General features: G+C 48.0%; 10 protein-coding genes and 1 long non-coding RNA gene across 22 annotated transcripts; 2 read left to right on the top strand and 9 right to left on the bottom strand.

Annotated features, from left to right (window-relative positions):
* Positions 1–10,804: 10,804 nt before the first annotated feature.
* On the bottom strand, positions 10,805–29,310 carry LOC128122635 (prostatic spermine-binding protein-like). The gene is made up of 5 exons (XM_052758263.1): positions 29,288–29,310; positions 23,345–23,376; positions 14,702–14,776; positions 14,505–14,610; positions 10,805–11,243 (listed from the first exon to the last, which is right to left on the bottom strand). The coding sequence occupies exons 1-5, from the start codon at positions 29,308–29,310 to the stop codon at positions 10,805–10,807; spliced, it is 675 nt and encodes a 224-aa protein (XP_052614223.1).
* A 5,310-nt stretch (positions 29,311–34,620) lies between these two features.
* On the bottom strand, positions 34,621–37,247 carry LOC128121218 (serine protease 30-like). Its single transcript, XM_052755633.1, has 6 exons — positions 37,199–37,247; positions 36,230–36,256; positions 35,951–36,116; positions 35,586–35,857; positions 35,048–35,208; positions 34,621–34,875 (listed from the first exon to the last, which is right to left on the bottom strand). Exons 1-6 carry the CDS (start codon positions 37,245–37,247, stop codon positions 34,621–34,623), a joined length of 930 nt encoding a protein of 309 aa, XP_052611593.1.
* Positions 37,248–59,775: 22,528 nt separating this feature from the next.
* Positions 59,776–64,879, bottom strand: LOC128122634 (brain-specific serine protease 4). Its single transcript, XM_052758262.1, has 7 exons — positions 64,839–64,879; positions 64,053–64,264; positions 63,316–63,342; positions 62,659–62,830; positions 62,234–62,511; positions 60,568–60,725; positions 59,776–60,000 (listed from the first exon to the last, which is right to left on the bottom strand). Exons 1-7 carry the CDS (start codon positions 64,877–64,879, stop codon positions 59,776–59,778), a joined length of 1,113 nt encoding a protein of 370 aa, XP_052614222.1.
* Positions 64,880–101,861: 36,982 nt separating this feature from the next.
* Positions 101,862–103,600, top strand: Prss27 (serine protease 27). Its single transcript, XM_052758591.1, has 3 exons — positions 101,862–102,392; positions 102,664–102,833; positions 103,300–103,600. Exons 1-3 carry the CDS (start codon positions 101,999–102,001, stop codon positions 103,591–103,593), a joined length of 858 nt encoding a protein of 285 aa, XP_052614551.1. The 5' UTR covers positions 101,862–101,998; the 3' UTR covers positions 103,594–103,600.
* A 1,969-nt stretch (positions 103,601–105,569) lies between these two features.
* Positions 105,570–131,445, bottom strand: Kctd5 (potassium channel tetramerization domain containing 5). Its single transcript, XM_052759146.1, has 6 exons — positions 131,155–131,445; positions 118,200–118,308; positions 117,188–117,279; positions 115,429–115,524; positions 113,473–113,598; positions 105,570–107,309 (listed from the first exon to the last, which is right to left on the bottom strand). Exons 1-6 carry the CDS (start codon positions 131,404–131,406, stop codon positions 107,280–107,282), a joined length of 705 nt encoding a protein of 234 aa, XP_052615106.1. The 5' UTR covers positions 131,407–131,445; the 3' UTR covers positions 105,570–107,279.
* A 230-nt stretch (positions 131,446–131,675) lies between these two features.
* Pdpk1 (3-phosphoinositide dependent protein kinase 1) lies at positions 131,676–199,160 on the bottom strand. Of its 4 annotated transcripts, XM_052759145.1 has the most exons (15): positions 199,013–199,081; positions 180,623–180,738; positions 166,870–167,142; positions 162,434–162,476; positions 162,055–162,192; positions 157,996–158,140; positions 157,194–157,291; positions 154,859–154,934; positions 150,786–150,854; positions 150,427–150,523; positions 149,224–149,397; positions 146,483–146,700; positions 138,561–138,618; positions 137,544–137,696; positions 131,676–137,195 (listed from the first exon to the last, which is right to left on the bottom strand). In XM_052759145.1, exons 3-15 carry the CDS (start codon positions 167,083–167,085, stop codon positions 137,079–137,081), a joined length of 1,602 nt encoding a protein of 533 aa, XP_052615105.1. In that variant the 5' UTR covers positions 167,086–167,142; positions 180,623–180,738; positions 199,013–199,081; the 3' UTR covers positions 131,676–137,078. The 4 variants fall into 4 exon arrangements, with proteins under 4 accessions (XP_052615105.1, XP_052615102.1, XP_052615103.1 ...); XM_052759142.1 differs by lacking the exon at positions 180,623–180,738 and having other exon boundaries at positions 199,013–199,159; XM_052759143.1 differs by lacking the exons at positions 149,224–149,397; positions 180,623–180,738 and having other exon boundaries at positions 199,013–199,160.
* A 241-nt stretch (positions 199,161–199,401) lies between these two features.
* On the top strand, positions 199,402–204,140 carry LOC128123121 (uncharacterized). Its single transcript, XR_008222572.1, has 3 exons — positions 199,402–199,618; positions 202,085–202,138; positions 203,927–204,140. It is a non-coding gene; the product is annotated as an uncharacterized LOC128123121 (long non-coding RNA).
* Positions 204,141–214,330: 10,190 nt separating this feature from the next.
* Amdhd2 (amidohydrolase domain containing 2) lies at positions 214,331–223,983 on the bottom strand. 3 transcript variants are annotated; one of them, XM_052759140.1, is made up of 11 exons: positions 223,737–223,921; positions 223,352–223,488; positions 223,134–223,273; positions 217,235–217,289; positions 216,904–217,116; positions 216,738–216,826; positions 216,511–216,655; positions 216,329–216,440; positions 216,121–216,272; positions 215,170–215,271; positions 214,331–214,581 (listed from the first exon to the last, which is right to left on the bottom strand). In XM_052759140.1, the coding sequence occupies exons 1-11, from the start codon at positions 223,817–223,819 to the stop codon at positions 214,493–214,495; spliced, it is 1,317 nt and encodes a 438-aa protein (XP_052615100.1). In that variant the 5' UTR covers positions 223,820–223,921; the 3' UTR covers positions 214,331–214,492. The 3 variants fall into 3 exon arrangements, with proteins under 3 accessions (XP_052615100.1, XP_052615099.1, XP_052615098.1); XM_052759139.1 differs by having other exon boundaries at positions 216,121–216,189; positions 216,333–216,440; XM_052759138.1 differs by lacking the exon at positions 223,352–223,488 and having other exon boundaries at positions 216,121–216,189; positions 216,333–216,440; positions 223,737–223,983.
* Positions 223,984–224,019: 36 nt separating this feature from the next.
* Positions 224,020–229,122, bottom strand: Atp6v0c (ATPase H+ transporting V0 subunit c). Its single transcript, XM_052759141.1, has 3 exons — positions 228,908–229,122; positions 224,850–225,033; positions 224,020–224,759 (listed from the first exon to the last, which is right to left on the bottom strand). The coding sequence occupies exons 1-3, from the start codon at positions 228,984–228,986 to the stop codon at positions 224,555–224,557; spliced, it is 468 nt and encodes a 155-aa protein (XP_052615101.1). The 5' UTR covers positions 228,987–229,122; the 3' UTR covers positions 224,020–224,554.
* Positions 229,123–235,975: 6,853 nt separating this feature from the next.
* Tbc1d24 (TBC1 domain family member 24) lies at positions 235,976–263,533 on the bottom strand. Of its 3 annotated transcripts, none has more exons than XM_052759134.1 (10): positions 263,074–263,533; positions 248,828–248,920; positions 246,431–246,533; positions 245,069–246,152; positions 244,519–244,536; positions 243,848–244,006; positions 242,561–242,624; positions 242,182–242,277; positions 241,464–241,695; positions 235,976–241,218 (listed from the first exon to the last, which is right to left on the bottom strand). In XM_052759134.1, the coding sequence occupies exons 4-10, from the start codon at positions 246,031–246,033 to the stop codon at positions 241,064–241,066; spliced, it is 1,689 nt and encodes a 562-aa protein (XP_052615094.1). In that variant the 5' UTR covers positions 246,034–246,152; positions 246,431–246,533; positions 248,828–248,920; positions 263,074–263,533; the 3' UTR covers positions 235,976–241,063. The 3 variants fall into 3 exon arrangements, with proteins under 3 accessions (XP_052615094.1, XP_052615095.1, XP_052615096.1); XM_052759135.1 differs by lacking the exon at positions 263,074–263,533 and adding an exon at positions 262,634–263,021; XM_052759136.1 differs by lacking the exon at positions 244,519–244,536.
* A 121-nt stretch (positions 263,534–263,654) lies between these two features.
* Positions 263,655–267,104, bottom strand: Ntn3 (netrin 3). Of its 5 annotated transcripts, XM_052759133.1 has the most exons (6): positions 265,730–267,097; positions 265,470–265,658; positions 265,236–265,385; positions 265,054–265,104; positions 264,862–264,936; positions 263,655–264,588 (listed from the first exon to the last, which is right to left on the bottom strand). In XM_052759133.1, exons 1-6 carry the CDS (start codon positions 266,655–266,657, stop codon positions 264,239–264,241), a joined length of 1,743 nt encoding a protein of 580 aa, XP_052615093.1. In that variant the 5' UTR covers positions 266,658–267,097; the 3' UTR covers positions 263,655–264,238. The 5 variants fall into 5 exon arrangements, with proteins under 5 accessions (XP_052615093.1, XP_052615091.1, XP_052615092.1 ...); XM_052759131.1 differs by having other exon boundaries at positions 265,027–265,104; positions 265,236–265,658; positions 265,730–267,103; XM_052759132.1 differs by having other exon boundaries at positions 265,236–265,658; positions 265,730–267,100.
* Positions 267,105–269,808: the final 2,704 nt, after the last annotated feature.

Raw genomic sequence — 269,808 nt, 5'->3', positions numbered from 1 at the left:
ACTGGATCATCTCAGCTAGCCCTCTCAAAATTGCTCTGAGCACTTTGTAGTTCAAAGCTGATCTGTAGATGATGTTTGTCAGCTTAGTGATGTTATTATTGTCCACGTGGAATTGTTGTTGTTGTGGGGCCCCATCTTCTTCCTGGAGACTTCAGTTGATGTTAGGCCTGGCCGTGAATTCCTGCAGAAAACTGATAAGAGACTCGAACACAAAGACATATATATGCAGCTAATAGAAGCCTTTTTTATTTCTAGAATTAGTTAGTACTCTATATGACCATTCATATCTTAACAAAGTTTAAAATGTATATATATCTATATATATATATTAATCTTGTAAATTCTGATATAAAATTCATACTTTAAGAAAAGTTTAAAGAATCAGAATAGAGTCAAAGAGTTGAGATTAGTAATAGAATAGTCCCTTAATTAATTTGGCTTTTCTCCTGTCCCATAGCAGAAGATGGCTCTTTACTTCTGGCATGATACAGGGAGTTTGCATTTTCCTTTTAACAACATGCTTGAGTTTAAAGAAGGAGAGAGCCATTCTCCAACTCCAAAGTCAGCTTTAAATTTTAATTGAACTGGGACTACAAGAAGACCAATAGTGTTAAATATCTTTAGAGAAGAGCAGAAACAAACATTTAGGAAGACTTATAAAATTTTATTATATACCAATAGGCCATTTCACTCTGTTTCCTGGGATAGATGATTTGTCCCTTTTCTTCAGTTGTCTCATTTGTCCAGTGTTCTTCAGATTCCTTAGCCTTCATTCTCCTAAAAGACAAAAACAAAAACCTTTTCCCAAGACTTATTTTGGGGATGTTCCCTTTCAGCAAGTTATTATCTGATTAAATGAAAAGGCATGTGTTATTGGTATAAGTTACTTTAAAGTGATAGTTATGCTGGTTGAAGAACTATCACCTCCTCTAATTAAGAGGTTTCTCTTGTTCAAATAGAACCTTTATCAATTTTGACGGTATCCACAGCTTATCTTCTCCTGTAGAAACAAAAGCAAAACCTCGTCCCCAATGTAACACATATCCTGGTTTCTATTCTGAGGTCAGCATATCCTTAAAGTATATAGGCTGATTTAATTCTGTAGTTTTTTCTATTATCCAATGTCTCTCTGCAGCTGTTGTTCCTTTCTCATTGGCATTGAGAAAATTCAAAGTTAATAGAGCATTATGTAGTCTATTTCTGGGGTTTTTTGTTACCCCTTTCTGTTCATTTAGCATATCCTTTAGAGTTCTGTTTGATCTTTCTTTAACTGCTTGACCTGTAGGATTATGTGGTATACCTGTAATATGCTTTATATTGTAATAAGCAAAAAACTGTTTCATTTTAACAGAGACATATGATGGAACATTGTCAGTTTTAATTTGTGCAGGTATACCGATGATGGCCATAACTTCTAGCAAATGAGTGATTACAGAATCAGCTTTTTCAGAACTCAAAGCAGTTGCCCATTGAAATCCTGAATAAGTATGGATGGTACAGTGTATATATTTCAACTTTCCAAATTCTGCAAAGTGAAACACATCCATCTGCCAGATTTCATTCCTCTGAGTACCCTTTGGGTTACATCCTGCTGGTAATGGTGTTTGAGTGTAGAAGGAACATTTCTTTACTATTTCTTTGGCTTGTTGCCAGGTTATGGAAAAATCCTTTTTTAAACCTTTACTATTGACATGTTTTTTATGAAATTCTGAGGCCTCCAGCACATTTCCTATCAATAATTTATCAATCTCATCATTACCTTGTGCTAGAGGGCCTGGCAGACCAGTATGGGATCGAATGTGAGTTATATATAAAGGATGACTCCTTTTCCTGATTGTATCTTGTAACTGAATAAATAGTGAAGTTAATTCTGAAGCATCAGGGATGAATTCTGCAGTCTCAATATGTAATACCACACTTTCAGCATACTGAGGGTCAGTTACTATGTTGAGAGGTTCTGAAAAATCCATTAATACCAACAGAATAGCATACAATTCTGATTTTTGAACTGAATTATAAGGACTTTGAACCACTTTACTTAAATTTTCTGATTTTCAACCTGCCTTTCCTTATTTGTTGGCATCTGTATAAAATGTACGAACTCCAGATATGGGTTTTTCCCGTATAATTCGAAGCAAGATCCAATTAGCTCTCCTTATAAGATCAATTCTATCGCTTTTGGGATATTTGCTGTTAATTTCTCCCAAAAAAATTACTGCAAGCTCTTTGCCAAGGTTCACTTTCTGTCCATAATTTTTCAATGTCCTCTTTAGTTAAAGGTACGACAATTTCTGCTGGTTCTATTCCTGCTAATTGATGAAGTCTCAATTTTCCTTTCCAAATCAAGTCAGAGAATTTTTCCACTAAGTTTTTAATTTTTTATTTGGTTTATTTGGTAAAAATATCCATTCCAATATAATATCTTCCCTCTGCATTAATATTCCTATAGGGGAATGCCTAGAAGGTAAAATAATCAAAATGCAAACCAGCTTTGAATCAATACGATCCACGTGCCCTTCATGTACTTTCTTTTCTACCAAGGCCAATTCTTTCTCCGCTTCAGGTGATAATTCCCTTGGACTATTTAAGTCCTTGTCACCTTCTAAGGTTTTAAACAAATTATTCAGTTCATCATTTTTTACCCCAACAATAGTTCATAGATGAGAAATGTCCCCAAATAATCTTTGAAAATCATTAAGTGTCTGTAGTCTATCTCTCCTAATTTGCACCTTTTGGGGTCTAATTTTTTGTAGCTCTATTTTATATCCTAAATAATTAATAGAATGTCCTCTTTGTATCTTTTCAGGAGCAATTTGTAATCCCCAGCAAAGCAAAATTTTCTTTACTTCTTCAAACATTCTTTCTAAAGTATCTGCATTTGAGTCAGCTAGTAAAATATCACCCATATAATGATAAATTATAGATTTAGGAAATTTTTTACATACCACTTCCAATGGCTGTTGTACAAAATATTGGCACAGAGTTGGGCTTTTCAACATTCCCTGTGGGAGAACCCTCCATTGAAATCTTTTAACCGGTTAAGAATTATTATAAGTAGGCACTGTGAAGGCAAATCTTTCTCTGTCTTTTTCTTGTAAAGGTATTGAAAAGAAACAGTCTTTTAAATCAATAACTATGAGAGGCCATCCTTTTGGTAACAGAGTAGGCAAAGGAATTCCAGATTGTAGAGAGCCCACTGGCTGAATTACTTTGCTAATTGCTCTAAGGTCTGTTACCATTCTCCATTTACCAGATTTCTTTTTTTTTTTAATTTTTTTTAATTTTTTTTATTTTTTTTTAAATTTATTTTAATTTATTTTGCAATACAATTCAGTTCTACATATCAGCCACGGATTCCCTTGTTCTCCCCCCTCCCGTCCCCCTCACCTTCCCCCCAACCCCCCCCCCCCCCCATTCCCATCTCCTCCAGGGCAAAGCCTTCCCCACAGACTGAGGTCAACCTGGTAGACTCATTTTTAATAACAAATACAGGAGAATTCCAAGGGTTTGACTGTTCTTCTACCAGCTCTTCTAAAGCCTGAAGTTTCTCTGTTGTTAAAGGCCATTGCTGAACCCATACAGGCTTGTCTGTTGACCATTTTAAAGCTAGAGCTGTTGGTGTCTTTGGGAGATCATCAGTTGTTGTGCCTTGTTCTTGTATAATATGGATGGCTGGTGACCACTCATTAGAATAATATCTTCTAATATTTCTCTCAGAAACATGAACTAGTTTATGATTTGTTTCTGAGATTGGAGGGATGTTAATCTGAGTATTCCATTGTTGTAATAGGTCTCAACCTCACAGGTTCATAGCTATGTTAGCCACATATGGTTTTAATTTTCCTCTCTGTCCTTCTGGACCTATACATTCGAGCCATCTTGCACTCTGTTTCACTTGAGATAATGTCCCAAATCCTAAGAGTTGAACGTTTACCTCCTGAAGAGGCCAAGTTGGATGCCAAAATTCTGGTGCAATTATGGTAATGTCCACACCTGTGTCTACCAGACCAGACAACAAGACACCATTTATTTTTATTGTTAATTTTGGTCTTTGTTCATTAATAGAGGTTTGCCAAAAATTTTCTTTATGTTTTTTCTTGAATTTTCTATTCTCTCTGTTTCGTCATCCTGACCAGCATGATTTATTCCAATAGGCATTTGGTTATTTAATTGCTCTGAGTAGGTGTTTCCTCTATGACTGCAGGAAAATTTTGAACTGGATTTGCTGTAGGGGCCTGCCTGAGGCCCCTCTGGGAGTTTCCTGAAGCCCAAGGCAAAGGATTACCCTGTCTGTCCCTTGTTGATCTACATTCGTTGGTCCAGTGTTTTCACTTACCACACCTTCTGCATACTCCAGAAGGAAGGGGCATTCTGTTGCCATTGTTCCTTGAAGAATCATTGTTTCTGGGGATGACCTGTTTACAGTCCCTTTTCAAATAACCTTGCTTTCCACATCCAAAACATCTAACATTCCTCAAATCTTTTGAAATTGCTTCTCCTACCCACATATTATCATGGTCATGAGCCTCAACATTAACCGTATCTCTAATCCAATCTTCCAAGGGTGCAAATCTTGCCTTTAATGGCCTGATTATTATTTTTGCATGCTGCATTCGCATTCTCAAAGGCCAAAGATTCAATTATTATCTGACTAGCCTCTGAATTCAGGACCATTCTCTGTACTGCTGAAGTCAATCTTTGTAAGAAATCTGTGAAAGATTCTTTTGGGCCCTGTATAACCTTTGTAAATGACTCAGTTTTTTTTCCTGGTTCCTCAACTCTGCCCCATGCATTCAAGGCTGCCGTTCAACATAGAATTAGGGTTTGGATATCATATAAACATTGTGTTTGTACTGAAGCATATTGGCCTTCTCCAATAAGCTGATCCTGGAAGACTTGTGTTCCTTTATCCCTCCATTGTTTTTCTATATTTTTAGCCTCCTCCTTGAACCACATTTTCCACTAGAGCTGTTGTCCGGGTTCCAGAACAGCCTGTGCCAGCTCCCGCCAGTCCTGTGGTATAATCCTATTATATGTTGACCAGGAGTTTAACATTTGCTTTACATATGGGGAATGCATGCCATAAGATACTATTGCCTCCTTAAATCTTCGTAAGTCTAACATTTCAACTGGAATCCAAGTATTTTGTACATTTTCTTCACTAGGTAGCTGCTGTATGGCTACCAGATAAATTAAGGGTGATTGTGTGAAAACAGGCTTTCTTTCTGTAACCTTATGATCCAATCTTGAAACAACTTCACTGTTAATTTCTTCTGTCTGAATCTGAATTTCTCTGTAATTCATTTTAACAGGTTTAACAGGTTTTTCTAAGACTGTTATCCTGGCACTTAAATTGACTATCTTTTTAAATAGTAAAATGAGGATAAGAAAAGTAATAAAGTGCATAATTTGATCAACATTAATCTTCTCATATAGTTGTTCCATTGTCAGACTGCCTAAAATTTCAAACAAAGCCCAATTTTCTTCCAATGTACACATAAAACCCATTTTTTTTAATGTGGAAAAAAAATTCTCTTTTAAATAGTTTCCTTTACAATATCTGATATCTTAATTGACTTACCAAGTCTGCATAGAACAGTAGAAAGCTGAGAGATTTTCAAAACAGCCACCTAGTGTCCGAGGTGTGAATCCAAAGAGAGAGAGAGAGAGAGAGAGAGAGAGAGAGAGAGAGAGAGAGAGAGAGAGAGCAAGAAAGCACAGCCACAAGTTCTGGCTAAAATCTTAAATCAGCCACATGTTCCCGCTTGAGTCTAGTGAAGCCTGGGCTCCAGCTTCCTTAAGCTCCAACCACGTGCCTTGGTTTTACAGGCAGGGGCCCTGTTCGGCAGGGCAGGCCTGAGTTGTTTGTAGCACCAACTTTAAGCAAGTAGCTCCAGCTGCGGGTAACTCCTTGGGGTCAGTCCAGCCTGAGACCTAAGCCAACCTGGGCCCAAGCTAGGGAGCTGGGCCGCCCAGGCAGGAAACCAGACCTGCTGCCAAGCCAAGTCAAGCGGTTTTTAATGGATTCTTGTCACGTGGGCACCAAATGTAGATGTAACCAACCGTCTTATTAAATAAGAAACACAGAACCAATACAGAGATGAAAGCCAAGAGGTCAGAGCAGTAGCTAAAACCTTACCCTTCACTGTTGCTGTTGTCCTACCTCTCCAAAAGAGACCTACTTCCTGTGTCTGCCTTTTTTATAAAGTTACTGTTCTGCCTTTTCATTGGTTGTAAACCCAACCACATGACTTCCTAGTCACTGCCTGTCTGTACAGACCTCCAGGTCTTCTATGGTTGGTATTGAGATTAAAGGCATGTGTCTCCAATACTGTCTGTATCTTGAACACACAGAGAGCTACCTAGTTCTGTCTACCAAGTGCTGGGATTAAAGGCATGAACCACCACAGCCCAGCTTTCTCTATGGCTTGCTAATAGCTCTGACCCCGGGGCAACTTTATTTATTAATATACAAATAAAATCACATTTTAGTACAAATAAAATATCACCGTACACAACCATCTGTAACTCCAGTTCTGGGGCTTCTGACACTTTTTTCTGGCTTCTGAAGGCACCAGGCACACATACAGTGCACATATGTATGTGCAAGCAAATCACTCGCACACCTAAACTAATAAAAACTTTAAAAAATTTAAAGAAACTCTTTGTCTTAATTAAGGTTTGTATTGCTGTGAAGAGACATCTCATCCACAATAACTCTTATAAGGAAAACATTTCATTGGGGCTGTCTAACAGTCCAGAGGTTTAGTCCATTATTGTCATGGTAGGAAACATGGCAACATCAGGCAGAAACGGTGCTAGAGAAGGAGCTGAGAGTTCTACATCTGGATGGGCAGGCAGCAGGAAGAGAGAGAGACACTGGGCCTGGCTTCAGCTTCTGAAACTCCAAAGCCCACCCACAGTGACCTACTTCCTCCAACAAGGCCACACCTTGAGGGACATTTTCATTCAAACCACTACATTCTTATTTTGTTATGACTCAATTTCCCCAAGTGGTTAAAGTCAAATATAGTTAACAAAAAACATGGCCAGGTGTTTTGGCACACACCTTAATCCTAGCACTCAAGAAGCAGAGGCAGGTTGATCTCTTTGAATTTGAGGCCAACTTGGTATACATAGTGAGTTCAAGGACAGCAAGGGCTATGTAGGGTAAACTTTTCTCAAAAAAACATACAGAAAGATTGACAGAAAGGCAAGACATTGTATTAATTAGACATACATTCATTGTCTTTTAAGACTCTTTGTCATTAGGCTGTGGTAGTGCAAACCTTTAATCCCAGACTCACAGAGGTTGGCAGATCTCTGTGAGTTTGAGGCCAGCCTGGTCTATAGAGTGAGTTTCAGGACAGCCAGAGCTGTGACATACAGAAATCTTTTCTCAAAAGCAAAACAAAACAAAAGACTCTGTCAATATTACCACAAGTGGACAAGTATAATCTTAGGAATTTTATCATAAACACAGACCATTATTAGGTCAATTTCCAAAACCTTGCAGAACTCACTCAGATCTTCTGAGCGTAGCTTTTAGCTTTAACTTTTCTTCATTTTGTTTTCATCTTTGATTTTTAGTCTCTGTAAAAATCTTATATTATTATATAAAATTCATTTTTATTTTTTAAAAACATATTTTACCTATCTCCTTCTAAGAACTTTTATCTCATTTATACAATTATTATTTCATTTCTGTAAACAAGCATTGACTCCAAATTAAATACATGGTACTTTTTTTTAGTTCTTTTTGAGACAGGATTTTTCTGTGTAGGTCTGGCTGTCCTGGAACTCATTCTGTAGACCAGGCTGACCTCAAACTCACAGAATACACTGCCTCTGCCTCCTGAGTGCTAGGATTAAAGGCATCCACCATCACCACCCAGCTACATGGTAAAGTTTAAGGAAGTAAGATCACCTATATACATATTTTCAAACTTTCAAAAACTTCTTCTCATATATATCACATTGTTGTGGGATAATGCTTTTGTACATTGGTTTAATAAAATGCTGATTGGCCATTAACCAGACAGGAAGTACAGGCAGGATAAGCAGACAAGGAAAATTCTGGGAAGAGGAAGGATGATTCAGGAGATGCCAACATACAGTCCAGGGCACACCATGTAATGGCATACAGGTAAAGGCTCTGAACATGTGGTGACATATAGATTAACAGAAACGGGCTGAGTTTAAGTGTAAGAGCTAGTCAGTAGTTAGACTGAGCAAATGGCCAAGCAGTTTTAATTATTGTGTGTTTATTTGGGTCTGAGTGTCTGCAGGCCCAGGTGGGACAGGACAAAACTCCAGCTACATTACATCATGGCAGTTTCCCTTCCCTCCACTCCCCTCCCTAACACCTACCACCACCCCTCTGCCCCAGATTCACTCCTCTGTTTCCCTTCAGAAAAGAGCTGACCTCCCAGGGATATCAGTGGAATACAGCACAGCGAGTTACAACAAGACTAGGAACAAACCCTCATATCAAGGTTTAACAAGGCCACCCAGTAGGAGGAAAAGGGTCCCAAGAAAAGGCAAAAGAGCCAGAGACAGCCCCACTCCCACTGTTAGGAGTCCCACAAGAGCACCAAGAAGCAGGCTGGGTGGTGGTGAAACACACATTTAACTCCAGCACTCGGGAGGTGGAGGCAGGTGAATCTCTGTGAGTTCGTGGCCAGCCTGGGCTAGAGAGTTGAGTTCCAGGAAAGGCACAAAGCTACACAGAGAAACTCTGTCTTGAAAAACCAAACCAAAACACAATAAAACAAAACAAAACTAAAGAAAAACATACATAAAGAAGACCGAGCTAAGACCCATACAGGATCTGTGATTGTCACTTCAGTCTCTGGGAGCCACCACGAGCTCTGCTTAGATGATTCTGTGAACTGTGTTCTCCTGGTGTCCTCAAACCCTCTGGCTTCTACAATTCCTCCTCTCCCTCCAAGGGGTTCCTAAATGGCTGAAACACTTGAAAAAATGTTCAACATCCTAAGCTATCATGGAAATGCAGATCAAAACTACTTTGTTATTCCATCTTATATCTGTTAGAATGGATAAAATACAAATACAAGTGACAGCCCATGCTGGAGAGGATGTGGAGCAAGGGGAACACTTCTTCATTGCTGGCAAGAGTACAATCTTCACAGCCGCTGTGGAAATCAATATGGTGGTTTCTCAGAAAATTGAGAATCGATCTACCTCAAGACCCAGCTATGCCACTTCTGTGCACATACCCAGAGGACACTCCATTCTATCGCAAGGACACTTGCTCAGCTGTGTTCATTGTGGCTTTATCAATAACACCCAGATGTTGCAAATGACCTAAATGTGCCTCAACCAAATAATGGATAAAGAAAATGTGGCACTTTACAAAATGGAGTAGTACTCAGCAGTTAAAAAGAAAAAAAAGACATCATGAAATTTGCAGACATATGGATGGAACTAAAAAAATAATCCTGAATGAGGTAACCCAGAACCAGAAAGATAAACATGGTATAAACTCACTTATAAGTAGATATTAGCTATAAATAAAGGATACCCATGAGAAAATCCACAGACACAGAGACTTTAAGTTACAATAAGGGCTCAAGAGGGGACATGTTGCTCTCCCTGGGAGGCAGAAATAGAATAGATTTGCAGGTGGACTGGGGGCTTGTGGAGATGAATACAGGAAGGATCAAGCCAGGGGTGGGGTGGAGGGAGAGAGTGCATAGAGAGACGACTGGAATTGGAGGGGGAGTCTATGGAATATGGAATGTGGAAACCTAGTGCAGTGGAAACTCCCTGGAGTCTATGAGGGTGACCCTAGCAAAGACTCCTAATATGGGGAATATGGAACCTGAACAGGTCATCTTCTGTAGTCAGGCAAGACTTTCAGTGGGGAGACTGGGACACCAACCCAGCCACAAGGCCTTTGTCCTGCCTCTAAGGACAATGCTTCTTAAAGTCCTCCAATCTTGGGAAACTCCTGTCCTCTTCTCCCATAGGCTAGGACTTGGCCCATCCCCAATTTCCTGTCCTACTGGTTTAGGACACAGAGCCTTATCTGATGAATAATTTGGGACTTGAGATGGCCCCTTAAATGGCCCTGGGTACAGTCACATAGCAGACAGCCTGGAACTTTCCTGCTCCTAGCTAGGGAGAGAGGGGCTCAGTACCTCCTGCTTGTCTATAACTGATGAACTCTGAGTGCACTACATATGAAAATGAGTGGTAACAACTTACTACTTACACAGGCAGCCTAACTTTTTGAGGGAGGATAGTGACCAGGACAGGGAAGGGAAGGGAAGAGGTGGCTGGAGAACGGGAGGGTCTGCAGAGGAACAGGAGACAATGGCACCTGCTCAAATACAGTTACATGGGACCACTGCAAAGCCAGGCCCTGCCAGCTTGGTCAACACACATTGAGCTCTTCCTGCAAGACCTGTGTTGCTTTGAGACAGGCAGGGGCTGGATGCTGGCCTCATTCTGGGGACCCCAGGCCTGCTGAGTTGACCAAGGGTCTTTCTGTGTAAACCCTAACTCAGTGCACGGGTGTAGGTCCAAAAAGTGAAGAGGTAAAGAAAGCTCTGGGGGACCTCAAACCATCCCATTTGGTGACAAGGACCACTCAGGCTCATATGGATGCACAAAGTTTATTGGACACAGAGATACAGAGTCTTTTGGGCTTTTCCTCCTCCAGCCCAGGGTCACCTGGTACACTGGTCGCTCCAGGTGGGTGAGCTTGGCTGAGAGGAGGTCATACAATGTGGGGATACGGGACTGAGATCTGAGCTCTCTACTACCTTTTCTCATCTTTCTACTCCTCATCAATATTATGATCATCCTCATCATCATCATCATCATCATCATCATCATCGTCTTCAACTTTGTATTTGTCTTTGCTACCTTCCTTCACTTTGTCAGTGTTAGAGATAAGCACTGGTTCTCTTGGACGCATCACTGTGTTATGGGTCCATTTGAAGCCTATCCCTTGGAGGCAGACCTGTGAGTACATCCCATTGACAGTCTGTAGATGCTGGTCTGGACCTCCACTCTCTACAATTGGACGACCTTTTTTTTTCCCAAAGGAAAACTCAGTCCCCTTGTTGGTAATGAAGGTCAGGGAGTTCAGGCACAATCCCACAGAGCCAAGAACCTTTATTACATGCTCGTCATCATTCAGAAGAAAGTCTTCAAAACGTCTTGAACGGACTCCATAGATATCACTCCAGTTATTTTGAAACTGCAGCTGGATGCTGAAGAGAAATCAAGTCATTACAACCTCAAGAATTCCTGTTCTTACTCATAACTGTGCCCTCTCCTCGTTCCTGGTTTTCAATTCAGTCTCCAGAGGTGCCCAGCTCTGATATGGCAGCCTGAGTCCCTCCTCCTTCTGCCTCTTCCACACACATCCCTTCTCACAGGTCCTCATAGAGTCTGGCTCAGGTCATGCTACTGTGCCTGGGTGGCTATATTTACCACTGCAGGTCATTCTGAGCCTGAATCTTTTGCAGGGTCTGCCCAAATCAGTTTCCCATCTAGAGCCTCCTCCCCTGTCTGACCCAAATGAGGCAGCAGCCACAATGAGACCCCTCTGCTCAGGTCAGCAGACCTTACAGGCAGAGACCAGGGAGACAGGCTCATCTCTCCTAGTGTTGTCAGGAGGGAACAGGAGAGCCCTGGGAGCTGTTCTACCAAGCAAAGAAGTCTTCTACATTATTGCTAATGCCAACTTCCTTCTCTTGCAAGATAAGATACCAAATCAGACTCCAGATAAAACTCAGGAAGGATATCCAATTCAACTAGAATTTCAGATAATCATGAGTAATTTCCATTGTAAGCAGATTTTGTGTTGCATGGTTTATTTGCTTATTACTGACATTGATTTATTATTTATTTTGTGCACGTGTGTGTGTGTGTGTGTGTGTGTGTGTGTGTGTGTGTGTGTGTGTGTGTGTTTGTGTATGTCTATCCTTGCAGGCTCACATGTGCCAAGGCCTTCGTGGAAGTGAGAGGACAACCAAAGGATGTTGTTTTCTCCTTCCACTGTGTGATTCCATGGTTCAGACTCAGGTCAGATTGGCCAGCAAGCACCTTTACCTGCCAGAGCCATCTTGCCAGCCTTTACTTCTATAGAGGTACTGCCGACTGAACCTAGGGTCACACATGTACTAGGCAAGCCACTAAGCTATAGTACCATTTTCCACACCCATTCTTTCTTTCCTTTTTACTTTATTTGAAACAGGATCTCACTCTGTGGCCAGGATTTCCTTGAACTTCTTCATGGTGGAAATCCTCCTGCCTCAGTCTCCTGAGTTGTGACATTATTGACATGAGCCACCATGCTGGTCTCCAACCCTCTGTCTGCTTTCTACTCTGAGACAGGGTTTACTAAGTTGTCCAGGTTGACCCTGAGGGACCCTGAAGCACGATTTGGCCTCACATTTGATATTGTCCAGCATCCTGGGTAGTTGAGATTACAGGACTGCACCACCAGGCCAGGCTCCAATACTGCATTTTAAAAGCATGGCCATAGACTCTCCAGCAGTTGTGAGGATGAGGATCGAGGAATCTAGGCTTAATGCCAGCCTGGGAACCACAGGGACACCCTGTCTCATGAAATTGATGGCTATAGACAAAACACAGTGGTATGTCTTGATTTCAACCTCCAATACCACAAAAGTGGTAGGGGAAGTATAACCATGTTGTCAGTTCTGAATTGTGTGTGTTGGCAGTGTATACATGTCTGTTTGCCTGTGTTGTGGAGACCAAAGTTAGGTGTTGGGTGTCTTTCCTGACCACTGTCCGTGTGTGTGTGTGTGTGTGTGTGTGTGTGTGTGTGTGTGTGGTGTGTTTGTGTTGTGTTGTGGTGGTGTGTGTGTGTGTGTTTTGCTTGTGATGTGGTATGTGATGTTTGTGGCGTGTGATGTGTCTGGTGTGGTGATGTGTGTGGTGTGGTGATGTGTGTGTTGTTGCAGTGGTGGTGGTGGTGGTGTGTGTGTGTCTGTCTGTCTGTCTGTGATGCATATTTAGAGCATGCAGAGGCTAGAGCAGGGCACTGACTATCTTTCTCTCTGGCTATCTGCCTTATTGCTTGGAGACAAGGTCTCTCTCTGAACGGAAATACAGTGTTGCAGCTAGACTGGCTGGCCCAAGAGCTCCTGAGATGTTCCTGTTGCTGCCCCAGTGCTTAACTCACAGTCCCTCCATCTTCCTTTTGCATGGGTTGTGGGAATCTAACTCAGGTCTTCGTGTTTGCAGAGCAAATGCTCTTTCTTACTTTCTCTGCCAATTTTCCAGGTATACCACCTTATTTTTCCGAGGCAGAGTCTCCAAATGACCCTGAAATTGCATTTTGGGTAAGAATCTGGCCAGCTGAGTCCAGCAGGATCTCCCTGTCTCTCCTCCCACAGCTTTAGGTTTACAGACTTGTGCTGCTGTTCTCGGCTTTCACACAGGTCCTGGGACCCAAACTTAGGGCCTCGTACTTGCACAGCAAACATTTTATCTGCTCAGCCATCTCCCTGTCTCCCAACTTCGAATGTTTAAAGGATTAAGATGACCTCAGTATTACACAGGAGACACAGTAAAAGAACATCCATTGATCATCTGTACTGTGGGATGTCTTTCCGTAGGCTGTGAATATGTGTTGCTACCATTGGTTAATAAACAGACTGCTTTGGCCTGTGGTAAGACAGGTTACAGCCAGGAGGAAATCAAAGCAGAGATACAGGGAGAAGAAAGACGGAGTGAAGGGAGATGCTCCAAGCCGCCAAGGGAGCAAGATGTACCAGAACACAGTAAAGACACGAGATTCATGGCGCTACATAGATGAATAGAAATGGGTTGATTTAAGATGTAATAGCTAGCTAGCAATAGGCCTGAGCCATAGACCAAACAGTTGTAATTAATATTAAGCCTCTGAATGATTATTATAAGAACGGCTCCTGCAGGACCTGGCAGGACTGAGAAACTTCCATCTACACATCTGAAATTCTATTAACCTTGGGGACTGTGCTTGCATTTAACAAGCTTGGCAACAGTAGCACAAGGCCTTTGAGGCACTCTAGGAGAACAGCAGACCTCATGAGGCAGAAGCTGGTGAGGACAGTCAAGCGCTGGCCTGTCCCTAGGGAATGGCTGGCCTTTCTAGAGCAGAGCAAAAGTCCAGAATGGCAGGGTGAACCGCACATCATTTCATGTCCTGTGAAGGTCATTTCATGTCCTGTGAAAGCCGGGACATCTCTCAGACCATGTAAGCAGTTCCTGTGACTTCCAAGGAGCACTAGGACCACCAGAACTATGGGAGGAGAGACCCTTCAGTCTCTATGATCCTTTCTGAATCACAAAGTTAGAGGTACCTCTCCACCTGCCTCCATGAGGATTGTCTAGTCTGGGCCTAGCCTGGGCATTCCAGCTCTGAGTGGGCTAGCTCAGGTGAGGGTTCTAGACAAGCTACAGGAGCAGGCACAACTGGGGAGTGCTACAGGAAGCCAAGGAGCCAGAACTCTACTCACCCCTTGAGATGTCTGGACAATGTATAGAAGATCCGGATGGCCTTGATTTCCCCCTGCTCTTCACCATGAATGTAGAAATAGCTGCCGATTGTATTGCCCAGTATATCTGGGGAAAGTGAGGCAGAAAACACTTAGAGGCCCTTCTGCCTAGGACAGGACACAGGAGGTGAAGGCCACAAAGGAGATAAGGTACTCACCCTGGGCTCTGCAGGTGGCACCAGCAAGGACAGCCAAGGTCAGCAACAGCAGCATGGCTCCTGAGGGTTTGGGGCACAAGTCTGGTGCTTAGAGCCACAGGGAGATGACAAGACTTCAGAAAGGCTCTGAGGAAAAGACACCAGATTTAAGGGACCTCCATACCCCAGATTGAGACAAGGGAACATTTGGGAACCCTCTTTTTCCACATCTCTAAAGGCTTCAGAAGGGCCCAGGGATGGTTTCCCCCACATGCCCACACTGCAACCCCCCAATGTCGCTGTGCTTCCATTCCAACTCAGCTCTTAGCAAGAGATCCCATGATGTCATATCACACTGGGCTCCCCAAAGTCTAAAGCTACTCCTGGAGAAACCCCATGTTCCAAATCGCTCCATCTGTCCCTCATGGTTCAGTCTCTATCTGGCTCAACCCATCCTCCGTTTCCCCTCTGGCCTCTCCTGCTGCACCAGGCTGGACTGCTGCTCCTTCCTTACCTGTGCTGTGTGGTCTGAGCTCCTTGGGTGGTTCCTTTATACCCTGACATCACTTAACTATTGTACCTGTTGGACCTCCACAGTCCTGCCCTTGGCAGGGTTTCCTGCAAGAATATGGGTATATATCTGGGACATCCTGGGACACTATTTGGGTTCCTCATCTCTGCTTTTGAACAAATGAACCTCACAGTCCATGCTGTCCTCTGCATTTGCAGAGGACATCCTGTTGAATCCTACCAGGGCACAGAGGTTTCAGAACTGAAAGTGGGAGAATGTGGTCACACTGTTGATTTCCATAAATCCAGACTAAGCAGGTTCCTACAGCCAAGAAATATGATTGTCTCCAGCATATGAGATATGCAGAGTCCTGAGCATATGTGAGGGGAAATCAGATGCATCCTGCTCATGGCTTCTCAAGGAAAAATGGGTCCAGGTCTGTACTGGGAGAATGTGCCGCATAGGTCCCACCGCCCTTCCTTTTATGGGTTGTTACCTAAGATCTTTTCAGAGTTTTCACTTAAAACATCTGCGCCATGCATACCCCTTCCACACACTGCTCATAGCAGCTCCCACCAACTGAGCAGACAGAGTTCTCAACATAGCCCTCAGTTCTCCAGGCAGCCCTGAGGCTGGCATCAATACAGTGCCCATTTTATAACCTAAGAAAAGGAGGTACCAAGTGGTTTAGCCCTGGTGTGTCAGCCTCTCCTTGGGACCCACAGATTCTTTCTGCCTCCACCTCTCTGGGACACATGCCTCATCCTCTAGTTCCCAGGAAGTCTGGCCCCAGTGGACAGTTGTATGGAGGTGGTCAACTCTACTATAGCACCCTCCTGAGCTTGAATCTTTTGCAGGGTCTGTCCAGCTCACAGTTTCCCAACTGGAGCCTCCTCCCCTTTCAGCCCTAAGGAGGCAGCAGCCACAGTGAGAGCCCTCTGCCCAGGCAAGTAGACCAGAGATGGACCTTGACCTCAGTGGGCGTTCTCTGGGACCAGCAAGACAGAACCTACTCTCCTGGTGTTGTTCAGTGGGACTTGGAGGTCTCTGGCAGCTGTTGTACTAAGCAAAGAGGAGAAGTCCCCTCTCCACGTCATCTAGAGTATTCTTAACCCCAGGTTTGTTGTTCTTACTCGCTAAGATGCATCTCAAATCAGCCAGCCTCCACAGGAAATGTAGAAAGGATATCCAATTCAATTTGAATTTTAGATAACCAATGCATAATATTTTTGTGGAAGTATAGCCCAAGCATTTACCGATTTTTTACTTGTTGGACATTGTTTATTGAATGGGGAGTACCTTGTGCCATGATATGCTTGTAGAGGTCAGAGAACAGTTTGTTGAAATCAGTTCTCTCTTTCCCTTGGGTAAGCTCAGGGACCAACCTCAGACTGCCAAGCTTGGCAGCAAGACCCTTACCTGCAGAGTAATTCCAGGGCTCAACTACTTATTTTGAAGTTCTGAGAGTTGAATAGAGCCTGACATATGCTATTTGTCTGTCTGTTTGTCTTTCAGTCTATATCTATCTATCTATGTATCTATCTATCTATCTATCCATCCATCCATCCATCCATCCATCCATCCATCCATCCATCTATCTATCTATCTATCTATCTATCTATGTATCTATGTATCTATGTATCTATCTATCTATCTATCTATCTATCTATCTATCTATCTATCTATCTATGTATCTATGTATCTATGTATCTATCTATCTATCTATCTATCTATCTATCTATCTATATATCTATGTATCTATCTATCTATCTATCTATCTATCTATGTATCTATGTATGTATGTATGTATGTATCTATCTATCTATCTATGTACCTACTTAACTTGTTTTTTAAACAGGATCTCACAGATTGAGATTAAACAGATTGGCCTTGAACTTCTTCATGGTGGAAACCTTCCTGCCTCAGCCTCCTGAGTCCTGACATTATGGGCATGAGCCTCCATGCCAGGCTCCAGCCCTCTTTTTACTTTATATTTTGAGACAGAGTTCCACTAAGCTGTCCAAGTTGACCTTGAAGTGACTCTGTAGCCAGATTGGTCTGGATTTGTGATCCTCTTGTGCCAACCTCCTGGGATTGCAGGACTGGACTACAAACCAGGTTCCAAACATTTCATTTTTAAAGTGTAACTATAGCTGAGTGTGGTGTTGCCTGTCTGTGATCTCCAGCACTTGTGAGGAAGAGATGGAACAATCCAGGCTTAAGGCTAGCCTGGGTTACATAGTAAGACCCTGTAGACATAGCATAAAATTAAAATATGCTTCTGTTGTCATTACTGAAGTGTGTGTATGAATGCATGTGTTCGAGCATGTGTGGGAGCACATGCACATTACATATGCATGTGACTATGCAGATGTCAGAGCAGGACACAGAGTTTCTTCTTTTATCTCTGTCTACCTTAGTGTCTGGTGACATGTCTCTCACTGGCCTTCCAGTTTTCCCCTGGGCTGCCTGGCTGGCCAAAGCGCTCTTGATATCTGCCTGCCTCTTTGCCTGCCATGTCCCATACTGAGGTTATAGATACTCATAGCCATTCAAGATTTTTTTTTACCCTGAGTGCTGGGTATCCCAACTCACGTCCTCAGGTTTGTGGAGGAAGTGCTCTTAGTCGTGGGGCCTTCTCACCAGCTCCCCAACCTTATTTTTTGAGGCAGGGTCACTGAACCTGGAGCTTTGTATTTGGGCTAGAATTATGTCGGTGCCAGGAATCCAAACTTAGGGCCTTACACTGCACAGCAAGCATTTTTACTCAGTGAACTATCTCCTCAATACCCCAATATTCAGTTTTTAAAGAATAAGGATATGTTAAACATTGTACAGGCCAAGACAGCTTTCAAGAGTGTTCACTGTTTGTCTGCAATTTGATTGACCTGGGGGACTGTGCTTGTGTTTGACAAACTTGGCAACAGTAACCCAAGATCCCAAGATCCTTAGGGTGCTGTAGGAGAAAGGCAGAGCCCTAGAGGTGGACACTGATGACTACAGTCAAAATCTGGCCTGTCCCAGGGGACTGGTTGGCCTTCTGGAGCAGAGCAAAGGTCCAAAGAAGGGGTCTGCACACCTGGGGTCTGCAAAGCTCTCAGCTCACATGAGCAGTTTCTGTCACTACCAAGAGGCCCTAAGGCCACCAGACTTAACTGGAAGAGAGACCTTCCAGCTTCTATGATCACTTCTGATCCCAAAGTTCCTCCCCATGTGCCTCCCTTATGAGGGGTTTCAGCCCTTCCCAAGCCTGGGCATTCCAGCCCTGAGTGGGTTAGCTCAGACCAAAGTGAAGAGCAAGAGACATGGGTAAGGAAGATCAATGAATCTTCTAAGTAGATAAGCCACAGGAGTTGGCACAGCCAGGGCATGCTAAGGAAGCCCAGGAGCCATAACCCTACTCACCCCTGATGATGTCCTGGATTTCCACCCTGCCCTTAACCTCTGATTACCTTGTGTCTCTGAAGAAAGGGAGACAAAAGGGAATGCCTTAAGAGAGAGCTAGAGCCAATTCCTCACCTCCAGAGTTGACCAGGCAGCTGTGTGGAGGCCTGCGGATTGTGGAGACAGTGAAGAAGACAGAACAGAGTCGAGAGGACGGCCAGTCAATGCCGGACAGTGCCTGAGTTGATTTTACAGCCAGCTTATATACAAACTTGAAGGGCAGAAGTAGAACAGTGCATAGCACAGGCATTCAACCATTGTCTACCCTGTCCTTGGGTCAAGGAGCAGGTAGTTTCATTTTCTATCTTGATGTACCTCCCAGATGGATGTCAGCAGCCTGAGGCCAGCAGCAGCAGCCTGTGTCTAGCTAGACAGTGTGTTCCTTCCCATGGGCTAATCAGGACTTTCTCACAGCCCTGGAGCAAGCAAGCCTGAACTCTAATGACTCAGAATAGACTTCAATATTCAAACTGGGAAACTGAGTCACTATGGGCTCCCACAATTCGTCTTTTTTTAATATTTGAGTTGAAGCAGTAGTAGTCTAGATTGTATATCCTTTTTTATTGATTACATAGACTGATTTTCCATTAGATGAGCCATTAGTAGAAATCAAAGCAGCATCTTTTATTGGAATTTGTATTATTATTTTAGGGAAAATTAAAAAATGTATCTGTGCAAAGTGTAATAATTTACCAGCAGGAAAATGAGTATCAATTTGACCTAAAACTTTAGCAAAAGCAATTGCAAAGAATCATTATTTTGAAATAGCCAATCAATTTGTTGTTGAGTGAATGACATATTAATAATCTCAGGCTCTTTGCTAAAAATTTTTTAGATTTAATTTGACTCTTTTGTATTAGACATGTTACAGGTTGTTAATATGAATTGAACATTTTAACTGATGGAAGAGGAAGATGTAACCATAAAGGAGGACTGTTTTGTCATAATATTGCTGTAGGAGTAAGTCTGGTGGGCAGGATATATGTTTGTCAAGGTTAATCATAATCAATGTAATGTATTTGTTGATACTGAATAGCATTTTCAACCTGTAAAAGAACCTGTCTTGTTGATTGGCTTGATCTGTTTGGGAGGCATCCAGGCAGTGGGACCAGATCTTGTGCTCATTGCATGAGTTGGCTGTTTGAAACCTGGGGCCTATGCAGGATTGTTTGGCTCGGCCTGGGAGGAGGGGACTAGACCTACCTGGACTGAGTCTACCAGGTTGACCTCAGTCTGTGGGGAAGGCTTTGCCCTGGAGGAGATGGGAATGGGGGGGGGGGGGCTTGGGGGGAAGGTGAGGGGGATGGGAGGGGGGAGAACAAGGGAATCCGTGGCTGATATGTAGAACTGAAGTGTATTGCAAAATAAATTAAAAAAAAAAAAAAGAACCTGTCTTTTTTTTTTTTAGTTAATTGTCTAGGCGAATTAGGATCATTATCTCCTTTTAAAATATTATTTAAAGGTTCTACATCATCAGTAGATAATTTTTAAATAAAATTGCAATCATTAAATATCCCGTAATAACTTCTGAAAATTATTTAAAGTTTTTAACCTTTTTTAAATTTTTGATGCTTTAGTTTTTCAGGATATAATATATAATTTAAATATTGAAAAGGCAGAATCTTCAGCTATTTTTTTAATTAAATACCAACCAGAATTAACCTGATATGGTTAAATCTCCAACATATCTTATAGTTTTCCTTTGAAGTTAGTATAGTTTATATCTCCTTTGGCCTTCTGTAATGTTCATGTACCTTTAGGCTAGGCCTTTTTCCATGTTCTTTTGGATCAGCCAGACTTGAACAATTTTTTTAAAATTTTAGTCTTTTGACTTCTCTTGCTTTTTAGAAACATGCAAATTTTCATCAAAGTCCTTTTTCTTGTGGTTTCTTTCCAGCAGTTTACAACATTCTATAGGTATAACATTTCATGCATATATAGGTATGCATATATCATAATAAAAACTTAAATTTGCATGAATAGATAAAAACCTAATTCAGTGTGAAACATTTGAGATCAGTAGCTGGTTTTTTATTTTAATCAATTAAGAGGCTCAACACTGTTTTAATATTGGGATGAGGGCATGTTTATGTTTTTTCACAGGAAAAAAATAAATACTCACTCCCTGAGTGTTTAATGTGATATATGGAACAGAGAAATGCTGGTCCTGATGTTACTGATGGACATCCAGAGGTGCCAGAGTGATGAGACCTGTTGGGCCTGTGTTCCTGATCCACCTGTGTTACATCCTGTGATTTGGGAAGGAAGGGAGATTGTGGTCACAGTCAATGGTACCTGGCTATTAGATCAACCTGCCACTCAAGAATTCCTTATTGCTCAAAATTTTTGTTATTTTGGATGTGATGAAAGAATTCATTTATGTTTTGCAAAAGAAATATTTCTTTAGAGGGATTTTTGGAATGTTTTCAAAACAAATAATGGGGCATGATAAACTATGTACCCATTATACAAAGTTATTGCTTCCCCAAAGTAATTAGGTAAGTAATATTTCACTCCCTCAATGATATCCTATATGCACAAAATAATTATGAGACTCTAACAGAACTTTGTTATGGCAGAGATGTACTGGCATTGTTCGTTTAAAATACAACATCACAGGAACACAACAATATATTCTTGACTGGTCTGGAAATCAAGATGATTATAATGACGCTTATCCTATGTCTACAACTGAATCTTGGGACCAAGGACTGTCAGCTGGAATTTGGTATTCCAGTACAGGATTTTCACAAACTTATGTTGGAAACTTGCTCCTGCCATGGGGACAATGACAGGACATTCCAGTTCATCAAAACCCATTTGTCACCAGGCAGCAATGGTGCACGCCTTCAATCCCAGCACTAGTGAGGTGGAGCCAGGTGGATCTCTGTGAGTTTGAGGCCTGCCTGATCTATAGGGTGAGATCCAGAACAGGCACCAAAACTATATAGAAAAACACTGTCTCAAAAAACAAAAACAAAAACACAAAACAAAAAAACCTGTTTGTCTTTTGATTGAGACTGTTTTAGCTTATGTTACATTGCCCTATGTCCTTTTAGTTGGAGAGGTAAATACTTCTATAAATAGTTCTATGTTTACTATATCATGTTTTAATTGCATTTTGACTAATTATATTTCTCAAATAGACAATCATACTCATATAATAATGTTAAAACAACGTTCTTTTATAATAAAGACAATATATATAAATGATCCATGATTTGATGATAAATGGTTACAAATGATTTAAAAAGCTTTAGATAGATAAGAGCATGTTGTTGGATTACTTATAGCAGAAATTGCAGCCCTTGTTACCATGCTTGCTACTACTATGATTGTTTCTACTATGCACTACTAAGGCTTTGTCTCAGTCCATTCAGACAGTGGGTTTTGTTAATCAGTTATCTAAGAATGTTTCTATGACATTAAAAACACAAAAAGATATAGATATAAGAATGGAACATAAATTGAATGCCGTATATGAGATGGTACAATTTTAGGGAGATGAGCTCCACAGCCTAAAACTAGAATATTTTAAAATGTTATGATAATGATGAATGGATTTATATTACATCTTCTATATATAATGAAAATGTTGTTGGATGGGAAAGAGTTAAGGCACATATTAAAGGAATTTGGCATGATTGTAATGAGTCTTGAAATTTGGCTAAATTACATCAAGAGATTACAAAAATAAAAAAGCTAAATTAGATTTTGATATGGCTAAAACAGCTGAAAAATGTTGGAACAATTTAAAAAGTCTATTCCATCATGGTGATCATTTGCTTCACTCTTAAGTTATATTATAATTATTGGGATATATGTCTTAATAGGATTAATCTATTTGCCTATGGTTTTCAAGCTGATTACAAACTTGCTATAAAAATTGGGCTCAGAACTTCATGTAGTAAAACTCCACATATTCCCTTGACTTATGATACCAGAGGATGATAACCAAAGACAGGTAAGTTTTCTTTGCCTCCTTTCAGCCTAAGTCAGGACATGAATTATGGAATTCGTGCTCCCATGACAAGTAAGATTGGAGTGTGGTAAGGAAACATCTAAGACAGGCATGGTCATCTGGGAGTCTTAAAATAACTGAAAAACGAGGAATTGTGGGAGCCCATAACTGACTTAGTTTCCCAGTTTGAATCTGAAGTCTATTCTGAGTCAATAGAGTTCAGACTTACTTGCTCCAAGACTGTGAGAAAGTCCTGAGTAACCCATAGAGTCTCCTTGAAGGGCTGTGAGAAAGTCCTGATTAGCCCATGGGAAGGAACACACTGTCTAGCTAGACACAGGCTGCTGCTGCTGGCCTCAGGCTGCTGACATCCAGCTGGGAGGTACATCAAGATAGAAAATGAAATTGCCGGCTCCATGACCCAAGGACAGGGTGGGTAGTGGTTGAATGCCTGTGCTATGCACTGTTCTACTTCTGCCCTCCAAGTTTATATGTAAGCTGGCTGTGAAATAAACTCAGGCACTGTTTGACGTTGACTAGCGGTCCTTTCGACTCTTGTTCTGTCTTCTCAGTATTCACATGCCTCCACTCAGTTACCTGGTCGACTTGTCAGCTGCCTCTGACAGATCAGGACGTGGGAAATCATTGTTGTAGACCAAGTGTAAGAATTCATCCTGGGCTCTGCAGAAGGGACTAGCAAGGAGACCCAAGGTCAGCAACAGTAGCATGGTTCCTGAGGATCCAGGAGCCACAGGGAGGTGGCAAGACTTTAAAGAAGCTCTGAGGAAAAGACATGATTTTAAGAGGTCTCCAGGACCCAGATTGAGACAAAGGAACTTTCGAGAATCCTCTTTTTCCACAGTATCAAAAGACTTCAGAAGAGCCAGGGATGGTTTTATTACATGACCACACTGCAAGCCCCGCTATGTCACTGTGCTAGCCTTCTGACTCAGCCCTTAGCAAGAGGTCCCATGATGTCATATCACACTGGGCTCCCCAAAGTCTAAAGCTACTCCTGGAGAAACCCCATATTCCAAACCCCTCCATCCATTCTTGCCACCCCCTTTAAGGAGGGACTGGCTCCTGCAAACCAGTCTGGGGTGGCCCATGTGCAGACCAGTGACCCCCGGGAGGCCCCGTATGGGAGAGGGAATCTGAATTTGAACTTGTCCAGGAAATTGGAGATTTCACAGAGCATGGGACTTTGGCCTAGGAACAACCACCTAGGGTGTTTTGGGCCATGATACTGTGAAGTGTTTCTGCCCTCTAGTGTACAAAGTCAGAGATGCGGCTATGCACTCGGAAATGCCAGGCTCAGGCCGCTTCTCACCCCTTACCTCGTTCCTCACATTTCTTTAAGCCAAGGACTAGAATCGCTGGCCTAGAGGGTGCGCGAGGACAGAGGTAAGCACAGAGCCATGACAAGACTGAGCTTAGTAAAAATTTGACTCTGCAGAGTATGACTGGGGTTCTTCAACCTGCCCAATCCCACTCCCGTCCTGCTCAGGAGTCTAGTGGAGTGTTGGAGCAGGGTCTGTTTCCTAGGGCTCCAAACCTAAGAGTCTGTACTCCCCACAGAATTTATGTCCCTGGCCCCTAGTCACTCTGAGGTCTCCAATTCCATTTATACATTGTGAGAGTTTAGCAAATATATTTTTATTGTAGTAAACATACCAGTAAATTCATTATTAAAAAAAGAAAATTTACTATTTAACTCATCTTATTTTGTATTTAATTAACTTAAAATATACTTTTATCCTTTGTGTATGAGTGTTTTGCATACATATATGTGCAAGCTTTGTGCCCTTAGATGTCAGACTAGGCCATCAGATTCCCTGGAGTTACAAATGGTTGTGAATGTGGGTGCTGGGAACTGGACCTTGGTTCAGTCCTCTGAACTTGGTCCTCTGCAAGAGCAACAAGTGCTCTTAGCCAATAGGCCATAGCTCCAGCTTCTATCTAATTAATTTTATTTGTTTATTCTTTTTTGAAACAGTGTCACTATGTAGCCCAGGCTAGCCTAAAACTCATGGCAATCCTTCTGCCTCAACAATCCAATACTGGGATTACAGGTGTGAAGTCCCATGCCTAGATCATTTAAACCATCTTAAAGTATACATTGCAGTGCTGGGCCACCTTCCACCGGGCTGGAGCTTTTCACTATCCCACGTGGAGCACAGTAGCCTCCTCAATACTTCTTCTCATTTATGTTTAATGAGGTATTTTTATTTTACGTGTGTTTGAGCTCTTATCTGTCTGAACTTTACAGAGCGATGTCTTCTGCCTTATTGCACACTGCTGTTCATGTTTGGCTTGTGGCTTTGTCTAGCCCTCTAGGACTTAATTGCCCTACTTTCTTTAGACTTCATTACTCAGTTGTATTTTCCTGTTCAGGGTTAATCAACTTTATTGAGGTTATAACTTGTCAGCAATAAAAAGCATGTGTGAGTCAGGTGTGGTGAACACACCTGTAATCCCAGCACTCAGTGGGCCACAGTGGGAGGGTCTGAGCTCAAGAGGAGTATGAGCTACAGAGTGAGACCCTGGGTCAAAATGACAAAAACAAAAACAAACAAAAAACAGTAGCTATGATAACAGTGAAGTTAGACAACTTTTAGTGAATCTGCACCCCGCCCCCCCATATCCTCTGCTACCATTAAAAGTGGAAAGTTTGCCTCCCAAAGTTTCCCCAGGCATTCAATGTCCCCCATCCTGAGTTCCAAGCAACCACCAACCTGTTTTCTGTGACTGCTGACTGGTTTTGCTACCTCTAAGATGCATGTAAAAGGAGTCACCAGGAGGCAGTCTTGCACCTGGATTCCTTCACTTGATAATGCATTTCTGAAATTCATCTGTGTTTTGTAGCTCAGTAGTGTCCTACCTACCTTTCCTGCTGCTGTGACAAAATACTCTGACAAAAACAACTTGGAAGAAGGGTTTACTGTCACTCAGAGATCAAGGTACAGTCTATTGTGAGGAAGTCAAGGCATCAGGTATTTGAATCAGCTAGTCAAATCCCATCCACATAAAGAAGCAGAGAGCTATGAATACAAGCTGCTTCTCAGTGCCCTATCTCCATTATATAAACTGGAAAACCCATGCCCAGGGAATGGCACCACCCACAGTGGGCAATCCTTCCCATATCAATTAACATGATGAAGATCATCTCCAGAGGCTTGTCCCCCATCTCCCTGGTGATACTAGATTTCATTAAGTTGTCATTAGAGATTAATCAGCATATGTAGTCTGTAAGTTTTTTATTTTTGTTTTTGTTTTTTTTGAGGGGGGGAATATGTTTTGTTTTATTTTATTTTATTTTATAACCCAGTTTTTAAATAATTTGCTGAGTGATGAACATTTGGGCTATTTGTTGAAGGCTGTTAACTCTTGGGGGCAGAAGCTTTTATTCTTCTTAAAGTGAAATTGATACCTCATAATGCAAGTGAAAACATTTCAAACAAACTGCCAGCAGGGCATGATGGCACACACCTTCGGAGGTAGAAGCTATTGGTCAACCTCAGCTACACAGCAATTTAAAGGCTAGCCTGGGTACATGAAGGAAAGAAACTGCCAACCAGCTCTCAAAGTGGCAGGAGCTGGGGTGTTCCCCCCAGAGTGTAAATTCTCCACTCTCTGTCCCTGCTAACAGTTGGTGATGCTAGGCTCTTGCATATGGACTCTCGTGCTCATTTTCCCGGAGTTGTGCCCGAAACACCTGAGGGAAGGGCCAGCAAGTGACTGGGCAGACACAGCCGCTTGCTGCCAAGTGACTGGGCAGACACAGCCGCTTGCTGCCAAGTGACTGGGCAGACACAGCTGCTTGCTGCCAAGCCTGAACGACTTTGATCCACGGGACCCATGTGGTGGGAAGAAAGAATCAGTTCCCAAAATGTTTCCTCTGACTTCCAAACAAACACACATGCACACACAAATTGATCAATATATATATATATATATGTATAATTTTAAAGGACTAAAAAAAAAGGAGAGGAAACAAAAGGGAGACCTCTCCCCTCCAGGTTCTGCCTGCTTCTACCCATTGCTTTCACAGGGGCATCTACACACCTGTGCACATAAATAAAAATAGACACAATAGTGCTGGGCATGGTGGTGCACACCTTTAATCCCAGCACTCAGGAGGCAGAAGCAGGTGGATCTCTGGGAGTCTGAGTCCAACCTGGTCTACAGAGTGAGGTCCAGGACAGTTAGGGCACTGTCAAAAAAAAAAAAAAAAAAAAAGATAAATTAGTAAACATATAACAAAAAGAAAAGTTTAGAAAAACAGAAAAAGACATTTTGGTAATGAGCAAAAGGGAGTTGAAATAGAAAATTCTATGAAAAGCCAAGAGCTGGGGTTGTAATCAGCTGGTAGAGTGCTTGCCTACCATGCAAGAAGCCCTGGGTTCAATTTCTAACACTGCATACATCAGATCTGGTTATAAACATCTGTGATCCCAGCATTTGGAAGGTGGAAGCAGGAGAACCAGAAGTTGGAGATCATCCTTTGTTGCATAGCAGGTTCGAGGCCAGCCTGAGAAAAAAAGACTCTATCTCATAATAAATAAGCAAAAGTTCAAGAAGTGATGGCTTAGCCAGGCGGTGGTGGTGCACGCCTTTAATCCCAGCACTCGGGAGGCAGAGGCAGGCGGATCTTTATAAGTTCGAGGCCAGCCTGGTCTACAGAGTGAGATCCAGGAAAGGCACAAAGCTGCACAGAGAAACCCTGTCTCGAAAAAAACAACAACAACAAAAAAGTGATGGTTTATACCTGTAATCCCAGTATTCCAAAGGCTGCAACAGGAGGATTACCACATGTTCAAGGCCAGATTGGGCTACAAAATGAAACACTGTCTCAAAATTAAATAAGTTCCATTAGCCACAAAGTCACTGGTGTGTGTGTGTGTGTGTGTGTGTGTGTGTGTGTGTGTGTGTGTGTGTGTGTGTGTTCATGCAAGCATGTGGAAACTAGAGGACATCCTTAGGAACTATCTTGCTCTTTGACACTGTTTCTCATTGGCCTGGAGCTTGCCAATTCAGCTAGGCTGGCCAGGATCCTCCTCTTCTGCCTTCCCAGAGCTGGGATTACAAGTGCAGGCTACCTTTTCTATTGTTTGTTTGTTTGTTTGTTTGTTTTGTTTTTATGTTTTTGAGCACGGATTCTAAGGATTGAACTCAGGTCCTTGTGTATGCAAGGCAAGAACTTTATTGACTGAGCCCATCTCCCTAACACCCATTTTGTTTCCAGTCGGGTTCTCAACAGCTCAGGCTGTCATTGTACACAAGACAATCCTCCTGCCTCAGTCTCCCAAGTGCTAGGATTACAGGTATAAGCTAACATGCTGGTAGAATTTGAAAGACACAAGAAAAACCAGGACCTGTGTCCCTGATGGCTGGGATGGGGACCAGAAGGGCTCAGTCCCCAGCTGTGTTTCCCACACTTATTAAGGAAGCTTCCCGCAGGCTCTGCATCACACACTGGCACTATTGATGCCTCCTGCTTCCTCCAAAGTCTGCAAAGAGACTTTCCTATAGCTCTGGACTCAGAGTATCTGGCTTGACTGATGCCTGACCTTCCTGGTCAAGCATCCAAGTGCCAATAGTATATACTTTACGTCAGCCTCAGTGCAGGCAGACTTCGAGCATGAGTAGACCCCCTGTGCTGTGCTCTGTTCTCCTGCCAAGACTAAAGTTACGGTGCATTTATTGCCTTTTGCCATAACCACAAGCACCTGCACAAACTTGACGGACAATAGAGGCTTCCTGGGGGAGTAGACCCGGATTGTATCCCATAAGCCATCATATGCTTGAGTGCAAGCCCTCAATAAAGCCTTCTTCCAATGCTGTTGTTGGTCTTTTTGTGATTTTTATCTCTCTTTGAGTGAAAGAGCCCAGAGCTGAGCCAGTAGTACTCAGCGGTAAGAAGGAGGAAGGGGGTTGAGACAATGGTGAGAAAACATGTGGTCACAGAACTCAGGGAGGCTGCCTCCTGCTGCAGGGTCTGGGAACCTGGGCAAGAAAGTATCCTATGAGTTGATTTTTTTTTTGAATGAGCAGATCAATGGATGGGTGGTTAAGTGGATGTGTATGTAGATAGATAAATGGATAGGTAGATGGACAGATGGATGGACAAACAAATAGTAAGATGAATGATAGATAGATTGATAAATTGATGCAGAGACATATAGGTTAATAGGTGAGTGGGTGGATGGATGGATGAATGGATGGAAGGATGGATGTACAAATAGGTGGCTGGCTGATAGGTGGATGGAAGTATGGATAGATTAAAGAACAGACCAGCATTCAACATGTACCAGTTTTGGAGCACACTTTTTATACTTTTACAACATGTAACACATGTTACCTACTCATTTAATTGTCATAAACACCCTGTTGGGGAGATTAATTCTGATTTTTACAGATGAGGATGCCAAGGCCAAGAGAGTGGAAGTAATATTCTGGAGAGGCATGATACTGAAACCCAAATCCTGTTCCTTCTATCACCTCCTTTGCAGGTACCAGCCCAGCCCAGAATCATGAGGAGAATGGCCTTTCCGAAGCCTCCTATATCCCCTGTGCCAGAGGCCTCAGCCTCTACATCCTGGAGTGTCTTGCTTGGAAACCTGGAGCCAGCTACACATGGTGCCACTGGCACAGCCCACGTGTCCCTGAGAATCACTTCTCACCAACTCACTCCCTGTTCAGGGAGGAGGCCATGCTAGCCTCAGCCATGGGCTACCACTCGAGAAGGCCCCATCGTTCCAGACTTGGCTCCTGGTTCAATTCCTCATCTCAGCCAATCATTCCCTGATTTGACCTTTGGACAGAAATCTTGGGTCTTCCGGAACATTTGAGTAAATTGTACCCATTTCCTTATCCTTGTTCTGGCTTGACCCTGAGGGTGTGTCTGTGTGTTGTCTGCGTTGGCCATGACTATCTCCTCTTGCACAACACAGAACTGGACAGTTCTGTTACAACCTGTCCAAGAAGGAAGCTGTCACTAGATCTATGTCTGAGAGAGGCCACCTAGATTATATGGACAGTGCAGCTAGCAGAGGTGCCTGAGAGGAGTCCTTGTGTAGACAAGGATGGGTACAGTCACCTGGGTGCCACACACAGCTGAGTGTAGTGCCACACACAGCCCAACTCTCCCCCTGGGTTCCCAGCTATTATATCCTTGACCCCCATCCCAACCCAGCCCCTCCTTGCCTGCTACCGTAGCAGAAATGGCCATTTTCAAAATCCTCTGGCAGGATCACCCTGGGAGGGAAGCCAGACTAAGAGAAGACAAAGGGGACTCATGTGTGCATGCAGCCAATACCAGGCTGCAGAAACTGTGTTTCCCTGGGTTGCTTTAGGCTCTTTTCTGTAACCTGTTGTTGGGGTGAGGGGTGGGGATGAGGAGCAGCCCTTGGAGGGTGGGGTGGAATATGCCACCAGGAAATGAAGGTTGGTCTACAGAACTCATGCACATGGAGCCACACACAGGCACACACAGATGTGTGGAAACACACTTAGCCTGGGTAGAGGGGATCTTAGAACCAGGCTGTGTGGTCATCTGAAGAGATAAGTACTGCAGTCTAAGGAAGGCTCTCCTGTGGAGACTTCCTGAGGGTTGACAGGGGTAGGGTTGGTTGCCTGTTGTCATGGGTTAAGCAGGAATGCGGAATTGAAACTGGGTTTAGTGGTGCACCCCTGTAATCCCAGAAGTGAAAGTGGGGTTGTTAGGATTCCAGCCACTCCTCCAGCTATATGACCGCACATGCACAGTTCAGTAGCCAAGTAAGGGGTCTTACATCCTACATCATCTGTGCGCTGCATGATTGCCATGCAGTCATGCGATCTGTGCATGTGTGGCGTAGCTCCATAAGCCCACATGCGCATGCGCAGGGGAATCCTTAAAAAACCAGTCACAGACTCCTCCGCCTCTCTTCTGCTCTCTCCTCCTCCTCCTCCTCCTCCTCCTCCTCCTCCTCCTCCTCCTCCGCCTCTCTCTCTCCCTTCTCCTCACGTGTCTTTCCAACAGGCCTGGCCACGCTCTCTTCTGTCTCCCCTCCTCCTAATAAAGCTCTGATACTGGGTTTTGTCATGCCTTGTGGCTTTTCTCGCACAGTAACAGAGCCGCTTAATAACACTGTGCTGCCACACCACTTATTAAAACCAACAGGGATGATCTGGAGTTCAAAATCATCATCAGCTACATAGTAAGCTGGCTCCAGTATGAGCTATACAAGATCCTGCTTAGAAAATAAGTTTAAAAAAAAGTCTGGAAGGCACAATTGAGGCCTTTTCTTTTGTTCTACTCCATGGTGGTCTTGCTTACTTCTGGAAGGTAGTTATCGTGAGGCATGAGGAGACAGAGAATTTATTAACAAGACGCTTGACCCTTGACATCAAGAGAAAAGGAGGGGGAAAGTAGACACTGAAGAGCCAAATCCTTCACCAGACATGAGTCCCTCATCCTGGAAGGACAAATGGGACAGAGTTGAGTGCAGGAAGGGGGCACCCAGAGAAGAGTTCTGATCTCTCCCTCTGACCTGGGCAGCCAGCAGTAGCTGTGTGTGTGTGTGTGTGTGTGTGTGTGTGTGTGTGTGTGTGTGTGTGTGTGTGGCTGTGGCTGTGTGTTCAATGGGCATATGTACTTATGTCCACGTGTGTGGAGGTCAGGAGTGAAGCTTGAGTCTTTTACTCCAGGGCAAGCAACTATTTTTTGAGACAGGGTCTCTCACGGGTCTGGAGCTCATCTTAGGCTAGGCTGGCTGGCCAGGGAGCCGCAGAGGTTCTCATCCTCTCCTCCCCACCACTCAGATTACATGTGCTGCTACATGTAGTACCTTCACATGGGTGCTGGGGTTCAGCTCAGGTCCTCACGCTTGTGTGGCAAGCACTTACCAACTAAGCCATTCCCCTGCCTCCCGCCTTTGGCATTGGCCCTGGGCCAGCCTTACTGTGGCACATTACAGGCAGCCACCTGGAGTGGGCAATGTTTCCAGAAATAGAGGGTTGGCCCTGGGGAGCATGGATAGTTCTCCCAAAGAGGGCAGCCATCCCCTCCATGGCCCTAGCAGCCCAGCCACCTCAGGTCACACAGACAGTGGGAGTTTCTCAGACTTCCAAGGAAAGGGTTCAACTTTCAAATGTCTCTCTGCCTGAAAATGATTATGTGTTCTATCAGGTGACCTTTTGTACATCTACTAAACCCAGGTAGAGGACACTCACCACCAAGTAGGTAATGGCACCCAAAGCTGTTGTGAGTAGCACCTACAGTTGCCAGTAGGTTAGGAGCGTGTGGGAGATGTTCCACAGGCCAGAGTTGGCAGAACAAAGACTCTCGTGGCCATGGCAACTACATGCCAAGGCTGCCGCCAAAAGCATCAAATGGTTCCCTGCTCTCGGTTTGACTGAGTCGTGATGAATATGTGTATATTATATATATATATATACTTTTGAGACACTTTCAGGAAAGAATGGGAGTTTTGCTAGTAACCACACAGGAGGGTTGACAGGACAGCAGTGATTCTAACTGTGAAGACAGGAGAGATGCCCGCAACTTGCCCAGGCCTGGACTTCAAAAACCTTCTGGGGCAAAGGACTTTTTTTTTTAATTTTTAAAGACTTTATTTTTATTTTATGAATATTGGTGTTTTGCCTACATACATGCAGTGGCCATGGAGGTCAGAAGAGGATGTCAGATCCTCTGAAACCGTAAGTACAAACAGTAGTGAGCTACAATGTGGGTGCTGGGAATTGAACCCTGGCCCTCTGGAAGAGCAGCCAGTGCTCTAAACCACAAAGCCGTCTCTGCAGCCTATAAAGGATTATTTTTATTAAACCTACCATTGTGTTCTTTGCACTTTGGAGAATGATCTATGGTAACCGTGACTTTAGTTTTAAGTGAGTTAGATCATTATGTATATAGCAAGCCAAAGTAAATGAATAAATAACAAGTGATTGAAAGCAAAATATCATCAAATTGGGTGCTCAACACACCCCATCCAGGGGAGCCCTGTTGAGGGGCTGGAGTTCCCAATAGAGTGAGTCCTGGCAGAGCAGAGGATTCCCTCTGGTAAGGCCTCCAAGTAGAAGAACAAACAGCAACGGATAGAGATGATGTCATGAAACAGGTCTTCACAAACATCCAATAGGAACTGAGTAAGTTAAGGCATGCGCTGGATTCCCAGTTGTGCTCTCCCTCCATGGCTGAACTTCCTGCCGCTCTTTCCCATGCCAGGCACTTTCATATCACGAGATAAGCAAGAGAAACCATTGCTGAAAATGCTCCACTTCCCAGCTGTTCTCAAGGGCACAGATTTTCACTGTTTGCTATGGTATCCTGCCTGTCACGGAGCTAGAGGGGCCAGCCCATTCCTAGACAAGGAGGTTTGGAGGACATTTAAACATGTTTGGGTTTTGAAGTGGGGTTCAGTTGTCCCCAGGCAACTCTGTTCCCAGAGCCAGCTTCTCAGCGAGCTCAAACAGCACATGACAACTTATCAATTTGATGTACATTGCATATGGTCAGATACTTTTGGAAAATACAATGCAAATGAATTTCTAGAAAAAACCTGAGAGAAAGGCTGTGCCATCTGATGCATACCCCTGCATCTTGTGATCAGACCCAGCAGATGGAAAGCTATTCTGTCAAAGGATTTCTAAAAATTATGTATCTTATTTTGGGGGCTGGAGAGGTGGCTCAGTGATTAATAACACCAGCTGTTACTCCAAAGGACATAGGTTCAATTCCCAGCACCCACATGGCAGCTCACAACTGTCTATAACTCTAATCTGTGACTCTGGTTTCAAGATATTTGAACAGAGCCAAATGGTTGTGGTGCACACCTTTAATCCCAGCACTCAGGAGGCAGAGGCAGGTGGATCTCTGAGTTTGAGTTTGAGTTTGAGGTCAGCCTGGTCTACAGAGTGAGTTCCAGGACAGCCAGGGCTACACAGAGAAACCGTGTCTCAAAAAACAAAACAAAATACACACACACACACACACACACACACACACACACACACACACACACAGAGAGAGAGACAGAGACAGAGAGACAAAGACAGAGAGAGATCTGAATGGACACCAGCATTGCACATGCAGACAAACCTCTATCCACATAAAATCATCAGGTCTTGTTAATAATGATTTATTTTGCCAGGTGGTGGAGGCGCACGCCTTTAATCCCAGCACTTGGGAGGCAGAGGCAGGCAGATTTCTGTGAGTTCAAGGCCAGCCTGGTCCACAGAGTGAGTTCCAGGACAGCCAGGGCTACAGAGAAACCTTATCTCAAAAAACCAAAATAATAATAATGATGATGATGATGATGATGATGATTTATTTTATGTGTTTGTGTATCACCATGTGTATTCCTCAGAGGCCAGAAGCAGGACCTCCTGCGATTGTAAACTGCATGATGTGGGTGCTAGGAATCAAATTCTAGTCCTCTGGAAGTCTCTTAACTGCTAGGCCACCTTTCCAGCTCCATGGCAAAGGATTTCTATTTATTTATTTTGTCAGAACAAAGATGCATTATGAGCGAAGAATAAGAGCCAAGTGTGGTGGTTCATGCCTCTGATGCATTCACTTGCATGGCTGAGGCCAGCGTGGGGTACATAGAGAGGCTTCCTACGGCGCAGGAGCACAGGTTCTGATCCACACCTGTTGGACGGAGATTTTATCCCAGGCAGCTGGTTGTGTGACCTTAGGAAGTCCACACACCCTCTCTGAAGGAAGCTTCAGGAAGCTTCCCTACTTCCCCACGGCCACACTGTGTGTGACTGAAAGGGTTAGCTGAACCAGGACCAGGCCTGTGGGAGGTGACATGTGAGTGGCTGTCTGTGTTTCATAGGATGTGTGTCTGTGTCCCAGATTACTGTGTCCTTAAAACTCTTCCTGTCACTTCAGCCTCCGACACCTCCCAGGCTGTCACCTGCAAACCCACCATTTGAGACTTATTTTCTCAGTGTCCCCTCTAAGCTTCCAAGTCTCCCGTCCCACCAGGAGAGGATCCAGAACTCTAGCACTCTAGTTCACATGGCCCCTGGCAAGGCTAAGGCCAGCACCACTAGCAGCAGCAGTGGCTGTGCCTCAGAGGCTCTGGAGTGGCATCCACAGGTGTCGGAGGGGTTCTCTGCCACGGTTCTCTGAATCCAGTCTACATAAGCTGGCACCCGAGTGTAGACACCAGGCCTGTTTGGCCGAGCACAGCCAAATCCCCAGCTGGTGATCCCAACCTGGATCCAGGAACTATTGATGACACAGACCAGTGGTCCCCCAGAGTCACCCTGAGGGAGAAGGAGGAGAGCCTGATCAAAAAAAAAACTTTATAAAAACACTCTCTGCCAAGGCCACAGAGGCTGAGTGAGTGCCCTGGTCTTCCTCGAGTCCCTGGGATGTGGGGCATGGATATGACTGCGAGGCAGGGGTGCCAGGGAGAGAAGCAAAGGGCTGTGTCACCTGGCAAGAGTCTCTCTGGCCCTCTGCAAAGCCTGCACAGAGCATGTCTGCCTGGATGAGTCGCTTCCCTGACAGGCTGCTCTCTGGGATGTGGTACATCTTCTCACACTCCTCTGAGTCCAAGAGAGGCACGGCTAACTCCTGGAGGACACTGGACAGGTCTGTACCAGAGAAAGGCCTGGCCTGAGTACCCCCTGACGCACTGGAACCCCTCCCACCATGCAGACAGCATGGACCTCCCACCATTTTTCTGTTCTCTAGTCCCTCCCATATCCCAAAGCCAGGAAACAGAGTCTGGGAGCAGAGTCCAAGTCCAGTCTGGCCCGTGAGTTGTGCCAGTTTCCATAATCTCATGGCTGCTAGGCCCCAGCTTACCCATTTCTGCAGTAGGCAGAATCCTGGACACTGGATGGAGTTTCCCAAATCTGCCATGAATGGGCACTGTGGCCAAGGCAAAGCCCACAATTTGGAAGTACATCCACTAGTCAAGCCTTCCCATGGGCAGGAGTAGGGACTGGGTATAGACATATTCCCTCACCTCTTTCTTGGGTGGACCCCCAGCCTGTTACCCAGCATAGGGTCCCGGGGGTGAGAGGCGCTTGGGCTTCTGGGAGGCAGACAGCAGTGAACTGAGAGGGCTTCAGAGGAGTGTCCAGCTGTACCAAAGCAATATCTCCACTAGACGTGTCTTCCCAGAGGTAGCTGGGGTACACGAAGATGCTCCTCACAGCTGCCAAGGTTATGGGGGTCTCCAGAAGGGAGAGTGTCAGTCCTCCGACCTTCACACTGTAGAAGCTGGGATTCTGAGACCTAGGAAGAGATAGCCCCAGCCTGTTGAGGCGTCTGCTGGAGAGGGACAAGGTAAGGAGAAGGGCAGCCACTCTGCACCCCTACTTCACTTACCTACGGAAGCAGTGGGCAGCTGTGAGCACCCACCCTGGGTGGATGAGGGAGCCCCCACATATGTGGCCCTCTCCAGCTACCCACAGGCTGACCTGCCAAGGCCACTGTCCTTCCTGAGCATCTTGGCCACCCACGATCTTCCCAGCATCTCTGGAACGGCCACACACTGCAGAAGGACCTTCTCAGAAAGCCAATCCCACCTGGGACCCACCATCTCCAACATCTCCTTCCATCCCCTGCCCTGGATTCTTCCCTGGGACAGTTAGGGCCAATCATTACCTGAAGGCAACACATCCCCACGTCCCCCTAGAAAACAAGAGAAAGTTTCTCAGTGGGCTCTGGTTAATTCAGACACTCATACTGAGAATAAGCGACTGAGTACTCAGCCCTAAATGGGACATCGTCTCTACAGGAACACCCTCCCAAGCTCCAGACCGTCTCAGAAGAGAAGGCAGGAAGAACGCAAGCTGTAAGTTGAGGAAGAGTGCTGGGAAATGCTGTCTTCTGGACATGCTGCGGCTGATGCCCTCCTGCAGCCCCCCCCCTCCCCCCGCCCAACAGCTGTAGAAACCTGCATAGGACCTGCCCAAGAGCAGGCAGTCAACACTCGAGTGTGGCGGGGCGTGGGCTCCCAAGGCCACTCCAGCTGAAGGACTCAGTTGACGGCTGATAGGTGAGGGAGAGTAATTTTTCTTTGGGGGTGTGGCCACTGGTAGGTGGCCCGTGCTCCTGTGGATGACCCCACACCCATGCCCACATGGACAGCAGTATCTGGACTTGGTGTGGACAACCAAAGAAGAAGAGGGGGGAAGGAAGGGATGAGGCCGGTGGGTTAGAAGAGTTCCATATTGGAGAGTGTCCAAGGGAACTGGAGAGAGGGGGATGAGAGACAGGTATGATCAAAATAAATTATAAACACATGAAACTCTCACCGAATTTTTAAAAAAGAAAACAAGAGAAGAGGTCTGGGGTCAGCATTCCATCCTCAAAGTCATCACCCCCATGAGACACGGCTCAAGGACATCACCCCACCCAGGGATAGCCACCCAGCCCCTCTTCGGTTCTCTCCTCCTGCCTCCCTCACAGGGTCAATGGACACATGGGTTTTGGCCTCCTACTTTGAGCCCTCTCCTGGTTGTCTAGGGAGAGCAGCTGAGGATCGTGAGGAAGCAGGATGGTGGAGGAAGAGTCCTGAGGCCAGCCTGGGGGAAAGGAGTCGGGGATGGCTGAAGAATGAACACTCCTTACCTGGTAGCAGCAGCAGCAGAAGAAGGATGCACCTTGCCCAGGACTTCATGGCTCCTCTCCAGTCCACAGCACAGTGGGGTCAGAGTCCTTGGCTCACTCTAGGGGAGGATTGCATTTCAGAGTTTAGAGGGAATCAACCTGGAACCTAATTACCTGACCAGACCTGCCCATTCAGGCTCCCGTCCTGCAGTTGCGGGCATGTGGTTTGGTGAAGGCCAAGGAACTCGTGGCCCATCAGGAGCCAGAGGCATAGGAGCTATGTGTCAGTCCACCTGTGAGTTTAGCATAGGGAAGTCTCACCTATCCTTCAGGAAGGTGGGGGGACCCCCATTGCTTTACCCACTTTGTTTAGGAAACCCAGGGCTCTGCCTACGGCTGCCAGCAGATGCCAGCCCTCTCTGCCCCTCACTGGACCCATAGAGATGAGCCAGGAACACCTAACTCCAGATTCCCTCTCACCACCTTAGCTCATGGCCCTCTCTTGGCCAACCCTATTTAAGAAGTAGGAACCCCTGGGAGGCCTGGTTGGTCACTACGGAAACAAATGTAGCCAGGGTTTGCCCTCCAGTCCAGGAAGTATCAACTCAGAAATACTTGCTGTTTTCCAGGAAGTTAATTCCTGTGCTGCTATGGATATTTCAAATCTCCTTCCCCAGTTCTACGGACAAAAGTGACACTCAGGTCAGTCTCCAACCTTGCTGAGGACACTGGCATGCCCTTGGGGCCTCAGAAGGTCACAAGCCAGGGTTCCAATGAACCTTCAGTGGGATTTGACTAGTACCGGAATCCTACATCTCCATTTCTGAAGTGTCTTTTGCTTTGACAGCCCTCCTGTGGCGCTGGCCTCTTAATCCTGATGGCCACGGAGTCTCCTGGCCTCTAGTTTTCCCAAACTTCCAGGGCAAACTTGGCCCGGCCTTATCTCAGATACAGGGACAGGCAGCTTTAGCATCTCAGGCTCATGCTCACTGGCTTCTCAGATCTCAGAATTCTACTCCATGGGGCCCTTATGTATCTATCTCTAAATGTCAACAGTTCCCAGCTCTCCCTAGTCTCTTAGCTGTAGTTAACTTCCCAAACATTTAAAATCTTTTTGCCTTTTCAGGTATCTACTGAACTTTAGACCAAGCTGATTTTCCTTGCATAAAATTCATTGTTCATGTAACACAGGGTTTCTGTGACCTTATGGCCCCTGCTAGACACACCTGGGTTTGAAGTGTAGGGCTGTGTCCTACTTGGCTACATTTGTTCCTAAGTTCTTACCTCTGAGCCTTACACACTCACTCATCTGTGAAATGAATGCTTCCCCCAGGAGCCCAAAGATGGTACCCTCATTTTGAGCCTCAGTACAGGAAATGATGTCAAGTGATGAAATGAAATATATAGAATAAAATATGAAACAATGAGTTCCTAATGATGCTACAAAAAAGACCTGGTTTGTCTTTCTTGTACCATGTTAGGGAAATAACTCATTATGTTGAAGATAGTCAAATAATAAAGAGCATTGGATCCTGTGGAAGAATTCTGTCTATCAAGTGAATGAGGCACGTTAACATGTTGCAATCTAATGAATTCCTTAATCAAAGCCACAAACTTCAGCAAGTGCTCTCATGACCTCACGTGTTAGCCACATTTCATCACTGGGACAAAATGCCAGAGCAAATCAACTCGAAGAGGAAAGAGCTCTTGTAGGAGACCTGGAGATCTCTGTGCCCACAGGTAAGCACTAGGGGAAGCTGGAATGTTAAGCTCACAGATTGGTTCCTTCCAGGGAAGGAATGCAGACCCTGGTGTCCACCCAGAAGGCTGGGAGTGGCTGTGCTCTCTAGTCTGGTGACCTCTGCTCTATCTGTAAGGTCAGAGACTTTTCCTGACCTGGACCCTCCCCCAGACGCTTAGCATAAATTTGTTTTTCTCAGTCATTCTGCAGAACCTATATTTATGGACTTTACAAAGGGGTGGGGTTTGTTTTTTTGTTTGTTTGCTGGCTTTTGGAGACAGGGTCTTACTATGTAGCTCTAGCTGTCCTGGGACTTACTATGTAGACCAGGCTAGCCTCAAACTCACATAGATCTCCTTGCCTCTGCCTCTCAAGTGCTGGGATTAAATATGTACCTCACCATGTCCAGTTTACAAAGAGTTTCAATGTAGTGTTAATCCCACTGGTTGAGACTAAGGCACCAGCACAATTTTTTTAGCCAAATTTGAAACAAGATTTATTAATACAGGCCAGGACAATGGACACTGGCCAGGTCCATACCTGGGATTCCCAGAGTATAGCCATGAATTACGTTAGTCAGGTGCTTGTAAAAGCAAACCCAAGCTGAGTGGTGGTGGCACACATCTTTAATCCCAGCACTTGGTGTTGGTTAAGCGGCGGTGCTTGTGGCTGGCCACCGCCCGCGGCGGCCATGCCGACAGAGGAGAGTGCTGGTTGGCGGAAGAATCACAGCCATGGTTACCTTTCTAGAGCTTTATTGGGAAAAAGGGGGAGGGAGAAAGAGAGAGAAAAAAACAGACCACGCGGAGGGAAGAGAACGGAAAGAGAGAACACATAGAGGGCATGCCCGCTTTTTAGGCTAGGACGCCGTCGCAGGCTGGTGACGTAAATAGGGACTTAATCCTTACATCCGGGAGGCAGAGGGAGATGGATCTCTGTGAGTTCGAGGCCAGCCTGGTCTACAGAGCGAGCTCCAGGACAGGCACCAAAACTACACAGAGAAACCCTGTCTGGAAAAACCAAAAAACAAAAAACAAAAAAAAGAAAAAAGAAAAAGAAAAAGAAACAAAACCCACAAGGCTACACACTTCCTGCCTTGGTCCAATTGGGCCAAGTATACATCTTGATGTACTTCCTGCCTGTGAACCTCCCATCTACATGTGATTATCACATGTAGATGAGACAACCAACCTTTATAGAAATGATATGTGGTTTGTTATCTTACATGAACAGCCCCCAGCATTCCAGGAAGTTATCTGTCCTTGGGCAAGTGGGGTTTACAGGTTTATATTTCCTTGGGCAAGTGAGACTTAGAGATAAGAGGCATTTTTGTTTTATAGATGTCTTAAGCACATAATGCAAACCTAAAACATAACCTTAGCCCTCACAGTAACCACGTCTGCTCTGTATCTCACTTTGTTCCTCAGGGAGATTTATGTATGCTTTGTCATACACGTGGAATTGAATTAGTTATCAGCAGAAAAGTTTTCACCAAATTGTTCTGTGCTTAAATATGGCTAAAATAAACCAGACAGTGGTGGCACACGCCTTTATTCCCAACACTCGGGAGACAGAGGCAGGCAGATCTCTGTGAGTTTGAGGCCAACCCAAGTCTACAGAGCTAGTTCCAGGACAGCCAGGGCTACACAGAGAAACCCTGTCTTAAAAAACAAACAAACAAGCCTAAAATAAACTACTTGGGGTCAGATTCTCAAAGTCTGAGCCAACACCAGCTACTGAGTTGTGTTGAACTGAACTGACTTCTTGCTTCCCGTGGATCATCTCTCTGCAGGCCTGGGAAGGTCACAGAGGATACCCTCAAGTTCTAAATCCAGGGCTCCAGGAAGTTGGCTCCACTGTGCTCAGCCTGTGCAGACAGAGCATCCTGGTAGAAGGGTGTGTCAGAAGCTAGCTTCTCTTGGTGAGTAAGAGTGTTTGCCATGCAAACATGAGGACCTTAGCTGGGGTATAAGGATGTGCCTCTCGAGAGGCCTTGGTGGGTTTTGGACCAAGGTGCCCTGAGGCGGATGAGACATGCCCGGCGGGCACAGCAGACACTGGAAAGTTACATGGCAGACGCAATATCCATGTGGCAAGTTTATTTGGGGGAGGGTAGAGAGAATGGAGAGGAGAAAGGAGAGAGAGAGAGAGAGAGAGAGAGAGAGAGAGGGAGGGAGGGAGGGAGGGAGGGAGGGAGGGAGGGAGAGCACGCTACCTCTGGCGAGGTGGGTCTAAAAGTAAGATGACATCAGGACCTAGGCGGGTCTCCAAGGGGTAGGTCAGAATACTAACAGGGGTTCTCACACAAGTGTCTGTAATCACAGTGTGCCCCTCCCTGCTGGGAGATGGAAGACGGAGACAGGGGAATCTTCAGAAGCATAAAAGTCTGCAAGCCTGGCTTACCCAGTGGGAAGAAACCGTCTCAAAAAGGACAGGCCAGAACCAACCCACAAAAGTTGACCTCTGATCTCAACAGGAGTGTCATAGTGGCACACATGTGCCTACACCTCCCACAACACACATACACACACACACACACACACACACACACACACACACACACACACACACACACACACACGAGCCGGGCATGTGGAGAACGCAGATGAAAGGGTCTCTAGGGTTTGTTGCCAGCCTAGCTTTGGGTTTAGCGAGAGACCCTGTTTTACCTGTGTATACATGTGCCTTCTCCCTCTATAAAAAAAGAAAAAGAAGAAAAAAAGGCTATGGACCTTTTCATTCTGTTTGTCCATTTTACAGATTAAAAATGAACAACAAAATCCTAAAAATGCAGAGTAAGGACTGGGGATGTAGCTCAATTAGCAGTGTTTGCCCGGGTTCGGATTCTACGCCACATGAACTTGTGGTGGCCGTGCAAGCTTGCAATCTCAGCGTCTGGGAGGAAGAGACAGGAGGACTAGGAGTTCAATGTCATTTGCCACACAGAGAATTCGAGGCCCGCCCAAACAATAAATAAAGCGTGCCTTAAAAAACAACAAAACAAAAATCCTCAGAGTGCAAACAGTCAGTCTCTGAGTCACGGTCAAAGGGAGATGTGAGGTAAGGCACAAGAAACGGCCAGGTGTTCGTTTCGAAACTGAAGTGAGATCGTGAGGTCAGTTCTACGACCGTCCCAGTTCCTACTAGGTTTGCAAGTGGAGACTTTTGTCCCTAGGGAGAGGGTAGTACCTATTCCTTCCCAGCAGTCAACAGCCCATGGAGCTCACGCCTTTCCTGCCTCCCCGGGAACCCTAACTCACAGCTGCCCCACTAGAGTTCCTCAGACTCCAAGTTATGTCCTTTTTACGTCAACAGTTTCTGAGCACCAATCGATAAAGCAACCAGTCCCACAGGAGGGACAGAGGGACACGGGGCAGGTCTAGCCGTGAATGAGTTGAGCAAGAGAAGAATTGAAATGACATCTGATCCAAAGCTGTGAACATACAGGTCAGCTGGAGCTGGGGGTGCTGCTCTGAATAATGAGAGGAACAGGCTTTTATTAGTTTGGGGGATGGGTAGATTCTTGTAATTCTCCGCTGGCTAAGGCACAATGTCAAAAGATGTCTTCCTTCTTGTGGGAGGCACGGGTCAATTGGAAGAATGGTCAGTTCATTCGAGAATCTGCTGAGTTCCTCTTGCTGCTGGTGCCATGGTCCTGTACAAATATCCTGGCTCTGTGGTTCAGCTGGGCCTGACGACAGGTAAGAGGCAGCTGAATGATTACACACAAGGGCGGGGTAGAAGACACACGCTAGCCTCGACATGCAGCAGGCCAAGTTCACCGTGTGTCACAGCTTTGGACAAAACATTCCTCCAATGACCCACACATCCACACACAGACTCAAAGGTTTAGGCTGGGAAGGGGAAAGACACAACGTGGAGGCAGAGATGTCACCATCAGATCTCTGAAAACCAAAGCGAAGTCAGTGCTTTCAGGAAAAAATGGATTCAAGTCAATGAGAAGTAAGCAAAGCAACCGTTACCATAAGCCGTCCGCCACAGGCGTGCGGTCTCCACAGCAAAGCTAGTGGGAAGCTAGTAACGTGTTTCCTAGCTGTGTGACTTGTCACTTTTTTTTTTTAAATAAGGTTTGAGACAGGGACTCATACTTAGGCTGGCCTCAAACTTGCTGTGTAGCTCAGGCTGGCCTTGAACATTAGTCCTCCTGTCTCCACAGTCTGAGTATGGGGGTACAGGCACTCTCTGCCACACCTGGCTTGGAAGGAGAAGAGCTTTTAAGGTTGATGGAGGGCAAGTGAAGCTAATAGGTTTGGGGTTCACTTTTCCCTTGGTAACTAACACTAAGTTGATGTGTTTCTAGGGGGCCTTTTATGGGTGGGTTTTTTGATTGCAAGCACACAGAGACCAGATATTTACCAAAATAATGAAACCAAACTAAAAGAATAGCTTTGTGGACTGAGCATGAAATGTACTCATAGGTTCATGTTTCGCTAGCTCTGTGTGTGTGTGTGTGTGTGTGTGTGTGTGTATGTTTGTGTGTCTGTGTGTATGTCTGTGTGTGTCTGTGTGTATATTTGTATGTTGTCTGTGTGTGTGTGTGTGTGTGTGTGTGTGTGTGTGTGTGTGTGTGTGTGTTCGTTCCTGAGCACATATATGCCACAGTGTACACTGGAGGACAGAGAACATCAGGTGTCACTTGAACTCGTGCGTCCCAGGGGTCTAACTCAGGTCAGCAGATGCCTTTAGCTGGTGGTTCTCCCGACTCAGCCCTAGAATCCCGAGGAGGTGAGGCTTAGATGGAGGGAGGAGTGGGTCACAAGGGATGGTCCCGAGGAGTGCACTGTCATGTTATCTTCTTCCTCTCATGTTATCTGTTTCCATGGCGAGTCTGGCTTACATGGTCCTGCTACCATGATCTCTGCCATGAAACTTGGAAGCTATGAACCGTATTAAGTACTTCTTCCCTTAAGGTGCTTCTGTCTGGTATATTGTCTCCTGTCTGGTATATTGTCGTGGTGAACAAGAAAGGGACCTGGCACAGAAGAGTTCCCCAGTTTCCACAAGGAACCTACTCCTCAGTGGGTCTCTGGACCTGGTCTAGGACACTCTTCTGATCCCTGAAGAAGGTAGGGAGGTCTCAGTAGAAAATGAATTTCTGCTAATGAGAGAAAGTGAGGTTCAAGTGAGAAATGAGAAAAAACGAGAGAGAGAGAGAGAGAGAGAGAGAGAGAGAGAGAGAGAGAGAGAGAGAGAGAGAGTGCCACATGATCTGCCAAACAAACATATCATAGCAACCACGGATAACTAACAACACTGCTAACATTTATAACCATGCAAGGACATTTTTGGGGATACCAATTACACCAAAATGAAAAGATAAAAATTGAACCCCAATAAGCTAAGAATAGTTCTTAAGAAAGATAGGGCTGGCGACGGCTCAGCAGATGAGGGTGCATTCTGCCCGAGTCAGTGTCGGTTACGTGGTGGTGCTTGTGACTGGCCACCGCCCGCAGCGGCCATGCCAAAGGAGCAGAGTGCTAGATGTATCGGCGACGGAAGAGTCACGAGCCATAGTTACCTTTCTAGAGCTTTATTGGGACAGAGAGAGAGAGAGAAGACGGTGCGCGGAGTGGGGCGTAGTACGTACGGAAGGAGAGAGAGCAGAAACAGAGAACACAGGGGACCCACCAGCTTTTTAGGCTGGGATGCCGGCGCAGGCTGGTGACGTAATTAAAGACAGAATCCTTACAGTTAGACCACTAGGACACACAGGAGAGGACAGACTGCAGCAAGTTATCCTCTGACTTCCTGTGTTTGCCATAACTCATGCCTCATTACCCCAACACACGAAATGAACATATGCCTGTGAATTTTAAAGAACTATTTTTTAAAGGTTTATTTATTTATTTATTTATTTATTATGTATAGAGTGTCTTGTTTATGTGTATGCCTGCAGGCCAGAAGAGGAAGCCAGATCTCATTACAGATGGTTGTGAGCCACCATGTGGGTGCTGGGAATTGAACTCAGGGCCTCTGGAAGAACAGCCAGTGCTCTTAACCATCTCTCCAGGCCCCTAAAAAAATATTTTTAAAGAGGCCAGGCATGGTGGTGCATGCCTTTAACCCCAGCACTTAGGAGGCAGAGGCAGGTATATCTCTGTGAGTTCTAGGCCAGCCAAAAGCTACATGATAAAACCATATCTTAAAACAAACAAAAAAAATCACCATACCACCATCACCACCAAACAAACAAAACAAGGAATCTGGAACATGTTAAACAGTAATAAATGTTCTGAGAGAATGAGAAAGCAGGGAAGAAGTGAGGCGGTGGGCTGGCGGGAGGTGGTGGGCTCGGGAGCTACACTGTTATAAATCAGTGACCTGTGATCAGGAGGAGGAAGTGAGGAAGTGGACCACAGGTCATGGAGGGGAAGAAGCTATGAGTACAAAGGCCTGGAGGCAAGGACTTGCCTATTGTGTTCCGGAAATAGGTAGGAAGCCACCAGGCAGTAGTGAGGTGGTCAGGAGAGAGGCAGGTTACTGGGTCTGGGGTCTCACAATAATGGGGGACAGACCATCAAAGTCTATTAAACCAGAAGCAGACTTTATTCCAGAAAACAAAAACAAAGAATAGAAAATCACCACAGGGCACAAAAGCTTATCAGCTAGCTGAGTCCACAGCCAGTGTTCAGGATTCTGAGGTTGTGGTGAAGGGGTAGGTTCCAAGACCCTTTTTATAGAAAAGTGAGCACCAGGCATGGAGTGCATGCTAGGTGTCATGTAGAAACATCTATTAAAAGTTAACATCAGCCAGGCGGTGGTGGCACACGCCTTTAATCCCAGCACTCGGGAGTCTGAGGCAGGCGGATCTCTGTGAGTTCGAGGCCAGCCTGGTCTACTGAGCGAGATCCAGGAAAGGCGCAAAGCTACACAGAGAAACCCTGTCTCAAAAAAAAAAAAAAAAAGTTAACTTTGGTTCAGGCCATTGTTGGCTATAAGGGACAAGGGGGTTAAAAGTTAACCCCTGTCTGTTGACAAAGGAGCTGGCTGTAAGCAAAGAGCCATTGTTAGCAGTTAACCTTTAGAGTTGATGACTTTTGTTCACTGCTGTACAGTTTAATCTTAAAAAAAAAAAAAAAAAAAAAAAAAAAAGCTTTTCACCTCTGCTGCATGGTATTATCAGTAGTAAGGCAGTAAGGGCAGTGGACTCGTTAGCCCTGAACTGACTGTCCTAATCTGGCCCTAGTCTAGCAGTCTCAGCAGGATCCCACCCTTGAGACAGGCAGAAAGTGCAGAGGCATCTGAACAGCTCATTTTCTTCATTCCTATTTCCATTATGACTTCTTAGTTTCTTTTCAGTTCACATACATCTTTTCATCCTTGCTGCAGGATCTTTCTGCACAGACAGTACTGTGTGGAGTCTTCTCCTGGGAAAGGCACTTTGGAACTCTCTCAAGATGTTTTCACCATTGTTCTCCACCAGTCTCAACTTCACTGGGGGGGGTGGCGACGATTACCCATTATGTACTGGCCGAGGAGAAGGAGACTTCTTGGCACTGGGGTCAAGGGTCAGCTTTTTCAGGTCCTTTGCTAACATTTCTGGCTGTGAGACTGAATCATCACAGGGGTCTTGATCATCGCTCGTCTGAGGAGATTCTGACTTCAGAACTTGGTCGGACACCTCTGATGGCTCCTCCATGGCAATGGACAGAAGCCTCTAAAGCTCCAAACAAAATTGCTTCGTCTTGGAGAAGACCCAAACCAAACTCAATCGCAGAGGCGCAGTCGACGGTCAGCTTTTATTTATTTATTTTTTTAAGATTTACAATTTTATGTTTCTATGTTCCTGGACCCTTCAGTGGGAAGTCCTCAGAGAGGATGTCATCCCTCTGTGTTAAAGAAGCCACCTCAGGGTTTGAATAGGAGAGCGACATCGTTTGATTTAATGTCCTTTGTTCCTTTTTTTCCTTTGTTGAGTAGAATTCTAGGTGACTATTGATAGTAAAACGGCGCTGGTTGGCGGTGCTGGTGGCCGGCAGAAAAGTTACCGGCCACGCCACGACTACCAGAGTCATAAAGAGCTTTATTAGAAAGAAATAGGGGATAGGAGGGGAGCCAGGCCTGGCAGGGGAGGGAGCAGAGCAGGGAACAGAGAGAGAACACAGAGCAGAGAGCCCAGAGAGAGAGGTGGGAGTCTGCTTTGGGCTTTTTAAGGCTGGGATTGCGTGACCAATGGCGGGTACAAAGTCACCCGTGACCCCTGATGATGTAAGACACCAGAACCCGGAAGAGTGAGGGCAGGATCCTAACAACTATTTGTTCACACAATAGTTAAAATACATTAGAGTTGTTCCCAATTTTTGTTGGTTATAGATAAAGTTGCCATTAATATTTGCACATAGCTTTTTTGTGAACCTGTTTTTCTTTTCTCATGGCTAAATCTTAGAGTAGGATTGCTGCATGCACTTAAAACTTCACAGGAAATGAAAAAGCCCAAGGGGCTGATGGCTTTCACTGTATTTTACTTTTGTGTCACTGTGACAATATAACTGCTGACATCAACTTAAAAGAGGACAAATTGATTTTAGCTCATGATTTCAGAGGGCTTCAGCCATGGTCACATGATCTGATGTGTGGACACAGCATGGTAGTGTTATAGAGTTCCTGATCCCTGGGAAAAGACCATAGATACAATCCAATTATAATTAAAAGATTTATTGACTAGCTGATAGCAGGACAGCCATCTCTGAGTCAAACTTGAGGTTGCCATGTGAAGGGGGTGAGGGAAGGGTTGTTAAAGGCAAAAACCACAAGAAGACCTTGAGTATCTGCATGAGCAAGCCAGGAGCTGTTCTGCTCTGCCAAGGTGAGGTAGGCAAGGCGACTTCAAAATAGTCCTTGACTGTCCACACAAGCAGGTTACAGAAGCCAGAAAGCAGTTAGTCACATTATAACAAGTAGATGGTCATGGCTGTACATTTCTGAGCAGGGGTCACTGAGTCAGGGTTACTAGGAACTTATTTTCCAGGCCCCACAGTCAGAGAAAAAGGGCCGTGGGTACCAAGATGGATGCCCAGCATAAAATGGAGTTTCTTTTGCCATCACGATGGCAGTGGAAGTGTGTGTTAGGTAGAGCCCTGAACTTCATCCAGGACCGTGATCAAGAAGGAATGCGGGTGTCCCCTCCTCTCTCCCTGTTACTCCATCTGGGCTTCAGCCCGTGGGTGATGCTGCACACACTCGGGGCATCTTCCCCCTGAGTTAATCCCTCTGTAAATGATCTCACCCAGAGGTGTGCTTTCCCAGCATCCTAGGTGACTCAAAATCCGGTCAAGCAGTGACAATCAGCCATCCATCAGCAGTGTGAGTCCGTGTCACTCCGCATGCAGCAGCAAAGGAAAGGTTGTAAGATTGATGGACTCTTACTTTGGTTAAGGTGAGAAAGGTGCTAGGGCGGGGTGGCCTTGGGGGGAATGGTAGGCTTGGGTCCAGTTGTGTTAGAGTTGAGTGGCCAATGGACACACGTGGAGAGCATTCCCTTGGGAGTCACCTGCCCATGGACAGTATATGTTTCTGTGAAAGCAGATGGTTCCACCCAAGCCGTGAATATAAGTTAGTGAAGCAGGACAGAAGCCCGAGGGCTCAGTGGGCCTCTGTCACTAGAGATTGGAAAGGAGAAGCATGACAAGAGCAGTTGATCCTGTCCTTTGAAGGCCAGCACACGGGCAGGTGACTGTGTCCTGGCGACTGCCGTCTGCCCTGTGCTATGACTGTTGGAAGATGCTCACAGGAACCAGTCCTTGGTCCACGAACACAAAGGTGAAAGAGTGACTTGGGAAGGACAGTCCTTCTTCTACCACCATGTGGAGCTCACACGGCCCAGCCAAGCCTGTAACACTCTCAAGGACAGCAGTGAGACTCTTTCCCACAGTGCTGTATGGACTGGGTGACGTGCTCTTGAATTAACATGAGATGAAAACCAAGGACGCTCAAGTGGAACTGGAGACCTCTTTGAGAGTCCAAAGTTCTGGTGAGCAGGTTGGAGCCCAAATCCTTTATCTGGGTCATTTGATCATGTTGATGACATCTACCTGTCCTCATTCATAACAGGTAGATGTAGGGCTGGCTTTTACTGCTCAGTTCATAGTTGGGGGGGGGGGGGGGCGGGGGAGGGTAGAGCTTCCTAATTCTTAAAATCTTCCTGCGAATTCAAAACTCGTATGAAGTAGAATGTTTGAAGCAAGCATGTCATTAGGAACACACTTTGCTATAAATAAGAATAAAAAATAGTAACTGTTAGGTCCAAAGGAAACTCCATTTCCCCAAATTCTAGTGGTTAAGCAAAAGCCAGCACTCCTCAGGAACTTGTGAAGCCAGTTGCCTGCTACCAAAAGAAGCCAGTTCTCTTATTTTTGGCAGAAGGGACAAATGGCTACCTCTTAGCATACCAAAGCACATGCTGGCCTCCAGGCTCCCTCAGTACCTCAAGTACCTGTTACACATTTCAGAGTCCAAGCTGGCATCCAAGCTCTTCTCACCTCTGAAAGAATGATAAGTGGCGCTGATAGCGGTGCTGGTTACCGCACGACAAGGTCACGAGGCACGGCCACGACTAACTAGCAGCAGAGCTTTATTAGGAGGAAGAGGGGTCAGGGGAGAAGAACCAGGCCTGAGGGAGACAGAACAGAACAGAGAGAGAGGGTGGGGTCTGAGTCTGGCTTTTTAAGGGTTCCTGGTGAACATGCACAGGCTGACTTACAGAGCTACACCATGCATGTGCTGATTGCGTGGTGACCATGCCGTGCACATGGAGTCACCAGTGCACACTGATGATGTAAGTCGCAAGCCCCTTTGCTTAACTCCTGAACTGCGCATGTGCGGTCATGCCGCTGGAGTGAGGGCAGAATTCTAACAACTTCCTCCCCTACCCCCAACTCCCCCAGCTCATTGGCTTCCCTCCTCCAGCTACTCATTCTCCTTATAACCCTGCTATGTCTTTGTCTTCATCTCTCACTCCACCCCACCCAGCTCTGCTCCTGCTTCTCTCCTGGCCATGTTCAGTCCTAGTGTGGATGACATGGTCACCATTGCTACTTGAAAAGTTCCAGCATTTCAACTTTGCAGATCACAATTCTCCAGTACCCTTTTACCTTTGTTTTTAAAGATTCTACTATGTGTTATGGGAGTTGCCTTATGCCTTTTCCTTTGGGAAATGTTGTGCGGGCTTTGAAGGATGAAAATGTATCAAATGGCAGCCTCTCTAAACAAAATTATTTTTTGCAAAAAATTCCTGCCATTGTGGAACCATATATTGTGATAACTCTACCCACACAAGTTAACACCAAGCTGCTAGAAATTTTAGATAAGTAACATTGCATAATAAAATAAGGTATATTTGATAATCATGATTTATAAATTCCTAAAGTCTCATGTACAAGTAATATTTGTCTAACTTCGTCTTTGCTCACTTTAAGCTTTAGCTATATGGATAAACTAAGACATATAAAAAACTGCAATATTCTATAATGGAATGTCTGGTCACCCTGAGAAGGTCCTTTTGCTAAGGTCAAACATTTAGACAGAAGTCCTCATTCCTTTAGGGGCTTGAAGAAAGTTCCTGCTTGCTACAAAGGGAGTCATTCTCCTCTGGCCAGAGGAACTTGTGGCCCTTCCATTAACACATGACTGTGGTGCCTCCTAACTTGTCAAGGTCAATGCTAGCTTCCTCAATCTCTGATCACAAGCCACACCTCAGCTCACCTGCCTGCTTCCTCCCACTAAATCCTATGTGCAATTACCCAGGATAAAATGTGTAGCCATTTCTCACTAAAACTGCAGCCATCCCGATTCGCCCTCAGATCGTATTAGTCTCCTTCAGTCTCCTCATTCCTTTCTTTGGGACCTGAACCCCCTGGAGATGGTCTCCAAAACAGTCTACTATTCTCTCTCTGCTCTGGACTCTTGCAGATGCCTCTGGCTGTTCTCTGTCTCCTCGTTTACCATGCCTTGGAGCCGTCATGCCATCGGTACATACACCAACACTGGGGGTAGCTAAGGGAAGGAAGGCAGAGCCAGGGAGCTCCCCAGGGCAAGGCTGCATCCACTGTGTCATCTCACCCATGGCTCTGGAGTCTGTCCGCAGCCACTGGATTGTTGTATTAGTCACTTTCTGCTTTGTGATCAAAGAAATTCAAGGCAGAAAGGGCTTGTCTTCTGTCCTGGGTTGAGGGTGAAAGGTCTAGGGATTTAGAAATATAAAATTGTAAACCTAAAAACCTGAATAAATAAAAGTGGACAGTCATCAGCTCTAAAGGTTAACTGCTAACAATGGCTCTCTGCTTATAGCCAGCTCCTCTGTCAACAGACAGGGGTTAACTTTTAACTCCCTTGCCCATTATAGCCAACAACTGCCTGGACCAAAGTTAATTTTTAATAGATGTTCCTAAGTGACTCCTACCATGCATCCCATGCCTGATGCTTTCCCCCTTACTATAAAAAGGGGGCCAGAACCACTGCCACAGCCTCAGGATCCCAAAAACTGGCTGTGGTCTCAGCTAGCTGATAAGCTTTTGTGCCCCAAGGTGATATTTTTTGTTTGTTTGTTTGTTTGTTTGTTTGTTTGGAGACAGAGTTTCTCTGTGTAGTTTTGGAGGCTGTCCTGGAACTCGCTCTGTAGACCAGGCTGGCCTTGAACTCACAGAGATCTGCCTGGCTCTGCCTCCCAAGTGCTGGAATTAAAGTTATATACCACCACCACCTGGCAATATTTTATTATTATTATTATTATTATTATTATTATTATTATTTCTTTTAAATAAAGTTTGCTTCTGGTTTAATAGACTTTGGTGGTCTGTCCCCATTATTGCGTGACCCCGGACCCAACAAGGTTACAGTCCATCTTGGTGGAGGGAGTCACGACAGTGGGCACTTGAAGCAGCTGGTCACATCGTAAAGAGCACAAAGCAATAAATGTCAAGTGCTCAGCTCACTTGCTCCATTTATACAGTCCAGGAGCCCAAGCCAGGGACTAGCGCCACCCACAACAGGCAGGCCTTCCCACCTCAATCCCCCAGACGCATGCTCAGCGGCCCATCTCCCGGGTGATTCTAGAGTTCATCAAATTCACAGTTGAGATTACCGATACAGATGTCAACTTGTAGCCTCAGGGTCATAAGATGATGGCTGACATTTAGGCATTGAGAGGACGACAGGGTTGCAGCCATCGTAGAGAAGGGCCGGACAGCGGGCAGCAGGCCCTGGGACAAATTATTCTAAAAAAAACAGCAGAGGATGTGCTGCCCTTCCGCCTCTAGACCCAGACAATTAGGAGTTACACAAAAATGAGTTCCAGATACTTCCTGTCATAACCTAAAGGATGTGATATAACATAACTGGCATAATAAACAAAGTACTAGATATGTCCTGTGAGATGTTTTCTACTGTTATAGATTGTATACCATAGCTGTCAGAGGGAACTTGTTTCCTGCAGATAAAAATGGGATGTCTAAACGTGGTGATGATTTATTTATTATTTATTATTTAACAAATAAAGCTTGCCTGGAGATCAGAGGAAAAAGCCAGCCACTATATTAAACGTAGAGGTCAGGCAGTGGTAGCACACGCCTTTAATCCTAGCATTCAGGAGGCAGAGATTCATCAGACCTCTGTGAGTTCAAGACCACACTGGGAACAGAGCCAGGCATGGTGGCTCATGCCTTTAATCTCAGCACTAGTTAACCATAGAAGTCTGGAGGTCTGTACAGACAGACAGGAAGTGACAGAGCTGGGCAGAAAGAGGAAGTGATGTAGCTGGGCAGAGAGAGGAAGTAAGATGGCAGGGCACAGAAAGGTATATAAGGTGTGAGTATACAGGAAGTAGCTCTCTTGGGCTGAGGATTTCCTAGCAGTAAGAACTTGTGGCAGGCTTGTTCTATCCCTCTGTTCTTTCAGCTTTCACCCCAATATCTGGCTCTGGGTTTGTTTGTTTTTTAAATTAATAAAACTGTTTAGCAATTCGAGTTACAAACTATCAGAGGAAATGGTCTGCTGGTGATATAGATGCCATGACATAAACTGCTGGAGGAGATGGCCATTTCCTTGTGTTGTGCCTACGTCACAAGACCCCCAAGCAAGACACCACAGAGCCAATATCCAATGCAAGCACACAGAGGTTTTTTAATAACAAAGCAAGCCCTGGGGCTTGGTCCGTATTGCAAATGCTCGACAAGGTGGACGGCCCCGAGCACTCACTTTAAGGGGTTTATATAGGAAAGGTTTACATCCAGAGAGTTACATATCTTGGGATTGGACGAGGGGGCTAGGGGTGAGGTAGTTCTTTGAAGTAACTGGCTGAACTGTAAGCATGAGGTTACAGATGACTAAAGGATTCAGGGTATCTACAGAGACAAACTTTTTTACTCCCTATGTCCTGCTTTTGCTGAGCCCAGGATATAAACATTCAGATTTACTGTTCCAGTCCTATTTTCCCATAAGTTCAATTTCTGGTCAGTTGAGTCCAGTACTCCCCATATCCTGTTTTACCAAGTCCAGGATGTATAGATTTATTGTTCCAGCCTTATCTTCCCATGAGTTCAACTTCTGGTCAGTTCTAAAACTGCTGGTCAGCAAATACCTTTAGAGGAATGGGGGAGCGTCTCTCAAGATGGCTACCGATTTTTCCCTTTCACTTGCAGTTGCAACTCTCCAATCAGTTCAGACCAAGTGTCTCCAACCTGAAGGAAGCACCAATCCTGAGCTTGTGACTATATAGAGCTGGAATTCCCCTAGACCCCTGACCCTAACCACTATAAAAATCCTATCCTGTTACTGCCTGGGGTCCTTCTCACTCCACCACTGCGACGGATGAACAAGAGGCCCAAGTTTAAACTCTCGAAATAGACTCTTTGCTTTTGCATTTGGATCGGGCTCTTGGTGGTTTTGGGGGACGTCGGATTTTGGGTACCACAGGCATTGCATGTGCATCCATGACAGATGGGAATGGATGTCCCCAGCTGAGTGTGTTCCTTTTATCAGAGAAAAACAGTCTTACTAAGAAGCCACTCATCTCATTGGTCAACAGTCCCATAGAGCATGTGACTAGTGACCTTGAGAGACATTTGGAAAATGTAGTGTCTGGGGTGGGAGAAGCAAAGGAGAAGGACTGGGAGAGGTGTTGGCTTAGCAACAGTGGAGAAGTCCTGGGGCTAAGTGTGTGTTTTAAAACCCTTGTTCTGGCCGGGTAGTGGTGGTGCATGCCTTTAATCCCAGCACTTGGGAGGCAGAGGCAGGAGGATCTTTGTGAATTAGAGGCCAGCCTGGTCTACAGAGAAAGTTCCAGGACAGCCAGGGCTACAGAGAAATCTCATCTAGAAAAAACTAAAATAAATGAATGAATGAATGAATGAATGAATACCCTTTGTCCTGTATGTGGAGTGGAGGAGAGCTGAGGACCCAGTGAAAGGCTCCTGAGAGACTAGGAGACAAACAGACTCCCTGGTAGACAGACAGACAGGAAGGGAGAGGGGGCCATGGCTAGGCAATAAAGACAGTAAACTCCAAGATGACCTGCTTCTTCTTCACCCTCTGGACCCGACTGGAGACAGCTTGAAACTAAGGCCTTGTGGGCTTTTGTCTCTCACCAGCAGGCGCCCCCTGCAGGTGGACTGGCTGACCTCGGTCAAGGCCAGAGCAGGAAGTGTCAATCAACCACCCTGTCCTCGAACTGGCCAACCTTAAATTAGGGGAGGGAAACACTTCAGAGACTTTAAGACCCCAGGCCTCAAGAAGAGCTGGATGTTTTTGGCTTCCTGAGTCCCCCTTCTGCGGAGGGTCTTTTTCTCTGTGTCTGCTGCGTGCGTGAGTTTCCTCATGCTGCGTGTGTGTGCTTCCTCACCCCCAGAACCTTCTACCACTGCCTCTGTCTCCCTCCTCCTGTTTGCTGTACCCAAGATTTCTCTTCTGTAGACAGATTTTTCTTTGGGCCACCAGCTCACAAATAATGACACAGAGACATTAATTGCGAAAGCGGGGCCTTAGTTTAGGCTTTTTCCCAACTAGCTCTTATAACTTAACTAACCTGCATATTTTAATCACTGTTTTGCCTTGTGGCTCGGGTTAGCCCTGATCTGCACCCTGTGTCTGACTCCTTTAGAGTCTCATTGGCATCTCTCTGCCTCTCTTCTTCCCAGAGTCCTCTCTGTCCCCGGAAACCCTGCCTAACCTCTTCCTGCCTAGCTATTGGCCATTCAGCTCTTTATTAATCCAATCACAGCAATACATCTTCACACATGCACAAATATCCCACAACACCTTGCTGCCAACTGTTGTGTTCCAGAGGTTTTTTTTTTTTTTTTTTTTTTTTTTTTTTTTTTTTTTTTTTTTGGTTTTTCGAGACAGGGTTTCTCTGTGTAGTTTTGCACCTTTCCTGGGACTCACTTGGTAGCCCAGGCTGGCCTCGAACTCACAGAGATCCGCCTGGCTCTGCCTCCTGAGTGCTGGGATTAAAGGCGTGCGCCACCACCGCCCGGCGTGTTCCAGAGTTTTCCTGCCTTTTCATCCTTTAACTGGGAAAATGAACCAGATCATGACCCCTACCTAGACTAACATTTCCCACATTGGATACAAGATGCTGAGATAAACTGTGGGGAACTCATCTAGGACGTGTCCCCCTTAAACCTTGCAACCAAAACTTTGCACTGGGTTGGAGGGAAGGTCCCCTCAAGAGTTCATAATTCAAGGAAAGAGCCAGGAGAGAAGTGGATAGCGGGGGCACCTAGACCTCAGGGCCACAGCAGGCAGCGTTCTTACTGTGTCGACTTCTGTCACAGGCCAGAAGGTCCCCACCCAACACCAGAGAGGATGTCAGAGCTCTGCAAGGGCTGTGAAGGCTGAAGGAAAGGCACATTTGCTAGTCAGGGGGTCAATCCTCCAAGACTGCCCAGTACTCCAAGGTCTCCATCTGCAGCCCCCAGTGAGTTTTATGGCCCTTTATCCAGAGCAGGACATGCTCAGGGCAAGCTCTTCTTGGGCCAGAGTCCCATGTGTACAGGGAGGCCTGGAGATTGACCTCGCACCCTGAGCTGGGCATGCACCCAGGAGTAAGAGCCCTGGAACTGATGGACCGAGTAGGACATGGGACACATGCTAGAGAGTCCCCCATGTGGGGAGGAGTCTAGAAAATCCCAGTGCACTCAGGAGCTAGCCTCAACTCCCCCTTCCCATGCTGGCTTTCCCTGCAGCCCTGGACCCCCAAGACCCTCCTGCTGTCGCCGTCTTGGCAGAAATGAAGAAACTCTAAAGAAACTTGCACCCTTCCCTCTGATAATCAGATCACTGAGACAGTGGACTTCAGAAATGGGGCTTTTGCCAGGAATCTCACGTTGGCAGAGGCAAAAGCCCGGTGCCAGCCAGGCATGTCTCTGGAAAAGAGAATTCGTTCACACAGCTTTTCCAGTTGGTCAGGCCATCTTGACCGAGAGACTGGAGCTGAGCTGGTGATGGGCAGGACTGAAAGCACAGAGATTCTGGGGTTCATGAGGAGAGAGAGGAGACCCTCTTCATGGAACCTAGATGAAGTCTCTTGCCAGGCGGAACACAAGAAACCAGCACAATTAAGAACCAACTGCTTGAATCCTTTCCCCTTCCCAGCTGTAAACCTGCAGCTCTCTAGGAATTTCTCCAGAAACCCCATTCAGTGAAGGCCATGTCCTAAACCTCTAGGGCTTATTATTACAATTCCATCTGAGGCATCTATAATTTCAGTTATCAAAAGAGATTAAGGGCTGGAAAGATGGCTCAGCAGTTAAGAGCACTGGCTGTTCTTTCCAAGGTCCTGAGTTCAATTCCCAGCAACCACATGGTGGCTCACACCATCTGTAATGAGATCTGGCGCCCTCTTCTGGCCTGCAGGGACACATGCAGGCAGAACACTGTACACATAGTAAATAAATAAATCTTTAAAAAAAGAAAATTTAAAAAAAGAGAGAGAGAGAGATTAAAAGTGCATACAGGGTCCTGGGGGGGGGGTGTCTTAGCAATCTTTTGATTTAAGTTGAAAATGGCCAACCTTGAACATGTGGCCAACACTAAGACAGCCAGTTGAAATGGTCCCTAGGGAAGAAGGCTGGACACACTCATGAGCATGCTACTTTTCTGTGACTCTTCTCTAGAGGCCTACATTCTTACTTTCTTCTGAAGAATTATCTCAACACACATTTAAAGTCTATATTAAAATATCTTTAATAAAGTCCCTGGGGCTAGAGAGATGCCTCACTGGTTAAGAGCTCTTGTTTCCCAGCATCCACAGGGTGGTTCGCAATCATCTGTAACTCCAGTTCCAGAGGATTTAGTGTCCTCTGCTGGCCTCCATGGGCACTGCATGTATGTGGTACACATATATGCAAACAAACATACACATAAAATAAACATAAATCAATCTTTTTGAAATCTCCAACTCTGTTTCCTTAATACCATCTAGTCCTGAAATTATTTTCAGCATTGAAACCATGAATCCTGGTTTGGCATCAAGGTCCCTAAAAGATGAGGGGAACTCAGGCCGGTGAGACGGATCAGTGGATAGAAAAATTGCCCTTTGACCTTCATGCATCTACATACATATACATTCACAGTTAATTAATTAGCTAGTTATTTAAGAAAGATTAGGGGGTTCCTCAGGCTTCCGAAGAGGACACTGTGGAGCTGTGTCTATGTGCCCTCACCACTGCCAGCACCACATTTGGACCAGGACAGCATATCTCTTTCCCTCTGTTTAAACCTAAACTTCACGTCAGCACCCCAAAGGTGACCTTAGGGGGGCACCAGCTCTCCTTATTTTTTGTTATTCTCAGTGTGGCCACCTTGAAAGAGATCTCCACTCTCTTGTCTGTTTACTTGACCTATTGAAGACTGGAGGCGAAGCTTAGCCTGCTGGAGCCGCGGGCGACTCAGTACTCTGCTTTGGGAACAGCTGAAGACTGACTGCCCACCCTGCCTAAACAGCCATTGATCGGGGGCCTCAGGGAGCTGTCGAGGCGACTTCAGTAAGGGTGATATTGGAGGGAGGACGGACGGACGGACGGACGTGAGGGATGGACCCACAGGCCTGGGGAAAACAGGGTCAGAGTAAAGGTGTGAAGGGCAGAAACAGACAGAAGGGGGAAACTAGAGGAAGAGAAGAGTAAATGAGTGGGCAAGAGCCAAGGCAGCGGGGAGGGGGCTGAGGGCTCCGGCAAGAAGACCACCCCAGCTCTGCAGATGGGGGAGGGCAGAGTAGAGAAGGCTAAGGGCTTGAGGACAGAAGGAGCAGGAGTTAGCAGCAGGGGAGAGCAACCGAGGGAAGGAGAGAGGCCAGCAAGGGAGGGCTGGGAGATAACGGGGGGGGGGGGGGGGAGGCGGGGGGGAGGGGGTAAGGCGACAGTGCAGATAGGTCCCAAGAGGAGAGGCTGTGTGGACTCAGCTGGGCATGTGCTGGCACCTGGGACACCCGAAGCACCAAGCACTCCCAGCTGCGTCCCTTACAAGCAGGTGGCCTGCTTGGGCTGTTTGTTTTTAAACAACATTTATTACTTTCTAACAATGGAAGGACAGAAATCAAAACAACACCGGCGAGGGTGCAGCTGGTGAGGGGGGGGGTGGGGCAGGGGAGCATGGGGGGGACTTGCCTCACGCTGAAGAGGCCCTGGTGCCACCTCTAACGAGTGTGGATGGAACACTGGGAGCAAGTGTTTCTGAACTGGACTCTACAAAGCACACAGCACCCACAGACCTGGACAGCATTGTTCTCCTGGACACGTCACCCCTGTCATTCCTGGTGGGAGACATTGTTTAGCAAAGTTGTCTCAGTCACATGTTGGAGCTGGTTGTTTTCGGGCCCTTGTTTTGGGCGGCTCTCTAGGTACCAACTACTATCAAGTCCACACTCACCCAGCCTCTGGGACCCAGCCACCTCACAGAGCAGCTAGGAGAAATCCAAAGCCCAGGCCGGGGGAGGGCCCCACTGGGTGGGGGACTCAGGGCTCGGCCTGCAGGGCTGAGGGGCAACAAGCTTTAGTCCAGGACATTTTGGAAGGCACAGAGCCTCTCACAGCCTGGATCGTGCTGTCTTCTACTCCATCCTCCAAGGAGACAGGTGAGGAGACTCAAGCCTATTGCCTCACTGTTTTTCACCTCCTTGGTGGAGAGGAATTTACAGCCTCCGTGGAGAGTCATTCTGAGTCAGCGATGGACAGGTGGAGCTGCTCACCCAGGTCAGGGAGACAAGGGCTGACAGAGGCTGGCAGGGACAATTGCTTCAGGTGGGGAGGGGCCCAGATCTGGCCTCAAGAGGAACCAATCCCCATTCTCACAGAGATACGCTTCTGCTTCATCCTGCACTCCTCAGTATAGCACAGGAAAGTCCTCAGGCCACAGTCTCCGGCCTCCTTCCTACCTGCTGCCTCAGAGAAAAGGCCAGCAAGAGCAAGGGTAGGCCAGCGGGCGAGCTGGAGCTGTGGCCAGGCCCACATACAACTCCCAACATTTTTGTTCAAGTGGATTCTTGTGTCAGCGTCCCCATACATGGGAAGAAAAAAAAAATAAAAACAAGAACTGAGAATAAATAATTTATTGAAACTGGAATAAATATGTGGGCATGGTTACAAATAACTGTAAAAAATTATCATTAGCAAGCGCATGCGTGTGCGCGCACTCTCTCTCTCTCTCTCTCTCTCTCTCTCTCTCTCACACACACACACACACACACACACACACACACACACACACACACACACACACAGAGTCTTCGATTGAGGGGCGGGGCCTCGCTGTGGGCGGGACCGAGACTTCCCGGCTCTCCTTGCAGGCTGCTGGTGGCCCCGGGAGGTAGAAACCATATTTACAGCAGAGACCAGCTAGAGGCTGTTCATCTCCAGATCCCAACTTGGGAGCTCCCGGTGTCCCCACTGTTCACCAAGTGCCCGCGCAGCTGCACTCCCTGCACGATCCTCTGCACCCAGGAGCGGTGAGCTAGGAGGCTGGTGTAGACTCCGGGCCGGTTGCGCTCCGCACAGCCCTCTCCCCAGCTGATAATGCCAGTTAGTAGCCAGGAGTCATCCACCTGGCACATCAGAGGACCCCCAGAATCGCCCTGAAGAAAAGAAGAGAAATCAGGCACCCACCCCGGCAGGCAGTGTGCAGAGCCCAGGTGTCCTTGGAGGCTGCAGTACTGAGTCTGTGGAGGCCCTGGAAGAACAGACCTTCCGAACAGAACCGCTTCTGGTGGCATGTCCTCCCTACCACGACAAGAAGCAGGAGATGAGGCCACTTCCATTTTACAGGTTTAGAAAGTCCTTACACTAATTGGCAATGTGGACACTGCAGCCGGGCCGTATGCTGGCTACCTGGGGGTAACTGCTCCACCATCCTAGGGTTCTCATTCAGTCACGGGACTGGCCCTAGAGGACAAGGGTTCTGAACCACAGGGCCCTCCTCAGAATACCAGCAGCCAAGCTGAGGTGTTACAGCTGAGGTGTTTGTTCTGAGGATTGTACATAATCCACGTGTAAACAAGAAAATGAACGGCCCAACCAGACTAAAGGGGGCCCAGGCAGAGGTGGGAGAGAATGTCCCTCAGGAGATTGAGGGAGGAGGCATAGAAGTGATGGAGCTTTTGGGCCTCCCAGTTGTGGTGGACAAAGGGTAGGTAGGTGCTCACCAGACAAGCATCCCGCTCCCCTTCCAGGTAACCAGCACACAGCATGTCCTCAGTGATGGCTTCCTGCCCTGCACCCCGCCAGTACAAGCGTTTGCAGATTTCTGAGTCGATGATGGGCACCTTCAGCTTCTGAAGGGTCTGAGGTTCGGGCAGGGGCACTGGGAACAGAAGGAGAAAGTTGGCCCAGTGTGTATCTAGTCCCCTCTGTTTTCACCCAGCAGCGTTTCTCAAAGGTAAACAGATCTGCTCTACTGAGCTTTCCCATGGTATTTTCAGGAAATCCTAATCCCAGGCTCTCCACCTCTTGACCCAGGGAATTCATACATGGATGTGTAGCCCAATTCTGTGTCTTCAATAAGCACCCTGCTGCCCACAGAGAGCTACACAACAGAATGGTGTTTCTTGACTAGGACTCTTGTTTTTCCTGCAAAGGCAGTGTGCTCAGTATCCCCTGGGTTCCGAATTTCATCAGCCCCACAGCTGTAAGGATTCTGTCCTTAATTACATCATCGGCCTGCGATGGCATCCCAGCCTAAAAGGGGGGGGGGGGCTGGCTCTGTGCGTCCCTCCCTTTCCGCTCTCTCCTTCTGTCTGTCCTCTCTCTCCCCCTTTCTCTCCCCGCTTCTCTCCCAATAAAGCTCTAAAAAGGTAACCATGGCCTCTGATTTTTCCGATCAGCGCTCTCCTCTGCCGGCATGGCCGCCGCAGGCAGCGGCCAGCCACGAGCAGCGCGCAGTTTAACCAACAACAGCCTCTTGGAGTTAAGGTGTAGACCCCAAGGAAAGACTGTAACTGCAGGCAGGCTTCAAGCATCTGCCCAGGCCTGAGCAGTTCTCTGGACTCAGGTTAAGTCCTGTCTTTCTTCCCTGACGTCTATACCCAGTTTCCCCTTCCTGGTCTCTGCTGTGTTATCTTTCATAGATCGTTTCTGTTTGTTTGTGCCTCCCCCAGGCTCTGTCTATCTAGCTCCCGTCTGCTTTCTCTTGCTTCTCTCTACCTCTATATTTCATCTGGTTTGTGATTCTAGATGATATTTTCCAAACCTCCAGAACTGGTTTAAAAATTGTGTTTTATGGTGATGTGTTTATGGGGATTAAGACTACATTTTCTCCTGGGAATTTTTCTTGCAAGAGATGCTGCCACCAGGGAGTGACTTTTCCCACTTGGAAAACAGTGCTGATTACATTTCCATCTTCCCTGCGTCCATTTCTACCCATTAGTGCGTCAATGACTTTGCAAATCCCCCCCCCCCCCTTCTCTCTCGATAGGGTCTTTCTATGTAGACCTGGCTGTCCTGGAACTTACTCTGTAGAACAGGCCAGCCTTGAACTCAGAGAGTTCTACCTGCCTCTGCCTCCCGAGTTCTGGCATTAAGGCCTGGGCTACCGTGCACAGGTTTTTCTTTGTTCTTTCCTTTTTTGTGGTTGGTGGTGCTGCAGATCTCTATTGTTGCTTTAAAAGATAGCCAAAGATTCCTTTCAACTAGAGACGGCCTACAGTTGGTGGGTGAGTTCTTGTGACTTCCCTTCCCCCAACGCATCTTTTCTTGTCTCTGTAGTGTACACGTGGCCTCCACCCTCTCCTGCTCCTGGTATCTGTATCTGGGTGGCACCCACCCTCTGTCCCCAACTATCTCTGACCCTGAGTTAGAGGGAACCACACGCACCTCCGTCACGGATGCTTCCCCAGCCTGCAATCCAGCAGTCAGTGTTGGGAGGGAGCCGGACAGAGGAGTCAGGCAGGCAGATGGGCAGGATCCGCTCAGAGAACTTGATGGAGTGTTCCAGGCGCACGAGGGCAATGTCTGCACGGGTTCCCTCCTTCCAAGAATACCTGGGGTGGGGCAGCACCCAAGCAATACCCACTTGCTGGGAGCTTGGGCCTGGGTTTCCCAACTGCCAGGCCCCCAACAATACTGAGAACAGAGACGGCTTGTCCACACTGCTGCAAGGAAAGGAAAGAGGGAAATGTCAGAGACCATGCCTGGTACGATGGCGATCATGGTCCCCGAACAGCCTGGACAGCCCCGAGCCTGGGGCAGGAAACAAGAATGGGTCCTGGAGAGTCAAGAGCAAGCCTGTTTTCACATACCTCTTGAAGCAGTGGGCAGCTGTGACCACCCAGCGGTTGGTGAGCAAGGAGCCTGCACAGTGGTGGGAACCATTCTTGAGGATGCTAACAATCCAGGGCCACTGGGCATCCATGCTGTCCTCACCACCCACGACCCGGTTCAGCTGCTGAGGCTTCCCGCAGTCTGGGGACACTGGCAGAAGGGATGGAGTTTTCTGTCATCTCAGCAGAGACAACTGTCTTCTGACTTGCCTGCCAACCCACCTCCAAGCCCTCCAAGGTCTCAAGTCTGTGCCCCAGCCCAGCATGTGTCCAGCACAGTGTCTACTGCTGGGTGAGTCCCTGCCCTGTCCCTGTCCCCTTTAGTTACCGGAAAGGGGGTGGGAATGGCCCTTTCCCCCCTTTCTCCAGCCCTGTAGCTGGCCCTTCCCTCCCACTTCCCTTAACTGAGATTTATTTGGTTCTCTTGGCTCTTCTTCCCCTTCTGCTCTTCCAGCCTTCTCCCCTCTAGACCCATCATCTTTTCTATGCCCCGCCCCATGCTCTTCATCCTTGTGTTCCTTCCTCTTCACCTTTGTGCTCCCCTCTGACTGCAGTCCCCACTTCTGACCTACCCCGTAGAGTGACACAGAGTACACAGACTGCCCGTGCCACCCCCAACCGCCTGCTCACACTCACCAGGGATGTGGGCAGCACTGAGGGTAGCTGAGGGCAGAGAGAATAAAGAGAGTCAGGCCCAGTGGTGAGGAGCCCTGTGACTGTGACCCATGCCTAGGGGATCCCCCCATTCTCTCAGACTTATCCAGGGTCCTCAGTACCTACACACACACACACACACACACACACACACACACACACACACACCACAGGTACCTCCTGAAGCCCTGCTTGGGCCAAACATCCTCAGACCCCTGCCTCCCAGCCCATCAGTATTTTTTCCACCTTCCTGAGCATGGGAAGAGAGCTTAGAACACACACACACCCAGCATCCAGGTTTCCTCCCCAGCCCCCATGAAAGCCTGGGTAGTTGTTCTATTCCAAAACAGAAGTAGACCCAAGATGGAAACCATGGAGGGGGAGACAGAAGACGGAGGACACAGGGAAGGGACACAGACAGGTAAAAGACCCACAAGGACGAGAGAGGAGTTCCTGAGCACTGCGACCAGAGCACTCACCCACATTCAACCCTCATAGCTGCTAGGGAAACTGAGGCACAGAGCATGGAAGTAAACAACATGCCAGAGGAAGGGGAGGGAGACTGAGGCACAGGGAGATGAAAGGAGATAATGGACAGAGGAGAGAGCAGACTCAAAGGAAGGTGCTAAGCCAAGAGGCAAGCAAGGAGGAGGGACTGTGGGCAGGGAGGAGGCAGGAAGAGACGAGGTGAGGAGGAGCAGCAGGTCCTTGGGGCTCACCTGTGGAAGTCAGCAGCACCAGCAGGATTAAGATCCTGACCTGGTCCCCACCCAGTGCTGGGGGAGGTCTGGGAATCACCACAGCTCCTAGGGGTGGAGCTGTGGCAAGGCTGCTGGCCATCTCAGAGGACCTAAGGGCTGTGCTGGTTGGGGCTGGCAGGACAGGTGGCTGCAGTGTGTAGGGTTCCCTACAGGTCGCCCCAGGTTTTATCCTGGTGAGGAGGAATGCTGTCAGACCAGTCCCCCAGCTGGTGACTGGGCCACCCAGACTGTGGATCAGGGAGGAGGTGGGGCTGCCAGGAGGAAGCAACCGGTTACTGGGGCTAGGGGCAGTGACTGGATGGGGGACTCAGGCCCAGGTTCCAGATGTGTGCCCAGGATGCACCCTGTAGTGGGGCAGTAGAGACTTGTTGACTGTCTAGGGCATGGCTTTATCATTGACCATCCAGGTAAACAGAGATCCCTGTAGCTTGCAGAGCGTTTGGAGTGTCTCAACCCGGAGTGGCTACAGCTGGGGTAGAGAGTGTTGGGAGCCACTGAGGCCTTTGGCTGGGGTTTGCCAGGGGGACCTTGCTCCTTAACGGCCCATGTCCAGCACCCTGGCTGCTTCCATGACTCAGTCCAAACACTTGGAGCCCTGGAATCCCGTTAGCCCACTTCCCTGAAAGCTGTGACTCAGACCCCAAGGGGGAGGGCATGATGGCCTCTTGGCCATTTGGCCAAGCTGTCCCTGGTGCTTCCTCCCAGCTGTCACTGCAGGTGAACCTCAGGTGACTCATTTCTTACCTGAACTCCAGGGAGCAGACCAAGCCTAGAGCAGGGGCCATGGCCTATGCCCCACCCCACACACTTGGGGAGAACTCACATCCTGGGACCCCCACAAAAGGCCATGGAGCTGAGCTTTGGGAAGCTGGGTTGCTGTGGGCTGATGTGGATTGTTCTTGACTCAGTGTCCTGCGTTAGTACCACCCTCACCTCAAGCCGGAACCCGCAACATCCTCCCAGACAAACGTGTCCCTCTGCCCAGTGTGAGTTTCTGGACCAGACCTGGTTGTGAGAGAAAATAAGGCTGAATGGAAATAATACTGAAGTCTGAGGTTCTGTACCTCTCTTTGTGCTGTCCCCAAGTCCCCCAAGATTAAAAAAAAATGAGCTGGTTCAGGGAAGTCAGTAGACTGGCCTCTTGGTCAACTTGGGAGCTCAGGGTCCCCAACAGGATCAGAGATGCCTGACCCTCCTGGGTGCAGGTCACATGCTCTGAAGAAAAGACCCTGAATTAGCTGCCTGAGGTCAAGTGTGGGAACAGCGACAGCAATGCTGCTCCCAGGGAAAGAAAGAGAGGTTGATCTTTTTCTACCCGTGGGCCAACCACAGCTCTCTTGGGAGTTCCCTGTCAAGTGTCTTCAAGCTGCCCAGAGCTGGCCCTGCAGGGCCATGTGCTGCCCACCTCAGTTGTTTGGGACTAAGGTGGCAGCAGGCCCGGTTAGCATATGGATGCCCCTTCTCTGGAAAGGTGATGCCCTGCATCACCATACCTGGGTACCATGGGCTGCAAAGAGACTGGGGTGTGTGCTGTGGGCCATTGTGTGGGGAAGGAGGCACAAGGCAGGTTCGGGTTAACCTGTAGGCAAGATGAGGCAGAGAGCCCCTGCCCCACCCCATGCCAAACATACAAAATGTATGGCCTCAGGAAGCCCAGGGGTGCATTCTTCTCCCTCCTATGATTGTGGGCGTCACTGCAGGAGCAGCCAAGAAGAGGCCAGCTTCTCTAGACCCCCCCCCAAGGCTACAGAACAAAAATGTAGGGACACTTGCCTCATCATGTATCCCTCTCAGGGCTGCTTCTGTGCCCTCAGCTGCTCCCACACTTCTCTAACTCACTCCCTTGTGACACGGAGGGCCTTGGCCACCCCAATTCATTCCACAGACATTTCTCGGGTCCCTGTTGTTTGGCAAGCCCTGTGGTAGGTCACTGGGACATCCAGTGAGGAATGGGGCTTGGGTCCTTCACCCAGGAAACTCACATCTCCTGGGGTGGGGGCAGATGAGTAATAACAGAGAGGTGGGCAGTAGCATGGACCTTGAACCGTGCTGTGACTCCTTGAGGGAAGGGTGTCTCCCCCAGCCGTTCTCAGATCTAAGCCTGTTGCCCACTGCACAGTGGGTATCAGTAGATGTTTGTTGAATGAATAAGTGGTTGTAGAAGAGCAGAGCTGGAGACCAATAGCTGCAGCCTGCCTCTGCGTTTCCTCCAGAGTCATTGCCCTGGGGACCTGAGAGGCATGTCCCCAGTGTGTTGCCTTCTTTGAGATGGGTGGCCAGGAAGAAGCCCTGAGCACAAGGGTTCTGTGGGAGTCAGAGGAAGTTCAAGAAGCTAGATGGAGATTTCCTGGTACATGCTCTGGGAGACACATCCTGCTTCCCACCCAGGGGTCAGCTCCCCAATTCCTGGGATGTGAAGAGCCAGTCCCTGAAGAACAGAGATGGAGCCCCTGGCATGATTCAACATTCAGCAAAATATTTACGGAGGGCCTCCATGTGCCAGACTCACACCCAGCATCCCAGCTGGGCATCTTCACGCTGTGCAAGAGATGGATGAGGTGCCCAGCCCTGCCACCCACACTACCGTCCCTGCCAGCCTGCTCAGGGATAGCAGCCAATTCACACTGAGGTGTTGATGACTGATAGGGCTGCGGGAGCATTTCCATGTTAAGAACAGCTGCAGCCGGCAGTACTGAAGCCAGAAGCATGACTCACCAGCGGTGGCGGTTCAGACGTGGGCATGGGAGTCAGGGGACATACTCTGAGCAAGGTTATCCGTGCTTTATCCAACCAAAGGCTACAGGGCACCGCCTCCGCCTGCTGGGCCTTGTACGAAGTCCCAGAATCATCAAAGTGAGTCAGCAGGCATTACCGAGCACCTGGGGTCGGGGGTCAGGGAGGGGGGACACTGCCCTTAGTGACAAACCAAAACAATACCTGCTCTGGTGGCTGAAATGGAACTGAAAAGTAAGTGAATCCACCGGGGTGGCACCTCAATCCCAGCACAGGGGAGGCTAAGGCCAGAATAGCTGCAAATATGAGACCAGCCTAGGGTACATAGTAAGTTCTAGACAAGCCTGGGCTACAATGTGAGAACCTGTCTCCAAAGCGTGTGATGGTGGAGATGTAGCTCAGTTTATAGAAGGTTTAGCTTGCACAAAGGCCTGCGTCAATCCCCAGCACCACATGAAACTGGACATGGTGTCACATGCCCGCAATTACTTGGGAGGTGAAGGCAGGAGGGTCAGAGACTCAGGGTGATCCTTGGCTACATGGTGAGTTCAAGGCCCATCCTGGGCTACATGAGACCCTGATTCAAAAAACGCAACAAAGCAAAATAACAAGTTACTTGTTCCAGTGGATGTCGGGCACTTCCCAGTTGATTGAAGTTTCATTATACCACCAACCTGAGCTCAGTCCATCCGCCTGTGAAAAGAATCAGCCAACTGCGTCATGGTCTCAGAAGAAAGGGCTGAAATGGCTAGGGACTGAAGGCCTTGCAGGACGTGATGGTTAAATTTCATTGGCCAGGCTTGGAACCACCTAAGAGACACACCTCTGGGTAAGTTTGTGAGGTGTTTCCAGAGAGGATGGATGAATTAAAGGGGAAAGGAGGAAGCCAGCTGATGGTCGGTATCCATTTCTCTCTGTTTCCTCATGTTCCCGCTGCCGGGCCTTTCCAGCCATGAGGGACTGTTTGGCCTCAAATCGTGGGCCAAAATAAACCTCTTCCACAAGTCAATCTGTAGGGGTTGCTGCCAGAACTCTCTTTTTTTCCGGGGCCTGGAGAGATGGCTCAGCAGTTGAGAGCACTGGCTGCTCTTCCAGAGGTCCTGAGTTTAATTCCCAGCAACCACACAATGGCTCACCACTATCTGTAATGGGATCTGGTGCCCTCTTCTGGCGTGCAGGCAGACATGCAGGCGAACGCTGTATATATAATAAATAAATCTTTTTAAAAAGATACTTTTTTAAAAAAAAGAACTCTTTTTTTTTTCTGGGGAGATGTAAAAAATATCTATCCCCTCCTTACAGGGTTCCAGTGACAATGTACAATCCCACTACAGTCCAAGTTGTGAAACCAATGAGTTTACCAGGTTTCCTTACAGATCAAGGATGATGCTTACTCCACAGGCACATGGTTCCAAAGCAGCCACGCCTCTGGAAAGTCTCACCCTGCATGGATGAGGACTACCTCACAGCTTCGTAGATAGAATGCACCCTCTTAGTAAACCTTCCCGGTCTGTATATTCTAGCACCAAGAGCCGCAGGCAATTAGAGCAGAATTACATAGAAATGGCCGGGCAGTGCTGGAGGGAGTGGCTGGACTCTTGGGTGCTCACCCCTCCTTCTGTAAGGGGACATCAGCAGCCATCAAGCCTGACCTCAGAGCCTCCTACAAACAGTCACAGCTGTGTTGATGAAGATGGCAGCTGACATACCCAGAAGGTAGCATTCTGCAACATGGGTAAAATACACATGGGTAAAAGTCACAGTAATTAAAAAAAAAAAAAAGTAACTAATGCAGAAAATTGGAACCAATGAGAGGGCCATTGCTGTGATGAATCTGACCATGTGGTCTGCAGGCTTTGGACTGGTTTGTGAGAGAAATGTGGAAGACTTTGTTCCTGTCACCTAGAGAAGCCTTAGAATGCTGTAATCAGTCTAATGGCCCATTCTGGTGAGAGTCAGAAAGACCAGACAGCCAAGAAAAACGTGCATAGTAAAGGCTGGGCTCATGAGATTCCAGAGGAAAATATGACTCTCTTCAGAACTGGACTCTAGGCCATTCGTGTTATCTTCTGGCAGAGGATGGCTGCATTCTTGAGCAATGAACTAAGTTGTTTAGGAGGATGAACACAGCATCCAAACTGCAGCATGGTTACTGCTCACTGCTCTTAATCAGTTCTGCCATGAGAGACTTCTAAATATGAGGGAAATGTGCAGTTTAGTAAGGAAAGGAGTCGGAGTTTAAAGATGCAGGAAAGATGGCGCAGAAAGCATCTGTGAGTGCAACTAGATGAGCACCGTTATAGAGAAACTCGGAACTCTGTCCGGAGACAAGGGAACAGGGGCCCGGGAGACAAGGCAAGGCTCCCACTTATAAAAATGAAAATTCACATGAAAGGAGAGAGCCTGGATTGAGGACGCCACTGAAGGGTTCCCTGCTAGAAAGCTGCGTAGGCAGGTGTTGTCTCAGGTTCAGCTGATAAGGCTCACAGAGACCAGACTACACTATGAGCTGGGAGCTGAACATCACAATGGCATCCTCTTAATGCCCAGATCATGGAAGCTTGCACCAAGGTTCCAGAAAAAAAAATCACTGAGGCCAGGTAGTATGTGGCAAGGTTGACTTCCCTGCAAGGAGGCTATTCTGTAAAGCTATGAAAATGAGCCCTAAATTGTAGTACGGACCCTAGGGTGGTGGTTCTCAAACTGTGGGTCACAACCCCTTCGGGCCCAACAACGCTTTCACAAGGGTCACTTGTCCGATCTCCTGCATGTCAGATATTTACATTACAATTCATAGCAGTGGAAAATTACAGTTATGAAGGAGCAACAGGAATAACTTTATGGTTGGGATCACCACAACACGAGGAACTGTATTAAGGGTTTACAGCATTGGGAAGGTTGAGAACCACTGCCCCAGGGTGCCGGCTGTGCCAGGGCTGGGACATCCACCAAAGAAAACTGCAGGCACAGAACAGAGCTGACCTGAGAGAGGCTAAATAGACTGCAGGCTGCAGAACTGGAGGAGAAGACTACCCAAACCTGCTGGAACCCAGATGATGCCACCACAAGCCTCAGATGCCACACACGGAACTGCGGGGTTTTCCTTCAAAAATCTTGATCTTGCTTTGGTCCAGTTTTCCCTGGCTACCCCCACATTCCTCCCTTATGGAATGGGACTGTTTACTCTGCCATTCTCTCTCTCTCTCTCTCTCTCTCTCTCTCTCTCTCTCTCTCTCTCTCTCTCTCCAGATTTATGTAAGCACATATAAAAAAAAAAGTATGTGAGCCCACCCACTTTCTTCACTGTGCAGTCTGGTGTTGGCATCAGTGACCCTGACCCCAGCTGTGCTGCCCTTTCGATTCAAGCCTATGAGGGAAAGGGGTGAAATGGTACGGATAAAAATGATGGGTTTGGGTATCAAATTGAGGAAGAGTGGGTTTCTGATTTCTGATAGTTGGTAGGGTTTGGAATCTCCTAGCAGACATACTTTGTGGCCTGCCTAGGGTATTTCCAGAGAGGGTTAGCTGAAGGTGGGAGACACAGTCTGATGTGGGCAGCACCATTCTGTGACCTGGGGGCCCAGACTGAAAAAAAGAGGGGACAGGAAAAAGCCTGATGGGTACCATCATTCTCTTCTCTCCCCTTTCTGACTGCCAACTTGATGTAACCAACCTCCTCACATGGCCATGGCTGTGAGCCCTCTGGACTCCACGCCTTCATGCTGTGAGGAGCAGTACCCCCGACCCACCCCCCAAACTGTGAGCCTTTCTTATGTTGTTTTTGTTAGTTATGCTGACACTGTGATTAGATAGGAAGTGAGGAGCACAGGCTGAGTGCTCACTGACCCACTGGGGCACCAATGACTTTGAGGAGCACAGCCTGAGTGCTCACTGACCCACTGGGGCACCAATGACTTTGAGGAGCACAGGCTGAGTGCTCACTGACCCACTGGGACACGAATGACTTTGAGGAGCACAGCCTGAGTGCTCACTGACCCACTGGGACACGAATGACTTTGAGGAGCACAGGCTGAGTGCTCACTGACCCACTGGGACACGAATGACTTTGAGGAGCACAGCCTGAGTGCTCACTGACCCACTGGGACACGAATGACTTTGAGGAGCACAGGCTGAGTGCTCACTGACCCACTGGGGCACCAATGCTTTGAGGAGCCTAGTCTGGTTAGCCCTGGGGATACTGCGTTACCCCTGAGGCAACACTGCTCTCAGATGACCTTCTATCACCTTCCTGTGAGGAGGTCCTACCTTCTGCTTGATCACACTCTCAGCTGTCCTGAGAACTGTTGCTCTGGGAAACTGCAAAACATTGGGCTTCTCTGCCTCTCAGAATCACGGGTCTATCAGGACTCCAACCCAGTCCTTGGTTGTGGTCCCCTCCCCCCCCCCCAGAGCCCTCCCAAAGTCCATCCCCTCATTCCCTTGACCTCACATTTTCTTTGTCTTCATTTAGGCTCCTCTAAGTCCTTCCCAGTTCTTTCCCAAACCTCTGTCCCTCCTCCCCTTCCATGAGAAAGAAGCCAACTGTATTAGTTACTTCGCTGATGCTGTGATGAGACACCGTGACCAAGACAACTTGTAGAAGAGTTTATTTAGGGCTTACAGTTCCAGAGGGTCGGAGTCCATGGTGGCCGAGTGGAAGTAGCAGGCAAAAGGTGGCGGGAGCAGCAGCCCAGAGCTCACTTGCTTCTTGATCCACAAACAGGAAGCAACGAGAGCTCACTTGAAACTGTAGGAGTCTTTTTGAAACCTCAAAGCCCGCCCCAAATAGCATACTTCCTCCAGCCAGGACACACCTCTAATCCTCTGAGGGCCAAGTGTTCAGATGCCGAGACTTATGGGAGCCTCTCGTTCAAAGCACTGCACCAGCCACGCCTGACTCTACACTGCCCCACAGCTCTCCTGCAGGGTGGGGATGCCAGGATGGCGGCTGCATAGTGCATACCATGCAATCCTTCTTCCATTTCCTCTTTCCAATGGTGAGCAGTGCAATCTGGGAACTTCCGGAGAATAAAGCTTTCTCTCCTACAACACGACCTTCTCAGCATTTCCTACAGGTGGAGATTAAGCACCGCTCTCCCTGCTCAACCTGCCTTCCTGTCCTCTCAGGGATCCCTCCTGGTGGGGCCTTTAAACCCCAACATACCATCTCACACCTTCTAGATACAGGGCTTAGTTATCTGACTCTCTGGGTGCTAGGCTTCCAAGAGCTCCATGATAATCACGTGACTGCCAGAGCATCAGGCTGAGAATGTCTTCCTGGAATATAAAGCATGGCTGGTTCTTGTGTTCCACCAAGGGCTTCAGGCATTTTTCCTAGCTGCATTTATCCCTGCCTTGGGGGCTCCCGGGAGCCCTTACTTTCTCTGTCTTCCCTCAGTGTTCTTCCCTTCTAGAAGTTGCCTCAAAGGTGTGTTTGCAGCCTTTGTGTCTCTGACAAGTTGGCTGAAGTCTAGTGTGATGATACACACCTGCTGTCCCTACACTTGGGAGGCTGAGGCAGAAGGATCTGGAGTTACAGCCGAAGCTAAGTAGAGGAGCCCTGTCGTGAGAAAAAAAATAATTTTAATAATAAAATAAAAGTTTTACAAAAGAAAAGAGAAGTTGGCTGTTGGAGTTCTGAGATGTGAATCGCCTCTTCCACATTAACTTCCTGGTTCTCACGGGCAACGTCCAACAGCCTGGAAGAGGGTCTGGGGGCGGAAGTGACCAGCCCTCCCCCAAGAGTATTCCTGTCCACTCTGGGCTCCAGGAGACCCCACCCCCACTCCCTGCTCTTCTTCACAGGTGACTCACGCGCTCTCAGGGGAGCTTGGAGTTCCCTTTTCTCTCTGTTTGTCCTTAAATTCACAGGCCAATTAAAGGAACACATCTACCTGAGGGTGGAGCTCAGTGATCGATAACTTGTCTGCTATGAGGAAAGCCCCAGATCCCAGCCTCAGAACAAGATTTAATTTAAAAACAGACAGATGTGGTGGTAACGTCTGCTCCCACAAGACCAAGACAAGAGGACTGCAGTCGCTTGGAGGGAGTCTGGACTTCACAGGGTCCAGTCAAGGCAGGACCCTGACTCAGTAACATGGAATAATGATGCTGGGGATGGGTTTGCTAATGCTAGCCCTGCTTGCTGGCAGGAACTGACAACTAAATATCCAAATAATTTGCAGACTTCAAGTGACTTCCATCACATTAGCATCTTGATATCAGTTGTGCTCAATAAGGCAGCCAATGACACAAAACAGCTCATCCCCTGGACAGAGCCAGATGGTCCAGAGGGAGCCAGGCACAGAATCCAGCTGGGGACATGACCCAGAGAGAATGGGCTATGGGGCACACAGGGGTGCCCTTGGCAAGCTGAACTCTTCCTCACACTCCTGATGACTCATCCTGACTCACTGGACAAGATGTAGGACCTCTGAGTTCCGAGATAGAAGTCATGGCTGGGGTTATCTCTTGGTCAGTGCCTTTGAGACTCACAGAGGAGTAAGAGACTGGCCACATCAGGTTTTAGCCTGGCTTGAGGCTGGGTGCAAGGTAATGGCCCTGCTTTAGTTCCCGGGTGAGCTGTATATACAGCTGAGAACTGCATGTCTCTGTCTTGGGGGGCATCTCTGAGCCATGGCCTAGCTGTCCCCCACCCCAGGTGTGACTTGGGCAGCCACGTCATGCCTGCCACAGAGGAAACGTGGAGAAACTAGCTTGGGCCTCCCCCGCAGGGTGGGAGCCACTTCCCAACCTGTTCCTCCTCCCCATCTTCCCTCCGGGGAAATGAGTGGTTCTGCTAATTGCTGCTAATGAGCAACTTGGGGCCCGTCAGTGTGGCTGTTTCTGCAGCCAGGAGGCTGACAGCCAGGGTGGGGAGCTGCAGGTGTGTGAGAAGAGAGCTGCAGTCATGGTCACCCTGTATGCTGGGAGTCACTGACCCCCCTTCCCTTCCACACCTGTCCCTTCAAGCCAGGACCTGGGCACTGGAACCTGGCCTTTGACCAGATTTCTCAGAGAGAGACCTTCGAATCAGATGCACTCTGGGGCTTTCCTGGCTCAGATATTGGCACCATGATTCCCCAGTTGCTCAAGACTTGGGTTGGGGAATCATCCTTGATTCATTTCTTCCTCCCCACCTACATCTGTCTTCCACGTTGCACGAACACTATGAAGGCCTAGAAGATGCCAGTGAAACCCGGCACTTTGTTCCATGGGCACAGGCCCCACAGGTAAACCCAGACCCTACAACAGCCTTACATCCCAGGCTGTTCTGATGGAGTGTGGATAAGCTTCACGAAATAGATCTGATGTAGAGACCCACAGCCAGACATTAGGCAGAGCTCTGGAACCCCACAGAAGGTGGGGGCATTGTAGGAGCCAGAGGGGTCGAAGAACACCAGAGAACACGGCCCACAGGACCAACTAAGCAGAGCTCATAGGGACTCCCAGAGACTGAAGTGACAATCACAGAGCCTGTGTGGGTCTGAGCTAGGTCGTCTGCATACATGTGGTGACTGTTTAGCTGGTTTTGGTTTTGTTTTGTTTTGGGTTTGTTTGTTTGTTTGAGATAGGGTCTCCCTGTGTAGCCTTGGCTGTCCTGGATCTCACTCTGTACCAGGTTACCCTTGAACTCAGAGATCCACCTGCCTCTGCCTCCTAAATGCTGGGATTAAAGGCGTTCGCCATCACCACCTGGCTTTAGCTGGGGGTTTTTGTGGGACTCCTAACAGTGGGGGTGGGAGTGTCTCTGACTCTTTTTTTTTGAGACAGGGTTTTTCTTTGTAGTTTTGGTGCCTGTCCTGGATCTCACTCTGTGGACCAGGCTGGCCTCGAACTCACAGAGATCCGCCTGGCTCTGCCTCCCGAGTGCTGGGATTAAAGGCGTGTGCCACCACCGACCGTCTCTGACTCGTTTGCCTGCTCTTGGGACCTATTTCCCCTACTGGGTTGCCTTGTCCGGGCTTAACACGAGGGTTTGTGACTAGTCTTATTACACCTTGTTACGCCATGTTCAGTTGATATCCCTGGGAGGCCTGCTCTTTTCTGAGAGAAATGGAGGAGGAGTGGATCTGGGGGAGAGGAGAGATGGGGGTGGGGGCACTGGGAAGAGTGGAGGGAGGGGAAGCTGCAATCTAGATGTATTGTATGAGAGAAGGAAAAAAAAAGAAAAAGATATTCATTAGGGCCAGTGCAACGGTTCAGCTTGTGAAGAACGCGGTGCTTGCTGCCAGGAGTTCCACCCCAGGACTCACATTGTGGAAGGAGAGAACCAACTCCTGTAACTTGTCCTCTGGTTTCTACATATATGCTGTGGCATGCCAGTGTTAGTGTGTGCACATGCATGAACACACACACACACACACACACACACACACACACACACACACACACACAAATGTAATAATAACAAAAATTCAAGGTCATCCTCAGCTACATAGCAAGTTCCGGGCCAATCTAGGCTACTCGAGACTGCCTCAAACAAACAAACTTAAGCAACTATTGAATCTAGGCATTTCCAGTGAAAAGCCTCTAACAGCTGCTTTAGGCTGGGGAGGGTCCTGAGCCCTCAGCCCGCTGACCCCGCTGACCCCGCTGACCCCGCTGACCCCGCTGACCCCGCTGACTGCTCGGTGTGCACTGCTCTGGGCTCCTTTCTGATCCCCTGTTTCTGCTCTGCCCCTTCCATCCCAATGCTTTTTTTATTTTGCACATGGCTATGTGAAGAGGCTCCAACACGTCCAGAGTTGGCATCTCTCTATTACTCACCCCTGTGCGGAAAGGGAAGGCAGGCTTGAGGTGGCCAACGAAACCACCGAGGGTGGGCAGCAACGTCTGCTTTACATGTCTCTGCTTAGAACTGTCTGGTTAGAGACAAGTGAGGCACTGGAGACAAGGTGACCAGTACGCAGCTGACAGAGAAGCACACGAGGCCGGCCCACAGGAACGCAAGCCGGGGTGCCAACTTCCCAAACTCATGCCCCTCCTTTGACTGGAAACACGGGTGATTTTGAGCATGTCACAAAATACCTTACAATTTTATGTGTCTGAGTATTTTGTGTACCTATACTTATGTGTACCGTGTGTGTGTGTGTGTGTGTGTGTGTGTGTGTGTGTGTGTGTGTATGTGTGTGTGCCTGGCACCTGGGAAGGTCAGAAGAGGGCATTACGTCCCTTGGAACTGGAGTTACAGATAGTTGGGAGCCACCATCTAGGTGCTGGAAACCGAACCTGGGTCCTTAGGAACAGCAATAAGTGCTCTTAACCGCCCAGCCATCTCTCCACACCAGGCTGAAGTATCTTGACTGGATGAGACACATCTTTGAGATGATCCCAGGAAAGTCATCAACTTTGCCTGTGGAACCTTTTGTAGAGCACTCATTTCTCTCATTAAAGCTTGTTGGTTTATTTGTTTGTTTGTTTATTTGAGACAGGATCTCACTATGCAGTTCTGGCTATCCTGGAACTCACTCTGTAGACAGGCTGGCCACTAACTCAGAGAAATCTGCCTGCCTCTGACTCCTGAATGCTGGGATCAAAGGCGTGCACCACCACCTCCAGCTCATTAAGGTAGTCTTAAACTTGTTTATTGTGATTTTTTTTTGATTTTTTTTTTGAGACAGGGTCTTATACTGTAGTAAAGATTTACCTATATCTCACCATGTAGCCCAAGATAGCCTTGAATTTGCAGCAAACCTCCTGCCTCAGCCTCCTGAGTACTGGAATTACGGGCGTAAATTAACAGGCCCATATTAATATGTTAACAAACTTGTTCCAGTTATGATCTCAGTGGTGTGAGTATGAGAAATGACTTTGAAAGATCTTGAAATGGACACAGAGCTGCTGGGCATCATCCTTTGGAATGATCTCATCCGTGGGGTTGTGTGGGCCTGTCTTCTGCTTGGCTTTTGTCCCCTCCATTTGACAATAAAAATGATTTCAGGGTCCAGTAAGAAGGCTTAGCGGGCACAGGTACTTGCTACAAAAGCCTTACTAGCTGAGTTTGACCCCTAGAGCCCACATGAAACTAGAAAGAACCAACTCCTCTTAGTTGTACACACACACACATACACACACACACACACACACACACACACACACACACACACACATTTTGTGATTCCAAATACTGTATTTGATTGCTCTGTAAGATAATAATTAAGATTTATTTTTATTTTTTATTTATGTGTATGTGCATGTGTCTATAAGCATATATCTAAGGTATGTATGGATACCCGAGGAGGTCAGAAGACAGTGTTGGAGCCTCAGATGCTGGAGTTAGAGATGGTTGCCAGCTGCCCAATATGAATGCTGAGAACTGAACTTGAGTCCTCTGAAAGAGCAGCAAGCACCCTTAATCAAGCCCATGCCACGCCCAGTATCTGTCTGTCTGTCTGTCTGTCTATGCTCGTGGTTCAGATGTGTTCTCTCAGCTACTGCCCCAACACCATGCCTGCCTGTCTGCTGCCGTGCTCTCTACCAAGATAGTCATAGACCTACCCTCTGCAACTGTAAGCAAGCCCCCAAAATTAAATGTTTTCTCTTATAAGTTACCTTGGTCATGATGTTCCTTCACAATAATAGAATAGCAACTAAGACAAACAAAACACTCATGCACATAAAAAATAAAAAAATCTAAAAAATATATTAAAAATCACTGATCAACCAATTAAAAGTCTCAAATTTTTTACTTAATTAAACAAGCTATAGATGATATATTTTTCTTTTTATATTACTGGAATCATACTGCTACACTAATTGGATTTTAAGTTGTAATATAGTCTGGCACCTTCACATGTCCATAAGCCATTCATAAGATGGTTATTAATGTCTCTATAATATTCCATTGTAAAATGCAACAACATTTACTTAAGCTTGTATCTTCTCAGACTGGACACTCATTCCTTTTAACTGTTACACATAACGTCTCAATAAAACCTGCTTTAAAAAAAATCTTTGAAAGCATCTCTAATTACTTCCTCAAGTTAGATTCCTAGAAGGGGAATAGCTAGGTCAGACAAAGGCTATAAATTTATTTACAGCTGTCAATGATGTAACTTATCAGATCATTCGTGGGGAAAAAGTGATTTTCCTCTCTCTCTCTCTCTCTCTCTCTCTCTCTCTCTCTCTCTCTCACACACACACACACACACACACACACACCCATTGCCCCAAACCTCCCAGGGTTGCTCAGTGCCCTGCTGCTTTGGTTTCAAACTAGGCTTTGCCAAAAGGGTAAATGCAGCTGCAGTGTGTGGTGCAAGCCTTAATCCAAGCACTTGGGAGGCAGAGACAAGCAGATAGAATTCTGCGAGTTCCGGGCCAGCCAGGGTTACAAAATGAGACCCTGTCTCAAACTAACTAGGTGATAGATAGTTGATGCCTGCTCAGACAGGAGACTTCTGGGGTCTCCTGCAAACTTGTTCTGATAGCTCCAGGTGTAGTTGTTTTAACTCTTGACTCTTTTGGGGGGGCCCTCCACCCAGCTCCCAAATAAATTACACAGAGGCTTATTCTTTCTTATAAATGCCTGGCCTTAGCTTGGCTTATTTCTAGCCAGCTTTTAACTTAAATTATCCCGTTTATCTTTTGTCTCTGGGTTTTTACCTTTCTCTTACTTCTGTATATTTTACTTTCACTCTTACTCAATGGCTGACTGGGTGGCTGTGTGGGTGGGTGGCTGTGTGGGTGGGTGGCTGGGTGGGTGGGTGGGTGGCTGGCTGGGTGGCTGTGTGGCTGGGTGGGTGGCTGGGTGGCTGGGTGGGTGGCTGGGTAGCTGGGTAGCTGGGTGGCTGGGTGGGTGGCTGGGTGGCTGGGTGGCTGGGTGGCTGGGTGGCTGGGTGGCTGGGTGGCTGGGTGGGGGGCCCTATTGTCCTCCTCTCCTTGTTCTCTTGTTCCTTGATCTTCTCTTCCCAGATTTCTTCTTCTATTTATTCTGCCCGCCAGCCCTGTCTATCCTTTTTCCTGCCTCACTATTGGCCGTTCAGATCTTTATTAGACTAATCAGGTGTTTTAGACAGGCAAAGTAACACAGCTTCACAGAGTTAAAATGAAACATAAAAGGATGCAACACATCTTATATATAATATTCTACAACTTCCAGGCCTGTAAAGAACTGCTTGCTGGGTGGGCAGTGGTGACGTACACCTTTAATCCCAGTCCTCAGGAGGCAGAGGCAGGTGGATCTCTGTGAATTCAAGCCCAGCCTGGTCTACAGAGTGAGTTCCAGGACAGCCAGGACTACATGGAGAAACCCTGTCTCCAAAATAAAAACAAAACTAATAATAATAATAATAATAATAATAATAATAATAGAACTGCTTGCTAAATACTGAGTACAGGAAGTAACTCAAAGGAGTCCCAGGCATCCTGGGCTCGGATAGTGGTTAGTTTTTCTAATTTCTTCTGCTTCTTCTCAATCTGAGTAACTCCAAGTCTTCCCAAAGTTGCCTTCTTTGGACCCATGATTTCTCACGATGCTTGTTGTTCCAGATTCACAGTTTGCAGGACTGAAGTGCCCCCAGAATCTTCTGGAACTTTGTCCAAAACAACCGCGACAGCTATGGGGACTGGAGAGATGGCTCAGTGGTTAAGAGCACTGGCTGCTCTTTCAGAGGTCCTGAGTTCAAATCCCAGCAACCACATGGTGGCTCACAGCCATCTATAGTGGGATCTGATGCCCTTTTCTGGCTGGCAGGCATACATGCAGACAGAGCACCATAAGAAAACAACTGAGGTAGCTATGTTCAACATGGCTTCCCCACTTCACTCTACTATCCACGTCTGTCTACTATCCACGTCTGTCTACTATCCACGTCTGTCTACTATCCACGTCTGTCTACTATCCACGTCTGTCTACTATCCACGTCTGTCTACTATCCACGTCTGTCTACTATCCACGTCTGTCTACTATCCACGTCTGTCTACTACCCACGTCTGTCTACTACCCACGTCTGTCTACTACCCACGTCTGTCTACTATCCACGTCTGTCTACTATCCACGTCTGTCTACTATCCACGTCTGTCTACTACCCACGTCTGTCTACTACCCACGTCTGTCTACTACCCACGTCTGTCTACTATCCACGTCTGTCTACTATCCACGTCTGTCTACTATCCACGTCTGTCTACTATCCACGTCTGTCTACTATCCACGTCTGAGGTGGCCCCAGCTCACACAGCTTCCTAGTAGGAAGGTCAGGACTCAAGTGTCACAGGGCCTTTTTAAGATCTTGACAAGCTTGCAGCATTTCTAGTTTTGAAGTACTCACCAAGTAGCCCTGTACATTTCCCCTACAAAAGGGGCAATGAACTCCTGATCATATACTTTGTGTTGCAGTTCACAGGTGGACACATTATGTTCGGAAGACATTTAATAACAACTGATTCGTTACTTTGACACAGGAGTAAGTTTGAGTCTCGGCCCTTTACCTCAGCCCTTCTTTGTTCTCATAATCAGAAAAACACACTCAAACATTAGCCCTCTCCATGCATGCCCTTACTCCCCCCCACCCCCCCACCCCCGCAAATATAACCCCACACTAAACTGGGATAACTAACAGGATGTCTCTGGGTACAAATAACAAAGTCCACCCCATAGTATTCCCCATAACTTTAATAAATAAATAACATAGTTGAGTGTGGTGGCACACGCCCGTATCTCTGCCCTAAGGAGGTGAAGGAGATCAGGAATTCAAGCTTAAACTGGGTGTCTTAGTCACTTTTCTGTTGCTGCGATAAGACACCATGACTAAAGCAACTTATAAAAGAAAGCATTTATTTGGGGCTTACAGTTTCAGAGGTTAGAGTCCATGACCACCATGGTGGGAAGCGTGGCAGCAGGCAGGCAGGCAGGCAGGCACTGGAGCAGAAGCCGAGAGCTCACATCTCAAGACAACCACTGAGGCTGAGAGAACTAACTGGGAATGATACTGGCTTTTAAAACCTCACAGCTACCCCCAACGACACACCTCCCCCTGAAGGCCACACCTCCTAATCCTTCCCCAAACAGTTCCACCAAGTGGGGAAGGTATTCAAATACATAAGTCTATGGGATCCAGTCTTATCCAAACCTCCACACCGGACTACATAACAAGTTTGAGGTTACCATGGGCTACATGAGACTGTTAAAAGAATAAAATAAACCACAGAATTCCAACTCACACTAGGTGAAGCTATGCATGTATCGTGACTTGACTATTCCAGGGAACACTTGTCCAGGAAGGCAAATTTTGTAAATAACCTCACTGCTGAGTTCAGGAAAATCCACTGAATCACAAGATTCTCCCAAGGCGCTGTGAAACCCTCCTACCATGACACACTAAAATAATCTTGAACTACTAGAGTTTAATCGTGTACTCACATGACCCTAGCCAAACCTTACCAGGTCTTGCAGCAAAAGGCCCGCCTTAAAGCAGACCCCCAAATCTCAGTACCCCATTTCTGCCCTCTCTATCTTCATTCTAGGATTCTTACAAGACAGAGTGCTTCCTTACCCCTGTGCACAACAAACTGTTACTGTACCAGTTGGTTGTTTGGTAGTGTTTTCTGGAAGCTAGTCACCTGACAAGGAGAAAGAGACTAACAGGGCCTGGACGTCAAGAAAGCAGACATGTCTGCTGAGGAAACCTTGGCCCAGCAAATTAAATGCTCTGCCCAAGGCCATGCAATGGTGGAGTTACAGAAGAGCCCAGGCTTCCTTCTCTAAACCTCCGGCCTCAGCTAAGCAGGGCCCTATCCTGTGTGGCCCAGGTGCTGTCCGCCAGGGTGACTCAGGGGAAGTGCTCCTCCCAAATTTTCCAGCTGGGTGAAAATATAAACCAATAGACCGGCAGTTAATTAACTCCAGTCAATTAGTGTCTGGACTTCTGCGGATGCCCAGACAGGGAAGTATGATCACCACTCACGGGACGCCTGGAAGGTCAGTGGGCCGACTTCCAGCAATAGAGGCAGCCGGGTGCGTTACAGTGGCTGTCGGGGCTTACTCGAATGCCAGGGGTGCTTAGCACAATGCTCATAGACAGCCTGATGACCAGACTGTGAATGAGGCCACAAACAGCCTTTGGACGTCCTAGGATCCTGTCACCCCGTTTTGTGAGCTGGAAAGGCTTCTCCATCTCTAGTGAGACCAGAACAGGGCGCAGACCCAACCTGCCACTTCTCGGGTTTCCAGCTGCAAATCTCTGTGTCTGTTGCCCCCTAGCGGCCGGGTGCAGCGCCTCAGGCTTCGATGTTCTGGTGACTGAACCCATAATGTATAGCAGAGCCTCTAGAGCCGATGCTTAAATTCTCGTGAATTTTGCAAAATGAATATTAAAAACATTTTGGGAGAATTAGCCTAGCATACTCAAGGCTCTGAGTTTAATTCCCAACAAACACACATACACACACAACCCTACACATTTGGAGGCTAGAGCCTGCAGGAAGCCCGGGATCTATTCTCACTACTGAAACTATGATTGCGTGTGTGTTTGTTAAAAATTGAATTAGGAGGCTGGAGAGTAGGCTGGGCTGATTGCTTTTCCAGAAGATCTGGGTTCAATTCCCACCACCCACATGGCCACTCACAACTCCCTGGAAGCCCCAGGAAATCTGATGCCTTTTTAGGCCTCCTTGTGCACCAGGCACACTGGTAGTGAGTAGACACACATACCGAGCAAAACACCCATTCACATAAGTTAAATTTCCCAAATTTTTACATTTAATTAGAAGCCCGGCATGAGGGCTTCATGAGGCTAAGGCAGGGCGATTGCTGTGAGTTTTAGGCCAGTCTGTGTTCTAGGCCAACCTGAGCTACAGAGTGAGACTCTATCTCAAAAAAAAAAAAAAAGTTTTTGGGGACATAGATGTTTTCAAGCAGAGAGGAAGAGAAGAATGGTTTGAAACGTCTGGAAACTTGGGAACAGAAAGTGAAGGCAGGAGGTGTGATTGTGAGCAAAACACTTCTACAGTGGAGAGGAGCGGGGTGGGTGGCAGGATCAGGTCTTCATTGTCATCATCACCCTCTCATCACTGCCACGTGTCACAGTGAGGCTTTGGCTAGAGGCCTGTTCCTCCTCCTCCAACGTCAGAGACTCCAGGAACACTGCATTTGCTGACTCTGTGAGCCCTGAACACTGGGACCTGCACCAGACACCAGGCGACAGCCAATGGACACAATGACAGCCTGTGGCTGCCCTGTGCAGGACAAAGACCCGTGTGTACCTCCGTCTGTCCCTACCCGTGTGTCCCTCTCCTGCACTTCTTTCCTGCTGAGAAGCCACCAGCTTGTCTGTGGGTGTGTGGAGGCCACTGAAGGAGGTTTGGAGAGTCCGTGTACTGTATCCTCGGGGGAAAAAAACTGGTTGATGGGATAGAAAAAAAAAAATAAGAATTTCAGCTTCACTGAAAACCAGGATGGCTGCAGGAGTTTATTATCTAAGTCAAGCTTTTAATCATGAGGGAGGCGGGAGGGGCTCCCTGAGACAGCAGAGGTGAACAGAGAAACCCTAGGTGAGTGTAGAGCTTCAGGTAAAAGAAGGAACTCATTAGGTGTAAATGCACCACAGGCGGACATGGCTCCAGACACAGCATCTGAAAGGCAAGCTTACCAGGGTGTCTGGTTTTATTTTACTTTTAAGTCTGGCTGCTTCAGAGCAGCGTGTCCAAGAACTCCGTCCGACAAAGAATAAATGCTGACCCAGATAATTCGGCCCAGGCGCTGACATGGGGAATGTTAGCGAAGGACTAAATGCTTGGACTCTGCCCTCGAAGCTCTCTGTCCAGCAAGAGAGAACGGTAGAAACACAGTGGCTGCACAAAACGACTTGGTTTGTAAGCTGTGGGGAGACAGGCATGGGGGAGCTCCAGGAGAACCCACAGGAAGACACTGCATCAGCTTGCCAACCATGGAGGCTTTTTTTTTTTCTAGAGGGGTGGGGGTATCCAGCTATGTCTAGAAAGACAAGCATAAGTTAACCCTGAGAAGGCAGCTGAGTCAGGGTTACCATTGCTGATAAATCACCATGACCAAAACTTGGGGGAAAAGGGTTTATTTCAGCTTATATTTCTACATCACAATGTATCTTCGAAGGAAGGCAGGACAGGAACTCAAACAGGCCAGAAATCTGGAGGCAGGAGCCGATGCTGACGCCTAGGAGGAGTGCTGATTACTTGCTTGCTCCCCCAGCTTGTTCCGTGTGCTTTCCTAGCACTCTAAGACCACCTGCCGAGGAATGATACCGCCCGCCCACCCACGATGGGCTGGGCCCTCCCACACCCACTGGTAATTGAGAAAATGCACTACAGACTTACCAGCAGGTAAATCATATGGTGGCATCTTTTCAATTGAGAGTCCCTCTTCTCAGATGACTCTAGCTGGTGTCAAGTTAACATAAAACTAGACAGTAAAACTGGCCCCTTGTCAACTTGATACACTAACACAGCACTATTTAAAAATAGCCTTTCTTTCCTTCATCCCCAAGAGCTCAGATTAATATCAAGATATAGACATAGTATATACAACTTTAAAAGTTTCATGGTTTCTAAATTTTCAATGCTTCAAAAACTCAGTCTCTTTAAAAATACCCAAAGTTTCTTTAAAAATCCAAAGTCTCATGGAGCATGGTGGCACACACCTTTAGTCCCAGCACTGGGGAGGCAGATCTCTGCATTTAAGGCCAGCCTGATCTACATAGAGTTCCAGGACAGCGAGAGCTACATAGTGAGTCCCTGCCCCTACCCTTTGAAAAAATCCCAAGTCTCTCTGAAAATTCAGTCTTTAAAAGGTCAGTCTCTCAACTGTGAGCTCCTGTTTAAAAAAAAAAATCAGTTACATAGTTTCTTATTTCAAGAGAGAAGAACCAGGGCATTGCTACAGTCTGACCAAACCAAATCCAAAATCTAAATAACTTAGGGCCCAGTGTCTGGGATTCACTCACCATCTTCTGGGCTCCTCTAAGGAGTTTGGGTCACTCCTCCGGCTCCACCCTTGTGGCAGCACACACAGCTTGTCTTCTAGGCTCAGACTAACTCCTCTGCTGTTCTTGGTGGCCGTCCCACGGTACTGGCATCTCCCAAATTCTGGGATCTCCTGCTGCAACGGAGGTGTAACAGGCCCCCAGACCTTAGCACAACTGACTCCCTGATGGAAGTGCCATTCAGGCTGTAAAACTCAGCATGTAGACAGCACCACCTTCCAAAACTAAAACAAAGACACAATAATACAATACTAATAGTAATTGTAATAATCTCTACATGTGCTAACCTTGTTTTTTGGCTTCTGTAGTTCCACTTCGGGCTAACTGGGCTTGTTAACTGATTATGCCAACCCAGAACGTGGTTTTTGTGCTTAAAATCTCACACTGAAAAAGGCTCAACACTACACTGGGATCCCAAACACCCAGTGTAGTCACAGGCCAGCTAATAAAGACTTTCTATTGACTTAACCCATGTTGGAGCAGTCTTCTCTGGTGAACATCCCACAACACAGGTTGCACCTTCACCAGTGGCTTCCGATGGCCTCTCGTCAGGGACTCCAGCCCTGCCACACAGTCCCAAGCCTCAGCCCCTGCTCTCCATGACCCCTTCATGCCTTCAAAACCAGCATCACCCAGGTGACTCTTACACATCATCACATTTGGCTGCCAACATGAGATCCTTGGCCCCCTTCAGGCCACAGCTTCTGTGTGCCGACCCTGAGGAAACACTTTCCAGAAGATTTCACCGAAGTGATGCTGCTCTCTTAATCACAGCTGATTCTTCAGCCCCAGCTGACCAGATATTCTTAATTCAAAATATCAAATAGTCCCAATAATCTTTAAGGAACTCTCAAATTTCCCTCTGAAGCTTCACAAGCCAGGCCTCCATCATCTGCGTTCCTCTCAATACTCTTGTCTTCCACAGCGCCCACAGAATAGTCCACAGCGCTCTGAGCAGAACTCAAGCCAGGCAAGAGCTGATGCAGAGGCCAAGGAGGGGTGCTGCTTACTGGCTTGCCCCACCCCTTGCTTGCCCAACCTGCTTTCTTAGAGCACCCCAGGACCACCTGCTCAGGAATAGCACCACCCACAACGGGCTGGGCCCTCCCACATACCTTAGTAATTTAGAAAATGCACTATGCCATTGATGGTGGCACACACCTTTAATCCCAGCACTCAGGAGACAGAGCCAGGTGGATCTCTGTGAGTTTGAGGCCAGCCTGGTCTACAGAGCGAGATACAGGACAGGCACCAAAACTACACGAAGAAACCCTGTCTTTTTTTTTTTTAAAGATTTATTTATTTATTATGTATACAGTGTTCTGCCAGCATGTATGCTTGCGTGCCAGAAGAGGACACCAGATCTCATTATAGATGGTTGTGAGCCACCATGTGGTTGCTGGGAATTGAACTCAGGACCTCTGGAAGATCAGTCAGTGCTCTTAACCTCTGAGTCATCTCTCCAGCCCGAAACCCTGTCTTGAAAAGAAAAAAAAAAAAAAGAAAGAAAGAAAAAAGAAAAAAACGCACTACAGACCTGCCTAAGGTAAATCTTACAGAGTTTTTTTGTTTGTTTTTGTTTTTCCAAATAATTGAGTGTCCCTATGGTGGTATATTATGTACCCTAATAAACTTGCCTGGGGATCAGAGGACAGAGCCAGCCACTAGATTAGACATAGAGGTCAGGCAGTGGTGGCACACACCTTTAATCTCACCACTTGAGATCTCATGTCTTTGCTTGGGAAGCACACATGCCCTTAATCCCAGGAAGTAATATGGCAGGGCAGAGAAACATATATAAGGCGTGAGGAAACAAGAACTCACCCTCTTTAGGCTGAGGATTTCTTAGAGGTAAGAAGTTGTGGTTAGCTGCTCTGCTTCTCTGATTATTCAGCTTTCACCCTGATATCTGGCTCTGGGTTTTTGGGTTTTTTTATTATTAAAATACCATCTAATATTCGAAGAATGTGTCCCTCTTCTTAGCATGGCTCTAGCTTAGTGATTCTCAACCTGTGGGTTTCGAACCCATTTGGGGGTTCAAGCAACCCTTTCACAGGGGTTGCCTAAGACCATCCTACGTATCAGAAATCTACGTTATGGATCATAACAGTGGCAAAATTACAGTTATGAAGGAGCAATGAAAATAATTTTATGGTTGGGGTCATCACACATGAGGAACTGTATTAAAGGGTCACAGTGTCAGGAAGGTTGAGGACCATTGCTCTTGCTTGTGTCAAGTTGACATAAAACTAACCAGAACAAAGGCTGAGAATCTAACTGATACAGAGTGCCTTAGCATCGAGGAGCAAGCTACCGCCAGATGTCAGAGCTGGTGTACAAGTTGATTCCTGAAAACCGAGAAATCCACAGAGTCTATTTAATAAGCAAAGGAATTTATTAGGGGGTAACTCCCTACAGCATGGGAGATTTATCATAGGGACAGGAAAGCCGAGCTACGTCCCACGCTGATCTGCTGTCTGGTCCAAGCTCTGCCTGGTCAGTCCCAGCATCTGAACCATGAGGGAGCCAAGAGAGCACTGTGTATGTGCATCCCAGGTCTTAAGGGTCCCGAGCAGCCACGCCCTAGGGATATATACTTCAAGGTCATAGGCAGGTGTAGCAGTTACCTGCTGCCTCTCTAGGGGGCAGTGCTTCAAGATCATAGCTAGAACAGCTCCCCACGACACTACTGTAAGGGGAAGGGCTGTGGGGAGCTGTTCTAGGGAGACCTGCGGAGGCTAGGAAAGGGCTGCAGAGGTGAGGGTGAGCCATAGCCCATGGCTCTGGAAGGGCTAACAGGAGATGGTAAGCGATTACAATGTGTTTAATAAATGTATTAAAAGAGGAGGCCATCAAAAATTAAGAATCATTACTTTTTTAAAAAGAGGAAGCCAAGGCTAGGGATGTACCTCAGAGTGCTTAGCTACCACGTTCAAGGCCCTGGGTTCCATCCTCAGTACCACAGAAGAAAGGAACTAATGGAGAGAAGCAGGAGGAGGAAAAGGAAGTGGGGTAGGAGGAAGAGGGGGCTGCTAAGAAGGTCAAGATCTGGGTCTGTGAAACCCTGCATTGGAAGCTCGCTGGGGAAACTGAGGCAAGTTGACACTGCAAAAGGCTGATGTTGAACAAGGCCTGCCTCAGGGCTGGGTCCTTAGTGAAGCGGAGGGTGCGTGCGCTTGAGCCCCTCGGTTTGAAGCCCCCAAACTCGGATTTGTTTCTCCCACCTGTCTTCTGTGTTCTGGCCAGAAAAGGAGCCTGAGTCTCTAGTATGGGTAATGTGTCTGACTCTACATTGACACACACGGCAGTGTTGTGCCCATGTCTGGAGACCCCTGAGCAAAACCAGCACAGAGCCAATATCCGATGCAAAACACACAGGGTTTGTTGATAACAAGCAAGCCCCGGCTTGGTCTGTGTCCAACACTCGACACAGCGGGTGGAGGAGGATGGCCCTGAGCTCTCAGGGTGAGGGGTTTTTAAAGGGAAAAGCTGCAAGCAGGGTGGTACAAGCCTTTGAGTCCTATGATTGGGTGAGGGTGTGTAACCTTTGAATTTACTGTTTGGGGGTTACAGTTATCATTTTTGGACAGGCCTGGACAAGTCCCAGGCTTTGTCCTTGAGCTGCCGTGGAGGCTGGCTGGCCTAGCACATACTGACTGTGGGGGCTGACTCAGTGGCCCAGGTTCTGTCCTTGACTCATGCACATAGCTCTAAGTTGGTGAGGGGTCCCAGACAGTAAACAACTGGCTGAACCTTGAGCAGTCAGAGTATGTGCAAGAAAGGGAGCTACTGCAAGGACTATGTCTTTTGTTCACGGCCCTCCCAGAAACTGCTTGCTCAAGTCTCAGGAAACTGAAATTGAGGAAATCTCTGAGAAAAGACTGAGCAGCCTATTATGGCCTCTGCTTGGGCCTCTCAACAGACAGACACACAAACTTTAACCAGGTATGGTGGCGCACACCTATAGTCCTAGCATTAGAGAGACTGGGGTAGAAGGAGCCAGAGTTTGAAGCCAGGCTATACTATATAGGGGGACCCTGCCATGATAGATAAGACACCTTTCTCCAACTTAAAATTAGATCAATGTAAGACATCTCTGTGTACATCTGTCTGTCAGGGTTTGAACAGGGAAGTAATCTGGAATAGGAGTTATGTGTAAGGATTTGTTTTGATGTGACTTTTTCAGGGAAGAGAGGGGAGATGTCCCCTCAAAGACTTCTGGCACCAACATGGACTGAAATTTACAGTAGCCAAGAGGACTGGCAAGGAAACATTTAGCATGATTCTGGGGCAGAGGGAGGGGACGAGGGACTGAAGCCACATCGAATTCCACATCTCCAGCCTTGGTGTCATGGGTGACCTGAGGCAGAGCTGGTGACCCCACCCTTGCTGGGCCCAGACTCTGAACAGTTCTAGTGGAGGAGAGCCGGTGAGGACTGGAGTGAGACCACTTCTAAAGAACAGTAAGTGTTTTTAAAGGGGCTGAGGGGACAGCTCAGTGGAGTGCTACTTCACAAGCTTGATGTGGGGATGTGAATTAAATTCCCTAGCGGCTAGGTTCACATAAAACCTGAGAGAAAGAAAGGGAAAGAGAGAGAGAGAGAGAGAGACAGAGAGAGAGAGAGAGAGAGAGAGAGAGAGAGATCAAGGAAGACATCCAATATCAACTTCTGGCCTCTACAGGCACGCGCACACACACACACACACACACACACACACAAAACACATGTACCCACCCAACATGTACATACACATTCACATACTTTTTTTTTTGTTTTTTTTTTTGTTTTTTTTTTTTTTCCGAGACAGGGTTTCTCTGTGTAGCTTTGCGCCTTTCCTGGAACTCACTTGGTAGTCCAGGCTGGCCTCGAACTCACAGAGATCTGCCTGGCTCTGCCTCCCGAGTGCTGGGATTAAAGGCGTGCGCCACCACCGCCCGGCCCACATACTTTTTTTTTAATAGAAGAAAGAATGGAGTCAGGTGGTGGTGGCACATGCCTTGCCTTTAATCCGAGCACTCAGGAGACAGAGGCAGGCAGATCTGAGTTCAAGGCCAGCCTGGTCTACAGAGTGAGTTCGAGGACAGCCAGGGATACACAGAGAAACACTGTATTGAAAACACACACAAGCCGGGCGGTGGTGGCGCACGCCTTTAATCCCAGCACTTGGGAGGCAGAGCCAGGCGGATCTCTGTGAGTTCGAGGCCAGCCTGGGCTACCAAGTGAGTTCCAGGAAGGGCGCCAAGCTACACAGAGAAACCCTGTCTCGAAAAACCAAAAAAAAAGAAAAAAAAAGAAAACACACAAAAAAAAAAAAAAAAGAAAGGAAGGAAGAAAAATGAATGGAAGCGAAGAGAAGAAAAAGGACATTTCAGGCAGTACTCATCTGAAGCAAGCTACACATAACAGAACTTGGAGCAGCTCTTGTATCCCAGGCAGCTTGTCACTGCCCTATGCCTCGTCCCTCCCGGAGCTCCCACTGCTTCCTCTCCAGGCCACTGTCACCACCGGGTCCCATTTACCTCCCCAGTCATTCGGATTCCTCGCCTCACATCTCAGGTCTTCCTCAGCTGAAGTCTTGCTGTGCGGGAGCACATCCTTTGTAGCCGCATCAGTTAAAAAGACAGTGCAGTAGCCCAGTGCATGATGACGCCAGTCCTCCCAAATCAGTGCTCCAACCATGACCTGTGCCCTCCAGAGTCCAGCACTTTGCTATTCTGAAATCCCCTTTGCCATCACGGCTTCTGCTCCTCTGGTTAGGCTGTTTTCTATAGCCCACCTCTTCTGCTTCCTGGGCTCATTCCTTTGGTTGGAGACTGCCTTTCTCAATAGTTCAAGTTCAATGGCTTTCAAAAGTAGCGTGTAGAGGAGGGGTAAAGTTGTGGGGAGCTTCATGCATGAAACAGTGTCACACATGCCTGAGAGAGTGGTGTCACCGTTTCTCACTTCCCAGAACCCTCCTCTGTTCCATTAAGAATTCTGTGGCCATGTGCCAATCACAGCGCAGGAGTGAAGTAGAGTCAGGGATTCCTGCCTTGGGCTTGTCCACAGCAACAGGGTGGAAGAGCTTTGGTCCTCTAAGCTGGGGTTCCCTGAGGAGAGTCCAGGCAGCAGCATAGTCCCAACTGAGGGAGTCATCTCAGAGTCCTGAGCTTGCAGGTATCCCAGAGAGAGGCAGTGACCCTGGGGGGAGGATAGGCAGGCAGTGCCACTGTGGCCTGCAACCCTTTCTTCAGTTGGAGGACCACAGGAAGCCCCAGGATTCCCCCACCATAACCACCTGCCATGTCCCCAAGTCTGGGTTGGTTTCCTGTCACTTGTTCTTGAAAGGAAGACACATGACTTCAGAACTGCTAGGCAGGGCCAGATACAGTGCAGATTTTCTTTTGAGATGATTTTGCTACTCATGCTATGAAATTAAATTTTCCTGGTCAGGTATAGTGATGCACATCTGTAATGCTAGTACTCAAGAAGCTGAGGCAGGGGGATGGCCATGAGTTTGAGGCCAGTGGGGGCTACAAAATGAGTACCAAATCAGGACTACATATTAAGACATTGTTACCTGTGTGGTGGTGGTACACGCCTTTTAATTTCAGCACTCGGAAGGCAGAGGCAGGTGGATCTCTGAGTTTGAGGCCAGCCTGGTCTACAGAGCAAGTTCCAGGTCAGCCAGGGCTACACAGAGAAACACTGTCGGGGGGGAAAAAAAGACATTTGTTTCAAAGTCAGAGAAAAAGAGAGAAGAGGAGAAGAAGGAGGAAATGGAAGTGGAAAAGAGGGAAGAAAGGGAGGATGGAGGGAGAGAGGGAGGAGGGGAGGGAGGGAGGGAGGGGCTGGAGAAATGGCTCAGCAGTTAAGAGCACCTGTTGCTCTTTTAGTTTGGTTCCCAGCACCCACATCTGGCATAACTGCCTGTAACCCCAGTTCCAGGGAATCTAGCTCCCTCTTCTGGCCTGAGCACTTGCACACATGTGGCACACACACACAAACACAGACACACACATATAAAATAAAAATAAAATCTAATCTTCCTACAGTTGTACTTTCTGTAATTATTTGTTTTTCCTTCCTTTCTTTCTTTCTTTCCTTTCTTCTTTCCTTTTTTCTCTCCCTTTTGGCTTTTTGTTTGAGACAGGGTCTTTCTAGTCTCTCTATGTATCCCTGGCTGTCCTGAAACTCACTCTATAGACCAGGCTGGCCTCAAACTCAGATCCACCTGCCTGTGGTGATATATTGTGTACTCTAATAAACTTGCTTGAGGATCAGAGGACAGAGCAAACTACTAGATTAAAAACAGAGCCAGGCAGTGGTGGCACACACCTTTAATCCCAGCACTTGAGATCTCATGCCTTTGCTTGGGAAGCACACACGCCTTTAATCCTAGGAGGTAATATGGCAGGGCAAAGAAAGGTGTTTAAGGTGTGAGGAAACAGGAACTCACTCTCTTTAGACTGAGGATTTTGTAGAGGTGAGAACTAGTGGCTGGCTGCTCTGCTTCTCTGATCCTCAGGCAAGTTTATTAGGGCACACAGTACATCACCATACCTGCCTCCTGAGTGCTGGAATTAAAGGTGTGCTCCTCCACACCTGGTTTTGTTTTGTTTTGGAGATAGGGTTTCAGGTACCCAAGGCTGGCCTTGAGCTCCATGTGTAAGTTAAAATTACCTTGAATGTCTAATCCTCCTGTGTTTCTGCCTCTCCAGCGCTAGGATTACAGGCTTGCACCGTCACATGTGGTCTATGCCAGGGCTTTATACATGCTAATCAAGAACTCTACCAACCAGCTGCATTCCCAGCCTCCCTGCTTTCCGCTTCCCTTGTATCACAAGTATTTTCATATGTATGCACTCTTCATAGAAATATCATTTTTATAAATCTAATCCAGAGGTTGTATTTATTTTATTTTAAGATTTATTTATTTTATGTGTATGAGTGCTCTGTCAACTTTATGGCAGAAGAGGGCACCATATCTCATTATAGATGGTTGTGAGCCACCATGTGGTTGCTGGGAATTGAACTCAGGACCTCTGGAAGAGCAGCCAGTGCTCTTGACCACTGAGCCATCTCTCCAGTCCCCCAGAGGTTGTATTTAAAACAGAACAATTTTTTTGTTTGTTTGTTTGAGTCAGGGAAGGTCTCATTATGTAGAAAAAAAAAACTTCCTTTTTTTTTTTCTGCCTCAGCCTCCCAACTGTTAGAATTACAGGCAGGGTTAGTTTTGCAAATGTAACATCTTTAGTCAAAATATGTTTTCACAGCCTGGAATACATAGTGAGTTCAAGGCTAGTTTGGGCTATAAAACATAACCCTTTCTCAGGATAAAATACAATTCCCCAAGGCCAGTTCCATGCTCACCCTCTGACCCACTTCCCTGTGGCCTTGCCTAACAGCATTCTTCCAGGCTTTGCTAACCTGCAAGTGACAACCGAGGTCTCTTTGCTGTGGCTTTGATTTGCATTCATTTAATTACTAAGGCGAACATTTCCCAGCACGCGTGTTAGCCAAATGAGTTTCCTCTTCGCCACCCCGTCTATGTCCTTTACCCACTTTAGGATTCAGTGGGGTTTGTTTGTTTTGTTTTGTTTGTTTTGTTTTGTTTGGTTTTCTGACTAATTTCTTTGAGCACTCTGAGTAACAATGGTGCCATTATCCAACCATGTTTCCTACACTGATTTTTCTTATTGTTTGCAACTGATGTTTGTGTTGTTAACTGCCACAGCTCTTTTCTTTTGGGATAGCTACCATGACGCCTAACCTTGGAAGGTGCTCTAGAGGACCAGTGAGCTGGCTGGTGCTCTCTGCTAAGCCCATGACCCTGAGTTCTGTCCCTGGAATCCACATGGTGGAAGGAGCAAGTTGATTTTTTTCAAGCTGCCCTCTGGCTGCCTACACACACACACACACACACACACACACACACCTTCTTGAACACATACTAAATTAATAAATGTAATGACATTTTTTAAAAAAAAGTCAAAATGCTCCAAACCGCTCTTAATGTTAGGAGAGATTTGATTGGAATCCTTTGTCTGGTGGTGGTCCGTGTGGAGACGGCGTCTAGCTTTTTGCTGTCGCCCACCTCACCTGCTAAGTGCTCTTAGCCTCTGGTCCAGGACGTTCTAGTCCAAGGCCACGCAGGTGCAGCTGGGGACTGGCTCACTGATAATGGGAGGGACCCACATGTCTGCTCAAGAGCCCAGCTTCCTCTGGACCCGCACGCTCACTCCTGCTGCCCACCTCACTTCAAAGCAGAGTTGAATGTAAAGCAATTGCTTTTGGGAGAGAGAAGAGGGAGAGGGAAAAACTAGGAGGGCCCCAAGAGGAAGCGCTGAGCTTCAAGGGGTCCGAGACGGCCTCAGAGGTAGGGCGATTGATCACTGCATAGCTGGCTGATGTGTGGCTGCCCAGTTGCTCTGAAACATTTAACACAGTCTATTATTAGAACTTTTCCCTCAAACTTGTCTCCCTGCCATGTCCATGATGCGGAGTGAGCCCTTTAGCTGCCTCTGCACCCCGTTCCTAAAACTATTGGGCATCTATGTGCCTCTTATCCAATACTTTCATGAGCAATTCTGGAAAGAAGGAATAAATATAAATGGTTATACATGCTTTTAATCCCAGCACTCGGGAGGCAGAAACTAGTGGATCTCTGTGAATTCTAGGCTAGCCTGGTCTACACAATGAGTTCCAGACCAGCCAATCTAAAAAAAAGGAAAAAAAAGCAAATAAAAACAAACACAAATGAATGAATGAATGAATGAATGAATGAACGAGCGAACGAACAAACGAACGGATGTATGATTCCGGAGTCCCCTCTCTTCCCACAGCTTGGTCTTCTAGCATCAGAGGAGCCCCATTCCTGAGCTGCCACCCCGGGACTGCGGGGACCTGGTTGTATTGGAGCTCCTCTCCGGAGGGGTCACCTCTCCGGAGGGGACCCTCTGTATTGAGAAGGTGGCATCCTCTGGTGAAGTCCTGGATGCGGATGCCTCCACCTCCAGGGAACAAGGGCTCCCGAAGAGCAGACACTTGTTGCGCAGGGACAGGCACAGCACACAGGGACCACACAGGAGTGGCGACAGCCACCAGAGGGCAGCACTGCACAGCAAGCCCGGGAGACGGAGACCACAGCACTCTGTGACCCTGCGCTGCCCTTTTGACCTTCCGACCGCCCCTGGCTCACACCAACAGGGTGTGACGCTGCACATCCTCCTCACCAGCGGGGAAACTGAGGCTGGCAGGGCTTGACCCCGCTGTCCAGCGCCGTTCCCTGGCCTGGCGGGATCTGCTGTGAGACATCCAGGATCTGGTTCTGTACCTAGTTCGTGGCCTGGAGGGAGTGGCCTCCTGAACCTCGAGTCCAGCTAGGTCTGATGTCAGTCTCGTGCCCCAAATAACTTCCTCCTAGGGACACTTCCGCCGAGGCCTCACGTCCTGGAGCCCGGCGGGCGCACCCAGGGCAGGAACTGGACAGCCACCCTGCCAGTCACAATGCCACCTTCCCAGAACAGCTCTTGTCACGCCCAGAAGGTGCACCTCCAGACTTGGGGGGGGGGGGGGGCGGTCCTATGCCCTGAGCCAATCCGCAGATGCGTGTGTGTGGTCCAGGAGCGTGGGCGGGTGGGGGTGGGGGTGCGCAGGGGCCTGTCGAGGTCCCCCTTTCTTGGTTGAACAAGCAACCTGACCTTGGTTCTTCAATGTCAATGTTCATACTCACGCATCAGGGTATAAACCCCAACTTTAGGTCACTGATGTCAGGTAAAAAGTAGGTGCTCAACAGGTGGGGAACGAACGAACGAACAACGAATGAATGAATGAAATGGAAGGCCTCTGGATGGAGTAGACCCCGCCAGCTTAGGTGGATCCTGTGGTCAGCTGAGGGAGGCAGCCAACAGTGGGGCCTTTGTGGTCAGCTCATATAGGGGAGGGATATCTTGCTACCAGAATCCTGAAGTGTGCAGAGTAAGGGGTCTGGCCCCTGGGGTTCAGGGCCGGGTCATGGGGTTGGTGTTCTGGGCGCCTCCTTCCTCCTGAAGAGGCACTGGGCAGGCAGGGTTGACAGGTTGGGCGGCATAGCCGAGCTGACACTCACCTCCAGCATAAAACCTCACTTCATGGAGCCTGCACCTCCGGAGCAGTAGGGAGAGCTCCTGCCACCGCTGCCCAGGGCTCAACCACCCACCAAGCCAGAGAACATGAGGCAGCCCCACACCCCCGGCACCCCCCACACCCCTGGCCTGCTGCTGCTGCTGCTGCCTTTGCTGCTGATATCCGGTGAGTTGCAATCCAAGGGCAGCCCCTCTGCCACCTCTCAGGAGGGGACCCTCTGTGCTGCTCTGAGCTCCAGTTGAGCCCCCCGGCCCCCAGGGCCTGCCTGAGTCTGAAAGGAACCTCCTCTTCTCAGTGATGGGGTTCCCAGAGAATATACTCAGGTTCCAAAAATTCCACCTGGGGGAGCTGGCTGGGGGCCTGTGGGGAGATCTGACAGAGCATGTGGCCAAGGCCTCTCAAGGACCCCAAGACAGTGGTTTGGCTAGAGCCGCAACCCCATCCTCCTGGGGCTCTCAGTGTGCCATGCTCTGAGCTTGTGACTCCCCTAGAGGCCTAGTTTCCCATTCTACAGATAAAGAGACAAAGCCTCCATGCCTCTAGGATTTGAACCCAAGCCTGCAGGCGTCCCTGTCCCTGGGCTTATGTGAACTGGGGTGGCCATCTAGCCAGGGAGTCTTCAGAATCTGCTGAGGCTCAGCAGGGAGCTGGGGGCAAGAGCTGTAGGGTGCAGAGGGTCCCAGCTCCTGCCTACAGAGACAAAGGCCCCGCCCATCCTGAGCAGGGGTCAGCAGGTTCTAGGCAGGTGCTCTGCCCGTCAGTCCTTCCCTGGGAGGCGGACTCCTCTCTACCAGGGAAACTCTCCCACATTCCTAGGCCAGATGGGCCAGCCCAGCAGCCACCACACTTCCCTGTCCTCAGTTCACCTCCCTGGGACAGGCCAAGTCACCTCAGACCATGTCTCAGCCAGGGCTCAAGGGGTAGGAGGGCATTAGTGGGCATCTCTGTAGGGATGCCCCTACCTCCTCCAGTGTCATGGAGTGTTTCTGTCCATGGTCTCTAGCAGCAAGGACAATAGCTTTGAAAGCCCATTTCCACTGGGTGTGACGCTGTAGTGGCTCCCGTGGGTGGATCAATTGAGGTCATTGCCAAAGTAGAAACAGCAGACTGCCTTTGGCTCACAAACAGCTGCAACCTGAGGCTGGACCCCTGGGTGACTTGCTCACTTCAGCCCAGGGTGACCAGCACCCCAACAGTCCTCTGGGTGGTCTTGCCTAGTTTCTTAGACCTCAGTCACTCCCATCAGCATCAGGGACCTGGAGCCCAGATGGGCATAGACTAAGACCCTGGCTGTACCTTCTACCACAGACAGGATGTCTCTCTATCCCTCCACACAGTTTCTGAGCTCAGGTCCCTAGAAGCAGGCTCTGTGTTCGCAGATCTCCGGGGCCTGAGCTCTGGGTGCGATCACGTGCCCTGGTGAAGGACAGAGAGCTTAGAGAAGCAGGGGAGGTTCTCAAGACGGTACAAGTGGGGAAGGAAGGCTTCCGTTGGCGTCCACCCTTGAGCGGACCTCAACCCGCAGTAGGGCTTGTAGAGACTGGGAGCCTCGGCCTGAGAGGACTAAGCTGCAGTGGAGACCATGGGTAACAGGTCAGGACACTGGCAGGAGGGCAAACGCACAGAAGGCTCCTGCAAGCTCCTCTGGGCACGAGAAGGGGGAGGCTTGCACACACCTGTGCCCTTGGGGACAGAGGGCATCTAGGCTGGGCAGCATTGCAAGCTGACTCTTCAGGCCTGGAGATCAGGCCCAATGGAGTTCTAACAAGTGTGTGTGTGGGGTCTCTCTCTGGTCACATTTGCACTTTATTTTTTACTTTTATTTATTTATTTTGGTTTTTCAAGACAAGGTTTCTCTATGTAGCCTTAGCTGTCCTGGAACTCTCTTGGTAGACCAGGCTGGCCTCGAACTCACAGAGATCCACTTGCCTCTGCCTCCTGAGTGCTGGGGTTAAAGGCATGCACTGCCACCACCCAGCTTCATTTTGTTTTAATGTATCGCTGTCTCTCTGTCCTCCCACCCCATGTGTGTGTGTGTGTGCGTGTGTGTGTGTGTGTGTGTGTGTGTGTGTGTGTGTGTGTGTGTGTAACTGTAGGCAGTTACATAGAGACCAGAAGGGGTTGTTGGAGCCCCTGGGAGCTGGGAACTGACCTGGGATCCTCTATAATGCCAGCAAATATTCTTATCCAAGGAGCCACCTCTCCAGTCTTTTGTTTATTTATATTTTTATTGTATTTGTATGAATGTTTTATTTGCATGTATGTATGTGCATCATGTGCACATAGCGCCAATGGAGGCCAGAAAAGTGTGTTGGATTCACTGGAACTGGAATTAGAGACAGCTGTGAACCACATGGGTGCTGGGACCTGAATCCAGGTCCTCTGCAAGAACACTAAGTGCTCTCAACTGCTGAACCATTTTATTTATTTTGAGACAACATAGCTTCAACTGACCCATAGTCATTGTGTAGCTCAGTCTGGCCTTAAACTCCATGCAATCCTCCTGCCTCAGCCTCTTGAGGGGGGCATACTGGGATAACAGGTATGAGCCACTACACTCCATGCATTTGCAATGTAAAAGGGCACCTTGTGAAAAGAAGCTCCCAAGCCAGAAGTCCAGAGCATAGCTCTTGTCTCCTGTGACCATCACATGTGCCCCTCTCTGCTTGATGTCCTGCTCTGAAAAGAATCTGGTCCTGGCCTGAGCAGTAGCTACCTCCCGTTCCTCTGTTCTGGCACTGTGATAAAGTATCATGGAAAAAAAGTAACTTCGGGGAGAAAGGGTTTATTTTAGCTCACTACTCCAGGTGATAATCCATCATTTCAGGGCAACAGGAACTTGGAACAGCTGATCACATCGAGTCAAGAGTCGGAGAAATGAATGCATGCATACTCGCTCGCTTGTGTTTAGCTCAGTTTTTTTCATTCTTACACAGTTCAGGACCAACATCCGCTGTGCCTAGGGACTGGTGCCACCCACAGTGGGCTGGGTCTTCCCACATCAATTAACTTAATTAAGACAATCCCCTGCCAATATACCCACAGGCCAACCCAATGCAGACAATCCTTTATTGAGACTCTGTTCCCAGGGGATTCTAGCTTGTAACAACTAACCACATGAACAACTAACACACAGCCACACCCTACCCCGTTGTCAAGCCCACATTCTGGATTTTGTTCCCCAGTAGCATTGAGAATTGCACAACTGGGAACTCCACAAGGAGGAGGAGAGTCCTGTGACATCCTTAAGGACTCTGGGCACCGTTGGCCATGTGTGGCTCAGCATGGCCATTTGCTGTCCCTGTGACACTCAGCATCCTGAAGTGGTTTTTCTTTTCATCCTTCTCTCTGGGTTCAAGTGTTGGGGCTTAGATAAAAAGGTGACTGTTAAGGTGGAGGGCCTGACTATGCTGAGGACCCCCCCCCCCCCCAGTTCTGACAGGCCTACACAAGGGAGTAGTAACTAGGAGAGTACTAGCTAAAAGTCTGGAATGCCTGGGCTCAAACCTGAGTCTGGAATGGAGCTTAGGGGGCCTGGGTGAAAGGCTGAGCAGTAAGTAGGTGTGGGCGATGGGCCCCATTCCTGGTGCTCTCAGACCTGCCCTACTTGTCCCTCACTCTGATGGTGGTCTAGTAGAGGGTCAGGGTTGGCAAGAGGACTCAGTCCTCAGGAAGAGAGTCTACTCTACTCCCTTGAGAGCAGAGTGGCCATGGGTGTCTGGACCTCAGCTGGGCTTGGGGAGAAGTTGAAGGAGACTTGCTCATTCTGGAAGACTTCGACGAGGCCCTGATGGATAATGTGTGGAAGCAGCCCCCAGGGTTTCCTGTCGTCCAGAGCTGAGCCATTAGTGGGTGAAGAGAGGGAGAGAGACTCTAGACTCAAGCTCTAGAACTTGGGTCCATGCACTGTTCCCACTCCATACTGCAAGACAAGAACGGGGTGCAGGGTGCAGGAAGAGATCCCTGTGTGGACAAGGGGGGACAACCTGACCCAGGCAGGGAGGTCAACCCATTTGGCCACAGTGCTAGCTTTCCTGGTTGCCCTCTCTGTCCTCAGTGGACAGGGACCTCTGATGAGGCAGAAGCAGGGAAGAACAGACCTTGGCTTGGCAAAATTGCCTGATGATCCGCTTTTTTCACTTCCAGGGGCTGAAGGGGCCAGCGCTCCGAGAGGTAAGTGGGATCAGCTGAGATGCATGAGTGACTGGACACACACAGAAAGAGAGGAGAGGGGAGAGGGGGGAGGGAGCGAAGAGGGAGGGAGGGAGGGAGGGAGGGAGGGAGGGAGAATAGGAGAGATGCATGAGGCAGCAGAAAAGCCAGCCAGAAGTGGCTGAGCAGAACTTCCAGAAGGCAGTGGAAGAAGAGATCTCTCATATGATCCTCAAAATAGGACATGGTGGAAGCATCAGGGGCAAGTACCAGGATAGGGGACACCTTCCCTCCTGTACCACGACTGTCCCCCTGGTCCACCAGCCGTGTGGAAGACATGACATACAGCCATCCTTCAGGGACCCATGTGTCCAGATCTGGGATGGAAATCTCCCATGCTATTTCAACCTTCCTGACCCCAAGTTGGGTCTTGTCACCTTGACATAAGTGAGGGGACCAAGGTTCCCGGGAAGGCAGAACTAGTAAGGATTAGCCTATATCAAAACCAACTAGACTTGGGCCTCTGATCTGCCAATGTTCTGAGTAGCTCAGGAGCCAGAAAGGCCTGAAAACTGACAGGAAGTGAGAGCTGGCATGTGGGGTTGGGGAAGGAGTGGAAGCCATGGAACCAGACCCCTCCCCCAGAGAGTGACTCCATGTTTCTCCAGCCTGCGGGCACCCAAGGCTGTTCAATCGGATGGTAGGCGGGGAGGACGCCTTACAAGGTGAGTGGCCCTGGCAGGTCAGCATCCAGCGAAACGGGACCCACTTCTGTGGGGGCAGTCTCATCGCACCAACATGGGTCCTCACCGCTGCACACTGCTTCTCCAAGTAAGTGACCCTGGCCCTTTCTGCGTCTCACCAGTGGCTGAGACAAGACAGAGCTGTGCATGACTGTTCAGCACCGAGGACAGCACTGGCACGAACCCCCACAGTCTTGTCCAGTAACACCCAGTCTTTCAAAATTTTCCTTTAGGGAACTGCAGAGATGGCTCAGTGGTTAAGAGCACTGGCTGCTCTTGCAGAGGACCAGGGTTCAACTCCCCACACCCACGTGGTGGCTCACAACTGTCTACACTTCAAGTTCCGGGAAATCCAACACCCTCTTTTGGCTTTAGCAGGCTCCAAGCCTGTACATGGTTCACTGACGTACATGCAGGCAAAACATCATACACGTAGATATTTAAAATTTTCCTTTAGGTCCAACCCTAGGCCTTGAAGCTGTGACCATTGCTGCAGCTCTTGCTCCGCCCGTGATACCTGGGGTCCTGTCCCTACAAATGCTGCAGACACCCCCGACACACACCTCCCTCTCCCCATGCTCCCCCTACCTCAAATCCAGAACTCTCTGGCTCTTGGGTATCGGATAAGCCCAAGATTTGAAACACACTGTTCCTCTCCCTCACCCTCCCTAAGACCACCTAAGAAGACTCCCAACTCACACATCCATGTGAAACACATGGCCCTAGAATTTCAGGGTCCCCAAACATAGTTACCTCTTTCCTCATAGATCTGCAATTCTTTCCCCCCCTTTACTTATTGTGTGTTTGGGGGGTCATGTGTCATGGTGTGCATTTGGAGGTCAGAAGACAATTTTTGGGGTTTCTCCTTTCTTTCACCATGGGTTTTACTGATAAAACTCGGGTTTTTAGGGGCATAGGAACCACTTCTACCCGTGGAGCCATCTGGCCAGCCCCTGCAGTTATTTCCAAAAGTCCGTGTTTCACTTAGAAACTCGAGCTCAGAGGTGGCCCACCTAGGGCTCAGAGGCTTGGCCTCACTGTTCTCCATAGGTATATGCATATTACAACAGGTTTTTTGGATAGTGTCCCCATCTTACAAACGAGGAAACTGAATCACAGAGAACTTGTTAGGTCACTTACCAAGGTCACCTGGTAGCCAAGGAGAGCTGGGAATCCAAGGTGGGAGGTCTTCGGTTTCTACAGCCTTAAACATGGAGACGACATTGTTGACAGCACAGAGAAGTGTCAGATATTGCTGGGACCACAACCACCTACCCGTGGGCCCTCTCCTCACGGGGGAGGGCACTCACACCAGCTCTGCTCTTCCCATCAGCACTTCGGACATATCCATATACCAAGTCCTGCTGGGGGCACTGCAGCTCCAGCAGCCGGGACCACACGCCTTGTATGTCCGTGTGAAGCGGGTGGAAAGCAACCCCCAGTACCAAGGCATGGCCTCCAGTGCTGACGTGGCTCTGGTCGAGCTGCAGGTGCCTGTGACCTTTACCAATTACATCCTTCCTGTGTGTCTGCCGGACCCCTCCATCGTCTTTGAGTCGGGCATGAACTGCTGGGTCACTGGCTGGGGCAGCCCCAGTGAACAAGGTGAGGGGACTGAGCTAGGGGAAGACAGGGGATATGGCTTAAGAAAGGCCAGGCTGGTTTTCCTGTTGATACTGGTAGACATACATGATTGCTACTCACTTGGGTGGGGCAGGTATAAATGGAACAGGTGCTAAGGAGGGAGGGAACAGTCCCATCAAGTTCTGAGGAAACCCAGGGAGGGATGGAGCCAGCTGCGGTTCTTGAGGACCCAGCACGTCAGGGTCCTGGTTAAGACTGTCCACTGAGCTGCAGGCTTGCCTTCGCTCCCCAGACCGACTACCCAACCCACGGGTCCTGCAGAAGCTTGCTGTACCTATCATTGACACACCCAGGTGCAACCTGCTGTACAGCAGGGACACCGAGTCCGACTTCCAGCTCAAAACCATCAAGGATGACATGCTCTGCGCAGGGTTTGCAGAGGGCAAGAAGGACGCCTGTAAGGTGGGTGGTATGGCCAAGCCACTGGAGCAGGGGTTCTCAGCCATCCTAACGCTGTGACCCTTTAATACAGTTCCTCATGTGGTGACTCCCAATCACAAATTTTTCATTGCTACTAATAGCTGTAATTATGGTAGTTATGAAGCATAATGTAAGTATCTGATATGCAGGATGGTCTTAGGCGACCCCTGTGAAAGGATTCTTTGACTCCTAAAGGGGTCGCCACCCACAGGTTAAGAACCACTAGAGGGAGCTTAGCCCAGCTCGAGAGGTAGGCTGTGGTTCCATTACCTGAAATGAGATGAGCCAGTCTTGGCTCTGCATTTTGAACATACACCACACTGGGTGTATACCACAGACAGGCAAGCTGGGACATTACAGCAATGTGCAGGCTTGTCTGAGAGGACCGCTGGGGAAGTTCCTGGGAAGGGGCTGTGGTGAGCTCTGATGGCCCTCTGCTTCCCCACAGGGTGACTCTGGAGGCCCCCTGGTGTGCCTTGTGGACCAGTCCTGGGTGCAGGCTGGGGTGATCAGCTGGGGAGAAGGCTGTGCCCGCCGGAACCGCCCAGGCGTCTACATCCGTGTCACTTCCCATCACCAGTGGATCCACCAAATCATCCCAGAACTGAAGTTTCAGGGGAGGGCCAACAGCCCGCAGCAGCAAAGAGGCCCCCGAGGTTGGCAGCACTTGGAGAACTCTGCTCCCTGCCTGGCTGCCCATGCAGTCATGCTGGTCCTGATAACACTGCTCACCATCCTCTGAGCCTGCCCAGGCCAGGCAGGGGAGCCCTACCCACTGTACATTTGTAAATAGCTCGATCCCCCATCTTACATGCTAGTTACTTTTATTTATGTTCACTTCCAGAAAAAAAGAGCGTCATGGTCTAGGTGGGGATCCTTGCAGGGCTCTAGGGGCCAAACTTTGAGTTGGGAAGACTGAGAGGGCTTGGGTCCTGGTGAGAGGAGACCCTTGCAGGCACACCCAAGTAGGACGCTCCTGACCCAGTTTCCCTGTTTCCACCCCATGACTGTCTCACCACCTTGAATACCAATGCTTTTCCCATTCCTGCACTGTGGACGGTGACAGACACTGGTGGGAAGCAGGTCACAAGATGCCAAGTGCTTCAGGAGGGGCCATGCAGAAGAAGATGGGTGGAGGGACATACTGGGGGCACAGCCTCTTTCCCCAAACGCACACTTCTCTAACACCATCACACAAATCTGAGGGCCACCAAGAACCTGTGCATCCTCATAACACTTCCAGGGGGCAACCTGTACCTCATGTTCTTCCCTTGATCCCCGAGACTCCTTTTCTACTGATCCAGCCCCTAACCTTCAACTTCCCACTCTAGTGACACAGTGGGGGAGTGAAAGGGACAAGGCACACACAAACCATGCTCTGCTCACACCCAGTTACACGTGTATTCACGTGCATATCCATCCACATGCTCACACAGGCAAACCCGTCTTGCCTCAGGTAGACCAGGCACTGTTATGTACTAAATGGGTAACCATCGGGTGTGATGATGCTGATGCATGGCCTTTACTCTCAGCACTTGGGAGGCAGAGGCAGGGAGATCTCTATGAATTTGAGGCCAGCCTAGTTACCCTGAGTTCCAAGACAGACAGTGAGATCTATCTCAGAGAAGAAAATAAAATAAAACCCAGAATGGATCACTTAGCACTAGCTGTATACCAAACCAACATGAGGAACCCCTAGGGCTCCACTCCCCACTGGCCATTCAGTGACTTCTGTGGATGGGCTGTTTGCCGAGTGCCTTCTCTAGACCATACTGAGTGTCTGGTCTAAGAAGGGTTAGTTACTCTTCTACTCTATAGAAGAAAACTGGAGCCCAGACAAGGGGACAGGAGAAATTGTGGGGATGCTGAGGAAACCCCAAGGGCAAGCTCTGGGACATCATGGTTGCTAAGCATTGGCCTGAGGCTCACAGGCGTGGAAACCGACCCCAGCATCTTTGTGATTTGCCTTAGGAAGCATGGCTCTGTCCAAAGGTGCTGGGTGAGGCTGTTCCCACCCACGGATTCTGAAAGCCGCCACCCGGGCCTTGGCCCTTGTTCCTTTGTCTGGGCCTATGGGCACCAGCCAACCAGAGGTGTGGCCCTGCCCCAAGCAGCACCTTGGCAGGAGCCCAGGAAACAAGCTCTGCAGAACCGAGTAGCTGTGGACTCACTTCAGGATGTCCCCTCTCCTGCCCCAACTGCTCTTTTCACAGAATCAGCAGATCTGCCCGAGCTGTCCTCACAGCTGGCCGCCTGTCTGAGGCCAAGACTAAATGGCCTCCGTTTCTAGTTTTCTGCTCAGACATCCCATGTTCTAGGATGTGAGACAGGTCAGCACTAAGAGACCTCTCAGAACAGAGTCTAGACCCCCTCCCCCATCCATCCCCCTCCCCAATCCAGGGCTAGTCACAGAGTATCTCGTGGCCCAGACACCTGAGCGCTGTACAGGAGCCCCTTATCTCGACTTGGGCAACAGGACAGCCTTGTCTGTACCCTTGGGTCAGTGGGCCACCAACCTGGCTACACTGGCTACACAAAAGGACACAGGCTATACAAGGCTCAGGGAACAGTCTCTGGACAGCAGAGACAAAAACAAGCCCTCAGGGAACCAGGAAAAGGTTGCTTTCTACAAGAGCGAGGACATCATTCTGGTCTACCAAGACACACTGTGCGCAGGAGGAACAGCACTTCTCCACACTTCAAGACATTAACAGTTGCTGAACGCATTCATAAATACACAATTTTATTTACTATTTTCAGGGGAAACTTAGGCATTAAACGATAAGCTGATAAAATACGGATACCTAAAAAAGTATAAAAGTATAAATATCCCCTTAGAATTTTAGTGAATTAAGTTTTAATATCATTAAATTAAAAAACAAAAACAAAACCCCCCACAAGTCTATCTACTGTCAAAGTCATAAACCAAACAATGCTAAGTATCCAGCAACTCCCCAGAGTATTCCCCATGGCCAACAGCAGAGCCACTGCCCCCAGGGCTGCTGAGGCCCAATCAACCCAATAGAAAGGTTTTTATGAATCATTTAAGCCAAACATTTAACAACATACAACAGACCTTAGGAAAGGACGAGGTCAGTCCTAGATGCTAGAGAACTTGATTCATCAGTTCCTGGCAGAGGAGAAGGAAGAGGGCCTAGGCAAGAAGTTTCCGGAAGCATCTGAAACAGTGTTAGAGGCTGACTAGCACACGGGCAGCCACGGCGGTCAGTGCACACAGCTCCCTTGAGAAGCCAGGGGTCAAGAAGCACAGAGCTTGCTTGCTTGGGTCAAGTCTGTGGCCTGCTACATCCCTAAGCAGCTGAGAAAGATGGGTTTCCAAGGCAGCAGGCGCAGCCTCTGCAGGGACCTCAGCAGCTCCAATGTCGTGCCAGGTGAGGAGAACCCATGCAGGCTGTACGGTCTCAAACACTCCCGAAACCCAAGAGAAGAACTGCATAGTTGGACAAGGAAATGAGAGCCGGGGAGGAGACGGGTTTGCGCTGTAAACATCCTGAATGTTCAACATGACCTGGAGTGTCAGCTCCAGAAGCCAGGTGGACAGGCCTCCTGCCCCAGCCTCCATCCCAGGCACAACAAAGGCACTGGTAGGCGCCAGCTCCCCCATGAGCCCACAGGTGGGCATGTGAGGCAAAACATCTACCTCCCTCAAATGATTTAACAGATCAATCCAAATGTAGCAACACTTTTAGGCATTTCTAAAGAGTATAAACACCGGGTGGTCTATCCACACTTTAAAAAAGGGATACAAAGTCCTCTTGCCTGGAAAATACAAATTGAGAAGCCTTGATGATCCTGGGCCAAGCCTATAGGCCATTACAAGAGCCTGCCTCTGAAAGGGTGCAGTCCAGGGGAGGTGCCCAGAAGTAGTGATAATGTGGAGGCTGCCTTTGTCAGGAGCCTCAGCAGAGGTCAAGAGAAACCAACCAATCATGCCTGGAGGCACAGCAGCCTCCCTGACCCAAGGATGAGGGCCTGGTGCTCAACCAGAGATGAGCCACGCCCTAAGCCACAGTGCATTGGACAGGAGTTGTGGCAGCTGCCCCTCCCTCCTGGCAAGGCCCAGGCTGCTTGTTGCAGACTGTGTGTAGCACCAAGGACCTTGTCCTTCAGATCATCTTCAGGAATGCGTGGGCTGGTCAGCAGCATTCAGTCCCACGGAGCACTCGGAAAGAACAGAGTGAGGCCACAGAGACTGCCAACCCAGCCCCAGCTGCCTCCCTGTGGGGACGACTGGCGTGACAGCTGTGCTGTCTCTCGCCACCCACATCTGAGGCAAAAAAGGATCCACACCCAGATCTCTAGAGAAATGATCAAAAGCAGGTTTCTTCTCACAGCCATGCTTTCTGCACATGGCGGTTCACTTTGTCTTGGGGAAAAGAAAATCATTTCTTCAGCTGTCAGTACTCCTCACATCCTTGAGCCCCGTTCTTGCAAAATCTGAAAAATATGAAACACAGAGTGAGGATGTAGGCCCTGACCAAGCGCCCTGTTCAAAGAGCAGAGTTCAAAGGCACCCTCACTTCAGGCCAGGACCTCAGCTAGATAACAGGGAGGCTTGTACAGTGAGGGGCTGACATGAACCTCCAGATCCCCTCATGTCCAGCAGATCAACCCCATACCCTTTCCATTTATGAGAAGGTCTGCACCCCTTCACTGGCCCCAGCCCTCTGCCTGACCGCAGAAACCCTTCCAAGCAAGGTCATGCTGGAGGCCTCCAGATCCAGTCTGCTCGCCGCAGCATCTGCTGCCTCCTCACCCTCTGCTCCCACTTTGGCTGAAAAGCAGGGCACTGGCTGCCCAGCCTCCTTAACTAGTACACCGCAGTCAGCTGTAGACTCAGCTGGGACGGAAGTCCCTGGCGGCCTTCAAAACATGCTGGGGCTGGGCACATGCTGCTGAACCAAACCCAGAAAATGAGCCTCTAGTCGCCTCTAGGGCTAGGATAGGACATGACTCCAGGCAGAGCTTCAGAGCAGAGGAACCTCACAGGAAGCCATTTGGCATCGACTGCCACTGTGAGCAACCCCACTGGTCTGGTGCCATGGGAAGAGCTGGCTCTGGGAGGCTATGATGAAGGGCTCAAGAGAAGGCCAAGTTCTCTCAAGCTGCTCCTGCAAACCCACCAGCACCCCAAACACCATGCCTGCCCCTAGGCCAGCCCCACGAAGAGTTGTGGGAGGCCGAAATCACCACTCTAGCACCTCAAGGGGGAGCTTCACAGGTCTATGAGATAATGCTGTTCCCTAGTCTGCCAATGGCAAGCTCCACTCGGTGGACAATTTCTGAATTCTCCAGGACATCTGGAGGTGACTCTAGGTGCCACCATCTTACTAGGGAGCCAAGGTCTCAGTCCCCACCAGCCCTGAGCAGAGCAGAGCCAGCATAGGTGAGGGTGTGGTTGGCAGAAGTGGTCATGGGAGTGACTCTCCAGAACAGTATGAAATCCTGAAGGGCTGGAGCTGAGCTCGTCAGGACCTACAGCAGCAAGACCAGCATCCTACACGCTGAGGCCAGGCAGCACTGACTGTCTGGGGTAGTGCAAGACTACCTTATGCATGTTCCTGCCTTTCCCAGGGAGGCCCAGCCACGTGGTTTCATCCTGCGATGTGGTGTCGCTCCAGGTTTGCCTTGTGGACACCACTATTTTGTTTCCACAAGCCCAGAATCCCAGAGCTAGAGCCATCAAAACACGTTCCCTAAAGACTCCAAGAAGTCTGGGGCCACTGAAAGACACCTCTCCTCCCTCCAGGGCTCTTTCAAAGCCTCTGAAGCCTGGGCATTCGCCCTCCCCCCCCAGTTCCCTTGGTGACCTTCTCCAACCAACAGAAGGCAGATATGGCTCCCTTGCGCGTCTTCTGTCAGCCCCACCATGCCTTAGGTTGAGTGCCTGTCACAGTTGAGAGTCTCCTACCCCGGTGGCTGCAGAACCCCTCCAAAGGGATGTTACAAGTGAGGTGCTGAGACATAAACCATGTCCCCATTTCAGACACTGAAAAGTGAACAGGAGAACGGAACATTTATCTCAGTATGGCTGGAATGATTAGCCTTTCAGTCGGGTATGATGATACATACCTAGAGTCCCAGCTACTGAGGAGGCTGACACAGGATACTGACCTAGGAGTCTGGGAGCAACCAGCCTGGGCAACAGAGCCAGACCCTATATCTATCTGTCTCACTGTGTAGCCCAGGCTGGCCTGAAACTCACATAGAGCTACCTGCCTCTGCCTCCAAATGCTAGGATTAAGAGTGTGTGCCACGGTATCTCGCCCTCTTACCTCTTTATAAGAAAGTTTAAACACTTCCTTTGTTGTTATTATTATTATTATTAGTGTATATGTACGGACACATGCCGCACCGTGTGGAGGTCAGACAACTTTCAGGAATTAGTGCCATCCTTATACGGGTCCTGGGGAGTCACAGCTGGGCCAGCAGGCTTTCAAGGCAAGTGACTTTACCCACTGAGCCATTCCATCAGCCCCTTGTTGGGTTTGGTTTGGAGGAAGGGTTTCACTGCACAGCTTAGGCTGCTCTGGTACTCGGAACCCTCTTGCCTTGGCCTCCTGAACCCTACTATTAGGATCACAGCTGGGCTTCACCATGACCACTTCACGGTGAGTTCTCTTGAAGGGCTAGATCATAAATACGCTGAGTGTCAAGATGTCTCTGTGACATATAGCTGTAGCTGTGACATATAACACTCACCGTGACTTAAAGGTACAACTCCAGATGGCTGGAGGGGGTGGGGGGTAGCGCACGCCTTTAATCCCAGGATTCAGGAGGCAGAGGCAGGTGGATCTCTGTGAGTTCAAGATCAGCCTGGTCTCCATAGTGAGTTCCAAGCCAGCCAGAACTATACATAATAAAACTCTGTCTCCAAATAAAAAAAAATTAAAAAAAGTACAACTCCAAATGGAAAAGGCCATTCTTAGTTCCAAGGCTGAGAGCATTCCTTGCTAGATTCTCACTGCTTCCAAAATGCCAGCCCAGATGCCTGCTGGCCAGGTGCCTCCCCACATTCCCCGTGTACTGAGCTGCTCTCAGGGGACCAGTGAGGGTTCCCCGGCTGCGGGTCCACTATCAAGGAGCAATGCTCCTCTTGGGCAATGCTCACGTTCCCAGGGCTGGTCTTGCTCCCACCTACTCACTGGCAATGTCCCCTGCACAGGGGCCAACAGGTAAGCCCTGCTGAGGTGACAAGGCACTCACAGGTCTGGCCTTCAAGACGCAGATGGTAAGCACAGGCTGAGAGGCCTGGATGGAGGAGGATGTGGAGCTGAGGGCCTGTCCAACCCTCGGGGAGATGGACGCAAGGAGAGTGTAGCCTGGAGAACCTGAGATGACAAAACCCCACGGCGTTGATCTTTGTCGTATCATGTGAGGCTCTGACGCTGACTGACAGCAAGGACACCCGCAGGCCCATCCCAGGAACACTCCTGTGGCCACACCCACAGCCTCACATGGCACAAAGCCCCACACCTGCACATGGCATCCATGGAGGGACACATAAATAATTAAACTAACAGAGCAGCCCCCAGCATTCAAGCAACAGTCCCCTGTCCCTCCTACAGGGAGCTCTACTGCAGACACACAGGCACAACCATCCGAGTTTCTGTCAGCTACAGGATGTACAGAAGCACAGAGGAGGGGTGGAGGCAAAAGTCACCAGGGCTCATGGGCAAGGAGACTATGGTGTTGGGTCTACCTAAAGGGCGCAGAGCTCACCGTGACATTTACACTTAATCTGAGTCACTGCCTTGGTGCCTCGTCTCCTCGTCGTCGCTCTGGTGTGAACAGCAGCAGGAAGTAAGGAAGACAGCTGTCAGCCCAGCTTGAGCAATGCAGGCCTGCAGGAGGACTAACTAGTGTATCGCCCAGGAAGAAAACCCGGGGGAACCCTAGGTTGAGCTGAACTGTGTAGTCCTTCACCTACAGCCGACACCTGCCCTCAGAGCTCCCAGGCAGGCAAGGAGCTGAGTCCTGTCCAAGGGGCTTTTGTTGTAGCCCTAGCTCCTGGGAAGTGACTTAGAGGACCATGGACCCAGCTCCATCAAAGGCCCACTGCATGACAGAGATGGGACCTTGGTCACAGAGGCTGAGACTGACCAGCCAGTGGGCAGACGTTGACCAGCCCATCAATAACTCATGCCTGTAGGAGGGAGTCTCAGAGTCACACTGGACCCATGGATCCAGAGGGGTTCCCTCACAGGTGGTACTCTTGTCACACAGGAGGACTGTACCTGATTACAGAGGGCACTCTTGCTTTTGGCCCCAGAAGTCTCCTCTGGTAGGTATACTTTTGAGACAAAAGGAGGCCCGACGCCCAGCCACTCTCATTGCATTCTGAGCCAGGGCTAGATGGCAGTTCAGAGTGGTTAAGGAAGGCTTTGTACTCACGGCTGGCACCAGAAGCAAGGCACTCACCTAGGCCTTAACTCCTCACACAAGCTACAGTCTCGTGGCCCTAACATTCCCACGTGAAACAGGAAAAGACTGTGGCAGTACTAGGTGGCCACCAGATGCCCAGGGAGCACTGTGGACAGAGCTCAGTGTGAACTTGGTAGCTGCTGACCATAGAGGACACAACTCTCAAGGGGATCCATTGCTCTCAGAGGGGTGGCCCGGTGTATAGGGTGTTTCCAAACTCCTGTCCTCTCGATCTGGCTCCCATGGTTCCCACAGCTTTGGCGACCATGGAACCCGCTGCTGTCAAGTGCATTCAGAAACTGCTTTACTTCAGAGCCAGGTGGTTTTGTTTTTTTTGTTGTTGTTGTTGTCTGTTGCTTGTTTTGGTTTTGGTTTTGCAAGACAGGGTTTCTCTGTGTAGCCTTGGTTGTCTTGGAACTCACTCTGTAGACCAGGCAGGCCTCGAACTCAGAACTCTGCCTGCCCCTGCCTCTGCCTCTGCCTCCTGAGTGCTAGACTAAAGGCATTCACCACCACCACCCGGGCCAGAGACAGACACCAGGGTATTTTTGAAGACAGAAACAGACAAATGTTCAATAGCAAAGGGACTTGGGCCCATGCCTAAAGTCTCCTCACAATATAGAGTGAGTCCTGTTGGCAGCTGTAAGGCCATGAAGGAGATGAGCTCTGCTGGAGAAAGATGAACTCTTGTGAGCTTCATTATGAAAACCAAAAGTTGGGGGGGGGGCGGGGGGAACTTCTAAAAATAAATGTATGGAAGAGTCCTGTCGTTGCGATTGGGCTACAGGCTCTTGAAGGTAGGGATGCCTGCTAGATCTAAGACCCAAGTGGAGGTTTGCCCCCAGGCCGGGTGTTGGGACTCTGGTTTCCTCCAATCTGCCACGCTGAGCCCTTACACAACTCAGGTCACCCTGTGCTTGGGGCAGCAGTGGTAGAGGGTCTGCCCCTGCCTCACCTCTCATGATCACACAGAGGCTAAGGATGGGAACCCGGGGGTTCTTGAAGGTGTACTAATGGCAAAGACACTGTCACATCACAATGCAGGAACATGGGAGCACTGCTGAGATCCAGCTAGCATGGCTTCCTAGAGATCCTCTGAGGAACTCTGCCCCTCAGTTCCTCAGTCCTCACCCTAAAGACCAGGAAAGGCTAAATGGGAAGCTCTAGGGTGATCGAAGCCAACTAGGGCCACTGACTAAGGGTCAGGTTGCTATCAAGTCCCTCGTTAAAGCCCACCACATCTGGCCTCTTCTTACCCAAACTCTTAAGCACCCCCCTGCCCTACCTCCCAGCCCAGAATTGCTCTGGGCCTTACCATGGTCACCACGACCTTGAACTCAGCCTAAGCAAGGTCCAGGCTCCTCCTGAGCTTGCAAGGCTCTGCAAGCCACCACAAAATGTTCTTAAGGCCCAGGAATCCTCCAGTCCAGGCCCACAATGTACACTGCAGGGGCACGTGAATTTGTCTGCCTGAGCTCCAGGCATAAGGCAGTCGGGGAAAGGTCACTTGAGGGCAATCTAAAAGTAAATGAGCCAGTGGTGGCGCACGCCTTTGATCCCAGCACTTGGGAGGCAGAGGCAGGCGGATCTCTGTGAGTTCGAGGCCAGCCTGGACTACAAAGTGAGTTCCAGGAAAGGTGCAAAGCTACACAGAGAAACCCTGTCTCAAAAAAACAAAACAACAAAAAATAAATTAAAAAAATAAATGAATAAAAGTAAATGAGGCAGGCTGCACTCTCAGCCTTGGCTAGTACTGCTTCCCACGGGAGACGGAAGAACCCAGTGCCCTGTAGGTTAGGACTGAAGGACACACGAAACCAAATGTGAAAGAGCACCTGTGTGCAGCTGAGGCAGCTGTGGTGCTAAAAACCTGAGCTCTGGGGAGCTGCTCTCTACCTGTGTCCCAAGTCTTCCCCTGAGTGAGCAGCCAGTTCTGAGGCCCAGCTGATCAGGACTAAGGTCTAGACACTTCTAGGAACACCGGCTGTGGAAAAACGTGCTGCAAAGGTGCCTGCGTTCTGACACATTGGGCTGCTTCATGGGAAGATCTCTAGCCACCGAGAAACCCAACAACTAAGAGTCTAGAGAAAACAGCAAAAATCAGTGAGGCAAAAAGAAGAAAGAAGCCAGCCCCAGTGTCTGCCCTAGGGACCAGAAGCATCCTGCTGGCACTCACCTTGGCTTTCTCGCTCGGCTCACTGGTTGTGCCATACGGGGTGTTGTGCAGTTCCTTGGAAACCACACAGAGGAACTCAGCCTGGTCTTCACTTCCATAGTTGTAGGAGGAGCCAATGCTGACCAGCTGAAAGGGAGACACAGACTGTGACAGTGTGCAGCGGCTCAGGTGTATCTGCCCCTCAGGAGGAAGACCAGGGCACCAATGTGGAAGCTCAGGGACAGGAGAGCTAGCTTTAGCCAGGAGGTTTTTCCACAGAACTAGCAGGAAGCAAACTCCCAGTGCACTGTGGAACCAGCACCTGCACCCCCACGTAATTGCACAACATGCTGGAACAGGCTCTCTCTGCAGACTCTGAGCTTCTCTTGGTGCTGCAGGCTGGACCCTAGGGGATGATGACTGGCTACCTTGTGGAGGGAGGAGGTAGTAGTACAAAGGTTGAGGCGAGTGAGTGAGAGCCAAGATCAGAGTTCATGTACAGGCACCATTTGAGGACCTACCGCTGGCTGGCCTTGTCTTTGATGGCAGCCAGAAACCCGCCTGGGGTGAAGTGGGCCTTTATAGACTAACTCTAGTGCCCACTTAGGGCAGAGAACTGCAGGGCTGGACTAGGGAGTTCAGGGAAGCAGAACAGAGGTCAACAGCACTAAAAGCCTGGAGTGCTAAGTGAGAGCCTAGCTTGACTCTGACAGACACTGAAGGCGACGTCGCGTACTTCTGCATACTCTCGCCTGTTCTAACAAGCCTCATAAGCCTCCAGGTCACCAAGTATGCCACCTGGGCCAAGACCATGCTCATTACTCCAGCCATGAGTCTGAGACAAAGCTGAACACAGACAGCAAGGCTGTTGTTCTTTTAAACACAAAAACAACTCAAGGGGGGTCACTGTAGCCAGAGCAAGGATGTCAATGGCACAGTGAGTAAGCCGGAGCAGCTCAAGAGGCCACTGGCCACTGGGATCCCTGCTCATGTGTCCACACATCAGAAACAGGTCAGGAGAGAAATCTACTACAGGGCAAGCTACTACTCCCCTCGGCAATGGGGGACAGTGGTTGAAAGGAGTGGACCCCATCAGGTAAGACCGATGGCAGAGGTGCTGGCCTGGATCAGGTAGTTATGGGAGGTCCCACTGAGGGGAACACATAAACCCATGTCTCCCAGAGACTCTGTAGCCTCACACAAGGCAGCTCTATTCTGACCTAATCACTGACCCCTGGGTGAGCCTAGGTTGGACTGACCACCTCAAAGGGCCTGGGCCTCACCCTGGTTCTCTGAAAGCTTGTCATTCTAGTACTAGTCCTGTCTTGGGGAAGCAGAGTGCACCTTACTAGCCAGCATGACTCAGGCTCTCTGGGTTTCACCAGGAAGAATGGAGGTCCCCAGGGTGACTGCACAAAGGTCAGAGTTGAGGGGAAGAGGAGTGCCTGTGCTATGTGTCTAGGATCACCCTGGACGGCTGAGGACAAAGTCTTCAAGTTGGTTATGGGAGGAGATTCTCCTCCAGCCAGAAGTCACAAGACAACAGAGCAAAAGGCACTTGGCTCCAAATTAGGCGACCCAGTTCACAGGTCCAGAAACGGTGACAGTCACTTTCCAGTGTGCGGCCTTTCTTGGGCCACATGCCAGGGATATGAGGAGCAGGCTCTGCCATGGTGACATCTGCTCCTGCCCAACCCTCTGAGGTGAGTCTAACAGGGTCTGGGGACAAAGCACACACATGCAGTCCATATGACCCTCCAGACCCCTAGGAGGGCAGAGCCCAGCCAGCACTGATGTGTGCGGGGGCAGGAAGCACTCAGGAGCTGAGCTCGCACATGGAGGAAGTGCTGGACACGGCACACAACAGCCTCAAGGGAAGAGCTGCCATTAGAAAGATGCCACAAAGAGAGTCTGGGAGGAGAAGGACTGGGGAATGGCCCTGTGACCTACGGGGTTCCCACGGGCCACATCCATCACCTGCTCGAACTTCCAGCCATCTGACATGGTGGAGACCATCTGCGTGAGCTCCTCCTCCTGACACTGCAGTACACGGTACACGTGCTTCACCGGCATCTACAAGGACAGACACCCCAGAGGTCAGGCCCCACCACACACCCAATCAACTCCAGCCTCATCCCGCCACGGGTCAGTCAGTATCCAAAGCAACCTTGAACAAGTCCACACATCCAACCTACAGCCTCAACAGCTGCTGCTGCAGCTTTCCTGTCGACCTTCAAAAATATTTCTACTTCTAAATTCCAAAATGAAATGAGTCATGTTCCTGAAATCCTCAGGGCACCTGTGGCTAGATATGAATACACAGAAAACCTTTTTTGTTTTGGTTTTTTGAGTCAGGGTTTCTCTGTGTAGCCCTGGCTATCCTAGAACTCACTCTATAGACCAGGCTGGCCTCGAACTCAGAGATTAGTCTGCCCCTGAGCCCCGAGTGCTGGGATTAAAGACGTGTACCACCACGCCTGGCCAGAAAACCTTTATATGTTCCATGCGGGGCTACACAATCTTTTGCTCACTATTCCTGTCCAACAGAGCATCCCTGGGCAGTTCCAGGCAGACTGTGGTCTTAGGTGTGGGGTGGGAACAACCAGGAGACAAGTGTGCCCTTCTAGAGCCCCCAGTAAATACAGGACATGAGGGTCCCAAGTTGCTGCTGCTCGGGTTGTGTTTCATGCTAGCGGCACATGGGTAACAGTCACACACTGGTGACTGTCACCCACGTGCCTCACCAGCAAGGCATCCAATGGCAGTGGCTGCTAGGCTTCCGTGAGGCCAGGCCTGCCAGGAGGGTCCCTTCTCCCCTCACAATGCAGACAGAGACTGGAGTAGTACAGATCCCATGGTCTTGAGTGGGACTGGGATAAAGGGGAAAGAGGAGGCAAACCGAGGAGGACGGGGAGCCCTCAGGACCTTTCTAATGCCATGAGGATGAGAAGTTTTCTCCTCAGAGCCCTCCTGCCCCTGAACGGGCCCAGTGGAGGGCAGAAGGCTTGGTCAGGTCGTCAGTGAGCCAGAGGGAAGAGTGAGGTTGTGCAGTGCGAAAGTGCCCAAGAGAAGTCCGTCAGGAAGGCTGATCACAGGGCGAGGCAGTGAGAGGTGCTAAGTAGCCAAGTCAGGGTGTTGGCAGCATTCACTTCATGAGGTGGGTGAGGGCGTAACCACTCTCAATGCAGAGCTAGCTTGCTGATTAGACTAATGCTGAAGCCCACTGAGGCCTTCCTTGGAGAAGGTAGGGCCACTGCCTACCTCACAGAGCACTCAGAACACACGCGCGCGCGCGCGCGCACACACACACACACACACACACACACACACACACTCACACACACTTGCTGGGCAGCAGAGGGCCTAGGAAGCCCACCTCCTCCCAGGAACTGCACAGATCCCCAGTCTCTGTGCCACCTCCCAGCTCAGCCATGCTCTTCTCTGCCATGCTAGCCACAGGCCTTCAAACTTGCAGACTAGGTCTTGATACCCACCTATCAGAGGGCCTCTGCTCTCCAGCATCCCAGTGCCCTCACAAGGCCTCCCTCTCCTCCATGCCTTCACCACACACCCTCCAGACAACTGCCTGTCTCCACTGACTGCAGTGGGCCCTTCACGGCACATGAGGAAGAAGAGAGCAAGACCCGGGACACCAGGATGAGGATAGTCCCGTTCTGGTCCAAGACCACACAGGGAAACTAAACCTGCTTATCCGCCTCAGGCCCAGGAGTCTCACCTGTGATGTCTTGCTGTCTCGCTCTCTAATCTTGTCCTTTACAAGCTTTATTAGTGAGGTGATATTGTAAAACTCTGCTTCCTCCAACACGCCTGAAATAGAGGTAACAACTGTGATTTCTATTAGGTCAGACTGACGCAAGTAAGCCCTTCAGCCCTGCACCCACCCGGTCCCCAGCCTCAAGTCCTCGTGTCCAGCTTGTCCTAACATCCTCACAGTCCTCTCAGTTCTCAGCACTCAGCAGAGGCAGAGGACTGAATGAAGGTCAGTTGACTGGACATACTTATGGCCCTGTCACTACAGGTGACACATGGCAGCTGAACACCTGCTCTGAGCCCACAGACACTGGGCAATAGCTGGCAGGCTTTCTCTGCAGCCTGGAAGCTGTCTGGTGGTGCTACTGGCTCTTCCTGTTGGGAACCTGAAGATGCCAAACAATGTGGAAGCCATGGAATCCTGCATGTCACATACAGCACATTTTACCCTGCTCCAATGAAACTAGAACTGACTGGAGTCACTCCTGGCTCCAAGGCTTTCCCCACAGCCTGCCATCTAATGTCCCCCACTCAAGACTCAAACTTCCCAGAAACTAAAAACTAGAATGCCAGGGCCCTGCTTTCAGGCTTCCTCACCTGTACAGACCTCTCTCATCTCTTTAGCTCTCCCACTCCTAACGGACAGCTCAGGATAACACACGACATGGCAACATGAGAAATCTGGCAAGGGCCGAGTTCAGGGAATGAAGCAGGAAAGTCTGCAGGGCACTGAGCATGGCTCTCACAACTCGACAGAACCAGATCCAGGTAACAATCCACACAGTAACACAGTAACCAGAGATTTAATGACACCCCAAAGAAAAAAGATATGCGCTTCAGGAAGCAGCTCCACAATCCAACTCAGACCAGCTGATGCGACAGCAGCAGTTCTCAACCTGCAACTTCACGGACCCAACCAGCACCTCTACCAGGTGCCGGTGCAGAGCTCACGTGTCCGTTGAAAACGGACAGCTTACCTTCCTCTGCGAGGTCTTTGTTAATAACCAGCTTTCCATGTCTCAAGTAGTTCAGTACAGGTCCAAAGTAGGTGGGATCTCTGTCGATTAAATAGGCACCCGTTTCATCCTAAAAGAACAAAATGCTGTCAGTTCTTGTGTAGAAAGCAGCAGTTCTGCAGTCAGAGTAAGGCCAGACCTAATTCAACACCAGTACTACCACCAGTGCAGGATCCACAACTGCTCATGCACCTGCCTTAGGGAACTTCAGAGCATTCTCTGATCCTGTCGGCCTCCATTTTGATCTCAAACAGGTCTTCCTGTGTCTACTGATCTGAGCCAACCAGATGTTGCTCCAGCTTCAAACGACTCTGAGAAACAGCTAAGAAGGTCTGATGCCCACAAGTCAATCCCCATCCCCATCATAGGACAGGACAACTGTGTAGACCAGGATGGCTTTTGACCATGTAACCTCGGCTGGCCTTGAACTCATAATTCTCCTGCCTCAGCCTCCCAAGTAAAGTGCTAGGATTACGGGTGTGCACCACACCTTGCTCCATGGCTCAACTTCTGAGACTCTGGAGACTCAGGCCTTGGCAGCCCACTCTCCTTGTTCCAGGGCATCCTGAAGCAGAAACCTAAGACCTGGGAGTCAAGTAGCAGTACACTGGAGGAAGCGCCCTCCACTGCTGAGCCTGAAGCCTCCTGTCAGGAGCCTCCTACAGCAACAAGTGAAGCCTGAGGCAGTGGTAAGGTGCCCACAGGGTACCCTCATTTCCTGCTGAACCACAGCCCTTGGGCTTTTCCAGTGCCTATGATCACTAAGGAAACCCTTGCTCTGTGGTCAGCGGTTTGTGGAATCTGATCCATCTATAGGACAACCTATACATCTTCCTACTGACTCGGACAGGCAGCAGCTCCACTTCAGGACTGCTCTCCTCACATGCTCACCACAGCTATCTCCATGGAGGACATCCTCCTCCAGTATGGGGCACATTCAGCTCCACATGGTATCTCCCACCATACAGACCTGCTGGAAACAGATGTCCACATGAGAGCCACAGGTCTGGCTGGGGTCAGAGGAGGTGTAGCGTTGGGGGGGCTACCAAAGAGGGCAATGCACAAAAGCTACAAGACACACCCCCACGCAGGGTGTGGGTCAGGGAGTTTCTGTCACACCCTACTCCAGACCTGTCACAGACTGGCTGCATGTAATTTGGAGGTTGCCAAGTCCAACAGGGATGCAGACCTTCTGGTATGGACTCACACAAGCTGATAAAGGTGAGCCTTCTTCCACTGATGCAGCCTGATACCTGCTTCTACAGCTATCCAGGGACAGCAGTCCAAGAGATGTAGTGGCTTCCAAGGTCTCTTAAGGGGAGGCTACCACCCCAGCTTTCCAATCAGAAAGGCCATGCCCAGTACCAGGGAAAGAAGCTGAGTCCATAAATCAATAGTGCACACTGGCTTCCCTGATCAGACACAGGTCCCATGAAGTTCCTGTAGGTGCAGACCATTGAAAAATGCTGTACTTGCTACCCAGTGAGAGCAGATGACTAGTCAAGGTGCAGAGGACAGCATAGGGCCTAGGGCAGTGTGTGGGGTTCCCTGAACCCCTTGGATGTATCTGCCCATGAGTAGCGGAGCTCACAGAGGCCTCAGTCACAAAGCAATGAGCCTTCAGAGGCTGTCTTCATAGACATCCAATTCTGTATTTGGGGCAATAAAAATTGGTGCTTTCAAGGGTTCCTTCCAACATCCACAGGCTCGTATCAAAGTGAGAAACCCGAGCTGTGGCTGACATCAAATCAGTAAGGTCTGGGAGGCAGGGACGATGGAAGCCAGTTGCTCATCCTTAGTGCATTTCTCTTCCCATGGTCCCTGTTCCACCCAACATGAATGTCTAACTCCCTAGCCCTCTCGACTTCATCGAAGGACAGCACACAGGTCAAACTACCCCCAAGGCTCTCCATTCTGTCACGTGGCCTTTAGTCCTTAAGGCCACCTGGGCCCGGCCTCCCGGTACCTCAGTCTTCTGGACCTCAGTCATCCAAGCAAAGCCAAGAAATCAAGGAAAGCAATGGCAGTTATCGCCACATTACAGAGTCACAAGCAGGCTGAAGTCTGGACAAAGAAATGGCACCACCACAGAGTTCTCCCCTCTGCTCATGTGGAAGTGCCCCCTGGAGTGTGACATTTCCACAGCACCATGCTCAGGAATATTCATGGCTCAATGCCCCCTTGACAGACCACTGATCGGTAAAGGAAAAAAAAAAAAATCAGAGGGTGATGGGTTCATCCCTACCCAGGATACTCTTGGGGGCCTCTCTTGTCATGATGGCCATGGCTTCAGAGCCTAGTCTCCCCTGGCAACAAGAAGCCTAAAATCCTCCAGAGTAGAAGGGGGAGGGAGTAAGCGGGGGAGAAAGGAAAGGGAGAACTGGGAGGAAGCTGTTTATTGAGTACCCTCACTCAGCAGTCTCCTGGAGACTTCCAGAATGACAAGTGGCACAAGACTACACGAAAGTGACCTAGGCCTCCCAAGACCTGAAGGATGAGGCACAGGCCATTTTGGCAGATCAAAGGAGCCATTAGCATTGGATGAGCTGGCATTGGCACTTGGCCTGAAAACCTGAAGGGTGCTGAGCCTCAGCCCAGCCATGCTTACTTGCAGAGTCTGGACAGCAGCTCATGTGCTGGGTGTAGCTGGCTCTCACTGAAAATGCCCTGTGCGAGGCAGCTTTTGAAAGACCTCCCTCTAGATCTGCACTCTAGCCCAAAGCCCCTCTGGCCTGGAAAAGAACACACCTGGTCAGGTGGCAGAGGTGCATTTTAATCCCAGCACTTGGGGGCAGAGACAGAGGCAGGTGGATCTCTATAAGTTTGAGGCCAGCCTGGTCTACAAAGCAAGTTCCAGGACAGCCAGGACTGTTACACAGAGAAACCCTGTCTCGAAAACCAAAACCAAAACAAAAGAACACACATGAACAGAGGCCTCTTCCAGGCAAATGGTCAGTTGGAATGACAATACTTCCTCAGAGTACCTGAAGTGAGAGCCTGGCCACAATGTGAATGTCTAACAGCAAAGGGCTGGACTCTGTCCAATGTCTCTTAGAGCTGAGGACTCACCACCACAAACTAAAGACTTAGCTACAAGCTCTAGAAGAGGCAACATGGGGACAGTAGCCCAAGTAACCTTAAAAGAATTTTTTTGGAGACAGGGTTTCTCTGTGTAGCCCTGGTTGTCCTGGAACTCACTCTGTAGACCAGGCTGGCCTCGAACTTGGAGATCCTCCTGTCTCTGCCTCCTGAGTGCTGGGATTAAAGGTGTGTGCCACCAGCGCCCAGCCCAAGGAACCATCTTATAGCTTCAGGGTCTTCTAGGCAGTATTCTGTGCTTGGAGTCCAATGTCCTGTTTGCCTAAAACACAGTCACAAAGGAAGGGCAAGATATGTACTTTATGGGGAACCTCTATCCGCATCCAGTTAAGAAGCACTTGAGATCTGGAGACTTCCAGAAAAACAAGACCAAAGTAGTTCAAAAATTTTGCTGAGCCAGGCTGGAGGGTAGGATGAATAACAGAACCTGAACACATATGTAGCCTTACATGACATATGTAGCCTTATGTGTGAAGGCCCCAGCACCAGTACTCCTGGCCACCCAGGGAAGGGAGCATGTGCTGAGAACAGCAGGACAGAACACCTTGGAAATGAAAACAGGGAGGTATCAGGCAAGGAGTCTCCTACATAAACCTAGGGACAGGAATGGCACAGGCTGGAAAGCAAAGCTGTGGCAGCAGGCAGGGCAGTGATCCTCACTGGGCTATGTCCAGAGGTGGTGGGGTGAACCTCCCTGTCTTAGCTGGGTTTCTATTGCTGTAACACAGCATCATAACCAAAGGTGACCTGGGGAGAAAAGGGTTTATTTCAGCTTACAGTTCCACACCACCAGTCCATCATGAAGGAAATCAGAGAAGAAACTCAAGCTGGACAGGAACCTGGAAACAAGAACTGATGGAGAAGCTATGGAGGAGTGCTGCTTACTTGCTTGCTCTCCGTGGCTTGCTCACCTCCTTCTTATAGCACCCTGGACCACCAGCCCAGGAGTGGCACCATGCAGTGAGCTGGGCTGTCCCACATCATTCATCAATTAAGAAAATGAACCACAGGCTGGCTCACAGGCCAATCTGGTGGGAGTATTCTCTCAACTGAGGTTCCCTCTTCCCAAATGATTCTAGATTGCGGCAAGCTGACACAAAATTAATCAGCACAACCAACCAGTTATCAATTTGACACACAAACACATCACTGTTAAGCCATAACCTTTCCTTTCTTGTTGTCCCCAAGATGTCATTAATATCAGTATCAAAATACAAAACATATTCCAAACTTTGAAGGTCCCAGTCTTTAAAAATTCCAACTTTAAAAGTCCAGTCTCTAGCACTTAGGAGACAGAGGTAGGCATATCTCTTGTGAGTCTGAGGTCAGCCTGGTCTACAAAGCAAAGTTCCAGGACAGCTAGGGTTGTTATACAGAGAAACGCTGTTTCAGGGGAGGGGAAAAAAAAGTCCAGTTTCTAAAATATTCATAATCTCTCTAAAACTCCAAAGTCTAGGCTCACACTCAGACACTCAGGAATCAAGGGAAAGTGGAGGATCACTTCCTCTGTGCATGCTGTCACAGCTCTCTGGCCAGTTTCCTCCGGTGGCTACTTCCTTAAAGCAGGGCTTCTTTAAAGCAGGTCAGTTGCCTGGGCAGCCATGAAGGCCAGAGTCTGGAGAAAGAGGTGGTGAAGTATGAGCACCACTCATATCAAATCCTTTAGGAGCTGTCTGTGGGAGATCTCAACTCCACAGTAAGGGCCAAAGGCCAAGGCCAAGACTCTATCCCACATATTTCCACCATGATGTGCATGGCAGTGCCTCTTAGGGTCCACTGTGGGAGCACTCTAGGCTGTGCTCATGTTTGCAAGGGTGTGTTGGAAGACCAACAAGAATGAGCCTCCAGCACCGCATCTTCTAGTGTTGGGAATGCAGCTCGGGGCCTCCATCCTAACACGGAAATAGAGAAAACCAGAACACACAAATCCAAATACAAGCCAGGCGTGGTGGCTCACGCCTTTAATCCCAGCACTAGTGAGGCAGAGGTACATGGATCTCTGTGAGTTTGGTTTACCAAGTGAGTTCCAGGATACCTAGGGCTGTTACACAGAAACCCGGGTTTCAAAAACAAAAATAAAAGAAACAACAACAACAAAAACCCAAAATCCAAATACAAGCCTCAATTCACTCATAAAATCAGTAAGATGACTTTTTACTATTTTTTTTGAGACACTATCTTATTATATAGGCTTAGCTGGCCTTGAGATTCACCTGTCTCTGCCTCCTGAGTGCGGGGATTAAAAGCATGCACCTCCATTATCAGGCCCCCAAGAGGCCTATCAAGATGTTGACTACAGCAATTGGGGCCAAATGACGCTGGGCCCACAGTGTCACCTGTGCCAAGAGCACTCAAGATGTGGAAGGAGGCTACTTCTGAACCCCAGCAGATTCAAAGAGCAGCCAGGGAGCAGCCAAGACCCAGCAGTGGAGCCTCTTTTCTCTTCTTCTGTTTAGTCCAGTCAGGATTTAGGAAAAGCCTGTGCTGGGTTGTGTGGTGGGAAGGCTGTGTTTTCCATAAAAGCATGAGAATGAAGAGTGCTTCCTCGACAACCACGTGTCTCTGCCAGCCCTTCCATCCTTCCCCACTTCTCAGGGAATCTGGGTCTGACCTACTTGTGGCAGCACTGGCTGGAAACATGTCCCTTTCTCTCCACAGGCATAAAACGGATCACTGGACTTAGCTCTGAACATTACATGAAAGCCAACTCCCCCCACGCATACACGCCACCAGTCCACATATGTGGGACAGGTTGCTGATGCCCAAGTTGGCACCGAGTGGGCATAATGTGGAGGCTGAGCCCCAAGCCTGAAGCAGGAAGGAACCTTGAGCCTGAGTTATTGGTCAGAGCTAGGCAGGGCAGCTTTCAGGCCTCTGAGGCGGCTGCCCTGGCCCTGCCAAGTCAAACATGCTCTCAGGAGGCCTAACTGCACAAATCTGTTTTCAAAGGAGTGGGGGACAACCTCCAGAAACAAACTTGTTTCAAGCCTGTGTCTCTGGTGGGGAAAGACCTAGTAAGGCTGGTCATTAGCCAATAGTAACACTGTCCCGTGCTGTTGCTGTCCGCTAGGGTGTGACCCTAACTCAGCCTCAGGATTCTGGAAACAGCATGCAGAAAAGGGTTAAAATCTGGATGCCTCAGGCAAGACCCTAAGGTGAAGATGCAGCTGCAGAGTGTCACTCTCAAGGTTCAGATGCACCTGCTCCTATCCCCATGGGAGGGGAAAGAAAAGGCACAGCCACCAGGAAAGAATCAGAATGAAGTGCAGTGCTGTGAACTGAAGACTACTCCATCAACTGTCCCCACTAAAAGACAAATGCATTGAATTCTGTGTGCACCAACATGCACTACCAATCGAAACACAAATGCTGACATTCTACTCGGAAATTACCCAATTCAAGTGACAGAGCCACACACGAATTGTCTTGCTTTGTTTTATACATATTTGTCACATCTTTGATCCAGAAGAGGTCTTAGATATCATCAGTTGCAGTGAGGATACTGAGGCCCAGAGACCCAGGAGGCTTGTAAGAGACACAGATCTGTGGAGTGCGGCCAGACTCTAGACTCCTGCTTCCCAGGCCCGCCGCTGTCCACCCGCCGCTGTCCACCCGCCGCTGTCCACCAGCCGCTCCACACACCTCGGCCTCTTCCTGCCAGCGGAGCCGAGCACTCATTTCACTTTTCTTGTGGTGCCCATGCTGCCAGTTCACCTGACCACCCAAGACACCCTGGAACAGGGGAAACACAGCACCCACACCTCTAGGTGAGACTGTGGGGTAAGGGGTGTGTTAGGGCTCTTGATCACTGTGACCCTTCGTATGGCCTTGACACCCCCCACCCCAGAGAGCTCTCAGAGACATGACTTGAGGAAAGTATCCCTGCCACAGATGGCGCTTTCCTTACTCCTGCCTCTAGTTGGAAACTAGAATTGAGGGCACCAGTGAAGCTTGCAAGATGTGAGATTTGTGGACCAGACCCCACAATTGAGGCTCCCGAGTCTTCTCATGGAACCAGAATATTTGGAATTCACCCAGGGCAGGTTCCTTGAGCTGAGGTCCACTGTAGTGTCCTACTGATTTAGTAGACAGGAGCCTTTCTAGGGAGACTTCCCAATGGCACCAGAGCCCACCACCCGTGTAAATGAAAATGCCATGAACATCTGCATCACCACAGAAGGAGTTACCCATCCCCCAGGTTTTCTCAGGTGGTTTCCCTGCTAGGTACATTAGATACAGAAGACCCCCACACAATCTCCAGTACATACTGCCTCCTTTCTGACAGAGCGTATATCTAACAGGCTACTGCCATCAGCAGCTAGGCAGGAGAGAAGAGAAACAGGAAACAAATGTAAGCATTGAGAAGGATCTGGACCAGTGTGTCTAAAGGAAAGCCTTTCCTGGCTCCATAGTCTTCAAGGCCCGAACACCAGTCTCTCCACTCTGGCTAATAAGTTGGCAGTCCAGGGCATTCTGGCCAGGTCAGCCAAATCAAAGGTTCACACTTCACCTGTGAAATCTCCTCTATAATCTCCAAGGCTACTAAAATCCCATCAGCTTACAGGTAGCCTCTACCCTCCCCACATGTGGCCATAGGGGAAACAGCATCAAACTCTTCTTTACCTTCTTGCTTAGCTCAAAGAGCAGGCCCTCAGCTTCTCCTCTTCTTCCCTCTCATTAAATATTATCCAGCACCCCCATGGCACTTACCTTTCCTCATGTGCTTGGGAAAATCTACCTCAGGCCACAGACAGTGAGGAGCTGGCCACCCAGGCCTGATGTGCAAAGCTAGAACATCAGTGTAGAGCCCAATGCCAAGGAAGTAAGGACGCACCAGAACAAGGGCAGTGTGAATGCTGGGCACACCCTACCCGAAGACGTTTTGTGGGTTATCTCAAAGCCATCTCCATGGGTACGGGGTGCTGCACTAAAGCTCCATAGCTGCATTTCCTAAGCTTGAAGGCATCAAGCATCTTCTAAGAAAATGCAGTGTCCAACCAGGCAGCTCTGCTCCTTCCCACAGCGAGCGAGCTAGCTCCAAAAGTGAGCTGCCCCTAATCAAGGCCTAGTGAGAGTCAGCTTACACCTGAATAGACGCTCCCATTGGCTAGTAGCCCAGAGTATGCAGAGGAGGGAATCACTGAATAAGCAAAGTGCAGAAAGAGCTCTGAAAAGGGGCCGCCATGACGCCTCCATTGCTGTCTGGGAAGCAGTGGACACCTCCCACCCCTAAGCCTCTGTTCCTGGGACCAGGAGGCGCACTCTCTGAGAAGGGCTGGTTGATAAGTACCTTGGCCTTATGGTTTTCTTCTCCTGAACTTTCAGAGCCAAAGCACCCATCCCCCATCCACAGGGGAATGAGCAGTTCCAAGCTCCAAGCACACATGATGTGGGAAAACTGACAGGGGGCCAGAGTTTTCTGACCCCTGTGCAAAACCAAAGCCAGGCAGCACTGTCATGCTGGACAAGACAACTAAACTACACTAGCAGTGGACAGAAAGAATGTCTTTGCACCTGCCAGCCACCTCCCTGCTGCCTCAGGATACCCTGAGACAAGCTCTCCTCAGAAAGATCTAACTCCTCACGTGATGACAAGTCCACTGACCTGCTCAGGACCAAGGGGCTTCTGAATGAGGCACACCGAGAGAGGTGGGCAGACATAATGAGGACAAGCAGCCACTGCAAAGGGGGCAAGGGCACAACACCAGGATGCACAACCGGGGCCAAGAATATACTAAGAGCCACACCCATTATGCACTATACAAGTAAACACCCATGCCTTAGACGCCTACTCACAGCCTGTGGCCGATGCAACTCTGCCCAGTGCACAGGACGCTCATGGCTAGTTTCTCTGATTTAGTTACACAGAACAACATCTGCCATTTATACCCTAAGTAATCCCCACTTCTCTTGCCAAGCAACAAATTCAAAGATGGTTCTCCCACCTACATCCCATCCTTTGGCCCTGGCTTAAAATTCCTTTCATATCTTTCTAACCTTAAAACTCACTAGCATCAACTGCAGTCAAAGTGGATACAGAGAACTGTAGGGGTCTGGCTGTAGTAAACATTCTTTCCAAAGACCCACCTGGTGTAACTCTATCTACAACCTCAAAGCTGGGACAGTGGCCCCATTCCAAGGCAGAAGTTCATGTGCAAGTAGCAGTTTTCTCTAGATCTGGCTCAGTCGGAGACAGAACACCCTAGTTCAGGATAGCTTCCAACCATACAGTATTTGCTATTTCCCTTTTCCTCCTGAAGCATCATCTCACTAAATCAGGGGCCAGCTGAGTGACAAACAGCAACTCTGTTTTCAACATACCATGGATGCAGAAACATAATCAAAATGGATCAAATATCAAGCCTTTGCAAAGCACTTCCCATGGGCAGCTTAGAGTGCCCCCAAAGACAACAGTGGAGAGAAAATGACACACAGTGGCAGATGCTCAAGTGCACAGCACAGCCGCAGTCCCACTGGAGGATGTCCCAAGAGGAAGTGAGAATTCACTCAGGCTGTCTAGAAAAAGAACCTTCATGGCAGCAGTGGGCTAAAAGTTGGCCCCTAAAATAGGTCAAAGACCTATGGATACAAGGCATGGTGGGTAATTAAGTCCCACCCTGAGCTTTGAGGACATGAGGAGACAAGTACAGCACAGAGGATTGGATATGAGGCTGAGAGGGCCGTCAAGCAAGCCTTGAATGTGTTTGCATTCTCTACTATCCCTAGCAATCTTGCTGTCAAGAACTTTGGAAAGTATCTTCCAGAAACTTACTTCCCTGTAGTAACTCACAGCCCTGGCACCCTGACAGTAGTCTGCCTTTGGTGCGCTCCCATAATCAATAAACCCAGAAGGTTCCTAAAAGGTTTCTTGGGAACTTCTCTTAAATTTCCTAACACAAGTCTCATCTTGGCATCACATTCTGCAAAGCTAAGCTCAATAAACAGCAGTCAAATACCAGAAAAGGAATCTTCCACCAGGTCCCTGGTAAAGTTCAACTCTAAGAGTGTTTGCCAGGTGTCCTTCCCTTGATCTTAACTATGAGGTCAGAGCTTTGAGATCTTTCCACATGAATCAACATCCTGTTTATCTTCCATCATGTAATTAATGGCCTCCATCTGTTAACACCCCTTCCTTCTACCCTTCTCCTTAGTAGGATTTAATTAAGGTGGAATCTCTTGGGACACTCTTTCATCAGAACCTGGTGTGTGTGGTGGTACCGAGAACACAGAACATTTATAGATTTTTCTTATTTGAATACTCTAGTAACATGACTAATGTGAATTAGAATTACTCTTTCTAGCAACCTATGACTAAAACAAACACTATCAACCATGGTACCAAGATTGCATCCACCATATTTTTCTGGAGATAGGGTCCTTGTAGCCTAGGCTAGCCTCAAACTCATTATGTACCTGAGGATGACCTCAAACTCCCAATTCTTTTACTTCTATCTCCCAAAATGCTGGGATTACAGTTGCTTTCTATCATACCTGGTGCTGTTATATTATTTTTATGTTCTGAATTGTGGTTTTATAATTTAGAAATCAAATGTAATTTAAAACAAATTTGCATATACATATGTATGTGCACCATGTGCACGCCTAGTATCCAAAGGGGTCAGAAGAGGGTTTCAGACTCCCTAGAACTGGATGGTTGTGAGCCAGCATGAGGGCTTCTGGGAACCCAATTTGGGTTCTCCATAAGAGCAATCAGTGTTCTTAACCACTGGACCAAGTAACTCTCTAGCTCTGAAATAATAAATTTTTAAAAAACTAAAACATAATCTGATAGAGAATCTCCCACTGCAGTAAAGGAAATACAAACACACATTCACACGCAATGTAAATGTATGTGTGTGTGTGTGTGTGTGTGTGTGTGTGTGTGTGTGTGTGTGCGGGCACACAAGTACCATAATGTGCACTTGGAGGTCGGAGTACAACTTTTTAAAACAATTTTTAATGACTTGTTTTTATTTTTTATTTTATGTGCATTGGTGTTTTGCTTGCATATGTCTGTTGAGCGTGTCAGATCTCTTGAAACTGGAGATACCAGACAGTTGTGAGCTGCCATGTGGGTGATGGGAACTGAGCCTGAGTCTTCCGGAAGGGCAGTCAATGCTTCTAACCACTGAGCCATCTCTCCAGCCCTTTTTTTTTTTTTTTTTTTTTTTTTTTTTTGGTTAATTTGAGACAGGGTTTCTCTGTGTAGCCCTGGCTGTCCTGGAACTCACTCTGTAGACCAAATTGGACTCAAACTCATAGAGATGTGCCTGCCTCTGTCTCACCAGTTCTGGGATTAAAGGTGTGCGCCACCACTGCCCAGTTCAAAGTACAACTTTCAAGAGTCAGTTTTTTCCTTCCACCATGTGGGTCCCAGAGACTCAAATCAAATTGGGCCACCTCACTGGCCCAATAAAGGGTAGTTTATAAAGTAATCTTAAGAGGCAGTGAATATGCTAAAGTGAAACAGTTCTAAATCCATTGTTCCAGTGCTAAAATTAGGCAGACACTAGAAGCCAATGGATAAGGTCAATTTAAAAACTGATTTAATAGACAAGGCAGGGATGCTTGAGTAGAAAGACAAGAATGGTTATAAACACTCACTGTTTGAAAAACCAACAATAAAACATACACCCTCACTATAAAAAGAAAACCCAGCTAACAAAAGCCTATTTCTATCCTGGAAACTTTTGTCATTTTCTGGAAGGTCAGTTCTGTAAGAGTAAAGAGATTTGGTTAACTCAGAAATGGGGACAGCTGGGAGAAGGGTTGTGAGGGACTAAAACGCTATTATCTCAAACCCTAACTTCTTGGTTATTTTGCAGTAACTCAAGAATTCTTATTTTCCGGTCACACTGAGAAAGTGTTCCGTCAGGCCTTGTGAAGTGAACGGGCTCCCAATCGTTCTAGAAATCCTTCTGAGCAGCAGCTTTCAGGCTGGCGAGGCACAAAGTCGAGTGCCATTGTGTAGGCTCAACCCAAAAACTCACAAAGTTAGTATAAGGCTCGGAAACCGCCAATGGGGAAAAGGGAGGAAACTACTTTTCTTTCTAAGTTTCAATACTGCACTATGCCACACAATCTTGTAATCCAAATATGTTTTGTTACCACAGGTGTAACAGTATTAGTATTTCATTAAATGTAAGATATACTACAAACTAACCTGGAAATTCCTACCCGTTTGCAAAGGCAGCGGGGAAACCAAGTTTGGAAAGCAGATCGAAAAGAATTCTATACCTGGTCTCTCTTAGACATCCCTAAGATTTTTCCACATGTGGCCCCAAACATGAATTCAATACAAATAATTCATATATTAGAAGTAAAATGACACCTTTGGACATTTTTGCCCAGGAGGTACCTTCTAAGAGCTTCAAAGCCCGTTCATATTATGGATGAGAAGGATGGAGCACAAACTCTGCAAGTCACTGGGAAAAGGGCAGCCACTGTGGCAACCCCCATGGCCTGCGTTAATTTAAACGTCTGGAATGTGAAAAGACCAGATGAATGCAAAGGGTTCTCAGGTTCCAAAGTCAGCAAATAACTGGGGCGGTGGTGTTCACACACCCTGGGCAAAAGAATCTAGGGAGAAGAAATAAACTAGAGCCACAGCAATGAGAAGCATGAAAGACAAGGCGAGGGAGAGAGGCACTATTAAACAGAGGGCTGAGGTAGATGGGCACAAGAGTGCCATCCTCGCTCCGGCCCAGGACGCTGGGCTCAGAGTGCCCGCTCCGCTGAGTGCCCTCGGTGTGGAGAGGTGTGTGGCGCGGATGGAGACCAGGGCAACAGGCCACCCGCCGACCCACGAGGCCCTCACCTTGTCTGAGTCTAGGTCGGGGTCCGCCTGGCACAAGCGGTACAGGAAAGACTTCGGGTCCCGGCACAGCGTCTGCCGGGTGGTGAGGAAGTAGGTGCCGCCGACGTTCAGCCGGACCCACTTGGACACACCACTGGGGCGGTGTGCCAGGGCGCCGAGCCCAGCGCTGCAGCGACGGCACAGGCCGCCCCCCAGCCCCGCCCCGAGGCCGCTCGGAGCCGGTGGCAGCAGCTCGCAATGATTCTCCGCCATGATCCCAACAAGCGCCGCCACAGTGCCCCTTGGCCGGAAGCGTCCGTTCTTTAATACAGTCCTCCCAGTGTCCCGCCCCTAGGTCCACCCCAGTAAAGTGCCCTCCCAGGCATGATGTGCAAGGCGGAAGTTCCGACTCGAAAAGCAGGTCGGCGACAACCGCTTCCGGCCACAGCGAACCTCGGGATCTCACAGGGCTCTTGGGCTACAGCTCCACCCCCGCCCCAGCCCTAGCCCCGGCCAAAAGAAGAGCCAGAACAGCGAACGTGTACACTCTACATGCTTTTATTACAAGACTACCGAGCATACGAGGGAAATCCATCATCTGGTAATTACATCTAAAGCACAGATATTTGAAAAAAAGAGAAAAAATTGTTTCATTAAATTATATGATTAAACCATGACCAAATAGAAAATTTATATAATAAAGCCAGGAAAAAAGTTGTAAAATATAGTTTACAATAATTATTCACATTCAAGGCTGTACATCAATACATACAACAACATGGCCCCAAACATGAATTCAATCCAAATAATTCATATATTAGAATTTAAATAACAGACTGAACTAGAGGCTGACAATAGCCAGCAAATAACCTTATATAAGAATAAAAATACAAAAGTGTATATCCTAGTATCATTGCATTATCTGTTTTCATAAGTATTTTTAATTTTTGCTTTGCCTGTACATCACAGTTACAGCTACAGACCAGGTAGAGAATATTACACATGTTCTAACTGACTGCCACCAACCTGAACGACAGCAATAGACTGATTCATCCTACTGTATGTGACTATGGAACAGCTGCAGCAGCTCTAAATACCACTAACAGTTGAATTTGCCAATGTCCAATCAAACTATGGTCATAAGGGAGGCTTTCACCTGCACAAGGACTCACTTGTAGTTGTTAACCCAGATGATTAAACTAGGGTGGACTACATGAGGAAGGGAAAATTTGCCTTTTGTAAAAACCTTCTGTACAGTTTGAATTCTTCATACAGAAATAGAGAATTACAGGGAATTTTCAGGTATTCACATTGGTCAATTCATTTGCTCATCACTGCAAAGGTGCTTTGATAGAAACAGCTTCCTTCCTAGGCCACTTGCCCACAAACATTGTGATTCTAACCCTTAAGTATTAGGCCAGAAGCCAGTTATCTTCAGGGTTCTAAGAGTGGTCCCAGCCCCATCTAATCTGCCAGGGCCTTTGTCCTACATTCTACCTAAGAGGTGCTACACCCACTGGAGTCAGTTTACATTGGGTCTTTGCAATAAAACAAAATGGAAAAGGTGTACGGCAGCATCTCTTGGAACATGGTATCTTCACCATACTCAGTTGCTACAGTCTCCCAAGTCTCAGCTATGAGCATCCTGGGTCTATGGAGCAATAGGGAGAAGCCTTGAGGCATCAGAAAGCAGGGAGCTGATTTCTGCACATCTCAAGCCCTAGCTCTGATAGAGTAGAGTAACATTGAGTATGGTGCCTAGAAAAATCTCTGCTGCATGTTTCCAAGTGGAACCAACAGGCCCCACCCAACACAGTTAAGGATACAATCCAATTTGGGTGAGTGGGCTGTATGCAAAGACCTTAATTACCTGCAGCACACAGGAAGGTTTACATGAGCATAGCTGGGATACCCATCCTCTGCAATGAAAAGGTCTGGCCACTGTGCTGTCCTGAACTGCTAACCTCAGGAGGGATGGAGCAAGGACAATCACAACTGTACTTTTATAAAACCCAATCATCTACATGGTTTCTTTTTCAATTAGAGCTTTGCTACTCTGCTTTGCTACTGATCCCCAAATGGCCCAAATGCACTTTCTGAGTCTATAAACTTAATTATGAATTACCCATTAAGCATGTGGCAAGGTCAGTTCAACACTTTATCTCTGCTGACTGTGCAGAAGCAGATTCAGTACCATTGTGGACACAAAGTACAAGATTCTGAAAACATCACCAAGCACTTGGAAGCCATAGCAGCAAGGATGGAAAAGAAGTAACATGCATGACCAGATTCTTGCAATGAAAATGAAGAAACTGGCTTTTGGAAAAATCTGTCACAAATGGATCTGCAGTAATGACATTTTAGCATTTTTTTTAATAAAAAAAAAAGAGCAGTCATAGTCAAACTTTCTTGGGAATACACAGCTTAGCAGGAACTGATGTGTTCAAAATCTGTAGGATATGAGGAAGGAGGGGTTGTTACTCAGAGCATCTAAACATCAGACCAAGGAGGAACAGCTGTGAAATGAACAAATCCTTTGACCCAAAAATACCACTTGCAGGCATATAAGGGAGAGAAAAAAATCAGAGTAAAAATCAAAGACTTAAAAGTATATTCACCACAGCATTATTTAAATAGCAAAAAACAAACAAACAAAAAAACCCAAAAGCATCTGAATGTTTTACAATGGGGAAACAGTTGGATAACTTACAAATTTACAACCATTTGAGTCCACAATTATTGAAAACATGCTTTTGAAGACCTGCTCATGGTATGGAGAAATGTTTAAGGAAAAAAGGTCAAGTGAAAAGGCTGGATGCAAATGATGTACGTCGTATGCTCCCAGTTTGGTTTAAAAAGCAAACAAGGGCTAAGGGTGTAGCTCAGTGGTAGAGCACTTGCTTAGCACTTCTGAGTGCCCTGATTCAAATCCCAGTACTGGGACAACAAAAAGTTGGGGAAGAGCAGGATCTACATCAAAATGCTCACAGTGGTCTCTGAATGATCGCCTTTCTTTTACTTTCAGAAAACAGATATTACTTTGAAGAAAGCACACAATCACCTATGGCCCCCTTTGCTGGCACTGCGAGTCTGTGCCACACTTGACTATCTGCAAGGTTACTTCAAACATGGATCATAAACACTAGAGTGGCCCAAAGAGGGCTGCAGCAGGTGAAGTTTCTACCAGTCTGACACAAGCCATCTTTCTCAAAGTGGTTTTTACTGCATCTACCAGGTTAGAGCTTAAAATGATAGCTGAGTCATGATGCCACTCCCTGGAGTGCCAAGACTCAGCTACATGGGGATGCCCACTGCCCAGCCAGAGTGCAGAAAAACAGGTGAAATGACCCATTCAAGTTCAGCTTCATCTGTGACACCAAGAAAAGACAGGGCTAGTAGGCTATGGGGTACAGTCCACTACACCTAGGTAGGAGAAGCCAGAGGACAGTCTTCAACTTTCTGTTCATCCTTGCCATTCTTAGGACACATGACTTCTGGAGCTACTAATGGGGCACTTCTTTCTCTTCTTAGATAGATCCCCATTTACTGTTTTACACACACACACACACACACACACTTGTACAAACTGACACCCACATCCTGTCCTACAGTGTAAGGCACCTGCGCACTGGGTGACGGCTCTAAGGATGACTGGAAAAAAACTGAAAGTGATCTAAGTCAGGGTAAGAAAAGAATATGCATGGTTCTCTGAGGGAAAAAAAAAAAAAATAATCAAGGAAAAGGGGGCAGTAAGGTGACCTGGGAAGAGCTCAGCTATTGGAGCATAGGGCAGTCATCATGACCACCCACTACCAGCTCAGCTAAACCCTGATTTTGGAGGTTAGGATGGTGCTTGGTAAAAGCCCAGGAGGTAGTGTTGCTCTCCAGGGGAGAAAGCAACAGAGGACTCTCCCATAAGCCAGCTAAGTGTTCTAATTCAAGCCACGCCTCAGCCCCACGTGGTCCCCTGTAGTTAAATGCCCTCAGAGATGCATTCCCAGGTCTGCATGCACGCAACAGCCAGGAAGCCACTCTTATACATGCCAACACAGGGTATAGGACACTCTGAGGACTAAATAGCCACAAGGCATGAACAAGAACAGGACTCTAAGGAGGAGACAGCCAAGTGTAGCTAACACAGGTTCTTCAAAAACCAGGAGAAAGAGTGCCCACTTTCACTCACAGGCTGACAGTGTGCTGGGCTATCTGTTCCCTGGGTCCTAGGGACAGGTGAGGTCCTGACACCTGCTCCTTAGTCACTTGAAGCTCTTATCACACAATCCAGTAAAGTTTGAAGAAGACCTGTGTTCCCATCAAGCACTCCTACCAAGGCATGATGGTGAGCTTTTCATCTACACTCCACCCCAGTTGAAAAGAACCACTCTTACTGTTCCAAGTTTGAGAACAGAATCTTTCTTCTCTTAGTTTGGGTGGCCTGGCCCACAGGTGGTCACTGTGGACAGAACTGGGGTAATTTCTGTGTGGGCATTTTTAGAGCGCATTTATGAAAGTCAAAAGAAATGGCAAAATTGTTGCTGCCTTCAGGACATGGGAGTCAGAGGTGTTGCTGTGAGAAGTCTATGAAGGCAGGTGCCTACTTTTTCCCACTAAGGACCAAGGGCCACCCTTCAGGGACATCCTAGTCAGAGAGAGGTACAACCAAGTACCTCTGAAATATCCCAGGCCATCTGTATTACAGAACAAAGCATTGTCACCTTAGCATCAGAGAAGTGTCCCAGTACTGGCATCTCAGTACTGGCAAAGAATGCCAGCATAGGCAGACTCAGGTTTAAGTGGGCTGTTCCTGTGAGCATTGGTAACATTCTTTCCAGGCAAGGTCCATGCTCTATGGTATCAGGTGACCAGGCAACATGAGAAGGCTTTCAGATTTTCAACAGAGATGTAAAAACTGAGCTAGCTGAGAAGTGTTTACCCACAGCACCAATAGGTGCGTGTGAGGCTGGGCAGGAGACTGGCACACACTCTGGTATTTTTCTCAGTCCCTGCCTCATAGAGCATGTGGCTTACACATTTAAACCTACACAGAAACTCCCAGGAAGGCCTGCTACCCTACTCCTCTACATGGGAGCTGTGGCCCAGGCTGGATTCTCCATGGTACTTCCAGCCTTGCCCAGGTTCAGGACAGGATTCTGTATCCGATAGCGATCTAGTTGGGGTTATCTAGGTGCTGGTATGACAGCACCCCTCCTGGACACATGCTTGGCTGGGTGTCTAATTCCCTGCATGAACTGCTAGAAGTGGAATGCTGGAGCAGAGCCCAATGAGGGCAGCCTGTGACTAAAGCAGCCTGCACACTTCTCACCATACAACCTGCCTGCTGTTAAGGCAGGAACCACAGAAATCCTGCCACCAGAAACACACCTGACCACATCTCTAGGGCCATATAAGGGACTCAAGGAAGGGAGTACACATACAAGCTAAGAGCCCTGTACCTACAGTAAACTGGTGACCACCCCAGTGGAGGAGTGAAGAGGCTCCCTGGTGAAGAAGAGCCAGATACATCCAGTCCCTCAGTCACAGCAAGAGCTGTGTTTATCAGGTGGGGAGGAGCAGAAGTAGGCATGCAGTTCCTGTGGATGCTAGGAGGGGCTGGTGATGCCAAATCTGGCCACTTGTCTGGGCAGAAGCTGGGCTACCGTGCAAGGAACTGGGTCTCCATGGCCACAGCAGCACATGGAAGCCACCACAAAGCACAGAGAGCAAGCAAAGCGACCCTGAATTCCTGTTTGTTGGTTATTTGTTTTGTTCTTTGTGTGGCTGGGTTCTTTTTTTTCTTTTCTTTTAAATAAAAAAGCTGCAAGGTTTCCGCCATCCATGTTCTCCTTGAGATGGCTGGCAGGTGGTCTGGAAGCGTCCTGGGTGGCGGCCGAGCCGCGCTGGGGCAGGTGTCCTGGCAGCGATAGGCAGCCCGGCCGCAGGCCACGTCACTGCACAGCAGCATCTGGATGGCTCTGGTACCGCTGCCGCCAAACTTCCTGGATCTTTCTGCACCACTTGTGAGCATTCCCGCTTGGATCCATCAGGTAATACGTCCTGTTAGGCTGCAAAGACAGAGCATCTGATGTCCTCCAGGGAGTCCCGTCCCCACCCAGCCTGTCTTGCTGTCAATGCTGCCAGCATCTTTTTGAAGCCTGTGTGCACAGTGGACTTCTTCATTCTATAAGCACAGAAACTAAGGACATGGGCAGCTGACCTACCAAAAGCAAAGATTAAGTAAGCAGAGTATCTCCTGGCCCAATTCTGGCCTAAGTTGTTCATACAGGTCTCTGAGACACAGGAAGCTGACCTGACCCTAGATGCTTCCTTGGCCAAAGCAAAGGACATTTCCAACCAAGATGCAGAAGCCTGTGGTGACACTAGAATCAGAAGCCTTGCAGGGACAGACTCACCGTGTGGACAAAGAAAGTTTTAAAATTCTTGGCCTCTGGTCGGAGTTCTTGTGACCATGGAATTTCACCTTTCAAGACTTTGTTGACAGGATCAACGTAATATAAATGCGGCCCTTCTGTGAGTAATAACTGTCGTCGTCTTGCAAATAAACCCTGGTACAAATAAATAAATAAACAAACTGTATGATCAAGGCACAGATGAGACTAACTTGTAAGTAGTTCATGGCATAGTGACTGCCAGCTATCCAGACACCTCTTCCTCAACCTAGGCTCAGCATCTTACATCAAGAAAACATAAGCACAGGTCTCTGCTGTTTAGCTCACAATGTGCCCATCAATGGCTAGCTTCTAGTTCCCTGGCCCCTCAGCTTCTCTAAGGCACAGAGTCTGCCCTTGGCAGGCCAGGCCTCAGTCCACCTTCATGGAGATTCTCACTTCCAGAGTACATACAGCCAAGAAGGATAGCAGACTCTGATATATTCTGCATTATCTGTTGCCCATAAAATGTAATAAACAGCAAGACAGTGGTGGCCCACACCTTTAATCTCAGTACTCAGGAGGCAGAGGCATGTGGATCTCTGTTGAGTTCCAGGCCAGCCTGGTCTATAGAGCCAGATCCAGGACAGCCAGGGCTACACAGAGAAACCCTGTCTGGGAAACAAACAAGCAAACAAAAACAAACAAATGTAATAAACAACTCGTGCATTTTCAAATCTTCTAATGAAAGACTCTCAGAAATGATATATCCTTCTCAATGTGACAGAACCTTAGCATAGTGAGATGGGCCTTGTGCAACCCTGAGAAAGCATGCCCTGTGGCCAGAGCTGGTTTCCCACACACCCCTACTGCTTCCCTGAGAGCCTGAGTGTTCCTGGTTATAAAATCTAGAGATGATCTCCAAAGATCATGCCAAAATGCCATATCTGACAACTCATTGCAAGACCCGGGGATGAAGAATGATCTGAGCTAGAAGCAGTAAGAAGACACAGGATGAAGAGCATCAGGAACTCGACTCACCTTTCGCTTATCCACTGGGCCCATTTTTAATATTAGATTATTTTCTACAAACTGGTGCCTAAAAGAGAAAGAAAGAAGAATGAGACAGCCGTTCTCCAAACTCTCTCCTTCGGGCAAACTCCCCAGGGCCTCTGCAGACTTTACATTAGTCAAGTCTGCCCCCACCCTCACCCCATGACCCCACCCCACAGATGCAGACCCTCTTCAGGTCCTAGAGATAGCCCAGATGCAGTGATGCAATGTGTACAGATTTTATCTGCACATACGGGCCAGAACCTACATTCCTGGGGTCATCTTCCAGTTGGAGATAGCTGCAAAGTAGAGGAAGGCTGGGAGACAACGTCACAGACACAAAATAACACACAGCATCAACATCATCATAATTATCATCATGTTAAAAAACTGCAATGGAGCTGGGTGTGTGGCACACAACTCCCAGCACTTGGGAGACAGAGGCAGGAGCATCTCACAGGATTGGATGCCACCGTGAATCAATATTGGAATCTGTAAATTACTTCCCAAGCCAGGACACTTAGCAGTGCCTAGAATCCAAAGTTCTATAGAAGCACAAATCCTTAAAAGATAGCTTCAGAATATCTTTTCCGGATTGAGGTGTATTGCTTAGTGGTATAGGGGGTATTTAATATGTACCAGGTGATAAGGCCCTGGGGTTTCAATTCCCAAGATGGTGATGGGGTGGGAGCATGTCTTTTCCAATATTTCTACCATATTGATAAAAGATATTTATTCAAATATGTCAAGAATTTGGTCTGACCAGAGGCCTCAACCCAGACCAATGACTCTTTGCAGTGAACATTTGCAAGTAGAGATGTATAGACCAAAGAGTATACGGCATGACTTGTTAGGTTGCACTGCAGCTTCCATGACAAGATTTTTAATTCCTTCCCCTTTTTTTCATTTTATTAAAAAATTTCTCATTTTTTTCTCTTGAATTTTGTTTTATTGGGGGGTACAAGGGTAGAGGGCGGATGCCAAGGGACGGAGATTGAATGGGATCAAGATACATGATTGAAAAAAACACATAGAATAAATAAATTTTATTAATAAAAAAAAAAAAAGAATTTGGTCTGAGGTTTTGCAGGTAAAGGCACCTGATGGCCAAGGTCAATCCCTGGGAACCACACAGTAGAAGGAAAAACCTAACTCCCATAAGTTATCCTATGACTTTTACACATGGACTACAGCATGAATATGTGGAAGGAGAGAACTAACTCCTCCAAGTTGTCCTCTGACGTCCATGTGCACAAACAATAAATCAATAATGTTAAAAAATTCTTTTGAAGAATTTGGTTTGACTTACTACACAAGCAGCATGTGTACTTCACTTTTGTCTCCTCAGAGTCAAAGACAGTTTAACATCTAAGGTTACTTTATTGGGTTAAAGCTACCTTTAAAATACCTGCTCATGGTACTTTTTTTTTTTTTTAAAGATACTATAATAGAACCCATTGCTTTGTGTATCCAGGCAAGCACTCTACCCACCTGAGCTACAGCTCAGCCCTATATGTCCTGTCTGATGGCATTTCTACTATAAAAACAAAACAAAACAAAATCCCACATTTTCTGTCTGAAAACTGTCTAAGTCAAGCATGTAGATACTCTTGATACCTTCCTGAGGAGCCAGAGCACTTATGAGAACCACCTTCTAGGCCCCACTACTTGACCCATACAAAACCAACCAGACTGCCTTTCTAAGGCATGCTGCATAACCAACTCTTGGTCTCAAGTCACACACAATATACTGTGTAGGACTTTGAGAACAACTGAGATTCTGAACAAGGACAGGATAGTGACCCATGAGAAAGAGTGAAATATGCATTCTCTGAGAGGTATTTACTAACCAAACAGCCAACATGAAACACAGGGGGGAAAGGCTGGTTCTGAAAAGAACTTTAGTGAGGAAGATCTACTGTCACACAGAAAGTACAAAGCACAAAGATGTGCAGGTAATACTGTAGGGCCTGCCACAAAGTCCAGCTAACAAGCAGACCCTGTAATATTTTAACATAAGCAAAGACTTAGGTAAAGAAAGGAAAGACTTCCTAATTTAATTATTGGAGGGGGAGCAAACAACACAGGAAGCAGAGTCAACAGCCAAGGAAGCAAACACGATCCTACAGACAAGAACCAGCCTATCCTTGGTTCACTCTGCACACAGAAAATGTCCTCACACCCCGACGTCCTGTAAGTCTTCGTGTGTGTGTGGGGGGCGGGGAGTCACTTGCCTACAGCCCAGGATTCAGAGACACAGGAAACAGAAGCCAATGAAGCTCCATTAGCAGCAGCAACCCCACAATCCACTACTGAACAAGCCACTTGCAACAGGTTACTGCTACTATCTGCCTGCTTTCTTTCTCTTTCTTCTTTTCTTCCTTTCTTCTCTTAGGGGTTGAACCTAAGGCAAGCATTCTATCGTTGAGCCATATCCCCAGCTCTGTTTATCTACTTTGAAAAGATTACTACAAAGACTCATCTAGACTTTAAAAAAAAATTATAGGCCAGTGGTGGCACACACCTTTAATCTCGGCACCTGGAAGGCAGAGGCAGACGGATCTCTGTGAGTTCAAGGCCAGCCTGGTCAACAAAACAAGTTCCATGACCATCAAGAAACCCTGTTACACAGAGAAAACCTGTCTTTAAAAAAAAAAAGTGTATGAGTGTTTTGCCTGCATCTGCAGAGGCTAGAGGGGATGATGGATCCACTGGAACTGGAGTTAGATAGTTTTGAGCTGTCATGTGGGTGTTGGGAATCAAACCCTGGTCCTCTTCTCGGCTGAGACATCTCTCCAGCCCTATTGATTTTTACTGAAAAGTCAATCCCCACTCCTGGAGCAGCCCTGGACACACTTTAAGTACCTTTCTCCCTGAAAAGTCAATCCCCACTCCTGGAGCAGCCCTGGGCACACTTTAAGCACCTTTCTCCCTGAAAAGTCAATCCCCACTCCTGGAGCAGCCCCGGGCACACTTTAAGCACCTTTCTCCCTGAAAGATTCATAGCTACAACTATACCTGAAATAGAGCCACAGATAACAACGCAGTTCATGGGCAGCCTCCCATTCACACATAGCAACGTGGCTCTCTCAAAACAAGCAAATTCTGTCATTGATGCCAAAGAGATGAAGACACAGAGGCTGAGGAGTTCATGTTTCACCCATGGTCAACTCACAATAATAGCCATGCAAAACTCCAAAGCCTGGTTCTCCCCTCTGCTACCCATACAGACTCCAAGACTATCTCCAAGGACCTGAGCCTAAGGCCCCAGAACAGCTTCACTGTTTCTTGGAGAGCACAGTGCAGTTGTAGAACTGGGAGTATCCCCTGACACCTGAGATGTCTCTACAGAGCTGGCTGTACTTGGGTAAGAACACCTGTGGTGCTGGATAGCAGGCACTAATCTGTTTCCAATGTCAGCAATCTAGCCCTCAGGTCTCATTTTTATCTTATTTTACTTTTTATTAGACTTATATTCATTTTTAAGATTAATTTATTATGTATACAGTGTTCTGGTTGCATATATGCCTGCAGGCCAGAAAAGGGAACCAGATCTCATTAGGGATGGTTGTGCCTCCTTTACCAATTTATTCCTCTGTGATGGTGGACAGTATGAGCCAGAAAGAATGACCTAGTTCTGCAGTTCCTGCAACCATGCCTTCTTCAAAAAACTCAAATCTTCTGTGTGTACACACACATGTATGTATGATGTGGAGGTTAGAGGTCAATGTCAAGTGTCTCCCTCAACTGATTTCCATTTCTTTTTTTTTTAGATTTTATTTTATGTGTTTGAGTTCTCCACCAGTGGTAATTAGAATGAAATGGCCCAATAGGCTCATTTATTTGAATGGTTAGTCACCAAGGAGTGGAACTGTTTCAAAGGATTAGAAGGATTAAGAGGTGCGGCCTTGTTGAAAGAAGTATGTCACTGGAGGTGGGCTGAGGTTTCAAAAGCCCATGACAGACCCAGTCAGTCAGTCTGTCCGTCCGTCCGTCCGTCTCTATCTCTCCTCCCTCCCTCCCTCTCTCTCTCTCTCTCTCTCTCTCTCTCTCTCTCTCTCTCTCTGCCTGCAGTTCAGGATATAAAGTTCCCAGTTATTGTTCTAATCCTTTCCTTCATGCAGCCATGCTCCCTCCCACCATGATGATAATGGACTAAGCCTCTAATTAAATGCTTTCTCTTATAAACTTGATACCACTTATTTTTCCTTCTATTTATTTATTTGTTTGTTTGTTTGTTTTTTGTTTTTTGAGACAGGGTAGTTTCTCTGTGTAGTTTTTGGTGCCTGTCCTGGATCTCGCTTTGTAGACCAGGCTGGCCTCGAACTCACAGAGATCCACCTGGCTCTGCCTCTCAAGTGCTGGGATTAAAGATGTGTGCCACTGCCACTCAACTTATATATTTATTTTATGTATATGAGCCTACATGTATATATGTGCACCACATGTATGCCTGGTGTCTGAGAAGGTAAGAAAAGGGCACTGGATCTCCTAAAACTAAAGTTATGGATGATTGTGAGCCATCATATGGTGTTGAGAATTGAACCTGGTTTCTCTGCAAGAGCAACAAGCATTCTTAGCCACTGAGCCATTTCTCCAGGCCCTCTCCACCAAACCTGGAGTTCACCAATTTGGCTAGACTAGCTGGTCAGCAAGCTGTTGATCACAGATCATACTATTTTTTTCCTCCCCAGCAATGGGAATGCAGGTGTGCATTTCCAACACCGAATTCTTTATGTGGTTGCTGGGTACTGAACTCAGGTCCTCAAGCTTACATAGCAAGGACTTTACTGACTCAGCCATCTCCACAGCCCCTTACACCTTTTTAGACTTATATGGTGCTGCTGGGGCTGAAACAAAAAATCTTTAAGTCAATAATCTTTTTTTGTATTATAAATGTTCTTTTACTTTACAAAAGTATTAATATCAAAAGTAACTGTTTTAGATAAAATTTACAGAACTATATAGTATTTTTAATATTTTTAATACTATCACAAAACAGGTTAACAAAGTTTACTTGTATTTCTATATAGGTACATGATCATGATTTTAAAGTAATGACTTAGTAGACAATTAAAATTACAAAGTAGCTGGGCGGTGGTGGCGCACGCCTTTAATCCCAGCACTTGGGAGGCAGAGGCAGGCGGATCTTTGTGAGATCGAGGCCAGCCTGGTCTACAGAGCGAGATCCAGGAAAGGCGCAAAGCTGCACAGAGAAACCCTGTCTCGAAAAACAAAACAAAAAAATTAAAAATTAAAATTAAAATTACAAAGTAATTAATTATAGCAGGTATAACTGAAGATTGCTCATGAGAGTATAGTATAAATATTAGAATATTTTAATCTAAAATCTTTAAGCCATAAACTTACTACAGAAAATAACATACATACATTCAGTCTATGTACTGTTACGATAATGTCTATCCTCCAGTATGTAGCCACTGAAAAACTCCACTGCAAACTAGCAGCAAATAACAGTGAGAAAAGGTAAATATTATCTTAGCATTAACATAGTAATTTTGTCACAGGAAAGATAGGAAATCCATGAAGCTCTCTACAGAGGCATCACTTTCCACACACCTCCCCGAAGATAGTGCTTCTGACCAGGTCCTGAGAGGAAGGGCCCCTGCACGAGACTCTAGAAAGCAGGACAGCTGGGGACTCTGCATTTGCAAGCCTAGGAAGCATACACACTGTTTAGCTAGGACTGCTCAAATGGTTGTCATCAAAAATCTTCCTTAGATTACAGAATGGGAGAAAATATTGACCAGCCACACTTCACATAGGAGATTAACATCTAGAATATATAAAGAACTATAAACACTTAAAAAACCCAAACTGCCAATCAATAAATGAGTTAAGAAACTAAACAGACAGTTCTCAAAAGAAGAAACACAAATGGCTATTACACATTTTAAAAAGTGTTCAACATCCTTAGCCACTAGGGAAATGTAAATTAAAACTATTTTGAGATCCTATCTCATTCCAGTCCTAACAGCTACCATCAAGGAAACAAGCCAGGTATGGTGGCGCATGCCTTTAATTCCAGCACTCAGGCAGGAGGATCTATGTGAGTTTGAGGCCAACTTGGTCTACAGAGTGTGCTGTGGGATGTTCTGTATGCTGGAAATGTGTTGCTCTGATTGGTTAATAAATAAAGTGCTGATTGGCCAGTAACCGCGCAGGCAGTATAGGCGGGACAAGGAGAGAACAGAATTCTGGGAACAGGAAGGCTGAGTCAGGAGTCGCCAGCCAGACACAGAGGAAGTGAGATGTAAAAGTACCAGTAAGCCACAAGCCAAGTGGCAACTTATAGATTAATAGAAATGGGTTAATTTAAGATGTAAGAGCTAGTCAATAGTTAGCCTGAGCTAATGGCCAAGCAATTTTAATTAATATGAGCTTCTGAGTGATTATTTTATAAGTGGGCTGCAGAACTGCTGGAGCCCAAGCGGGACTGGAGAAAACTTCAGCTACACGAGTGAGTTCCAGGACAGCCAGAGCTACACAGAGAAACCCTGTGTCAAAAAACAAAACCAAAGAAAGGAAGGAATGGAGAGAGGGGAGGGAGGGAGGGAGGAAGGGGGGGGAGAGAGAGAGAGAGAGAGAGAGAGAGAGAGAGAGAGAGAGAGAGAGAGAGAGAACATGTGATCTGAAATACTGGAGGTAGGATGGGTACAGGGGTACAGACCTGGGGGTGGCAAGGGAATGAGAGGGAGAATCAGCAAAAACAAAGTACATACAGTAATACCATAATGAAACCATGCTAATTAAAAAACAAATAAGGAGCTGGAGCGATGGCTCAGCTTTCCAAGATGGCTCAGCTTTCCAAAGGACCCGAGTTTAGTTCCCAGCACCCACATCAGGTGGCACATCACAACCATCGGTCATTCAAGCTCTAGGGGACCCAACACCTCTGGCCTCCTCAGGTACCTGCACTCATGTGCACAGACCCACACATACACATAATTTATAATAAAAAAAGAAATTAAAATAAAGCAGAAACAAAAATTCTTTCTATCCCTGATAGTAATACTACCTTAGGAAAGAGTGAGTTAAGGGACAAATTTAAACTCTCCAGAATTGTAGGTTATTTTCTAGAAGCAGCATCTATATTTAATTTTTCTAGAGAAAATAAGTATTGACAGTAAGACGTTCTAGTCTTAGCCATCTGCATGTCACTGGAAAAGCTACTAAGGGTTCTCCTCCCTCTTCATAAAGTCTCCTGAATCTTGTGCATTCTCCCTCCTGCCTTAACAGACCTCAATTTTCCTCCTCCCACTGCACCCAAATACATATTCCTGAGAGACCCCTCTGCCACAAAGAAGGCCTAAGTGTAATGGGAGTAGATATGCTCAAAATATATTCTACACGTGTGTAAAGCACCAAATAGGAGAAGAAAATGAAGGAGTCAGGCGTCGTGGCACACATCTTTAATCCTTGCACTTGGGAGAGAGAGGCAAGTAGATCTGTATCAGTTTGAGGCCATCATAGTCTACATGGCAAGTTCTAAACCAAGGTAAGACCTTGTCTCAGAAACAACAACAACAACAAAAGGGAGTGGGAGTGCCACTTTCACACTGAAGCCCTTTCAGCAGACTTGGATGGAAAACAAGATTAGAACAGGAACAGGTTAGATGGACATCATAAAAACTTACAACTATAAAACAGTACCCACCAATAGACTGAGAGGTAAGCTGAAGAAAATGTTGGCAAAATACAGAGAATGGCTTTCATATATATGAGTCTTAAAATCAATTTATAAAGAATACAATGTAATTCAAGCCCCATCTCTGAGGTCTCCCAATAACTTCTGAGAACATGCGTCAAGGACAAGCAACCAGCCCATGTCTGTTCCCATGCACCCTGTATTTATTTCTACATGGGGTGCTGATGCCTACAATTCTTACCAAGGGTTTCCACTGGCTTGCTTCTCCAATAACAACCTTTTTTCATCTTCTGAAAACTGTAAGTCTAGTTCAAAAGAGTTAGTGTCCAAATCATGGATGTACTGCTCTATGTTGCTGCCTGACCTCTGGGGCAGGCTGGTATCCACCGCAGACAGGGAGTGGGAAGAGGAGGAGGATGACACCTGCATGCAGCCAAACTGACTCAGGAGATTGTCGTACTGCAAGGAAAAAGGAAAGGAGAGATGTACTTTAATTTGTCTGTAAGGTCAAAGACCCCCTCCTACATTGCCTGGCCCCCACAGCCGCTCACAATCTGGTAAGCTTACACACACACACACACACACTTTAAAGGCAGATGGACTGCCTGTCCCTTTTGGTGTATATAGACAGATCCTCTTCCAATGGCCGTCTGGCCATTAAACCAAGACAAGGCTGGACCTTCCCGCTACAGGTTCCTCTTCTGATAGAAACAGAGGTCAGAGAAGGGCTACACCGCATCCTTCCTCTTCAGGGAGAAAGAGCCTGGGACCCTTACCCAGCACAGCACCTCTAGAGCAGCTACCTTCTGGCATGGAACTCAGAGCTTGGGCACACTTCTCTTTTAGTCCTGGGATCTTAGGTTTCAGAGTCACTGCATAGTCTGACTTAGCTTACATTTGTTTTTTGTTTTTTAAATAATCTTAGCAATGATTCTAGGGGAAAAAAATACAAGCCAATGTTGACATAGAAAACAGAACTATTCACAACACGCCACATGGGCAGCTCACATTCTAGCATATTTCCAGGCAATGACAGGGCCAAAGATCTTTGAACATAGGTGAAGGTAGGTATGGCCACCTTGGGCAGACAGCTATGCTGGCGCAGGCCTCACACTCCTGAGTCCTACCTTCCATACCCTGAGTCTCCAGAGAGCCCTGGCTACTACTCCACAGAGGTCAGCCCCTACCCACTGCAGATTCTACAAGTCCTATGCCCACCTCCTTGCTGTTGCCCAGTGGCACTCTGCAGAACTTATGCTTGCACAGCCCCTCAGCAGTCACAGCTCCATCTTGCTGACTCTAGATTCATACCCTAACACTGTCTCCACTTGTTCCTATAGGTTCCCAAATGAGAGGAATGATGTCCTTGCATCAGTTTATAGAAATTACTACTACTATACTTCTACTGGGGAGGGTGTCCCCACAAAAACTTTTAGAGCCAGTAAAGTGGCTTCAACTCAGAGTCACATTCCTCTGGCCAACATTGAATTTAAAAGCAGCACAAATCCGCCTTTCCATATCACGGAGCTGCTCCATCCATGAAAAAGGAATACCTACAGAGCTGACTTCCTCTGTCCCAGCAGTCCCCAGGCCCAACTCAGTCTGCCTAAAAGTGAACTTTGACACAGGAAGCTCTCTGCCTAGATGTTCACAAAGCCCTTACAACACACTGGAATACCTAAGCAGCTACCCAACAAAACCAAGTTGCTGCCACTCAGAGCCAGATTATACAGGAAGTCAAAGCTTCCCATAAAAAAGCCCTGTCCTCACTAGTACAGAGCAGGCCTTCAGAGATGCTTAGGTGTATATCCATGTACATATACATAAAGAAGGGAAGGGACAGAGCCCACAGGCTGAAGTCCTGCTTAACTTCTGCAGGAATGACAGCTCTTGTAAAGAGGACATCAAGGCTTCCACCAGTACCCTCTGATATGACCCAAAAGGGCGCACTATTCATGAGCATTTAGGAGGCAAGTGGGGCAGGGGCAGGAACTCCTGGCTCAGGGCCTGAGTTCTCTGTAGTGGGCATATGCAGAAACTGGCCAACATCAGCACAGATGTACTCGAGTTTCACTGCCTACAAGTCTGGGCATAAAGAGCATTTTAGGAGAAAATGGGGATACGCCCAACAGTACTTGCTCTAAGAGGCAAAACAGCAATAGTTTTAATTTATCTTTAGAAGACCCTCTTTGTTTGGGTTTTTTGCTTGTTTTGTTCTGAGACAGTGCCTAACTTTGTAGCCAGACTGACCATGAACTTTCAATCTTTGTATTTATTATTTTATGTATTTGGGACTTTTGCGTGTGTGTGTGTGTGTGTGTGTGTGTGTGTGTGTGTGTGTGTGTGTGTGCGCGCACTTTGTGTGAACCTAGTACTCCCAGAGGCCAGAAAAGGTGTCTGAAACTGGAATTACAGATACTGGTGAGGTAATACATGGGTGCTGAGAATCAAACTCACAACCCATGGAAGGATGGAAAGTTCTCTTAACCACTGAGTGATCTCTAGTCCCAACTTTCTTTTTTGTTGTTATTGTTGTTGTTGTTTTTTTTTTTTTTTTTTTTGGTTTTTCGAGACAGGGTTTCTCTGTGTAGCTTTGCGCCTTTCCTGGAACTCACTTGGTAGCCCAAGCTGGCCTCGAACTCACAGAGATCCGCCTGCCTCTGCCTCCCAAGTGCTGGGATTAAAGGCGGGCGCCACCACCTCCCGGCTGTTGTTTTGTTTTTTGACACAAGGTTTCTTTGTGTAACAGCCCTAGCTGTTCTGGAACACTCTCTGTAGACCAGGCTGGCCTCAAACTCACAGAGATCCGCCTGCCTCTGCCTCCCGAGTGCTGGGGTTAAAGGCGTGCGCCACTGCAGCCTGGCTCACTCACACATTTTAACTAGTAATTGCACAAATTATGGTCCCAAGGAATCGTATTCATACAGCATGGCAAGCAGAATATCTCTTTGCCTGAACTACTCCCCGTAGATGCCAGCTTACGTTGCCATAGCAGTCTTCATCATCCTCTGACATGGCTGGCAAGTAAGCTGTGAGCTTCGGAGGCGTCTGCTGGTGCAGATTCTCCCATGTGATGGACTCAAAGAATGGATGAGCTTTGAGAGGCTCGTACCCTTCCATCTCTTCACAGCCTAAACGCTTTGTGGCATCTAAAACCTTAAATGATAGCCAAGACATGTCACTGTCAGGGTTGAAACATAATTATTTGTTCATTTATTTTGTGCAAGTGTTTTCAAGTCCTGAGACCTTCTAGAAAGAGTAGGGACACTATGGTCCATACCGAGGCCTGCCCATGCCATGGTAGAAAAAGCCAAGCTTGACTAGGACTCTTACTACCTCAACCCAAGGCTCTGCCCTTTTCTTCCCACAGGTAAAACAAATCTCAACCTCAAAATACAGAGGGCAGCAGCAAGCATCTTTTTAAAGCCTGCAGCTAAAAATGTTATAATATGATGTGAGCCCTGGTAGGTTGACCAAACACCAGGGCAGGTCCCACTCCCAAGACTAGCTGGGCAGTACAAACTGGACTTGAAGAAGAAATTCTGAAGCTGGAAAGGGATGAGAGGGGAATAATGGAAGGAGCTGGGGAGTGTATATGTTGAGAACACAATGCCTGAAATTCTCAAAGACTAAAAATATTGTTTAAAAAAGAGAGAGATGCTGGGCTGTGGTGGCGCACACCTTTGATCCCAGCACTCAGAAGGCAGAACTCTCTGTGAGTTTGAGGCCAGCCTGGTCTACAGAGCGAGATCCAGGAAAGGCACCAAAACTACACAGAGAAACCCTGTCTCAAAAAAACGAGAGAGAGAGAGAGAGAGAGAGAGAGAGAGAGAGAGAGAGAGAGAGAGAGAGAGAGAAATGTTTACTATTGAAAACAAAAACGTTGCCAGGTGGGTGTAGTGGCCCACACCTTTAATTTCAGCATGTGGAAGGCAGAGGCAGGCAGATCTCTGTGAGTTTGAGGCCAGCCTGGTCTACAAAGCAAGTTCTAGGACAGCCAAGGCTGTTACACACAGAAACCTTGTTTCAAAAAACCAAAAAAAAAGAAAAAAGAAAAAAAAATTTAACTATCTGTAATCACTGTCTACCTTAAACATATCTTTCAAAAGAATGCCCATGAGTGCGATATAAGTCAGAGGAAGTAGCTATGTTGATTCCTCACCACAGAAAATTCAAAATACTTACCAAGAGTTTTTCCACAAGATCTCTTGCCTTAGGAAAGAATTTCTCTGGGAAATCATATTCCAACTTAATAATCTTCTGAAATATAAGATATTCATTTCTGTGAATTTAAAAAAATGCTGTTATTTGGGCAAGGGTTTTTCAAATCTCTAGTACTAGGTGTACTTTTACAGAACAACCCAATATCACTCTCACCTCCCAGGCCAGCTCTTACTAAAGACCCCAAGCACCACATGTTCCTAAGTCATGGTGGAAGTTCCTCCCTACTGGGCACAACCTTTGTCCAGATCTCCCGGAAGCTGCTGGCAGTGGGGTATGCTATGATAGGCTCGGAGGCCTACGATGTACCGAATTCCTCTTACCCGGCTCGGAACGGTGGGAGTCCTGCCACAAGCTGATAGATTATACATCCAAGAGCCCAAAGGTCTGAACTTTAAGGTAAGGAAAAGACAAAGAAAAATGGCATTGGTATAATTTAAATGATAAATAAGGTTCATTTTACAGTCTCTGTCTATACCATCCTACCTTCAGCCTCCAATGTACGCCTATCCCTTAAGACCAGGTATGTGGGAAGTTTGAATTTGCTTTTCTGGGCATCTCCCTGTGACCTGAGTCAAATGGTACCATACTTGGTAGGAACAACTACCAAGAGGTTCAGCTCCCCTGAAGATGTCTATTGCAGGTTAACAACTTCTACACATGTCCTTGTCTCATTCTGAAAGGAGAACATAGTTCACTGCCAACATCATGCCACACCAGGCTGCTACATACATATCAGTTAAGGTGGGAGTTGAAGAATGCTAACCAATATTAACAACTTGTAGTTGCAACTTCAGGAGGTCTGAGGGAGAAGCTCCCAGTGCTAGGGAGTGGAGCTGGGAGAGACAGCTTTGTCACTGTAGGGTGATATTGCTATGATTAACTCAAATGCTCTCTGGGCAAGACTTGTGCTCACCTAAGAAAAGATGCAAAAGCCGGATGCATGTGGGGCCTAAAAGGACCTTCCTAGGATGTACACAGTACATGATCTGCCCTCTGTCCTTCCCTTTTTGGACTCTGTCAAGAAAGTCCTGCCCCTCTTTTAAAAACATTTAGACTATCCATTTTATTTGTTTTTGTTTTTTTTTTTCTTTTTGAGACAGGGTCTCATTGTGCTGCCCAAGCTAACCCTAAACTCACAAGATTCTCAATCCACCCTCCTGCCTCAGCCTTACATGTGTACCATTCTGAATGTCTTTAAGTAGCTTCTACAATGCACCTAGATGTCCCAGGTGCCCTGCTATCAGGAGCCCTGAGGTTGGCCCCTCTCCTGTCACAATACTCTCCTAGCACGTCTGGCTTTCCTGTGATCTCTTGGGTCACTGGGATGTTGTGATACACCTGATTTTGCCTTCTGTTTCCAGCTGTCTCCAAGTACTAGGTGCATGCAGGTTTATGGGATGCCAGCAGTAATTTGTCACCACAGGGTGTGAACGACCACACTTAGGACAGCAGTGCAGCCACAGAGGCAATCTTATAGCCAGGCTCTCTGTCCCTGGCCGGGTGTCACTAGCACCCTCAGGCCAGGACAGGTAAGGCACGGAGAGGGAGCATCATTCTTTTTTTTTTTTTTTAAAGATTTTTAGCTATTTATTATAAGTGCCAGAGATGGTTGAGAGCCACCATGTGGTTGCTGGGAGTTGAACTCAGGACCTCTGGAAGAACAGTCAGTGCTCTTAACCACTGAGCCATCTCTCCAGCCCAGGAGCATCATTCTAAAAGTTAGAAACTGGGGTTAGAGATTTGACAGTGTGGCAAAATAAAAAATTATTTTACATATAACTAGTTGGTAACTACTTTGGGGATTTGCTCGAATTTAGATTTTGAGACAAAGTCTTATGCAGCTCAGGACAGCCTAGAACTACCTCTAGAGCCAAAGACTGACTCTAACTCCTGACTGTCCTGCTTCTACCTCAACTGCTACAAGTAAGAGGAACGTTATCATGCCCACCTCACTATTTTATCTTTTTAATATATTTTATTTTCTGTGCATGAGTGTTTTGACTGTATGTATGCATATATGTGCACTATATATATGCAGTGCCCTCATAGGCCAGAAGAAGGCTTCCTACCCAATGACTGGAGTTACAAATGGCTGTGAGCCACCATGTGGGTGCTAAGAATTGAACATGGACCTTCTGGAAGAACAACCAGTGCTCTTAACCACTGAGCTGTCTCTCTAGTATCGAGCTTACCATTTTCTATACCTGGTTTTCTTTAGTGCTTTGTCTAAGTAAAACAGGGAGTAAAGCAAAGAAAAAAAAAAAAATCAAGTAGCAAACAGAAGCAGAAGGGCCAGGGTATAAGAGGGCCAAACCACCCAGACCTCTCAGGGTTCTCTCTATAGTGTGGGAACTCAAGCAGTTAAGGATTTAGGTTAGCTTCTCCTCTGAACTATCTCAGCATTCTGTCATTTGTATTTTGGCTCTGGAAGCAGCATATAAAGGCTTTCTAAAGTCTCAGATGGGGCAAGTCTTGAACCCTTGAAGCAGCAACTCCAGCGCCCTTTCTGTCTGTTTTATCAGAGGGATGAGAGGTTAACCCTAAGGCCAAGTGCCTGTATCATCCCCAGGTTATATATAGGCAAATCAGCACCACCCATGGAACAGGACAGCTCAATAAATTAACTCTCATGCAACAGAAAAAAAATGTATGCAGATACTTTTAATGAAGCGGTGATTTAATCATCATGAAAGCAAGAGAACTCATACTGGGTATACTGTATGACTGCACATGTGTGAAAACTTCAAACATTCATAAATGCACCAAAAAATGACAAGAAAAATACAAATTATCTGGGAAAATACATATAGAGACTTATTTTCTATAGTTGATTACAATTTATAGGCATTTCATTTAAAAGATCCTTAATATTCTAGTGACTTCACAAGATTTAAAATTCAAAATCCAGAGACACAGTGATGGCTCCCTCAAAACACTGTTCTGACTCCACTCACATTTTATATATCCTAGAGAAGAGGAACTACACAGAGCCAACATGTATGTGCATCCTCCCTGCTTTTCCTATCAGTGCTGACACACTCACCACACGAGGAAGAGGTGACTGTAAGAAAAGCCTTGTTCTTCAGCAACAATATACACTGGAAAACTGGGAAAGAGCACCCACCATTTGGCACTGCTGACACTGGCCAGATCATCTTCTTCACAATAAAGGATGCTAAGTGACATCCCTGGCCTTCATTCACTATAGGCCAACATACTCCACCCCCAGTTGCAACGGTTAAAAGCTTCAGGTACTGGAGAGATGGCTCAGTGGTTAAGAGCACTGACTGTTCTTCCAAAGGACCTTGGTTCCATTCCCAGAACCTACATGGTGGTTTACAACCATCCATAACTCCAGTTCCAGGGTATCTGACATCCTCTTCTAGTCTCCAGGGCTATCACACATGCACATGCTACACAGACACACACGTAGGCAAAACACCCACAAACATTAAAAACAAACAAAAAACAACAATTAAAAAAAAAAAAAAAGCCGGGCGATGGTGGCGCACGCCTTTAATCCCAGCACTTGGGAGGCAGAGGCAGGCGGATCTTTGTGAGTTCGAGGCCAGCCTGGTCTAGAGAGTGAGATCCTGGAAAGGCGCAAAGCTGCACAGAGAAACCCTGTCTCGAAAAACCTAAAAAAAAAAAAAAAAACCTGTTCCAGTGCCAGTCTCTAGATCACTCTACACACTCCATGCTTCTGATATTCATGGCTAAGGCCACCACTAAGATTCAGTTGCATCTGTCAAACAAACCTCAATGCTAGGATCACTGCCAAGCCTACCCCAGGACTATATGCCCTGGGCTAGAAATTTCTTCCTTCTGTCTCTCCAGGGCTTCTATTCACCTCCAAAGAAACCATGACCTACAGTAGCCATACTAGTCCATTGGACAGCTTTCCTAAATAAAGATGACCAGCATTCTACCCAAAAAAACAACAACCAGCAAGGAATTCTAAATTATAAAAGTAGAATGCATACATGTCAAAGGAAAAGTACATGTTTTAAAAATTAAGCAGAAGACTACCTTCTTTGGGTCTCACTATGTAGCCCCAACTGGTCTGGGAACTTGCTATATAGACTAAGATGACTTTGAACTCAGAAATCTACCTGCCTCTGATTGAGTATTACAATTAAAAGCATGAACCACCATGCCCAATCATTTTTGTTTGTTTTGAGGCAAGGTTTCACCATGTATCCCTGACTGGATTTGTACTCATGATTCTCCTAATTCATCCTTTGGGATTATAAGGGATGTATCACTGTACAAGGCTCATACTTAGCTATTTAAGACCTACTAAAGTCTCTCTTTCAAATAGTAATTCCTCATGACTAAACCTAGTAGACATCACAGAGAGAAGAGAGGGGCAGTTGTATTAAAAACAGGTTACCTCTTACACGCCGACTTCTCTGTGAGCAGCTCTGGAGAAACATACTGTGCTGTTCCTACAAATGAGTTGGCCCTGGCTAAGAAGTGGGGGGGAAAAAAAGAAAAGGTCACACTTGAAAATGTAATCCTTGGCCCCCAACCACTCTGTAGCCCTCTTGTGTATCCTTCAGAGTGTCAACCTCTAACTAAAGAAGATGGGAGCTGGCTGTCAGCTCAGTTGGTCACCTGGACTAGATTGAGCAACCAAAGGACCCTACTAAGGATACCTGTTACACCCTATCCACCTGGCACCTCCTACCTAAAACCCAACTGTAGGAGGTACTCATCACATTCATCCATCATCTTTCCACTAGAGCAAAGCAATGTAAGGACAGAGGTCCTGTCTGTGGTGCTCATTGCTGGACCTGTGGCACCTAAATACACAATGAACACACAGCAGGCACAAATAAATAGATGCAGATCAGGAACCATCCTCTTTTCAGTCATCACTAACTTGGGAATTCAGGATACAGGGCACAAAGACTTAGGCTTCCAGCCCAGGGACCATCTACATTCTACTGCCTATGGTCCTGGCCCATGAGACACTCATCTGCAAGCTGCAGGGTGGACACCAGATGCTTTGAACCCACATCAGGGGTCCACCTTCCCATTCACTCCAGGCCCCTGAAGAGCATGAGAACTCAGCTTCCATGTGGCAGATAGAGCAGGGTTACATTTTTCTGCTTTCAAAGGTTAGAACTGTGCTGAGTTATCAGATTCTGAAGTTACACAAAGAAGAAAATGTCTAAAGCACAGCCCAGCTGAACAGCTCTTAAGACTGATTCAGGATCACAGCCACATCCTAGCTTCAGGTTTCAAGCAGGAAAAGTCAGCACAGGCATGATGGGAAAACAGACAGACTCTCCCCACTAGAAAGAGTTAAAGAGAGAGAGTGGCTATTTGGTTCAACTTTAAAATGGACAATGTTCAAGACTATAATATGAGGTTATACCAAGTCTATAAACCAGCATTGTTGGACAGAAAGATGACTACTACTTACTAGGAGTGCATCAATCAGATGGAGGTATCAGGGCATTTTAGCAATGACAGAAGGGGCAGCAAGGGCACAATATTTACTACACCACCCAAGAAAGTCTCTTTCTTCAAAGGCAAGGCTTGCCATCCCCAGAGGGGCAGTGTAGATATGTTATGTTACCAGTACAGGAGGACTGCACAGAGGCAAAGAACATGGATGGGATCAGCAGAAAGAAATGCAAGGTTCCATGAAGGGAAACCAACAGGCCATCTCCTACAGCACCATGGAACAGAACTTGCTTCCTTACCTAGACTCTCTATTTCAGACCCAGCTGTAATCCTCTCTGGTTCCCATGTACTGGCTTCCTGTTTGTGGAGACAGGTCAGAAGCCTACTGCACTGTGCTCTTGCATGCTCTTTTCCAAAAAGTAGCCAAAGCCGTAAAATCACTTATTACAAAGTGCTTATCAGACTCTTTCTTCCACTAACACAACTGTGCTCCAAACCTGTGGCCAACCATATCCCATAGTGCCTTCCCTAATGGTCTTTCTCTTTCTCACTGAGACCCTAAAAATAGGCAAAAAGGCTAGGCAGCTCAGAAGAATCACATGCATCTCAGAATCAAGGATCCTTTGCAAGGTCATTTATTAACCTACCAGACAGCTTTCCTTCCCTCAAGACAGCATCAGCAGTAGATTATTGTCTCTCTACTCAGTGTTGTGGCAGAGTCCTCAGGAGTCTAATTGTTCTTTTTTTATATCTCCAGAGTGGGCAGTTTCTGTCCACCAAGGACATTAGTGACAGAAGGACAGCAAGCCATCCACTTTTCTGGCCCAAATAAACTCTCAGCAGCACCTCCCCGACAGTAAAGGTAGCACAATGGGAGCCAAGACTATGTGCTAACTCTGAACAGAACTTGGAATAAAAAGGCAAAATTAACCCTTGCTCGTATAATTTTCCTAGAGTCTTTCTGAGGACGCATGGGCCATCGCAGACAGCTATATACATCAGAAGGGAAGACAGAGGATGGGTGAGAGGAAGGCAGTGAAGTCCAGGGATATGCTCTCAAGACACCACCTGCAGTACATATAGATGCCACCTACTCTACCCCTAGTTCACAAGTGACCTGACATACATTCTATGGAGCAAGAACTAGCAGAGCTACCTTTGGTTCTTCCCCTACTACTAGACTTCACACACTTTGAGGAGCCAAAAGGAATCTCTGTATTAGTGATAATAACCACACAACGCAACATGTTGCTCAAAGCTGCTCTCAGCCTTAAGCCCAGAACAAGGTTCTGCTGAAAATCAAGCAAGCATACCTTGTTTGCTCTCTGGAGATAACACTTTTGCTGTTCCAAAATCTGTGATCTGGATGTGCATGTCTTCATTTAACAAAATGTTTTCTGGTTTAAGGTCTCTGTAAAAGTAGAATTTTACCTTTGAGATGAGATGTTTAAAAGTAGCAGCATTATCACATACTGCACATTTTGATGGAAACACAATGTAGTGATGAATCTTTTCCTTTACAAACTTAAAAACCAAGAATACAAGCCCAAAGTTCACATCAAACAAGTATCAACAGCATAGGATATAGACATCCAAAAATCATTTTATAACTATCACTTTATCTTTAAGCAGGTGAGTTGTTGTTACAAACATCTTAACACCTCTGGCTTCCATGGCCACCCTTTCCACTTCATCTACCACTTTTAGTAACATTTTATTTAAATTTTTTTTTTTTAGTTCATAAACCACAGTTCTAATTTGCCTTTATCAAAATGAATAAAAAATGTGACCACAATTAAATAGATACAAAAGTTACAACTGACAAAATAAAAACCACCAGATAACTGATCTGCTAGTGTCACAGGAAGACACCTCACCCAAGTTGAACTGATGACTTATAACATGAGCTTTCAAAGTGCAGTTCCTTTCTTTTCCAGCCTGTTTTCAGCTTTCTCTGTGAGGCATCACCTGGAAATACCCACATCATAACTTGTAGAAAGCCAGCCAACGCTGACCCCAGAGAGCTGGTGTGGATTACTTGTGTGCCTCCGAGCCACTGTCCCTAATCATGACAGGGACTCTGCTGTACACACCATCTGGAGCAGTGTCCATTACCTGTGAATGATGCCCTTGCCGTGCAAGTACTCCAAAGCAGACACAATCTCAGCCGTGTAAAACCGGGTACAGGTCTCATCAAATGAACCGATTTTGCGGATGTACTTAAGTAACTCTCCATTTTTGGCATAACTAAGGCCAAAATCTGAACATTTGTGGTTAAGGAAGAATGGAAAAATATATTGTTGTTTCTAAAAGTTAACCTTAAAAGCCCCATAAGAACTTTCTTTTCATCAAATGCAAATTGAAGGTACTTATGCATCAAGACAGTTGCCCTTTTATGGCAGATCCAGGCCTCAGCTCCAAGACCAGGTGCCAGCACAGAATTTCTAAGACAATGACACAGTTCCTGAAAACACATGGACAACACCTCTCAGCCCAGGTGCCCCCTTCTAGACACGTAGTACTCAGAAGTCTCTGTGACCTATGAAAGGAATCCTCGAGATGGCTGTTGGACCAATAAGCCAATTGTCAAGGTACTAAAAACACGTGGACAGCTTTAATGTGCAGGAGAACCAGCTCTGAAGACAGAGTCCTACCAGAGCCCCAGTGACTACCACTGTGACCCTTGCCTGAACTTGCTGCATTCCGTGGGCTGTGCTAACAGTCCTGTGCATGAAAGTGGCATGCTTTCTAACAACTTTAATTTTCTGATTCATTTGATCTATTTCAGAAATACCTGCTGGGAGATGATAAATAGACAGCCTCTCCTTGCCACACACACCCCGCCCCCATGCTGCAATATGTTCTTGCTTATGCTGTTTTCTTCGAAGGGAACTGAACACTGACAAGAAACAGCTCCAAATGACTGCTTTCCTCCAAAGCACTAAACATTCCTGCTTCTTACTGGAAATCTCCAGGTACCACACCTCCCTGGCATCCTGGGACAAAAGGGGCAAAATGCTGACTAAACTAAGCAGCAGTTCTGAAGCCAAGTTTGAAGTTCATACAAGAAACCAAGGTGGACTTCTTGCTCTGTTCTGGCTTTTGTCTGCCAAAGCACTCCTGTCAACCACCAAGGAGGAAGCCTGAAGCTCTGGGGATGGAGACAAACCCAGAAGAGACAGGGCTTCAACCAAAGCTGGTAAAGATGCTCCCAGCCAGGCCCATCTCTGACTACCTATGCCTCTCAACTCAGACCAAGTCTGACAGTCTGCAAGCCCAGCTGCATCCTGTCTCCCTCAAAAAGGAGACTGATGCCATGTCTTGGCTAGTTTTATGTCAACTTGACACAAGTCAGAGTCATCTAAGAAGAAAGACTCTTAATTAAGAAACTGCCTTCCGCCGGGCGGTGGTGGCGCACGCCTTTAATCCCAGCACTCGGGAGGCAGAGCCAGGCGGATCTCTGTGAGTTCAAGGCCAGCCTGGGCTACCAAGTGAGTTCCAGGAAAGGCGCAAAGCTACACAGAGAAACCCTGTCTCGAAAAACCAAAAAAAAAAAAAGAAAAGAAAAGAAAAAAAAAAGAAACTGCCTTCCTAAGATTTGCCTGTAGGTAAGACTGTAGTGCATTTTTTTAATTAGTGATTGGTGTGGGAAGGACCAGCCCACTATGGGAAGGTGATCCTCGGATGTACAATAAGGTAGGCTGAAAAAGCCATGGGGAGCAAGCCAGTAAGCAGCATTCCTCCACAGCCTCTGCAACAGCTCCTGTCTTGAGATTCCTGCCCTGACATCCCTCAGTGATACAGACTATAATGTGGAACTCTAAGCTGAAATAAACCCTTTTCTTCCCAAGTTGCTCATAGTCATGGTGTTTTATCACGTCAGTAGACACCCTAGGACATGCCATAGAGTCATCAATTCTAGCCTGACATTGGCTGGCAGCAGGGCCTCACCAGTTAGGAGCCCAGATATAAGGCCACAGCCATGGGGTATGGGTACAAGGAGTAACTTCTCTTTCTGGTTTCATGGTTTTATCCTTTAACTGACCCTTCACTGGTTCCTGGTTCCTGTGAGAGGGACACCTATGAGTCTCTGCTCAAGAGAAAAGTAGAGACAAGTTGTCTTAAACATAGAAGGTGCCTGGGATTATTTCTCAGGCTGCTGGTTCTCTGCAATCACATCCTTCTCCATTCCAGAATGTTCTTTTTAGACTTTATCAATCTAATGTACATCCTAAGAACATCCTCCACCCACTTAGAAATAGTCAAGGGCAGCAAAAGCTGTCACGGACTGGGTGAGCCCCTGGGAGGGCAGACACAAACCAAGTGCCTTCACAGAGCCAGGGAGCCTAAGTGCCCAATGTGTGCAATTTGCAGAGGAGGAACCTGGTCGAGAGATTAAGCAACTGACTCAAGTTCACAAAGCAAACAATGGACAGGACTAGAACCCAATCCTGTGGTCCTGACTCCATGCTGCACTGGTCTGGTGGGAGTTTAAAGATGATGGGGGGCAAAGCACCTATGTCTGAGAACTTTTTGGTCTTCATCTGTGTATGAAGAGAAAGGTTCCCCCACTGGCTCCGATCAAGCCAGGACTACAAGACAGGGAAACCTTATACTTGACCAAGCCTCTGGCCTCACTTTCCTAGGCCCCTATATTAAATCTGATGAAGAACCCTCAGTAGTCCCTGTGTGATCCATCTGTTTGTTTTCAGTCTATGGCGGAGGTGTCCCCAAGCTCTGCCTCATCTCACCTGTCCTGAATAGGTGTGGGTTCATCCTGAGTCTCCTGAGTAATGAAAAGTGAATATACAAGGACTAGTTCCTCTCCTCCACTTGAAATTATGACTAAATGAAGAACAGTACCATATCTGGGCATTTCTTCATGCAAAAAGTTTCATTTTTCTTTCTCAATACAATGTATAGTGAGGATTAACAGTGAGGCAGAAGCCACTGGATCTCATTCTCATGAGAGGTGGGGGAGCCATTATGACCTTCGGGTCTTATACCAAGAACAGTATGTGCCATTAGACAAAGACCTAGAGTTCTTTCCACCTGAACCGAAATGGCCAGTCTCATTTAGAAATCACATAGCAAGGACATTCTGGTCTAGTTTCTGAGCTCTGATCCTACCACTATGACCCTGACAGAAGATGAAGTCAAGCATGTGTGATTCTGTCTTGGCTATCCAGTCTTGATACAATCTGGTGTCTCCTCAAGGATGCATGTGACTAGATGCTTGGTCTCCAGATGGTAGGACTATTGAGGTGGGGAGGATCTTTAAGAAGCAGGGTCACTGGGCTCCTGAAACTCACTGGTAATTGGAAATTCTCCAAAAAATATTGCCATGAAAGAAGCAAGTCCAACCACACCTACTTATTCTGCCTCCTGGCTTGAGATGTGATCCTTCCTTCACACATCCCAGCACTAGGGAGGCAGAGGCAGAGGGATCCTGGTGAGCTTGAGGCCAATCTGGTCTATATAGTGAGTTCCAGGACAGCCAGCACTATGTAGAGAAACCTTTTCTCAAAACAATAAATAATAAAAAGTAGGAAAAAGAAGAGAAATGTGGATGAACAACAATGAACATACATGCAAGGTGAATCTGCTGGAGAGGCAGTCTAAACAGGCCTAAGGAGTTCGAGGGGCTGAGCAAGCCCAGTAGACAGAGCTCCAGAAGGATAGCATGCTGAGTTCCTGAACTTCTCAAATGCCCAGTCAAGTTGTCCTTCAGACTGAACTCAGTACCTTAGGATGGAAGAGGGTATGGAGAAGTTGATGACAACTCTAGGAGCCTGAGGAGGCCCCAAATCATTTTTCCTCTCAGGCCCTCACTTTCCAAAAGCAGGAGTCAATAATGTCTAACAGATACTCCAGGGCATTTGCTAGGGGAATGAGGGGACATTTATGCATCAATGTCCAGCAACCACGGCTAAAACAACAGTCTATTAGGTACAATATTTATCAATAAACACCAACACCGTGGGACGGTTTTCCCTTCAGAGACAGCACATTGGTAAGAGCCTCAGCCATGTGCTGGTACTGTCTGTTGCCTCCAGGGATATCAGTCTCCACAGGGATCCATGCTGCGCCCTTTCCTTTCAAGGAACAAACAATGTAGTCACTAATCTAAAACACAAAGTGGTTTTCAGACAGCATTGACGATGCAAAGGATACACAACTTTTCGTCGTCCTGAAATGTAAAGTAAAGTTTCACAAAGAATGGGTGATCCAGGCGTGACATCACATCTCTCTCTCTAGTTACGTACGGGACTTTGTTCTCTTTTATAATATGACGTTTCTCCAGAATTTTAACTTAAGAGAGAAGTGAGTTTACTAACATTAGAAAATGTGAAAAATAGTAAATTTATAAAGGTAACTGACATAAACGCTAGTTTTCCCAAAACTACCCACTCAAGCTTTCATGGTCTAGAAGACTAACCTTTGTCATAGACTAAGATCAGCATAGGCCCTACCACTATCCGGGCTACCATATGTACAAAAGTGGCCCTGCCCCCGAATCCCAGACACACAGCTCATTGGAGTTAGTACTTACTAGCATATTCTCTGGAAGTGGCTAGCTCTCGGGCCAGAACAACCTGGTTTGGGGGTAAAAAAAACCACAGTGTCATAATGAGGTGAGTCTGGTAAGTCACTGTCACCCTGCACAAGCTGCCCAGTCCATACACGCAATTTGAAGTTACATTGGATCCTGTACTAACAAACACATCAGAAAGCCACTGTTTGTGTTAATATGTTCTAATAGTTAACAGCAACATGATAGCAAACATTAAATGGTAAACAGTAACTGTTCCATCATTTTCAAAAGTTCATAACCAGTTAGCTACCAGAAGTTCTCATGGTACAGTCAAAGTATAAACTCAAGAATCAATAGTGCACACCTATAATCGTAACACTTGGAAGCCAGAGGCAAGAGGATTCCAAGCTCCAAGCAACCCTATTACACAGTAAGACCCTGTCTCAACACCCCCTAACACAGACAAAAAAGAATTTTATTGACTGACAAGTCAAAATACTACTACAAGTGGATACTGAAAATGTCTTCAAGCCGGGTGGTGGTGGTGCACGCCTTTAATCTCAGCACTCTGGAGGCAGAGCCAGGCGGATCTCTGTGAGTTTGAGGCTGGTCTACAGAGCGAGATCCAGGACAGGCACCAAAACTATACGGAGAAACCCTGTCACAAAAAACCGAAAAAAAAAAAAAAAAAAAAAAGAAAAGAAAAGAAAAGGCCTTCAGAAAAATAACTTCAAGAATATGTCTTACCAGGTGGTAATGGCACACACCTTTAACCCCAGCACTTGGGAGGCAAATCTCTGTGCGTTCCAGGCTAGCCTGGTCTACAAAGTGAATTCCAGGACAGCCAGAGCTCTTACACAGAAAAACCCTGACTTGAAAAACCAAAAAAAAAGAAAAGAAAGAGAAAGAAAGAAAGAAAGAAAGAAAGAAAGAAAGAAAGAAAGAAAGAAAGAAAGAAAGAAAAAGAAAGAAAGAAGAGGCAGGCAGATCTCTGTGAGTTTGAGGCCAGCCTGGTCTACAGAGCTAGTCCAGGACAGGCTCCAAAGCTACAGAGAAACCCTGTCTCGAAAAACCAAAAAAAAAAAAAAAAAAGAAAGAGAAAAGAAAAGAAAAGAAAAAAGAACATGTTTTTTCAGCTGAGCAGTGGTGGCGCATGGCTTTAATCCCAGCACTTGGGGGACAGAGGCAAGTGGATCGCTTGAGTTCAAAGCCAGCCTGGTCTACAGAGCGAGTTCCAGAACAGCCAGGACTACACAGAGAAACCCTGTCTTAAAAAAAACCAGCACTCGGGAGGCAGAGGCCGGCGGATCTCTGTGAGTTCGAGGCCAGCCTGGGCTACCAAGTGAGTTCCAGGAAAGGCGCAAAGCTACACAGAGAAACCCTGTCTCGAAAAACCAAAAAAAAAAAAAAAAAAACAAAACAAAACAACAAAAGAAAGAAAGACAGGCAGACAGACAGAGAGAGAGAACATGACTTTCCAATATAGATCCTGGTAAAAAGCTGCCCTTGACTTAGGCTTCTCCAAATAATTGTTCTCATATATTTCATTTACTAGCATGAATATAGTTATGTGTACTATATACTGTGTACTAAGAACTAAAATGTCACAGAACAAACCATCTTTACAGAATGCTCTCCATACAGAGCACCCCTCTGCCTGTCAGACTCGGCTTCAGGTATAGAGTACCAGCAAACCCTGAGCACACCTGTGGCACCAGACTGAAGGGGACTGACAGGCCCAAGGTTTAGCCAGAGCCTGTGGAGGGGCAGCTTTGCCAAGGATGCTTTGTCCCAACATGGCTGATAAATGCAAATTAATGTGTTTTTTTTCTAGACACCTGCAATGATAGATTGAGAATCAAAGAGCAAATGAAACATGCCCCAAGAGGTCACTGGGCCTGGTGGAAAACATTTAGAAGGTCACAGGGCGGGTCACCTGGCTCCTGTTACTAGTCATATCCTGTGACAGAACTCCCTAGACACAGTCCTGGAAAAGCACTATGAGATGCCCACAGACACCACGAACAATGTAGGACTGAATGTATTTAAGTAAAAAGATCTCAAAGAACTTTCTGAAGGAACATGCTGTATATACATGACTCACAGCCACTAGAGTGAGGAGAGCAGCAGGCTGGAGTAGTGTATTCCCCCTTGGGAATGGAGGGAAAAAACAAACACACACGTGCGCAAACACACACACACACACACACACACACACACACACACACACACACACACACACACACACACACGAGCATGCACGCTTAGCTCCCTATGTATGAAAAGAGAAGGAGGGACTGTTGGAAAGTACTTTGGTTTACTGGAATCCCTTCTGAGGAGGTAGTTATTTATTTGTTTGTTTGTTTGTTTTCTGGGGGCAGGGTCTCATTATGTATCCTTGGCTGGCGTGGAGCTCACTGTGTAGACCAGACCGGCCTTGAACTCATAGAGATCCATCTGTCTTAGACTGCTGAGTGCGAGGATTAAATGCATGTGCCATCATGCCCAGTTTGTGAGCTGATTTCTAAACTTAGCATTTCATAAGCAGGTTTCCCACAGAACAGAGAGAGTCTTCTAGAGAATTGCATGGAACATGTTGCTCCATGTCACTAGGGGTGATGTCATTACTATCTTGGATGTGATAGTGTACTTTGGAGTCTGTCTGCTCTCTAGTATCAATTTCAGGCTCTGCCAAGTGAATATCCTACTCAATCTGGTTAACTGTATGCCCTTTATTCCTCCCCTGGAAATCTAATTTAGGTGCTCACTATTTCAGGAATAGAGAGATGAATCAGTGTAACACCTCATTTGAGATCCAGGACTACAGATTTCAAAGAGCCAGGAAAGAGCCTTTGGCTTGCAGTGCTTTCCCAAGTACCTCATGGCATGAGTTCAAAATGGCACTGAGTAAGAAGGATGACTGCACCACCCAGGAAGGATGGTACCTAATTTACATCCTTGTCAAGAAAACTACAGAGGAGTAAACTGAAAAAAAAAAAAAAAAAAAAAGGAAGAACTTCACTAGAATGTCATCTGTAGCTGAGTGCAACACCCAGGGAATCTCAGAGCAGTTTCTTCTTCCTGCAAGGCGTGGTGCATTCCAGAGGCACAGAGAGTGATCCTCATGGCTGAAGGCTTTTTCCATAAGGCCACAATCCTTCTATTAACAAAGTTGCTTCACCAGAGTTGCTACTTAAGATCTAAAACTTGCCGGGCAGTGGTGGTGCATGCCTTTAATCCCAGCACTCCGGAGGCAGAGGCAGAGGCAGAGGCAGGCGGATCTCTGTGAGTTCGAGGCCAGCCTGGTCTACAGAGCAAGTTTCTCAAAAAAAACAAACAAACAAAAAAAGATCTAAACTTTACAGTCTAAGAGCTACCAAAGTTAATTTAAGATGAGATGTTCAGAATATAAGTAAGCTATATTTTATGTTCTTTGTATTTCAGAATTTTTCATAAATATATAAAAAAGAGTAAGAAAAAAATTCAGCCAGTCGTGGTGGCACTCATCTTGAATGTGTGCACTCGGGAGGCAGAGACAGGCAGATCTCTGTGAGTTCAAGGCCAGCCTGACCTACATAGGAAGTTCTGGGCTAGTTAGGGCTAGGTAGCAAGACCTTGTCTCACTCAACCAACCAACCAATAAAGACATGAAGAGAAAGCAAACTGCACAGACGGCTTCTTCACAGTCAGGTGTAAGGGAGAATGCCTGTTTAGGGGCTCTCAGGGAGTCAGGCCCCTCTGGATCTATCCTGGAATGCCTATTTCAGCCTGGAGATTTGGAGCACAGAAATTTGTTTCATTAGAGGCTGTTTGGAATTGAGAGTGACTCCTAGACCACTCTGCAGAAATACCCACTTGGCCTGGGAGTTAGAATAAAAAATATGGAGGTCAACTCTTCAGCCAATACTTAAGTGTTATAGTTCAGGTTCTAAAGCAAACAAACAAAACAGGCATAAAAAAGGTCACTGAATGTTACCAACAGTCTCCAAAAAGATACTAACGCTGATACTAACTTTCAACCTAAGGAACTAAAAGCTTCCTATGGCCTGTCCAGTAAGACAGGAAGACACAATATACATGCCCATGCTGCATTAACTGTAGTTTTAAAGCAACATAAATCAACAGCTGCTTTTGTTTGTTCTTGAGACAGGCATTCAATACCAAGAGACCTTGAAACTTCCAGGTTTAAACTCCTCTGCCTCAGCCTCCTGGAGTATATGGAGTAAAGGTATAAGCCAAAACAGAAAAAATCCATTTTAACCATGCTTTCTTCAAATGGTCTGGATGGGGGAGTCCACTCCCTCCAAGACTCTAGTGGCATTCACAGCAGAAGACAACCCACAAGGACATGAAGCCACCTCCTGGGGAGAGCAATGCCTGGTCAGGTGTTCTCAATAGTGATCCCAAGAAAACCCTGCACTCAATAAGCAACAGCAGCAGAGGCACATACTCACTGTTGAAAAAGAGCCCTCGCCAAGAATTTTTCCAAACTTGAAGTCTTCTGGCCGTTTCTTGCGAGGCTGTGGTGGCAGCTGGGCAGGGTGCTGCTGCAAGGGGTTGGTACTTGGTCGGGCTTCCGCTGTGGTGCCATCCATGGTGGGTCCCTGCCTGCTAACAACACCACTAGGAATGCCAGGGGCCGAGCTGGACTCAGTCTGGGACCTCACCATTGATGGGGACGGGCAGGAACATAGCACCACACTGGACTGAATGGGAACAGCATCATACTGCAAACACAGGGGAAAGAGGTAAGAGTCAAGTAGCTCTCTTGTCCTGGAGCAGATGAGCCCAAATACAAGCACTTCATTATGACACTGCTGAAGGCAGGACAGCACGTCTATCTGACTCTGGGTGCCCACTGGAGCCAAGGTCCCCTCCCTCTCCCTGTTCACATCCGGGCATGCCCTCCCATCTTCCTCAGCGCCATTCTAACCAGCTCCAAGGCCAGGGTAAGGTAAGCAGACATCACATTGTGCATCCGCAATTCTGAAGTGTGTTTACTTTATGCAGAGACACCCAATGCTGGCAAGACTTATGATAAAGCAAGAATATCCATACAATTATGGCTAGTACCCAAAATTAGTGTTACTATTAAAATGGTTTTGAAAAGCAATTGGGCAATTGTTAACAAAATGATGCTAGAACAACTGTCAATGAGACAGAAATATGAAAGATGAGAGGAAACACATAGTTAAAAATGGAAGCATAAGCAAGGTGTGGTGGTGCACATCTGTAACCCTAGCATGCAGAAGAATTATAGCTTCTGGGCCAGCCTGAGCTACAAAGCAAGACCCTGCACCCAAAAAAGGGGGTGGGGTAGGGGTAGGAAAGAGGCGAACTGAGAAAGGAATTAAGTACTCAGAGTAAACTTGCAGTAAAAATTGTACCCACATCCATATAGCCTTCTCTTCAGCTCTGCTCTTGGTATATCCTCATAGTGGTGACACTACCCTGACTATGACTGGGAAAATATAGCACAGTCAGTAAACTACCTGATTTGTAAGCATGGGACCTAAATTCAATCTGCAGAATTAAAACAAACAAATGTGGACTGCGGACATAGCTCAGTAGTAGAACAGGTGCCTAGCATGCATAAGGCCCTGGGTTCAATAACTAGTACTCCCCCGCAAAAAGCGCAAAAAAAAAAAAAAAAAAATCAGTAAAAACAACAACATAAAGCCAAACCTGGTAGTCCACCTTTAATCTCAGCACTAGGAAAGCGGAGATAAGCAATTGCTGGGATGCTAACTGGCTAGCCAGCTTAAGTCTAATTGTCAAGTCCTAGACCAGTAAGACCCTGTTATTTAAAAAAATATAAATAAAAATTCAAAGATAAACTAAAAGCTAAAAGGAAAAGGTAGAGCCGAACAATGGTGGCCCATGCTTTTAATTCCAGCACTCCAGAGGCAGAGGCAGGAGGATATCTGTGAGTTTGAGGCCAGCCTGGTCTACAGAGCGAGATCCAGGATATCCAGGGCTACACAGAGAGACCCTGTCTCGAAAAGAGAGGGAGAAGGAGAGGGAGAGGGAGAGGAGAAAAGGGTAGATGGAATACTGTTCAAGTACATGCACCTGTACACCCCCTATCCAACCATGATAAAATGAACTCAGTATGCCCAAGTTACTTTAGGTGCTGGTCTCTAACAGTCCTCCTTACTCAAGAACTCCAGCAAACTTACATAACCCAGTTCTAGAGTGCTTACTTAGCATTCATGAGGCCCTAGGTTCAATTCCCAGCACTTCCCAAAAGAAAATTTAAAAGCACACAACTCAATGGAGTCAGGTCCTGAAATCACAGTATCTCTGGAACCACCTGCCTGTTCTGTAAGACAGCAGCACACCAGGGGCTGACCAAACATGACCATTCAAAAACTGACAAGCTGTCTGCTCAGAAAGAATAAGCTGAACCTCAGAAAAGGCCATGAGTCCAGAATGATACACAAAGACAGGTTGTTTCTTCTTTTTTTTTTTCCATTTTTTTTTTTTGGTTTTTTTTTTTTTTTTGGTTTTTCGAGACAGGGTTTCTCTGTGTAGCTTTGCGCCTTTCCTGGTACTCGCTTTGGAGACCAGGCTGGCCTCGAACTCACAGAGATCCGCCTGCCTCTGCCTCCCGAGTGCTGGGATTAAAGGCGTGCGCCACCACCGCCCGGCTTGGTTTTTTTTTTTAAACATAACAATATAACTCTATGGGCTAAGTAAACTGAATGGTTAATTGTTAATTTTTGTAAACAAGGCAGTATGTCGGTGTATGAGTTAATTAGGACAGACAAGGATGATTGCTTTCTAGATAAACAAGGAAGAAAAAGGGAATACAGAGCCATAAAGAAGCCAGGACTCTAGAAACACAGTAGGACAGGTGGCACACAGTAGCCAAGAGTGAGCAAAGGAAAGCTCAGCTACCAAGAAGAGCTAAAGGAGATGCTCATCTTGAGATTGCAAAATACTTAACAAATCTAGAAAGACCATCTTGTGACCTGAACATTATGAATACCAAGGTGGAGAAGAGAACAGCAGATGGTAACACAGGAGGGTGTCTTGGCTATCCTCACAGTGCAGCGCTTGAGCCTGGGCTCCTAAGAGCAGCCTCCTCAGAAGGTCAAGGCAGCAAGAGCACACTCCCAAGGGTTCCAGCTAAGCAACCACTATCAGTAACCTTGTATCTGCTGCTCAGCAGGAGGAGATGACTTTCTTTCAGGTGGATCTGTTGAACCCACTATCATGCCAGGTAAAGTATAAGAATATGCATAAAAATATGAAGGAGCTAACCAAACACATTACCAGTGAAATCTGGCCGTCTGACTGCAATAAAGGTCTAAGAATCTCAGCAGGAAATTAAGTTTTCACTTTTCTGTATGTGGAGCAGTGTTCAAAGTCTCAGTGAAATCGTCAGCAAATGTAGAGTTTAATAAATTGAATAAAAAGAAACACAATAATACTAACCAAGTATTTCTCATACACAAACCCCTTAGACAAGAAATGTCCTTTGCTTAGTGAGTAAAAGCCTGTACTGTTTAAGCCTGATGACTCGAATCCAGATTCTTGGAACCCCAGGTAAAAACCAGATGCATACCCTTGTGTGTGTGATGCATCTGTAATCTCAGCATGTCTATGGAGAGATGAGAGGTAGACAGGAGAAATCTCCAGAAGCCTTTGGATCAGCTAGCCTAGAGTATCACAGTAGCAAACAATGAAACTGCCTCAAACAAAGTAGAAAATGGATACTGATACCTGAGGCTGTCCTTTGAACACCCCATGCACATCATGGATGGCACAAACACACCCTCACACATGAACACTTAAACACACACTACATATGCACACAAAAAATAAAAATAAATTTTAAAAAATCTTGAACATATTTACTCTTTTGAAATCTTAGAAATTCAACCTAAGAAAATGAGGTAACAGTAAGAGCAGATTCATAAACTATTACAAAAGAAAAACATAATGGCCAGGGGTATGGCTTTATGGTAACACACTTGCCTAGAATGTACAAGGCCCAACACCACTAGGGGAAAATTTTTAAATCTACTGTAGCTTCGGATATTTCAGCAAAAGCTGAGACCCACTTAGATGCTCAAAACAAAGGTGATGAGTAAGCCAAGCTACGCACACTTAGTGGAACTATGCATCCCTTAGAAATAGACATAAAAGGTGTAGAAACAGTTATACAACTGGAGGAGCTGCCTATAGTTATATCAGAATTACCTATACTGTCCTGGAAATTTTTTTGGGGGAGTGTGGGGTTTCGAGACAGTTTCCCTGAGTAGCCCTGGCTGTCCTGGAACTCGCTCTGTAGACCAGGCTGGCCTCAAACTCACAGAGATCCATCTGCCTCTGCCTCCCGAGTGCTGGGATTAAAGGTGTGAGCCACCACTGCTCAGCACAGACATAAGCTTTTGGTGTTGTTTTTGAGATAGGATTTCATGTAGATTAGGATGGCCTTGATCTCCAAATCCTACCGCCTCCACCTCCTGAGTTACTGAGATTACAGATGTGACCCACTACACAGGCAAGACATAATTTTCTTTCTTTTGAGAGATAAGGCCTGTAAAGACCTGGCTGGCCTGGAATTCTCTATATAGCCCAGGCTGGCCTCAAACTCAGAGAGATCCATCTGCCTCTGCTTCCCAAGTGCTGGGATTAAAGGCGTGTGCCATCGCCGGGTGGTGGTGGCACATGCCTTTAATCCCAGCACTCGGGAGGCAGAGGCAGGAGGATCTCTGAGAGTTCGAGGCCAGCCTGGGCTACAGAGTGAGTTCCAGGAAAGGCTCCAAAGCTACACAGAGAAACCCTGTCTCAAAAAAAAAAAAAAAAAGGGGGTGTGTGCCATCAAGATATAAATTCTTAAGAAATAGATTGTGACAAGCTGACTCAGCCCTGGAACACCTAACTGTGCACCAACACACTTCTTGACCCAAAAAATTCAGGAAAGGAGCCAATGGAGCTCCTTGAGACCTAACACAGGGCCCAAACACATGCTAAATATGCACTCTACCACTGAGTTACAACCCAGCCCACACAGAAGCCCAAATAGGGGTTAACACTGTTCCTTCACAGTAGTCATGACCTAAGTCTACAAGGTTTTGAGTGACGTGCAAGAACGAGGAATTTCAAAGAACCTCCCACAATGGCTGCACAGACAATACCACAGGCTGTAGGCATTCTCCTGAGCCTGACAGTCCCCATCAAACTGGTTATTTTGAGACAGATGACCTTGATATCAAATACCATTTGGGGGACACAAACAATAAATGCTTATACTGCCCTCAGGAACATTTACTAAAAAGCTATCTTCGGCTCATGCTTCCTAACTGCTAATTTTACAGTTTGGGCCTTGGAGAGCCCACTGGGAGCAGGTATGTGAGCCCATGGATTTTAGGCATGTGTCTAGAGAACCTTCTTTACCATCTGAGTGGTTTTCATGGTTACAACAAAAGCCTCCAGAACAGAAGCTCAGAGAAGAGCATTGGTGTCCCAAGATGAGTCTGTACCTTAACTCGGTTCTACTGACCCCTTGTCCAAGCACCTACCTAAAGCAGTGTGGCCAATGACTCTTGGTCCCTGTGGCAGTTGCTGGCCAGAGTGGGGCCTAGAGTGGGGCTCACTGGGAACCACAGGGCTCACTTGACCGAGCTTAACCTACTCCAGCAGACTCCAAAACACCAGGCAGAATAGACTCAGAAAAAGGTAAAGCATCACTGGGCACAAATCCTGCCAACTTCCTTTGTGACACCTATCCACACACAAGACAGCAAGTGCCACAGAAAACACCCAGATCACCTAAAGCAAATATGAGAGGTTAGAATGTGCATGAGAGCTGAGATCTGAAGGACAGGAAGTGTGTGTTGTTACTGGTAGTGTTTATTGTGGGGGTGGGGGTCAAGAGTGAAACTCAAAAACAGAGTAAGAAAGCCACATAGGGCATTTCAGAGCAGCCATTTTCAATGCAGACTATAGCATCTGATGTATTCTTGATATGGACCAATGCAAAGGACATCAAGCCTCACCCCAAAAATACCTGGTCAGCTCAGATGTGCCACCAAAGCTACTTTCCCAAGAAGAGTGCACATTATCTAGTCTACAAGCAATTGGCTGGCCAGACACAGACACAATCTTGAGGCTGCCTCTCACAGAGCCCATTATAAGAGCTAACAGGTGCAGGACCACATCTAAAACCCAGTCCTTCAAGAGGGACACAGATGCTACTAATACAAGTTAAACCTGGGAAACTCTGGCAAATATTCTCTCCCAGAGGCTCTCAACTAGGGCAAAACCTGGCTTGTACTAGGGACATTTAGGGTTCTCATACATGGGAGAAAGTGTTACTGGCACCCAGGGTATGGAGGCAGTGACCCCATTAAACACCCTAGAATGAAGAGGATACCGCTACAACAAAGACAGACCAGGCCCATGTGGTCTTCATTTATCATGGTCTCTCTTTCCTTGTTCTCCCTCTCTGTTCTTGATCCAGCTGGGATCTCCCGCTCCCCTAAGCTCTCTTTCCCTCGACCCTTGCCCTTCATTACCCCCACTCATGTCCAGGTTGTATCATCCATTTCTCTGTCATTGGGCGATCGCTGTGTCTTTCTTGGGGTCCTGTTTTCTAGGTAGCCTCCCTGGAGTTGTGAGTAGTAGTCTAGTCATCTTTGTTTTACATCTAGTATCCTCCTATGAGTGAGTACACACCATGTTTGTCTTTCTGAGTCTGGGTTACCTCACTCAGGATGATTTTTTCTAGATCCATCCACTTGCCTGCAAACCACAAGATGTCATTGTTTTTCTCTGCTGAGTAGTATTCCATTGTGTATATGCACCACATTTGAACTATGTATTGTGTATATGTACCACACATGAACTATGAACCAATAGCTGAGGAGCCCCCAACTGGATCAGGCCCTCTGGATAAGTGAGACAGTTGATTAACTTGATCTGTTTGGGAGGCATCCAGGCAGTGGGACCGGGACCTGTCCTCAGTGCATGAGCTAGCTGTTTGGAACCTGGGGCTTATACAGGGACACTTGGCTCAGCCTGGGAAGAGGGGACTGGACCTGCCTGGACTGAATCTACCAGGTTGAACTCAATCCCCAGGGGAGTCTTTGCCCTGGAGGAGATGGGAATGGGGGATGGGCTAGGGGAAGTGGGGAGAACAAGGGAATCTGTGGCTGATATGTAAAATTAAATTAAATTATAAAATAAAATAAAAATAAAAATAAAATAAATTTAAAAAAAGAAAAACCAGGCCCAAGTCAACAATCCATTCTGTTAAGAACCTACCTACTCTGGGGGCTGGAGAGATGGCTCAGAGGTTAAGAGCACTGGCTGTTCTTCCAGAGGTCCCAAGTTCAATTCCCAGCAACCACATATATTTATAGTGAGATCTGGTGCCCTCTTCTGGTGTGCAGGCATACATACAGACAGAACACTATATATAATAAATAAATCTTAAAAACACAAACACACACGCAAAAAAAAAAAAAAAAAAAAAACATGCCGGGCGTGGTGGTGCACGCTTTTAATCCCAGCACTAGGGGGGGGCGGCCAGAGGCAGCTGGATTTCTGTGAGTTTGAGGCCAGCCTGGTCTACAGAGCGAGATCTAGGACAAACACCAAAGCTACACAGAGAAACCCTGTCTCGAAAAACCAAAAAATAAAAATAAAATAAAATTGTATTTACTACTGATGGAGTGAACTGTTAGGATAAAACTGAGGAGCCGGGAGGTGGTGGCACTCACCTTTAATCCCAGCACTCTGGAGGCAGAGGCAGGTGGATCTCTGTGAGTTCGAGGCCAGCCTGGGCTACAGAGTGAGTTACAGGAAAGGTGCAAAGCTACACAGAGAAACCCTGTCTCAAAAAAAAAAAAAAAAAAAAAAAAAAAAAAAAAAAAAAAAAAAACTGAGAAGAAAACACCTAAGCAAACTTTAGTTGCTATGAAAAACCCCCTGTTTCTTTATGGTATAGGCAAGCCACTCCAGAATACAAACGAGATCAGTCAGAAACTTGAACAGAAGTCTGCCTGGGCCCAGTTATTGTCTTATACTTCCTTCCCAGAGCCCATCAGAGAGAAAGATTTCAACCCAAGTCTTTCCTAGCTGTGAAAACAAGACACGTAATGCTGGTACTTTCCTTTAAGATGCCTGACAGTATCACTCAAGCCTAAAATAAAATGCCATTGAAAAGTTCAGAGGGGCCAGAGATATGGCTCAGCAGTTAAGAGCATCGGCTGCTCTTCCAGAGGACCTTGGTTCAATGTATAGTATCCAATGATAGTTTACAACAGTCTATAACTTCAGTTCCAGGGTATCTTCTGTCCTCCACTGGCACTAGGCACACATACGGTACAGACACATGCAGGAAAAACACTCATATACAAAAAAATAGCAAATTTTAATTTAAAAAATTATTTTATGTGTATAGATGTTTTGCCTGTATGTATGCCTGTGTGTCACATGCATGCAGTGCCTGTGGAGGTCAGAAGAGGGTGTCAAATACTCTGGAACTGGAGTTAAAAACTGTTGTGAGCAGCCATGTGGGTTCTGGGAACCAAACCCAGGTCCTCTGGAAGAGCAACTACTGAGCCTCTTAAACTGCTGAGCCATATCTCCAACCCCCATTTTTTTTTCCCTTTTTTAAGTTTAAAGCTATTTGGGAGACAAGCAAGCAAATCTCTGTATGAGTTCAAGGCCAGCTTGTTCTGCATAGCAATTTCCAAGCCAGCCAGGGATACATAGCAAAACCATGTCTCAAAAAAAAAAAAAAAAGGACAGAAAATACTCAAAGTAAAACTCAATTCTTCTTTGAAGGTTCATTTAGCACTAACACAAACTAGATGTCTCTGCTGCTGACACCTGTCTGAAGCTATCAGCATGTCATGGGCAGGTACAAAATGCTCTGGAGCCCGAGCTAAGCCAAACTGGCTGAGATTTTTTGTTTTATTTTTTCAAGACAGGGTTTCTCTATGTAACAGTCCTAGTTGTCCTGAATCCCACTTTGAAGACCAGGCTGGCCTCGAATTCACAGAGCTCCGCCTGCCTCTGCCTCCAGAGGCTGGGATTAAAGAAAGGCATGTGTCACCATCGCCCAGCTCTGGCTTCAGTTTTGTAGGCATGAAATAGGAGGCTCAAACAAAGTCAGAGGCATATTAATGAGATGGATACATATTAATGAGATACAGAATACAATGGGGTGGCCCTTGAAGAACAGGGGGGTGACACTCTATGTAGAAGCATACCATGGAACAGCACCTTTAGCACACCACAACCATCTACTTTCAACCTAAGAGCCCCAGGATTATGCTGCCCTCACCCTTGTGAACCTCTCTCAGCAAGCACTGCACTGTTTCCACAGCCCACGGCATATCACCAACTCCACAGTCCCAGAAAACATAAGAGCCAGGATCTTTAGCATACCCCGCTGCAAACAGCACAGGACAAGAAGCAACTTCTCAAAGTATGCCACATTCCTCCCAGGCACTTCCTTCTATGGTTTCATAAGCACATATTCACTCACTTTGTTCACTAGTTTCTCTAAGAACTGTAAATTAACTGTATTATTCATCTTATTATTCAGCAAACACAGCTGTTGTACTAGCAGGGCTCTGGGGCCATGCTAACAGACAGACATGTCTTCTTGTTCTAGAACCACCCAGTTATAGTAGTGGGGTAGCTACATAAAATATGGAGAGTGCAGGAAGAGCCAGGATAGGCCTGGCTACTATGTGGCTAGACCATGTTTGGGCAAGTATTTGGACAGAGTGAAAGAAGGGACCAGGGAGGGTAAAGCAACTTAGACAGTGCTGCAATGGTCATGTTCAGAATGTGACCTGTAACAGCAAGACACATCTCACACATTTTAAAGTTTTGCTTTCCTCTAAGGTTTGAAATCTAAATATAACAAGCAGTCTCCACATAGCTAAAAGAAAAAACTCATTTGGAAATCAAAACCAAAGTGATATAGATAATGGACACTAGATTTCTGAAGTAGCAACAACAGATAATACACAGTCTCAGAGCCCAGCTTGCTTAGCACAAGCACTGTGTAAGACTACAGAATCTGGTCTAGTACTCTAAAGCAGTTTCAACTACCAAAGAATCCAAAGCCCCTTAAGCAACTCCACCCACTAAGTACCTAGTATCAATTCTGCATTGCTGCAGCACTTTGATAGAACAACAAAAAAGAAAAAAAACGAGGCCCCCAAGAAGCTACACAGAAAGTCAGTACTATTTGGATGGGGATAGTACACTTTCAATCAAGAAGCTCTTACTAGGGAATGGAGAGATGGTTCAGCAGTTAAAAGTACTTGTTGCTCTTGCAGAGAACCTGGGATTTGGTTTATAACCATCTGTAACTCCAGCTCTGGGCAATCTGATGCCTTCTTCTGACCTCCATTTGCACCAGACATGCATGTGGTGTACATACATACCTGCAGGAAAAACACTCATACACTACATATACATACATACATATACATATACATATACATATAAAAGCAGCAGCAGCTCTTACTAGGATGAGGACATCTGACCAAACACTCAAGGAATGCAAAAACTCAAAAGATATCTGTCTTGCTGGGCAGTGGTGGAGCACACCTTTAATCCCAGCACTCAGGAGGTAGAGGCAAGCGTATTTCTGTGAGTTTGAGGCCAGCCTGGTCTACAGAGCGAGTTCCAGGACAGAGAAACTTTTGCCTTAAAAAAAAAAAAAAAAAAAAAAAAAAAAAACCTGTCTTCCAACAAAGGACCTGCCAGTGTAAAGTCTTGGAGACAGAGGCAACTCTCAACTCAGCAGTCTAGGCAGAATAGGCACTCCAGAGTCCCTACGGTACCATACAGGACCTAGAATCCTTTCTGGAGTAACTTCAGGCACCCTTTAGAATCCTAAAAAGACAAGTTTAAGACATACCACCACCCGTAAGAACCCAAGTGCCTCCTGATACCAGTCTAGGCTAGGCCCACATGGTCATGCACCAACCCTGGGCTCTTGACACTGACCATCAGAAGTGCCACTCGTATGAGCATAAGAACATCATCTCCTGGTAACCTAATGCTTCCGTGGAATTCTGTAATTTCTTCCTGCCTTGGCTATAGTGCACTAGCCAAACTCCTCTCAAGGCCTCTCCCCAGCTGGATAATGTTCACAAGGTCAATATAGTTGTGCCTCCCTCAATGCAGTCCTAACTTTCAACCATCACTATGATTTAATGACTGATTTTACTTGTGTAGTAAAAGGCAATGATAGGGGCTGGAGAGATGGCTCAGTGGTTAAGAGCACTAGCTGCTCTTCCAAAGGTCCTGAGTTCAATTCCCAGCAACCACATGGTGGCTCACAACCATCTATAATGAGATCTGGTGCCCTCTTCTGGCCTGCAGGCATACATGCAGGCAGAACACTGTATAATAAATAAATAAATAAATAAATAAATAAATAAATAAATAAATAAATAAATAAATAAATAAATAAATAAATGCTCTTAAAAAAATTATTAAAAAAAAAAAAAAGCCGGGCGGTGGTGGCGCATGCCTTTAATCCCAGTACTCGGGAGGCAGAGCCAGGCGGATCCAGGCGGTGGTGGCGCATGCCTTTAATCCCAGTACTCGGGAGGCAGAGCCAGGCGGATCTCTGTGAGTTTGAGGCCAGCCTGGGCTACCAAGTGAGTCCCAGGAAAGGCGCAAAGCTACACAGAGAAACCCTGTCTCGAAAAAAAAAAAAAAGGCAATGATAGTTGCAATCTTTTAAAGCATCAATTGTGAAATGAAATGCCTTAGAAAAAAGCCCTCAAGTGTAAAGTCTACATGCTTATTGTATTACAACTGTTATTAGATACACATTGACCAAAGGGCCACATGCCAAGGAGGGCCCTGCTGTCTCTTCTAACCTGTGGCCTTGAAGAGGCCAAAGAACCCAGCTGACTAGGGTCTGGGGGTGAGTCATTCCCTTGAGGCACAGCCCCATCACTTTGCCACCCACATGGTAACCCAAAATTATGGTAAGCAAATGTTTTTTGTTACTCAACAGATTCTGAAATTTAAATTTCTGGAGAAATTTAAAGCAACAAAAAGCCAGTCTACCATCTCTCTTCTCTTTGGATGTCAGAGCACATCATTTACTTAATTTACTAAGGCTGGATATAACTGACACACACTTATGACCCCAGTACTTAATAGGATCACCAGGAGTTTGAGGAAGTCGCCTGGGCTATACAATAAGTTCAGCCTGGGTAAAACTGCATCTCAAAGACAAACAGCAACAACAGAAAACCTCTGACTAATCTCAGCAACCTGGAAGCAGAAGCAGATGAAACAGGGCCAGCCTGGTCTACATACAGAGTTCCAGGCCAGCCAGGCTATATGAAAAAATCTCATCAAAAACAAACAAAACCAACAAAAATCACCTCTATTTTGGGGCTGGCTGCTCTTCCAGATGACCCCAGTTTGATTCCCAGCATCCATATTGTGGCTTACAATAATCTGTAACCCCAGTTCAGGGAATCCAACAGACATGCACATGGGCACATATACATGCAGGCAAAACATTTATACACATAAAAATAAATCTAAAACATTTTTTAAAAACTCTACCTGTCCTATAGACACCTTGTTATTTCAAGAACTACATCCTCTCCCCCAGTCACAAACTGACCACTAGCCTTTCCTACATATACATCTATACCCTAAATCCTAGTCACTCTCACTTGTGATTAAGACTGGAAGCTTCAGCCAGGCATGGTGGTGCACATCTTTAGTCCCAGCACTCAGGAGGCAGAAGCAGATGGATCTCTGAGTTCTAGGCCAGCTTGGTCTACAGAGTGAGTTCTAGGATAGCCAGAGCTACACAGAGAAGCCCTGCATGACACCTCGCCCCCACCTGCCTCTGCCTCCAGAGTGGTGGGATTAAAGGTATGCACCACTACCGCCCAGCTCTGGCTTCAGTTTTTTTTGTTTTTTTTTTTTGGTTTTTCGAGACAGGGTTTCTCTGTGTAGCTTTGCGCCTTTCCTGGGACTCACTTAGTAGCCCAGGCTGGCCTCGAACTCACAGAGATCCGCCTGGCTCTGCCTCCCGAGTGCTGGGATTAAAGGTATGCACCACCACCACCCGGCTTTCTGGCTTCAGTTTTACAGGCATGAAGTAGAAGGCTCAGGCAAAGTCAGAGGCAGGGTATATATTAATGAGATGCAGAAAACAATGGAGTGGCCCTCAAAGAACAGGGGAATGGCACTGTATGTAGAAGCATACCATGGAGCAGCATCTTCTCTCAAGTCCCACATCAGACATCTTGAGTCTTCCATAGCTACAGACAACAGCTTCACTGACCCTCAGGAGACTAATAGCCAGGTACACAGAAGCTTATTTTTGCTAAATGTGGAGCTATACACTTTTTAAAAACTGCACAGTCCCTAATTACCTGACACCAAGTTGTCCTTGCAATGGGGCTAAGGATAAAGCAGAATGATATAACTGGCTTAGTTTACAAGGGGAGCCACAGCTTGTGGTGGGGCAGCCTGGTCTATGCATGGATAGAGGCCAGCTAAACAGTAATGTTCCTGTCCAAGATGATTCTCAGGTATTAAAAAACAAACAAAACCAAAATCAGGTCCACCATGATAGCCCATGCCTTTAATGCCAGTACTCAGGAGGCAGAGGCAAGTAGATCTCTAAGTTCAAGACTACCCTGGTCTAAATAGAGAGTTCCAGTCAAGCCAAGGGTTCAAGACTACCCTGGTCTAAATAGAGAGCTCCAGTCAAGCCAAGGGTTACATCATGAGGCCCTTTCTAAAAAGGAGGGAGGGTTCATGAATTATGTGCCACTATAAGGAGAATTTTAAAGAAATGCATGTGCAACTTTTAGAGGAAAGTAAGACAAGACATCTGGTACACAACAGGAATCCATCAATGAGTTAACAGGAATGACTTCTGAGAGAAGGACAGACTGTTAACCTTGACAGCTGCAAAGGACAGAGTATTCTGGACTAGAGCAGCAGGAGCAGCAACCACGACCAGCTCTGGAAAGGAAAAGATGTGGGCAGTAGGTCTTGGTGAGGGACAGGCCTGAGCTTCTGAAGAACTTTATCAATGAGACCATATGAGGTCCCTAAAGCGTTTTGGACTTCCGTGTTCATTCATTCACTCATTTGTTCATTAATTTCTTTTGGAATGAGTGACTAAATACTAAGGGATATTTGCTAAAGAACAGATAAATGAACTAGTACCTTCAGAATGCAGATTTGTGTACAGGACAAGAAGAAATCAGTAACTGCGAGAGCTGTATTAGAAATAAGATGCAGAGCGAGATCCAGGACAGGCACCAAAACTACACAGAGAAACCCTGTCAAAAAAAAAACCAAAAAAAAAAAAAAAAAGAAAAAAGAAAGAAATAGCATGAGTTGGGCGGTGGTGGCGCACACCTTTGATCCCAGCACTCAGGAGGCAGAGGCAGGAGGATCTCTGTGAGTTTGAGGCCAGCCTGGTCTACAGAGTGAGTTCCAGAACAGCCAAGGCTACACAGAGAAACCCTGTCTTGAAAAACCAAAAAAAAAAAACAACCAAAAAACAAAAATTAGAAATAGCATGATACTTGGGGGCTGGAGAGATGGCTCAGTGGTTAAAAGAACTGGCTGCTCTTCCAGAATTCAATTCCCAGCACCCACGTGGTGGCTCACAGCCATCTATAATGGGAATCTGATGCCCTCTTCTGGCATGCAAGGGTACATGCAGATAGAACACCATATACAGAAAATAAATCCTAGAAATAACAGGATACTTAAAGATAATCCAGCCTATGGGCTAATTCCATCTCAAGGTCTAGAGAGATGGATCAGTGACTAAGAGCACTTGCTGTTGCTGAGAACCCACATTCAGTTCCCAGCATGGCTATGGTGGCTCATAACCATCTGCAACATCAGTTCCAGGGATCCAAAGCCGCCTTCTGGCCTCTGGAGGCTAGAGGCACACATGTGGTACATATACACACATGCAGGTACACAGTCATACACATAAAATAAACTTTTACAAAAATCCCATGTTACTGCCAAAAACTCCTAGGTAAAATTTAGAATAAATATCTATTAAAAGCTTTACTAAGTGTAATCTATTCTTAGCCAGCAAACAATAATAATAATAGGCTCTTGCTTTTGCTTTGCTAAAATTAATTTAACATATAATATAATAATTGTGTTTCTAATCTGAAATTATATTATACACCACTTAACCATGAATCTTTCCTTGGGAATTAAATTCATTCAACAAATGTTTCTCCCCACAATCTAGTCAGAAAATTAGAATGATGTCTCAGAGCCTGCAGGCACAGAGCTCTGACCCTGGCACCTTGTAATCAGCTTCCAGCTTCAGTGCTAGCTCCTTATAAGAACCTTGGCCTCAAGTCAGGAGGTGGTGGCACACCTCTTTAATCCCAGCACTCGGGAGGCAGAACCAGGCGGATCTCTGTGAGTTTGAGGCCAGCCTGTCCTACTGAGCGAGATCAGGACAGGCAACAAAACTACAAAGAGAAATCCTCTCAAAAAAAACAAAAACAAAAAAAACAAAAAAAGAACCTTGGCCTCTAGGACTCCAGTCAAATGCTGAGATGAACTCTTACATATGAATATTTGTCATATAGAAAGAACCTTCCTCCAGGGCTGCATGGGGGGGGGGGGGGCAGCAGCAAAAGGGAGAGAGAGAGAGAGAACACAACCCATACACATACTCCTGAGTGTAGGCATTCCTCTAGAGTTCCAGCCTTATCAAACCACTCCCCTCCACGGCAGCCTGTGGCCTGACAAGCTAAGGTCTCTGCTCCTCCAGCCGTGTCACTGCTGCAATCATACTGCTTATGTTCACTCACACTAAATCACTGCGTCTTCTCCTTCCACTGTCCTTCAACTCTATCCTGGCAAGGCATGGCTTATCCATTACCCATGTAATGGGTAAAGCATCTCTCCAGGCAAGGTGGAAGATCCCTTGGAAGCTGAACAGGGGCCTATCAGAAAGTTCCAGACTCCTGAAGACACTGTGTTTACCCAATATTTTCCATGTATGAATGTACCACCATAGTAATATGACTACTACAACTGAGAGACCCTAAAGGAAAATGCAGGATTCATGGGTCAAATTTTTGTTTTTAATCCTTAGAAGCTATTCTCTGCTTGAAATAGGAGAATAACAAAACCAGTCCCTAGGATACTGCTTACCACATGAGTAACAGTCATCAGGCAGGAATCCCCTCCAGCAGGCTCAAGAACTCAGTTTATCCCTAACCATCTTCCTGCTGGGCTCCCTAGCTACACATTCTTAATAAAGAGCTTCTTACTGAAATCAATAATGATCAAGCAAAACACAGAGAGTCTGTACCACTATTCATGACTAACTCCAAAGGAAATTTTCAAAACAACCTCAACATGTACAGAAATATCTGTACATCTTTCTGTTCGTCTTTCTGAACAAGCATGACATTCACACGTCTACCAATTTAGAATTGTTGCCAGAAACAGGAAGAAAAGGGAAGGCACTAGGCCAGCCTGAGATTCCACATTCTTGCAGCTAATTCTTGAGCACTTAACCACAGGTTTCAACAGGCCAGAGGTCCTTTGGTCCTCCACCTATCAGCCACTGTTGTAGAGGCCCAGAAACAATGAACATCCAGAAAACAATGTCACCCTTTCCTCAAAGTACCTCTCATTATATGCAGTGCTAGTCTATCTTGTCCATCCTACCTTTATTTATTGTGTGTTGAGTGCATGTTGAGTATACATGGAAGCAAGAGGTTGTCATCAGGGGTCTTCCTCAATTACTTCTCAAGAGCATTTTTTTGAGACAGTCTCTCACTAAACCTGGAGCTCACCAACAGGTTACTGGCTGACCAATGAGCTACAGGGATTGGCCTGTCTCCATCTTCTGAGCACTGGGGATACTTACCTGACTTTTTGGTCGGTTGGTTGGTTTTTTGTTTTTGTTTTTGATACAGGGTTTCTCTGTGTAGCCCTGGTTGTCCTGGAACTCATTTTGTAGACCAGGCCTGGCCTCAAACTCACAGAGATCCGCCTGCCTCTGCCTCCCGAGAACTGGGATTAAAGGCATTCGTCATCACGACCAGCCTTACCTGGCTTTTACATGAATGCTAGGGATCAGAACTCAAGTCCTTATGCTTGATTGGCAGGCACTTTCCTGACTGAGCCATCACCCCAACCCCTAATTTCTACCTTCCTAACATCTACTGATGCCATGTGGAGAAAAGGCTGTATGTACATTAATGGTTCTCAAGCTGTGGGTCATGACCCCTTTGGGGGTTAAATGACACTTACACAGGGGTCGCATATCAGATATTTACATTACAACTCATAACAGTATCAGAATTACAGCTATGAAGTAGCAATGAAAATAACTTTATGGTTAGAGGTCACCAGAACATGAGGAACTGCATTAAAGGGTCATAGCATTAGGAAAGTTGAGAACCACTGCTGCAGACTGAGGCAAACAAAACCAAAGTCCTGGCTTTTCTGAAATGCCTATCTCCCAAGTTCTGCACCTGAAGAAATTCCACACTTGGTTCAATCTTTAAAAAAAAAAAAGAAAAGAAAAAAACAACCTACAAAAAGGTGGACATAGTAGCATGTGCCTGTAATTCCAGCTATTGAAAGGCTGGGGCAGCACAACTGTGAGTTTAAGCCAATATGGACAACATAGAAAGATCAAAGTCTGAAAACAAACACTGAAATTAGACATGGTGCACACTCACTCAGGAGGCTGAGGAAGAAGGATCTTAAGTTAAGGTTACACCAGCTTGGACTACAATAGTGAATCTAAGTTTAACCTTCTCTACTTAGCAAAACTATCTTTAAAAAATTTTTTGTTTATTTAAAAGCCTCAAACTGCCACTAGATTTATATGTGACTCAAGGCAAAGGTCATACAATAAATAGTACTGCAGTTTTACCTGAAAACAAATTTGAGGGGGTTTCAACACTAAACACAATGATCACAAAAGGCAGGATGCAGACTCCTGAGAAAGCAGCAAGAATTGAAGTGTGTAGAAGTAAATTGATACAAAGTGCCATCTCTAAAAGCCGTAGGAGACAAGGATCTGGCCCTGATTTAAAAAGAAAAAAAAAAAAAAAAAAGAGTCTCAGGCTAGTGAGATGGGTCAGCAAGGGTCATCAGGTAAAGGCACTTTAGCTTTTCCTTTCAACTGAGTTCAATTCCTGGGATACATTTGGTAGAAGAAAAGAAATGATTCCCAGAAGTTGTCCTTTGACCTCTACATATGTCCTGTGGCAAACAAGTGCTCACACCCACATAAAGCAAACAAATAAATAAATGTAACTTAAATTTTAATTTTTGTTTGTCTGTTTTTTTGAGATAGGGTCTCTCTTCATAGCCCTGGCATCCTGGAACTCACGATGTAGGCAGGCTGGCCTTGAACTTAAGAGAAACACCTGCCTGTCTCTGCCTCCTAAGTGCTAGGATTAAAAGTATATGCTACCATTCCCGGCTTTTTCTTTCTTTCTTCTTCTTTCTTTCTTTCTTTCTTTCTTTCTTTGTTCGTTCCTTCCTTCGTTCCTTCCTTCCTTCCTTCGTTCCTTCCTTCCTTCTTTCTTTACAAGAAACCTGTCCTATCAAGGAACTCACACTCACTGCACTACTGGGATGTCTCTGTTCCTACACAGTGTCCTAGAAGTGTATAGGCCTGCAGATAGTGACTGTCTGGAGAGTCTGTACTCAGGCCAGCTCCCACCTTCAACAATCAGGAACTCTCCAAATCACCAGTGTCTTCATCCATAAGGACTTGACTGGATAAGCAGAATAGTCCCTTCCAAAATAAAAATATCTACAATAAATGACACACACTCCAAGCATCATTGACCACAGGCTTAATTTTAATAAGTACAATGAACTTCATCTAACATCATCAGTTATGGGGACATGAACCCCAAAAGGATGTAGAAGGCATCTCAGTTCCATAGGGTTCCTTATAACCATCACAAGAAAATATTAGGCCGGCTGGTGGTGGCACACGCCTTTAATCCCAGCACTTGGGAGGCAGAGGCAGGCAGATCTCTGTGAGTTCGAGGCCAACCTGGTCTACAAAGCGAGTTCCAGGAAAGGCACAAAGCTACACAGAGAAACTCTGTCTCAAACCCCCCCCCAAAAAAAAAGAAAAAGAAAAAGAAAACATTAGACAAAGGGCTGGAAAGATGGCTCAGTGTTTAACAGCACTAGTTGTTCTGTTCTTCTAGAGGTCCTGAGTTAAATTCCAAACAACCACATGGTGGCTTATGACCATCTATAGTGGATCTGATGCCCTCTTCTGGTATGCAGGCATACATGCAGACAAAATACTCATACATAAACAAACATTTAAAAAGAAAGGAAACATCAGACAAATCCAAATTATGGGATATTCTATAAAATACCTGACCAGTATTCTTTCCAAAAAGAATAAAAGGTCATGAAAAAATAAGGAAAGCCACAGGATCAGAGGTGGAGGAGGCATCACAGCTAAATGCAATATGGTAACCTTGGACAGAAAAACGATCTTATAGAGGAAAGTAAAGAGGTTCCAAATATGTCCTAAGTCCCATCAGCAGTGTTGTCCTATGCTAACATCAGGGTTTGGAAAGGTGTTCACGTTAGGCAAGCTGAGGCAGGGGTGTTTATTGTAACTCTTAAGTATTTCAAAAGAAAGTTTACTCATTATTTTTGAGACAGGGTCTCTCTGAAGCCCTAGCTGTCCCAGAACTTATGTATAGACCAGGCTGCCCTTGAACCTAGAGAGATCTGTCTGCCTCTGCCTCCCTGCTGGGATTAGGGACATGCACCTCCGATGCCCATCCCTATTTTTAATTTCTATTTATATGGTGTGTGTGTGTGTGTGTGTACAGCGGGGGGACATGCCACACAATACATGTAGAGATCAGAGAATAACTTTGTGGAGTCTGTTCTCTCCTTCAACCTTTACATGTTGTTGCAGGGATCAAACACACATGCACAAAATAAATAAATGTAATTTAAAATTAAAATAATATTGACTTTGTGTGGAAACTATCTTGATAGCTTTGCACAAATTTATAGAACTTGAAAAAACTTAGGGTCAATATTCAATAACTAATTTGAATATAGAACTACTGAAAGAAAATAATATACTTGAAAAAGGAAAAAAAAAAAAAGCCAGGCAGTGGCACACACCTTTAATCCCAGCACTTGGGGATCTCTGTCAGTTTGAGGCCAGCCTGGTCTACGGAGCACCAAAACTACACAGAGAAACCCTGTCTCGAAAAACCAAAAGAAAAGAAAAAGTTTAGTATGAATTTTTCTTTTTGTAGTATCTCTCAATGTAGCCAGGCTAGCCTCCAACTCAATCCTCCTACCTTCAGAGAACTGGGATTAAAGGCATGAACCATTATACCCGGCTTAGTATGATTTTTTTTTCTTTTTGCATTTTATTTTTTAATGTTGTCTGTACTGGGAATTGAACCTGGGTCCTCTGGAAAAAGCATCCAGTGCTCTTAATTGCTGGGCCATCTCTCCAGCCCCAGTATGATTTTTTTGTTGTTGTTGTTATTGGGGGGTGGTCTTTAGAGACAGGGTTTCTCTGTATAGACCTGGCTGTCCTGGAACTCACTCTGTAGACCAGACTGGCCTCAACCTCTGAAATCCATCTGCCTCTGCCTCCAAAGTGCTGGGATTAAAGGCATGCACCAAAACCATCTGGTCCCAGTATACATTTCTTTTTTTGTTGTGGGAGGGTTTCAAGACAGGGTTTCTCTGTGTAGCTTTGCGCCTTTCCTGGAACTCACTCTGTAGCCCAGGCTGGCCTCGAACACACAGAGATCCTCCTGGCTCTGCCTCCCAAGTGCTGGGATTAAAGGCGTGCGCCACCACCACCCGGCCCAGTATACATTTCTTAACATGACCAACTTCTTTAGCTTACACTGTTAAATGATCTGAGTCTACAAATGAACCCAGTCTCTGTGCAAACAAGCTAAGTAACAAGTAAGGTTTGCCTGACATTCCCAACCTGCATACAACAGTCCTTGCAACTAGAAACTTCCTCCACTCTTGGCCATGTCCCTGCTCAGGCAAACAAACTATCCTCCCCTCTCTTCCTTGGGATGTCCATCTCCACCCACTGGGTCCACCTTCAGGACTGGGTCTTTCCAGCAGACCCTCCACAGCAGCTCCAAGAAGGCTGAACCTTTCTGCCAGAACACCATTCTTGCCAGTCATAAACCACCTGAAATGCCAGACTGTTGACCTTTTCCTTCAGGCCATGGGACAGTCAGTGGTTAACCAGCCTCACGAGAAGCAAACATCAAGCAAGCTGTCTCCTAAACAGAAATGTTTCTCGCCCAAGAGTTTTTTCAGGCCAGGAGCATGGAGTCCATCTTGTTCATGACCACTTCTTTATACTATCCACCAGACACCTCCCTTGCCCTTCTGATCCAGACATAGTGCTCAGTGCCGACAGCATCTGCACAGGAAAGGCTAAGCCTTAAAACAAAAACAGCACCACTTAGCCCATGAGGCAAGTAGGCTGGCTTTCTGGCTTTCTAAACTAAGAATAAAAGGAATTCATACATAAATTCTGTATTTAGATACACATTAAAAAAATACTGTGTATCTGATAATAACCAATTATGTACATAAAATCAGTAAAAGACTATAATTTGGACCAATGAAAAACTCATGAAAGAAAAATGTCAAACTGTAGCAAAAAAATGAGCTGATTAATAGAAAAAAACATGCAATAATTGCTATGGATTTCTGTGACAGAAGAAGCAATACATTTTCTCTATCTGGGTCCAGAATAAACTATAGGAGACGTAGGATGGGTAAGTGTCCACATTCAATGGGAAGTTAGAAAACAGAGATCAGGTCAGGAATGAGTAGCTAATCATGCTTCTAAGATTCTAACTTCCCTAGAATCTGGCTGCTGTAGCTGTACAGAGCAAGCCTTCCTAAGGAAGGACTGAACAAAGCCAGGGCTCAGGCAATTCTCCCAAGGTGGTTCTGCTCCCATTAGTATCTAAAGTAAAAGTCCATGCAATGGTACTGCACAACAGCCAGTGTTAACATGCTAGCTCTGACATCTGACATAGCCTGCCTAGGATGATGGAGGAGCTCTCAGCATCCACTCACTGCACATCATGCATGAGCACACAGCAGAAAACCCTGAGCTAGCGTGAGCTGCTCTGAAACTTAAGTGCTAGGACACAACCACCACCACTACCAGCACCCCTACACCATGATCACCAAGAGCACAAGTATCCTGGGAACGTAGCTGTGGTTCTGTAGGTAACTGCACCCACCCACAGAGCATTTACTCCTCTTGCTACTACAGAACTCACTCTGGAAATCAAGCCGAGCCAAGCCCAGGGAAAAGACCATTTGGACCCTGCCCACAGTAGGAGAGCCCAGAGCAAGCCCTATACTATTAACGAAGGTAGCTTCAGGGGATACAGGGTAAACCAATCCTAAGGATCTTAATGGAAATGGCCTTTCTCCGGGAGTAGAGAGATTGGACTGGCATCTCTGAGGCTCTTCTACAGAAACTGAGGGTGAAGTTGTGTGAGGACAGTGATCCAGCCACACCTCACCAACTAAGACTGAAGATTCAAGCCGGGAGGTGGTGGCGCACGCCTTTAATCCCAGCACTCGGGAGGCAGAGTCAGGTGGATCTCTGTGAGTTCAAGGCCAGCCTGGTGAGTTCCAGGAAAAGCGCAAAGCTACACAGAGAAACCCTGTCTCAAAAAACCAAAAAAAAAAAAAAGACCGAAGATTCAGCTCATGACACTGGTGCTGGGCAGTAAAATCAGCTAATATAGATTTTTATCTAACATTTGATGGTCAGAACTTCCTAGGGAGAACTTTAATGTACAAAGTAAACAATAGCTTTCTTTGAAATACCACTTTTCATGGGTTAGGGAATTGGTGGGGTGGCGGGGACAAATAAACAAAAACAACAACCAAGATGATAGAAAGGTACTAAAATGACCATGTCATCTGATGGCTCAGAAATTAGTTCTGGATTTAATTAAGATCTAGTTCTTTGGGTGTTGCTCCACAGGTCCAGGACACTCTTATGTTGAGGAAGGGAACTACAAAGACTGATATGGACATGACCCAGCAAGAGGGCTGTCTGGGGGCAAAGTCTGCATTGATATTCTAAGCAGAAGATACATCCCTTTCAGCCCCAGAGCTGGGCTGTCAAGCACTGTCCACCAAGGACATGCACCCTAGTATCACTGCAGCCAAAGCTCTGCTCAGATGCAGCTGACCCAAGGCTAACCTCCCATACATAATCAAGGAGCCAAAACCCAAACCCTCTGTGCTGACATGGGCACGGTATCACCCTGCCATCACCTTACTTTTCAACTTCAATACAACCAAAAGTTCTGTCAGTTATGCAAATGCCTAGTCATCTTTCTTTTCCAAGGTGAAACTTGAAAAACAGGCTAAAAATACCATTTTTCTTCATTTATGATCTTCAGTAATCCTAACCAGGTTGGGGAGATGGCTAAGTAGATAAAGCACTTGCTAACCAGAGTTTGGATCCCCAGCACCAACATAAAAAGCTGAGCAGATGTGGTAGAAAACACGTAATACCACCACTCAGAAGGCAGAGACAAGGGACCTCCAGGGCAAGCTGCCTAGCTAAACTAACTGGAAGTGGCAAGTTCAGCAAGAGACACTGCCTCAATAAATGAGTGAGAAGACACCCATCAACTTAGAGCTTCCATACACATGCACATGTACTCATCCACACATGCAAACACACACATTATGCACAGACACCATACATACAAAGTACATAAAAAATTTTAAATGCCCTAACTCTATAAAGAATCTATATTCCAACACTATTTAGAAGTTCATTTTTGCTCTGTTGTTGCTGTTGTTGTTGTCTGGCAGTCCTGGAAGGCAAAGCAGTTCTCTTGCCCCAGCCTCCTGAATGCTGGGATTAGAGGCATATACCACCACATCCACAGCTTTGTGCTGAAAGTAAGTTATTTGTGATTAGCAAACATTTTCAGAGTATAAAAATATCAAACCGGAGGTGGAGGGGGTTGAGGGGCTGGAAACATGGCTCAATGAATGGTTAAGGGCACTAACTGCTCTTCCAGAGGAACTAGGTTCAATTCCCAGCACCCACATGGCAGCTCACAACTGTCTGTAACTCCAGTTCCAGAGGATCCAACAACCTCATACAGACATACATGCAGGCAAAACACCAATGCAAATGACATAAAAATAAATGTTAAAAGAAAAACATCAAACAGGCCAGGTGGTGGTGGTGGTGGCACACTTCTTTAATCCCAGCACTCAGGAGGCAGAGGCAGGTCAATCTCTGTGAGTTTGAGGCCTGCCTGGTCTACATAGTGGGTTCCAAGGCCAGAGCTTGGGAAACCCTGTCTCAAAAAAAACAAAAACAAACAAACAAAAAATAACAAATTGATACCCCATTCACTAGAGGTGTGCTATACATTGGGAGAAGGGGGATACTTCACACTAGAGAAAGCTGATAAAAGACTATGACAGCATGCACCCTTGATGTAATTTGATGAAAATGATACTTAATCCCATGTGTTCTCCCCAAGACCCATAACCCCAGTCTAATCACAAGGACACATACACCAACATTGGGCATCCAACAGTACCTGATCATTGTTCTTCAAAACTAAGGTAAGCAGGAGGTGGTGGAGCATGCAGACGTGGCAGAGGCAAGCAGATCTTTGTGAGTTCAAGGCCAGCCTGGCCTATACAGTGAGTTCCAGGACAATCAGAACTACATAGAGAGATCGTCTCAAAAAAAAAAAAAACAAAACAAACTGCTAAGGTCATCAAAAACAATGACATATGAGAAACTGTCACAGACAAAGAGCCTAAGGAGGCATAAGGGCGAATATGTCCACAGCAGACTCTGGGAAAAGAAAAGGATATTAAGTAAAAATTAGGGATTCCTCCACACTTGGGAGGCTGAGACAGGCAGACAGTAAACTGTAGTCTAGTCTGAGCCACACAGCAAAACCGTGCTTTAAAAAAAAAAAAAAAAAACAGGGCAGGGAGGTGTAGAGCATATTGTCTAGTTAGTAGGTACTGAGTTCAGATCGACAGCACCCACGTAAAAAGTGAGGTGCAACACCATGTCAGTCAGTCTTGCTGAACTGGTGAGCTCCAGGTTCAGTGAAAAGACCCTGTCTCAAAAATAAGGTAGAGGGTAAGGTGCTGTTATACGAGGAGAGGACCTGAATCAGATCCCTGGCAACCAAGTATAATGCCAGGCACAGTAGTGCATTCCAATAATCTCAGCACTGGCCAGTCATTCTAACCAAAACAATGAACCTAGCAAACCTCCTGTTCCATACTTAGGCACATATACACATACACATGTAAATACACATGTATATATACATATGTAAAAAAGAGGAGGAATGAGGAGAGGGAAGAGAGAGGAAAAAGAGGGAGAGGGAGGGAAAAGAGAAAGAAGAGAAAGAGATGGGCTGGGGAGATGAAAAATCAGTAAAGTGCTTGTCATGCAAAGGACCTGAGTTCAATTCTCAGAATCCACATAAAAAGCTGGGTGTGGTGCTTAGGCTCTCGTTATCTCAGCACTCAGAAGTACAGACATGTGGATCTTGCTGCCAGTCAGTCTAGTTGGTAAGCCCCAAGTGAGAGACTCTGTCTCAAAATACAACGGTGGGTGACTCAGAGAAATGATACTAGGAGTTGAATTCTGACGCACGCACGCACGCACGCACGCACGCACGCACGCACGCAAACATAAGAAAGAGACAGAAAACAAGGTGTGATGCATACCAGAATTCCAACACTAGGAAAGTTAAGGCAGGAGGATATGGAGTTCCAGGTTAGCCTAAAATACATGGCAAGGTCCTGTCTTAAGAGAGGGATTGGAGGAGCAGGACTGAGTCCAGTGTTATCACAGGACATAAACCCAGGTATCAGAACCAAGAGGACTGAGTGAGAAAAGAATAATAGGAGTCACCTAGAGGCTGGAAGCTCTGAAAGCCAAGGGTACAACAGAGTTTACCTTAGAGAAGCAGACATGGAACACAGAACAGATGTGGTGTAGAACCAAGGCTTGGGGAAAGGGCAGCCAGCACGGAGTAGACTGGTCAGACAAGGCTGTACAGCCACGGGAAATGTTTATGAGGGGCCTTCCACAGAGGGGAATTTCTTCAGGCAAAGAGGAAGAACATGAAAAAGACAAGAGGCCACTGAACCTGACAGGCACAAACATCCTGAACATTTGTCTGGGCCTGGGTGCATATGAGTGTAGGAGTGTAGGTGTGTAGGTGTGTATGTGTACACAAGCGCGCGCGCACGCACACACACACGCACACACACACACACACACACTCACACGCATGCAGTGTCTGAGGCATAGCCCCTGGGAGAAACAAAATGACAAACCAGGAGAGAAGAGGAGGCGGCACCTGAGGACCCATCCAGCAAGTCATTGGAGTGCTCTTAACCAGGAGAGGAAGCCAGCAGGAAAGGGCAGTAAGAACACTAAAGCAGCAGTGGCCAGCCACAAGCATGACAACATGCAAGAGACAGCAACCCTGAGTGAACTCCAGACTCCCTCCTATCCAGAGAAAGGTGTACAGGTGCCACACCTACAACTAAGGCTCCACAGAAGACAAAATAGCCCTTGTAGGCTCTGTCCCTCACACCCAGTTTAGGTCTCCCAAAAACACTAAGGAAAAACTAAAAATTAGCTCAAGCCCCTTCTCACATTTCTTTCTTTCTTTCCTTTTTATTTTCAAGACAGGGTTTCCCTGTAGTCCTGGCTGTCGTGGAACTGACTCTGTAAACTAGGCTGGTCTCGAACTCACACAGATCTGCCTTCCTCTGCCTCCCAAGTGCTGGGATTAAAAGCATGTGCTACCACCATCCGGCTCCTTCTCACATTTCTATTGCAGGTCAAAGCACTTGGTGAGACTTTTCAGATAATTTTCTCTGACAGTATCCAATACACAGCTGCTACTTAGAGATCCAACTCCTTCCTCCTGCAAAAACTCAAGCTTCAAAAGAGAAAACAGTTGAGAACGATGCTTTAACAACAATCTCGCTGTAAAAGCTATGTCTCTGGTGGAGTGCATTTTGACCAAAACCTGCTGAGACCTGAGGCTTCTGAAATGGGAAGACCAGCTGTAGTTTCTCCAGGCACACACAAGACACACACCTCCAAAAGGAACATCCTTGGCATCTAGACAGACCTTCAAACAAGGTCTGTACTATGACTCCCTTCAGAAAGACTTGAAACAGACTGGCACAGAGGGTACTGATCTATCTGTGAAATGAGGGAAATCACCAGGCCACACAAAAACCATTTGCCCACCTTCAACTGACCTCTTGACAAAACTACAGGCAGAAACCACATATTCATGTTCAGTAGTGAGCAGAACCTTTTAGCACTGGCTGTTCTAGCTTCTGTGGCTTCTGTAAAATCCAGCAACCTAAAAACACAACCCTGAATCAAGCCCCTTGATAAGGAATCAATCCTTCCCAGTGTGGTCTACACAAACCTGTAACCTCAGCACTTGGAAAGTGGAGGCAGGACCAGAAGTTCAAGGTCATCGTCAGCTACATGCTATGTTGAATCCAGCACATTATATGAGATCCTATCTTTAAAAAGGAAAAGGGAGGTGGTCAGGTGTGGTGTTGCACACCTTTAAATCTCAGCATCCAGAGTGCATCTCTGTGAGTTCTAGGCCAATCTGATCTACATAGTGAGTTCCAAGCCAGCCAGGGCTGCAGAGTGGGACCTTTTCTCAATAGATAATAAATATTTTAAAAGCCAATCCTTTATAACAAATTGAGTAGCTGTTTTTTGTTTCTTAAAAGACAAGCTCTCGGCCGGGCGGTGGTGGCGCACGCCTTTAATCCCAGCACTCGGGAGGCAGAGGCAGGCGGATCTCTGTGAGTTCGAGGCCAGCCTGGTCTCCAAAGCGAGTACCAGGAAAGGCGCAAAGCTACACAGAGAAACCCTGTCTCAAAAAACCAAAAAAAAAAAAAAAAAAAAAAGAGAAGCTCTCATTATGTTGCCCAAGCTTTCCTCAAAGTTGTGAATTCAGGGATTCTCCTGCCTTAGTCTTCCAAGTAGCTGGGACAATAAGTATGCACCGGCATACTTGACAAATTTATTTTCCTTTTTTTTTTCCCCCAAGACAGGGTTTCTCTGTGTAGCTTTGCGACTTTCCTGGAACTCACTCTGTAGCCCAGGCTGACTTTGAACTCACAGAGATCCACCTGACTCTGCCCCCCCGAGTGCTGGGATTAAAGGTGCGCACCACCACCACCTGGCTACCACCCAGTTTTTAAGTATCTTTCTTAACACATTTAAAAACAACTTGCAATTTCTTAGAGTGAAAAAAAATCAACTTTAATGTCAAAAAATTTTCCTGGATTAACAATAAAAACAGACTTTCTATGACTATATAATGCAAACAAAGGTCAGGTACCAAAGCAGAACCCAACAGCTATCTCAATCTCAAAAGCCCTTTCTCATCACAGAGAGAACACATCCCTATGACTCTAAGAAAGCGCTCACTGCTCTGATCTAACAGCTGGAGACTGAACATACAACCTGTTCACAACATTCAAGTAACTTTAAAAAGGTCTGGCATCACACCAAACAAGTGAACAATATGATCCAGTCACAGAAGAATGCATGACTGAGAAGATCTGACTGATACATGTCCCAAACTTACAGTTTCCATATAACACTTCCTCCCCCATTGACTTGCCCTTTGAACCTGCCTTCAAAACAACTGCACTGCATACCCCCTTGCCACCTGTCATCCCACAGACAGGCCTGGGGCACCCTCGCACCTGCTGAGGGGGTCATTTCTGTACCAGTGTTCCTCTGCAATGACTTGCTCTCCTCGTAGAACTGAAAAACCACACGTGACTCCCTGTCCACTCCACAGAGACACTACTTGGAAAGAGGAAAACACATTCTGAGGACTATTCTCCAAACACATCACCTCAGACAGCCTCATCTCTACAGCACTCCCAGCTCATTCATCACGTATATGCCCATCTCTGACTCCTACCAGGTTCAATCAGCTACCTAGGAGTACCTTAACTCCAGCTCAAGTAGAGATGAGGACACAGGTTGAAAAGGGAGACACATGTCCCCAGGAGCCACCTGTTCCTCTTCCCCAAAACTGTACTGAAAGCAGCCTGAAGGCCAAGATCCGCCTTCAGCCCTATATCTCTACAAACAGCTGCTAGCTAAGATAATATCCTCCTCATAAAATCCATGTCAGAAAGATTTTTTAAAAAGTGCTCAGAGGTTAAGAGCACTTCCTGCTTTTCCTTGGAACCCAAATTTGGTTCCTAGCACATCTATCAGGTGGCTTTTAACCACCTGTAACTCAAGCTCCAGGGGATCTGAGACCCTCCCCTGGCCTTTGAGGGCACCCACGAACACATGGGATTTACTCACACACACATATAAATATGTTTTGAAAAGAAACATAAAACAAGCTCTGATTCCATCTCTTATGGGGACCTTGCCTTGCCTGCATCACTGGAGATTGAAATGCATCCTGTTCCATGACAGGCAGGGCACCTAAGCACCAACTCAAGAAATGTGGCACAGCCTGAAGTTAAGCTCTGCAGTTCTTTCTTTTGCAGAGGACAGGGGTCAGGTTCCCAGCACTCACATGGTGGCTAACAACCATCTACATCTACAGTTCCAGAGGATCTGATGCCCTCTTTTGGCCTCCAAGGGCACTGCACACACATGATGTACAGACAAGCATGCACCTATACACATAAAATAAAAATAATTTTCTTTTTTCAGACAGGGTTTCTCTGCGTAGCCCTGGCGTGTGTCACCATGGCCCAGATAAAAATAAATCTTAAAAAAAGCCAGGTGGTGGTACACATCTTTAATCCCAGCACTTGCGATGTAGAAGCAGGTGGATCTCTAAGCGTTCCACGTCAGCCAACACTACACAGAGAAACCCTGTGAGAGTGAAGGAAGGAAATGTATCAAGGCCTGGTTGTGGCACACACTTTTAATGCCAGCACAAGGGAAACAAGCAGGTAGATCTCTGAGTTCAAGGCCATCCTGGTCTGTATAGCAAGCTCCAGGCCAGCTAGGGACTATATATCGAAATTCTTATCTTTAAAAAAATTATTTTTCGATGATTTGATAATCTGAAGGCACTTTTTTGCATGCTTTCTGAATTTCTGACAGATGCAGCACCTTTGGAAAATCTAAAGCGCCTTAAATTCTCAAGTCCGCATGTCTCCCTCTGACCAAACCACATCTCTTTTTTCCAAAGGGGGATGGGGGTGGGTGGGCTCCAAGCCTCACCCCAGCAGAGCACCAGTCCTCAATGAGGGCAAACCACACACAGCTTCTTCCAAGCAGGTGTTTTCTGACAGGACACAACTGAAATGAGCCCCAGGGCCTGTTTCAAAGAATGTGATCATCTACACAAAGAAATATAATGTCCCTCTTCCTCCAATATGGCACAGTTAAAATACTTAGGAGGCTCAAGCTCCAGGAAGACATCTTGGGCAGTTGCACTGGGGACTTCCTTACTCCCTAAGATGCCCACAGAGCCTCCCCTTGGGAGAGCCTCCCCTTGGGAGATCCTCACATGACAGAAAAGTGACACTGGATTCTCCGACCAAACCCAATGTTATGAGTCAATTACTTGACCTCACCTGTAAAACGGGAACAATATCTACCTCACAACACAATATGAATGAAGTATGTATCTAAATATCTGCCTTGAAGTAAGAGCTCAATAAATGGTACTTAAAACCTCTGGCCCACCTTAACGGCAGACTAAGCTAGACCTATTTCCACAGCCTCAGGTCATACTGCTGGCTTTACAAGTGTAAAGGGGAAAGGCTTTGAGGAAAGTTAATTGAGACAGTGTCAGCATGCCAGGTTAAAGTTCAAATGCAAATACACTTTAACCATGCAAATCTTCCAGTCCTCAGATGAAAATCCATCACAGGAGCCACCTCTGTCATTCCTAACAGGAAGCAAGGCATATTCCCACATGTGGGGGGGGACTCTCGATGACAAAGTTCTTCTCATTTCTTTACAGAGAAGTCTACCATTTATTCTGTAATTCTCTTCTGCTCACTGAAAAAGCTGCCTGATGACAAGAAAATTGCAGATATCAAATGTCCATCATGGAAGTGTCAAGACTATGTGAGAAAACACTCTTCCTCTTCACATAGACACCATCAAATACACACCTTATACACTACAACAGCACCACTGTGTAAAAGTTCACTTCATAAGCATCCACAATACTGTCACTCTGACTTCCAAGCACCCCGGGGTAAAGACACAAGTGTTGCAACACCCTTTTGCCTTTCACCATTTTTCTCAACTGGATAGGTCCTCCTCCTTTTAGAACTTGGATTAATTATCACCCATCTCTACAATGGAAGGTTATAACTTGGAAGTCCACAGATGAGCTGCAGAAGGCTCAAGAGCCTCCAGTAGCAACAAAATTCAGAGCAGCTGTGCATGCTTCTCAACGGGAGCCCATACTTTCAGATTCTCAAAGGGGCTCATGACCCTCCAAAAACATCTAAAAACCACTACCACAGCCGCATCCTAGACCAAACTGGATCAAGTGAGTCTCTTGGGTCTGCCCGAGTAAAGGGACCTACAACCCTCTTCCCGCCCCACCCCACCCACAAAGAAGGTAGGGGTAAAAGATCGAACCCAAGAGCTCTGAACCTATGAGACAGGCAGATCACCACTGAATTACAGCCCTAGCCCAAGGGGGTCTGCCTTCTGAACCAAATTTTGCTGGACGTCTGACATCATTCCATCACCCACTTCATATCGCATACAAGGTAGACACGCTGATCTATCTTGATCCTAAGAACTCTAAAACTTAACAGAAAATACAAGACAACTATGGATAGTTTTAACAACACAGAGAAAACAGAAACACTTCACCCAACAAGTGGTTGGTTTGGTTTTGGGTTTTGTTTTGTTTTTCCCCTAAAACCCCTCCTCCCTGTCAAACTTAGGCTGCCCTCACTAGGGCCTCTCAGCCCGGCCTCCCAGAGCTTCCCACCTCACTGAGCGCAGAACCACAGGCAAGAGGAGCACCGAAATGCCCCGCTGACCAAGAATCTGGAAAGGAGCTGCCAGCATCAGGTGCTACAAGCAGAAACTCGCATCTCCTGCTTCCCAAGATCCTCCTTTAGGTAAAGGCCAGAGGTTTCTCCTCCGCAGGCAAGACCTCAAGGTAAGCCCAGAGGCTCGGCTCTAGGCTGCGCGGAGCCGAAAACAAACTTTCCAGGCACTTCCACCCCGCCCGGCCGGGTGACACCTCCCGGCCTCCCCCGCCCTCCGCGCCCTGTCAGCGCCCCCGGCTGCCGCCGCCAGCCCCAGCCGGGGCCTGCGTTCCCCGCCGCAGCCGAGAGGCACCCTCGGACGGCGCCAGCAGTCCTGCCCGCCACCCAGCCGCAGGTGAGGCGCCGCCCGGCCCGCGGCACCGGGCCGCCCCGCCTCGCCTAGCAGAACCCGGGCGACCGCCACGCTCCCGGGTAACGGACCGGCGCGCCCTGTAGCCGCCGCGCGCTCACCAGCTGGCTGGTGGTCCTGGCCATGAGCCCCGCGTCGGCGCGGGCGCCTCCCCCGCAGCGTTGCGCTGCTCGGCGCCTCCTCAGCGTCCTCCTCCCCGCGGCGGAGCCCCAGCAATGGCCGCCCTCATCCTGCGCCCGCCCCGCTGCCTGCCGCCCCCAGCGCCACCCCGCCCCCGCGCGACGCTGGGTGGGACTTCCGCGACGCAGCCGCCGCTGCCCATGTCCATTGGTCAGTACACCTATCACTCGCCGCGGGCCGTGAGTGCCCCCCCCCGCCCAGGAACCGCATTTCCGGGTTGGGTCCAGACGCGCCTGTAGAGGGCGACCGAGCGAGCCAATCCGAGGCGGCGGGGAGGGGCTGGGTCTAGAGCGCCGAGCTGTCATCCGCTTTCCTTGTCAGGTAAACTGAGGCTGGGCGGGCTGCCGACCAAGGTCACGCCTGGGGCAGCAGCAAGGCTGAGCTTGAACCCGCTGCCTGGACTACTTGAATGGCTTTGATTCACGGCTCACGAGTGATCCGGGAGAGAGATTGGGCTATCCTATTATTTGAAGCAGAAAACAAGCCATCCTGTCACTGACAGCCTCGGAAACTGTGCCTCTATGTTGGTGGGTGTCGTTTTTCTCTTTGGGTGTCTTTGTGAGCTTGCTTTTATTATTTTTATTTCCTTTCCCCTCAACAAGATCTCACTATGTAGCCCAGACTGGCCTCATACTTGCAGCAATCCTTCTGTCTCAGCCTCCCAACTGCTGAAATTACAGGTGTGAGCCACCACACCCTGCTTTAGTTGATTAATGACAACGCTGTTCTTGGGTTTTTTTTAATTGTGGTGAAACGAATACAAATTTTACAATCTTTACTTTAAGAAAAAAACTTTTTGTGCTTTGTGTATAATATATGTGTATGTCCACTTGTGTGTGGATGCCAGGTATCTTCAATACCATTCTCCACCTGGAGCTTGCTAATTCCTCTAGGCTGACTGGCCACTGAGATGCAGTGATCCTCCTGTCTCTACTTTCCCAGGGGTGAAATTACAGACATGCCCACCACCTGCAGCTTTTACATGAGTGCTGAGGATCCAAACTCAGAACTTCATGTTTACATGGCAGGCACTTTACTAAGCCATCTCCCCCGCCCTTACCCATTTATTTCAGTGTTGGGAATTGAACTCAAGACCTCACACATGCTACGTTTCTCTAAATTAAAATATCTAAATGCCTCTTACCACCTTTGTTTTTGTGGTGGTTTTGAGACAGTGTCTCAGCATGTAGCCCTGGATAACCTGGACCTCACTATGTAGACCAGGCTTGCCTTCAATTTTTGAACTTCCTGCCCTAACTTCCCAGGTGCTTGGATTACAGGTATTCACTACCCTCTTCAGATACCTGTTGTTATTTTTTAAAGTAATTTAAAGTCAGCTGAAAATTACTGAGTGTTCAGCCTTAAATGGGGCATCTAGAAACAGATGGTAATAGTGTACACTTTTAGTCCCAGCACTTGGGAGGCAGAGGCAAGTGGAGCTCTGTGAATCTGAGGCCATCCTGGTCCACAAAGTGAATTCCTGTCCCCAAAAACAAACAAAAAAATAAATGGAGCATCTATATCATTCCCCTTTCAACTAAGGCTTAGGGAGCATTGAGAAAGAGGGAAAGGAAAGAATGTGAGAGCTGTAAATGGGAAGGAATGCTGAGAAGTTGTTTCCTGAACATATATGTCCGTGGTACTGATGAACTCAACGCAGCTGTGGTTACCTGCACACGATCAAGCCAGTCACAACTCCAACATGCATAGGAGAGGGTCTTACGAGGCTGCACACCCCTCTGAGTAGTCACTGCAACTGATGGCTGCTGGGGGAGAGCCTTTTTTCTGTGACGGTGTGGCCACTGGAAGGTTGTCCATGCTCAAGTGGATGACCCCATACACATTCATACACACACACAGCACTAACCAAACTTGGTAGGTTACTAAAAAGTCTACTGCCACCTGCCCCACTCAAAAATTGGTTTAAAGTCAGATGAAGTGGAATGGACCTGTAGAGCCTTCTAACCTGGTAGGCAAATCAATTGAGTCCAGGAGTTCAAAGTCAACCTGAGCAATAAATAGCAAGACTTTGTCTCAAAAAAATTTAGATGATATAGAGCAGCCAACATTCATGGGATAAATTCATAATCCCATGCAGGCAGAATGAATTGCCAAACAAGCACTAATGGCCATTAACAGCTACTTCATATTGACTCTAAAGTGAGGAATTTTCATCCTAGATCTCATTTATTCTGAAGCATCCCTAACATTGTTGCCCCAATTTTCAGATGAGGAAACTGAGGCACAGGAGTGGCAATTCCACAGTTTGCAGTGCCAGAATGGGGACCCAGGCAGCCACATTCTAGAACCTGTATGTCAACCCCTAAAGACACAGTCCATATCTACCCATTCTTCCAGTCTGCCATATATTTATAGGCCTTAAAAACAACAAACGGGCCGGTGGTGGTGGTGGTGGTGGTGGTGGTGGTGGTGGTGGTGGTGCACAGCTTTAATCCCAGCGCTCGGGAGACAGAGGCAGGTGGATTTCCATGAGTTCAAGGTCAGCCTGGTCTACAGAGTTAGGGCAGCCAAAGCTACACAAAGAAACCCTGTTTCAAAACAAAACAAAACGCCAAGAGATGGCTCAGTGAGTAAAGTACTTGCTATAAAGGCATGAAAACCTGAGTCTGGATCCTCATAGTCCATGTAAAGCCATCCACAATTAAGCTCATCCCATAAGCTCAGCATTCCTGTGAAAAGAGAACCCCTGGAAGCTTGAGAGTCAGTCATTCCAGACCCTGAACAACAGACCTGCCATGGCTCAGCCAGGAAAACACTGCTGTGCAAGCTTCACAGCCTGAGTTTAACCCAACCGAAGCCAAGATGGCTGATAACTGACACCATGTATGTGCTGTGATACGTGTATGCCCCCATCACACACACACAATACAGTAAGTTTCTTAAAGTTTGATTAGATTTATTTATTTTTATGTTGTATGTTTTTCTTGCATGTATATCTGTCTGTGCTCCACATGTGTGCTTGGTACCCACAGAGGTCAGAAGAGGGTATCGAATCCCCTGGAACTGGAGATGGTTGTAATCAACAGGTGGGTGTTCAGAACAAGAGCAATATGTGCCCTTAACCTTTACCATTTCTCCAGCCCTATAATAAGTTTCTATGAGTTTGAGGCCACCTTGGCCTCCATAGTGAGTCCCAGGCCAGCCAAGGTTACATAGTGAGATCCTGTCTCAAACCAAAAAACTAAAAATGAATGAATAAGAAGAAACCTTGTGTCAAATAAGGTCGCAGATAAGGACTAAGACCTGAAGCTGTCCTCTGACCTCCATATATGTGCCTGCACTCACACACACACACACACACACACACACACACACACACACACACACACACGGGGTGGGTTGACTTAAAGCAGCAGGTGACTATAACCCCCAGTGCCCAGAAGTCTCATTTGGTGTGACCCATCCTTCCTTTGACACCAAACACTGTGTTACCCTGTGTCCTGTATGCCCTTCCCCTGGTGGCCATCTGCCTCAGCTGCAGAGGATTCCATTGGAGGAACATTCCATTTACAGATGGGTATTTAGAGATCCATATATTGATAAATCTCTACTAACATACCAAACATTAAAATGGTTCCCAGGCTGAGTGGTGGTGGCCCACACCCTTAATCACAGCACTTAGGAGGCAGAAGCAGGTGGCTCTCTTATGAGTTCGAGGCCAGCATGGTCTACAGAGTTAGTTCTAGGGCAGCCAAAGCTACACAAAGAAACCCTGTTTCAAACAAACAAACAAAAATAACAACAAAATAGTTCCCAGTTTTGTTTTGTTCTCATGAACCAGGTCCTACACCAAAATCCAGACACAGCCTTACTTGCTTTCTTGGATAAATTTGTAGTCTAGGGCTGGAGATATGGCTCAGAGGTTGAGAGCACTGCTTGCTCTTCCAAAGGTCCTGAGTTCAATTCCCAGCAACCACATGGTGGCTTACAACCATCTGTAATGAGATCTGGCGCCCTCTTCTGGCCTGCAGGGATATGTGCAGACAGAACACTGTATACATAATAAATAAATAAATCTTTAAAAAAAAAAAAAAAAAAAAAAAAAAATTTGTAGTCTATGAAATTAGGAGGTCAAAGTGCAGTTCATTACTGCTAAATTGCCTGCCATGTCCCACAAAGGCTACACTGTCATCCTAAGAATACATAAAGACAAGCCGGAGGGGATGGAGCTCTTGCCAGCATACACTTTTGAAGACTTTGTCGTCACTATCCTGCCACACACAAGAGCAGAGTGCCAGCTTTCGACACTTGATGGCCCCACGATTGTCCCCACTATCCACATGAGGGAACAGAGGCTGTATTGGTTACTCTTACAGAGTTAGGTCACAGAATACAGGTTTCAAAATCAGACACGTGTGTGTGTGTGTGTGTGTGTGTGTGTGTGTGTGTGTGTGTGTGTGTGTGTGTGTGAGAGAGAGAGAGAGAGAGAGAGAGAGAGAGAGAGAGAGAGAGAGAGAGGGAGAGGGAGAGAGAGAGAGAGAGAGAGAGATCATACTCCCTTTCTCAGAAAGTTACTGAAGAATGTGTTCCACCAAAAATAAGTAAAGGAATAAACCAAGAAAGAAGATATGGCCAGCCTATGTTGACTACCCAAGGGAGGCCTTACCCTCTATGAGGAGGGAATGGGGGTGGGATGGGAGGAGGTGGGGGGAAGTGGGAGAAGGGGAGGGAGGCAGAACAGGGGTTGGTATGTAAAAGGAAAGGAATTTTTTTCTTTCTTTTCTTTTTTCCTTTTTTAAAGATTTATTTATTTTATTATTTATTTATTTGTTTGTTTGTTTCTTTATTTGTTTATTTATTTATTATGTATACAGTGTTCTGCCTGCATGTATGCCTGCATGCCAGAAGAGGGCACCAGATCTCATTACAGATGGTTGTGACCCACCATGTGGTTGTTGGGAATTGAACTCAGGACCTCTGGAAGAGCAGCCAGTGCTCTTAACTGCTGAGCCATCTCTCCAGCTCAAGAAAAATTTTTTTAAATAAAAAAAAGAAAGAAGATATGAGAATACAAAGGAATAGAGTATACCTAGGCCCTGTGTATCCTTTCAATGATCATTGAGCCTCCTCGTGCCAAGCACTGTGCTTGGAAATTCACCAGTGAACAAAACACAAAAAGGTTTCCTGTGGAATTCTGGTACTAATACAGGAGTGGAGGAAGAGAGGAAACCTAATAAGCAAATTTTATAGCATATTAGAAGGTAAAAAGTCTTGTTGGGGAGAAAGAAACTCCTATCAATGGGGTCGCAGAAGTGCACAGGGAGGAGGTAAAAGTTTAAATGGAGAAAATCCAAGATCAGAGCTGTGGGCAATAAGCACCCAGACCATTAGTAAGCAGGCTTCCCGAGTAATCCATAAAAAAAACTTAAAAAGCTAGGTTCTCAACACATAGAAAGTTGAGTTGAGGAGCTGACATAGAGATGAAAAAACCCAGGAAAAATAAACCCAACATCCAAAAACTCTACTCGAGAGCCAGCCTGGCCACAGTGTGAGTCTCTCTTCAGTCCCTCTCCTGCTGAGTGTGATATTTACAGGCATGATCAGGTACTGACTCAACCCTGAATCATCAGACTCTCTTGACATGAGGCTGGAGCTGTGGCAGGGTATTCAGCACAAAAGCAATATATAGCCACAAATGATGACTCAAGATATAAAGATGGACATAAAAAGCAGGAAGACAGGGAGGTTACTGATTTTATCACAGCCTTTTCAGAACTATTTGGCTTTTTTAAAAAATGTTACGTGTATGGGTGTTTTGCCTGCATGGATGTCTGAGTACTACTTGTGTACAGTGCCAGGAAGGTCAGAATAGAGCATAAAATCCCTGAAACTAGAGTTAAAGACAGTTTAAGTTGTCGTGTGCCTCTGGGAATTGAACCTGGTCCTCAAGAAAAGCAGACAGTGCTTTTAATTGCTGAGCCATCTCTCTAGGCCCACTATCTGGTCTTTTATCTACTGACAAAAATAAAAATTGATAAAATGGAGCTGGGCATGGTGACTAACTTCTGTAATCCCAGTACTCAGGAGTCTGAGGCAGGAGGATCACCAACCACAGTTCAGAACTTCTCACTAATGAATGTAAAGCTGGTCAAAATATATTTGTGACCCCACAGCTTACTATGTTTTGTGTTGCTGAGCATTATGGCCACAGCCTCCCTCCTTCCAAGCAAACAATCTACCATTGAGCAGTATCCTTAGTCCCGACAGCACAAATGAGAGAAAGGGGCCATGGGTTTAAAGAGCAAGGAGTGAGGGACATGGAGGGCTGAGAGGGAGGGTAAGGAAGAGGGAAGTTATGTGCCTATATTATAGTCTTTAAAATATATATTTAAAGCCAGGTGGTGGTGGCTGTGGCACAAGCCTTTAATCCCAGTACTTGGAAGGCCGAAGTAGATGAATCCCTGAGTTCAAGGCTAGCCTGGTCTACAGAGTTAGTTCCAGGACAGCTAGGGCTACACAAGGAAATACTGTCTTGGGAAGAAAGGAAGGACGGGAGGGAGGGAAGGAGGGAGGGAGGACAGACCAACCAAAAAATATTTAAAAAAAAGAAAAAAGCAATGTCTTATTTATTTCAAGGGATAAATGAGGAGGGCTGGAGAGATGGCTCAGTGGTTAAGAACATTGGCTCCTCTTCCAGAGGACCCAGGTCAGTTCCCAGCACCCACATGGCAGCTCACAACTGTCTGTAACTCCAGTTCCAGAGGCTCTGACACCCTCACACAGACATCCATGCCGGCAAACCACCAACCAATGCTCATGAAAATAAATTAAAAAACAAAAACAAAAAACAATGAGGGCTGGAGATGTAGTTCAAAGGGAGAGTGCTTGCCTAGTATGTGTGAGGCTCTGAGTTTAATCCCCAGTAGCACTAAAATAAAAATGAGATCAAACAGGGAGAGGAAATGGCTTAGTGGATACAGCCCTTGCCACACAAACATGAGGACTGGAGTTTGGATCTCGTGAACCTACTTAGTAGTCAGGCAGGTACTCAACACTCAAGAGGCAGAGACTGGAGATCCTTGGGGCAAGCAGCTAGCTGTCCTAGCCTATCAGTAAGCTCTGGGTTCATTTGAGAGAGCCTGCCTCAATAATTAAAGTGGAGAGCCCTCAAGGGAGACACCCAATGTCAACTTCAGGCCTCCACATGCATACACATACCACACACACATACCAACAGCCTCCTGTTGATCCTGGAGATTGGTGTGCACTTATTACAAGAACAGAGCAAAGTTCTAACAGAAAAAGAGTAAAGCTAATGAAGAAGCCAAAGCAGGTGTGGTGGTTCTGGCCTTTAACTCCGCAGTCCGGAAGCAGACAGGCAGATCTCTGTTGAGTTCAGGACAGCCTGGTCTATGAAGTGAGTTCCAGACCAGTCAGGGCCACAAGGTGAAACCCTTTTCAAAAGTTAAACAAAGCCGGGCGGTGGTGGCGCACGCCTTTAATCCCAGCACTCGGGAGGCAGAGCCAGGCGGATCTCTGTGAGTTCGAGGCCAGCCTGGGCTACCAAGTGAGTTCCAGGAAAGGCGCAAAGCTACACAGAGAAACCCTGTCTCGAAAAACCAAAAAAAAAAAAAAAAAAAAAAAAAAAAAAAAAAAAGTTAAACAAAATTGTTTTTCAAAATAAAAGAAGCAAGTTAAAGAATAAAAAAAAAATTGCAAGGCAGCGGTGGCACACACTTTTAATCCCAGCACTCGGGAGACATATACAGGCTGATCTCTGAGTTTGAGGTTAGCCTGGTCTACAGAGAGAGTTCCAGGACAGCCAGGGCTACACAGAGAAACACTGTCTCAAAAAAATTTAAAAAAAATACAAAATTTAAAATCCAACATTGGCCAGCAGGATGGTTCAGCAGGTAAAGGCACGTCACCTGATGACTTGAGTTCAATCCCTGGGACTCACATGATGAAAGAGAGAACTGACTCCTAAAAGTTGTTCTCTACCTACCACATACAGACTGTAAAATGTTTCAAGATCCATTGAACGTGAGCTGTGGTGCTGGGAGAGATAGAGAGCAGTGTCAGAGTGACTGAGGGCATGAAGTCCACGGTTCCTTCTCTGGTAGAGGCAAAAAATGCTATGTGGTGGCACACTCCTTTAATTTTAGCATTCTGATGGCTAAGGTAGGAGGATCTCAAGTTCAAGGCCAGCCTTGGTCATGGAGTGAACCCCTGCCACAAGTGGGGGAAATACAGTGGATATTTTTCCTGCTATAAGTATGTGACTGGCCAACAGAAGGCTGAGCTGGTATAAAGACACCTGCTGCCAATCATGATAGCCTGAGTTATGTGATGACCTGTGTGATAACCACACACAGTAGAGAGCCAACTGTTTGCTACTGGTTTTCAGCTTCACACTTGCACCATGGCACACATGTACACAAACGCATACACATACAGAAAATAAATTCTTTTTTTGGTAAAGACTATCTAACCTTGGTCAGCCTAGAACTCACTATGTAGGCCAGGCTGGGCTTGAACTCATAGAGACCTGCCTGACTTTGCTTCCTGAGTGCTGGGATTAAAGGCCTGAGCCACCATGTAAGGCCTGTTAAAATATTTTTTAAGTGTATATAAAGTATTTTTTGTGCATGTCCTGGTGTTGGGAATCAAATTTAGGAACTTGAACATGCTAGGCAAATGCTCTACCTCTGAAGCACAAGTTCAGATCCCAATAAATTGATGTAAAATTAAAATTAAAATAAAGCCTAAGATAAGCCAGGAAATGGTTTAGTTGGTAAAATGATTGCCTTGCAAACATAAGATCCTAAGTTGATTCCCCAGAGTCCACATAAAAAAGTTGGGCATGGTAGTATGCTGGTTGAAATAAAAAGGTGTTGGGCTGGAGAGATGGCTCAGCAGTTAAGAGCATCTACTGGTCTTGCAGAAGACCCAAGTTCAGTTCCCAGCACCTGCGGAAGAGAATATTTGTTTAACTATATAAAGATGTGTTGCATTTGTTCATGTTATGGAATATTTGTTTAACTATGTAAAGATGTGTTGCTGTTTCACCTTGCCTGCCTAAGGCACCTGATAGGTCTAATAAAAAAGCTGAATGGCCAATAGCTAGGGTCCAGCCAGTCAGACATGGAGGAAGCAGGAAAGCAGGATGGACAGTACATAGATGAGGTAAATGTGCCTCAGGGCAGCACATAGATCAATAGAAATGGGTTGATTTAAGTTAAAAAAAAAAAAAACTAGGTAGAAACAAGCCTAAGCTAAGGCCAAGTATTCATAATTAACAATAAGTCTCCATGTTGTGATTTGGGGGCTGGTGGTCCAAGAAAGCCTCCTACAGTAAAACAAGGCCAGCGGCCTCTCCTCAGACAAGGGGTCCCTAATTTGACAACAGGTCGCTCACAACTGCCTGTAACTCTAGCTTTAGGGAGATCCGACACCTTTGGCCTATGAGGGTACCTGGACTCATGAGCATGCGTGCACTCACTCACACACACACACACACACACACACACACACACACGCACACGCACACGCACACGCGCACACACACACACACACACACACTGTTTTAAAGGCAGCTGGGCAGGTGACAGGAGCAAGGGAGGGAGGGCAACAGAAAGTTCTGTCTCTAGGACCTTCATGGCAGCCACCAGGCAAGACTCAAGCCAGGCTTGGCCAGCGAGCTCCTCTTACTTCTGCAAAGACAGGGCACCTGTGTAGGCAGGTCTGGCTGCCCACCTCAGGACAGTGGACAGGAGGGGAGATGGTCTTACCCGGTCTGGTACAGTTCAGTTCATTCGGACCCAAGGCCAAGGAGAGGGACTATCTGTCCCTTCTGTGCCCAGAATCTCGTGTGTCTGCAGAGTCCCTGAGCCAAGTATGTAGTGGCTTGGGGTGACATTATGAGGTCATGGACAGGCAAGAGGATGGTGAGAACCATCTTAGAAGGGGCTGGGAGGTGTCTGGTGTGCACATGGCTCACGCTGTTTTACTCTCTTCAGCCAGCCCTCATGGTGTGAGTGAGGAAACCGGTTCAGAGGCTAGAAACTTTGACCACCGGGCCCCATCTGGACTGTTAAATACTTTCTGCTGTGTAACATATTACCCCTAAAACATGACCTCATGATGTTTTGGAGTTAGGAGCCCAGAAGTGGCCTAGACCTGCGGTTAGGCTCTGGTTTCTCCAGACTGCCCCCAAGATGCTGCTGGAACTGGGTGTGGTAGCCTGTGTCTTTAATCCCAACACTTGTGAGGTAGAGGCAGGAGGACCAGAGTTCAAGGCCAGCCTCCAATGTATAGCAAGCTTGAGGCTAGGCTGTGCTAAATAAGACTTTACCTGATCACCGCTCCCTCAAATCCCCAAACAAAACAAAACAAAATTCTCACAGCCATAGTTGAGAGGTCTGAAAGCTTGTGTAGGGATGAAAGACTTAACTGCTACCGCACTGGGTTGCGGACTTCAGCTCCTACCACATGGGCGACCCCATGAAGCTGTCCACTTACCAGGCCAGCTCCTCTCCTCAGACAAGGGGCCCCTAATTTGACAACAGAATTGCCAAACAATACTAAGAGAAAAGTGCAATCTGGCTCAGTAAAACAAGCGCGGCACCCTGTCTGCGAATACAGGGGGAAAGACAGGTCCGCCTGGAGCCCTTCACTGAACTCCTTACAAAAGCCACCCGGGCAATCCAGGGGGCGAGCCAAGGGATCCTGAGGGGAGGAAAGGATTCGGTGGTGCCGCAGGTCGTGCTCGGTGCTGCACTCGTGCTGACAGAGCGTGCGTGTGGATTCTGCCTACGTTCGCTCTTTTAGCTGGGTTCAAGGGTTCCAAGCGTCCTACGGCTCCGTGCCTTGGACTGTGAAGGACATTGCGATTGCAGTCCCTTGCAAAAGCAGCCCTCCAGCGGTGGGCGTGGCCGCCGCGGCACCCTGCAGCACCCACCGGCTGGCCTGAGCCCCTCCTCCAGCCAGCTGGTGCCTGCCCGAGTGGTTAACGTCGCCTGCCACACCCGACTCCAAGCTGTGGGTAACCTCTGTCACGGAAGACCCCTCTTCACGAATCACCAGCTGGCCTTGAGAACATCATCTTGCCGCAACACCGGAGGTAAAAGGACCCAAGCCGTCCGGCTCGGGACTCGAACCCGAGTTCCGGTGAGCCCCGCAGGCTGCTGCCCAGTGCCGGCCGCCAGATGGCACCCGTGCTTTTCGAAGTACTCCCTTCACGTTTGCCTTCCGGGCACACTGGGTAAAACTGGCCACCTCCGCCAGGTGTCTCAGGAGCACTAGCTCCCAACCTGTTCAGCACACTACCACTACCGTGACTCAGCTGACCTCAGGGAGTGGCTGTCTGCCAGTCCACACCTACACCACAGGCATGCCTGATGCGGAACCACTGTTACCAACAGCCGGGGCGGCATTGGTGCCCTGGAAGCCCCAGGCTGAAGTAACCGGCACACCTTTGTATGAATAGCCCTCCAGCTCTGAGCCAGGGCAGTGTGGTTGTGGTAGGAGACTAATGCCAATGACAGAGTATGTCTGGAAAGTAATAGTTCCTGAGGTGATGGGGGTGAAGACTGAGCGACATGAGTGTGCTTACAGTTACAGATGTACACTTAAGAGTGGTTAAAGTGGGGACACAGTTGGCTCGGTGGTTAAGAGCACTGGCTGCTCTTCCAGAGGACCTGGGTTCAATTCCCAGCACCCACATGGCAGTTAATACCTGACCTGTATGTAACTCCAGTCCCCCAGGGGATCCGATTCCTTCCCGGGACTGTACTTATGTGGTACACAGACATGAATGTAGGCAAAATACCCTCACACATGAAATAAAATCTTTAAAAAAATAAAGAATGGTGGTTAAAGTTGGCTGGAGAACCGGCTCAGAGGTTAAAAGCACTGCTTTTAGTAAAGGAGCAGAGTTCAGTTCCCAGCATCTGCACCAGGCAGTTCTCAACCACCTTAACCACAGCGCCCGGGAGTTCCCAGGCTTCTATCCTCCAGTGGCACATGCACATGTATACGTAAGTAAAGAGAACTTTTATTAGCTAAGGGACCAGAGAGATGGCTTGGTGGTCAACGGGACCTAGTTCTGTGCTCAACACCCACCCTACGCTCCAGCGGGTCTGACATTCTCTTCTGGCCTTCTTGGACACCTTGATGCACATAAATGAACACACATAAATAAAAATCAAAAAATTGAGACAAGGTCTCTCTACACAGGCCTGGAACTCACTATGTAGACCCAGTTGGCTTCAAACTCAGTGACCCACCTGCATTTGCCTCCCAAGTGCTGGGATTAAAGACATGTTAAAGGGCTGGAGAGATGGCTCAGAGGTTAAGAACACTGCCTGCTCTTCCAGAGGTCCTGAGTTCAATTCCCAGCAACCACATGGTGGTTCACTACCATCTGTAATGAGATCTGGCTCCCTCTTCTAGCCTGCAGGGACACATGCAGGCAGAACACTGTATACATAATAAATAAATCTTAAAAAAAAAAAAAACATGTTAAAAGTGGCTGAAGTGATAAATTTTGGGTCTAAGGATATAGTTGGTTGTTGGGCTCAACCTCCAGTACCAAAGACACCAGGTGTGGTGCACAGCTGTAAATCCAGCCCTCAGAAGGTGGAGAGAGGATCAGGTTCTCAACTACACACAGAATTGGAGGCTAGCCTTGGCTACAAGATACATCTCCCAGTTTGCTGAGATTGAGCAGCACTGGCTGGCCTCCAACTTGATACACAGCCAAGGAGAACCTTGGACTCCTGGTCCTCCTGCCTCTACCTTCCAGGGGATTACAAACATGACTACAAGCTGAGCAATTTCATACTTTAGGATTTGTTTTTACTTTTTGTTTGTTTGTTTTTTTCGAGACAGGGTTTCTCGTGTAGCTTTGCCCCTTTCCTGGATCTCGCTCTGTAGACCAGGCTGGCCCCGAATTAACAAAGATCCGCCTGCCTCTGCCTCCCAAGTGCTGGGATTAAAGGTATGCGCCATTACTGCCCAGCTTGTTTTTACTTTTATTATTTACTTATTTATGGTTTTCAAGACAGAGTCTTTCTGTGTAACAGCCCTAACTGTCCTGGAACTTGCTCTGTAGACCAGGTTGGCCTCAAACTCAGAGATCCTCCTGCCTCTGCCTCCCAAGTGCTGGGATTAAAGGGATGTGCCACCACCACCCAGCTTAAAATTTGTTTTTATTATTTATAATATTATGTATGTGTGCATGTCTGTGTGGACAGATGTGCAGGATACCCTCACAGGCCAGAAGAGTCAGATCCCCCTGCAGCTAGTCACAAGTGGCTGCAAGCCACCTGACGAGGGTGCTGGGACTAGAACCCAGGTCCTCTGGAAGAACAGTAAGTGCCCTTAAAACACTGAGCCATCTCTCTAGCCCTGTTTTGTTTTTTAATAAAAAATAATTCAGCCAGGTGGTGGAGGTGTATGCCTTTAATCCAACAGAGGCAGGAGGATCTCTGTGAGTTCAAGGCCAGCCTGGCCTATAGAGTGAGTTCCAGGACTGAGAAACCTTGTCTCAACACCCTCCCCCCAAAAAAACCCTAATAATAATAATCCAAATCCCTCCAGCAGCTTCAGAGCCAGGGACTCCTCTCCCAGCTGTGTTCTAACATGAGAACCTGCCTGCCTGTCCTCTACTTCCACACTTTCCCAGGGCTAGTTGCCATCATTTCTGGGTAGCCCCAAACACACAGCTCACTCATCTGAGCCCCCCAGATGTCCACCCAGGGCAGCAGCACGAATCCAGTGAAGCTGGATCTAGGCAGGTCAGGGCCAGTTCTGTACTAGATATGGAACCCAGGACCTTCTATGCAAGTCAGGTAAGCTCTCTACTACTAAATTGCACCTTTAGCCTCCAGGCTGAGTCCTGGTCCCCAGGACTGTGCAGCAACAGAACTCAGTTTCTGGTTCCCTCATGTGAGAAATGAAGGTGCCAGACAGGTAGGCCTACGATTGGGTTTCTGGTAGATGGATGGGATGAGTCAACACTTCACAGAGTTTGGGAGTGAGGTCTCCCACCAGCAGAGGGAGATTTCCATAGACAGCTGGTAAGTCCTGATGGACTGGCCCCATGTGACTCATGCTAGCCCTGTCCTTTGTCATATGGAGGGGTGTGGCGATGGGGCAGGTCCAGGCTCCCTTGCTTGCCTTTCTCCCCATAGAGGCTGGGATCCCTCATGATGGCTTTCTTGGGTGGACAGCGTCCAAGCGACAAGTGGGCTGTGCCTCTGCCCACCAGCTATTCTCTCCAGGCTCTTGCTCTCAAACAGTAGAAGATCTAAGAGCATTTTATTTTGATTGCCTCATTTTCTTTTTCTCTCTTTCCTTAAATATTTTTCAAATGTTGGCTTTGAAAACAGTTCCTTCAATGCTATCTATAATATAAGTGACCCGAGACATGTTTGCAACTTCCTATCCCAAGGAATAAAGTATCACATGACGGGGGTCACCTACCCCAAGAACCCAAATGCAAAGTGTAGACATTCCAAGACCTGACCTCCAACCTCTGGCACATACTCCTACATCACAGCCATCCTTAAAGTCAAAGCAACCCCCAAAGAAAGTCTGTGCAGTGATGTTTCCGGGGAGCCCGATGAACCACATTCCCCAGGAGGGAGGAAGGCTGGGGAACTCTTGTATGCCCTGCCCAGGTGGTACTAACAGTTCAACAGAGCAGAGCCACAAGGCCCAGAACTGACCACCAGCACCAGGCAGGGTATGCCACAGCCACCAAACATGGGAATGAAGGAGGATTTGTCAGTTGTTGGGGTCTTTGAAAGAAGATACCACAGGGAATGGAACTTTTGATTATCCAAGAAGGTGCTAGGCAGGTCTGGCAGGTCAGGGAACAGTGGGTGGAGTCCTAGGCTCAAATCGGAGGCCCTGCAGGCACCCATTCCTGCTAAGTAACCCTAGGCCCCAAGGCCAGCATGGGGACACTCTCCTAATGTTGCAGCAGAGCACCTGGAGCTATGGCTTCCATTTTGCCCATCCAGCTCAGGGTCTGTCTCCAGTCTCTCCCAGTGACTTCCCTCCAAACTCACTCCACTCACTTCCAACCCTAACATCTTCCTGGGGGGTCTACAGGCCTCAAAACAGATCTGGCCTACAGAGGAGGTCCCATATAGTATATCCAACCCTTCCTGCTCCCAAGCTAAATCCCATCCCAGAAGGTCCCAGGGCAACAGTGACTATCAGCAGCCCTGCTGAACATTAAATATAACTCAAAGCACAACTCAGACAAGTCAAGTCCTACTGTCTGTATTTATGCCTCCGTGGAGTGATGAGGTTGTGCGTGAGACCTGGGGCATGGCTCCCAGCTTGCTCACTGGAAACCAGCTCCCTGGACTGCCTGGGCTGTCAGTGTCCAGCTGCAGCCACGTGTCCTTTCCAGCCAAGATCCTCAGTCACGGCCCAGCTTCCTCTGCCTGCCACACCAGTTCACCCGAGATGTAAGTGGCTTGGACATGGAGGGAGTCGTCGAGCACCACAAAGTCTGCGGCAGAACCAGAAGGTGAGGGGAGACATAGTAGGGCCACCCATACCCCTACTGTGGTCATCCCTTATAACTGAGTGGGGAAACTGAGGCCCAAGAACAGGATTTGGATTCGTAGAGGAGCTGGAGCCAAGAGCATCAACTTGTCACAGCTGGGCACAAGTGATCCCTGAAACCTCACCTGGCCTGATCTTAGATGCCAGAAGCCAATGTGTAATAGCACATGCCGATAATCCGAGAACTCAGGAGGCTGAGGTAGGAGGATTACCATGAATTTGAAGCTAGTCTGGTCTACACAGTGGGTTGCAGGCCAGCCAGGGCTACATAATAAGACCCTGTCTCAAAAGAAAACAAACCCGAGCCAGCTGGGAGATGGCTGAGTGGGTAAAGGGACTTGCCTCCAAGGCTGACTTGTGTTTGAACCCTGGCACTCACGTGGTAGGAGAGAACCAACTATAGCAAGCTGTCCTCTGACCTTACAAGTGAGTGCTGATACACACAAAAATAAAGGTAAAAGTCTATGGTGGGAACCGCCCCTGAGAAGCAGGGGCAAAGACCCACCCCCTTGAGCCCTATATGGGGCCTCACCTGCATCAGCACCAAAGTCCAGGTTCCCCTTGGTCTTCTCCAGCCCTAGCAGCTGGGCAGGGTGGAGGGATGCAGCTTCCAGAGCCGACTCCACACTACAGCCTGCTCAGGAACACACTGTGGTGAGCAGCCACAGCCCTTCCTATAAGCAACTCCAGGAATGGCCTTGGACTCTGCAGCAGCTTAAGAAGGACCCTCACTCCCCTAGCCTTAGGAGACACTGCCCACCACTCTCTTCCCAGCCCACTCATCATCCCAGCTCTACAGGGAACCTATTTTCTCAACAGACTAGACATGGGGTGTTAGAGTGTGTTCATTGTTGTGTGGTCCTAGACTCTCCTGCCTATTTCTAGCAAAAAAGTCATACCTGAGTCACCATATCACCAATCCAGATGCCAAATGGGACCCTGTACTCTGAGCAGGGCCTAACCTGAGGCCCAGTGACCATATTCACTTTACTGTATCACTTCTTGCCAGGATCCAGTTATCTCCTTTGTCCCAGGCCATCTCCAGCCTATTTGCTCTAACATTTCCCACATTTAGAATGACACTCAACCTTGACATGCTGACAGATTTTTGGGGGCAGAACCTGCTCCAGGCCCCAGAATACCACTTTCACTCCCCCGCATGGATACTGCCCCTGCAGCTTTTCCACTATCCCACGGGCCTAGGCCTTGGTCCTTCTATGATCAATGTGACCCTGCTCCTCCATGAGGTCACAGCTTCACACTGTTCATCATCCTGGTCCTAGTGAGTGGCTGTTCACCATTCTTCCATAGCCTGAGCTCTATTTGGGAGTGACTATGGTCATTTCCATCCACCAGAAATCAGCTCCTAGCTTATAGGTAGTTAGAGGATGTCAGCACAGAACCCCAATTTCTCTACCTCCCTTCTAGTTTTCCCCAGATAGAGCCTCTGCCCTCAGACACCTAGGAACACCAGCCTACTGACCTGTGGCCTGTAGGAAATGCCGGATGCAGACATCCATGGGGGCTATACTGCCACATAGTGTCTTGGTGCCTTGAGAGCAGAAAGGCCAGGATTGGAGGAGGGAGTCTCTGTGGGCCTGGTAGCCCAGTGGACAAACAGGGCATACCCAAGTTCTGCCCCACTCCAGGGAAGAGCCAAGAGACTCTACGTATTTGAGTACAGGAGTCACTCACCTGCAATGTGGGCTATTAGCCCATCTACCTCCACCTCCTGCTGTCCCAGTGTATGGCGGCCATTGCCCAAGCCCAGGGCAGGGACAGCGTCAGTGACCAGCACCAGCCCTGGGGGAGGAGGTGGCTCAGGACCTGGCCAGCTGTTATCCTACTTGCCCTACCCTGCCCAGCTACTCACCCTGGGGATGAGCCCGGTGAGCAATGCGCAGAGCTGCAGGGTTAGTGTGTATGCCATCAGCAATCATCCCATAGAAGATGCAGTGGCCTGGGGGCAGCTGGTCACTGGTGAGAAGCCCCACTATGCCTGGGTCACGGTGGTGGAACTAAGTAGGGCAGGAGGGAATAACTGAGTGATGGTAGTGGCCACTGAGTCCCCTTCCGTCCACAAGTCGGGGTGACACTCACAGGCAACATGGCATTGAAGAGGTGGGTGATGAAGGTGGCCCCATTCTGCACTGCTACTTCTGCAGCCCCCAGGTCAGCCACTGAATGCCCTGCATGGGGGACCTAAGATCAGCTTCTGCAGCAGCTGAGAACCTTGAGCAGGCAACCCTGACAAGTGGCCTCTCACCTAAAGACACACAGATGCCTTGGGCTGTCAATGCCTGGATCACTTCAAGGCTCCGGTCTAATTCAGGGGCAAGTGTCACAATGCGGACGTTGTCCAGGGATCCATATGTGGCCAGCACATCATGAAAAGCATTGGCTTCAAAGGAGCGGAGGTAGGCCTCAGGGTGTGCACCCCGCTTCTCCCGGCTGATGAATGGGCCCTCCAAATGCACCCCTGAGGGAAGGGACAAGGGTGGTTCTAGCAGGCATTCCCACCTAGCAGTCCTACCCCAGTCCCTCTCAACCTGCCCTCCCTTCCCAACTGGACATTTTGAAGGATGTTAACCACTCACCGAGGACCCCTGCCCCATGGGGACCTCCACTCTTCACAGGAATCTGAGGAAGGACCTAGGGGGAACCATCTGTTAAAGCTCTGCCCCCCACAACTCAGCACCCAGAAGCCACAGCTAAACCAAGGTCAGATCTTCAGGTCAGGGTTTAAGCCCCTGGCTGCGGCAGCCCAGCCCAGCCCAGCCTTACTGTCCTTCCCCACTGGGGCTGGGAGAAGGATAAAGGCCCCCCCTCCCCAGTGGTCAGGAACAGGAAGAAATGGCAACAGGGAATACTTGATAACCTACCCTGAGGACCAGGAGGTGAAAGCATCCCCAGGCCACAGAAGCACCAAGGGCTGCTCCAACCTGCTCTGGTCTTCAAAGTGCCTTCTGCCAAGCAGCCAAGATACAGTGGTCAAAGCCCTGAAAAAATGACTGCAGCCTCCCTAAGCTGTAGGGCACGGAAGCCGGGATGGGGCGGCAGGAGGAAGGCAGGGCAGAAGCAGAGGGCTGGAGGTTGGGGAACTCAGTGCAGGTGGGGACAGCATCAGCACCACAGCCCAGCCCATTCTGATCAGGAAGTTCACAGTCTCAGGAAAAAGTGACCAGCAGCACTCACTTGGTCTTGGAGACGACCAAGTATAGCCATAACCCTTCCTCCAGACCCTTCAGCTATGGAAGTCCCCAGACAAAACAGTGATACCCTCCCTTAGAATTACTCATTCCCAAGAGAAATAAAGGACATTTAAGACCCTTAAGCTGGGTACGGTAGTGCACGTCTACAATCCCAAGCACTTGGCAGGTAGAGGCAGGACAGCAGGACAGCGTCAGCTATGTATAAGTTCATGGCCAGGCTAGGATACATGATACCCTGTCTCAAATTAACCAAAACCAACCCCACACTTAAATCTGAGACAAAGAATGAGAGAAGGGCAGTCAGTCAGACTCTGAGGAACAAACAGGTGGACTCTGGACACATCAGGAAATCAGAACTCACAGAACCTGGTACCATGAAAAACGGGCTGGGGGCAGGACTGGAAAGGGGGCCTCAGTAGAGGCAAGTGAGGTGGAATATAAATATTGAGGTTTATGTCCTAAAAGGGTCTCATAATAGCTCCCTCTGAACAAAACAAGACTCTTCCCAGGGAATCTCACAAGTCCCAGAGACAGGACCTTGGCAGCAAAAACAAAGCTCCCCTCAAAGGGTAGGTGTTCCTTGTGGCCGGGTAGTGCTAGCCACTAAACAGCCCACACTGAGTTCCCCAAGGCGCAGAGGAAGGAACACCAGGATGAGCAAGCCAGCAGAGAGAAGATGCCAAGACAGGACACAGGAAAAAGCCAACCCTGACACCCTCAGGCAATGAGGTCTCAGAGCCATGAATAGGCAGAACAGGATGTCAGAGAGCAACATTCGCTCATCCTAACTCAAAGGTGTGCAAGAATCCCACGGGATGAACTCAAGATAGAAGCTGAGGAAATGTCTAGAAAGTAGTGCCAAGAAGAAAGAAGGTGAGAAGAAATGAGGACAAACCTAGAAAGTCCAACGGGAGACTCGGTCTCCCACCAAAGGACAGTGAAATGGGAAAACAGTCACCAAGGAAACAATTCAACAGAAGCTGAGAAAGCCTCAAGCTGGGGGGCCAGAGAGATGGCTCAGCTGTTAGGAGCACTGGCTGCTCTTCCAGAGGTCCTGAGTTCAATTCTCAGTACCTACATGGTGGCCCACAACCATCTAAATGAGATCTGGTGCCCTCTTCAGGCAGAACACTGTGTACATAATAAATAAATAAATCTTAAAAAAAAAAAAAAAAAAGCCTCAAGCAAAACTTCCCATTATGTCCAGCAGGCAGCAAAATGTGATAGACACCTCAACCCCATGGCATGACACCATCTTATAAGCTTCTAAAGAGAGAGAGTAGTCCTCACAAAGGATCAAGGAACAAACAGATGTCTTCCTACTTCTTAGCTACAATATGAGAAGTCTAAAGACAGTAGACACAGGCCAGGCATGTCACACTCCTTCAGTCCCAGCACTTCAGTCCCAGGCAGCTCTCTGTGAGTTCAAGGTTAGCTTAGTCTATGTGGAGTTCCAAGACCGACAGGACCACAGAGAGACCTTGTCTTAAAACAAACAAGACAGTAGACACAGCACTCTTTTAACGCTCTAGAGAAGCTGGTGCAATGCTGTCTATTTGTTGTCCCCATACTCGGGAGATCAATTGAGTCCAAGAGTTTGAGACCTGTATACAACAAAGCAAGACCCCCCCCCCAATCAAAACAAAAAGGGTTGGGCTGGAGAGATGGCACAGCGGTTAAGAGCACCGACTGCTCTTCCAAGGGTCCTGAGTTCAAGTCCCAGCAACCACATGCTGACTCACTACCATCTGTAATGAGATCTGGTGCCCTCTTCTGGCCTGCAGGCATACATGCAGGCAGAACACTGTATACATAATAAATAAATTTAATCTTAAAACAACAATAACAACAACAAAAAGGGTAAAGTGCAGCCGGGCACATCCCAATAGTTTTGGGCTTGGAGATGTAGGGCACTGACAGAGCACCTGCTTAGCGTGTCCAGGGTTCTGGGTTCAATCCTCAGTACCACAGACATGTTTATTTTATGAGTGCCTGTATATATATGCTTGCAAGCTACATGCATGCCCTCCTGGTGCCTGTAGAGGCCAAAGGGAGCAACAAATCCCCTGGAACTGGAATTATAGAGTAGTTATGAGCCATGTTATGTGGGTGTTCGGAACCAAACCTAAATCCTCCGCAAGAGCAAGTAAGTGTACTTCGATATTTGCCAGCCCCAAACACAAATTTTCTTCCTAAACCTCTAACCAAAACCATGGATCAGGGGGATACAGGTACAGCCAGGAGTGGTGGTGCACGCCTTTAACCCCTGCACTAGGAGACGGAAGCAGGCTGATCTCTGGGTTCCAGGCCAGCTTGGTCTACATAGTGAGTTCCAGGACAGCCAGGACGACCCAGAGAGACTGTCTCAGAAACAGACAAACGAGAACAAGGGTAGGGATGGGACACGGCTCAGCGCTTACGAGCGTGAACCACTCTGCAGGAGAGGACTAGGTTCAGTTCTCAGGGCCCACATGGGGGGGGGGGGGTGTCACAACTATCTCTAACTCCAGCCCCAGGGGAATCTGATCCCTCTAGTCTCTGAGGGCACCTGTACTCACATACTCACATGCAGACATACATATCTGCACATAATTGAAAATGATAAATCTTCAAAGAAGCAGCAGCAGCTGCTGCCACCACCTGCAGGTGACTTAGCAGCTTAAAAAATAAGGAAACAGCTAGGCATGATGTGGGTTTGAGCCTCAACTACAAAGTGAATTCATTCTAGAATACATTAAGTCCTTGGCTCAAAAAAAAAAAAAAAAAAAAAAAAAGGCAAGGCAAGGTGAAATGGCAAACGGCTCAGAGGGTGAAGGCGCTTGCTGCTGAGCCGCCTGATGACCCGAGTTCGGCTGCCAGGGTCCACACGACGGAAGGAGCGCATCGACTGCCGTAAGCTGTTGCCTTCTGCTTGCATACCGTGGAGCGCGTGAATGCGGGCACACGTACACAGACACCCACTATCTTCTAGAAAAGCACTTGGAAAGACAAAGAGAGCACCTCAGAGAGGACAGGGTAAACAGAGGCAGAGGCTGGAGCGGAAGGGAATGAGAGGAATGCAGGGGTGGGCAGGGTGGCAGACATCCCTGCCCGAGGTGCCTGACTTTCATCAGCTAAAACAATGGCCTCAGATCTGCCTTTTTTGTTTGTTTGGTTTTGGTTTTTCGAGACAGGGTTTCTCTGTGTAGCTTTGCGCCTTTCCTGGAACTCACTCTGTAGCCCAGGCTGGCCTCGAACTCACAGAGATCCGCCTGCCTCTGCCTCCCAAGTGCTGAGATTAAAGGCGTGCGCCAATACTGCCCGGCTCTCTCTCTCTTTTTTTAAGATTTATATATTTATTATGTATACAGTATTCTGTCTGCATGTATGCATGCAGGCCAGAAGAGGGCGCCAGATCTCATTATAGATGGTTGTGAGCCACGTGATTGCTGGAATTGAACTCAGGACCTCTGGAAGAACAGCTAGTGATCTTAACCATTGAGCCATCTCTCCAGCTCCATATCTGCCTTCTTGAAGCACAGCTAAAAGAGTAAACCTCAGGAAAAGAGGGGGTACTTTCAATGAACCAGACCTTGATGGAGACACCCAAGTAGTACCTAGACAAGTGGACAAGCCCCTTGGTGAGAAGGGGGCCTGGAGGAAGTTAGGGAACATGGGGGGTGGGGGTGGGGGGTGGTTGAGGGTAGTCTCCTGGTTTCTAAAACAATGGGGCATATGTTTTTATACTCAAAGCTGCCCACTCTCTGCCATCACTTCCTACCTGCCTCCCAAGGCCTTCATGCTAAAAGTGTTTTCCGAGGTCTACAGTGGGGTGCCAGAAAGAAAACTTTAGGAATGTTAGCCACTACTCCTACTGAGGGAGAGCCACTGCCTTGCACCACGTGGTGTGAAGGAGCATGGGGGCGGGGCTAACAGGAGAACAGGCCTTCCTGGAAGAGCGGGGGGAGGAGAGGGGATGCCTGAGGCTGCTGGCATGTGCCTGGGGGAGAGAGAAGCAGCTTGACTGGCAGGAAGGGAATGTGGTGGTGAAGGGGGACCATCCTGGTACCTATCACCTTGAAAGGTTACTCTGGCAAGACCCAGAGTCTGTGAGGTCAGCAGACAGAACCAAGTGCCTATCTGCAGTAAGACAACAGGTTGCACTTTTGACAGCAGGGTGGGAGAGCTGTGGGAAACTTCCAGAAAGACCTCTCTAGTTAACATTCAAGGAATGCTCAGCTTAGTATGTGTCAAGCACCCACTGACTGTTCTCACTCTAGGTTTAATGAAATTGAGGCTCAGAAGTGAGTAAGGTTGTCCCAAGTCTTCCAAGGGTTGCAAGAGGCCAGAGTAAAGCCTATGGAAGGAAAAACACAGTCCACAGCCAGTAAATCATGGCTTCCTACTCTGATTCTGTGTCTACGTACCCTGAAGGGGAACCACAGGCAGTCACACACCTCCTGACTCCATAATGGACCCTGTACTGAAAGAAAAGCTGGCTGAGACAACTGAGAGCAGGAACAGAAAGAGCCCATTCAAGTATGGTTAACAGCATTAATTTACTAAACTCATCAGCTGCGCTACACTGCAGACGAGAACGCCACACTTCAGCAGGAGTTCAGGACTGAGGGATAAATGGGCAGAATGCACACCAACTGCTCTTGAACGGCGCTGAGACAACACGCTAAACAAGCTAAGTTAAGACTGGGAAACGTGGGAAAGCCTTCACAGGAACACTGGACCAAAGACAACAGCCCTCTGGATAGAAGGCAGAAGGCTGGGGGAGCAGGGCAGTAGGCAGGACATAGGAAGAGCAGCTTCTTTATGTGAGTCACATAATACAGGCAGGTTAGGGAGGAAGAGCCTGACTAGAGACAATGGCTGTGGCAGAATTCCAGGCAACCTTAATTCAGGAGGTCCAGAGGCTGCCTCCAGGGCGTTGGGAGGGTGTGGCAGACAGGATGGTGAGAGACCAGCTGCAGAGACCAGGCAGGGCACGACAGAACCAGAGAGAGAGAGAGAGAGAGAGAGAGAGAGAGAGAGAGAGAGAGAGAGAGAGAGAGAGAGACAGAGAGAGAGAGACAGAGAGAGAGAGAGAGACAGAGAGAGAGAGACAGAGAGAGAGAGACAGAGAGAGACAGAGAGAGACAAAGACAGAGAGACAGACACGGAGGGAGGGAGGGAGGAAGGTCCCCTCACAACCAAGTGGAGGGGAGGCCAGAGGCTAGGCCTGATTCAGAAATAAATGCTACCGCCCCTGGAGGGAGGGGTCCCTTTGCTCGGGGGCAGAGCAGCCTCATCTCACCTTGTGATAAACCTCTGGTGGGGAAGTGACCAGGGTGGGACAGAAGGAGGTGACACCGTGGGACAGGATCCTCTGGGCCACTAGGGCGATCCCAGAACCCACGTCCTCCGTGGCCCTGGAGAAGTCAACACCAAATCCACCTGTGGCCACAGAAAACAAGGGGTAGCACAATGCTCAGAGCTCCTCCCCTAGGTTCCCTGGCCCAAGCCAGGCCGCACCGTTCATCTGCACATCGATAAAGCCGGGAGCCAGGATGTGGCCTCCGCAGTCCCGCTGCTCATCAGCCATGCGCCTCTCCTCAAAAAACAGCTTCTCTGGGTCCAGGATGCGGCCCCCGCGCACCCACAGATCCTCCCTGAGGGCAGAGCAGTCGGCACTCGGGTCACCACCAGGCCCTGGAACCGACCCCTAGCTCCATCTCGCTCCCTGCACCCTCTTCTACTTGGTCCCCAGCCACACTCCCAGGTTAGTCCTGCCCTCCACATTCCTGGTTCCCACACCCGACCCAGCCCTATCGCTCTCAGGCCCTACACTCCGCCCCATCCCTGAACCCCACGCTGCGGTTTCACCAGTCTACACCGGGCCAAACCCCGCAGCCCAGACCTGAGCAGCGTGCCGCCGCGCAGGATGCGGCAGTTGGTGAACTGGCGCACCGGGGCCACCGCTGCAAATTGGCCGCAACGCATTCTGAGTCGTGCCGAACCCAGCAGGCTTTGGGCGAAAGCCCGCAGGTCCCGGTGCACTGGAAATCGGAAGCAGGGACAGGCCGCACCACGTGACTCTCAACAGACAGGCTATCACGTGGGATCCGCACCCACGTGACCACAGACCACATGATACAGCAACCCGCCCACTCAGCCCACAGAGGCGCCAGAACACAAGCCAGTCACATCCAAGAAGTTTTATTGGACACAGCTGGGAGCCAGCCTTGACGAGCAGTAACACTCTACCCTCCATCCTGGCTGTCCAGGGCTGGGGGAGGGTGGCTCCATCCAAGGAGTCTCAGCAACAGGAACCCCACAAGGCAACACTTTACTAATGATTACTATATAGTTGGGAGACAGGGCTGCTCCACAGACGCATGAATAGGTCAAATCTTTTATAAATAAACATCCAGTGAAGAGAAAAATGACAACTCTAATTTATCCTTATACACAGAGCACTCTAGGGCGATGGGGGGTAGCCAGAGGCTGACGTCCTCACTGGTCAGGGGCCTGGATGGGAGATGAGTGGGCCCAGATGTCCACAGCACGGGGCGGCAGGGGCCAGGCGGGGGCAACAGACAATGGGCACTAGGACACTGCGCATTTACAAGACCAACTACTGAGGGGGCAGCTGCCCGTGCGTGTGTCAGGCTGTTCGTTCTGGAATGAGGAGGGGTGGTCTTTACATCCTATCCTGTGACTGGTGGTGGAAAAGGGCTACTTGGTGGAAAGGATCAGGGCCACGATGAGACCGTAGAGGCCGAGCACCTCTGCAAAGATGAGGATCAGGATCATGCCCACGAACAGTCGTGGCTGCTGGGCAGTGCCCCGAACACCGGCATCCCCCACGATGCCAATGGCAAAGCCAGCAGCCAGGCCACTCAGCCCCACACTCAGGCCAGCACCCAGCTGAAGAAAACTCCTGGGAAGAGAAGAGATACAGGTTGTCAGCAATCTGCCTGTCCACAGGGAAATGATGCCCTTCGCCTGACAGTACAGGCCCTGCACTCACCTGTAGAGGGTGATGCCATCAGTCAGGGAGTTGGCAATAAGTACTGCCACCACCAGGCCATAGATGGCGATGATCCCCGCCATAACCACTGGGATGATGGACTTCATGATCAGCTCTGGCCTCATGACCGACATAGCTGCGATGCCGGTACCACTCTTGGCTGTGCCATAGGCGGCTCCCATGGCTGTGGAGGAGAGATGAAGTGAGCCCAGAGCAGACGGAAACACGTTGGGAAGGCTCTCCAAGTTACCACCCACTGGGGGAACTGAAGACAGGCATCCAGGCAGGAGCCCCCTTGGGAGAATCCCTTCCACTACAGCCACTTCCCTGTCCACTAGCAGAGCCAGAGCCCCAGCCTCTGAGTCCACTTCTGCCTGCAAGAGTTCTTGTGGTCACCAGGGCTCCTGGTTTGCTGTGAAACCAGCCTTTGTTCCCTAGCATTCCCCTTCTCTAGCTTGTGACCTCTGGCAACACAGTCACAAGGAAAAGAGGCAGATGGGCCAAGGAAAGCCTTGCCTGAGACTCTGAGCATCTGTCTCACCCTAAGCTGCAGGCACTTCAAGCACAGGAGGACGACCGCTCAGCTGCCTTAGCGGCCAATCTAGGGACAGTCAGTCCCTGCCTGCAGTGAGGCCTTCAAGCCTTCCACTACAGGACAACAGGGTGACCTGTCTCCTCAGAAGGTGTCCCCCCACTCCAACTGCCCCAGGAGATGCTGCCTTCCTTTCAGGACTCTTTCCCTCTCCTGTCTCCAGGCCTTGTTCTCCAGACCCTGTAAGAAATATTCAACTACTTATACAGGTGACACGGGCAGTCTCCACACTGTGTCTGTCCAGGGCGCCCATGCCATAGCCATTCTGGGAGCAGTCTATAACCCCATGCACAGAAACACAGGCCAGAGGTAAAAAGGACATAAACAGCCCCAGTCACTCTACATAATTTGTTGATCGCGATGGACCACAAATATTCCTACTGTGTGCCCGGTGCTGAGTAGGGCAAAGGAACAGCAAGAAGACAGTGAGTCAACACATTAACACATCCAGGAAGGGAAGAAAATGGAGTAGGGGAGCTCCACCAAGGGGAGAAGGGTCTGAGAGGATCACAGAGTGAGGAGAGAAGGTTAAGCGGCACAGCAAAGGAAAACCGGGCAGAGGGCAAGACTCTTGACAGCACATTCAGGCACCAAGCAAGACAGTGCTAGATGAGATCACCTGGAAGAGGCAGGGACTAGGACAGACAGCCTGTCCCTTCTACAGCACCTTTAGATGCCCAGACACTGCCCGACAAAGACTTGCATCACCTTAGGTTTCAAGTCCTGGGTCCATTTCAGAAGATACTTCCTGGAACCGTTCTGGTCACAATACATTTCTTAGGCTCCTAGTGCAAGCCAAGTTCACACTCAGCTTCATCACAGTGCAAAAGGTGAGTGCCCCAAGGGCTCCCACTCCTGAGAACACGGTACTAAACATTGAGAATACAGGTTGCCATGGGGTGAAGGTGTGGACCGAACACAATGAATTCTGCACCCCAAAAGGTAGGACTCTGAAAAAGGCAAGGAGCTGAGTTAGTCCTTCCCCAGAGTACGTAGGTACATCATGGGGCCGAAGAATGGGTGGCAGGAAGAGAGGTGATGAGAAACGGGGACGCCATCAGAGGCCAAGGCAATAGGAGATAAAATCAGCCTAGGCCCCAACAGTAGCAGGTGTCCAGAAGGCTAAGCCTGATAGACTGCAGAAGGGAGAGCTTCTGACAAGACCAATGCAACGGAGCAGAGAGAACAGGGTCTGGAGGCATTTGCAGGAAACCGAGCAAATACAGGGGCCGGGGGGAGGAGAGTCATAGAAAAGAAGCAACTGGCAGTTTCATGGAGAACATGATGAAGAAAGAACCAACAGGATATTTGTCATGAGAAAAAAAGGGAAGCTAAAATGTGAGCAGGGAATGGAGGCCTCAAAAATGTGTGCAGACTTCATTTAGTTAAAGAACAATGGTCTTTAAACTTGGCTAGTTAAGTCTGAGAGGCCATGGGGCCAGTCACTGAGACTAAGCTTCGAGTGAGTCCCCCAGCAGCAACACCAGAGGCCAGAGAGATTTCTTTAGGTAGTGGCAGGACAGAGACATGCTATAAAATAGCAAGCTTGGAAGGAAAAAAATGAAGGTGATTCAGCTGGCCAAGTAAGAGGCTAACCTCCACAGGACTGAGAGGCTTGTTTGAAGGAATGGTACTGATAGCATGTAGGTTTCAGTGTCCAGAAGCTAGGGTCAGGAAGGAAAGCCTAGACCAGCAATACCCAGTTTTCAATAGTGCAGAGACACCTGTTGGCCAGATTTGGCACATGCAAATGATAGAACAGGTTCAAGAAGCTGGGTGCAGAAAAGAACTCTGGACAAATTTGGAGTTGCAGGAGCCATCATGAGAGCTAGACATCATGAGCTCCACAGGTCAGGGATATTGTTTCGTTCACTGATGTTCCCCCAGTATCCGGGACACAGTAAGAACTCAAGAAAGGATTTGCTGAATTAATGTATGAATGAGTGACAACCACAAAAAGCAATCACAGGTGGCCAAATTGGGGGAACCTATGGACATATTCTGGGGGCAAAGGGCAGAAGGAAATGCTTGGCAACCTTCTCTAAGGAGCCCTCAAGTGTGGGGAAAACAGGCATGGGTATGGAGGAGGAAAGGAGAAGTCCAGACCACATCTCCCACCACAAATGATCCCTTAAGCCAGTGACGTGGGAAGAGCAAGGCCCTCTCAGCAGCACCTGACAGGCCCAGGCAGGGGAGGTCACCAAGACAGACAATCTCCCACCCCAATCTGCACCCTACAGGTGTTTACAGTCAACAGACACTGTTTGGAGTTCAAACTCTCCATTTACCTGCACAGAGGGCCAGCCTCTCCATCTGCCAGATAGGGTGGGGCAGGGCGAGGTCATTTAAGCCAAAGACCAGACCTTCCAGAGGAGGTCCAGACCAGGCCAGACCAGTCCCTGGGGGCTGTGACTTACCTCCCTCAATCCCACATTCTTGGGTCTGGCCCAAAGGCTTTTCTCCCAGGAAGACCAATTTTCACTACATTTGACACCGTAGAACTGTCAAGGCCCAACTTCAAAAGCAAGGTGCCATCAAGAACCTTGTCAGGCTCTTCCTTCTCTGAGCAAGGCAGCATCTACCAGTTCCAGCCCCTCACCCCCCTAGAAGAGGAAGGTCATTCATTCACTCATCCATTCATTAGGGCCAGGACTGAAGATCAAAGACCTAATCACATAAATGCTGAACTCTAATGCCACCATTTCACCTACCTCAAAACACACTCTCAGCAAGCATCCACTCAAGCAAGCATCCACTCAGGTGCTCCTTCCTAGACGAACCCCACTTCCACAGACTCTTAATCTGAGTCCTTGCAGGTTCCCAGGACCAACCCCTCAGCCCAGTTTTCCCAACCAACCCACACCGATGACAGAACTATTGGGAAACCAAGACAAGTCTCAACCGGAAACACCTGCCTCACCCAGGGGTACAGACCCACCTGACCCCCAGCTGCTCGGCCGCCATAAAAGCAGGGTTTTTGGACCTTAGCGGGGACATAGGCTCCTTCTGGTCAAGAGGCCAAGGGACTCCCGTACGGGGCCCGCCGCAGCCTACGAACTGGCGCCTTTCAAGATGTGATGTCACACCTGCCCGCAGAATGCGGGATGCGGAGCAGGCGCAGGAGCCAGCCCAGGATCGTGCGCCGCCCCCCGCGCCCCCACCCCACCCTCCTGCCTACTTCCCGGGGCTCTAAAATGGCAGCCACACCACCGCCCCACCCCCCGCACAAACGAGGCTTGGCTGGCAGGCTGGTAGAAACCCGCACCCCGATCACGCCCGCAAGCCCTGTGCTCCGCACATTCCACTGTCCCCAGCCGCCATGGGGCCTGACCCCCACCCGCAAGGCCCGACACCCACAGGGCCGGGGATGACGTCACGGTGACGTCACGCCCAGCCCCCAGTGAGCAGCGGGCTCGAGTCCCGCACCGCTTCGGCACCCCCCTGCTCCTCCTGCTGCGATGCTCACCGCTAAAGACCATGGCGGCCGAAGCGCCTACGACAGCGAAAAACGCGGCATATTCGGGGCTGTTCTTGATGTCAGCCATGTCTGCAAGCGGGGAGAGGGCTAAACTCAGCCGGCGGCGGGGGTGGGACAGCGGGGAGAGCGAGCGGGCAAGCGAGCGAAGATTCTCGAGGCGGCCTGCTGCGAAGGCGACGCGCCGCCAGTCAGCCGCTGCGCTCTAAATACCAGCACCGCCAGAGCAAGATGGCGGCCGCGCTCGCGTCACATGATCTGGGCTCCGCCCCTGCGGGTTGTACCACTCTGCGCCGGTGGGGGGGGCGAGGTTCCAGGCTCGCCGGCGAGCCCTTGGACAGCGGCTGGGCCCTGCCACCAGCTCGCTGGGCCCGGGGCCCAACGCTCGGCCTGGCCTGGGTCTCCGCAGGCTCCCTGCTCCGTGCCCAACGTCTTCTCAGACCCTACCGTGTTGTGCCCACCGGCCCTCGGGGCGGGGCCGTAGCTCGCCGTATTAGCATACAAGGTGGAGCCTATGCTAGCCCGCCTTCTCTGCGGCTGCGCGGCGCTTGCTGGTGTTCGAGTACCCGGTTGCGTTTTCCCTGCGTTCCCTGCCCAAGAGTCCTAGGCACTTCTGTACAGGGCTCAGGTTCTCACTTTGCCCGGAGAGCTAGATTAAAGTAATGGCACTACAGAATCCCATAACAGAGGAAATCCCTAGTGTGGGGCTTCGCTCTCTCCCCCAGCCCCCAGGAATGCCACGCCCCACCCCGCCGGGTTTAAAGTGCAACAACCCTAGGTGTTCACCTCCTTCCATTCCATACCCAGTCTCCTGCAGATCCAGGCCCACGTTTTCCCTTTGATTCCAGGGGGGGAGGGGGAAGGAATCCCATCACCTGTCCCCTCCCCCTCTTCTTGCACTAGGGACCCTGACATCAGTTGAGATGTAGGCATGACTTTTTTTTTTTCTGTTTTCTTTTATTTATTTGTTTGTTTTTGTTTTTTCGAGACAGCGTTTCTCTGCATGGCCTGGCTGTCCTGGAACTTGCTCTGTAAACCAGGCTGGCCTCGAGTTCACAGAGATCCACCTGCCTCTGCCTTCCGAGTGCTGGGATTAAAGGCATGTGCCACCACCAGGCTATTATTTTATGCTTTTAATAGATTTGTTTATTTATTTATTTATGTATTTTATGTATATGAGTGCTCTATTTGCATGAATGCCTGCATGACAGAAGAGGGCATTAGATGGTTGTGAGCCACCATGTGGTTGCCGGGAATTAAACTCAGGACCTCTGGAAGAGCAGCCAGTACTGTTTTATTTTTGAAACAGGGTCTCACTGTGTAGCTCTGGCTAACCTGGAATTTGCCATGTAGACCAGGCCTGTCTGCCTCTTGAGTGCTTAGCATAACTTTTTTTTTTTTGACGGCATGTCAGCATTAATACCTGTGAAAGGTAACCCAGGTTTCTGAAAGTTTCAGAAAGGTCTGCTTGTCCTTCTAGCACCCATGCAAGGCCCACACCTGCAGGGCCTCCTTTCTGGACTGCTGATGGAGGACTGGTTTCCCTAGCAATGGAGTGGCTGAGGCTGCCTTTGCCCTACTGATACCCCTGCAGCAGCCTAGGCACCCCAGCTACCTGCCTTCCCCCCACCTGTCAACTCTGGCTGCCTCTTTTCCTTTCTCCTTCCCTTGAGGCTCAAGCGCACCTTCCAAGACCGGGGCTCTCCAAGTGGGTTTGTGTGCTAGTACCCTCAGCTTTCCCATGGAGGCAATGGAGACACCTTCCCATCCTGACCCTCCTGCTACACTCTTAGCCCCACTTTTCACAACAGAAACCTCCCTGTGCCCCTTCCCCACTTAGCGGAGCTGGGTCTACCACTCTTTAAACTTGCCCATGGAAGAGGTCTGTTTTTGTTTCAGAGAAGCGGCCACAGAGAGCAATTCCTAGGGCTCCCTCCACCCATGTCTCCACCGCTTCACCGCTCCCTCTCCAGCTTCTGGCCCTTGCCAAAGTCACGCTGACTGTTATTTCTCCTCCAAGCTGAGCCACTAGTTATGCTGACTGACTGGGCCTCTGTATTGGCTGTCTCCAATGCTTCCTCCCTCTCCCTGCTCTTTTTTCCTGTGTGGTTTAGTGCTGGAGGAAGTCAGAGAGGGTGCCAGATCTCCTGGAACTGGAGTTACAGATGGTTGTGAGATGTCATGTGGTTGCTGGGAATTGAACCCAGGTCCTCTGCAAGAGCAGACAGTGCTCTTAACCACTGAGCCATTGCTCCAGCCCTTACAGTTTTTTTTTTTCTAATCATCACTGACTATCCTACAATTCTTTGGTGCTTGATCACATGCTAGACACTTCTTGGTGTGCTCCCCCTTGCCCGTCTCTTATCCTCCAGCACCAATTCCCTCTTCTCCTCACTTATTACTCAGAGCCCATTTCCTCCAGAAAGCCCTCCTGCCATCCCCTCCTGTTTCTCCTTGCCCTTCTCTAAATGTCTTCCTCACACCCCCTTCTTGCTTTCAGTGGAGGTTGTTTGACTCTTTAGTTTTTGTATTCCAGACACCAGCAGGGTGTCTAGCCAATTTAGGAAACACAGCTAAGAGCATCTATGTGCTGAGGCATCTGAGGCCATTGCTACACCTACTCTTATTCAGTGGGGACACAAACCTAGGAAGGTTAAGAGCCCTCACTCTAGTCACCAACTAGCAAGTGATGGGATTAGAATTCTGATTTAGGGTCTGGGCTTGTGGGCTAAACTGCCAGTTCAGCCACCATCTTTCACTTGATTCCATCTCATACTTCCCACCTGGATCTCCAGGCACTGTTCAGGGCCCTTACTTTGAGTGGACTCTAGGAAAGAAACTGTAGGGGCATCCCTGCCTTCTCCCTCACTGTTACTTCCCCCCTTGGCATGAAATCATAGGTCATGAGTTCTGTCACTGTCAGTGGGGATTTCCAGACATTGAGAGAGAGGGGATTTGGAAAATGCACGTTGGAGAGCCATGAGAGGAACAGAGATGGAAGGTGGGACCCTCAGCCCATGGTTCTTTCCAGAAATCCCAGAAAAGGAGGCAGAGAAAGTTAATGACATCCCAAACAGCCTTAACCTGGAAAGATGGACTTACTCCGGGGAAGCTATTCCAAGGAAGGCAAGGCCAGGTTTGGTAGTCCACAGCTGTCATGCAACACTTTGGATTGAGGCAGAAATAGTGAAAATTCAAGGCCAGCCTGGAGTACTGTCTCAAAACAAACAAACAAAAAGAAAAGGGGCGGGGGGAGGGGGGGGAGAAGGAGAAGAGAAAAATAGGAAGAAGAGGAAGGCGAGGGCAGGAAGAGGAGGGCAGGAAGCAGGGGGGGCAGGAAGAGGAGGGGCAGGAAGCAGGGGGGGAAGGAGAAGCAGCAGCCTTTCAGGGAACATCAAGAACTGTGTGTCTCAGGAGGAACCTTGCCAGCAGCCTCCTTCCAAGGCACCACGGAGGCCTGGGGCTCGGGGGAGAGGAACACAAGAACATGGGACAGACAAGACTATAAAGAGATGGCATCATGGCACTGTGCTCTCTGACCCCGGTGACAGAGAACCATGTGTGGCCTGGACATGGCTGGTGGAAACAAAAAAAGCATAGATAATTGCACTATTTTGGGGAATGGAAACATGATTCAAGGCAGCTATTTTTTTTTTAACTCAAAAATAGTTGAGCCATGCATGGTAGTGCACATCTGTAACCCCTGTGCCATATAGGCAGATCTTATCCAAAAAATTAGATAAGGCTGGTGGGGGAGGGGGTGTGGACTTGATGGTAGTGTGCGTGTTTAGCATGCATGGGGTCCTGAATTTAATCCTGAGCACGAGAAATAAATACCTTATAGAATAAGGATCAAAGAAATAAAAACAGGGCTGGAGAGATGGCTCAGTGGTTAAGAGCACTGGCTGCTCTGGCAGAGGGCCGGGGTTCCGTGCCAAGTATCCACAAGACACCTCGCAGTTCTAACTCCTGTTCTAAGGGATCCCTCCGACGTCATCTTCTGGTCTCGTGGTGCACATGCATACATGCAGGCAAAACGCCCACACAAATTAAAAAAAAAACAAAAACAGCAAAATAAGACCCTTGCTACTCATGGCGCACTCATTTAACCCCAGCACTGAGGAGGCAGGGGCAAGAGGATCTCTATGAGTTCAAGGCCAGCCTGGTCTTCACAGCCAGTTCCAGGACAACCAAAGCGTACATATGGAGGACCTTGTCTAAAAATAAAAATAGATAAAATAAATAAATAAATGAATGAATGAATGAATGAATAAATAAAGTCCTATAAACACAGGATCTGCCTCTTGCTGCTTGGCTCCTGGACAATTTGAATAGGCAAGGGTGGTTTGCAAATCTGCATATAAGACCACGAAGAGAGACAATAGATACGTATTTTACAAGGCAGGGCAGCTAGAACGGTCCCAAAGACAGGGCAACCTCTCACTTCTAGCAAAAATTCCGAACTTCAAGAGTTGGTACAAGGGGCCTGACTGGTTCTTCCTCTCCGAAGGCGAACAGGCAGGCAGAGGCAGTTCTGCTACTAGGGGGCAGTGTGAGGCTCTCAGAATAAAGCCAGTTTATTGTAAGCTTGGCTATGGAAGCAGCCTGTCAGGTGCTGAATAAAGCCTCAGTTTTTGTGCCCCCACCCCCCCCTCCCCCGTCTGCCTTTGACCCTATGTCTCCCCACTTGATAACGGGAACACACTGAGTATCTGGAAAGCAAAGATGAGCCGGGAGACTATTGTGGGAGCAAACATGTCCCTGAACAAATCTCTAAGACTAAGTCAGAAATGGAGTTGCTAGATGTAGGGGTGGGTACAGATGGAGGAGTGGTTGGGGGCTCCATCCTGGGGTCCTAGGAAAAGCTGGTCCTCTAAGTCTTAAAATATGAAAAGGTTTTAAGACAGGAAGAAGACAAACCCAGTTTTTATTGTTTTGTGTGTGTGGGAGGACCTTATGTGACCTAGGGTGGTTTTTTGTTGTTGTTGTTTTTAAGATGTATTTATTTATTATATATACAGTGTTCTGCCTGCATGTGTCTTTGTAGGCCAGAAGAGGGCACCAGATCTCATTACAGGTGGTTGTGAGGCACCATGTGGTTGCTGGGAAATGAACTCAGGACCACTGGAAGAGCAATCAGTGAGTGCTCTTAACCACTGAGCCATCTCCCCAGCCCCCCTAGGGTGGTCTTGAACCCGATCCTCTGGCTTTTAACTCTCAAATCTTGAGATTACAAGTGTGGTTCATCTGTGTTTTGGTGCCAATCATGGTTCTGAGCGCTGGCAGTAAGAGGAAAGAGCTATTTTAGGGAATTCTGGGGGTGCAGGACAAACCTTGGGAACGGCCCTGCACCAGCCATGCAGCAGTTGTTAATTCTGCAGTCAGCTGCACTCCTGCCCTGGAGGGCTGACAGTCCACAGTGGACATCAGAACAGCAGAGTTTTCCTTAGGAGCTACAAAGCTTCCTAACAGAGGTTCTGGATCCATCTGAGGAACTGCAGAAAACCAGTGCTCACTGTAGCTATGCTGGGGTAGCCCTGGGATCAAGTACCTCCTGGCCTAGTAGACAGGGCCTTCTCTAAGGGGGCCAGGCCTCCCAGCATCCTCTGGAGAAATCTTGGATACAGCAGGAAAGCCTTGAGTTAAGAAGCAGCAAAGGGGAAGATCACAGGCCATGGTCCACCCTCTAGCCAATATGGGAAAGAGAACTAGGGAAGAAGAGGACAGTCACTATTTCATGGAGAAGCAAACGGGGTCCCAGAGCAGCTTCAGGCTTCAGGCACAGGGCAGGAACTGTGCCCAGAAGCCTCACAGCAAGGAACTAGACAGGGCAGGTGAGCATTTCTGCACCGTTCAAAGAAAAAATGTTCTGCTAGGCCTTGTGGTGCAGGCCTGTAATCTCACCTACCTGGGAGGCTGAGGAAGAAGACAACAAGTTCAAGGCCTGTCTAGGCTACAGAGTGAGTTGAAGGATAGCCTGGGCACCTTAGGGACACCATGTCTCAAGCAAAAAAGTTAAAAAAAAAAAGTCTGGGGATATAACTCAGTGGTATGTGTAAGACACTACATCAAATTCTCAGTATTGGCCGGGCAGTGGTGGCACACCGCCTTTAGTCCCAGCACTTGGGAAGCAGAGCCAGGCCGATATCGGTGAGCTCGAGGCCAGCCTGGTCTACAGAGTGAGATCCAGGACTGGCCACCAAAACTACACAGAGGAACCCTGTCTCGAAAAACCAAAAAATTCTCAGTATCACAACATAAAAAAAGTAGAAAGCATTAGGAAAGAATGTTAATATTAACTTATGCAAATGTCCAAGTAACAGTCTCATTTTGAATGAGAAATGTGAGTTTGAGTTTGATTTTTTTTTTTTTTTTAAATTTGAGACAAAGTTTTTCTGTGCAACAGTCCTGGCTGTCCTGGAACTCACTCTGTGGATCAGGCTAGGTTCCAACTTACAGAGATTTGCCTGCCTCTGCCTCCCAAGTGCTGGGATTAAAGGTGTATGTACCACCGCCCTTCTTTAAAAAAAAATGATTTCTTTTATGTGCATTAGTGTGAGGGTGTCATATCCACTGGAACTGGAGTTACAGACAGTTGTGAGCTGCCATGTGGTTGCTGGGAATTGAACCAGGGTCCTCTGGAAGAGCAGCCCCGTGCTCTTAACCCCTGAGCCATCTCTCCAGCTATGTTTGCTTTTGATGTTGAATTTTACGTTTCACAGGAACCAAGATGACTGGAGACATCTGATAATCCTCACAGTGGTTCTTCTCCATTCTTCATTTACTCCAAATGCCAAACCCTGAGGGCCAAAAGGCAGAGAAGCAGCAAGGTCAGGAAGCAGGTTACCACTGCTGGCAATGGCAAACATAGCAGAATATGTACCTGTCTCTGTGGGGTCTCCTTGTCACGGCTATGATGGGCTGGTGCAGGCTTCCCCTCTACTTGAAGAGGGCAACGGATCCTTAGTCTATGCTTTCTCCTCAAGAGATGGACAGTATATCCAGGGAGAACAGTGCCAGGGACTTCCTATCCTGTACTCTCATTGGCACATACACAGATGCCTCTTCATCAGTTATCAGTTTTATTCAGGACTTTTATTAACACTAACCAAACATCACCAAATCACTTATTTCACATTACAAAATTATATTTCGCTGCAAATCCACACTTTTGTTCTGTAAGTATGAGCATGTGTAGTACACTCATTCAGATGCTCCACAGGGTCAGCCAGGGACCACGTGGTTTTTTGTTGTTTCTTTGTTTTTAAGATAAGGTCTTACTATGTAAGCTAGGCTGGCCTGAAACTCAGTTAAGTCAGATTAGCTTCATGCTTGCAATCCTCCGGCCTCAGTCTCATGAGTGCTGAGATTATAGGTGTGCACCATGACTCCCAATTGGTGACCACTTGTCAAAGCCCGTAATGACAAGATTCAAAAGGTAAAACTATGCTTGGAAATTCTTCCCCTTCAGTCCTCAGCTTATAAACTTTTTAAGCTTTATTTTTATGTGCATGGTTGTTTTTGCCTACATGTATGTCTGTGCATCACATGTATGCAGTGCCCAGAGGCCTGGGTTCTCTGGAAGAGCAAGTGTTCCCCCTGCCCCAAGACAGGGTTCCTCTGTGTAGCCCTGGTTGACCTCGAACTCAGAGATCCACCCGCCTCTGCCTCCTGAGTGCTGGGACTAAAGGCGGGCACCACCTCGCCCAGCTGGCGTCTTAATGGATAAGCCATCTCTCCACTCCAGCTTACAAGCTTCTGACCACATGTCAAATGCTATGATACAATACACAGCAGAGGTGCTCCAGTCTCTTCATGTAGGACAACAGCCAGGCAGCAGCTGCAGAGCAACCAAGTGGCACACCAGTGGATACCAGTCTACATGGAACTGTTCTGGTTGGTTGGTTCCTGCCATGTCACAGGTCAGTGGGTCTATATGTCCACTGACCGCTCCCTTAGTCCTAGATACAATGTTCACAAATTCCATGCAGTTCAAGAAAATGACTGAGCCTGCACACAGCAATCATTTTGTCTGTAGTAATGTACCACATGACTGCACCCAATACCAACAGCACAATCAGAAACTGAGGTAATGAGGGAGGTCATAAAAAAAAACGTTCCTTTTTTTGTTTGTTTTGTTTTGCTTGAGGCAAGGTCTCCTGTAGCCAAAGCTAGCCTTGAACTCAGTATGTAACTAAGGATGACCTGCTCTACCTGCCTCCACTTTCCATGTGCTGGGGTTTGACACACACCAGGCCCAGGTAAGAATCTTCATACCAAAATGATCTTTTCTACTTCACATGCTTTCTGGCCTGATGTAAATACTGTGGGAAAGAACTCTAAGGCCTGCTTGACATCATGCTTGACATAATAATTTTGCCACATAAACCTGGAGAGCGACTGAGGAGCTAGCTACCTTGGAGGTAGTACATAGTTCTATAGAGAACTACATCCTGATTGGTGGCTTAAAACAAAACAAAACAAACAAACAAAACAACCCAAAAACCTAGTACAGTCTTTTGAGTTGGACAATTTTGTAGATTCAGTGAAAATGTGAGAAAGCAGGTATCTGTAAAAACTGCATTTATTCCTGGCAAGTGGAAAAACAGGCTTGAGGTTTAGTCAGGGGCTGCATCTATGCTAATTTCTGTTTTATTTTTTCCTTTACTTTTATTTTATGTGTATGAGTGGTTTGTCTATATTTATGTCTATGTACCACATTGGTACAATGCCCACAGAGGCCAAAAAGGGCCTGGATCCCTGGGAACTGGATTTATAGATGATTGTGAGCTGCCATGTAGGTGCTGGGAATCTTCTGGAAGAGCAGCCAGTGCTCTAAATGCTGAGCCTTCCCTCCAAACAACCCCTCCCTCCAATATTTTTTAAGACAAGGTCTCATTATGTAGTCTTGGCTGGTCTGGAATAGGCTGGGCTCAAACTCACAGAGATCCACCTGCCTCTACCTTCTGATTGCTGGGATTGAGGCATGTCACTTGGTCAATTGTTTTGATATTTACAGTGGACAAGTGGATGAGGGTCTACAAAAACTTCCATCTCAGCAATTCTGATGTAAACTGAAAACCAGTTCAAGACACAAACGTAGGGCTGAGGACATAGTTCAGTGGTAGAGAATTTGCCTAGCATGTATAGGATCCTAGGTTCAATCCTCAGCATCTTAAAAAAATGAGTACAAACCTAAATTATTAAATATAAAATACTTAAGGAGACCAGAAAAGCTCTAGGAAATGACTCAGGAAATGAGTAAGAAAAACTTGAAAATGTGAAATCCAGAGTGCTCTAAAACAAAGTGCTCTGAAAAACTGGAAAAATAAAAGCAAGCAGATGACAAAAACAGGAAAAACTGTGGGGCTGGAGAGGTGGCTCAGTGGTTAGGAGCACTGGCTGCTCTTGCAGAGGACCCAGGTTCAATGCCCAGCACCCACGTGGCAGCTCACAAACATAAGAAAAACTAAAATAGTAATTTAGTTCAATAATTACAATAGAGAAATTCTTAAAATGCAAACACCCACTGTTGTATCATAAATTATTTTTAAAATGAGCTGATCATTACCACGCAAAGTGGTACACCTGTGATCCGAACATGTGGGGTGTGGGAGCACAAAGAGAGTTCAAGGCTAGCCCAAGCTACATGACACTGCTCTTGTCACAAACAAAACCAAAGTACAAACTGGTTTTCTGAGGTCCCCAAGGCATACGGTTTATATTAACTAAGTTAGTTAGTTAGTTTAACGAACTGGCTTACATTAAGTTCAATATTTGTTTTAAAAACAAATATTTAAATGCTGATAAAATATGACTTCTTATACAATGCCATCAAGTTTTGGCTTGTTTTTAACATTAAAAGCTAATAAATAATAGAAAATATTAATAAATACTAAGTAGAAACACTCAGTATCAGATAAGAATAAAAATATAAAGAGAATGACACACGCCTTTTGGTAGAAAAGTCAGAAAAAAGGAGATATTAAATTTAAAAAACTGAGTATGCTGTGGGTAAAAGCTAAGAACTTTGCTTATGATGTAATCATGACTAAGTATCGACCAGTCTTCTTAGGCTGGACCCCCAGGAAGGCCAGTGGGGGCCACACAAAACAAGAAATCTACTACCCAGTCAGGAACCTTGCAGGGCCCTGCACACACTGCCCAGTTAACTTAATCTGCTTCTGACAGGCGACTGAGTCCCAGTGGCAATGCATGGGTGAGCATCATGATGGCACAGCCTGGAAAAGTCCTGGGGGCCTCAGAGTTAATGCAAGAGGAAAGTGCTGAGCTTAATGCCTCTGAGCCTGGCACTTAGGAGGCTGAGGCAGGTCATGATTTTGAGGCCAACCTAGGCTACATAGGAATTTCCAGGCTAGCCTGGGCTACATAGGGAGTTCCAGACCAAATAGGTTACCTAGTAAGATCTTGCCAGAAACAACAATAACAAAAACCAAGATGGTGTTAAGTGAACACCAAAGTTGGGAGTACAGGCCTGGGACCATGGGCTCAGAGGAATGGGTGGTAGGGGCTACAACACTCTGTGGAGGTGAGCAACAACAGTTCCTCCCAGTACTTCTTCCCTCTAGAGAGTCAAATCGACCTGTCCCAGAAGCCAGCATGGTGGGAGAACTGGTCCACTGTGCAGAATCCAAAGTTCTATTCAGGTTTACCAGATGGCCCAAAATTTCAGAGGGCTCCTCCCTGCCCTGCCTCTTGTGCCATGTGGTCTTGCTAGGAGTTGATGGGAATAGATGGAACAGGGAAGGATAAACCTCCCACAGCAAGAGTATCATCACGGAGACAAGCACTGGTGTGACACATGCTGACTGAGATATGCCAGACACAGTCATGTGGGAACCAGTGCTGACTGAGGCATGCCAGACATAGTCATGGGGGAACCAGGCAACTGTCCGTTTGATCCAGACTTCTGTGGCCCCAGCACAGTCATTTGGGCCACTGCTGCTTCTCTCTTCCTCTGTGGTGCCTAGACCCTCAGGACCAGCTGAGGGAGGTCACAGGGTGGGAGGGAGGTTCTGGGGAAATGGAGCTTGCTGCAGTCCTCTCGGAGGTGGTACTTCCCTCGGCATCTACTGTGTGCCAGGCCAGTACAGGGCTCAAGAAGCACAGACATCCAGAGACTGGAAGGGAGAAGGGGTAGCACACAGAAAACATGGCATGTGGCTAGTCATCGTGACAGCACAGGGATCTGAAAGTCACACTGGTTTATCAAATGCTGTGTGAACAGGGAACCACAGGCCTGAGGAGAAGGCAGAAGGCTGAACTGAGACAAGCATGCCATGCTAGGGTTCGGGTGATCCTGGGCCTCAGTCACTACAGTGACAAGGAAAGGAAACACAGGAGTCACCAAGACTACAGGAGTTCAAGGAGGCTACAGGGATGTACAGAAGGAGGGCAAAAGCCTCACTGAGCCCAGTTATCTCTGAGGAGAACCCTGGAGAGGGAGCTGACTGGCCAGGTTGGTCAAAGAACGTCTCTCCAGAAGCCACCTTCAGGTGTGGACTTGCAGTGAGGTGCAGCAAGAGCTTCCGGCTCTGCAGAAACTCAAAGACAAAAGACAGCTCTCCAGCCCTCATCCTTCTAGGACAGGAGAAGCTGCAGAGCCCTGTACAATACTGCCCTCCCCATCCTATCCTGGAGCAGCAAATGTAGCTCAGAGAAGCCTCAGAGGGCAGAGGCTGGTTCTTTGGCGCTACAGAGACAAAGAACCAGCAGGGGGCACCACAGACCCACATTTGGCAATAAGATTCCTTTGCCCTTTCCCTACAAAGGGCTGAGGCCCAGGGGCAGAGCAACATAGCCCCGGGCAATCTTGGGCACAGGACCCCTCCACGCAGAGCCAGGACCCTGGGTGAGGGCAGACACTGGACAGCGTTGGGAGCATAACAGCCCCTCGAGCTCAGAAGTAGGAGGGTTCAGGGTCCTAGCCTAACAAGTCCAAGGCAGAGGGGCAGCCAGTCCAAGCAGCAGCCAGGCTTGCCTCTTGACAGTGACGTCCCCACTGTGCACCAAGCCTGACTGCTTCATAGGGGTGGTGTCTCACTCACTCCCTGCTCCCTCAAGAGGCAGCTTGGCCTCCACCCCATCACTCCACAACGTGGCTCAGTCACCATCAACGCAGACCCATCACTGGGTGTCAGGGTCTTGGAAGCCCCAGGCCTCCACAGCTGAGATGAGGAAGTTCTCAGAGCAGAGGGGTTGGTTGTTGAAGGTGTCGCAGTGTCCAGTGCGGCCGCGGTTCAGATCCCCGTCAATGTAGAGTGCTTGGCCACCTCCTCCCCCTGTGGGGTATGCAAGGGAACAGATGTCCTTCTGCTCTAACCACCACGCCATCCCTAGACACCCCACCATCTCTGTCCCTGAAGGGTCTGTTAAATAGCAACCTCAGTAAAGAGATCTTTGGACTACAAGTTTACCTGGGCCTGGCTGGCCTGGCTCATGACGGTTTGCTAGCCCTTACCTCCCATCTTCAGCTACCCTCGATCCCCCATGTCCTCCTCCCAGACTGAAGGGAACAGGTGCCTACCAATGATGAGGCAGTCATTGCCCCCAGCCATGAACATGGATTCAGTCTTGGAGGGCAGGTTGAAGTGCCGGGCAGCCAGGAAAGGCGAGAGCCGATCAGCAGGGTCTGAAGAGACGGAGTGGCTGAGGAGGGAAGGAGCGGCTGCAGCCTCTGAGGACTTGAAGGATGTCGGCCTAGTCAGCTCTGGATGCTTGATGACCACCCACTCGTAACGCTGCACCTCTGGCTGCAGCTGGGGGTGAATGGGTGGCAGTCAGAGTAACTGTCATGTGGTACCTCACTGGGCCTTCCTGCTCCAAAGCTACAGCCCATCTCCATCCTGTGGGTGGAGAATCTGCTATGAGGTGAGTCCCTAAGTGAGGGACTGTGGCAATGGCACACATTAGCAGATGAGGCCCTGCTAGCTCTTGGGGTGCTCATAGTCTACCCAGCAAAATCCAGAAGTAAATAAAGAGTGTGTTTTAGGATATTTGCTACAATGAAAATGAACCAAGTTTCTTGTGCTGGGGTGCCCAGGTACATGGGGCCTGGTGATTTCTGAAGCCCTCCAGACAGCCTCTGTGACAGCCAGGGGTCAGACAATACCCTGGCCCAGGACAGATGCTAGACCTACTCTCAGTCTTGGAGGGCCGATTAAGTGCTCAGAATGTCTGGAGAGACAGGAATAGCTGAGGAAGGAAGGAGTAGGCAGAGGGACCCCACAGTCAGCCCAACTCACCCTAAAAACAAAGCATTCTCCGGTTCCAAAGAAGCTCAGTTTGCCTCCAAACTTATTTCTTTCGCTCCAGTCTGTTGACAGGTAAGCACCACAAACCTAGGGAGGAAGGCTGGGTGAGACTTTCTGGGGTAGCTTCCTGTCCTCAGGAACGTCCTCTCGTTCAGGCATGCTGAGTGACCAAGTCCCAGCTTAGGGGTGTTCTATATTGCATTTTCCCACCGAGGGCAAAAGGTTGTGGGAGAGGACTGAGTTTAGGGAAGTGTACCCTCTGGGTCATTTTGTCTTCCCCTGTGGCTCTCAAGCATGAGAACAAGCTCCATGCTGGGACCATATCTCACACTCAGGTCTTGGCATCAGCCCTGGAAACCAGGCTCCTCACCTCCTTTTGCGTGGTCTTGATGAGCAGGAGGGTAGGCTCGTGTCCTTCACACTGGAAATAGAACCTGGGGGCAGAGACCACACGTGCTACCTTGCATGTCCTCCCTGGCACCTCCCGTTAGCACCGCCAACTGTTAGTCCCAAGGTCTAGGGTAGAGAGGCCTAGGGACTATGCTCTTTTCCCATCACCTCTGTCCACAGTAGCTAAGGACCTTGCAATGTCACTTTGGCCAGGCCAGGCTGCCCTGGTATGACGAAGGAGAGTCACTGTGCATTCTCCGTCAGGCAAGTCTGAGTGCTGAGAGCAACAGGGAAGCAGGAACCCGAGAAACAGGAAAGCTCGGCCCTGGACGTGTGAGGAAGGTGAGAGGCTTGCCACTGTGACGCTCAGGTGTCCCTGGGGGCTGGGGGAAGATGGGGGGATGGGGGTGGGGGGTTCCTCTGTGTAGTCTTGGCTGTCCTGGAACTCGCTTTGTAGACCAGGCTGGCCTTGAACTCAGAGGCTGCCTGCCTCTGCCTCCGAGTTCTGGGATTAAAGGCGTGCACCACCACCACCTGTTGAGAAGTGACTCTTTTTTTTTTTTTTTCGGTTTTTCGAGACAGGGTTTCTCTGTGTAGCTTTGCGCCTTTCCTGGAACTCACTTGGTAGCCCAGGCTGGCCTCGAACTCACAAGAGATCCGCCTGGCTCTGCCTCCCAAGTGCTGGGATTAAAGGCGTGCGCCACCACCGCCCGGCCGAGAAGTGACTCTTAACTAAGCTGAAATGCTTGTGTGGTTGCAGGCAGGGGACCTGGGGCTGGGGGAGGGTGGTCCAGAGTTTGTGAACTGTCATTTGAGATTTGGATACTAACTGGACCCCAACAGATGTAGCTTGGAGGGCAGTGCATCCCTACCAGAGTACAGGTGCTTACACAGACAGTCAGAGCCTCAAAAAGGGGTACCTGGCCCAGGCTTGTGATGGACACAGTGGGTGAGGGTAGCAGGGAGGCCAGGGCCAGCTGTTCAGGTGACATCTCCCTAGTAATTCTGAGCTCCTAAGATGGGAACTTTGATTTTTGTATCTTTATGATAACCACATAGTGCCCTCAGGTGTGGTGCACACAGCAACAACTTCCAAAGTCTCCAAAGCCTGGGAATGATGGAGGGCCAGGAAAAGATGCTCCTGATTCTCAGGCCTCAGAGGATGAGGCAAGACCTTATCAGGATCTTAGGTTCAAAGGCTCACTTCCAGCCACCCTATGACTTCGTGGAGTACAGGATGTGATCTCAAAGTCTTGGGGCGCCTCACCTGGTTAGGCTGTACCCATGCTGCAGCGAGGAGAAGAGTAAGAGGGGTTGGCAGAGGGCAAAACGCTCGGGGATCCAGGACCAGATGTCTCTCATCTCCTTCACGCTGACGATCTCTGAGCGGAAGTTTTCTGCATGGACAGCCAAGTGCACAAACTGCCTGGGAAAAGTGGGGAGGGGTGAGAGCGCACAGTGACCAGTCCTGACTGTACCCCTACCCTGAGGCACCACAGTTTCATTTTGGTACATAGTCTGGAAAGGATATCTCACCTACTCAGCCAGGTTTGCAGTCTGGCTCTAGGTGCCAGCTGGAAATGGGGTGAAATGATTCCTAGAAGCCCCACCTCCCACCTGATACATGGGAGAGTGCCCAGCCTGGGGGTATGGGGGACAAAAGCCCTTTTCTTTAAGAAACCAGGACAAATGAAGTAAGCCTCCAGCAAGGTAAGGCTGCAGAGCCAGCCAAGCACCAGCAGATCTCACAAGTGAGGCAGAAAGATGGACAGACAGACAGACAGATAGTGCCTGTATCAATCAGGCTAAAGCAGCAAGCAGAAGCCACCCAGGAGAGCCAGGTGGGCTTGGGAGACAGTGAGCCGCCAAGCTAGAGCTGGCTGAAGAGAGGCAGGGCAGAGAGGCCAAGCTTCGTTCGAGGTGTGGTTTCAGACCTACCTTTTAGAAAGTGAGACACTGAGAAACAGGAGGAAGCAACGGACACGGAGAAGAAGAAAAATAAAACAGACGAGGCAAGGTTAGTGGTGGGCACGGACCCCAGGTACGCCTTCCTTTGGGCCTAGGAGAAAGTGGACTCCACACCGTGTCAGGTGTCAGACACCATGACGCTCCCAACCCTGGACCCCAGGGACAGGGAGCCCACAATCAGCATTCAGAGGAATGCCAGTCATGAAGCTTGGAGCTGGAAGGGCAGAGCAGGAGCTGTTCTGATGTGACCCCCTAGGAGGCCAGCCTGGCAACTGCGGCCATAACTACAAAGCTTCCTGGTTTCTAGTGTCTTTCTGTCCACTTGTGAGCAGGCAGACAGACAGAGACTAGAAGCAGACCAATGGCTGGCAGGACAAGCTCATGTTCAGATCTCGGGGATGCATTCCACTAAAGCTCCCCATTCCACAGATGCAATATGCTTACCACACCCCCCCACCCCCCCACCCCTCACACCCCAGAGGCATGAGCACGCATGCACATGATCCTGGGGCCCACCTACCTCTTCTGTTTGACAGTAATGCCCTTCTGCTTTAGTGCTTTCTCATTGGCCAGTTGCAAGAGCTGGATCTCCTTTCGGGAAAACAGGCGGATGGCAAAAGCCTTCTCTAGTAGTTTCTCAGGGGACACTGTCTTGGCAATGTCCTTGACAAATATGCGGATGTCTTGCTTCACATTGTCTGACTCGATGGGCTGTCCTGCTCTCACCTTGTGGAAGAACTTGAGGATGGCCAGAGCGACGCGGTACAATACCTTGTAGCCTTCTACAAGGAAGACATCAAAAACACGAGCAAAGTAATTGAGGGGCAGCTCCCCAAACAGCCATCGCTGCCAGTCAGAATAGACCTGCAGGACGTCCTCTGACACAGCCACCATCAGTTTGTGGGCCGCCTGGCAGTACTTGTTCACCAGGTCCCCAAATGTCATGCAGGAGGACTCGAAGGCCAGGAAGCTCTGGTCAATGAGCTTCTTGCTGGGGTCATTGCAAGCTAGGATGCGGCAGGCCTTTTCGAAACACTCAGCCTCGTCAATGCTGTAGTGCAGCAGCAGGGCCACCACAGCAGGCAGGGCAGGGCAGAAGGAGATGTCGGGGAACTGATTGGCGATACACAGGAGAATCTTGCGCACAGCCCCCTCACCCCGTGTGTTCAGGCAGTAGGTGGGCACCTGAGTGTTGTCCACAAACTCAGGCAAGGGCAAGCTACTGCTGCTGTGCTTGCCCACAATCTTGCCCACGATATCACTGTACACGCTGGCGTCAGGTGTGACTGTGCGGCAGGGGATGTCCCGGATCAGGCGCTGGTACACTTTCCCCCGCAGGGCGTGGCTCTGAGCCCAGTAGCCCTGTCGTGCCAGCTGCTTCAACTCCTGCAGCTCCGTGCAGTTCAGTTCCTTTGGCCCCAGGTCCTGGATGGATGCGTCCATCTTGTCCCTGTCCACAAAGCAGTTGTACCCTGGGGAGTCCATGGCGCCTGAGGTGCCTGGGAGGTAGTTCCCAGGCTGCCAGGAAGGGAACTAAGAGCAGCTAAATCTTGCAGCCCCGTCCTTGGGGGCTTCCCGTCAACCAGTCAGTCATCCCACACAGCCTGCAGGATTGAAAGCAGTTTCAGTACATGCACTGAAAGTTCACATTTTAAAGAACTTGGCTTTGTTTTTATTTGTCTACAAAGGACCAGGAAGATAAATAATTGCTCTGAGAAGTTATCACTAACTCTGGAGAACAACTTCTTTTCACAGAATTTATTTGTTACCAGAACAGGCCATGTGTTCCAAGTAACGAAAAGCTAGGGACAGGTTCCCAGTAATGCTCTGAAAGCCTGACTCTGTGGGCCCGAGGGATGGCTGCATGGCTAAGTGTGCTTACTTCTCTTCCAGAGGACCTGAGTTCAATTCCCAGCAGCCAGTGCAGGGAGTTTAAAACTGTCTGTAACTCCGGTTCTAAGGGATCCAGCATCCTCTTCCGGCCTCTGCAGGCAAAGCACACACGTGGGTTATATAAACAAATGCAGAGATATGCTCATACATAAAACAACAAAATAAATCTTCCCTTTTTTTTGGTTTTTCGAGACAGGGTTTCTCTGTGTAGCTTTGGAGCCTGTCCTGCAACTCACACTGTAGCCCAGGCTGGCCTTGAACTCACAGAGATCCACCTGGCTCTGCCTCCCAAGTGCTGGGATTAAAGGCGGGCGCCACCACCGCCCAGCTTTTTTTTTGGTTTTTTTTTTTTTTGGTTTTTCCAGACAGGGTTTCTCTGTGTAGCTTTGCGCCTTTACCTGGGACTCACTTGGTAGCCCAGGCTGGCCTCGAACTCACAGAGATCCGCCTGGCTCTGCCTCCCGGGTGCTGGGATTAAAGGCGTGCGCCACCACCGCCCGGCTTTTTTTGGTTTTTGAAGACAGAGTTTCTCTGTGTAGCCTTGGCTGTCCTAGAACTTGCTCTGTAGACCAGGTTGGTCTCATAGAGTTCTGCCTCCAGAGTGCTGGGATTAAAAATGTGGACCACAACTGCCAGGCATAAATCTTCTTTTTAAAAAACATTTAAGGGGGTCTGAAGAGACGGCTCAGTGGTTAAGAGCACTGGCTACTCTTCCAGAGGATTGGGGTTCAATTCCCGGCACTCACATGGTGGCTTACAACTGTCTGTAACTCCAGTTTCAAGGGGATCTGGCATCCTTACACAGACATATATGCAGGCAAAATACCAATGCACAAAAAATAAAAATAAATTATAAAAAAAAACATTTAAAATTTAAGCCAAGTGGTGGCGATGCACGCTTTTAATCCTAGCACTCGGGAGGCAGAGATAGGTGGATCTCTGGGAGTTTGAGGTCAGCCTAGTCTACAAAGTGAGTTCCAGGACAGCTAGGGCTGTTACACAGAGAAACCCTGTCTCCAAAAACAAAAACAAAACACATTTAAAATTAATTTTATTTACCTGTATGGGTGTTTTGCCTACATGTGCATCTGTATCTGCATACCATTGTGTGAATGGTTATTCTGCATCTGGCTGGCGACTCTGCCTGTCTTCTTCCCAGAGCTCTCTCTGTCCAGAAGTCCCACCTATACCTCCTGCATAGCTATTGGCCGTTTAGCTTTTATAAAACCAATCACAGTGACACGTCTTCACACAGTGTAAAGGAATATTCTACAACAATGGTGGCTCACAACTCCAGTTCCAGGACACCCTCTTCTGGCTTCCATGGGCACCAGGCACCACATGGTGCACATATATACATACAGGCCAAGCACTCATACACATAAAGTAAAATACATTAAAAAAAATGCACACCTTTATTCCCAGCATTTGGGAGGCAGAGGCAGGTGGATCTCTGTGAGTTCGAGGCCAGTCTGGTCTACAGAGTGAGTTCCAGGACAACCAGGTCTATTACACAGAGGAACCCTGTCTCTAAAAACCAATAAAAAATAAATAAATAAAGTAAAAATAAATCTTGCAGAGCAAAGTGTTGCATGCCTTTAATCCCAGTGCTTGGCAGACAGGGACTCTTTGTGAGTTCAAAGTTAATCTGGTCACCTAACAGTGAGTTCTGAGCCAGACAGGGCTACCCAGTGAGACCCTGTCTAAACAAACATCTTAGCCTTAGACAGAGCAGTACATGCAACTAAGGAGCACTGAGGGTGGGAGAAACAGTCTTCCCTGTGGAAGAGCCCCAGTCGGTCATTCAAGGCCAAGTGGTCAGTCTTGAAATCATATCTATACAAGTAAACATTACATGGACTAAACAGGTCATAGCTACATATTTAGAAGTGTATGTGTGTAACAAAGAAAAGAGGCCAAGGGGAAATGATGTAATTACATTATAATTTCAAAAATGAGAAAATTATTATAAAAAATAAACGTAAAATAAAGGCATTATGTGGTGCAAATAAATATATATATATGGAAGTAAGACACTCATACACATAAAATTAAAAAAAAAAAAAAAGCAAGGGCTGAACGGAGCTCAGCTGTAGAGGACCTGAGCACCTGTCTAGTGTGCGTGAGGCCTAAGGTTTGGCCTCCCGCCCAGAAAACAAGAGAGAGAAGAAGGGAGAGGAGGAGAGAGGGCAGTGGAGGGGAGGGGAAGGAAGGGAGGGGAAGGGAGAGGAGAGGACAGTAGAGGGGAAAGGCAAAGGGTGAGATATACTAAGAGGCCATGCACAGTGAGCTATAACAGCCCATTGGTTTGGGTTCTAAAGCTTCCACCAAAGACTGCTGTCCCGAGCACACAAGCCCAACAGTCACTCATGCACACTGGGCTGACCTTCCTGATCTGGATGGTAGAGCATCCAACGTCACGGGAGTTGTCTTCAGTGAGTTTAGGTAAATATCCACACCACTCTGATGTCTCTTGTATCTAGAAAATTCAAGTAGAAAATGAACAGAGAAAGACAATGCTACTGAGTTAAAAAGAATTTATTTGGCCGGGCGGTGGTGGCGCACGCCTTTAATCCCAGCACTCGGGAGGCAGAGCCAGGTGGATCTCTGTGAGTTCGAGGCCAGCCTGGGCTACCAAGTGAGTTCCAGGAAAGGCGCAAAACTACAGAGAAACCCTGTCTCGGAAAAAAAACAAAACAAAAAAACAAAAAAAAAATTTATTTGTTATTTGTTTTTTCCAGACAGGTTTCTTTGTGTAGCTTTGGCTGTCCTAGAATTATTCACTGTAGACCAGGCTGGCCTCACAGAGATCCGCCTGCCTCTGCCTCCCGAGTGCTGGGATTAAAGGTGTGCACCACCACTGCCCAGCACATTTTTTTTTTTCTTAAAATGATAGTCTTACTATGTATCACACCTTGAAGCTGTGATCATCCTGCCATGGCCTCCTAAGTTGTGAAATTACAGCTGTGCATCACCATACCCTGGTCCAGAATTCCTTCCACTTAAAAAAAGAAAAAGGGCGAGGTGTGGTGGCACACACCTTTAATCCCAGCATTTGAGAAGCAGAGGCAGGCAGAGCTCTGTGAGTTCATGGCTAGCCTGGTCTACATAGGGAATTCCAGGACAGTCAGAGCTACACAGTGAGACACTACTTCAAAAAAAAAAAAAAAAAAAAAAAGGTAAAAGAGAAGAAAAGGAGTTGATTCTTTTTATTTTATGTGCATGAGTGTTCACGTGCATGCCAGAAAAAGGCACTGGATCCCCTGGAACTGGAATGGCAGTCAGCCTTGAGGCACCATGTGGGTGCTGAGACTGAAACCACATTCTCTTAATCACTAAGCCATCTCTTCAACCCCTACTGATAAGTCTTAGGGGCTTCCTTCAATTAATCATTAATTAAAACAAGGTTTTCTGGGGTTGAGGGTGTAGCTAAGTGGTACAGTACTTAGCCACGACTGGGGCCTGGAGTTTAGTGTCTGGCACTACACACAAAACCCAAAATTGCTGCCAGCACTGTAACCATATTAGATTGATGTTAATGTGTCCCAGTGGGACAGCCTTGCTTAGAGCAGGACCAGTCCTGCTGCTGACTGGCAGGGTGGGGAATCCCTCTTGTATGTCTCAGAAAGCAGTAGGCCCGCCTGCCTGCTTCCCCTCAGCCATGCCCAGGCCATGCTGCACCATTTCCCACCTACAGAGCCACCACAGGCCCATTCTTTCTGGTGACAAGGACCTGTTTCCCCTGAGTGGAATAAAAACATTTATAAATAGAACAGGAGTTGAGCAGAGCACACCAACCCATTCCAGGTTGAACATTAAACTGAAGCCTCCAAAAGTGATGGAGCTACTGTTCAAAGAACTCCTTCAGGAAGGAACAGGCACAGAGTGCTGCTTACTTACAAGAGGGTATGGAATGAGCTGGAGCTAGAGGAACACTGAGACAATACATCCCAATGGTCTCTCCTCCTCACATTCCACTCAAAGGGAACCATATGTTACTGGGGCTAGGCACATGAGGCTTTCTCCAGGCATCTATAAAATAAGCTCAGCTACCTTGTAATTTCAGAGGGTCCGACGCCTTCTTTTGACCTCTAAGGTCAATAGGCATGCATATGGTACATAGATGTACATGTAGGCAAAACACTCATAATTATAAAATAAAGCAAAATTCAAAAATCTTTTAAAAGATGGGCTCAGGATGCTTTTATCATGTGATAAAGGAATACATAATCGGGCTGGAGAGATGGCTTAGAGGTTGGGAGCACTGGCTGTTCTTCTAGAGGACTGGGGTTTGATTCCCAGCACCCATATGGTGCTGCTCATAGCCATCTGTAACTCCAGTTCCAGGGCATCAGAAGCCATGGGTGGTTCACAGACATACATGCAGGCAAAACACTCATACACACAAAAAAATTAAAACTACATAATTAAAATAGAAGGCATAATCACAAAAGGTCAGATAAGACCAAATTACAGAGCAAAACTTGTGGGTACTGTTCAGATCATCGCTTGAGTCCTAGCTCTCTTCAACTGAAAGATTTCTACCACTATCACTTTGGTGTATGGCCCTCAAAACCTTTTATTACATTTGCGCACACAGTACAATTGAGCCATATTTTTATAGACTGGTCATTGAGATGGGGAAGTAAGGAAGGCAGGAAATTCATTAAAAACATAAAATAAACCAGGCTTCTATACTCACACTTTGGAGAATTAAATTGTTTATTTATTCATTCATTCTTTTTGTTTTGTTTCTGAGACAGGGTTTCTCTGTGTAGCCCTGGCTGTCCTGGAACTCGCTCTATAGACCAGGCTGGCTTTGAACTCAAAAACCCGCCTGCCTCTACCTCCTGAGTGCTGGGATTAAAGTCATTCTTTTTCTTTCTCTTCTTTTTCTTTTTTTTTTCTTTTTTTTGGTGTTTTGGGACAAGACCTCTCTATGTAGCCCTGGCATAGTCCCGTGTCACTATGTAGGGTGACACAGCACACACAGGACATCTTAGTCTCCTGCTTGGGCAATGTGGACTGGCCACACAGTAGTAGCATAGACCCTGCACGGGTGCTGCCACTGTGAGCAGTTCTCAAGAAGCCACTTTCCCTCAGCCTGGGGGTTGAGGGTTGTGATTTGTCACCACAAACACTGCATTGTCCCAAAGTGCCTCTCTGCACCCTCAGCTGGTTCTCTCAGTGGCATCTTTGGCTGGCCCCTCTCCTACAGTCCCATGTGCTTGGATGGAAACACTCTATAGCTTGTGCCCTCAGCTCTGGGCCTCACCAGTAATTCCAAGGAAGCAGGAAAAATGCCACTTGACCCCTGTTGGACTCATGGAGCAACAGCTGGTGATGTTTCAGACAGCAGGGACTCCACATAGTGGGTCTGTAGGGTGACAGATATTTTACTGAGGGTCCATGGTGTGACATCTCCCACGAGATGACATGTGACCTGGAGTAATGAAATTGCCACAGCTGGGAGAAGAGCTCAGCAGTGTTGGGGACAATGTGAGAAGGGACAAAGACCCTCAGAAGAGCAAGCGGTGTGGCTAGAATGCAGTCAACACCAGGAGCAGCGAGGCCAGCAGGGCAGGAGCCAAAACATGCACACAAAGAAGGTGCCTGCCTGGGTTTTACGCTAACAACAGCGGGAAATGGAGAAGGGCATGAACTGATAGAGATTTTTGGTGCAAGGGTTAAACCGAGACTGTTTATAGACAGTACTCCATCAGCATGACATGCCAGGACAGCTCAGATGTCCCAGCATTTTTCTTTTGAGGCTGCACTTGATACTCAGGAGCCTGGGAGGACTACTGCAGTGGCCACCCCTAATAAGGTGCAGTTCTTCCACAGGCAGTGAGGCCAGAGCTTGAGTTCTGGTGGTAGCCCCCAGCTGCCTCTTTCAACAGTTTTACTTCCTGCCCTGAGCTGCGTCTTTCTCCACTTCACATGCTTCCCCTAACTTTTACAGCCTTTTCTCTACCAGTATGGTGACTATTTGAAAGTTCAAGGTACTGAAGACAGGAAGAGAGTATGTCTTTTTTAAAACAAAAAAAAATGTATATGGAAAGAAATGCTTTCCAGTTCCCCAAATGTTATGTTGCTGGATTGGATGACATGTTACAGGGGATACCTGCAACCTGTCATAGGAATGTGTCTTCTGCCCACAGTGTTGCCCTGGGTTTGCCAAGGATAAGACCAAAGGCTCAGAGGAGCCATAGATGGCTACAGGCTCAGCCACATGGCAAGGCCAGTCTTCTCTGAGGAGAGGCATTCCTGCAAGATATTTCCTTCTTTTTCTTTCTTTCTTTTTTTTTTTTTTTGGTTTTCGAGACAGGGTTTCTCTGTGTAGTTTTGGTGGCTGTCCTGCATCTCACTCTGTAGATCAGGCTGGTCTCGAACTCACAGAGATCCGCCCGGCTCTGCCTCCTGAGTGCTGGGATTTAAGGTGTGCACCACTGCTGCCCGGCTCCTGTAAGGTATTTCTACCACAAATGCCCCAGGGAAACTCAGGAGTCAACACCTTCCATCTATAGTAAGCCTTTGTTTTGCCCTTTGATTACACAGAGGAGGAAGGGGGCCAGGACTGGGCTGAGAGGAAACCATGGTCACTGACACTGGCTTGACTGCTCCATCATCCCTTCAGGCGGGTCTCTGGCCAGGAGGTAGGGCTGGGCGGTGGTATGAGTAGGAACAGGCCCTATAAACTCACGTTTGACTACTTGGTCCCCAGCTGGTCATCTTCAGGCACAGATGTGGCTGCACCGTCCACCCCGCTCAGTCCCAAGGCTGGCCTGATGGCCCAGGATTTACTGCACTTTAGAGATGAAGGCAGTGGGAGAGGAGAGGTGCTGGAGAGTCCCCTGCACAGGAGGAACACCCAGTCTGCTGAGATCCTAAGGCCCGTGAGCCTTCCACACTGTCACTGGCCTCCCTGAGGTATAGGCCTCTTCACAGTTAGCTCTGCCCTAGCTCCTTCCTCAGCAAGGTCAGGACTCCCTTTTCAACACCATGAGGCTGTCCCAAAACACTGCTCTAGTCATGAGACTGATTTCTCACCTCTTTTCCCAAACAGGCGGATTTGAAAACAAACTCCTTAGCATGTGACATACAGACTGTGCCCTGAGGTTTACATTGTAACACCTGGACACTGGGCCTCCCTTCCCAGTTACTTGTCCTTGTCACAGGGAATGGATAAGCCAACAACAATCACAGCTCCCCTTTGCTCCAAACTTTTATTCATTCCACAAACTCTTAGTTAGTTGCTCCTCCCTGCCTGCCTCAGGCTGGACCCTGGGGATAAAACAGTACAGGGCTCCAGAAGAGACCCACAACCATAAATGCACACAACGATGTTACCTCAAGTCTATAGACATGGGGAGCTGGTTGGGGTGGGTGAAGCAGGCTACTGAGGGATAGCATTGCAGGAAGGAAGGTGGGGAGACACCACTAAGTTGGGGGTCTTCAGTGGGCAGTACTGAGAAACTGGTGTGAGATGAGAAGCAGGAGAAGTTAATATGTGACATCCCAGATCTCCAGTCAGAAAGTCACCCTGATGTCTGTGGTAGAAGAGTCAGGGAGAAAGGAGGGTCTAGTCCAGCGGAGAAAGCGGAGAAAAGGGCTAGTGGGTGGGCCATGGAAGGTCCAGATGGAGTGGCCCCCAGAAACAGCTTAGGGGCAGAGTCCAGCACACCATGAGTTCCCTCCAATGCTGGTGGTACAGGGAAGGTATCCACACGCACATTCACACAGCCACCAAACAGACAGACTGTCCTAAGGGAGTCCTATACCCCTGTGCAGCCTTAGCCTGACGATGCTTCTCCAGCCACGGGAACAAGCTGACTATGACCAAGGGCCCTGCCGGACTGAACCTTAGTCACCACGCCACATGCCGGGCACGGCTCAGCTTTTCCTCCCCAGTCTTAGCAATCCCCATATGCTTTCCTGGAGACCGGAAGCGGGACACTGGACAGAAATAAAGAATGGAGAGGCTGGACCCCAAGGCTGAGCATATGGGAAACCTGATGCCTAGTAGGCATCATAGATAACACTGAATAACAGAAGGGGGCAGTGAGGCACTGTGGGCATTTCCATGTGACAGACAAGCATACATTCTTCCCACACAGGTCACACTAGCATAATTCAAGACATGCCCATGCTTGACCTTCAATCTTAACAACAGGGACATGGGCGGGGGGGGGGGGGGGGGGGGGAGGGGGCCCATCAGTCCAGGGGAGGTGCAATACTAAAGAACACAGCAAACCTCGGCATCTACTTGGCATTGGCCATGCCTGGGCCGGGGGAGGGCCATAGGCTATGCTGTCTGGGGCGGGGGAGGCACGGCTATGACTACTGTGACAGTGATGGTTTGCTGTCTGGTAAGATGCTCAGAGTGCCAACATGTCCTGAGCACCTGGCCCAGTGGTGAATGTGTGGGAGGGGTGTTTAGTGGCTCAGAATAGAGATGCCAGCACGGAGGGCACCTGAAAGGGCATCTGAGATGGCAAGCACGGGGCAGATCCTGGGAGAGGTGTGTGTATGGGTAATCCAGAGGCATACTACTGAGACAGGGAGGAGCGGAGGGAGAGGGGCACATTAGACAGCTGCCGGGCCAGGGCAGGGGTGCTGGGCCTAATAGCAGATCTGGACCAAGGCAGAGACAAGAACAGAGGTAACAACTAGCAAGCAAGAGCAAGCGACAATTACACCCTCTTGGTACATGAGCTCTCCTCCTACCCACCAGGGACGCATCTCCAAGGATGTGTCATTCTCTTAAGAACCTGCTGGACATTCCAGAGACCTTCAAGACCTCAGGGAGTTGTCAGGATTCCTGGGCACTGGAGTACTGGATGCCCATCGTCTCCTTAGACCTCAGCCCTGGCACAGGATAACACAGAAGAAACCTTGACAGGAAGGGGCCACTAGCTTAATCCACCCATCCCACGTCCAGTCTTTCCAGAACTTTCTTTCAAATATCTCCCAGGTCTCTTGTACCTAGTTGGGTATAGCAGATACAGAGACAAGATATCTGCAGCACCGGCAGGAAGTGGATTTGTAGACACACTGATAATTAGGACATACTTAGGGTGGTAGACTCCAGTGGGAGGGCAGATAAGGTACAGTGGCATTCCATGGAAAGGACCAGAACACACGGCAGTAGGGAAAGCTTTCTGTGTTCAGGAGACTTGAAAGACTAACTTCCCCTGGGAGTGTGAGGCACATCACAGTGGCCCTTGTCCACTGAGGGTCCATCCCCACCCTGTTAGGAACAGATGCCACCAGGGCACCGAGATGAGGAAGTATGGGCTTTCATTCTCGAGAGGTCTGTCTGTTGCCAGGAAAGAGAGAGGTCTGTCTGTCACCAGGAAAGAGAGAGGTCTGTCTGTTGCCACCGCCGCCGTCAAAATCACTGTTAGACGTGACTGAAGGCAGGCTGACCACCCAGGGTGTGCTGCATTTAGGGTACAAGCCACCCTGGGCCTTCACAGGCAGAATGTCATGATGGGAGAGGTTCTACATAGACACGCTTCCAGACTATTCCCTTGGAGACCCACTCTGAGCCTCCCCTGAGCCCCACTGCCTAAGAGAATCTCAAGGGTAGAGTGGTGCCAATGGCCAGGGTGGTGAGACTCTCTCGGGGCTTCAGGCTGCTCAGCCCCTACTCCTCCTTCTTACCTTCCTCCCCAGGACCCTCCTTCTCTCTCTTCTTGTTTCTGAACTAGCCTATGGCACCCCCATCACCACCACACACACCTCCCCTCTCTGGAGGAATCCCTGCCACCTCTCTTCTCCAGGTCTCTGGCCCCCTGCCTCCAGTCCATAGTCTTGTTCTCTGTGCTGTTATCACTAGAAGGGTGGGTTGAGCAGCCCCGCCTCGGGCCCCCGGTGCTGCCACACACACACACACACACACACCCCATTACAAACCTTTACATTTCTACTTCATTATATATACCCAGAGGCCAAATATTCATAAACAGTGGTGTCTGTTTGTCTGTGTCTCTCTCCTCTCCCCCAGCCCCAGATAGGTTCTCACCATGTAGAGCTGCAACTCATCTGCAGACCAGCTAGCCTCAAACTTACAGTGATCCGCCTGTCTCTGTCTCTCTAGTTCTGGGATTAAAGGTGTGGGCCACCACGCCAGGCCTAGAACCCGTTTCTTAGTGCCTTAGCATACCCAGTGCTCCTTCTCCCCTGGAGCACTGGTCCCCATCTGCCAGCCCCTTCACTCTGCTCCTTCGCAGCTAAGCCTAGACCAGCCACACCAAACCTCAGCTCCCGCTTGTCTTGTCCCCTTGTCTCAGCTGCCATGTGGGGGGCGGCCAAGCTGAAGCACGCTTCTCTACACCCACATCAGAGCTGGAGAGGGAACCAAACCATCTGTTAACGGGACTCGATCATGTTGGGCTCTGGGTGCTGCCTGGCAGGCCTTCTCGGCTTGCCTCCAGCACCTCTCCTGTTCCCAGGCGTTGGCTCACAGCCGTGCCCTGCCCTCTGAAGGGCAGGCTGTCAGGCAGGAGCTTCCTTAATCTGGATCCACACTTGGTGCCATGGCCCAAGTACAGGCCCCCTCCAAGGCTCTGATCTCACTTCCCTGGACCCTCACCAAGGTCCTATTTTAGCCCTGCCTCTTCTTTTAAATTCCTTCAGCATCAAAGAGTTGGTGACAGCAGGCTGCAGCTGACTCTGTCCTTTAGGACATCACTACCCAGCTGCTATACATAACAGATACTCTAGGCCCTTATCTCCCTAAAGCACTCGTGTGTGATGTCACTCCCTGGGCTGCTCTCAATGCCACCGCTGTAGATACCAGCTTCTTCTCAACCTATGCATGTGAGCTCTGGTCCCTTACCTCCAGCTGCTTCCTAGGCATCCCCCACATCTCATGACCTTCATGCTCCACTGCAACTCAGCTCAAATCGTAGCCACGTCCAGAGATTGGCTTGTCACAACATCTAACCTGAGATCCTTCTTGTCCTCCACCCTTCCTGCCCCTCCCACAGCAGCTTCAGGAGCACTGGTCACACAGTACAAACTACAGTTCCCCTGATACAATCAGAAGGCATGTTCCTTCTAAAGGGACATGAAGGAGGAGAGGCAGGACATATTTGTCCCCCCTTCCTTTCTTAGCTCATTCTAATCAAATCTCCTTCAGGGTCCCTCCAGTGACCTTCCAGGCCAGTGCCCCCTTATCCAAGTCAGTTTCCACCCCCTTCAGCACACTGAGGCATTGTCCTATTCTTCTACTAGATTACAGCTTCTGTACCCAAATGTCACATTACACTCTGTGTGCCTGGGAAGGAAGAAACCAGAGAAGGAGACAGGTTAATTTTGAAGGCTGAAGAGCAGTAGGAAGCCTTAACAAACTTGTCCTATGCAGTGACCCCAGAAGGCAGGCTGTATGCTGCCTCAGCCCTGAAGCACAGCATAGGAATTTCTCAAGTATTAATGGTGACTGGCACTCACAGTTGACTCCCGAGAAGCTGGTTACAGTGAACTTGATAGTGGGCCTTTTGCTGGTGGCACACAATGGCAGGCACGTGCCAGGTACAAAAGGGATGTAACCAGTAATGAGGCTTGAGTCACAGCACCATGGGCCAGCTGGACTGCTTGCCGGCTGGAAGTTCAAATGCAGGTTTTCCTAGAGGTGCCTAAGATCATATGTGGGACTCTGAGACCCAAGCTTGGCTAGTCATTCTAGACACAGGCAGGGGCTGGATCTCTACAGGGCTCTTTTCTTCCCACAGCAAGTCAGGAAAAGAGCCCCTCAGTTTGTACAGAATGAGAATCTGAGGGAAAAAAATTCAGCCAAATGACAGCAGCAGTAGAATTTCCAGATCTGAGTTCCAAGTTAGGTGTCTGAGACAGGTGTGCCTTACAAGGCTAGGCACATGGCAGGTTCTCAGCAAACATCTTCAGACCAAGTAAGACAGCTGCTTGGGAGTCATGAAGGCTTAATCATTTTAATAGGCATTCAAGACATGCTTCCTGCATGCCAAGGTGCCAAGTGCCGAAGGACAAAGACGTGAGGCATTCCTCAGCCCTCATCTCAGGAAGCCATGAGCAGGACAGAATACTGACCAAGCACTTGAAGGTACAGGCACCACCACTGGAAACACAGGGCATCAGAGCCCTCTGCCCACAAGGAAACAGGGCTCAGAAACAGCTTCCTGGAGTGTCTGCCTCAGCTGGGTCCTGAAGGGTGAGGAAGCCTTAGCCCCAGGCAGCGGCACAGAAAACATGAGCAAAGGACAAAGCCACCAAGCACAGAGATCCTTCTGAGTCTAGGTACTGTCTGGAACGAGGGCATAGGCCAGTGAGTATCTTTATGGTTCAGATCAAAAGGCAGTCGAAGGGTGGAGAATGACTCAGTTGGTAAAGTGCTTGTTATTGAAGCATGAGGATGTAAGTGTCCAACCCCCTAAAATCCACCACATACAAGGCTGGATGTAGCAGGTACATACCTATAATACCAACACTGGGGAGGTAGAGAGAGGGGGTCAGTGGGGCTCACTGGCCAGTTTAGCTGAATTGGCAAGCCCCAGGTCCCCGTGAAAGAGACTATCTCAAAAGATAAGGTGGAGAGCAATTGAGTGAGACATCAAATGTCGACCTCTGGCCTCCACACACAGGAACTCACATACACATATACACACACACCCACAAAGGGGGAAAACAAAGACATTTATAGTCCAGTTCACAGGTTCCAAGAAGCCTAAAAGCCTGGGATTTACTGAGCTGCTAACAAAGGAATGTGTCCTTGTGTGTTGTGCTAGGAAAGGCTGAAGGAACCCAGGAAGAGAGAAAAATACTCCAGGGCAGGAATATGTCCCATAACTCAATTCTTCTAAGAGTCCACAAGCTTCCAAGACAGGAATGCATGAAGGGCTTTGCTGGGAAAGATGGAAGGTAGCTAAAGAGCAGGAACAAAGTGATTCTAGGCCAGGCTGGTGAAGGGAAGGGCAGCCTTCGGTGAGACCCAGACAATGAGTTACACTTAGAACAGCAAACCAGTTTTTATTCATAATAGACTCACCAGAGTCTCTGAGAGTGGGTAGAAACCAATTAAACTGTTTAACAAGCTGGAAGACAGTCATGTACCTATGATCCCAGCACTCAGGAGGCTGACACAGGAGGATCATGAGTTTGAGATCAGCCTAGGCTACACAGTGAGAGCCTGTTTCAAAAAATCAAAACCAAATTTGGAGATAGAGTTTAGTGGTTAGAACACTTGCCTACCACTAGGCAGAAGTCCTAGGTTCAGTTCCTAGTACCACAAAACAAACAGGTGAAAAATCAGGCAGGACAGAGTTTCAGACACAGTATGGTGGTCCGTCACTTGCAGGAAAACATGCCAGGCTGGAGGGGACAGACCAGCTTGCACAGCCCATGGACAGGTGCTCTGAGGCTGTGGCAGGCAGGGGCTCCTGTGACAGAACCAGTTTTCCCTTACCCATGTGGCCTCCACAGTGTGGAAGAAAGACTATGGAGTGGACACCACATGCTTGCCTTGCTCAGTTCTGCCCTAAGTCCTGCCTGCCTCTAAGGCTGACCACACAGAAGCTGGAGGCCTGGGAGGAAGGCAAGGCATGCTCTACCTGTGAGTCCTAACTGTGAGAATACACTGAGAGGTCCAACCCATGGAGGAAAGTGGGATCTTTTGAGATAAGTAGCACCCAGTCTAGAGGTTCCCCAAAAGGCAGACAGGAAAAGTCCCTGGAAGGCAACAAGGCCAGGGAAGGCTGTACCTTTGGCCTTCAGCACCCCCTTTTACTCCAGAGAAAACCTGGTCTCTGACAGAAACGCAAAGCTCATCCCTTACTCTACGCCACCTACAAAGCAGCAGGCTACAAACCAGTCTTCTCCCTTATTTAGTGACTTAAGGACATAGTATCAGGAGTCTGTATGTACAGCCCACTCACTCCCCAGCTTAAACGCCACACAGGAACGTTTCCCACTCTCGAGCCCCATGGACACTCTTTGGCTCCAGATCAGAAGACACTTTACCCACTGCCTGGCACCTCTCCAAACTCAAAGCCTGAGTCCTTCCCAAGCCTGTCTCTTTCTGTACTCCATGCATGTGGCCTCTGGCTGCCAGTCACCCCCAATAGCCCCCTTCCGCCCTGGTTCCTGCCACCCTGGCCGCTGCTTGTCTCAGTCCTGCCCTTCTGTTTTATGACTGTCTGATGGTACCTCAACAGTCCCCACACTCACTCAGCACAGTGGCCCCTTCAGCTTTAGAACACATTCATCTGACCAAGTCCCTCATAAGCCACACTCTCTCAGAAGCTTCCAAATCTCACTCAACACTGTGTCCACAGCTTGCTCGTGCACATACACACATACACACACACACACACACACACACACACACACACACACACACACACACACACAGAGCATTTTCTTTCTTTTTTCCCTTTAGCACTGGGGATTTAGCCTCGGGCCTTGTGCACTCTAGATAAGAATCCTATTACCGAGCGTGTTTCCAGCCCTTTCTGTCGTTGTTTTGAAACACAGTCCTGCTCTGCAGCCCAGGCTGGCCTAAAATTTGGTCCTTTTGCCTCAGTCTCCCTACTGAGATTATAATTGCATGCAACCACACCCAGCTCATTCCCACCCCACCCCCAGGTCCTGGGCATTGAACACAGGGCCTCACATATACTCGGTAAGCACTGTTGAAGTATGAATTCAATAAACACATGTTGAAAGGGTAGTGAAAATTCCCATATAATGAAATTCAGGCTTGTTCTCAGTAAAAGGCCTGAGGGCTTTTTAAAAAACTATTATCTGCATTTAGAAGGTGATGGCTGCAAACAGCCACTGAACCAGCTGTTTGTAAAGGTTTTTTTTTCTTCTATTTAGAGTTGTCAAAACAGAAAAGGTATGCTCAAACAGGTAAAACATTGAACGGGGCAAATGTTAACTGTTTTTTACAACCCATTTCATCATCCTGTGTACTTTAAACTAGAAACCATGCAAAGGCAAACACTTTACTATGTCTCCTGAGGTTGGCTCAGTCTCTAATAAGGATTAGGAGCAACACTGTGTACCCAAGGTCACTGAGACTTGCTGGACAGTCCTGGCAGGTGTGGTTAGTCAGAGCTAGTAAGGTACACATGCAGGTGAACTTGCAGTCCCAGGGAGGTGAATTTGATTGTTGTTATGAAAACCCTGGCTAGATCACTAGATTACTTCTGTAACCCGAAAGGTCACCCTTAATCCAGTTGAAAGCCATTACATGGCTAGTTCACTAGTTGACATCTATCACTCAGAAAATGGTATCTTTATTCCCTCCAACAACCACTTAAGAGAGAGCCTGGCCCACTGAATGCCAGACCATGGGGGAGCCACAAGTGGAACCAATGTGGCCTATTCACATAAAGACCAGATTCTAAATACACCTGTCACTACTCAGTACATCCCATAAAGTCTTTATCTGAGTGCCGAGGAGATTAGGTGAGGATTAATCCTCAGAATTAAAGGAAGTACTTGTAGGGGTCACAGCACTCAATAGGAATGGTCACTATCAAATATCTGAAATGTCTTGATCACTTGTCGTCTGGGTTGATCCTGACACCAACCTAGGCTACACAGAATTCACAGCAGCAGAGCGAGAGCTTGAGAGAGCATGAGCACACTCATTTCTACAACTCAGTGAACATTTACAGGTGCCTATGGTGGCGGGGGGGGGGGGGGGGGTGTAAAAATGAGAATGGAGTCCTTGACCCCAAGTAGATGAAATGGCAAAGGTGTCAAATTATGGAGCAGCTGTACAAATTATCTGGAAGTCACCTGCTGGTCTTCCAGCAGAACACGGTGAAATGAAGAAAATCATTTTGAGCCTCTACCCACTTTGGAAAGACGGTAACGCCACTGCCATGAAAGCCAACCTATACCTGCATATGAGCCAGTTGGTTTAGGCAACCTTTGGCGCTTAAAGTGAGCTCAGTGAGCCTTAATCCAAGACCTGAGCACAACTGTTTCTGAACTGAGCCAGGCTTGTCGAGGAAAACTGTGGCCAGGCCGCCAGCATCCCTGACAGACTGACTTCTGTCATGTGGAGCCCACCCCATATGGTACCAGCTCTGCCCTCCGGCTACATTATTCAAGACTCCAGAAGCCCAGGGCCAAGCTAGCACAGGTGACCCGGACAGGTCAGGGACACTAGCTGGATAGGGCTCTCTGGCTGGGAAAGTACCTTAGCGCCAGGTGGGCAGCTGTGTCATCTTTGGCAAGTGAAGGGCTCGAACTGTTGCAGGTCCCCGAGGGCAAAGGTAAATGAACACGGCTGCAATTTTGAGCAAAGACAGAAAGAGGATTTCCTATTCCGCAGAGACGGAAAGTGCCCCAAGGGAAGGTTGACACACAGGCAGTTCTTTCCCACGACAAAAGCCGAGAGGAGGCAGCGACGACCGAAGAAGGCCCGGCCTGCCCAAAGGGATCTGACACCCGGGCCCGCGTCACGCACCAGCCTCCGGAGCACTAGCCTCCGGAGCCCCCTAACCTGCTGCGACCAAGACACCAAACACCGCCCGTGTCCTCCTCTCTCAGTATGTCCGTGCCGCCGGTCAGCGCACGGTGGCAGCGACACCCCCCCACACCCCGCATCCGGCCGCCACGCCCCTGCCGCGCACCCACCTCGGCGCCCCGCACCGCACCGCTCCCTCCAGCTCTGCGCTGGACCGCGCTGGCCTTTCTGCGCACGCGCGTAGGCGGCCCCGCCCCACAAGCACGCGCTTGCGGGCTGCCCACCCCGAGCGCCCCGCGTCTCAGCGCTGCCGGCTCTGGGCATGCGCGCTCGCGCCGGGCGGCCGCCCAGTCGGAAGCATGGGCTAGCCAAACAGCGGTTCCCGCGCTCGGGGGCGGGGGCTCGCCTAAAGACGTGCGGGCTCTAGCGCCTGGTGTAAGGCAAAGTCGTGGTCATCTGGAACCCCGATGGCTGCCCGTGGAAGTCGCCATCTGACCCGGTTACGTGTGGACCCGAACTGCCCGTTCGTGACGTCCAGTCTTGAGCGGGTAGAACGTAGGGCTCCTAGCTAGGGGCGGGACCTGTGCCAAGGAGCTTAGAGGCCAAGACTAGGAAATGATGCAGAGAGTGACAACTGGATGGACCCCAGAGATGGGGACAACGGGACAAGAAAGAGGTGGGAAACAGGCAGAGATGCAGCTGCGGATGGGGCCACAAATACGCGACCGGCTGAGGCAGGCTAGAATGGACATGGGGACAAGATCCACGGTGTTGGACAGAGGCAGCCATCCTTATACGGGAGGAGCCCACAGTACTCTTTGCAGATCCTGGTTGGAGGCGGAGAAGTCGCTGTCGTGGCTGTGCGGTTGGACCACGACCCCCACGGCGGTGTACAGGGAGTCGATGGTGGCAACAGTGACTTTGGGGAGGTCGGAGGACTCTAAGGTATCACAGCATCGGAGAGTTAATGAATCAGTGACCCGTGGGATGTGCTCAAACCCCAGAAGGGTCCTAGCATCCCCTGGGAGTGGGGCGGTTCACAACCATTAAGAGATGTTGGATATCAGGATACCCCTTGTAGTAGGCAGCCAGGGTGATGAGATCAGGGTCCTCTGAGGGTGACGACTACCCTCGGAGCCTCCAGGTAGCTCTTAGGGGCCTTCACACTCCTCTGTTGTTGGGGGTGGGGTGTCGCCAAAGAAGTTAAAAGCAAGGATGGGGAGGAAGGGGGAAATTAGATGGCGACGCACGTGACACTTCCAGCAGGCTAAGGCACTGTTGAACACGCCCAGTGATAAGAGCAGTGCCCGCCCAGTCCACGCCCAGCTCGCAGGTTCATGCGGTCCCGCAGCGCCCCCGCCGCTCGCGCCTCTGCAGCCGCCGCAGGCGCCGAGTCCAGGCGTCTCTCCAAGGCAGCACGAGGCTCCCACGGGCAGCGCTGAGCCCGGGTCCCCGGCCCGCTGTGCTTCCAGCTGCAGCCCCGGGCCCGCCCCCCAGCAGCAAGTAACGCCGGCCGGGTAGGAGGCGCGGGCAACCGCAGGCCGCGTCTAGGGTTGGTACCCACAGCGCGTTGCTCCCGCGCCGAGCGCGCTCCTCGCCGCTGCGGAACACAGCAAGCACTGCTACCGGAAAGCGTGTCCACGCGCCGCGGGCCTCGCCCCGCGCACCCACTGACACCTGCACCGCTGCGGGGGAGGGAGGGTGTGAGAAAGCGATCGGGCCAGGAGGGGCAGGACCAGAAGGGGCTGTGTGGAGAAGCACAGAGCGCCCACCCGGCTTAGGAAGGACATAAAGAGGCCACCCACTAGAGGGAGGTACATTGAGGACCTAGCTGCTAAATGGGCGGAGCCAGCATCAGTAGGAAACCCCAGGAGAGGATGAGGCTTGAAGTACAGCCAAGGTCAAGGTATTCAAAGGAGTTGGGGGTGAGATGGAAGGGCTGGGGTGAGGCAGCCTACCATAGTCCTTCCGACAGAATTTCTTCAGGCTGATTCGGTAGTTGCCACGCGCAGGTCTGCAATGTGACTCACAGTCTAGGGGGAAAGAGTGGAGGCTAGCAGAGTCCCATGCCTCTCCCCCACACTGGTCTGTTTTAGCTATAGCCCCCTTCTCCAGGGTCATACCAGTCTGAGACTCCGGTGTCCACTCACCCCGTGGCTCCACAGGACTGCTTTCTTCAGTGGGTCCAGGGACAGGGGTCTCTAAGGAGTGTGGGAGAATAGTCTATGATGGGGAGGCAGGGTTATCTGAAGGGCTCAGGGGACAGACAGACAACAGTAGTAGCTGATGTCTTTGGCTGAGGTGACTGAGACAGGGCAGGGTCACTACTCACTAACACAGGGTGCCACAGGAGAACGGCTCTGCTGAAAGCCTGGGGCACAGCGGTTACAGGTGAGGCCAGTAACACCATCCTTACAGGGACACTGGCCTGTGGTCTGGTTACAGGTTTTGCCAGCAGCACCAACTGGATGGCAGTCACAAGCTGAGAACAGAGCGAGGGGCTCGTTCAGAGGAGCGTCAGGGTTCTGGGGAAGTAGAACATGAAGGCATGCAGGTGTAGGCTCACCTCTGCAAGCACGGCGGTCACTCAGGACCCGGCCTGGGTCACGATAGAAGCCCTCCCGGCAGTAGTGGCAGTGGCGACCAGCAGTATTGTGCCGGCAATTGAGGCACACCCCCCCACTGCGGCGGCCCGACAGTCGGTACAGCTCCATGTTGAAGCGGCATCTTCGGGCATGGCCATTGCAGGAGCAAGCTGCAGGGAGGGATCAGTCAGGGGCAGCCCTGCCTGGTCAGAAGCCCCCAGGCTACCCTCCAAGGCCTCACCAAGGCAAGCGTGGGCTTCCTGCCCTGTAGCCCGCTGCCATGGCCTGTCGCAGTAGAAGGGCTTGCAGCGGCTGCAATCGGGGCCCTCTGTACCATGCTGGCAGTCGCAGATCAGTTGGCCATGGCTATCCAACAGACACCGTGAGGCATGCCCATTGCACTTGCATCGACCTCCCACCTGGAGCTCAGTGGCTGAGTAGGAGTAAGGGACTGTGACTTCCCGGTCCCTCATGTCCCCCAGTGTGGCAGGCCTTGTGAGTAATATGCGAATATCGGTGGCAGTCACCCAGTCTTGGAGCACAGGACTGTTGTCCAGATCCAGGCCTTGTGGGCTACCATCCTGCACACTGAAGGCCAGAAGGCCTCCACCATCAGACTGGGCCTGGGGGGCTGGGAAGCAGAGGGCTTCTGGCCCTGGACCAGCAGGGCCATCAGCAGGAGCAGGCGGACGGCCATAGTCCAGGCTACAGCTGGAGGAGAAGAAGCCCAGGGGGACCCAGCTGCGGCCATGGTCCTGCGACTTAAGCAGAGCCACGGAGGTAGGGGGAGCTGAGCAGAAGCGAAGGCTCACGAAGACCAGCTCAAAAGCCTTCCCCAGGGGCACCGTGAGGGTTACGTTGAAGGGTGCCCGTTGCAGCAAATCGGAGCGCCAACAGAGAGGACTTGCAGTGCCCGGAGCAGAGGTCAGGAGGTCTGCAGAGTGTGCCCGCTGCGGGTCCGAGGAATCGCAGACTCGATTGGCCGGACTCCCGCACGTGCTGGACGCCAGCACCTCTCGGCCCAGAGCAGCGTTCACTAGGCCTGGTATACAACAGCGGGGCTCACCCGCCTCATCATAGCAGGGGTCGGCGGTGGCCGGCAGCCCTGGGCTCAGTGCAGCGGAGAGCGTGCCTGCGGTCAGCAGCAGCCCCCAGGGCCAGGTGGGCATGGCCGTGGCCGCTGTGGGTCAACCAGCCAGCTTCCGCCCCACGATTCTGCCCTCGAGGACAGAGAGCCTAGTCCGAGACTCTGCCTGCCGGGTCTGCAGTGCCAAGAAAGCAGAGCCCCCGGGCGGCCCCAGCACAGGCCCAGAAGTGGGAGCAGCCACGGGCACGCCCGGGGCCGAGCACAGCAGCAGGGATGTTGGCGAGTCCTCCTGCTAGGCCTGGAGCGTTGACAGGCGTCGCCCCCGCTCCCGGTACCTCCGCCCGCGGAGGCCCCACCCGCCGCCGGCCGCCAGCACTCACCCACGGAGGGCCAGGAGGAGCAGGTCTCCCGGCCTCCCGGGAAGGGCCCTGGGCGGGCGGGGCCTGGGGCGCCGGGGCTGCCGCCTCCTCCTGGCTGCTGCAAGGGCGGAGGAACTGTGCCAGAAGTGGGTGGGGGGCTCAGCAGGCGCGAGCCTGGTCCTAGCCGGGGGCGGAGCTGCTCGGGCCGGGAAGGAAGGAGGGGAGGGGGCCCTGTCCCGACAGCCAGAATCAGAAGCAGATTCAGACACAGGCTGGGCCAGCGCGGGAGGGGGCTGGGAGGCCCGAGAGCCGGGGGAGGGGCTGGAGAGCCAGGAATGTGCCGACGGGAGGGGGGCAGCCCAGCCTTGCAGCCCGTGAGGGACCACCCAGCAGGGTCCTCGGCCTGAAGCCAGGCTTTGGCTGCTCCTGGGATGGTGCCACGTGCTGGGCCGGGGTCTGGGCCACTCCTCCCAGAGGCCCATCATGCAGGCACCACCTTAGGTCTGAAGCTTGAAGTCTTGGATGCTACCCAGAATAGGGGAACGCAGTCGGGGCTGGCGTACTTGTAGGGTATCCCCAAGGCAGTAAGTAGTCTGTTCTAGCAGAAAGAAACGCAAGTCTGACTTTAAATCCATGTTGTTTGGATTTTTGGCTGTGAGGCCTGAGTTTCTCAGTTTCCTCATCAACCAAAATGCCTATTGTTCGCCTGGCTTGGTGGAGTTGCTGGGATGATTTGATGAGCCAACATAGAAACCATCCTAAACTAGCAGGTCCCACTGGGGAGCACCCGGGTTCTGCTAAGTGCTGAGGTCACTGTTCCTCAGTGGGATCAGGCCAGTCTCTTAACCTAAAGCATTCCCAGGTCTCAGTGAATAGTTGTGTCATACAATGACCCCACTGTGCAGAAGGACTTGAAAGTTTGGAAAGTGGGCAGAGAGTACAGCCTATTTGATGGCCCCTTGAGGTTCAGGGTCCGGCCACCTGTTGAGGTCCCCCATGGAAAGGTAAGGAGAAGGGCTGGTCACAAATAAACCAGTCAGAATCCCTGATCCTGACAGTCTACATCCTAGCAAATTTGGATGAGGAAACAGGCCTATGCCCCAGATGAGTTACCAGGGCACAAGCTGGAGAGGAGCAGTTACAGCTGCGAGGTTCTTGCCAAGAGGAACCAGAGATTCTTTTCTTTACTGCCTTTGTCCTTGACAGACCAGGCAGAGCTGGGGTTGACTCCACGAAGAGTGGGCAGGAATAGGGTCCCATCTCGGGGGCAGTCCTGACGCCCAAAGACCTAGTTTCAGAAGGGAGGCTGACCACAGGCCAGTCTCTGCAAGTGGTAGACGAGGCCATATGGGGGATGCCTGTGTACTCAGAGCTACCATCGTGGACCGAGTGTTCCTGACAAGAGAAAAGGAGAGAAACAGAAGCACTCTGCTTTTCAGGAAAGGAACAGTGCAGCAAGGATGCTGGAGCCCTCCCAAGACAAACCAAGGTTGCAGCCAAGGTAGACACTTGAAGAAGCAGGAGGACAGTTTGAGGGACATGTGGTTCACCCTGTAGAACAACTGACTCGGACCCTAGGCAGTCCCCCAGGCCTGCTGTCCACGCATGCAGGAATGGGTAATGGAGGAACAGACATTCGAGAGGGGCTAAAGTTCAGAATTAGCCCTTTCCTACCACCTTCTCCTAGACCAGTGGTTCTCAACCTTCCTAATGCTGTGACCCTTTAATACAGTTCCTCATGTTGTGGTGACTTGCAACCATAAAATTATTTTCATTACTACTTCATAACTAATTTTGCTACTGTTATGAATTTCAATGTAAATAAAATGTAAACAAAATAAAAATGTTTTCCCTTTTGGTCTTAGGTGACCCCTTGAAATGGGGGTCTGTTCTAGGTCCTTCTACACTCCCTCCCCCTAGGGATGGGAGGAGCCCTGGTGGGGGATGGGAGAAATGGAGAGTAGCTTATGCTTGAGAAAAGCCTCAAGGGAAACCCCGGCTGTCCTGAGAACTTCAAGGCCCCTGCTAGAGTCCCCAGACTGTCAGCCAACTGTAGAGGTAGGACAGGGTGACAGTCTTTCACCCTAACAGTGAAGTGAGCTTTGTCTCCAGCCCAGCCTCCCTGTGAGTTGTGGCTGCTGGGGTCTGCAGACCATGTGATGGATTCTGATGTGGGTGGAAGCTGATGTTGGGCTCAGCTTTGATCAGGTCCTGGGGGATTGGGAGGGGGCAGGACAGGCTCAAATCGCCATTGCATCACCCGCTCTTCAGGGAGGCGGCTGTGGGCTTCGTCTCTAGAATTGCCCTCTGCACATACTCTCTGGCCCCAGGGCTACTCTTGCAGATGGTGTGCTGGGCATTGGAATAGCTTTCTCCAGTCTCCAAGAGAGGCTTATAAGTCTCTGTGGACCCAGCCACCTGTCCCAGCCCCCGACTGAGGCCTCTTAGGCCTCCCATCTCACTGGTCCCCACCCCCTCCAGGCACTGTCTGCAACAAAGAGGTTCCACGCCCCTGCCTCACACCTGCAAGTGCTCAAGCCCTGCACACTCACCCCAATTCAGTCACAGCAGCTGGCTTTGAGGGGACAGGGGATGATAGAGTTTGACAGTTTCAGGCCGCAGGGAGCTGCTGACCTCCCAAATAACCCCCTGCCCAGCCCAGGACCAACTGTCCCCTTCAGACACTTGCCCTCACTTGTTCTCGCCTTGTACATACATTTATTGAGTGCCTATTATGCCTCCAGCGGCCCAGACGGTTAGGAAGGCAGGCAGCTCCACACTCTCCTTGCACCCTAACATCCCCCCCCCCCCCCCCCCCCCGCGCACAGACCTTTTTGCGAACCCCCTCCCTTCCACACTGTCAGACCAGCTCTA

The sequence above is a fragment of the Peromyscus californicus genome, unplaced genomic scaffold (assembly GCF_007827085.1).
Source record: "Peromyscus californicus insignis strain IS unplaced genomic scaffold, ASM782708v3 Scaffold_3__1_contigs__length_106647218, whole genome shotgun sequence".
Lineage (NCBI taxonomy): Eukaryota > Metazoa > Chordata > Mammalia > Rodentia > Cricetidae > Peromyscus > Peromyscus californicus.
This window is presented reverse-complemented; position numbering and strand designations above follow the sequence as displayed.

Excerpts from the sequence above, each read along its gene's own strand:
- LOC128122635 (XM_052758263.1), bottom strand. The coding sequence starts at position 29,310 with ATGGCCTCCTCCCTGAACAGGGA. Across the intron at positions 14,611-14,701 it reads TGCCACCTGCAGAGCCCAGG|ATATACTGGGCAATACAATC; the intron begins GTGAGTACCTTA and ends CACTTTCCCCAG. Across the intron at positions 11,244-14,504 it reads TTGTCCAGACATCTCAAGGG|CATCCAGCTGCAGTTTCAAA; the intron begins GTGAGTAGAGTT and ends ATTTCTCTTCAG.
- LOC128121218 (XM_052755633.1), bottom strand. The coding sequence starts at position 37,247 with ATGAAGTCCTGGGCAAGGTGCATCCTTCTTCTGCTGCTGCTGCTACCA. Across the intron at positions 36,117-36,229 it reads TGGGGATGTGTTGCCTTCAG|TGTGTGGCCGTTCCAGAGAT; the intron begins GTAATGATTGGC and ends GTCCTTCTGCAG. Across the intron at positions 35,858-35,950 it reads GCTGCCCACTGCTTCCGTAG|GTCTCAGAATCCCAGCTTCT; the intron begins GTAAGTGAAGTA and ends ATCTCTTCCTAG.
- LOC128122634 (XM_052758262.1), bottom strand. The coding sequence starts at position 64,879 with ATGGCCCCTGCTCTAGGCTTGGTCTGCTCCCTGGAGTTCAG. Across the intron at positions 63,343-64,052 it reads GGTGCTGCTGACTTCCACAG|CTACCCTCAGTGCTGCCCAC; the intron begins GTGAGCCCCAAG and ends CTCTGCCCTCAG. Across the intron at positions 62,512-62,658 it reads GCTGCCCACTGCTTCAAGAG|CAGTGTGGACAAGCCGTCTC; the intron begins GTATGTGAAAAC and ends CTTTCCTTGCAG.
- Prss27 (XM_052758591.1), top strand. The coding sequence starts at position 101,999 with ATGGAGACGACATTGTTGACAGCACAGAGAAGTGTCAGATATTGCTGG. Across the intron at positions 102,393-102,663 it reads GGGCAGCCCCAGTGAACAAG|ACCGACTACCCAACCCACGG; the intron begins GTGAGGGGACTG and ends TTCGCTCCCCAG. Across the intron at positions 102,834-103,299 it reads GCAAGAAGGACGCCTGTAAG|GGTGACTCTGGAGGCCCCCT; the intron begins GTGGGTGGTATG and ends GCTTCCCCACAG.
- Kctd5 (XM_052759146.1), bottom strand. The coding sequence starts at position 131,406 with ATGGCGGAGAATCATTGCGAGCTGCTGCCACCGGCTCCGAGCGGCCTC. Across the intron at positions 117,280-118,199 it reads CAAAGACCTCGCAGAGGAAG|GCGTGTTGGAGGAAGCAGAG; the intron begins GTAAGCTGTCCG and ends CCTCTATTTCAG. Across the intron at positions 115,525-117,187 it reads GAGACAGCAAGACATCACAG|ATGCCGGTGAAGCACGTGTA; the intron begins GTGAGACTCCTG and ends CTGTCCTTGTAG.
- Pdpk1 (XM_052759142.1), bottom strand. The coding sequence starts at position 199,036 with ATGGCCAGGACCACCAGCCAGCTG. Across the intron at positions 150,524-150,785 it reads CTCCCACCGTTCCGAGCCGG|AAATGAATATCTTATATTTC; the intron begins GTAAGAGGAATT and ends TTAAATTCACAG. Across the intron at positions 138,619-146,482 it reads CAAGCCAGTGGAAACCCTTG|GCACCAGTTTGTAGAAAATA; the intron begins GTAAGAATTGTA and ends TTTCTCTTTTAG.
- Amdhd2 (XM_052759140.1), bottom strand. The coding sequence starts at position 223,819 with ATGCGTTGCGGCCAATTTGCAGCGGTGGCCCCGGTGCGCCAGTTCACC. Across the intron at positions 223,489-223,736 it reads CGCGGCGGCACGCTGCTCAG|GGAGGATCTGTGGGTGCGCG; the intron begins GTCTGGGCTGCG and ends CTCTGCCCTCAG. Across the intron at positions 217,290-223,133 it reads CACCAGAGGTTTATCACAAG|GTCCTTCCTCAGATTCCTGT; the intron begins GTGAGATGAGGC and ends GGTTCCCCCTAG.
- Atp6v0c (XM_052759141.1), bottom strand. The coding sequence starts at position 228,986 with ATGGCTGACATCAAGAACAGCCCCGAATATGCCGCGTTTTTCGCTGTC. Across the intron at positions 225,034-228,907 it reads GGCCGCCATGGTCTTTAGCG|CCATGGGAGCCGCCTATGGC; the intron begins GTGAGCATCGCA and ends TCTCCTCCACAG. Across the intron at positions 224,760-224,849 it reads GATGGCATCACCCTCTACAG|GAGTTTTCTTCAGCTGGGTG; the intron begins GTGAGTGCAGGG and ends TTCTCTTCCCAG.
- Tbc1d24 (XM_052759134.1), bottom strand. The coding sequence starts at position 246,033 with ATGGACTCCCCAGGGTACAACTGCTTTGTGGACAGGGACAAGATGGAC. Across the intron at positions 242,278-242,560 it reads TCAAGACCACGCAAAAGGAG|GTTTGTGGTGCTTACCTGTC; the intron begins GTGAGGAGCCTG and ends CTTCCTCCCTAG. Across the intron at positions 241,219-241,463 it reads CAATGACTGCCTCATCATTG|GGGGAGGAGGTGGCCAAGCA; the intron begins GTAGGCACCTGT and ends CATACCCCACAG.
- Ntn3 (XM_052759129.1), bottom strand. The coding sequence starts at position 266,657 with ATGCCCACCTGGCCCTGGGGGCTGCTGCTGACCGCAGGCACGCTCTCC. Across the intron at positions 265,105-265,235 it reads TCCTGTGGCACCCTGTGTTA|AGACCCCTGTCCCTGGACCC; the intron begins GTGAGTAGTGAC and ends CACACTCCTTAG. Across the intron at positions 264,589-264,861 it reads ATTCTGTCGGAAGGACTATG|CGGTGCAGGTGTCAGTGGGT; the intron begins GTAGGCTGCCTC and ends CCTCCCCCGCAG.